Here is a 288,358-nt window from a genome sequence, read left to right on the forward strand (position 1 = left end):
CGCCCCCTCTTGTTTGTGGCGGTGCCTGAGGGCAACCTCTACCCCTCTCTCAGCCTCCATTGGCCAGCTTGTTTCTGACCTGCTGAAGCCTCCTGAGTAGACACAGGAGCCAGTGAGGATCCTGGAGGCATTCGATTTGTGAGCCCCCTGCTCTGAGCTTGCCCTGGGGCCCTGCTGTTAGCTGTGGGCATCACTGTGGTGACTCCTCCAACTGGGAGGCACATCCAAACTAGATGCATGGGGAGGAAGTCTGCATGTCCTGCTTCCTGGAAGGGGTCATGAGGTAATTATCTCCTGTTCCCTGGGGAAGAAGAAGCTGGGGTTTGGAGTCCCTTCAAAGGAAATTTTCTAATCCAGGCCTCGGGCTCGAAGTGAGTGGGTACAAACTCAGCGGCCCTTTTGGGAGTGGAGGGCCCTTCTCAGTGTCTTCCAATAAGAGGGAGTAAAGGAAAGAACCTAGGGAAAGTGGGCAGACTTGTTTTTAGCTTATATCTGTGGCCATGATGGGGTAGACCAGGAGAAGACAGACAGCCATAAAATTCCCCAGTAATGTGGATGTTGGAGAAATTTTTTTTTTCTTTTTTAAATTTATTTTTGGCTGTGTTGGGTCTTCGTTGCTGCGCGCGGGCTTTCTGTAATTGTGGTGAGCGGGGGCTACTCTTCGTTGCGGCGCGCGGGCTTCTCATTGCAGTGGTTTCTCTTGTGGCGGAGCACGGGCTGTAGGTGCGTGGGCTTCAGTAGTTGTGGCATGCGGGCTCAGTAGTTGTGGCGCACGGGCTTAGTTGCTCCGCAGCATGTGGGATCTTCCCGGACCAGGGCTCGAACCCGTGTCCCCTGCATTGGCAGGCAGATTCTTAACCACTGCGCCACCAGGGAAGTCCTGGGAGAAATAATAGTTCTTTTAGGTTAACTGTCCGAAGATCACACAGCTGGAAGAGGTGGAGCCAAACCTTGAAACTTGGGTGTGTCTGAACCCCAAGCCTGCCTTCTTCCTTCCATCTCAGGTCCTCAGTGCTGCGGACAAGGGGGGACTCAAAGGGCAGATTGCCTGAGTGGAGAGCCAAGGGTTTGAGGTGCAGGAGCCCAGGGAGAAGGCAGAAGGGTTGGGATCTGCCCAGACCAGCCCCAGGCTTGGCCAGACTTTTCCCCTGGCTTGGAAAGGTGCAGGGTGGGGAAAATTTTAGGTGCCCCTTGGGGTTCATGCCCCCTTAGCCTAGTTGCCTCAGGTAGGGACTGACCTTGTCTTTCTTTTCTTTTCTTTTCTCTTCTCTTCCCTTTCTTTTTCTTTCTTTCATCAGATTTTGCCACCTAATTAGCCAGAGCCTTTAGTTGATCAGACTCTTTTTAAAAAAATATTTATTTGGCTGCGTCGGGTCTTAGTTGCAGCACACAGGCTTCCCTCTAGTTGTGGCACGTGGGCTCCAGAGCGTGTGGGCTCAGTAGTTAGGGCGTGCAGGCTTAGTTGCCCGGTGGCATGTGGGATCTTAGTTCCCCGACCAGGTATTGAACCTGCGTCCCCTGCATTGGAAGGTGGATTCTTAACCACTGGACCACCAGGGAAGTCCCTCTTTCCTTTCTTTATGTTCTGCTATTCTACTTGGCCATCCAGTTGCATTCTTCCTGCCTTGTGTTCCTCTCTCCTAAGCTTTTGTTGTAGGCCCGGATGCCAGGAGTGTCCACGGGCTCTGCTCCCCTGGGCACCCTCTGGCCGGAGAGGCTGCTGGGGTCCAGAACCAGGGAAGAAGAGACTAATGCAAGAGGAACCCTAAGCACAGTGATTAATGATCGCAAAACGTGTACGTCAAAGGGCTCCTGAGACTCAGAAGGAAAGTGACTTGCCTGGAGGGCACCTGGATAGTGGGTGGCTGAGCTGGAATTCCAGCTCAACTCCGACCCCCAGGCCTGGACTCGTCCCATTACTTCTGGACATGCGTTTATTAGCCAGCAGAAGTGGGCAGAGAGCTGCTTCTATCCGGTTTAGTTTACACTTCAGAACACCATTTTTACGTACAGTTAAACATGGAGATGTTCAGAGCAGGTGGGGAGGTTGTCTTGTTCTCTCAGGCAAAGGAAAACATTGTGTTGCAATCCTGATCAAACTGACCTGTGCAGCTCTCGCGGCCGGTGGGGTGGGGTCGAAAGGTAGGCAGGGTGCAGGGTAGGGAGTAAGAGAGATAACCCTGATGTCCAAACAGCAGAGGAAGATGGGAAGCAGGAAGGGTACTGACGTTTCCTGAATGTCTTTATTTAGGGGCCATGCGTTCCCTTTGCACAAAATATTTCATTCTCAGGACAAGATAGGAATTGTTACCCCGTTTACAAATACGAATTATGACCTCAATGAGAGCTTCAGTAACTCACTGCATGTCACAAAGCAAGTAACTGGGAAAGTCAGGATTCTAACTCAGGTCTCTCTGACTCCAGAGTCTGTGTTCCTTCCTCTAAACTGGTTCTGATGAAATCAGCAGACCCACAGTGCCTTTGCTGCTGAGCGAGAGCCATTTCTCAGTATCGATTGCATTATAGTGAATATCATCTTGGCAAAAATCCCCTGGACTGGCTAAGTCCCCAGCATCTAGCCTGATGCCTGGGACGCAGTAGGCCCTCAATAAATGGCTGTTTGAGCTTTAACAGGAACGATGAGGAGGCAGTAGGCACAGAGGACACTGACCCTTTGGAAGTAGATGAGGTTCTGGGTGCTGATGAGGGGGGTCCCTCTGAAAGCCCCAACCTCCTCACAACACCCAACACTCTTGCAGACTGTGACCACCTTCCACGGACAACTGATCCTGCACAGGATCTTTAAGCGGTGGGGGACTGGGCTGGACTCTCCACAGGGAGAATTGCCCAGACGTCGCTGGCTCTCTGCCCTGCAAGCTCAAGATCTAAGACAGATGGTGGCCACGGATGTGGGCCCAGACAATCAGCAGAATACAGTGCGTAACCCTGGCACGCTGGAGCAGGAAGCCTCACCCTCGGCAGAGACTAGAACAGGGCCTCAGAGACTTGAACAAACATCTGCCCCTGCTAGTAGCGCAACATACTTCCGTGCTCCTCAGCCCTTTCGTGGCAGTCTTCTCCGCCTGGAATATGGCAAAAATTGTGTCATTTTCCCCACTAAACAAAACTCTTCTAGGACTGCGACTCTGCTCGTCATTGTTCCCCAGCAGCTAGCCCAGGGCTAGCCACCAGTGCTTGTTGAATGGGTGAACGAAGAAATGAGAGCATCTCTTGTGTACTGGGCGCTCAGGGCACCGTGCTGGCGGGTGGTGGACTTTCTGGACCCACGTGATTCACTGGTGATGTCAGGTAGTCAGCTTCTGCCCTGCTGGTGGGAGGAATGCCCAAACCTACTTGGGCTGGTGGGGAAGAGAGACCCAACCCTGTTCCAGAATCTGGGGGGCTTCTTGGGAGCCCTGCCTGAATTCCCTTCCAGCGGCAAGGGGACTCCTTGGTGAGAACTGTGGCCAGCGCATCCAGAGATAAGCAAGCAGATAGAAGCTTGTAAGATGACTTAGAGAAGAAGCTTCCTGTGTTTTGGCTGCTCAGACAGGAAGTAAGAGAGGGCAGCTTAGCTGAAGCTGGCAAATCCTGAACCCCCTTGTAAATAATGTGAGAAAGGGGGCACCAAGAGGATGATCTTGGAGGCAGCCCCAGCGTGGTCAATAACCCGCGGAGCGCTGGGATCCCAGGACATGCCACATCAAGATGTGTGCTAAAGGGCAGTGAAGGCAGTCTTAGGTCTGTCAGACCTGCCCAAGCTAGCTGTGGAGTGCCAAGGGCTTTGCTGGCCTGACTGCTAACCATTTTTTAGGGCCAAAGTGTGGATAGTAGGAATCTTCCCAGGGGACTCTAGGGGATTTTAGTGGGCGCTCACTTTGGGGTCCTGCAGCCTCTAGGTTGGTATTTGCGAAGAATCTCAGCCCAGCAGGGATGGAAAGAGCTAGTGAGCATATTTGGCCCCATACCCTCATTGCAGCGATGGGGAAAGATTTACCCAAGGCAAGGGTAGTAAAAAGAAAAAACATTGAATTTGTTATTTCCAAAAATAGCACTGAGGTGGACAGTACAGGAAACAATAAAATTTATATTACAGTTTCATAGTGTTTTTATTTGATTACTCGTGGTGGGAGAATGTGAATCTTCTTCGCATTAGGGTCTCTAAATGTCTCAGGCCGGCTCTGAGCCCAGACATCCCAAGTAACTTTTTCAAGGTCGCTCAAGGAATCAGAGGTGGGGCTAGACTCTTAACATCCTTTCAGTTCAGTGCTCTGCGCTGCAGTGACCTGCTGCATAACACGAAATAACTGTGGCTTGTCTTCTCTTTTATGAAATTTCCATTTGGTCCTTTGCGACCCGTCAGCAGTCCGGTTGCTGGTGAGAGTGATGATGTCTGTCTTCTGGGACGTCCAGTGGACGGATTTTCCCTGGGTTTCTGGATACAGCCCCATCTAGCAAAAGGACTAACACCGCTTTGCGCCAGAGACGCAGACACGGGGGTCACGCAAATGCTAAAACAACACTTGCAAGTGTTTGCCCTCCCGCACACGGCACAGGGACCCTGCCTCCCCCTCCCCCAATCTTTGCCCGGGTGGCCGAGCCCTGGGCTCCGCCCCTTCCCCATCAGACCGGGGGAGGGGTCCTCCTAGGCGCGGAGGTAGCGGACGCTTGGCGGCTGGGCTGGAGACGTGGGCAGAAAGAGGCGGGACAGAGGGGGTGCCAGGGGCCGGGGTCTGGCCGCCTGGGTCCGCCCAGTCGGGCGGTGCAGCCCACGTCCCGCCACGCGGTGAAGTTTGCGGAAAGTTTTGCAGTTGCTTCCCCGCCCGCGCCAGCCGGGGAGTTGTGACGCAGCGTCTGGGGCTCCAGGCCCGGACAGAGAAGAGAGGGAAGGCGAGGCGGGGAGACAGGGAAGCGGAGAACGAGAGAAAGAGTGCACGCCGGGGTCCTCCTCGACCCCGCGGATCCTTCTCTCCCGCCTCCCCTTCCTCTCCCTCTCGGCGCTGTCTCTCGGGCCCCGACCCCGGCCCCGCGCCTGCCCGCTCCTCCTCCCCTTCCCCTCCCACGCTGCCCGCTTCCCTTCCCCTCTGCCCCTCAAACCCTCCTCCCGGGTTCTGCGCTCCTCGCTCCGCCCTCCCTCCGCCCGGCCTGCCTCCTTCCCTCCTCCTCCCCTCCTCGCCCCGGGAGGCATCACTTCTTCCCGACCCGGAGGAAGACGCGAGCCCCTCGCGGGCGGTCACCACAGCCCAGCGCCGGGGCCGCCACCGCGTGCCGCGCCCGTGCGCCCTCGGTCCCTGCGTCCCCTAGCGCCACGCCGCGGGCATGGGGCCCGGCCGGCCGACCCCCGCGCCCTGGCCTCGTCACCTGCTGCGCTGCGCCCTGCTCCTCGGGGGTCTGCACCTCGGCCGCCCCGGGGCCGCCGCCGCTGCCCTCTCGGGTAAGGCGCTGCCAACTTGGCCAACTTCGGGGGCGGGCGGGGGGAGCGCCGGGGAGCGGGCCTCTCCCGACTTTTCCCTCCTTTTTTTTTTTTTTTTTCCCCCAGAAGTGTGTGTGTGCGTGTGCGTGTGCGTGTGTGACTGGGTTTTAAAAAATCGTCTCCGCTTTTCTGAAAGCGGGGGAGAAGGGAGGAGGAGCGCGCCTGGAGGTGGGGGGAGGATCTGAGTGGAACCAGATGTGGCGGGCGGCGGGGGAGGGGAGCCCGGGGGTCTCGAGCCGCCTCGGAGGAAGAGGGCGGGCTCCGGGAGGACCCCCGCGCCCGCCCTCTGGGACCACCCGGCGCCGGCCCTGCCCTGGGCCCGGGGACAGGCAGGGCGCGTCCGACGAAACCAGAGGAGGCTCCAGGCCGGGCTCCTTGCTTTGCTCCAGGACCGATGCATAACTTGTTTTTGAATTATTCGTAAGGGCTTGTTTGCCTTTACCGGCACCTCGGGGATGTTTGTATTTTCTTTTCCACACTTGGTCTTCAAGGACAGCCTGTGGCATGCGGCATCCGCACCAGTTGAACGGAGCTCTGTGGGGCAGTTTTGTGCCATCAGGAGGATGCAGCGACAGGCTGGGCACGGTGTGCGTGTGTGTGTGTGTGTGTGTGTGTGTGTGTGTGTGGTGTAGTGTTGTGTGGGCGGCTCTGGCCAAGCTGGCACCCCTCCAGAATGGACAGATCTTGGGCCGCAAAAAAGCTGCTAAAGATGCAAAAATCCAACCGACAGAAAACAAAAACCCGAAGCTGTGCATTCTTTCTGCTGGTCTTTCAAAGGATGACAGTGAAGTGTGGGGACAGACAGACCCCTCACCAGGAATCCCAGAGGGAAAGGGAAAGATCTACTTCCTGGGGGGGCTTGCAGGAGTCAGAGCTGGAACTGCCAGGGAGTGTGGTTATTACAGCCCCATTGCTGGGCCTATAAAGCTTGGTCTTGCTTTATGTTTCATTTGGGGAGGGGGCTGAGTGAAAGGGGACAGTCAGTGCAGCGTGTGCAGTTTTGTGCCAAGTCCAGACAGCCCCCTGGAGGATCTGGGGCCTCTAGCCACAGCCAGTGCTTGCTGGGTTGGCCTGCCCCACTGATGGTGTGATGTAGGCGACCAAGACACGTATCTGCTCAGATTGTGCCCGGATTGTGCCCGATTGTGCCGATGGGAGAGGTGGGGGCCGGGTGATGCATATTCACACCGGGCAGAGCCCCTCTGCTGAATTCCAGACCCACCCGGAACTGAATGTCAGGCAAACACAAACCAGGAAGTACCTCCCTATCCACTGCAGGTCCAGGCACCCAGGCTGTTCCCCTGCCTCCCTGCATCTTACTCCTCTGTGAAGGCAGGCTGGGCGGGAGGGGTGGAGGAGCATGACCATTCCAAGAGCCCCAGAGCACATTGTAAAGCCAGGCCCTGGGAGAGTTGTGGCCAGAGTGCTGACTCGGCCTTTTCCCCTGTGGAGCCTTTGACAGAGGGAGCTGGAAATGCCTGGTGAGAAGCCAGGTCAGGAAGGATGCCTGGAGTGGCCCTCTGCCTCTGGGTCTCCTCCAGGCCCCCCTTGCCCTTCCTCAGGCTGTGTCCCTGGGCTTGTGTCCCCCATAGCCTCGGAGAGGCCAGTCTCCAGGGCAATGCGTTGATCACCCCAGAGAAGCGTAGGTGTGGGCAGGGGTGGATGGAGGGGAGCTGGAGATGAGGGCGGGGGTGGGGTGGGGCTAGCCTGGTCTCCAGAGCAGCAGCTGAGCAAGAGGATGTTGAAATTGTTGCAGGTACTGTCCCTGCCCTGTTCCCTCTGCCCTGAATACTCCTCTTCTAGCCGAATTCTTTCCTCATCCCCCTGTACCTGACGAATTAGGTGGTCACTGGAAAGAGTTTATCAGCACCAGGCTCCAGATGGCCCCAGGAAATGCTCGTGGGAGATAGGATTCGGCTTGGCAGGCCAGTGCTGCTGGGGTGAAACTTACTGTGGGGGTGACGTGCACGTGGTGGCTTCTTGACCACCAGTAGGGAGGAGGATGGGGCACCGCAGAGCCCCTTGGGGGCGGCAGGGCAGCAGCGCCTTCTTGGTGTGGAATGGCAGAATCCATCTTTTCTCCACCCGCCGTGGAGTACCCAGAGGGGCACCCTGCAAAGCTTGTGGCTGGAAGGCCTCTTTGTTAATTGCAGTATTGATGCATTTTTGTATCCTTCACTGCTCCATGCTGAGCCAACTACTTGGGGAGGAGGGAAGGTACAGGGGAGGTGTAAGTTGCGTCCTTAGAGAAGGAGAAGAAACTGTGTGGGGCAAAGGGTCACCAAGGCCCTCGGGAGGGAGGCTGGGAGGGACCAAGCTTTGCAGACGTGGGGAGGGGAGCAGAGAGGGCGAGATGGGCAAGGCGGCCTGGGCTGTGCTGGGGATTCTGTGGAAGCTTGCTGGGCTGAGGTGGAGAGTTCCTGAGTGAGGTGGGGGAGAAGCTCGAGCGAAGAGGAAACTGGCCAGCTTTCCCAGAGGCCAAGGTGGGGGAGCAACTTGCTGGCTGGCGGTGGGGAGCCCTGGAGAACGCCTGGGAGCTTCTGACCAGAGGAATGAGGTGCAGATTGGAAAGAGGGTTGCTGGGAGCCCCAGGCATCAGATATCCAGGTCCAGGAGTGAGGAGACCTTGGGAGATCTTGCTGTGGGGACAGACCCTGCTGTCTAAAGGACAGGGAGGGAGGCACCCCTTTGGAAAGGCAGCAGGTACTTGCTGCTGCTGCCAGAGTCAGCCGGACAGATGGCCTGCACTTCTGGCCCAGGTCCTGGTGAGTCATGGAGTTCAGAGCTTTCTTACTGCCCCTCCACCCAGTCTTCCTTTCTCCAACCGCTTGCCTTCTGTGAGCTGCCAGGGCTGAGATAGTGCCCAGCTGAGCTGTGGTTAGCGCTGAGATTCAGCCCTCTGCTGGGTTGACCTGGACAAGGTGAGGGTGCAGGCAGGGGAGGAGGAGGCCAGGGTCTTGGTCCCCATTGTTCACAATAGGGAAATCTCATCAGTTTCCTGATGCCTGCAGGGTATGGTTGATTTGGGCCGGTGAGATGGTTTCAGAAGCACCATGAAATTCTCAGAAGAGCATTCATTTGGATTCACCACTAATTTAAGCGTTAAATAGGAACCCTGTTGCACCCTTCAGAGGGATGAAGTGGTAACCGCAGTGGCTACCATTCTTAATGCTCTGGGCGCTGTGTGGCATACTGTAGGACAAGGGCTCTTCCATCTTTCACAACCCTGGGATGTGTTATCACCCATCTCACACACTGCCGGTGAACAGACGAGCGATGTTAAGTCGTTTGCGCAAGAACACACGGCTAGAAAGAGGTGAAAGCGAGATTCGAACCCAGGTGTGGCTCCTGAGCCTGAGCACTTAGGTACCAGACCACGCTGCGTCTCCGTAAAATGAACTTTGCCGGAGTGTGTGTTAGGAAAGGCTGGAAAATTCTGCTTTAGGGGCTTTCCCCCAAAGCTCCAAGTCCTCTAGGACATCCTCTCAATGTGTCCTCCTGAGAGGAACCCCGGGAAGGGGGTAGAGTGGGCGGCCCTCTGTTACACCCCAACTGTCTGGGTGCTTGTCTCTTCCCCAGCCCCAGGGCCCCCAGACGCAGGGATGGAGCCCCAGATGCAGGGACGGAGCCCCCCTCAGTATCCTCGGGGGTCTGAGGTGCCTGCTTCTGAGGGACTGAAGGGGCCCGATGGAGGAGGAGCCCCGCTTGCCTCCAGTCAGGGATTTCATATTTGTTCATCCAGTCAGTAGGAGGATGTTTACCGAGCCTGCGCGGTGCTGCGGGAAGGAGTGACTGCGGCCTGTTCTTGTGAGCCCACCTCCCCTGCACCTCCTGTGGGGGTCCCTGGACTTGAAGGGCCTGGGCATTGCTGACAGGAAGTGTCCCTTCCGGTTTAGCCCTTCATGAGATGACGGGGTGCCACTTTCCCATGACTGGATCCTATAAATCTGGGGCGGGGGGGGCCTTTGAGCGGTGATGCAGCTCTTGGAACTCACCCCGGGCACTGCAGATCCCAGTCACGCCTCAGCTAGGGGCTGTGTCCTGAAAAGGCAGATGGAATGAAGGCTGTGTAGTGGCATCTGCGGCCTCAGCCAGCTCCAGCCTCTTAGAGGACAGATTGGATTGGTCCCCCACCTGTGGCTCCATGTGGAACTCCAGTGGTTAGTTTCTTTCCTGCCCTTCCCCCTCTTCTTTGGACCCTCTGTCCCCTCTCCCGAGCCCCTTGACCGTGTAGACTCCTTCCATCCTGCCTGGCTGAGCCCAGGCTCTCTGCCTCTCCTCAGCTCTCCCCGCCCCACTTGAGTACCTCTGACTGTGCATCCTGCCCCCGCAAAAGCCTTGGCTGTGTTGCAGGACGATGGCTCTGAAACCTCAGCTTCTTCCCAGTCACCCAGCCCCCCACGCCTTTTCCCTGCTCTCCCCGGTAGCGCGCTGCTCCTTCCTCCCTGAACCATCACTGCCCCCCCCCCTCCCTCCAGGCCTTCGCACACACCGCTCCCTCTGCCTGGAATGCCCTTCCTCTCTTCTTGCCTGGCTGCCACTGCCCCTTCCTTCAAGACTCAGGATCCTGAGAAGGACACCGAGGGGTCCTGGTCACTGCCGCTTGGGCTCACCTGGGCTAAAGGGACACAAGCTCCCAGAGGGCGAACATGGGGATAAACCCCAGAAGGGAGGGGCTGCCTTTTTTCTCTTTTTCTTGGGGGTCACTTCTAGAAGGACATGGTGAGAAGCTGCCGTGGTGGGCTTGAAGCTCCTACAGGGAAAAACAAGAAGCCAGTTTCCCAGACTCTCCCGACATCCTCAGAAAGTGTTTGGAAGGGGAGGTGGACACGGCGGCGCTCCCCACTGTAGACTGAGGCTGGAGGGGGCGTGGCTGGGAACGCCCCGCCTCCTCAGTCTCAGATGTAAATCAGGACAGGGTCGTTGGGGCTGTAATTAATGCCACTCGCCAGCTGCGTGACCTTGGGCAGAGGCTCAAGTTTCTTCATTTGTAAAATGGGAAAAATAAAATAATAGCCCCTCGTAGGGATAGCGTAAGAAATGACAATATATGTATGAGTTACGTGGTACAGTGCTGGACGCAGTCACTTCTTAACAAATAGTATTAAATTATTGCTATTTTTATTATTATTAGGAAGAGAAAACATGAATATCAAGGGACTTAAACATGAAAAAACCACAATCCTCAACATACAAAACCCTAACTACAACCACTTTTTTTTTTAAATCAAAGTAGGTCTTTGATTACCCTTTGCTGCTTGATGACATACCATAAGTGCCTAAAAGTAACCATACTTTTTCTGAAAGTAAATTTAAATCCTAAAGAAAAAAAAAAAATCCATCCTCAGCTGTCCTTACCCCTCAGGCCCCTCAATTTACTTCCCTCCTTTTTTGCTTCTCTTCATCATGAAGCTTCTTCAGCTAAACTTCCTTTCAGAGCTGAGTTCCCTGGACTCTGCCCTTGCAATGCATACCCAGCCGCCTGTCATCCTGCCTCACCATAACGTGCCTCCTAAGGAGTTGCCTCCCAGCGGTCCTGGTAATTAGGCTTCCTAATTACTAAATGCAGTGCCCCTTTGCAGGCCTCACCTTGCAGCATGGGTGCTGTTGATAGCCTCAGTTTTAATGGTGCATGCTCGGTGGAAAACGGTCAGACCATACAGGGGTAACATGTAAAAAATCTGAGGTCCTCCCTTCCCTCCACACGCACCCTAACGGTAACCACTGTCAGTAGTTTTTTTTTTTTTAATTATTATTTATTTTGTTTGTTTATTTTTGGCTGTTTTGGGTCTTCGTTTCTGTGCAAGGGCTTTCTCCAGTTGCGGCAAGCGGGGGCCACTCTTCATCGCGGTGCGCGGGCCTCTCACTATCGCGGCCTCTCCTGCTGCGGAGCACAGGCTCCAGACGCGCAGGCTCAGTAGCTGTGGCTCACGCGCCCAGCCGCTCCGCGGCATGTGGGATCCTCCCAGACCAGGGCTCGAACCCGTGTCCCCTGCATCGGCAGGCAGATTCTCAACCACTGCGCCACCAGGGAAGCCCTGTCAGTAGTTTTTTAAACGGCGTAATCTTCTGTTCTTTATGCATATACACCCATATAAATACTCCTTTTACACAAACAGAACCATGTTTTATACTGTATAATACAATAAATTTTATTTAATAATATTCATGGCATTTCCATTACAGGCTTCAGAGCTGTGCCATTCTTAATGGCGCTCAGTAGTTGGTAGGAAGGAGGTACTGTTTTTTTTTTTTTTTAGCTGCTTCCCTATTGATGGACACTGTTTGAAAATTTTCTCTCCCTCTGGCCTCTGTGATGTGGTTTGCATCTGCAGTCTCTGCCTCCTGGCTTCCATCCTCAGTCCAGAGCCCACATTGTTGCCAGATTTATGATCCAAAAGGGCGGATTTAATCGCCAACAGAACAGAGTTGAATTGAGAATTTGAGGCCTTCCATGGTCAGGTTCCAGCCTTTCTCTTCAAACTCTTGAGCAAGTCAAATTCAGGTGCCCTGAGTCCTGAACAGTGCAGCCCCCGCTCCCGCTTTTCTCTTGGCCAGGAGCGTCTGGCTCCACAGGTGTGGCTCTGGGTCCCCCCTCATACCTGCAGCCTCAGCTGGAAGGAGACTTTCTCCCCAGACTCCTTTGCCATTTCATCTCTGCCGCCCGCCTGGTGGAGCCCCTTCCTCCCCTCCCAGACTGTGAGCACCTCTGGGGCAGGGCTTTGTCAACCCTGCACAGCTTCCAGCCTTGGACACTGTCATTTAGTAAATATTTATTGAACCAAACAAAAAAAGACAGGTGTTCCAAAGAGCTCCCCCCCACACCAGTTTTACTGAAGGTAATTGACATATAACATTGTATTGAGTTTAAAGTGTACACATAATGATTTGATATCTGTATGTATTGCAAAATGCTCTCCACAATGTTTAGTTAACATCTATCACCTCACATCTTTACAAAGTTTTTTTCTTGTGATGAGAATTTTGTTGGTAGTAGTGGAAAGGCAAAGAGTTTGTAGTAGTAGAAAGGCAATGAGTTTCCAGAGTTTTAGATGATGTCACAATTGTGAAAAACATATGGCATTGAATTAAAATAAACAAAAAAAGTCCAGTGGGCCAGAATACATTTCAAAAGTAGACTTAGACTGTTGTAAGAACTTAACGTAAGACACACCAGAAGCAACACACTAATGGGAAAATGAATCTGTACTTGTAAATGGTATTGGACAACAGGATTATAATTTAACATTTTTAGTTTCAATTTACAGCTGATCACGAGAAAATTCAGCTGGCAAGTTGTCATGTAGAAAATTCAAAGATCACTAGAAATTAACTTTAAAAAATATGTAATTAAACTAGGAAAAATAGAAAACCTAATCTTGGCAGAGCTGTGAGGCAACTAATATGTATGACTGGAGCACGTAAATTAGTTCAGTTTTTTAGCATTCAGTCTTTCAGACAAGACGTAAGAAGCTAGATATGTAGGACTTCATCTCCTTTGACCTCATAATTCCACTTGGGGAATTTGTAAGGCATTAATCCCAAAGAGAAAAAAAAAGTTCATAGAAGTGCTATTTATAGTAGCAAAACAAATTGGAAACCATCTAGATGCCCAACAACAAGAGCATGGCTAATCAAGATATCTTAACACGATGGACAATTTACGTAGTTCTAAATGACAAATATAGAATATAAAGACACATGTAATGCCAGGGACTTCCCAGGTGGTCCAGTGGTTAAGACTCTGCCCTTCCAATGCAGGGGACGCAGGTTCGATCCTTGGTCGAGGAACTAAGATTCCACATGAGGTGCAGCAGTGTGGCCAAAAAAAAAAGAACTAATGCCAGTACCTGGAAATATATCTAAGAAGGAAAGTTATCATGACCACAAGGCAATCATACAAACTAATATACACACACGGGTAATAATTAAGTAAAGATGCATGTCTGATCACTGACATGCATTTTCTCATTCATTTGGTTAACTGTTTTGTTTTCCCGAGCACTGACAATGTGCCAGGCATGGTATTTGATGCTGATGACACCATGGTGAACAAGCCAGTCATGACTCCTACCTTCCTGAAGCTTATATTTGAAGAGCAACCTCTCCAAATGTAGAGGAACATTCTAGAGGCAAATGTGTGCTGATTTCATTTTAGGTGCAATTTTTAAGTTTGTTAGAAGGAAGATGGAAGCAATAGACTGCTTTGAAATCTCAGACACAGGGTTGGGAAACTGTCTGACTGCAGAGAGAACAGCGCTGAGTCAGACCAGGTTGGTCAAATAGGAATTCAATAGGAAACGGCCTTGCAGTCAGTCTTGGTCCCTGAGGAAAGGATTTTCTAACTTCATAGATGCTTAACCTCATTTCTAAGGAACTGAGGATCCTGGGTCACATTTGCTTTACCTCACTGTGTGTGTGTGTGTGTGTGTGTGTGTGTGGTGAATCTTTGAGTAGTTGTAGACGTGACATTTCACACCAATACTTCACCATGTATCAACTAAAAACAAAGACATTCTCCTATAAAACCATAATACCATAATCACATCCAAGAAATATAACAGATACTATAGTTTTTTCTAATATGTAGTTCGTGTTTGAATTTCTCCAGTTGTCCCAATAATGTCAGCTATTGTTTAAGTCTAGGACTCAATTTGGTGTCGTGTCTCTTCAGCCTCTTTTAATCTAGAATAGTTGGCCTTCTTGTCTTTTATGACACTGGATTTTTGATGACTTCAGGCATCAAATGTTTGGTAGAGTGTTCGCAGTCTGAATTTGTCTGATTGTTTAATCATTAAATTCATGTTAAACATTTTTGGAAAGAAAACCACAGGGGTGGGACACAAATGTGTCCTTCCCATCGTATCACATTGTCAGTTTGTTCCCTTATTGGTGATGCTGACTTTGATCAATTGGTTCATGTGATGTCTACCAGATCTCTCCACTAAAAAAGTGCCTTTTCTCCTTTGTATTTAGTAGATAATCTAAGGAACTATATTCTTTTTTTAAAGATTTTTTTTGATGTAGACCATTTTTAAAGTCTTTATTGAATTTGTTACAATATTGCTTCTGTTTTATGTTTTGGATTCTTGGCCGAGAGGCATGTGGGATCTTAGCTCCCCCACCAGGGATCAAACCCACACCCACTGCACTGGAAGGTGAAGTCTTAACCACTGGACCACCAGGGAAGTCCCTAAACTATATTCTTTTCTTTTTTTAATAATTTTTAAAATAAATTTATTTTATTTTTTATTTATTTATTTTTTGTTGCGTTGGGTCTTCGTTGCTGCGTGCGGGCTTTCTCTAGTTGCGGCGAGCAGGGGCTACTCTTCGTTGCGGTGAGCGGCCTTCTCATTGCTGTGGCTTCTCTTGTTGCGGAGCACTGGCTCTAGGCTCGTGGGCTCAGTAGTTGTGGCTTGCGGCTCTAGAGCGCAGGCTCAGTAGTTGTGGCTCACGGGCCCAGGTGCTCCACAGTATGTGGGATCTTTCCGGATCAGGGCTCGAACCCGTATCCCCTCCATTGGCAGGCGTATTCTTAACCACTGCGCCACCAGGGAAGTCCCTAAACTATATTCTTAAAAAAGCCAAGTTGCTCACAGCAGTACTATTCATAATAGCCCAAAACTGAAAACTAGCCCCAAACTGAAAACTACCCAAATGCCCATCAACAATAGAATGGATAAATTATGGTGGCTCCACACAATTAAGTAGTACACAGCAATGAGAATGAGCAGCCTACAACCACATGCGACAGTGTAAGGCTCACAAAAATACTGAGCCAGATGCATTCATACCATATGATCCCATCTGTATAAAATGCAAAAAAGAGGGTAACACTGACCTATGCTGTTTGAAGTCAGGAGAGCAGTTACCCTTAGTGGGAGAAGTTGTAACCAGAGGGAGTCACAAATAAAATTTAGAAGAACAGCAAACAGGGAGGAGATGTCTGGAATATTTATGGCAAGAAGCTCACATAAGCCAATGAGAAAAACACAGGAACCTCCACTAGTTTTAAGGCATCTAAGATTAGAATACATGAGCCAGTAAAGGCTGGGAACAGAATTCTCAAAGAAGGAACACCAATGTCTAATATGCCTTTGGAAAATGTTCTAAATCACTAGCAGTAAAAAAAAAAGGCAGGATGTGCTTCACAAAGCGCCAACAAAGATTGATGTAACAGTATGGTCAACATATTATTTATAATTAAGAAAAATCTGCTTACAAGTTGAAGAGCAGTAATAGCTAGGGAATGAGAAAATGGAATGTGGTATATCACATCATGGAATAGCATACAGCCATTAAAATGGTTTTTACAAAATTAAAAGATACAGAGAGGGCTTCCCTGGTGGCGCAGTGGTTGAGAATCTGCCTGCTGATTCAGGGGACACGGGTTCGAGACCTGGTCTGGGAAGATCCCACATGCCACGGAGCAACTAGGCCCGTGAGCCACAATTACTGAGCCTGCGCGTCTGGAGCCTGTGCTCCGCAACAAGAGAGGCCGCGATAGTGAGAGGCCCGCGCACCGCGATGAAGAGTGGCCCCCGCTTGCCGCAAATAGAGAAAGCCCTCGCACAGAAACGAAGACCCAACACAGCCAAAAATAAATAAATTAATTAATTAATTAAAAAAAAAATACAGAGAAATCCTTTTTCTAAAATATTAAGTACAAAAACAAGACTCAAAAAAATTTGTTTGGGTGTGCGTGTGTATGTGATACATAAATGAATGTAACTTTTATGTGAGGCATAGAGACAAGATAAAATTGGTAAAGATCACACCAAAATTTAACAGAAGTTATATGTGTCATATTCTGTTATATTATGTATTGATTATTTAACAGGCGTGATTTTTCTTTTTAGCATGTCTGTAATTTTCAGCAATGGGGTGGCAGAAGACAACTTTCTCTCTGTCCAACCAAGTGATTCCAGTCGCACCCTCCGCCCACTCGCATCACCTAACTGGTCCAAGCCTGTAGCACGTGACCCCACGGGGCCAATCAGAGTCTCGCGGGGGCGGAGCGGACTTTTCCCAGGCACGAAGGGAGCCCTGCAGGGTCTGGCGCAGCATGGAGGGGACAGCCTGGCTCCAGGAGGCGGGTGGAACCTGGGTTCGGGGTGCGTGGCACTGAGACCCAGGCTGGCCGAGACCCTGGTTACAGTTTTCCCTAGCCACTCCAGGCCTGCCCCTCTTGTTTTTTTAAAATGATGAGTTGGAGTTGGGCTTCCGCTACTTGCAGGCAAGGAGGCCTGTGTAGGAGGGTCAGCCTCAGAGCGGGGTTTCCTGAAGGCGCGGTCAGGGTGCTCTCCAGCAAGAGCGGGATCACCGGTGTAGGCACCCGCCTCAGGCTCTTTCCATTAACAGACCCTCCAACGCGAACCTCTTGATCTTGCACTTATCAGCGGAGTGTTTACAGAATGGACAGCTGGAGAGGGTGCAAACGCTGTAATACAAGTTTGCATTTCGAGACACTAGGACACGAAATTCTGTAAGTACTAAATGGTCGTCCATACGGACAAGATTGGAATGCAAATCAAAAAGGTAGCAGCCAGGGGACAAGCTTTTGAAAGGCTTCCTCCTTTTTGAAAACCTTATGACGTTTCTGTATAACACTGTAACAAGTGAGAGAAATGGAAACCGCGTTAATGCTTACTGAGCACGTATAGTCTTGAGCACGTATAGTCGGCCAGGGTCAGTATTAGGCAATTCCACATGCACTGTATTTTTTTTTTAATATAAATTTATTTATTTTGGCTGTGTTGGGTCTTTGTTGCTGTGCGCGGGCTTTCTCTAGTTGCTGCAAGTGGGGTCTACTCTTTGTTGCAGTGCGCGGGCTTCTCATTGTCGTGGCTTCTCGTTGCAGAGCACGGGTTCTAGGCACGCGGGCTTCAGTAGTTGTGGTGCGTGGGCTCAGTGGTTGTGGCTTACGGGCTCTAGAGCACAGGCTCAGTAGTTGTGGCTCACGGGCTTAGTTGCTCCGCGGCATGTGGGATCTTCCTGGACCAGGGCTCGAATCCGTGTCCTCTGCATTGGCAGGCGGATTCTTAACCACTGCGCCACCAGGGAAGTCCCTGTATTTTTTAATCCTCACATTCCTCTATTTCACGGATAAGGAAATTGAGCCAGATAGGCTGCGAGCCAGGATCACATACCTAGTGATTGGTGGAGCAGGGCACTCAGTCCAGTTTGCTTCCCTGCATGGTCTTCTTTTATTTTGTAAACAAAGTATGCATTATAATATAATGAACATTTGCGAATCCACCACCTAATCCAAGACAGAGAACATTACAGTACTTATATCTACCTATGTGCTTCTCTTTATCTCTCTCTCTCTCTCTGTGTTCCTCCCACCCAGTCTCTATTTTGTGTTTATCCATGCCTGGCTTTAAAATTTTTTCATTCTTGGGGTATAATATAAATACAGGAAAGTGAACACACCATGTTCAGATGTTCAGCTCAATGAATTTTCACAAACTGAACACACCCATGTAACCAAGGGTCGGATCCAGCAAATAGGAACATTACCAGTATTTCAAATGCTTTTAAACATTTTTTCCATAACCTCATTAGACATGGATATTTCTTCTTCACGAATTGTCTGTTCATACATATTCTTGATCATCACATCTGTTCAGGTCTTAGGGGCTTAAAATTACTGGGTCTCTATATTTTTCTCATTGGCCTATATGAGCTTCTTGCCATATTTGTTAGAAATCTCTCCCCCCACCCCAAAAAACAAAAACAAAAACAAGAAAAAAAAAAAAAAAAAACCAAGGGACTTCCCTGGCCGTCCAGTGGTTAAGACCGCACTTCCACTGCAGGGGGCAGGGGTTCCATCCCTGGTTGGGGAACTAAGATCCTGCATGCCGCACGGCGCGGCCAAAAAATAGAGGAAAAGAAAAAGAAATATCTTTCCCCTGTTTGTTGTTCATTTAAAATTTTTATTCCCTGGCGGTCCAGTGGTTAGGACTCCAGGCTTTCACTGCAGAGAGCCCTGGTTCAGTCCTTGGTCGGGGAACTAGGGTCCCTCAAGCCACGCATTGCGGCATCTATATCTATATCTATATCTATGTCTGAAGTATCTTTTTATCCCCCCTCCTCCTCTACACACTTGGCCTTGTTAGTAAGGTTTACAAAGCCCTTTGGGGTCAGACTGAGTTCTCTCCTTCCCTGGAAGACTACTCTTCCCCCTTTTACGCACCGGCACCTTTTCTGTCTCACTAACCCTCCCTCCCACAAGGCCCTCAGAAAGACAGTGTTACATATATATTTTTTCAGGATCAGAATACATTTTTATGATTGTAAAAAATGTTACCTATTTAGAGTACACAATTCAAAAGGTAGAAAAAGTTACAAAAAAGAAAGGTTACCTAAAATTTCACCACTAAGAAACAGGCATGTTAACATTTTAAAGAATATCCTGCCAAACTGTGTCTCCTCTCCTCTCCTTTCCTCTCTCTGTATAAAACTTTACATAGATGTTTTAGTGTTGATTTGTAACATTCTTTCATATGTCAATATGTCATCAGTGTATTTCCACCCAATGCTTCCATGGCTGCGTAAGATTCCGTTGTACCGATGTCCCATAACTATCCCTTGTTGGACATTTAGGTCATATCTCTTTTTAATTTCCAAACATGTAAATTGTAGAAAATACAAAGAGAAGACAATAAAAATCACCAGGTGTCCCATAAGTCAGTGATAACCACTGTTAACACTTAGGCATGTACAGTGGTTCTGAAACTCTGGTGAGCCTCAGAATCGCCCGGGAACCTTGTTTACAATCCAAGATATTCCTTCATCTTGAGATTCTAATTCAGTAGGTCTACTGTAGGGCCTGGGCACTTGCTCTGTAAACAAGCACCCCTGGCGATTTGGACACCCAAGTTTAATAACAAGAATGCACAAAGATCTTTTCAGACTTTACTTGATTTAAAAGAAAATAGAAATAAGGTCATATTATACATCCAGTTTTTTAAAATCAGGTACAGTATGAACCTCTATTCATGTCAAAATATTCTTATAAATTGATTACTGTTGTCTGCATAGTATCCCATTGTGTGAGTGTATTTCAGTTGACACAGTCAGTGCCATATTATTGGACATTAATTTTCCCCCAGTCATTGTTGTTATAAATAATGCTGTGTAGCAAAATCTTTGCATAGATTCTTAATTATTTCTTTAAGTTAAATTCATAAGAAGTGAACTCTGGGTCAAAGGTCTGTGTTTCTGAAGGCTTTTGACGCATGGTGCCATATTCTCCTCCAGAAGGCTTGCCCCCAGGGCTGCTGTCACCATGAGCTCACTTGTGTGGGGCAGTGTGGTGAGTCGTTCCATCCGTGGTCTCAACCAGTCCTGCCAACCACTCAGGGGTCAGCGCCAGCACAGCTCCTGGCACATGCGAGGTGCTCACTACTTGTTCTGTGCCGTAAGCACGAGTATTTCCTCCACTGAACAGATGAGGACACTGAAGGATGAAGAGGTCAAATGACTAGTTCAAGAGGAGGAATTCAAACCCAGCCTTGAACCCAGAGCCCAAGCTCTCTTAACCATGCTGTTGATTTTCAATTAATATCAGAGAGGGAGGAACTGTGCTGGTTGTGGGAGCAGTACTTTTAAAAATATGGTCCTAAAAATATACTGAAGAAATCAGGAAAAGGGTGTGAAAGGGTGGGGAGAGAGAAGGGTTTGCAGGACCCTCGCAGACATTCCTTTGTAGGTCAAGTCTACTGTGTCATTGGAGGTCTGAGTGATGTCGCAGTGGTGGTGATAATGGGTCTTGTGTATATATATGACCCTTTGTAGCTTCCAGGGCAAAGCAAGTCAAACTCACTGAACACTGAGCAAGGAGTCGGGTTCTGTGGGAAATGCAGAGAGGTTTGGTTCCTTCAAAGACCTTAAGATGCCCGGTGTCTCGCTTCCCTCAGTTTTTTTTTTTTAAACATATCCTTTTTTTTTTTTTTTAAGGGAACGCTATTTATTTATTTATTTATTTTGGCTGTGTTGGGTCTTCGTTTCTGTGCGAGGGCTTTCTCCAGTTGCGGCAAGCGGGGGCCACTCTTCATCGCGGCGCGCGGGCCTCTCACTGTCGCGGCCTCTCGTTGCGGAGCACAAGCTCCAGACGCGCAGGCTCAGTAGTTGTGGTGCACGTGCTTAGTTGCTCTGTGGCATGTGGGATCTTCCCAGACCAGGGCTCGAACCCGTGTCCCCTGCATTGGCAGGCAGATTCTCAACCACTGCGCCACCAGGGAAGCCCCCCCTCAGTTTTATTTACTCTAGAAACATTATAATAATATAAGAGAAAGTTACACATAATCCCAACCTCCTGGCACAATAAGTAATTGGATGTTTCCCTTATGCTCTTCTATTCATTGTCCGTACATGATCTGCTTTTAAAGGAGGATGCAATTCAGAGGATGTTAAACCCTTGCCTATAGGACACAGGACAGCTTGCCTTTCCACCTCCCCTGGTCCAGCTCAGTTCAACACACATGTTTTTTTTTTTTCTCAATTGCTATTTATTTGCCTTGTCACTTCAGAGTGATGTATGGGCTTGTGTTGTTCCCAACATCACACATGAGCCCAGCTATTCATAGGAAAGGGGACTCTGCCTCCTTTGCTAGGGTAGCTGGAGCCATTATCCTCCCACATAAGCTTTATTAGAGAGGTTTTTATTCATGGAATCTAGTAAATGTTTGCTTCCTCCACTGCTTATTCAAAGTCATTGAATATTGTAATTTTTTTGCATTAATCAGCATTATACCTACATGCATGCTGTATGAACAGTGGAAAGGAATGACGAGGCATGATGTTCACTCTGATGCTTTTGGTGGGAACGTTCATCTTATGAAGAAATGAACTGAAACCTGAAGCATTCTCCCAAGGAACACCTATTATGCATTCCACTGAATTTGCTTCTTAGTTTTCTTTTTTTTTTTTAACTTTTTCAGTTATTTTTAAAATTAATTAATTAATTTTTAAAAATTTATTAAAAAACAAACATAATGGTACAAAAAGGTTGAAAGTAAAAGAATTGGAAGAGATATACTGTGCAAATATGAACCAAAAGGAAATTATATAATAACAGATACAGTAGACTTGAAAGCAAAAGCGTTACTAGAAATAAACAAGGGCACTTCATATCAACAAGTCCAATTTACCAGGAAGTTTTAAATTTGTATGCACTTAACTTCAAATTATATAGAGCAACAGAGCTACAGGGAAAAAATAGACAAATTCACTATCATAATAGGAGATTTAACATACTGCTGTCATTCACTGATAGAGGATACCTCTTTCAGAACCAGTAGACACCCCCCAAAAAATTAGTAAGGATATAAAAAACTTAAATAACGTGAGCAGCAAATTTGATTCAACAAGCAGATATATAGTCACTATGCTCCAAAACTTTAAATTACAAATTATTTTCAAGCACACTTGGAACATTTTTAAAACTGACCATATTGTGCTATAAGGCAAATTTTAACAAATTTCAAAACACACATGTATTGAGTACCTGTTGTATGCCCTGAACTGGGGAGATAAATGGATAAGACATGCTCCTGCTCTGAAGGAACCATTTAATGGGAGAGAGAGACCCTAAAAGAATCATGTCAATATCCCCATAGATCTCTCCCTGTAGGTCTCCCCAGGAGACTGCAGAGAGGCAGGGAGGGTATTTTTTTTTTTAACATCTTTATTGGAGTATAATTGCTTTACAATGGTGTGTTAGTTTCTGCTTTATAACAAAGTGAATCAGTTATACATATACATATGTTCCCATATCTCCTCCCTCTTGCGTCTCCCTCCCTCCCACCCTCAGTTCACAGGTAAGAAAACCGAGTACCCTAAGGTCATTTACATTGTAATGGCAGAATCAGAACCTGAAGTCCTAGACTAGATTCTCAGCCTGCGCTGCTCCAACCCTTTCCTCCTCCCATTCTTGGAGCCCCACTGCCATGCGGCTGCCTGAGTCCCAGCGAGGGGCCCACGCAGACTCTGCCCACCTCCTCCTGTCCCAGCATCTGCCACCCCAAGCGGCGTGGGCCCTCGCCACCTCCTTCCACACTCCCAGCTGCGTGTTTTGTGACCTCATTTTCCCTTTACGACTGCCCTTGGAGTTGATTTCTGCAGAACCAGAATGTGGCGGGGAGAGCAGCATACCCCGTGCTGCCCTGACCTCCCCAGAAGTACCCCCCCCCCTTTCCCCTGTCACACTGTCCATGGCCTCTTCTTGCATCTCCCTTCCAGGTGCACCTGAGGAGGGTCCAAAAGCTCAGAGGTCAGAAACAAATGATAGTTGCCAGGGACCCACCCATGGGAATTGCGGGAGGACTCTGCATCTGGACTGTGGATTTATTTTTCTTTTAATTCTTCTGAAGAGCAGCTTAAACACTCAAGTCCTTGGCTTTATTTACTCTTATCATTTCCTCTTATCCGGACTGCAGCATCTGCTAAGCCTGGTTCCCAGGCTCTCTGCTGTGAAACAGACTCTTGAGCTCACAGCCCTGATCCGGGCAGAGGTCCTTCAATGTTAATAAACAATAATGGGGGCTCCCCCGGTGGTCCAGTGGTTAAGAATCTGCCTTCCATTGCAGGGGACGTGGTTCAATCCCTGGTCGGGGAACTGAGATCCCACATGCCGCGGGGCAACTAAGAGAGCCCAGGTGCCGCAACTAGAGAGCCCATGCACTCTGTAGCCCGTGCACCACAACTACAGAGAAGCCCACGTCGCAATGAAAGATCCCGCATGCCGCAACTAAGACCTGATGCAGCCAAAACTAAATAAATATTTAAAACAAACAAACAAAAAATAATGGCCTTTCATTACCAAATGCTAAAGGTAGAAAGCATCTTTAAGCATTTTCTTGCTTAATCTTCCCAGAAACTCATGAGATTGGTCATATTGGTGTCTTCCCCAAAGTGAGGCTTGCAGAAGTGAAGCAGCTGGCCCCAGGGCCCAAGAAGAGATTTGTACCTGGGTGGGTCCATATTCCAGAGCCACCCTCCTAAGCCCTCCACCGTGCTTCCAAAGAAGGTGTGGGTAAGGAAGGTTCCATTGGTTTGTCATTGCAGAAGTCAGCAAGTGTTTAATCTTTGACATATAGTTTTAGGGAGATCCTAAAGGTTCCCAAGCGAAAAAGATTCTAAGTTCATTTAACTTTTGTGTTGAGAAGCCAGAGCTGGTGTGTTCAATTAAGAATATGCAGGTTAGGACTTCCCTGGTGGTGCAGTGGTTAAGAATCCGCCTGCCAATGCAGGGGACACGGGTTCGAGCCCTGGTCTGGGAAGATCCCACATGCCGCGGAGCAACTAAGCCCATGAGCCACAACTACTGAGCCTGTGTGCCACAACTACTGAAGCCTGTGTGCCTAGAGTCCATGCTCGCAACAAGAGAAGCGCACCGCAGTGAAGAGTAGCCCCCGCTCGCCGCAACTAGAGAAAAGCCCACGCGCAGCAACGAAGACCCAACGCAGCCAAAAATAAATAAATTAATTAATAATAATAAAAAAAAGAAGAATATGCAGGTTAGAGGAGGCACAAGCCACCTACATGGATTGGGGTCAGCAGGTACTTCCTCAGCATCCGAGCTGCCACTTTGGGGAAGTGAAAACCCTGGGATTGTTTTGGTTGAAGGGACAATTTCAGTAAACCAACACAGAGGAAGTAAAAATAACAATTTGTTACTTATACATCCCAGAAACAGGGTGAGGGGCAGGGGGTTGGTGGCACAATGGGCCAGGGGAAGGGCAGCCCTCAGTCCCAGCTCATCAGTGGGCAGAACAGAGAGAGCAGGGTAGCAGGCACCTAGTGCTTACCAGGTGGTTGGGGCAGAGGTCACTAATTTTTTTTCTTTTTTTCTGAACACCACTTTTATTTAATATGCACCACATGCATATGATGCAGGCAGGGAGAGGTTATGAATCCATGCACTGAAGGTGAGACCAACTGGGACTATTGTCAAACGTGTGCTGAGTCAATTAGGATGTTGCTCAAAGTTCTTTATACTTAATGGTTTCCTCGAAAATAAGTGCAGAAGCAGAAATGTGTACACGCCCCAAAGCATCTTCTTCATTTGGTTTCCTGTGCTTTCTTTGCATTCTGTTTTTCTTTTGCCTTTTCTACTAGTGGTATTAACTGCTGGTGTTCTGCTGAAGTCTTTAAGAATTCCGTAATGAATGGCAGATAATTATGCTTCTGATATTTTCAGTCTTACATCTTTTTAATTTCTGTACTTCTTCAATAAGCATCTGATTTTTGGCAACCTCTGACTGAATAGCACTTAACATGTTATTACCCTGATCTGTATCCATGGGTTCCTCCTCAGCAAGTTGTCTTTGTAACTCTTCTATCTTCTGTTCATATATCATTTTTCTGTCAGACACAATGGCCATTAAGTTAAATTGAATTTCACCTTCACTGTACTTTTGTATCCTTTTTTCTATGACTGGCCTCACTGCGCTGATCCAGTCATCTTGATGACATGCACCTAAATCAGTGGGTCCTTCTCTTAATCCATCTAATTCATACAGTCTTCCATTACTAGGAACATAACTGACAAAGTGAAAAGCATCTTCTTTTGCTGATGTCTTTGCATCAAATTCAAACATCTGCTGTCTGGCGAAACTGTTGTGTACTTGTCGAATCACATCTAAATTACTCAGTGCCAAACCTTTCATAGCTGCATCAAAACTTCGTGAAAATTCTTTAAACCCTGATAATGTCTCTCCTAAATGGACATCTTGATGGGTACAGTTCAATAACACACTTACTATGGCTTGAGTAGCACAAGCATTATTAATTACCAGCTTGGCAAAAAATATCGTGTCAAGTCTGGAGTCCTGAACCACAGAGCCTGCTGGTTCTTCTCCTTGCTGCCACTTGAAAAGAAAAATCAGGGCTTCCCTGGTGGCACAGTGGTTAAGAATCCTCCTGCCAGTGCAGGGGACAGGGGTTCGAGTCCTGGTCCGGGAAGATCCCACATGCCGCGGAGCAACTAAGCCCGTGTGCCACAACTACTGAGCCTGCACTCTAGAGCCCGTGAGCCACAACTATTGAGCCCACGTGCCACAACTACTGAGCCTGTACGCCTGGAGCCCGTGCTCCACAACAAGAGAAGCCACCGCAATGAGAAGCCCGCGCACCGCAACGAAGAGTAGCCCCCGCTTGCCCCAACTAGAGAAAGCCTGTGCACAGCAACGAAGACGCAACGCAGCCAAAAATAAATAATAATAATAAAATTAAAAGAAAAAAAAAAAAGAAAAATCAACCCATGAACTGGCTTTAATTTTTCAAAATTCTCAGGCTCTGAACTCCCTATTTCTTCTACTTGGGCTCCTCGGCAACTGAATGCTTTAATGAGCTCGGTGAAGACCCAGGGTCACTTTCCACGCAGCACCACTCTCTGGCATTGCCCATCGTGCCCTCTCCCCCACTGCTCCATCCGCCGCCGGCCACTGGGATCGGCACACCCGCACTGGCTCGTCAACCCCACATCCCCCCACCTACTCCGTCACTAATTTTTCAAGGGCTCAACTCTTAAGTGGTTATTTTAAAAGGTGCCCCCCAAAAAGCAAAGCAGGAACTTCGCGTGGGAATCCCAAACTCAGACCCTTATCTAAATGTCCAGACTCTGGGTGTGAGCAGGTTTGTCATACGGTAAAGTGCCGAGGCAGCAACTCCAAGGAGTTGTTTTTCTCATCACAACTTTAAAAAGAGTGCCATGCCTTGCTTCGAGAACCAAACAAGTCCTCCTTGAATGTTGCCACGTCAGAAGGTCATGGATCTGCCAGCAAGTGGAGCAAAAGCTTGTGGTGAATCGTGTCAGGATTTCTCAGAATCATATTGTGCTGTGTTTCAGAAACGTCTCGAGAAAGGAATGCAGCGAGTCACAGGGACATTGTGGTTGCTGGGCAGTGGAGCCTAATTTAGAGGGGACCCCCCCCAACACTTTTTTTTTTTTTTTTTTTTGGTTTTGAAATAGGCACAACCCTCTGGTCATTCTTTTTTTTTAAGGAATTCCTTTATTTTTATTTATTTATTTATTTATTTTTGGCCGTGTTGGGTCTTCGTTTCTGTGCGAGGGCTTTCTCTAGTTGTGGCAAGCGGGGGCCACTCTTCATCGTGGTGCGCGGGCCTCTCACCATGGCGGCCTCTCTTGTTGCCGAGCACAAGCTCCAGATGCGCAGGCTCAGTAGTTGTGGCTCACGGGCCTAGTTGTTCCGCGGCATGTGGGATCTTCCTAGACCAGGGCTCGAATCCGTGTCCCCTGCATTGGCAGGCAGATTCTCAACCACTGCGCCACCATGGAAGCCCTGGTCATTCTTAACAGAGACCAGGATATTGAAGAATGTTTCTCCATTCTGATAAAAACAATAGTGCCAACATGATAACATATGGCCATTCTCCTTCCACTTCAGTGTTGGAGTGGGGGGGGGGTGCAAAAGGGGTGGGTGGGGGCTGTGGCAAACCAGTGAGCCCCCTCTCAGGTGGGCGGCTCCACCCAGAAACTGCGACTGGCGCCTTACAGGCACACTGGCTCAGCATTGTCAGGCCTCCCAATGTTTCCAAGAGAAGCTGGAAATGCAGATTTTTATGTGAACTCTCTCCAGTTTTCAATGCTCGCTCACTTTTCTTTCACATACCGTGACGGCCAAATGCAACTTGCCTGTGGGTTATCAGTTTCAAGTACCTGGAATAGTTGTTTGGAACTGACCAGTCTTCCTGGTCTCCCATCTCTGCTCTGACCCTTATTAACTGTGTTATCAAGAGGATTGATCTCTTAGTTATATAATACCTCAGTTTCCTTATCTGTCAAATGGAGATAGGAATTTTACCTATTTCTGAGCATTGCTGTGAGGATTAACGAGAAAGCCTGGGAAGCCGGTGCCGGGTACCTAGCAAGTGCGTGGTAAACATTAACTTGTATCATTATTTGTGGTCTCTCTCCATAAGTGCAGGGTGACCATATGTCCTAGGACATAGGTCATATGTCTGGGACAGCCCTGGCTCAAGCTTGCTGTAGTGCTGTAATTATTAGTAACTCCCCTTCTCATTCTCAACATGAGACAGTAAATGATATGGTCAACTTATATAAGCAGATACTGGGGTGATGCTGTTCGGGACTTGAATAAGGTTTAGTCCTAATGGAAAGGTCGTGGTTCCAGTTGTTTGAATGTCCTTGGACAAGTCACTTAACCTTTCTGTGTTTCAGTTTCCAAATTCTAAAGGACTGACAAGATGAATTCTAAGACCCTCCAGTTCATATTCATTCTGTCATTCGACATTTACCGTGAGTCCAGACTATGGCAGGCAAACGCTGGGGACATGGAGAGGCCGAGGATAGAACCTGAGCCCTCAAGGGGCACTTAGCCAATGAGGAACTCATTGTGTTGTGTGAAGTGGGGGGAGGGATCCTACCCTTTTTTCTTTATTACTTGAAAGACTGTTAGTTAGAAATTGTTGGGCTTCCCTGGGGGCGCAGTGGCTAATAATCCGCCTGCCAATGCAGGGGACACGGGTTCGAGCCCTGGTCCCACATGCCGCAGAGCAACTAAGCCCGTGCGCCACAACTACTGAGCCTGCGCTCTAGAGCCCGCGAGCCACAACTACTGAAGCCCGTGCACCTAGAGCCCATGCTCTGCAACAAGAGAAGCCACCGCAATGAGAAGCCCACATGCCGCAACTAGAGAAAGCCCCCGCGCAGCAACAAAGACCCAACGCAGCCAAAAAAAAAAGAAAAATTGTTCATAAAATAGTTCTTGCGAATCCAATGGTTTATATTTGAAACCTCAATTTCTCACAAACAAATCATTAGATTTTAGTTTAATTCTCCACACGTTTCTCTTTCTTTGTTTGAAAAAAACTTCACTGTGTAAAATACAGAAAGGCCTAAAGGAGATTTTTTTCTTCCTTTCTGTTGACTCTGCAGTAAGCAGTAGGGGGGCGGGGGGGGCTTCTAGTATTTTAGCTTTAAGTTACTGCCCCCCCCCCGCAGTGAAAGCAAGGAGGCCTAACCACTGGGCCGCCAGGGAGTTCCCCAAACTAAATTGTTTAAAAGTTGCTCTCTCTCAGTTTGTCCCGGTGTCTCCTTTATTATAAATCCTCTCACTCATTTACTCATCCTAAATCAGAGGTATGGAGCATCTAATCCAGCGCTGGGGCTGGGGCTCTCCTATCCGTGCTTTTATGAAATAATCTGCTGACGACTCCCACGGATAAGTGAAACAAGTGTGGCTCCGCGGAGGCCGGCGCGGCCTGCGTTAACGAGTCGGCGGGCACTGCTGTCCCGGCTGTGATCGCTGGGCGCGGGCGGCGGGCGCGTGATTTCTGCGCCGGGACGGCTACGCCCCCACCCACGCGCGCTCCCTTCCAGAGGCGAATGCGGAGCTGGGCCCGGCCCCAGCCGCGGGTGCTGGATCCTGCCGTTCGCTGGCTGGTCAGTGAGGTTGGATTGTCCCAGAAGGCCACTTCCTGCCACGACCGGAGCCGGCCGTTGTTGTGAAAGTTGCCCCCCGGGGAAGGAAGTGGCTTTGGGCTGTTTATTTTGGCTGCGGGCTAGCAGACGGCGCCGGAGGCCGCCGAGCCGGGGTTCGCAGAGCTGGGCTGGGGAGCCTGGCGGACCTCGTGGCCGCGGCGGGGCTGGGGGAGGGGTCTGCGCCCAAACGCCCCGGGCCGGGCCGCGCTGCGCCGGGGAGATGGGGTCGCATCGCGGAAGGAGGGCGCACGGCCTAGGTGGTGGGCGCACTGTGGCGGAGGGCGGGCGCAGCGGCCGCGAAGGCCCGGAACTCCGAGGACGGGCGGGGCCCAGCACCTCGGGTCCTGGAGGCGGGCGTGAGGGAGGATGGGGTCAAGGTGGGCCCGCCCCTGGGATGCTCCGGTAGAGGAAGAGACGTGGGGACCAGGCAGGGGAGCGAGGCTGCGGGAGCTGCCCGTGAGCAGAGGGGTGCCGGGTCCCCCCAGAGGTTAGAGGCGAAATGGGGCTCGGCACTCCCCGCCTTTCCTAGCCTTCGTACAAGATGGGGCCTGGGAAAGGACAGGCCGAAAATATCGTGATGCTTTAGTCTGAGAAGACAAAAGACAGCAGGGCATGAGATCAAACACTCTTAAATCGCCACGGGGGGAAGGTCAGGGCGGGTGAGGATTTGCGTCTCCGAGAGACCCAGCGGCCAGCTCCCCTCAGCCGGCACCACCTGGGGGACCCAGGCAGAGCCGTGGGAGGGTGAAAGCTGCCTTTCCGAATTTACCCGAATTCCCATCCCCCCTTCACACCATCCTCTTGCCTGTATTAGGTGACAAGCCCATCTCTTAACCCATTCTCTGCCAGAGTTTGCTTTAACATCTTAATAGAACACAGCATATCACATCGTGCAACACAGACATTTTAAGGGGGGGAGAAGAGCGTCTCTAGAAACAGAGAGGAGGTTTACCGCTGCTGGAGAGACTGAGAGAGACACTGCACACAAGCGTGCGTGTGACAGCCGCGGAGCCTCCGTGGGGCTGTGTGTTCGGTTTTGTCACATGCTCTGTAAGCGATGGGGGGCCAGCAGTTTGGCCTGGCTGGAGTGGAAGGGCTGCTGGGGACGAGGCCGGAGAGTGTGAAAAGCCTGGAGGGTGGACGGTAGAGGGGGAAGCCCACACTAGCCCAGGATTTTGGTGGGGATGCTGCACAGTTGGGCAGGGTATTGGGCCTCAAAGGCATGTGACTCCCCTGCCCTCCATGGAAGGAATGCCCTGCCTCCCCCCAGTTCCAGTGTGCGTGCAGGGACATGGACACAGCCTCTAGTAGAGGGTGGCGCAGGGTGGGATGCCCGGTCCCCAGGGTTGGCCCCTCCGCAGGGCGGAGCTGGCAGCTTCTGCTGACTCGGACATTTCCAGGCCTGGCCTCAGGGCCAAGTGGCTCATTGAAAACAGCTGCTCCTTTTGGCTGGCAGCCCTGCGGGCGGCCCGTGGCTCTCCCTGGGATGACCCCTGGCCTCTGCGTGGCCTGGGGAGGGGTGCTGAAGGGGGAGATGGCCGGGGAGGGGGGCGGGTGGGGCGGGGAGAGGCTCAGCGGCTGGAGGCCACCCTGCCCCGCCGTGGCTCTCCCTGGGATGACCCCTGGCCTCTGCGTGGCCTGGGGAGGGGTGCTGAAGGGGGAGATGGCCGGGGAGGGGGGCGGGTGGGGAGGGGAGAGGCTCAGCGGCTGGAGGCCACCCTGCCCCGCCCTCTGGGACCAAATATGGTCAGCTTCCCCAGGCTGGCCAGCTGGTCCCTGGTCCCCAGCTCTCTAGGAGCTGAGCCAGGCTGTTCGCTGGGTCCCCAGTCTTTGATTCTGCCATTACCCGAACTTGGAACACCCTTCACGTCCTTGTCTCTGCTTGCGCCTTTCAGGGTTTTGTTTGACATGCCCCTCGTTCAGTATATTTGTGGAGAGTCTGCTGTGTACCAGGCACTGTGCTGGAGTGAACTTCCCCTCCGCTTCCTTCAGTGTGATGTCTTCAGCTTGTGATGGGGAACAGCCGTCTCATCGGAGGTCAGACCTCTGGCTGCCTCTGCTGCTGGGCTGAGTCCGGGAAGCTGCAGGGACAGCTGAGAGGTTTGCTTCCGAGAAACAGACAGTTGTGAGCCTCTGCACGCAGCCTCAGGACCAGCACATTGTGTGTACCTTACAGCAGACGGGAAAGGAAAGGAGGCCACAGTGACCCTCAACCCGGAGGGAGGAGGTGCGGTTATTCAGTGTAGGGCAGATAGCTTTAAAACCCAGTTACCTCTGAGCACAGGAATAAATTTCCAGGGTGATGCCCTGGATGTCTGAGAAGCAAGGAAGTATGGACTCCACACCAGAAAGATTCCTTCAGTTACCTGGGAAATCCATTTCTATCCATTTACCCCCAACCATGTGGTATAAATTATATCTGACTGTTTTGCACACTTGTTGATGTGTTGCTTGTAATGTTTTCATGGATTGCTTTGTGAGTTCTGCATCTCCAGCTTCACTGTAAACATCTTGAGGGCAGAAGCCATATCCTTAATTTCCCCGTAGTATCTAGTTCAGTGTTTCATAAATGCTTGTCATTGTCATGAATGAGAAAGTCTCTGGGGGAGCAGCCGGAGATGTGATCAAGAGGATGCGGTGGGTCCAGCCTCCAAGCACCTCCTCTGACGTGGCCCAGATGCAGCCACCGGCCCAAGAAGCCCATCACTGGTCTGACGGTCAGAGGGGACCCTGGAACAATGCCTCCAGGGGAGTAAGGAGCATGGACCAGTGTTCCAGACTGGTCCATGGACCTAGGGTTGTGTGTTTATCAGGATTCTTTGGTTACAAGGACAAAAGCACGATGCAAACCAGCTCAGCAAAAAAAAAAAAAAAAAAGAATGTGGCTGCAAATGATCCTGAGTGATGCACAGTGCGGAGGAAGAGCCGCAGGAACCCAGGGGCTGGGGCTGGACGTTCTGCACCACAAGGACTCACTTCCTCTCCTTCCATCTCTCAGCTCTGCGTCTCTTTCCATATTATCTTCTTCCTTGCTTACAGCAGAAAGATCTTTTCCTCATGGTAGGAAACGTGGCCGTTGGCAGCCCCAGTTTAGCCACGTGAACAGAGAGAGGAGACGTCAGGGATCCAGGAGAGACTCTGATCAGCCCTGTTTAAGTGCCAATCACTGCAGCCAGGGGGATGGTTTGAGTTAAGTGCCAATCACTGTAGCCAGGGGGATGGTTTGAGTTAAGTGCCAATCACTGTAGCCAGGGGGATGGTTTGAGTTAAGTGCCAATCACTGTAGTCAGGGGGATAGGCATGATTATTGGCCAGTAGTGAGCCTCGTGCCCACTCACATAGCTAGAGATGCAGGAAAATACTTTATAAATAATAAGGGGAAGAGGGTGGGAAGTTTGCTAGGTAGACAAAAACAAAGACCAGAGACTATGGGCAGCTCCACGAGGTCAGGGATTCCGTTATCGTCTCCGTATGTTCCATGCAGAGCCCGGCTCCCACCAGCCCGTATGGTGACAGGGGCTGGGTTGTATCTGGGTGGCTCATCCTTACACCCTCTGTGCCTGGCACCCTGCCTGGCACCTGTGAGAATCTCAGAGAATATTTGTTGAACAAATGAATGAATGACGTGCAGTTGGTGTTCGATGCACAGTTCCCTGCCTGGCCTCATTCATTCATTCACTCCCTGAACAAGTGCATCGTGGCCCACAACCGAGTGCCTGGTGTTGTGGTGTTGGTGTGGTTGCCATCCAAATACAAGGGGTCATCTTTGTCCTTGTTGAGGACCCTACCAAGGTCCTAGTGAGGGCCACTCCCACTCCCTGCACTGCCACCTGAGGCTCCCCAAGTGAGTGGAGCGAGGCTAGGGAGCTGGGTGGGGCTGGAGGGGACCTTCTTGGGAGGTGCGGGGCATCAGGCCTCCGCGCTTTGAGCTCCCTCTGCCGCTTCCTGTGTGCCCGCCGAGACCGCGGATGCAAAGAACACAGAGGCAGTTCTCAAAATGCCTGGTTCCCTTCCCTCTCGCCTGAGCGTTTCCAGCTCGGCCAAGACTGGGCTTCATCTCTGCTTCCATTGGCCCCTGGAGAAACAGCTTCCTTCCTCCCGCCCCTTGACTCTGAGTAGAAAATGCTCTCCCTAGAGCCCCCCAGCCCCCTGCTTAGCAAAGCCCCTGGGTTCCACCGCTGAGAATTGCCCTCAGCCTCCCCGCTGCTCCCAGATTCCTTATCCTTTCCTCATTTGCTGCCGCTGCCGCCGAGGCAGTTCTGTGACCCGCATTGCTCACCTTTTGCCTCCTCTGGGTCCTCAGTGACTTCAGACTCTGAAGACTCAGCTCTCTCCGCCACCCCCAGACACCTGGACTTGAAGGGCTCGTTTGCCCTCATGTCCTGCTGTGTCCAAACCCACTGTTCTCTAACTAGGATGGTGCTGTGTGTTTCCTCGTGTTCCCTGCGTTGCCTGGGACATACTGTGCACATAGCAGGCGCCAGGTAGATATGTGGGTTTGAACCCAGAACCTAGGACAGCAGAGTGAGGAGGGGACTTGCAGCAGTGATCCATGTGACAGAGGAGGAAACGGAGGCCTTGAAAGGTACTGCGATTGGGCATACTGCTCTCTTCCCCTCTGGGCCTCAGTTTCCTCATCTGCCGCGTGGTGAGAAGGTGGCGTCTCCCGACCACATGGGCCTCTTTCAGACCCTTCATTTGCCATTTGTTACGACCGCACAGCTTGGCTAGAATTGATGTAGACCACGCGTGGGTTTTCTGGTCAGGGAGGAAGGGGAGATACTGTCCCCCTGGGCTGCTGTGGGCGCCTGTGACGTTTTGAGTTCCACGTCCAGCCCCATCTCCAAGAGCACCTATAAAAGCAAGCACTACTTTCTCCCTTTTCCGGTCCCATGCCCGTTCCCTACCCCCTGCCAAGGGCCACTTTCTGTTATTACTGACTGTCCTGGCTGGAGTGGAGTTTCTGAGAATCAGATGCCCAATCCAATCAAATGCTCAGACAGGCCTGGATCAAGTCCTGGGCCAGTTTATGGTTCCTGGAGGGGGGCCGGAAGGGAAGGTTGGGGTGAGGGCCCCGGGGGAGGATTAGCTGTGGCAGTCGCCCTCGTTGGTCCTTTAGGAAGTCACCCGTGTCTTGCCCAGAGAGGACCCCCATCCTGGTGTTGTCAAAAGAATAGAGTGACCAGTGTCCTTCCCCACTGGCCTTCCCACTGTGGAGTTTCAGACACACAGCGATAGGAGATGTGGGCGCTCTGTTTTAGGAAAATGAATTTGGCAGCCGGGAGAAGGAGTAGAAAGTTAGACGGGTTGGTTGTGATTGTTATTTAGGCATGAAATTCATTCATTCATTCGTTATTTTGTTAAGTATTACTGTGTGTCGGGCAGAGTCATAGGTACCGGGGAATATAGTGTGAAGATAAAGTCCTTGGAAGCTTCTGAACAAGAGGGGAGACAGAAAATAAAACCAGGTCAGATCATGAACTCTGGTTCTGGAAATGGCAGGTTAGCTTGTATTAGTCTAATTCTCTGGCCAAGAGTCCTTATCGACTAAGGACAAAATATAAAATACAGTGGTTTGGGGGCGATCAAAACCAGACAGATGCTGGGGAGGAAACAGTCCTTGAAAGAGAAGAAAGAGGCAGATGAGTGAGGGGTTCACTTCAGCAGCTTTTCCTCCTGAGAGCGCTGCCCAGTCTGAGGACCTCAAACATCTTTACTGGTCAGAGAGTGGGGCTACCAGAAAAGCTAAAAATCAAGAGGGAAAATCCTGGAAAGGCAGGAGATGTCCTCCTACAAATTCTCCTCAAATCCTTGGCAGCTCGTAAACTGTGCGTGGGCAGAGTGAAGCTTTAAGGAACCCAGCAAGAAACAGCAGCTGGGAGGAAGAGATTGCAGTTGCGGCCTGGTGCTGAGGAAACAAGAGTTTGGAATTCAAGTTCCACCAAGTTAGAGGAGCTTAGTAATTGCCTAAGGTTTTCTTTTAAAACTCTAGAAGGCCTCGTCTATGATTAAACCCAAGGCTAAGGGCCACACCTTAAGACTAAACAGAAAAACCCAAACAACCCCACCCTAGCAAAACTTAAAACCAAGCCTCTACGGGATCAAGATGATCTACCAGTAATTTAACTGCCTGCCACAACAAAACTCAACATTCTTTTTAGGAAGATAAAAAATCCAGACTCCCTGTAACATGTCATCTACAAGTCCAATATGCAAAAAAAAAAAAAAAAAATCCAGACTCCTTGTAACATTATCCACTATGTCCAGTATGTAATAAAAATTACTAGACATGCAGGCAGCAGGAAAAAGTGACCCATAATCAACAGAAAAAATAGTCAGTAGGCCCAGACTTACAGATAACCCAGATGTTGGAAAAAATACCAGATAACAATAAATGCTGTGAAGAGAATTATGCTAGAGAATAACTGTAGTTACCACTTTAGATTGGGAGATCAGGGAGGGCCTCTCTAAAGATGTGACTTTTTTTGAAATGTGAAATGCCAGGCAGAGGGAGCAGTGCAAAGGCCCTGAGGCAGGAAAGAGGCCTGTTCAAGAAGGGGCAAGGAGGTCCTTGACTTGAGTAAGGGAGAGTAGTATGATCTGAGATCAGACTGGTAGGCAGGACCAGAACATGTAGGGTCTTGTGGCTCATAGTAAGTAGTTTGAATTTTATTTGCAGAATGATGAATTGCCTTTGAAGGCAGGAGAGAGACTAATCTGACTTATATTGCTTTTTCTTTTACTATGAGAGAGGCTGTCATTTCAAATATTTAAGAGCCAATTGCATTTCTTTTTTTTTTTTTTAGCTGTGTATACATATCTTTTATTCATTTTCTACTATCTTGGTCCCATTTTACTCATAATTTATTGTATTTTTTATAAAAGCTCTTTTCATTTTAGGCAATGAACTATTTGCCTCTAGTAAGTTACACATATTTTTGTCACTTGAAATTTGATTTTTTATGGCATTTTTCATGCCATGAAAAAATTATGTTATTGAAGTTATCGCTGTTTTCCTTATGACCTTCAACACTCCAATATTATTTTAAAAAAATTTTTTTACAACTTATTTACATCTTTAAAAGATCATGCTGCCTGGCCATGAAGAATGACTTACAGAGGAATGCGAAGGCCAGCATGGTGGAACAGAAAGGTCTGGGGTTTGGACTCAGAAGACTGGGGCCAAATTTCAGCCTTGTGACTCTGGTCAAATTGTTCTACTACCCCTAGTCAAATACCTTACCTATAATATGGAATCATCATCATCATCATCATCAACATTTATGGTGCTCTTACTGTGTGCTAGACCCCGTTCCAAACACTTTACATGTCTTATCTCATTTAACCTTTACAGTAGTCTCACGATGAGGAAACCAAGCAGCGTGCCCAACTCACACATTAAGTGGCAGAGCAGGGATTTGAACCCTGGCAGTCAGACTCATGCTTTCAAGGCATGAAAATAATCCTGAAGAGCCAGTGGATGCAGACGTGCTTTGGAGACTGAGATGTGCTGCATGTGTGTGTCGTGTACTAAGTGGCAGCTAAGGAGGTGGTGAAATGTGGGTGTCACAGAGACCTGGGTTTGCTTACTGGCTGTTTGATACCGTGAGTGGGTCACATCACAGCTCAAACTCATGTCAATTTCATCCTTTCTCTCTCCCTTTCTCTCTCTCTCTCTCAAACACTTTTAAGATATAATAACAGCTTTGAGATACAATTCACATATTGTAAAACTCACCCATTTAAAATGTGCCTTTAATTGGGTTTTAGTATGTTCACAGAATTGTGCAACTATCATGACAATCTAATTTTAGCACATTTTCGTCACCCCCCAAAGAAACCCTGTACCTTTCCCCAGTCACTCCCCATTCCCATCACCCCAACCCAGCCCCAGGCAACCATTGATCTACCTCCTATAAACTTAAATCTTGATTTCTTCATCTGTAAAGTAGGTGTGCAGGGGGCAGGTTGAATTTCAATGTCTTTCATAGAGTGTGTGCTCAGTGAGGTGATGGTTGAGAAGATGCAGGATTGGGGAAGCCAGAGAGCTAAGCTCTGTCTAAAATCTAAGGAGTGAGATGGTTATGGGACATGAATGGTTGGGTTTTGCCGGGGAAGATTCTAAATGAGAGGAAAAGATGGAGCCACTGAATCTGAGGAGCAGGAGGGAAGAGTGAGACAAAACGACTCCAGGCTGGAGAACTTTGGCGGAAAAACAACGCCATGTAACAGAGGTTGGGATAAAGGTTGCAGCGTGGTGCGTGATGTGGACACCTTCACCGTCCTCATAAGATCTTCAGAAAAGTAAACAGTTCCCAACTTGCCATATGGAGTTGGGTTTGCTTTGAGGGGGGGGGGTGGGACGGAAGGCTGAGTCCTGCCTTCAGGTGGCATGGGGCTAGAACAGAGGCTGGTCGCACAGGCTCTGCCTTGACTGGGCACAGGGGGACAGCAGTGCCTCTTGCCAACACCCAAAGGGCCAGTAGTGAAGACTGAGTGATTTATCATATGAGAGAAGGCTCACAACCCAGCACCAGGATCACGGTCAGTGTCTGCAGGCGGCCTGGCCGTCAAGGGCGGCCAGGAGACCCCTGTGATGGCCTCGTGTCCTGCCTTCCCTTCCAGAACCCAACGTCTTCCTCATCTTCAGCCATGGACTACAGGGCTGCCTGGAGACCCAAGGTGGGCAAGTCCGAGTCTCCCCAGCCTGCAATGCCAGCCTTCCTGCCCAGCGCTGGAAGTGGGTCTCCCGAAACCGGCTCTTCAACCTGGGCACCATGCAGTGCCTGGGCACAGGCTGGCCGGGCACCAACACCACCGCCTCCCTGGGCATGTACGAGTGTGACCGGGAGGCACTGAACCTTCGCTGGCACTGTCGCACACTGGGTGACCAGCTGTCCCTGCTCCTGGGGGGCCGTTCCAGCAACACGTCCAAGGCTGGCACCCCTGAGCGCGGCGACCAGACCCGCAGTGGCCAGTGGCGCATCTATGGCAGCGATGAGGATCTGTGTGCTCGGCCCTACTATGGTGAGAGGCTGCTGGCAGGGCAGGGCTGGGGCTCCTCGTGTCCGGGGCCTAGAGCCACAAGGGCAGATGCTGGGGTGACAAAACCTTGGCCTCCGCAGACCTCTGGCAGTCACCTCTTTCATTGCAATGGGAAGCATTTTGGAATAATTGAGAAAATGAACTTCGAAGCATATAATTTGCTTTTTTAAAAATTACAAAGTTAATACACTCTTGTAAAGACCTCGGACAGTACAACAGTGTATAACGTAAAATCAAATGAGAAATCCCTTCCCCCAGGCCCACTCTTCAGGGGAGACCCCAGGGTAATCCTCCACAGGTGTCTTGACCCCCATTTTGCAGGGGTGAACAGGAACCAGAGTCACCCAGTGAGGGGGGCCTTTCCTGGTGGGCAGCTCCATCCTAAGGGTCCTTTTCTGGGAGTTCCAAGATAGAATTTGGCGTGAGGGGCAGCTGGATTTTGGACGGGCATTAAGGGGCACTGCGGGGCCCCCTTCCCAGCCCTATGGGATGAGCGGTAGGACCTCTCCCAGGCTCCTGGGCTGACCTGAAGGCAGAGGGAGCGTTAAAGCCACTGTCTGGTGCCACTGCCCCTCCCCCTCTCTGCTGACCCCTGCCCACCCCGGCTCCCAGGGTTATAGGGGGTTTCGTCTGAGGGATAGGCAGCCTCTGGGGTCCAGATGCCAAGGTCTCGGCTCCCCTCTCCTGCAGAGGTCTACACCATCCAGGGCAACTCCCACGGGAAGCCGTGCACCATCCCCTTCAAGTATGACAACCAGTGGTTCCACGGCTGCACCAGCACAGGCCGCGAGGACGGGCACCTGTGGTGCGCCACCACCCAGGACTACGGCAAGGACGAGCGCTGGGGCTTCTGCCCCATCAAGAGTGAGAGCGGAGCGGGCGGGGCTGGCGGGAGGCTGGCCCTGGGGGGGCGCGTGCGGGTGGCAGAACTTGAGGGTTAGAGTGGGAAGTGGCCTCTCCTCGTAGCACGGGGCAGCCTGAGTGGGGTCTCTGCGCTCCTTGAGGGACCCCCTGTGGGCCCTGCAGGAGAGGGCTGGGGAGCGACCCACGTTCGGCTGTCGTGGTGGCAGGTAACGACTGTGAGACCTTCTGGGACAAGGACCAGCTGACGGACAGCTGCTATCAGTTTAACTTCCAGTCTACGCTCTCCTGGAGGGAGGCCTGGGCCAGCTGTGAGCAGCAGGGGGCAGATCTGCTGAGCATCACGGAGATCCATGAGCAGACCTACATCAATGGTGAGGCTGGGGGCAGGGCAGCGTGGCAGGCACCTGAGACCTGTCCGCACCTTTGGAGGGCCCTGAGCCCTTTCTGCTGGTCGGGGTAAGGATGCTGTCGGTGGGGCAGAGGGTGGAGGGCCAGGGATGGGGCGACCTCCTCCTCACTGTCGCCATCTTGCTGTCAGGGCTCCTCACTGGCTATAGCTCCACACTGTGGATTGGCCTTAACGACCTGGACACCAGCGGAGGCTGGCAGTGGTCGGACAACTCGCCTCTCAAGTACCTCAACTGGGAGAGTGGTGAGGCGCGGGGTTTGGGGCGCAGGGCGGCCAGGGGACCACCCCACAGGCACTTGGTCTCCTGTTTACTCCTTCGCTGGTACCCTACTCCAGGCGGAACAGTGAGGGTGGGGGCAGATTTCCACTCCCTTCTGGACTGGGCGCCACTGGTCCATGGCGTGTGTCGTCTGAATTAGGAACCGATGCCCTTTCCTCGGGGCACAGGGCCTGGGAGGGGGACTGGATCTTAATCTCCACGCACCCCTTCAGCCGCGGGCACCGGGGCACTGAGCGCACCAGCAGCCTGGCCAGGGCGGGCGGCCGGGCGGGCGGGGCTGGAACGGGTTGCTGTGCAGAGGGGCCAGGACCACGTGGGCCCAGGTGAGGCAGCAGGAGGGCCGAAGCGGGGCGCTGGGCATCTGAGCTGGCTCAGGTCTCCCGAGGGAGCACGAGGTTCGGGGTAGGGCTCCCGGGTCAGGGGGTGAGTTTCTCTCTCCTGGGGCGCTGGCGCCCTGCCCTCCCCACAGATCAGCCGGACAACCCGAGCGAGGAGAATTGCGGAGTGATCCGCACGGAGTCGTCGGGCGGCTGGCAGAACCGCGACTGCAGCATCGCGCTGCCCTACGTCTGCAAGAAGAAGCCCAATGCCACGGCCGCCGAGCCCCCGCCTCCTGGTGAGCCGGGCAGCCGCGGGGCGTGTGGGTGGGGCTCGTCAGGGCCGCAGCCGCCGGCGGCCCAGCCTCCCAGCACAGGGGGCTCTGATCCTCCCTATTCTTTAATGGTTCAGCTGAAGTCTGAACAAACTGAAATGTGCCATTAATAAGTTCCGGGAACGTTCGTTGAAAACAGTGTTCAGTGCCTCCTGACTCACCGTGTCCTCGTGGTGGTCACAGTCTGCTGGAGGTGACAGACATCTCAACATTCAATTGGAATATCCTGAGTTATGTGCTATTATAAAACACATGTATAATACATATCAGAGGAGCCAGAGAAGAAATTGATTAAGCTCCAGAGACTTAAGGAGGGTTTCCTGGAAGTGACATTGGATTTGGGCCTTTCAAGTTGAGTGTAAGTTTAAAAAGGCATAAAGAGGTGTGAGGGAAGGGCATTCCTGGCAGAGGGGACTGCAGGTGCAAAGGCACGGAGGCCTGGAAGTTCACAGCAGCTTTAAGGACGGTGAGTATTGCTCCCTAACTAAGGGTTAGAGTATAGGCGCTAACTAAAAGTGTGGTCCGCCGTCCAGCAGCACAGCGTCACCTTCCCAGGTGATGTTATAAATGCGCGTTATAAATGTAGAATCTCAGGTGCCCCCCCCCCCAATTAATTGAATTAGAACCTGCATTTCCCAAGATCCTTAGGCGATTCATGTGCAGGTACAGTTTGAAAAGTACTGGATTAGAGGGCATGGGAACAAGAACAGTTCAGAAAGGCAGGTTGCAGCCAGTTCCTGAAGGATTCTGGGTGAAATTTGGGTGTGGCCGGGTAGGCTGTGGGAGCCTTTGCAGACTTTTAAGGCAGGGAGTGTCTTGCTCACATTTGTGATTCACCGAGATAGCTCTAGAGGCCGGCAGTGCTTTGGGGTGTGGCCTTGGGCCGGCAGCTTAGTCTCAGAGGTGCAAATTGAGGATAAACTCAAACCCATTGCAGGGTTGCTATAAGGCTGGAGACTTGGCCTGGCTTAAAGGAGCATCTCCTTAGGTTGGAGGGGCTGCTGCAGGAGTCCAGTAGCCATGGGGTGAAGACGGGATTTGTACAAGGAAAATACAGCAAAACCAGAAAAAAATCCACAAAACAGAAAGTAAGAGCTTACAGAGCAAAACTTTTGCTTCTGACCATTGAAGTGTTGCCAAAGGTTGGTTCAGGGCCACTGGCCACCACTGTCTCTCCTCACCCCCTTGGGGGTCAGGAGCAAAGGTTTAAAACATGGGCACCCACATCTAGGGCACCTCACCTCCAGCTTGGGGGGAGCCTGGGGCAGGCACCAGTTCCAGGGCTTCCCTTTCTGAAAGGAGGGCCACAGGGCCGGTGTGGGCAGGCCTCTCTGTGGCCCCCATCGGGACTGGCCCCTCACCAAGTCCTCTGTCCCCTGGATCTGCCCAGTGTGGCTGCTGTGGGGAGTTCTCCTCTGGGGCCTCACGGACCTGCAGGTATGTCTCTAGCCTTGGATTTCCTCTTTCATCCTGGCCCACATCTCTCTGCACGAGGTGTATTTTCTAAGCAGTTTCTTGGGTGGTTCTGCCTTCCGGGACTCATCACTCAAAGCGTGTCATTTTAGAGGCAGGCGCCATCATGCCCCCAAAGCGTCCTCATTTCCTAAGCTCCCTTCTTCCTACAGCCCTTGGGTCTGCACACCCACTAAACTCTTCTGTCCAAGTAGGCAGCCTTGGGTCTTAGCTCAGCGGCTGACAAGAGATGATTGATAGGTCTTGAGCCAAGGAGGGAGCCTGCTCAGGCTCTCAGCCCTTCCCCACTCTGCCAGGTCTCCAAGAGACAGTATGGTTGGACCCTGGAGCATCTCCCAGGATGGAGTGGATCCCAGTGGGGCGATGCTTCAAGTGGGTGCATGCTTTCTTGCCCAGCCAGCAGAATCCTGTCCAAGCCTGATGTTGTGGGTGGTTTGGTAAAGTCTTGTTTTCTCTTGCCAAGACCCAAGTGAGAGCTTGTTTGCATCAGGTGCCCACGGACCCTGATCCCTAGAGGGTGAACTTGAAATGCGTGGAAATGGGAGTGAGGAAGGGCCTAAGACCGGTTGGTTTCTCAGCCCTAGGTTTCAGGGAGAGGAGCTGGGGGTGGGGGAAGGAGCAAGAGTAAAAATCCCAGCCAGGGGATGCCTGCCAGGCAGCGGTGACTTCACGAGCTGCTGACCTGGGAGGCCCCATTTCCCCACCCCCTTCACCCCAGACTGATGGGGCCACACGCCATAGATGTTCTTTGAGACAATGACGGCTGTGTCGTTTATTAAGTGAGGTGGACACGAGCTAAGTTGTAATCTTACAGCAGGAAACCCCATTTACAGAGGAGGAAACTGAGGCTCCTGGGGCTGGTCTGTCCTGAATCCCCGTCCATCTCCCTGTGAGAGCCCCAGCTTGGGGGGGCCGTCCTGTCTTGGGTGGAATCTGCCACCACCTCCTGGGGCTCCAGCCGCCCTGAGGGTTTTGTCTTTTCAGCATCATTCAGTATTCAGACCTGTCCTCGTGGGAAGGGCAGATCTGTGACAGGTTTGGGGAGGAGGTGATTTCCAGGCCCCTGCCTGTGTTGACACCCAGTGGGTCGGTTCCCGGGCTGGGCAGCTCGGTCCCTGAGCAGCGGCCTCTCTGGTGTCCGCAGACGTGTGGGCCAACGTGAAGGTGGAGTGCGAGCCCAGCTGGCAGCCCTTCCAGGGCCACTGCTACCGCCTGCAGGCTGAGAAGCGCAGCTGGCAGGAGTCCAAGAAGATGTGTCTGCGGGGCGGGGGCGACCTGCTCAGCATCCACAGCATGGCCGAGCTGGAGTTCATCACCAAGCAGATCAAGCAGGGTGAGGGGATGCTTCCCCCACGCCCATCCCATCCGCCCGGAGGCTCAGGGACTGTCCCTCCCTCCCCTGCCGGTGACTGAGGCTGACCTCCCGATGTCCCCTCTCCCCTCTCCCCGGCCGCACCCCAGAGGTGGAGGAGCTGTGGATCGGTCTCAACGATCTGAAACTACAGATGAATTTTGAGTGGTCTGACGGGAGCCTCGTGAGCTTCACCCACTGGCACCCTTTTGAGCCCAACAACTTCCGGGACAGCCTGGAGGACTGTGTCACCATCTGGGGGCCGGTGAGAACCCCCTCTCCCTATCACGGGGCCCCCAAACCCTCAGTTTCCTCATCTGTCAGTGGAACTCTAATGGTGCCAACCTCAGAGGGCCACTGGGAGGATTAAAGGAGTTATTTCTTGTGAAGCCTTAGGAGGGTGCCTGGTGGGATCTTGGTCTCTTGCCAGCTGCACTTCCCCGCCTGCAGGTGGCGGCAGAACCCACATTATGTGAACATGCTCTGCAGGCAGGGCTGCTGAGTGCCAGCCCTACCCAGCCCAGGGTCCTGTCCCCTCAAGGAATGATGGAGCTGTGACTATTTGCCATGGCTTTGGCTCAGACAGTGTGGGTGGATGAAGGAAATTGATCCAGGGCTTCAAGCAGAGATAAGTCTGTCCCTTAAAGAATGGACAAAGCTGTAGGAACAGACTACTTACTCCAGAGACAGGACATTCTGCCGTGAGATACAGCCAACAGTGCCAGCAACTGTGGAGACATCTGGCTTAGAGGATGCTATTTAAAAATTTATGAACAATTATTTATTGAGCATCTGCCATGTGCCAGGCATTCTCCTGGGGGCTGGGACATACTAACACCTCTGCCCTCCAGATGCAGCTCAAGGCAGACAAAAACTGCTGGCTGGGTGCCCTGGACACAGGAGGGCTAAGGCAGTTAGGAGGGGCCGAGGACTAAGTTCCTCTTCAGCTCCATCAGCTGAGGTGAGGGTCTGGGCACACGGCCTCTGCTCGCCCTGGATCTGCAGGTACTGGCTGGACACCTTGCCGAACTGGGAATCTCATTTGTCTGTCCTGCTAACAGTCTTAGGCAGCTTGTCCTTGATGTTCATGAAATGAGCTGTAAGTAATTTAAAAGAGCACCTTTTTCCATTTAGACAGTGCTTGTCAAAGTTTCGAGGCATTTGCACATCAACTCTGTGTGCTCTCATCAGCCTTGTGAGGCTTGTAGCACTAATCCTGCTCCCCCCATTTTCCAGCCTAGAGCACAGAGAGGTCAAGCTTCTTGCTCAGAATTACACAGCAAGTCAGAGGCAGGGCCAGGTCTGGAAACCAGGTTCACTGAAGGGGTTTGGGAGATTTGGGGGAGATAGATTGAGACTCCCCCATAACCTGTGTCCCTAGGAAGGTCGCTGGAATGACAGTCCCTGTAACCAGTCCCTGCCATCCATCTGCAAGAAGGCAGGCCAGCTGAGCCAGGGGGCCGCTGAGGAGGACCATGGCTGCCGGAAGGTGAGGGTGCTTCTGGAGCTGCCCCGGGTGAGGCCAACCAGAGGGGCTCCCAGGGGCAGGAGGGCAGGTGGAAGCCCGCAGCCTCCCATGGCATTGTCCCTTCCTCGGCATGCCCCCTCCTCCGCTCTCCAAACTGCTCCGTTCCACGAGGAGTGATGTTGGATGAGGTGGGGTGGGGGCGAGAAGCAGTTGGGAAGAAGCAGAGCTCCCCCGCCACCCCTAGCCCTGAGCCCCCCCTCCACGGAAAGCCACGGAGAACCCGGAGGTGGCGGTGGGCGGGCCCCCAAGTCTGGTCCAGTCATCCCCTGAGTGGAGGCTGCTGGGGAGACCCCCGCCCTCTGTGCACCCCGGCCCCATTTTCCCACCTCACTTGCTGGCACGGCGTGTGCTTGTCTGTCTCCTCAGGAGGAATGGGGCCATCCTGTGTCTCTGTCCCTGGGCTCTAGCCCCGGGGAGGGAAGGGATTAGGACTGAATGCGGGGAATGAATCAGTGGTGGGGGGGGGCGCGGGGAGGGTATGAAAGAGGGTGAGGGTGGGTGATGGATCTGTTTCCCTCCTCCAGCCGCCCGCCCCACCCCTCGCCGCCCCCAGAGGAGCAGGGGTGTGAGCAGTGTGGACACACATGGGGAGGCTGCTCATTAAGGCCACTTGGTGGTGTTTTGGCCCCTGGCGGCTCCATCTGCAGAAGCCACGCTCACATACACACATACGCACATAGACACACACAATATACACATACACATAAACACACACACACACACACACACACACACCCCACTTTCTCCTCTGCGCTGGCTCCTGCCCTGGGGGCTGCCTCGCTGTGTCTCCCAAGCTCCAGCCCCCACCCACAGGGACCCCACTTGAAGGCTTCCTGGAGGCAAAGGCCCTGGCAGGCACCTGGTGTCATCTCGGGAGGAGCAGGGCTGTGGCAGGACAGACACAACCTCTGTGGTGTGGCTTCCGGTCTGGGCTCCGCCTGCGCTGTCTGTACAAAATCAAGCCACGTAATTCTGAGCCTCAGGTCCTCATCTGCAAGGCAAGAGCAGAGAGGCCCTCAGGGTGACCCAGGGGACAAGGGGTTGGTGGGGTGAAGCCTCCCCGGCCTCATGGGGGCGGGGGTAGCGAGCCAGCCATGTAGGAGGGGTGGTCTCTCTTCCGCAGCTTTGCTGCCCCTCGCCGAGGGTCTGTCCCCCCTGCTCCCGGGCCAGGCGCATCCTCCGTGTACTCCAGCTTTTCCAGGCCCCTGAGGATTACCCAGCCCCCTCCACATCCTGGCAGCTCTCCCAGCTTTTTGGCTCTGGTTTCCCAGCCAACTGGCAGTTTTCCCACTGTGTCTGTTGGTTCAAACACCCAAGAGAGGAATCCGGTGGGCCACTCATCTTTCTTGGCCGGGCCGCAGGCCGGTGACTGGCTGTCTCCCGATCAGCCACCCGTGGGCCATGCTTCCACCCCGGGCCTGGCAGTTGTGGGTAACGGTAGGGAGGGGAGTGTGGAGTGACAAGGTGCAGAACACAGCACAGGAAGAGCCGGCTCTGGTGTCAAACCAGTCCCCTCTGTTCTGTGCCCAAGCCTGCAGAAAATTCAGTGGTGCCACTGATGGCACCTGCACCCCAGGATTTATTGGTGAGAGAGGAGAGTCCTCCCCCCAGACACCCCTTTTCTGCCCACTCTCTTGAGCCAGGGTTGGACGTGGCACAGCCCATCCTGCTACTGGCTGGGAGAGGACCAGGTGACCTACAGTGAGGCCCGGCGCCTGTGCACCGACCACGGCTCTCAGCTGGTCACCATCACCAACAGGTACAGGAGAGGGACCAGCCCTCCCCTATGTCCTGGCCTAATGTGGTCCCTCCTCCAAACGGGGCAGCATCCTGCCATCAAGTGCAGAGGGACTCGAGTCCTTTGAGCTTCAACAGGCTCCAGGGCCTTTTTCTAATATTGTCACCAGAATGACTCCTGTTTATTAAGCGACCCCAGCATGGGACAGGTCCTGCGCAGGGGCAGGGGCAGGGACAGGTCCTGGGCAGGGGCAGGAACAGGCATAGGTGTGGGCTGGATGCCCCAAAGAGACCTTGGCTGTGTCTGATTTTCTCCTCAGCAAGGCATGGAGGTGAAGACAGTAGAAGGGGAGCTGGGTTGCTGTGTGTCAGCTGCAGGGTCCCCAGGGGTCCCCACTTCCCTGAGCAAGTTTCTTTTTTAAAGCATTTCTTAATTTTTTAAAATTAATTTATTTTATTTAATTTATTTTTGGCTGCATTGGGTCTTCATTGCTGTGCGCGGGTTTTCTCTAGTTGCAGCGAGCAGGGGCTACTCTTTGTTGCGGTGGGCGGGCTTCTCATTGCAGTGGCTTCTCTTGTTGCGGAGCACGGGCTCTAGGCACGCGGGCTTCAGTAGTTGTGGCACGCGGGCTTCAGTAGTTGTGGCACGCGGGCTTCCCTAGTTGTGGCTCGCGGGCTGTAGAGCGCAGGCTCAGTAGTTGTGGCGCACGGGCTTAGTTGCTCTGCGGCATGTGGGATCTTCCCTGACCAGGGCTCGAACCCTTGTCCCCTGCATTGGCAGGCAGATTATTAACCATTGCGCCACCAGGGGAGCCCCCTGAGCAAGTTTCTGATTGGGTGCAGCACCCAGGCTCCTGGAGCAGGGCGTCTGGCCTGTAGCCCAGGGAGTGGTGGGGGGCGAGCTCCCTGCCTTGACCAGCCTCTCTCCCGCAGGTTCGAGCAGGCCTTTGTCAGCAGCCTCATCTACAACTGGGATGGCGAGTACTTCTGGACGGCCCTGCAGGACCTCAACTTCACCGGCTCCTTCCGCTGGCTCAGCGGGGATGAGGTCATGTACACCCACTGGAACCGGGACCAGCCCGGTGAGCCCCTCCTCCACAGCACCCGCGTAGCCCCCTTCTTGGACTTTCCTTGGTGAAGCCAGGAGGCCGCGGTGGACCAGCCCTGCCACAACCGAGACCCAGGGCTTCACAGGAAACAGATCATTTGTACAGTGTGGTGATGTGGTTATAGGAGGACAGGCTCTGGAGCCAAACTGCCCAGCTCATATCCTGACTGTGCAGTTTATTAGCTGTGCATCTTTGAGCCTCAGTTTCCTCATCTGTCCAATGGGGATAATGGTACTTTCCTCACAGGGTTGACATGAGGCTTGAATGGGTTAATATATGTAAAGCCCTTAGAGTAGTGAGCATACAAGTGCTCGCTATTACTATTACCATTTTAAATTCATCGTCTTTTTTAACCTTTTCAAGAACCTGATGAGGCAGATGATGAAACAGGCTCAGAGAGGTTAAGCAAGTTGCCTAAGGTCTCACAGGAGCAAACATAGAGCTAGGCCTCTGCCTCCATTTCCTTCCTCCCCATTGGGCCCCGACTCCACAGGGCATGTCCCTGCAGAGATGGCTAAGCTGATTCCCGGTGCGAGGGCCGTGGTGGTGCCCCTCGGGGATGTGAGGGAGGACCAGTGAGTCCTCCTCAGCATGTGGGTCTCTCTTCTCCCTCCTCCAGGGTACAGCCGTGGGGGCTGCGTGGCCCTGGCCACGGGCAGCGCCATGGGGCTGTGGGAGGTGAAGAATTGCACGTCGTTCCGGGCTCGCTACATCTGCCGGCAGAGCCTGGGCACGCCAGTGACGCCTGAGCTGCCTGGGCCAGACCCCACACCCAGCCTCACCGGCGCCTGCCCCCAGGGCTGGGGCTCAGACCCCAAACTCCGGCACTGCTATAAGGTAGGCAGCCTGTTGCCCTGGGGTCGGGGGAGAGAAACAAGAGCAAAGAGGCAGCATCCCTGGTGGGGTGGGTCGCCCCAGTGGGACCCAGCCATGATCCAGGCAGGCGGGCCCCGGAGAAACTTACAGACAACAGACAGAGGTACTTTCTGTTGAAACTCTTTTGTCAGTGGCATCTGAGGCCTGGTGCATAGTAGGTGCTCAATAAATATTTGAGGAATTGAAAAAACCACAGAGACCATCGGTTGCGCAGGTTCCCAAATGTTGGGGCCAGGCTGGCTGCTCTTTAGAATTGCCTGGGGAGCCCGATTTAAACAAATCTTCCAGGCTGTCACTATGGAGATTGGGATTCAGTGGGTTGTAGTGGGGCTTGGTAATCTGTGTTTTTAAACCCTGCTGGGTTTGGGAGCCACTGAGGTAGTCCAGGGTCTTTTAATTACAGGAAGAAGCTGAAGTCCAAGGAGGGGAAGGGACTTGCCCACAGCAAATTGTGGCTCTGCTGGGATGAGAGCCCTGATTGCCCCGCTGGTTAGGGGGCCATCTCTGGGAGATGCCTGTGCCAGTTTCCCTCCCCTGGGGCTCCCTCTCTGATGAGCAGGATTGTCCAGTGAGGCCCCAGCCCCCTTCCCCACTCATGTCCCGGGGGGAGGTGGGCTGGGGAACAGCTTGGACTCTGCTCCTGCAGGTGTTCAGCGCAGAGCGGCTGCAGGACAAGAAGAGCTGGGTCCAGGCCCAGAGGGCCTGCCAGGAACTGGGGGCCCAGCTGCTGAGCCTGGCCAGCTATGAGGAGGAGCACTTTGTGGCCAACATGCTCAACAAGATCTTCGGGTACTGAGCCTGGGGCGGTGGCCCATGTGCACATGAGTCGGGCTCTTGCTTTTGCTGGGCAGGGTGAAGGCGACCCCAGGGCGGTCGGTTCCAGGGCTTGGAATGACCTGTGCATCTGCTACTGATGCCAGGCCCATCCTGACCCCCCCTCAAGTAACCCTGGTCTCCCTGGAGTCAGAGACCCTGGGTTGCTCACCAGAGCCAGCAACACCCCCTGAGACTCACAGACTTTTACACAAGTAACCGCCCTCACCATCCCTCCTTCTCCATGGCAAAATCTCCAAGCTGATCCAAGTGAGCGCCCCCCTCCTGCAACCCTACACCATCCCATAAGAGCCCACACTTTCTCAATAAACAGCTTTTTCTGAGAGACAGGAATAGAAAGGCTACAAAAGTGAGCATCTGCCCGCGGGGTCCCTCCAGAGCCTTGTCTGTGCCCTGTGGGTTCCTATGACATACTGCCCTATAGTCCCTTAGCCTTGGGAAAAATCCAAATGGATCCAGGCTTCCTGACATCTTAATTCCAGGGATATCTCCTCCCAGCAAACAGCACAATTACATTGTTTGACTAGTAATTATAATAGCTCGTGTCAGTTGCTTCTCACCATGTACCAGGTACTGCACTAAACATTTAATCCACATTCAAAACTCTTCTCAATCCTACTAAGTAGACATTATCCCTTGCGGGCTGTTAGAGAGGTTGGGTTATTTACCCAAGGTCACAGAGCTGGTCCCTGGGTGACCCAGGACTGGAATCCAGGTGTATCTGATTCTGCGGCCCCAGGTCTATGCACCGTCCCCATCGGCTGCCTAAAGTGAAAGCCTGCAGTCTTGCTGGCAGGGCAAACCCCACCCAAAGGGAAGCAAGGGAAGGGAGCCAGGCCACCTGCCCGCAGTGAGCGGGGCACCTGGTCCAGCTAGCCCAGTTCTCTTTGGGGAGACCTTTTTAAGGGTGGCCCCAACAGTGTTTTGCCTGGTGAGTGTGAAGCCCAGATCGAGAGGCCCCAGGTCCTTGGGACTGCCCAGGTCACAACCGCAAGGGGCCCCTATAACTCTCATCCCCATGTCTTCTGTCTTCACCCCCGGGTTGTGCTAAAGTGAGTCAGAGCCCGAGATCCACGAGCAGCACTGGTTCTGGATCGGCCTGAACCGTCGAGACCCCGGAGCGGGGCAGAGCTGGCGCTGGAGCGATGGACTAGGGGTGAGGGGGCCTGGAGGAGGCGGGGCAGGTGGGCGGAGCCTGGGAGGACGAGGTTTGGGTGTGGGCGTGGTCTTTTGGAGGTGCGCGAGGTTTAGTAGAGGCAGCGCCTCTGGCCAGAGCTGGCAGGTAAGGGAAAGGGGGTGGGGACCGTTTAGCCCAGGTTGGGGGTTCCTAGCTTATATCAGGCCTCTGGTTGGTCTGTTCTGGGGGTCGGTGCAGCCTGCGCCTGGTGCCTGAAACCCCTGTCCCCTTCCGACCTCATCAGTTCTCTTACCACAATTTCGACCGGAGCCGGCACGACGATGACGACATCCGGGGCTGTGCAGTGCTCGACCTGGCCTCCCTGCAGTGGGTAGCCATGCAGTGCGAGACGCAGTTGGACTGGATCTGCAAGATCCCTCGAGGTTGGGTGGGGCGGCGCTGGCGGACCGGGCATGGGACGAAGGGCGGAGGGGGTGGGGGTCCAGGGGAGGGTCTCCTTTCCCTGCAGCGTCTCTGTCCCTGTTGTCCCCATAGGCACAGACGTGCGGGAGCCTGACGGCAGCCCACAAGGTGAGGCACCCCGCTCCCCACGGCAGCCCGGAGTGGGGAAGGGGCGTCACCTCCTGGGCAGGGCCTGGCCCGGACAGAACGAAGGGCCTTAGGGGTTTGAGCCGAGGGAAAGGTGATGGGGGCACCCTACTGGCCCAGGTCGGATGGGCTCGCAGGCCCGCCTGCCTTGGCTGCCCTGGACCCGCCTTGTCTTCCTTGGGCTGGGCGGGCAGGCAGCCCCAGCCTGGCCTCCATCCCCACGCCCCCTCCGCCCCCGCAGGCCGGCGGGAATGGCTGCGTTTCCAGGAGGCCGAGTATAAGTTCTTCGAGCACCACTCCACGTGGGCGCAGGCGCAGCGCATCTGCACGTGGTTCCTGGCCGAGCTGGTCTCCGTGCACAGCCAGGCGGAGCTGGACTTCCTGGGGCACAACCTGCAGAAGGTGGGCAGGCTAGCGAGCAGGGAGGGCAGGCCCGGGAGCCAGGGAGAGGGCCTGCCAACCCTCACCTGCCTGCCCGGCTTCCCCTAGTTTTCTCGGGGCCAAGAGCAGCACTGGTGGATCGGCCTGCATACTTCAGAGAGCGACGGGCGCTTCAGGTGGGAGCCCTGGCGGGGCAGCGGGTGCGGATGGGCAGCGGGGCGCATGCGTGGATGGCTAGCCTCAACCCAGGCTGGAGGTAGGCAGGCGGCACAGCATACAGAGACAGACAGATTTGGATTTGAATCCAGCCCTGCCCTCCACTGGCTGTGTGACCTTGAGCAAGTGACTTAACCTTTCTGGGCCTTGGTTGTCTCACCTGAAAATGAAACGAGGCCTGCCTGGTAGGATCATTGTGAGGATTAGAAATGAGGTATGTGAATCCTTAGCATGGCATCCAGCACATTATCGGGCACTAAATAATGGCAGCTCATATTATGCTGGGGTCACTCATGAATAAGGTCCCCTCAGGACATGGGCAAGAACATAGGATGGTCCAGAGGGGCCTCTTTGTATTCAGGGCCCACCTACCATGCGTGAGGCATGGAAGGACCAGGAGGAGCACATGGGTGTCTGAGCATAGCGCTGCCCTTGGACCCCTGCTCTGGGATCCTTAGACTTCTTTTCTAGTTAGAGAAATGGATGCCCAGGAAGGCTGGCCCTTACCTGGAGGCGCCAGGTCCTTGGGTTCTAGCTGCACTGAGCTCAGTAGCCCCACTCCTCAGCCTACGGCCACTGAGCCCCTGGTGTTGGGCCCTGGTCCCTGCCCCCTCATTGCTGCATACAGGGGAGCACGGTGCCCAGTGCTGGAGTCATCCCTGCTCGGTGCCATTGCAGATGGACAGATGGTTCCGTTATAAACTTCATCTCCTGGGCACCCGGCAAGCCTCGGCCCATCGGCAAGGACAAGAAGTGCGTGTACATGATGGCCAGCCGAGGTGAGCACAAGGTGGGGCAGAGAGAGTGCAGAAGCTGCGGGGAGGGTGGGTGTTGGGGGCAGTGAGCTGAGCCTGCGCAGGGGCCCTAGGTCTCTTCTCATTCCCCCTGTTCCCACAACCCAAGAAGGGCGAGACCCAGAGAAGGGAGGGCCTGTCCCTGTGATCCAGCAGCCACAGAGGACTTGAGTTCAGAGCTGGACACAGGGACCTGAGCCCCAGCCCCACCTCCTCTCAGGGCATGAGGCCAGGGTGCTGGCAGCCATGCCCTGCCCTTGGGGTGACTGCTCTTCTCTTTCTGCAGAGGAGTGGGGGGACCAGAGGTGCATGACAGCCTTACCCTACATCTGCAAGCGCAGCAACATTACCAGAGAGCAGCAGCCCCCAGACCCACCACCCACAGGTGGCTGCCCCCCTGGCTGGAGCCAGTTCCTCAACAAGGTAGGAGGTGGAGAGGGGGCACCCAAGGCAAAGGCTGAGCCTCAGGAGTCCTCGCCCTTTGGCAGCATCAAAGTCATGGCCTCTTGCCTGTACCCACCACCCTCTCTTCTGCATGGCCCCAGTGCCAGGGCCAGACTCCTTGGAAACTAACTCAGCGTAGTAACACCTTCTCATTCACCAGGTAATGAGGTTGCCCATATAGTTTGGTGAGTTTCCTAGATCCCTGGTCGCCAAACATCTGCTTGTTGTTGTTGTTTTTTTTTGGAGGCACAGTGCAGCCTGCGAGATCTTAGTTCCCCGACCAGGGATCAAACCCGTGCCCCCGACATTGGGAACGCAGAGTCTTAACCATTGGACTGCCAGGGAAGTCCCCAAACATCTTGATAATGAACTCCTATTAAAATGTTGAACATACAAAGTACGTATGTGTGCATTACATGTGTGTGTGTAAGTAAATATATATTTACTTCCATACTAATGTGACTGACGTCATATATAGTTAAATATACACAAGAACAAAACAATATAAAGCATGAGCTAGAGATTTTTAAATAGTATTTTTAATTTTTCAAAATTTTCCTTTTAGTGGTATGAAAATATTTTTGCGCTCACTCAAAATTTATCAATTATAATAATCATCACTATTTAAATAATTTTGATAAGAGCAAAGTGATTGCATATACTTCATTATTTGAAAAAATCTTGGTTTGACGCTTTGTGATTCAGAATTCACAGGTCTTGTTTGAAGTTCAATTCTTTTTTTTTTTTTTTTTCTGGCCATGTAGCATGTAGGATCTTAGTTTCCCAACCAGGGATCGAACCCACGTCCCCTGCATTGGAAGCACAGAATCTTAACCACTGGACCGCCAGGGAAGTTCCCTGAAGTTCAAGTTATTTTAAAACATGGATTGAATGGTTGTTGTAGATGAAAAGATTACCTCACGAAGACAAATAGATCAATATGAAAAAAGGTCATCCATCATTGGCTGGGCTTTCTAAGTCCTTCTCCCTATTTTCCAGTCCTACCAATTAAACAAAGGTTTTTGTTTAAAAATTGGTCAGTTTCTGCATTTAAACTAATCTGCCTTATAAACTAATCAGAAGAGCTGATCAAGAGAGTTTTAAAAAAAAAAATCCTTGGAAGATTTTTTTTAAAACAACATTTAGAAAATTCTCTTCCCAAGTGTTTTGAGTGTGCAGCTAGGAAAGTTTGAGACAATAAAATGAATTAGAATGGATATGCATCTAAATATGTTTTCAAAATGTTCCCTCTAGAGTGTGAGTTTCTTTCCAAAAGTGGTTACTTCCTGACCCTGGGGCTCATTCATCAGACCTGATTAGACCTTCATTGTTTTTACCTAGTGGCTGAAAGCGCTTACCCGAGAAAGAGAAGGGTGCTATTTCCCTGTGGTTTGCGCTGGCATCGTTAGTATGAGCTTCGATCCATGCCTTCTTTGCAGGACATTGTAAGACCACTTAACCCCTATTGTGAGGATTAGATTAGTTAACACTAGATAACGTAATCCATAAATCTTTGTCATACATTGGCTTGCAGCCCACCCATAGTGTTGTGGAGCTCTCACTGTCTTCAGAATATCCAAGTGAATATTACACCTTTTCTGCGTTAAAAAAAAAAAAAAAAAAAAAGAGTAAGATGTGTATTATTAACATCTTGGGAAAAAAACCAGAAAAAATGAAACTAAAACTCATCCATACTCTCCAGAGATGACCACTATCAATATTTGTTACTCCACTTCCTGACTTTTTCCATGTAATTGAGATTATTACTAAATAACACAATTTTGTAGCCAGCTTTTCTTTCTCATTATTATATTTTCAGCATTTCCCCATGTCATTAAATTTTTCCAAAAGCTTGTTATGACTTCTTCCACCTAATTTAAGACAAAATATATTTTATATATGTAATTGGTCCCTTTCTTAATTTGTTAGCATCATTGTAATGATACAGTAACTCTGTCAAAAGCCTTTGGAGTGTGCGAAGCTGAGAGCCAGACAGACCTTGTCCCCAGGCATGGCCCAGGCGGTGCTGTCATAAGTAGTAGAGCATTTGGTGGTCCCGAGAAATCTTCCCACTTAAAAATTCCCCAGAGTGTGGGCAAGTGTATGTGAATCCGCTGTGCCCGGTTGAGAGGGTGCCGGAGCCTTGGTCAAGGAGACCCAGATGTCCTGGTTCTCATGTTTTTCTCTCACAGCCCCCAAGCCTCCCCAGCCAGGGCCTGCGGCCGAGGGGTCCGCAGCGGAGTTTCTGGGTGTGTGGGACAGGGAGGTGGAGCAGGATGCCATGCCTCCCCCTCCGCCCCACAGTGTTTCCGAATCCAGGGCCAGGACCCCCAGGACCGGGTGAAGTGGTCAGAGGCACAGTTCTCCTGTGAACAGCAAGAGGCCCAACTGGTCACCATTGCAAACCCCTTAGAGCAAGGTAGGGCCAGCCCATGGGGAGGCCCCGTGATCCTCTGACACCATCCCCCCAGAGGGCTAGAGCAGAGCGAGGAGGGGGCTGCCCTGTGGCTCATCACTCTCTCTTCTGGGGGGACTATAGCATTCATCACAGCCAGCCTGCCCAATGTGACCTTTGACCTTTGGATTGGCCTCCACGCCTCGCAGAGGGACTTCCAGTGGGTGGAGCAGGAGCCTCTTCGGTACACCAACTGGGCCCCTGGGGAGCCCTCTGGCCCTAGCCCTGCTCCCAGCGGCAACATACCGGTGAGGAGGCCCCTCCCCACTCCCTCCTTTGCCCTCCACCCCCACCCTGCCCTGCAGTGCTTGCCTGGGGACCCCCTTCCAGCCTCCTTGCTCATAGTACAGCCTTCTGGGGGCAGTGGCACAAGCGGGCAGCTGCCGGGGCTCCCCTGAGCAGCTCCTTCCCCCCAGACCAGCTGTGCGGTGGTCCTGCACAGCCCCTCAGCTCACTTCACTGGCCGCTGGGACGATCGGAGCTGCGTGGAGGAGACACACGGCTTCATCTGCCAGAAGCGCACGGGTACGTGTCACCGGGGAGCCTGGAAACCCCAGCCCAGGACTGGATTCCCTGGGCCGTGCCAGGAGGAACGAGACATGGTCCCTGACCTCAGAGGGCCCCTGGGGCCACCCCCAGAGTCTAGTCTGCTTGGGAAGCAGATGGGCAGAAAGGCCAGGTGCCGATGATCAGAGGGAAAGGCAGTGAGCACGTACCAAGGGGTCTCAGGAGGAAGGTTTGGGGTTTGCAGGGCTGACCAGGGAGAGCTAGACACTGGGCACGCCTGATGGCAGGGGCCCTGAGGTTCTGTGTCTGAGGCTCCTGCAGCTCCGTGCAGGGGTCCCTCTGCCCTGGATTCATGGTCGAGCTCTAGGTTGCTCACCCCTTTTATTAGTAAGAACGTATTGTCATTAGTAACGGCAGTGACTGACACTGAGCCAAGCACTGTGCCCAGAGGAGAGTTGGTTGGTCTCTGCCTGATGTCCGGCATTCCCCCCTCCCGGCCTCATGCCTGGGGATGGGGTGATGGGGGCAGAGCCCGGCCTGAGCCCTGCCCCCTTCCCTGTAGACCCCTCCCTGAGCCCATGCCCAGCAGCATCGCTCCCTGCCCCGGGCACTGAGCTCTCCTACCTCAACGGCACCTTCCGGCTGCTGCAGAAGCCGCTGCGCTGGCACGACGCCCTCCTGCTGTGTGAGAGCCGCAACGCCAGCCTGGCGCACGTGCCTGACCCCTACACCCAGGCCTTCCTCACGCAGGCTGCTCGAGGGCTGCGCACACCACTCTGGATCGGGCTGGCCAGTGAGGAGGTGGGCACCGGGCTGGGCCCACTCCCCTGATTTCCCTCCCTGCCTCCTCCTAACCCCGTGCCTTACCTGCTCCCCCCGCCCACCCCCGCCCCGGCTGGTCCCCTTCCTCCCACCCTGATGGCTGTCTGTGCCCAGGGCTCCCGGCGGTACTCCTGGGTCTCGGAGGAGCCGCTGAGCTATGTGAGCTGGCAGGACTGGGAGCCCCAGTACCCGGGGGGCTGCGCCTACGTGGACATGGATGGGGCCTGGCGCACCACCAGCTGTGACACCAAGTTGCAGGGGGCTGTGTGTGGAGTTAACGGAGGTGAGGGCCCACCCGCTGGGGCCGAGGGGTGGGCCGGGGGTAGGCCGACCCTGGGAGGACCCTGGGCCACTTTCTCAATCCTGCACCCCCGTAGGGCCCCCTCCTCCCCGAAGAATAAGCTACCACGGCAGCTGTCCCCAGGGGCTGGCGGACTCGGCGTGGATTCCCTTCCGGGAGCACTGCTACTCCTTCCACATGGAGCTGCTGCTGGGCCACAAGGAGGCGCTGCAGCGCTGCCAGAGAGGTGGGCCGGGTGGGCGAGAGCCCATATGTGGGCATTCCAGGTGGCGACCCCTCTCGTGGCCGCTCAGAGACCCTGTGAATGCAGTCCCCGTGCTGCGGTCTACCTGTCGGCAGCACTCACACATAAGTGCCCCTCACGTTGCAATACGCACAGACCACCCGTGACATAATGTGTGTGACTATAACCCCCTTCCCTCCACGCATGACTCCACGCCATCCTCTCCTCTGGCTGCCAGGGAAGAGGGCGGGGGCCTCTCTGGGGGGCTCTGCTACCCCGGGGAGACCCGTCTGCCCTGACGTGAGCCTCCTTTGTGTCCAGAGGGTGGGGTGGTCCTGTCCATCCTGGATGAGATGGAGAACGTGTTTGTCTGGGAGCATCTGCAGAGCTCTGAGGGCCAGAGTCGGGGCGCCTGGCTGGGCATGAACTTCAACCCCAAAGGTGGGTCCCTGTGTGTAGGATCAGGAGGGGGAGGCCTCAGGCGGCAGGGGCGATGCCCTCCACCGGGGCTTGGTGGAGGTGAGGACCTGAGGAAGGTGGGAGTTGGTTCTAGAACAGGCCTGCTCTCTCCCACCTGCTCCAGTTTGTTACCCGCCCCCGCAATGCCCCCTCAGTGCCTTCTTCCCACAGGAGGTACCCTGGTCTGGCAGGACAACACAGCTGTGAACTACTCCAACTGGGGGCCCCCGGGCCTGGGCCCCAGCATGCTGAGCCACAACAGCTGCTACTGGATCCAGAGCAGCAGCGGGCTGTGGCGCCCAGGTGCCTGCACCAACATCACCATGGGTGTGGTCTGCAAGCTCCCTCGAGGTGAGCGCCCGGCAGGCACACCCGCGGCTTCCTGCCACCCCCAGGCATCTGGTGCTGGGTGGGGCCCCGACTGCTTCTGTTCTGCAGGCAATGCAGTGGATGGGAGAGAATAAACAGACAGGCCTGGGGCCGCTGGGACCTTCCCCTGGGATTAATTAGTCTGTAGGACTGGGCCTTCCTGCACATTTCCAAACTAGACAGCAAACCCGTCATTTTGTAGTGGTTAAAGGCAGGGATGGGGTTCAAGCCCAGGCCAAACCATTTGCCAACTCTGTGACCTTGGGTAAGTCATTCAAACTCTGTGGCCTCAGTTTACACATATGTAAAATGGGGTAGTAAGAGTACCTATAAGAGGATTAAATGAGCAAATGAAGTGTCTGGGCCTGCAGAAAATGTTCTTACATGTTTGCTTATAATTATCATATTATTACTGCTACTGTTATTAACTGGTCCCTCCTCTGCCGCAGCTGAGGAGAGCAGCTTCTCCCCATCAGGTGAGTCACAGGCAGGGCTGAGACTAGCCCTCTCCTCCTTTCACCACCCCCCCCCCCTTCTGGGCAGTGGGTGGCCATAGCGGGGCTTCTGAGCGAGGCTTCTTCTTGCTGCAGCAGCCCTCCCGGGGAACCCTGCGGCCCTGGTGGTGGTGCTGATGGCGGTGCTCCTGCTGCTGGCCCTGCTGACTGCGGCCCTGATCCTCTACCGGCGGCGACAGAGCGTTGAGCGTGGGGCTTTCGAGGGCGCCCGCTACAGCCGCGGCTCCTCCGGCCCCGGCGAGGCCACGGAGAAGAACATCCTGGTGTCCGACATGGAGATGAACGAGCAGCAGGAGTAGAGCCAAGGGCGTGGGCGGGGGCCCCCACCAGCTGCAGCCCCGGCGGCCCCCGGAGCGGTGCCCTTGGGAGCTGCTGGGGGAGCTGGGGCTGGCAGGGCCTGGGCTGGTGGGGTCCCTCCCTCCCACGAGGGCTGGGCTGAGACCTGGCTGAGTGCAGCGTGGCGTTTCCCTTTGGGAGGGGTCTTAAGGTCTTGTCACCCAGGCCTGTGCCCCCACGGTAACCAGAGGCAGGACGGGAGCCTCTTTCTGCCTCTTCCTCCCCAGGCCCGCCTGCCCGGGCCTGTGCCCCAGGACCTGCTTCTCACTGCAGAGTCTGAGGAGCCTCCCCTGAGCCCTCAGCTGGCCTCTGTTGCTTCTCTCCTTCCCCGGCAGCCTCAGCTCTGAGCCCCTCACGCCAGCTCCTTTCCCTCCCTGCCCCCCTTGTCACCCAGCCCTCCCTTCTGAGCCAGGGCCCTGGGGTTTGGGCAGCCCTCTTGCTCTTGGTGAGGGTCGGCTGAGGGGGCCAAGCATTTGTCACTCCTGTGCCTGCTGGGGTGGCCATGGGACATGGCAGGAGGGCCTGGGCCGGGACGGAGAACAAGGGCATCACTGTGGCGTCAGCTGGGCTGGAGACAGGACAGGGGAGAGACACCCTGACCTCCTGGGGGTGACCAGGCTGGGCTGGGGTGTCATCTCCTGCCGGTCGGGGGAGGGCTGTGTCCCTAAAGAGTCCCCTGTGGGGACCAAAATAAGTTCCCTAACGTTTCCAGCTCCTGGCTCTAGTTTGGAGAGAGAGGAGGTGTTTGGCCAGGGTCCTGGGGGTCTCAGAAGCGAGAGCCCAGGGACGCCCTCTAGTGGGGCCCAAAAGAAGAGCGCCTGAGTCCCCCGAGTGGCCCCATGCGGGTGGAGCCGACCCACCCAGCACCTTTCCAAGAGGCCGGAATCCCAGCAGGAATCACCAGTCCTGGTGCTGCAACCCAGGACAATGTGAACATGGACTCGAAGACATGGTCCTTTTTTGTAGTTCTTAATTTTTTTAATGTGCCATTATTGTTTTAAAAAAGAAAAAAGAAAAGCAAACAAATAAAACACCTTTAAGAGGCTTGAGAGAGAAGGGTTCCTGCTCTGTCCTGCTGTGAGCCTTGTCCTTCATATCTTTTCAAGATAAATGTCATTTTGGGGGGCTTGCATCCATTTTGCCTCTATCTCGGGGCCCCGGGACCACACCCTTCTGTCTGTTCCTGGGGATATGTGTGAGGGTTGAGGGCTCTGGAGCTGCCAGACAGTAGTGTGAGCTTGGGCAACTTGGCTCACCTTTCAATGTGTAAGACGGGAGAACAGGACGCATCTCCTAGGGTTCCTTTAAAGATGTTTGAGGATTAAATGAGATCACCTGTGCAAAGCAGTCGGCGCCTTCGAGCTCGTGCAGTAATTGCCCCATAAACGTCAGCTGTTACTGCTGTTTCTGGGCTGCAGCTCCCAGGGGAGCGTGTGAGGCGCCCAGGTCAGCCAGGGGTGGGGGCCGCGCACCAACATCCTTCCAAGGCAGCCGTCAGACCTGCATTTGAGCTTCGAGAAAGCGAGTGCACCTTCGTCCCTGGGGAGCATGGGCTCTGGAACCGCCAGGAGGCGGGGGAGTGGATCACAGGACCTCCCTCCCGCCCACCTTCACTCATCTACGCGATGATTCAGGGTGTTTGAGCTGGAGACAGAGCCACGAACAGAGAGAAGGCCCTGCCAGCCCAGGTTGGTCAACCTTGCCAGGTCACGCCAGGTGCCGTGAGGAGGCCTAACACAGGCCGCGGTGGGTGGGTGAGGGCCAGTTTGGACGGGGTGGCTGGGGAGGATCTCACCGGAGGCAGTGAGGCTGGGACCTGAAGGAGGTGTGGGGTGGTGCAGACAGGCCAGTTCCTTGGCAGGGGAAGAGCAGGGCGGCTGCTGTACGGTCCCTGCTGCTTCCGAGGGCCAGCAGGGAAGCCGGGCTGCCTGGAGTGGGGGTGGGGGGCAGGGGAGCGTGGCGGGGCCTCATTGCCCGAGGCCTTGAGGGCAGTGGTAGGGAGTGTGGATGTTAAGCAGAGCAGGAAGTCAGTGGGAACAGCTAGTCTGACCTTTTCAGATGGTGCTTTGAATCAGGACTGCGGCAAATGGTGAGATTCTGTGCGCATGCGTGCACGTGCGTTTTGCCTTGTTCGTGATTTTTAAAAACAAGTTTCTCGTTTTCTGAATAGGTAATACTATCACATTGTTCAAAGCCTAAACCCAAATGATATAAAAAGATACACATTGAGAAGTCCAAAGCTTTTGGCCTGGACAGCAGGGTAAACGGGGTGCCATTTACTGAGTCGGGGAGCCCTGAGGGGAGGGTTTGTGAGCTCCTGAGTTTTCTGAGGCCAAGGCCGAGGCCCTCCTCCATCCAGCTCTTCGGTCTCTGCAGCAGCAGCTGGAAACATGGAGGGGCCTGGTCAGCTTCAGGGAGGGAGCCCCAATCCTGTGGCGGGTCCTTAATGTTTTTTTTTTAAATAAATATATTTATTTTGGGGGGCTGCATTGGGTCTTCGCTGCTGCACGCGGGCTTTCTCTAGTTGCGGCGAGCGGGGGCTATCCTTCGTTGCAGTGGGCGGGCTTCTCATGGCGGAGCACGGGCTCGAGGTGCGCGGGCTTCAATAGTTGCGGCATGCAGGCTCAGTAGTTGTGGCGCACGGGCTTAGTTGCTCCGCGGCATGTGGGATCTTCCCGGACCAGGGCTCGAACCTGTGTCCCCTGTATTGGCAGGCGGATTCTCAACCACCACGCCACCAGGGAAGCCCCAATGATTTTTTTTTTTTTAAATGTGGACCCCTTTTAAAGTCTTTATTGAATTTGTTACAATATTGCTTCTGTTTTATGTTTCGGTTTTTTGCCCACGAGGCATGTGGGACCCTAGTTCCCCCACCAGGGATTGAACCTGCACCCCCTGCATTGGAAAGTGAAGTCTTAACCACTGGACCACCAGGGAAGTCCCTGGGTCCTGGATGATTAATCCACTTCACCCTGAAGTGATTAGCTTCCCAAACTGGGGAACAGCTCCCTTTGTGAGTTAAGTGCCCTGCCATTAGCCACAGCTCAAAGGTCGCCTCTCCAGGCTGCAGGGAGCCACCCTGGGCAGAAGCCCCCTGGGAAGCTGGCAGCTGACCCTTGCCCTGAGAGAGAAGAAAAGCCCACGGGTGAAGGCAGGGGCACGGGCTCTGGGTGGGAGGAGCAGCTGAGAGAGTGAGAACCCAAATAGTGAGGCCAGTAGCTGGTGCGTGTCCAGAGGTTTAAATCACTCCAGAAATACCTGTCCCCACTCCTCTCTCCTTCCCTCGGGTGGCTTTAGTCCTCACCAGAGCCCTGAATCCCACCCAAAAGCATTTCAGACAGTTTCGCATGCACCTGGGGGCTCCCCGTAGACCTTGTTCTGCTTGGGGGCTCCTGCCTGCTCAGAGGAGGGCATGGGGACTCCGGGCAGCTCTCTGTCTGTAGGACAGGAGGAAGGCTCTGGGCCCGGGGCCATCTGCCTCTGGCCCCAGGCCAGTGCTGGTTCTGGTAAAGTACGTGGCAGAAACTCCTTTCTGCTCATTTCGATGTAATAAGCATTAAGCACCTCCTCTGCATTCCATCTTTGATGCCTTGAGACCCAGCCCCAGAGGCCTGGGCGAAGGGCACCGTATCCCAGGCACTGAGCCCAACCTGCACTTGCGGGGCTAAACCGGCTCAGCTCTGGCCACCTGGATGCCGTGACAACTCACTGAATCCATGAATGAATGGGCGAACGGGCTGCTCTCCAGAGAACGGTGTCAGGCGTTCTCACAACCTCTCCTTGTCAAGCCAGAGATGGCTTCCTCCCAGGTGTCCTGGCAGAGCTGGCCTGGCCCAGCGGGCAGTGCTGCAAGGCCGCGGGCTGAGGAGTCGGCCAGCCACATCACATGGCTCTCCTGGAACGGGGCTGGCCGGGCCCTGCCAAGCTGCCTCGAGCACGAGGGCTGGAGTCTGTTGCAGGGACAAGGTAAAGAATTGCCTCTGGAGGGAGAACCCCAAGAAAGGCAGGCAGGAAGGGGGAGGAAAGGGAAAGGAGATGGAGGGAACATGGAGGGGCCTCAAGCAAGACCAGCATGAGATGAAAGTGCCCAGATGTTCAGGCCTTTATCTCAGGGGTCAGGGCTGCGAAGAGGCCCAGGGAAGGCTGACTTCAGACTTGACTCCCCCCAGAATCGACCTGCTGCAGCTGCAGATCTGAATCCTTGTCCAGAAAAGCAGGCGGGATGCCAGCCCTGGAGAAAGGAAAGGGGCGAAGCAGCAAGCAGGCATGTCCCCCTTGAAGTGGATTCGTTGCTGGCAGTCAATGCAAAAAATTAACTGGCTTCTGATATTGGCTGATGGCAGGACTGTAGTTTTAGCCATTTCAAGGAAATCCTGGTCAGCTCAGGTTTTCTAGTCCAGTTGGCTTTTTTTTCTTTCCTGCCCAGCACCTCTAAGTTCTGAGGTCCTGTGGGGTGTCTGGGGATCTGGCCCTCAGTCATTGCATGGCCCTGCTAGCTTATGCAGGGAGGCCCGTCTGTGTCTCTCTCTGGGACTTGTTCTAACTAATTCTTACCATGAATTAACTCATTTTATCCTCTCAACACATCATCAGCTGGGTGCTACTGTCCCCCTTTACAGAAGAGAAAACAGAGGCACAGAGAGGGGAAGGACCTGCCATGCCACTTCTCCTCCACCCTCCCTGCTCTATAAAAAGGTTGGGGGACGGGCAACTGGAGAGAACCCCTCTGTGATCTTACAGTCAGCCTCTGAGGCTCAAGAACTTTGTCTCAATCTGAGACATCTCTGCCAAGTTTCAGAAGCCTATTTTGAGTATAAGGGCTGAGTGGCCTCCTTCCTTTCCTTCTTCTAGGGCCTCCCTTCCCGAGGCAGTGGGGGAGGGACACCTGGGTACCCTGGGCTGGGGGCGGACTGCGGGATACTATGCATAGCCTTGCATAGAACGGGGACTTCCCTGGCGGTCCAGTGGTTGAGACTCTGTGCTTCCACCGCAGGGGGCACGGGTTCGAGCCCTGGTTGGGGACTGACATGCAGCGTGGTGCAGCCAAAAAAATGGAGAATTGTGCAGTATGCATAGAAATGAAGTGGGGGCTTGGTGCATATACTAGACATTTACACTATTATGGATATTTTAAACCTCACACTCACCTCCCCAGTGGGAATCAACTCACCCCCAGGCACGGCAGCAACAGCGTGCTCTCCTCGCTCTCCTCCTGCCGGCTCTTCTTCATCTCACCTGCCTGGGTTGGTGGCTTTTGGTGGCTCCCTGCTGCCTACGTGTGGACCCTCAGCTCCCTGACCTGGCCTGGGGGCTCCCCAGCTCCCCTGCCCAGCAACCCCATTCTAGCTGGTTGCTCCCGCCGTGCCCTTCATCTGTGTGGGCTCCCTGTTTCCCTTCTCTCCACCACCCCTCTGCTTGCCTGGGCTCCACCATCCTTCAAGGCCCTTTTCTGCACCCCTTGGCTCTGGGGACCGCCTATTCCCCCGACTTCCTGGGCTGGTCAGGGATGTTGCCCTCTCTTTCGGGCAGGCCAGGAGCATGGCCTTGGCCAGTAGACTGACTTCACCCTATAAACTTGGGGGCATCACTTAACTTCCCTGAGGTTAGGTTTCATGATGGTTTAATTTCTGTGTCAACTTGACTGGGCTAAATGATGCCCAGATAGCTGGTAAATCATTATTTCTGGATGGGTCTGTGAGGGTGTTTCTGGAGGAGACTAGCATTTGAATCAATCAACTGAGTAAAGACGATCGCCCTCCCCAGGGAGGGTGGGCATCGAGGGCCTGAGTAGAACAAAAAGGGAGAGTAAGGCCACACTTTCTCTCTGCTGAGCTAGGACATCCATCTTCTCCTGCCCTCAGCACTTCTGGTTCTCGGGCCTTGGGACTCGGACCAGGATTCATACTCTTGGCTCCCGTGGTTCTCAGGCCCAGGTTTGAACTGGAACCACATCACCGGCTTCCCTGGGTCCTCAGCTTGCAGATGGCAGATTGTGGGACTTCTCAAACTCCATAATCATGTGAGCCAATCCCTCATAATAAATCTCTTTATATATCTCTCTCTATATCCTATTAGCTCTGTTTCTCTGGAGAACCCTAATATACATTTCCTGCCATGTAACGTGGGGTTACTAATATCTGCCTCATAGGCTTATTGTGCGGATTAAAGATAAATATAAAATGCTTATCCCCAGGCCCAGCTCCTAGGAAGTGCTCTTTAAGTGGCACACGTGGGCTCCTGTCACCTCAATTTGACTTTTTCTGTATATGTCCTGCTGCCCCAGTAAGACTGAGCTCCAAGAAGATGGGCATTGTGCATTTTTTCCCGTGTCCTCACAACATAGCACATAGTTAATGGTTGGTAAAACTGCCTAAAGAGCCAAAGGCTTAGAAAGACCCTGTGTTGTATCCAGTGTGACTCAACCTCTAATAGGTTCTGGCAATATTTAGCCAGTTATAGAGGGGGGAGATAGCCCTTTTCATCACTGTCTTTTAATAAATGAGACTTGGTCCTTAGGGCACCTCGGGCCATGAGAAGCCCCACCGGCAGATCCCTGGGCTGCAGTGATGTTGAATTGATGGTGCAGGTAGATGTCTGTTCTGTTGCATCTCTCCCCACCCAGACCTCACAGGAGGCACTCCTGCTTGTGTGCGTAAATCCTTCATATAGTTTCCCAAAACCCAACATTGACTGATGTAAACCTGTAACAGTCTCAGGGTAGCTGCCTCAAACCCTGCTACATCTTACTGGGGGTTTGGCCTGTCAGAATATTTACCCGACTCCCTCAAATTCCATCAAGCTCTCTATAAACCTTATTTTTAAAATATGCATTGTCCCTTCTTAGATGTTTCTCAGTATTGGCTCCTGGACAAATCTTTTATCTTCAGTCAACCTTAAAGTTCGGTTAAAAATAAAGACCCATTTTCTCATAGAATGATCAGGGCTTGGGGCTCCATTTGTGAACGGAGGAACCTGAGGCTTTAGGAATTTTGTGTACAGCATGGAGATATTTTCAACTTGAGTGGCTCTTCTAGGCTCTATTCACATTCAAAGATGCCCCTTTGTTTGGCTCTTGGATCTTGGATCTTGGTGGAATCTACTTGTTTGCAGTCCCTGAGTCTGTCTAACTGTGGAACAGATCAGAGAAGTGGGACAAGATTTTGATGTAATTCAAGGCTAGCTTTCCTAAACCCTATTGGCATCATAATTTATTTGGGGGACCCCCTTGGCAGCAACATCTTCAATGGTCACTCCTGGTCTGAGACGGGCGGGTCTTGAAGGTGGGACAGGAAGCCCGTCTTCCTCTTCCTTTCACCTTTTTCCCTCTCTCTCTCTTACCCTTTCTCAAATCTATTGAGGCATATTTTACAATTATACCACAGAGTTTGCCCATGTTAAGCGCACAGTTCAATGAGCGTTAGTAAATGCATCCAGTTGTGTGAACATAACCACGGACCAGCTTTTAGAACCCCTTCATCACCCCATAAAGTCCCCTCGAGCCCTTGTGCAGTCAATCTCCGCTCCTCTCCCCAACCCCCAGCAACCACTGCTCTGTCTCTATAGTTGTACCTTTTCTAGAAATTGCATTTCAGTAGAATCATACAGTATGCAGTCTTTCGTGTCTGGCTTCTTTCACTTAGTGTAATGTTTTTGCAGGTATCAGCAGTTCATTCCCTCCATCTTTTATTTTTCTTTGACCTATCTTTGTTTCTCTCTTTCTCTCTCTCTCTCTCTGTGACACACACACACACACACACACTTTTCTTACTAAATTCTCTGCCCTTTTTGCATCCTAACTCTTGATCTGGTCTTTGGGCCCTAAGACATAATTAGGAGAGAAGTGTGGAGTCCATGTACCAAAACTTCTTAAGTGGGCACCTACAGAGGGCAGCTGGCCAGCTAGCCTGTCCCTGCCCGTGGGGCCCCAGGATGTGTCATCCCTAGTGGCAGTGATGGTGGGGAGCAAGGAGAAGTGGAAGTTGAGGCCCTGAGCCTTTGTCCAAGGAGACTGGAATGAGCACAAAATGAAGCTGGGTGAATAAAGTCGGTTTACTGGTTCTACTCGGGGTGGAGTGAGGCCTGAATGGGCGCCCTCAGCAGGGGGACCTGAGGCCACGGGGCCCGCCAGGGCTGCTGGGTCCCCTTGGGCTTCTGGGCTGAGGGGCAGCAGCAGGGCAGCCTGCGGGGACTCAGCAAGCCCAGGTCGCTTGGCCTGTGCTGTCTGGGACTAGGCTGGTCGCTGTTGCCGTCTGCAGATGCTCAAGCCGGACCCCACGAAGAGAGTGGCAGAAGGTTGAAAAAGATAATTGCCAACACATTGGTTTCAGTTTCAGTAGAGGAGGAGGAAGGGAGGCATGTGGGGACGTAGGGAGGGCTGCTGGGGGGAGAGATTTCTGCCCAGCTCCATGGCCAGCTCCCTTGCTAGACCACTTGGCTGTTGCTTTCACAAATGCTACTTTCATTCCCGTCTCTCCACTCGGAACCTGGAAAGCAAGAGAATCTCTCAGGCTGTGGAGCCACGGCAGGCCGTGGGATCTGGCATGGAGGCGTGTGGCATCTCTGCCCTTCCTGCCCCTTCTCCCCCAGCCCCAGTGACCCCCCCACCTACCCACACACACGTGCACATGTGCACTACAGTGCCTGGAACAGTGCGGAGAACAGGAACCCCAGTCTTTCAGAGATCAAATTGGCTGGAAGCAGAGGGTCATGTGATGGGAGGGAGGGCAGGAGGGCAAAGAGGCAGTGAGATGGCAGTGGGGTCAGAGTGGAGGATGTGGGGTGGGGTGCGGGCTTTTCTTTATTCTTGGGGAAAACTCTTGTTCTCAGTACATTTCTTTTCCCATTGGCCTGAGTGAGCGCTCCCTGACTATTTGGAAGCGGTTTCTGACTGGTGGAGAAGGGCAGGAGAGCAGGAATAATTACTATCCCTCCATCCCTACCTGGACCCTCTCAGCATCTACCTCCACCACAAGGAGGCCCCAGCCCCATGAGCTGCCCCCATTCTTTCCCTCCTCCTGTTCTTTCCCCCAAATCTAGTTGCCTTGACTTTTATGTATGGGGGGGAGGAGCTCTGGCCCAGCCTTTGGCTTGAAGGCTCTCAAGCCTACTCCTGTCACACCTGTACTGGTGGCTGCCAGAGGCATTGTTCCCCTCCCTGGACTTGGCCGTGGCTGTGGTGACAGTTATTCGTGCCAACTGGGGAGCAGTTGTCGGGGGGGCTGGGGTACAGAGCTGTGTGACAGGTTGTTAGACCCAGGCGCACCCACCCAGGGACTCTCCCCAGCTGCCCTGACCTCTGTGCCACCTGTGGCATTTTGTGTGTGGCCTCGGTTCCCAGGTGCAGGGAGAGGGTGAGAAGGTTGGCATGGGCACCACAGAGCCACAAAGAGGTTGGCATCTCTTTGTGTCACCTGGTGTGCCCTGATGTTTTGCCTTTTTCCCTCCCTGTTTACCTGCATCGAGCTAGGGCAGCAGGTCACAGCTGTGACTCAGCTCTGACAACCCAACTTAACAAAGCGCTGCCAACCAGGTGAGTCATGCCAGGCTGCCGGAGACCAAAGAAGGGTGGCCCCAGGGGGAGGGCGGGAGGCATGTGGATTTGCCTCTGGCTGCCCTGGCTCCTGGCTTGATCATGGCTCTGGCGGGAAGCCAGGCAACGGCGGCGTCTGACCAGCGTGCCAGGACAGTGTTCTGTGCAGGGCTGCCCCTGCCAGCATCGGGGGTGTGTGCAGGGCTCAGGGCAGGTAGAGGGGGCCTAGACCTGTTTCTAGGGGAGAACTGGCGGCCCCCATATTGGGACCGGGACGGGGGAGCGGTGGATCCTAGAGCTAGTCCCAGCTCCCTGAAGAGGGATGTAAGTGACATCAGGGGACCATCTGCCTCAGAGCAACACGGGAAGGCACGGTCCCCTCGGCGGAGACTCCTTTCTAAGCACCACCCCAGGGGTGCTCTTCTCCTGCCCTCTAGAGACGTCCGCCTTCCCTGGGGCTCAGGCTTGGAGCCGGGGTGCCCCTTCCCCATCCCCAAGCTGGGGTGTGGGTGGGAGGCTCTCCATCCTGCTCAGGGCCTCCCCGGGCAGCAGGGCGGCAGCGGCCCCCGCTGGGCACTAGGGGTCGCCCCTGCCCAGCCAGACCCTCCCGGGCGCGCCCGGCCGCAGCAGGTTTCCTCCAACCGGGAAGACCGCGGGCGCCTCCGGGGCGTGCGCTGGGGAGGGCTGCAGCTGGGCGCGGGGCCGAGACCCCGTCCGGTGCCTCGCGCCACCGAGTTGTCCTGGCCGAGGCGCGGGGGCCCTTTCCGGAGCTGGGGCTCTCGCCGAAGGCCGGGCGCAGAGGGGGTGCGTGCGCCCGCACACAAAGCTCCGTCCTAGACTTCACAGCTCCCTGCCCGCTCTCCCTTCCCGGCTGCCCGAGGAGGAGCAGCCGCTCGGGGTCGGCCCAGGCGACGGCGCCGCGGGTCGGGCGGGCCGCCCCGAGTGGCCCCAGGGCCTTGCGAGGGCGCAGGGGGGCGCTGGGCCCTCACCCGGCTCGGCTGGACCCCCGCGGTGGCGCCCGGGACTGGGACTCTCCGGGTTCCTTTTGTGAACGGAGGGAAGGGCCCTCCCCCCGTCTGAAAATGGTCAGCCCGGGTTCTCGGGACTGCGCGCCCTGAATAACAGATTGGGTGCTGTAGGGTCGTCATCTGGGCCCCACCCTGCGGAGCTCTGAGCTGGTTTAGCTTCTCCTGCAGACGGGTCTGTTGGGGGTTCCCAAAAGCATCACCGTGACCGGCTGCATCAGGATCACCAGGGGCCCACCCCATCACCTGAAACGGAATCTCTGGGAGGGGCCCAGGAATCTGTATTTTTGGTAAGTTCCCCAGGTGATTCCCATGGCGAAGCCAGCGTGGAAATCGCTGTTCTAAACCTTTTAAGGCAGGCAGTTGTGAAATTTCTCGCCAGAACAACCTCTGGGGATGGAATTGTCACCCTCCCAGTTCACTGTAATGTTTGTTCTCCCAGCTGATGGAGAAGTTCTTCCCAAGTCTGACTGCCAGCCCACCTGCTTTAATGGAGCACGTTTTCTTCAGTTGGGTTTTCTATGGGATAATGAGCCTGCTTGAAGACAGCTGTCCTGCCTCCTTTGACTTTCCCCGACACCTGTTTTCCTTGTTCAACTTCTGAATTCAACAGGCCCACTTGAATGGGCCAAATAGTGAGAAAATCCAGTAAATCCAGTACTAGCTTGTGAATGACTGTTGTCCCCTCAGGTAATGGCTAAACAGTGCCTTTCCAAGGTTTAGAAGAAAACCCAAGGGGCTCCCCAAGGGCTGGATGCTGGTGAATCCCAGCAAAGGGAAAGGAAAAAACCTGTAGCAAGTTGTCCTACGCCCAAGGAGACCGTCCTCCCTTTGTTGGCCTTTCCCCTCGCTTTCAGGATGAATTAGAATTCTTATCTCCTCTGCATCCAGCATACTTGGACATGCCTTCCCGATTGCTGCAGCTAGAGTTTCCCAAGCTTTGTGGGGTTATTTTTTGCCTCTGGGTGGTGGTCATTACTTCCTTCCACACCATTAGGTTCAACACAGTCACCGAAAGAGAGCAAATTAGCAAACACCCTCAACATGGCAGGACTGATCCCCAAACCTACTTTCATTTTCTTCCGGTCTGGGTTGTGGGTAATTTCTTGACAACTATGAGAAAGAAGACAATGAAAAATGAATCATTTTTCCAAAGCAATTGTGAACACATGTCTAATTCCCTAGTCTCGGGGATGTTCTAGGAATCCCTTACGTCACCTTAAAGGGGCAGAGTAAATGCGTGGAGGTGCCGAGGGTAGTGTTGATATTCAGCACCTGTGGGGCTTAGGCTCATCCTAATGAGAGCCTCAGCCATAGCCCAGGTCACCGTCGCTGGTTCGGGGCTTCTAAATTTGGCAGTGTGAACAGACTTGCTTCCTTTCAGCAATTGATCTGAATAGCAGAATCCCATCCTGATGGTCCAAATCTCATTTACAGGCCGTGGGGTGAAGGCCGTGCTAACTGGCCACTTGCCTCACCACTGGCTTTTAGACAATCGGTTGTATTCTCTGCCCGGCAGGAAGCAGCGGGCCCATCAGGGCTCTGGGCTCCCTCTTTGTTCTGACTTTATGGCCTTTTATGCCACAATAAGAAACACTGTGTACTCCATGGGAGCCCATTGTGCCAGGCTGCAGAGGGGCTTTGTGACAGGCTGGGGGACAAAACAAGGGGTGCTGGACACTGTTACTAGGGCAACTGCCTGGCCAGCGTGGAGGCAGCTGTGGCCCCTGGGTCCCTCTCACCAGAAGGCCAGGGGGAGGGCAGGAGAAGGATGGAATTTCTTCTAGAGCAGCAGTCCTGGTTACCTGGTAAATGATACATCAGGACTGTGCTAGCAACGGCCTCCATTTTCTCCAGGCTGCTAGGATGACCTCATCCTGCCTCTAGATTCCATGCCAGGGGATGGCATCTTTCTAAACCAACTCTCACACGCCACCAGGCAGCGCCATCTTGGTGAGTAGGGAAGCTTTCCCAACTGTGGGCCAAGCCTGGGCCTTGCATCCTTTGGGTAGATTCGGTCCTCTGAAGCAAGGGTTTTCAGTTTTGTAGAAAAGGTGTGAATGGGGAGGGCCTAGGGTAAGTCTATCTAGCCTCACTCGTGAATGGGCCAGTGGGGTTTCAGAGCTACTTCAAGACCCTCCCTGCCCCCCAGGCCAGCCACTGCAATCCCTTCCCCTCCCCTCCAGGTGAACATTTTCCTACAGGTCAGGTGTTAGTGCAGCGCACCTGGGGCAGAAGACAGAGGCGGGTGCTCACGCCAGGAGGGCATCATGGAAGGCCTGCGGTCCCTTCTGCGCTCTGCCTTTTGGCACACCGACAGGGATTCTTTCTATTTTACCTAGCTTAGCAAATTAGGCACTTGAGGGGTTTAGGGGAGCTGCTGTGGGCAGGCAGGGAGAGGAATTCGGGGTCCCGGGTCATTTCATTGGGAATGGAGAGTGTGGTACTGACGAAGCCCAGGGCTAGGAGGAAGCCCAGGACAGGGGCCCCAGGGTGTAGGCCCTGAATACTGGAGTGTCCCACGTAGGCGCGGAAAGGGAGAACGGGGAGGGAAGGCAAGCCCATTTAGCTTCACCCCGCAGGACAGCCCTGTGTCCCCATGAGACTAAAGGGTGAGCCCAAGTGGGATCAGGTGAGGCTGGTGGGGCGCTGTGTTCTCTGGAGATGCTCCCATCGTGAACAGCTGAAGTGAGAAAAGGCCACTTTCCTGCTGGGCATTTGCAGAGAATAACAGGCGGTGCTCCCTTCAGCCTGTACCTCACTCTGTGCCCACCTAAACCTGCCCCCCATCTCCAGTGCTCCCCACGTGGGCCCCCTCACCCTGTCCCAGGGCAGCAGCCGCCCGGCCGGGCTCTTCCCCCTCCCTCCAGCCCACCCTCCACATGGCCGCTCCCGTTCTCTCTCAGAAATGCAGATCTCCCGGCCTGCCAGCCCCAGGCTAGAAAGCCTTCAGTGGCCTCTCAGAGCTGCACACAAACCCTCCACATCCTGCTCACTTCCTGCCAGCTCCGGCCACGCTCAGCTCCTTGACTTTCCCAGGCGCGCAAGTCTTTTCCTTTCGGAGCCTTTGCGTTCCCTTCTGCATGGAATGCCCTTCCCTCCCCAGAAACCCTGGTCCGAGATTCAGCTCAAGCATCACCTCCTCAGCTGATCAGTTGACAAGAGCAATAATGGAAGCAGCTTTGCCACCAGGCTCCCAAAGCAGTGGGAAGACTGAGGGCAAAGTGTACAACCTAACTGGGTTAAAAGCAAGCCCTCTGAAACGTTGGCTTGTGTCCCTGAAGGCCCTGCCTGGAGCGTCTGTCCCGGAGAAGGAGTGGAAGGAGGGGGTGAGAACGGTGGCCCCTCACGTCCTCTAACTCTGTTCTGTGTTCCTCCACATATGGCTCCATCTCCTGTCATAACACAAGGTACATTTTTTGATAATCTTGGTTACATGTCTGTCTCTTTAGACTCTTGAGTCCCTTTTAGGCAAAGCGTGTCTTTTTTTTTTTTTTTTTTGGCTGCGTTGTGTCTTTGTTGCTGTGTGCGGGCTTTTCTCTAGTTGCGGTGAGCGGGGACTACTCTTCGTTGCGGTGCGCGGGCTTCTCATGGTGGTGGCTTCTCTTTGTTGCGGAGCACGGGCTCTAGGCACGTGGGCTCTAGGTGCACGGGCTTCAGTAGTTGTGGCACGTGGGCTTTAGAGCACAGGCTCAGTAGTTGTGGCGCACGGGCTTAGTTGCTCCGCGGCATGTGGGGTCTTCCCGGACCAGGGCTCGAACCCGTGTCCCCTGCACTGGCAGGCGGATTCTTAACCACTGCGCCACCAGGGAAGCCCCTCGGGTACGTCTTAACTGATTCTTTGTGCTGGTTATTGCTTGGTGGTTTAAACGGGTGAGATCTATTTCAGGGAATCTCAAATTACAGGTAAGCTTGTGGGAAGAGAAGAGTGTTGCCCTGTCCCTTCTGCTTCCTTCCTCTCTGGCTCCCGGCCTGCTCCTGGCATCACTTACTGCTTCTCTAGGATAGTTTTTACCAGAACGTTCTCTAGAGTCAATGCTTTAGGGTCTAGGTTTTCATCCAATGGGTTGTACTGCTTGTTGCCTTCTTGTGTGTGCTTTGCAGTCCTGGAGGCTAATGTCACTTGCATTTGTTTGCTGATGCTGTGGCCATCTGTAACCTCTATCAAACCCTAGGTGCTTTGAAGTTCAGTGTGCAATAAAAAGTTCATTAAAAAGATGTGGAATCATGAAAATGAGGTTACAGACATGTTAAACAAAGGATCATTTCCTGCTTCCTGTACTTCTTTCTCAAAAAATGTATTTCTCTGAGGAATTTATGTCACCACTAAAACTACGGAAGAGTGAAAGGAAGGACAGGCCTGGGTCAGAAAGAGGGTGAGATTCCTGAGGAGACAATTTTGGCAAAGACCCAGCCTGTTGTCTTAATTGAGAGCTTAGGGTCTAAGGGGAGAATTGAAGCCAGAAAGATGTAGGGCCAGATCTCGAATTCTTTTTTTTTTTTTTTAATTTATTTATTTTATTTATTTATGGCTGTGTTGGGTCTTCGTTTCTGTGCGAGGGCTTTCTGTAGTTGCGGCAAGCGGGGGCCACTCCTCATCGCGGTGCGCGGGCCTCTCACTATCGTGGCCTCTCTTGTTGCGGAGCACAGGCTCCAGACGCGCAGGCTCAGTAATTGTGGCTCACGGGCTTAGTTGCTCCACGGCATGTGGGATCCTCCCAGACCAGGGCTCGAACCCGCGTCCCCTGCATTGGCAGGCGGACTCTCAACCACTGCGCCACCAGGGAAACCCCTCGAATTCTTATGGCTAATGGTTTGAACCCAGCGTTTCTAGTGGGGATGGCTCCAAACGGATCGCCTCGGCCTCCAGCGGTGCAAGGTCTGGGGCTGTGTAGGGAGCGCTTGGAGCCAGTGGGGTCCAACCTCCAGGCAGTGACTGGTGCCGACAGGTGCTTCTTGCCCGCTTGAGGTAGAAGAGGAGAGACACAGAGAAGAAGGCGAAGAGAAGGAGAGGTACGTGGGATAAGGGGGGCAGAGCATCGCTAAAACTGCCTCGCGGCCCCATCAGTGGCTTGCCCACTGCCATACTGGCTTTCTTTCCAGTGGTGACCTTCTGATGTGAGCAGAGGTTGAGTTCCAAGCCTCAAGGGGTATATGGGGAACCCCAAACACTAAAAAAATATCAGCGCCTGGCATGGCTTTAAGGTAAGGGAGGTGGCCCTGTGCTCTTTCCTGGCCTGGCCACAGGGAGGCGTTTAACCAGGAGGGCGGTCCCTTGGGGGTCAGGGTTCTGACTTGACAACAGCCAAGCGTACTTGTACATTTCAGAGGTCGGCCTGTCCGTCTCCCGCATTTTGGTAGAGTAGCGGATCTAGGCTTCTCGCTCCACACCACAGGGCCTCCTAGAGGGCCTCGGTTCTCTTATGAAAGGAAGGGCAGCCACAGATGATCATTTCTGGTAAATACATTGTCACTTCTCTAATGACAGGTGGGACCCCATCAGCACCTTTGTTTCTTGGCATACACACACACAGACGCTAGAATAACACACCCTAGGATCCAAAGCAAAATAAACAGCTTCCCTGGCTGGGGGCAGGGAGGGTTCCTGTTTCTCATGGACCCTCCTTGCTTTTAGGCAGTGGGCAGCCACACGTAATGCACACCCAGACCCCGCAACCTTGCGGGCCTCTATTCTGGGGGGCAAATATCCCTAGAGACTCACTTGCTTATATGACCATTAATGACCATTTAATTATGACCCACGTTTAACAATTACGTGACTGTCACTTACTTTTCAGCCAGAGGGCCACTGTGCCTACACCTAGCAACCACTAAGTCTTAGTCTAATGATGACAGTGCCATATCCCACCAGCTGACCTTGAGGACCTCAATGGATGCACATCTAATAAACGGCAAGGCAAGGTTAGTGGGACTGCTGCCAGACGGTCCAGGCAGGGCCGGACTCACCCTCTCTCTTGCATCCTGATTGTGGTTGAGTCTCATGAGTTCTGCAAACCTCTGTTCATAGAGACGAAGCAGCAGCACCAGGCACAAGCCTGAATTTATCAGCTCGTGTTGTGCCTACATGTGGACAAGGAAGCTCTTTAAGTTCATCTGTAAAATATACATGGTCTAAATCATGGGGTGGAGGGTACAAGGCCGAGAGGGGACAAGAAATAGGACAAGAGCCCAAGCCCCAAGGCAAGCCGTGTCCTGGAGGACCAGAGAACAGAGCAGAAGGGGAATCCAGGGTGGAGGCCGGGCAGCCATCCTGGAATCCTTTACTGCCTAGTGGAGGATGCTTGAAAAAGCTCCAGGCTTAGTCCCAGGCCGTGGACATTTACTGAGCAGTTTCCTGCCACGGCCTTGAGCTGGGTGTTTGGAGAACACAGGGCAAAAGGTCTCATCTCCCTACTGGGACCCCTTTCTGTGATGTGGGAGAGAACGCCTCATTCATAGATGGCTCCAGTAGCAGCTGGATGTGTCAATGGCCACGAGGGAGATGCGAAGGGGAAGAAAGAGACTGGTTGCGTGTGACGTGGGGGATGGCATCTTTGGTCCTTAAAGGATAGGAGGGACTTTGGTAGGTGGCTATGGGGGGCCGTTCGGGGCCTTTCAGACAGAGGCACTGCATGCTAGCAAACACATAGAGGGCAGAGCGTATGTTGGGCAAAATTCTCTACTCACTGGTGTGGCTGGAGTATATGAGGAGGGTGTTTGTTTTGAATTTTAAAAAAATCTTGGCATGGGCTGGGGAGATGGAAAGGTGGGACCATGTTAGGCAGAACTGAGGTGTTTGGGCGTCATGCTGTGTATATGTATGTGTGTAGCTGCTGGCCTCTGAGTAGAGAGGTAAACACAATGAGATGTGTGTCTTAGGAAGGCAGACTTGTCTGTAGGAGAATCTGGGGCACAGGTGCCACGGGGGTGGGAGGGGACACTTGATTTGCCTAGATCCCTCGTTTGCCCAGAGAAAGGGCCTCAGGCCTTAGTTCTGTACGTTTCTGCCTTTACAGATGGGCTTAACGATGGTCTCACCTAGGGGCTCCCCGACTCCCCACCCGCCCTGGCTGTTCTGTTATCATTTAACCCCCCGAGAGTGCTTGCCCTGTGGACCTCAGGGCCTTTGCTCTCACTCTTTCTTGTGTGGTCTGTTGGCTTGTTTTGGTGCTTCTGTTGTGCAGATGCTCCTTTGCCACTCTCCACCTTTCTAAGGCTGTGTGCACGACTTCCTTTACAGCTGTCACAGTGTCACCTCCTTGCAGAAGGCTTCCTAATGATCCTCATTTGATCTAGTCATTCCTCCCTGAGTCCTAAGCATTTGTCTTTACTCTGTACACAGCATTTCGCACTTGTTAATGTTTTTGCTTTTTCTCGGTGGGTGGGGTGGGTTGTATTTTTCTCACTGGTGCTGAGAACACAGGGAGGTTCCCAGGGAGGACCTGGCTGTCTGGCTGACCACGGTGCCTCTGTCCTCGGCTCCTTTGGCTGTCTGTCCTCCAGAGCCTCACCCTGTGGACCTGCATCGACCCTCAATAAATTCGTGGATTAGTGATGACTCCTCCTTGCCTGCCACCTTATTCCCCCATCTGTCCTCATGTCCAATCTCCAGGGTGGGAGGGTCGGGGATGGGCCAGACGGTGCTCAGGAAGCCCTGGGGGAGTAAAATCCCCAGCAGAGGGCATGGCCCTTGACATCACCCTTGGGAAAGGTCGGCACCATGACCATTTTCCCAGGAGAACCGAAGCTCGGACTTGACCCAGTGAGCATCTCAGTGCCTCCTCCTTCCTTCTTCAGTGGCCCGAGGTGCTTCACGGGCCCATCATCCTGTTCCCATCCCGTTGAGGGCAGCTCAGGAAGCTGGCGCAGAACACACCTCTTCCAGGACGAAACAGCTGCCAGAAAAGGTGCCCAAGCTGAGCAAAGATCGATGCGCTCTTCCTTCTGCATCGGGGCCAGCTCCAGATCTTGGTGACCACTGGCCCCAAGGTCACTGCTCGAGACCCCTCCACCACCCCACAGACCCGTCTTTAAAGGCTCTAGTCAACCATCCTTAGCGGTTTGCCTCCTATTTTAGCCTTTCTCTCCTGACCTTGGCCTAGAGCAGGCAGAGAGCTTGTTGCTTGTTTCTACTTTTTTTCTGTGTTAATGGCCTCCTCCCATCTTCCCCAAGAGCTGGTGCCTCCTTTGCGGTCCTTCTCAGGAGCCACTGCCTCTGGGAAGCCTTCCCAACCTACCTACTGTTTAGCTCCTCCACACAAACCAAGCCTTGTCCCTCATTCGCTTTTCCTGGTGCGGCGGCCTCCCGTGAGCTCCCGATGGCTCCCTCTCCCCAGCACTCACTTCACCAGGAAGCCTTTCTGCTCACAGACACTCCGATGCATAATGACAAATCAATCAGCCAGAAAATGGCTTGGAACTATCAGGTTTGTCACAGCGTTCAGGGAAATCATTTACTTTTTATGACTCCGTAAGACCCGGAGGCATGCAGATGGGAAAATATCCACTAATGTTTTCTGCAGATCATTTGAAAAGTCACTTCCAGCAGATTGTGTCTCTTCTCTGGTCTGTGGGAGGGAACCTGTTACTCGGTGCCATAAATCTCACTGGCCGGCTCCTTTATGTGTGCCCTTTGCAGAGCCTGTGATGCTGGACAAAAGGGCCGGGCCAGCCAATTGGTGCAGGCGTTTCATAGTCAGCTCAGAGTCATCCTTTATACTCTGAGCCACAAGTGGGAGGGATTTGTTATCAGAAAGAGTTCCGTCCGTGGTATTTGTTCGGTAAGGGCAGAAAGAGCTAGTTTTTGGAGCGTTATTTATTGGAGCTGCTCCCTCCCCTCCCCTCCCCAACCCAGTTGCATCACCCTTTGCTGCCCACGTGCAGCAGCAGAGGTGGGGATGGGCGTTGGGAGACTTTCAGGGGAGGGAGAGGCATGTGAAGCAGTGGATGGGGGCTTGGGAGCGCTCAGCCCACCTGCCACATGTTTTTCTTCCTATTCTCCTGCCCCTTCATTTTGTTAAAATTCATTTCAGTCAAGAGATTTGCTACGGATGGACATTCTCAACACAATCCGCTCGAAGAAACAGACAGCCTGGCTGAACGTTCTATGAAGTCTTCAGATATGTTCATGGGATGCTCCCAGGTGTGAGGGTGATCGGGTGACTGCGGGTGTCCGAGGACGTCTGTCTGAGGCCAAGATGGAGCGAGTCAGGCCTGTGTTTCTGAGCAATGACAGCCAGAGGCCCTCTGAGCCCCTCCTGTGTGGCAGGGCCGAGATGGCAGGAGCACGTCTCCGTCACACAGGGGGCCTGGGCCCCCAGGATAGGCAGCCTGGGGCCACCGTGCCCTGCGATGTTGGGCAGACTTTTAACTGTGCATGGACAAAGGGACTCCATTTATAAACGGGGAGAAGTAGCCTCTGTTCTGCCTGTTTCTCAAGGCATTATGGCAAAATGAGCTAATACGAGTGGACATGGTATTTCACAAAACCAAGAAAACATCCAACAAGAGGCAAGAGCTAAAGCTAGGATTCAGGGCAAGGACCACATGTGCCTTGCCTGCCCCGTGCTCCTAGTGCCTGGCCCATGTCTGGTATATGATATGTGCTGCTATATGATATGTGCTCAATAAATACATGCATGGATGAAAGAATGAGGAAAAGAATGTATAATTTTGGACCAGTGATGACTATTGACTCTAGTGGCCCCAACTTTAACATGTATCAGAATTACTGAAAAGGCCTTTTAAAATGCAGTTGCTGGGCACCCCTTTCCCCAGATTCTTATTCAGTGGGTCTGAGTGGGGCCCAAGAATGTGCATTTCTAATGAATTCCTAGGTGATGCTATTGCTAGTGGTCTGGGGACCACCCATCTTTGAGAACCCCTGCTTTAAACTAAGGATCAACAGTTGGTAGCCAGTAAGCTGAATCTGGCCTGTGGATGTGCTCTGGTTGGAAGGAAGGAAGGAAGGAAAGAAGGACAGACATGAACTTCTTCCGTTGAAGAGAGTATTCGCAATTTTGTCACAATGGCCACCACTCCCAATTGATGCCACTTGGGAGATTCTGATCATTCGTTATCTGCCTGGCCTCTATGGCATTTGAGTGTACAATCTGTGACCTCAACTTTTCTTAAACCTGTTTTCTCCTGGTCCATTTTGCAACCTGGAATGTTCCTTGGAGCTCTACCTATTGCCATCCAGGAGTTCTTCCTTCCACTCAGAAACCAAATCAAGCAACCAGTCAATCAAGCATGAGTCCCACGTCCAGGTTAAAGTGCACACACATGGGAAGATGTGGAGTTGCTTCACGGCAGCACACTGGGAGGTGGGCAGTGGGTGTGGAATGCCTGCTGGGCTTAATTTTCAGGCATCTTTGAGTTAGGGCGGGGGTGAACTGCTGCCAGCCAGTGCCTGGACCACTAGATGCCCGTAGCCCAAGGTGCTTAGTCCAGGTCCTGGGGCCCCCCCACCCAGCTACTTTAGCCTCAGGGGGCCACTCTCCAGGCCTATAGGAGCTCCTAATCTAGCTGCTGAAAGTCTGGTAACAAGCCTTGACCCTACGGGGTCCAAGGGAACCGCTCAGTGTCTGAGAGATGGAGGGATAATCGGATTTCAGTGTTAGAGGCCACGGGCAGCAATGAACCAAACCAGGGAAACATACGCTAATCCAAGCCCATGCACACCTCAGAGACCATTGATAGTGCTGACCGGGCGCCTCCTGGGTGTGTCCACAGTCTATGGTCAGATGCTGAGTGAGGTATCTGTCTCCCACGTGAGCAGAGGGTTTTGCCCTCAAGAGCCTCTGCCTGGAGGGCTCACTCCTCTTTTTCCTCTCCGGTCTTAAATGGCTCTTCCGTGGGGAGGGTCTCTCTGGTCCTGAGAGCAGGTCAGGCCTCTCTGCGCTGTGTCCACAGCTGCTCGTCTTCCCCCTGCTCTGACCCTCCCACACCAGGGTCACTGCCTGCCGATCCGCTTCCCCACGAGATGGCAGTGACTGTGTTGACCTTGGGCACTGCTGTGTCTCCCAGCACAGTATCTGGCATACAGCAGGCGCTCAACATGTGTCTTAAAAGTTAATGAGTTAAACTTCTATGTTATGTGTATTTTTCCACACTTAAAAAAAAAAAAAATTGACCCCTGGTCCCATCCCAGACTAATTAAATCAGAATCTCCGGGGCTGAGCCCAGGCATCAGTATTTTAATAGAAAAAAAAAAAAAAAAAAAAAGACATGCAGCTAAATGTTAATTTCAATTATGGGAGACTTTTGTGTGTTTGTGTTTGTGATTTTTATAACTAAGGAAAAGCAAAAAAAATGTAAATGTGAAAAATGCGCAAGAAAATAAGTTAGTGAGTTAGTTTGCTAGTTAGTTAGTTGAGGTTAAGTGCAGGCCAGCCTGAGCGGAAACCAGTTCTAAGCCTTTTCTGGTTTTGACCCTCTCTTGGTACATGTCTGCGTTTGGCATCAGCTACCCCACTTCTCAAGAAGGGAACCCATTTGCCAAGGAGTGAACGGCGTTGAGGGTTGGCTAAGAGGGCCCAGAGGAGCCAAGGTTTGGGAGTCGGAAGAAGGGCCTGGACCTCGGAAGCACAGGTGTGCACATCAACCTCCTGGCCAGGCCAAGGGTCTCCCACCTGGGGACGAGCGGAGATTGTATTCCATCCTTGTTATCTTTGTGCTAAATGACAGTTACTCTGGTCTTCATCCATGGAGAGTTTCTGAACTTGTCGAAGTCACACTTCCCTAGTGTCTCAAGTTTAACTCAGACTGTTAGCAAACAGACACCACTGAATTCACCACGGGCCATCGCAACAGTCAGAACTGCTGTAAAAGTGTGAGCCGAACTGCTTTCCATCAGCAGATAAATATTGCACATTGGTTCTTGGGACCTTTGTTCTCCCACCAGGGTGGGTCTGTCAATCTAGTTTCTTTCTGTGATTATAATGAAGGGCATTTTCAAAAGGCTTTGACAGCCTGTCAAGTTCTCACTGAAACTAATTTGAACTCTCTTCTGCTTCTATGTCGTGTAATTACTGTGCTGGATATTTTCCATTTTCCCATCCAGATACACTTTCCACCCTGCTCTGTGGCCCATCGTTGGCTGATCTCAATGGATTGCATTAACTAGGCCCCCTTGTCCTCTGGCTCCCCACTGGGTTCAGCCAATGGAGATGGCTAATGATCTGACATTTCAGCTGGAGACCAGCGGGCAGGAGAAGAGAGGGGCTGGGGTAGTTATTCCCCTCGTTCCCTCTCTGCTGGGCAGGGGTGTGGCCAGGGCAGCTTTCCCCTACTGAAGGTCGCAGGCTGGTGGTGACTCTCTCCTGTAGCCACAGCCCTCCTGATCCTGATAACTGCCCCCTCCCCTTGTCACTCCAGGCCTAGGAGTGGTCAATTGCCAGTCCCAGAGTGCCTAATCATTCCTTGTTGCTCTTTTACTATCCACGTTTTGGCCCTTCATTCAGCTCTCATCACTCGCCGCTTGTGCATGTGCCACCATCTCTTTCCTGCCCAGACCCTGGCGGACACGATTACTTTCACGGTTCTTTTTAGAATGTGCTCATAGCCCATTCTCTCAGCTGGTAGGATGCAGTGAGGCCGAGGTTACAGGTATGACCCCTGTGGGGGCCAGTTGGCTTTGTTCCGTGATGGATTCTGGCTTGGTCCTGGTACACTTAGCTTTCTCCCTTGAGTCCAAAGAGGTCAGGCATCTCTGGGGCTGTAATATGACGGTTCTCATTCACCAAGAGTCTTCTCTGCTCAGGCACTGTCTTAGGTGATGTACTGGGGTCTTTTCCTACAGCCAATCCTTCGGGGTAGGAATTATCATCTCCCACTTCCTACAGATGAGAGAACTGAGATATCCAGAGTTGGTGTAGTTTCCCCAAGGTCACAGGGCCACTCTGGGGAAGGGAATAGGATTTAGGTTCACATCTTAGTCAAAGTTGGTATGCTTTTTGGCAGGGTGGGCTGCCTCGGGCTACATGCATGCACACATTTTTGTGTAACTGGAAAAAGCTGCTGTTAGAGAGCCAGTTCTACAAGTGCCACTGGTGAGCCAGCAGTATGTGGTGGCGGCAGCAGCTTCGCAGAGGGAGAACGAGGTGAAAATGCTTGGGACCAACAGGGGTCTTTACTAGACGAGGCTTTCCCCTGGGCTGCACGGAGGTGGTGATGCCTGCAGAATATTCTGGTGGGGTTCGGGTAACCCGGCCTTGCCTGGTCTTGTCCTTCCCGGGAAGTCCTGCAGGCTCCACTCCCAGAAATAATCTATTCTTCGAAGTGACCTCAGAGAAGCTGTCTGCATCTAGCTGGCACCCTGACCTCAGGCACTCAGAGGGCCTGGTTCCTTTCAATTGTTTGACTGCGGCATCCTCAGGGTCCAAGAATGTGAGCCGCTTCTGTTTCTCATCTCAGATCTCAGTGCCTGGGGGTTACGACTGAGTGATTTGAGACCCTCAGGCCTCAAAATGTAGGGACTCAAAATACTGAATTGTTTTCTCAGGAAACTACTTTTTTCTTCCTTTCTCTCCACGTCCCTCCCCTCAACTTCCTGACGCCCAATCTTCAAGGCTGTCCATTATATCACACTTCTTGGCCGTGCTGCTCAAATCTCCGTTCTTTTCTTCCTTCCCTCCTTCCCTTCTTTCTCTCTCTCTCTCTCCTTCCCTCCCTTTCCTTCCTTCCTTTCCTTCCTTCCTCCCTTCCTGCCTTTCATCCTTTCTTCCTTTCTTGTCTAGCAACCTTAGGATTTTAAAAAGGTAACTACAGGATTGCCCACACTCACGGGCACCATTTTGACTCAGCTGTGCTTTTTGCAAAAAAAGGTCTGGATACAGACAGGCTAATGATCTGAAAGCCAAAGTGACTCCTCTGAAGTGACATTTTAGTTGCTAACAATGATTTTATAGTTTTTAAATTATGTGCTTTACAGTCGTGATTATTAATCATGTTTTTCCTAATTGTGTGATGAGGGAGGTCAGTTTTGAATTTTAATGGTAATGATGGGCTCTTTTCATTTGATAAATATCTATTGACTGCTTATGTGCAAGGCATCTTCCAGATCAGCACCACCCAGTAGAAATACAATCTGAGCCACCAATGCAAGCCATATATGCAACCTGAAAATTTCTAGGAGCCACATTAAAGTAGTAAAAAGGAACTGGTGAAATTAATTTCAATAATATATTTTATTTAACCCAATATATTTTAAATGTTATCATTTCAACACATAATTAATATAAAATTATTGATGTGATATTTTACTCTCTTTTTTTTTTTTTATACTGAGCCTTTGAAATTTGGTGTATAACACAGCACATCTCAACTGGAAGTAACCACTTGTTGGTGAGCTACCTGTGGCTTGTGGCTTCTATATTGGGCAGTACAGTTCTAAATAGAAGATTGTTTGCCTGAGAATTGGGCAGTGAACTATTATCCTGGGCATAAATCACCTTCCCACCTAAGGTTAACTCTTTCACAGTATTAGAACTTCAATCCAAATGCCCCAGGAGAATTAATTCACGAGGTGTTAAAAAGCACACAGTGGGGGAATTCCCTGCTGGTCCAATCGTGAGGACTCGGTGCTTTCACTGCTAAGGACCCGAGTTCAATCCCTGGTCGGGGAACTAAGATCTCACAAGCCGAGCAGCACAGCCAAAAAAAAAAAAAAAAGCACGCAGTAGGTGCTTACTACATGTTTTTAAACCTTGAGCAAAGCAGTTCCTTATTACCCCAGAGTTACTTGATATATAAATTGGAGACTATTTCCTCCAAGACCCTAAGACTCCTAACAAGACTCTTGTTATTAAATTATTTCAGCAAATTTGGGCATGAAGCTTGCCAGACTATTCCTATTTCTGTGTGTCCAGTCAGCTACTGTAGCTTCCTACTTTGTCCCTGACAGCAGTGGGACCTCAGCCCAGGGCAACCAAGTCTTCCAACCCTCCAGTGGTCCAATTTAGTAACAGACCTTCTCAGAGAAGCGAGTTAAATTAGGAGACTCCCAGACTCACCCCCTGCACAGGGCTTCTACGTTCCTTGTATCAGGGAAAGAGTTTCTTCCTGCCTTGTACCTCTACCCGACTCTAGCCTATGGACCCAGAGCGGGTGTGAGCAGCTCTTACCCGGGACTGCTGGTGCTTCTGGTAGAACTCAGTCACATTAAAATCATCCAGGTCGACCAGCAGGCTTTGTTTACACATCTCACAGGTCTTCACGGTGCCAAGATCTGCTCCTTAAATTAAAGAATTTTGTTACACGTAACCCTTTTGGTGTTGACATTTTGTGAGAGAATTTGTGTGTGTGTTAGGAATTCTGAGTTTCAGTGGCCTTCTTTTTTAAAGTCAGTCAGTTTTCTTCAGGTTCAAGGTAGAAAATGACCTTGAACCTGAGATCCAAAAAATTTCCTTTGTCATCATTTTCATTATTATGCAAGCTTCCTGTGAGTGAAATTCCCAGGAATTTCACCTGTTTTAAATAACAGGTCTTGCTTTCTGTTTAAATATAAACATATTGGTTCATAAATTTAGAACTACTACATGGAGGCTGAGAGTCGGTAACACAAGTGTTTGCCAGAAGAGTGAATATTGGGTCTATGTTACTGTTGTTTTTCCTGGCAGATCTAACACTGGTCCAAGCAAATAAATTAGTAAGGACCAAATTGGTGGCAGAAGCTATCCTCGATCTGTGGCTTAAAAATCTGTCTTTACTCCTGCCCAGGTGACTTGCCGCCTGAGAAGAGTGAAGGGACCCCGGGGCCATGTGTGGGCACTGGTATGGCAGTATCTGGGGCCAGCGCTTGAGCCTGAGTTCAGCCTCATTTGGAAAAAGAAACAGGAGAAGGCTTTCTTTGTTGCTGGTTTGTTGCGTTTTTTTAATGTGAATTCTAGATCAGCACTTTTTCCTCCGCTTATCCTATTCCCCAATGCAAAAGTGGAAGATGCAGATCTATGGCTGTTATGTCTAAGCAAGCGTGTTGCCATATGCCCTTTCCCCCTGGTGTAGGTGCTGCATTTTGGCTAATGATGTACTAGTGTTTATTTTATGCATTAGAAAACAGAGGACTGGGAATTCCTTGGCGGCCCAGTGGTTAGGACTCTGCACTTCCACTGCAGGGGGCCCCAGGTTCGATCCCTGGTTGGGAACTAAGATTAAGATTCCACAAGCCAACAGGTGCGGCCAAAAAAAAAAAAAAAGAAAAAAAGAAAAGAAAACAGAGGACTAATCTGTTACCTGAATTTATTTGGTAAAGATAGGGTTTGTGCAGTTTTATACCCCAGTTCTATTTTTCCCCACTGGAGATACAAAGAGGTAGTAAATAACAGAGAATTTCAAAAGACAAGGATGAACAGTGATCCCTTATCTGCATTTTGTTGACTTGAATTTTTTTTTTTAAAGCATCATTCTATAATACTTAAGGCTACGGAGGGTCCCATGTGTCCTCCAATCTAATCCTGCCGATTACACCCAGACCAGCATTAGCATTTACCAGCATTTAGCAGTACTTTCATCACACATCTCATGAGTAATTTTTTCTGTGCTAGATGTTTAATTAGCCCAAATTTCTCGTAAGATAAAGCATTGCACAGCATAGTCATTAGTGGCTGAGATCCACTTGTTCTTCGCTCTCTGAAGGGCTGGGTACCCTGCTCACTGTGTGGAGATGCATTTAAGTAACTCGGGCAGTGGTCGCTCCTACATTTCTCCTGCAGACGTGGAGAAAGGGCCTCAGGGAGGAGACAGTTAACCGGATCATCCTGCGGGTTCATTGCCTGATTAAATGGTGTGCTGTGCTTGGTGAGGGGGCGTGGCGACACGCCACGGGGACAGGGTCAAGTTCTAGGTCTCCTGGGCTGTCTGGCACAATGATAACCAAGGAGGAGAGCATGGAGGAGGAGAGAAACAGCATCTGGCTCTGGGGTAAAAAGTTTTCAGAGAGGGGAGTCTAAAAGCCTTAGGTCTTTCTGAAGCGAAGTGTTCTTTGCATTGGCGTCCTATTTTTGTTGTTGTTGTTATTCAAGTTGCTCTTGTTCCTAAATGTTTTGAAGAAACCTCCTGTTCTCTGCCAAGAAAACTATAGCCGACCTACTGACATGGCTATATTTAGGTTATAACCTCCCTCGGGAGTTGAGAACGGGGTTTCACACCCAGTTACAAGATCTGTTAAAGACAGAGCTGACAAAATGAGCACAATGGGAATCTCTTTATCTAATATGGCGGTAGAAAAATCAGATCAGTGCTCTTTTCCTTGCTGCAAAAGGGCAGCTTGGCTCAGCTTCTAGGCTCTACCCCACCCCCTCCCCCCAAGTAAAAGGAAGCAGAACTGGTCTGTCTACCAGCTGCCGTGGTGGCCGCTGTGTGCTTGCTGAGACCCAGCCATAGACCCAGTTCTAGTTTCCTTCCTCCTGGGAGGCAATCTTAGCATCTCTGCTCAGGCCTCGAGCAGGGGTAAAATTCGACAGCACGTTCCAGGATTCTTCCCTGAGCCTTGAAAACAAAACAAAACAAAACTCATTTCCCTCCCATAATTTGAAGGCAGCTTAGTCCTGCCCCTGTCCGTCGGGGGCCGTGAGCAAGAGCCCCGTTCCCCCCGAGCGACTGCTGACGTGAGCTGTTGTCAAGGCTGCGCGTCCCACAGGGCGGCGCCTCGTGGTAAGTACGCGGCACGTGTGTCGTTCCGCCTTTCCCGCCTACCTGATGTTATTTTCACTTTCAGCCATTTTTTCAGGCACTCCGGATGGACAAACCGCAGGCTTCCCACGCAGCCGCACGGCTCCACGAGGGGACTGGCGGGGGAACCCCCAGCTATCTGACAGATGCGACACAAGTCTCCCTCCTCCTCGGAGTCCTCCTCCAGGAGACTAAGTGGAAAACAAGCCCTCGTCACCAGGAGTCTATACGTTTGCAGTTTCCACAAATACCAGTTCCCAGAGCGTGGGGTGGGGCGGGGAGGAAAAGGGAGCCATCACACCCCCGCCCCGCCCCCCGCCCCGCCCCCGCCCCCGCCCCCGCCCCGCCCCCATGCCTTCCTGGGGGCTAGCTCACTGCTCCCTCTGACCCTGCTGAAGATTCTTCCCGGTATGATGGTTACTGATAACAGGGTCAGGGATTCTTTTTTTTTTCTTTCTGTTTTTTTTAGGCCGCAGCAGGCAGGTGGTAGAGGTATTTTTCATTTTTTTTTAAATTTCCTTTTTTTTTTAGGCCACACCCCGCAACATGTGGGAGCTTAATTCCCTCCCCAGGGATCGAAGCCCGCCCCCGCTGTAGTGGAAGCGCGGAGTCTAAACCACTGGACCATCAGGGAATTCCCTAGGTTCACGGATTCTTAAGTCAGGCTCCTTTGCAGTTATTGATCCGTGTGAGCTAACCAGGAGCACCAGCGCTCCTATCACACATCCGAAGGTTGGGAAAGAGCTCCAGAGGGAAACTGAGCCAGAGGCTAGGAGCTCTTCTCCCCGCACCCGCCAGGGCCTGGCTTTGAGGTTTGCTTCTAAAACTTGTGAGTTTGATGACTTTGGACAAGGTGCTTGAGCTTCCCAGGTCTCTGTTTCCTCACGTGTAAAGCCATGATAATCCGACTGCGGCTACCCACTTACAGGGTCATGGGGCAGCCTGGAGGGGGTGATGAGGGTGAACCTGCTGTGCAGACAAAGTGCATCTGGAGTCTGGTAAAGGATTGGCATGTGGAGACCACTCAGTAGATGTTGGTTGGGATGAGTGATAAACCAGTGAACTTGGATGTGAACTCACCAGTAACTCAACCCTTGCCAATAAATTATGCCAACATTCCAGAATATAAGCTGCTGGAATGTGGTGAAGATGGAATTAATGAAAATGTAAGCAAACATATTTGTGTCTCATAAATGGTGAGTCAAGAATAGCTGGTTGATGCTTCTGTAGGGAGGCTTTTGAGGAATCTAAGGCTAATTTTTTTTTTTTAAATTATTTATTTATTTATTTATTTTTGGCTGTGTTGGGTCGTTGCTGAGTGCTGGCTTTCTCTAGTTGGAGCGAGTGGGGGCTACTCTTCGTTGCGGTGCACGGGCTTCTCATTGCGGTGGCTTCTCTTTGTTGCAGAGCACGGGCTTTAGGCGCGCGGGCGTCAGTAGTTGTGGCACGAGGGCTCAGTAGTTGTGGCTCACAGGCTTAGTTGCTCCGCAGCATGTGGGATCTTCCCGGACTAGGGCTCGAACCCGTGTCCCCTGCATTGGCAGGCGGATTCTTAACCACTGCGCCACCAGAGAAGTCCCTAAGGCTAATTTTTTGTTGTTCAGACTCCTCATGGGCCTACGGACTCTCTGGTCAAGGAAAGCAAAACTGGCTAGAGACTAAAATCAAAGGAGAAGAAGAAATGGACATTACTCTGGATATAGGAGTGTATGCTCAGTGTCTTAGAAGAGTTTTCTCCCCAAGAAAGGGAAGTTCAATGAAAAGGAACAGAATTATACTATCTCATGGTGGGCACAAACAAAAGAAGAGATATGCCATGTTTATCAAAGAAAGACTCATTGTCTCCAAGATGTCACTTCTCCCCCAAATAATCTATAGATTCAATGCAATTCCAATGAACATCCCAAAAAGCTGATTTTTTAAATGTATATAGTCAAGGACTCTTAAGGAACAAAGTGGGGAGGGAGGCTTTTGCACTTATAAACTTATAAAGCTTCAGTCATTGAGATGGTGTGCCTTAGGGAAAGACAAAAAAAAACAAAAAAACAACGGACAGAACAGAGAGCCCTGAGACAGACTTATACATTTATAGTTACATTATATGACAGATGTGGCTCTGCAGGGGAAAGATCCTGGGACAACTTGGTATTCACAATGCATACCTCACACCACATATTAAACATCACACTTAAGTCCAAAATTCATTTCACATGAAGTCCTAAGCATGCACAGGAAAACTGTAGAGATTTTGGAAGAAAATAGGAAGAATGTCATAATGACCCCAGGTTAGCGAAGGATTTCTTAATCAAGACAACAAGATACAAATCACAATCCGTAAAGAAGATGGATACAGTTGGCTACATTAAAATTAAGAATATATTTTCGTTAAAAAACATCAAGAAAGAGGAGAGACAAACTACAAATTGAGAAAAGATATTTCCAACACATAACTGTCAAAGAATCAGATTAATAGCCAGACTATATAAAGGATTTTTAAAATAAAAGAAAAATATTCTAAAAGAAAAATGGGCAGAAGACATAGATAAGCATTTTGTAGAAGAAGAAATAGAAATGGTTGTTTAACATTTAAAAGAGCCAACAGGGACTTCCCTTGTGGTCCAGTGGTTAAGACTCCCTGCTCCCAATGCAGGGGACACAGTTTCGATCCCTGATCAGGGAACTAAGATCCCGCATGCCACACAACGTGGCCAAAAAAAATTTTTAAAAAGCCAACAGAACACAACCTTATTAACAGTCATGAAAATGTAAATTAAAGCCACGGTATCACTTTACTCCCATGCAACTGGTGACAATTTGTAAAGCCAATCAGTACAAGTGCTGACAAGGATGGACAACAGTATACATCACTGTTGAGACAATACATTGGCATTACTTGTATGGTGGAAGCTGTGGTACCCGCCAGGCCAGCAAGTTGACTTCTGCATAAATATCCCAGAGAACTCTTCCCATGTGCACCAGGAGACATTTACAAGAATGTTCATGCAGCACTGTGTACAGAAAAGAGTAAAGAACCCAAATGTCCATCGACAGGAGGATGGCGAAATTGTCTGTAGTGGTGAAAGCAAATGCATTAAAGCCCAAAAATATCAACCAGGATGCATCTGGCTAACGATGTAAGGGGAAAAAGCAAGTCACAGAAGAACAGATATTCCATTTCTAGGGAGTTCAAAAATAATAGTAACATTTCTACAGAATTCAAAAATATATACAATGTGTTGTTTAGGAATACATATGCTCATATGGTGAAGCCATAAAGCAAAAAAACTTCCAACAACAAGAAACTAAAAAGCAAAGGAATGATAATTGCAATGCAAAAATGATTTCCAGAGGGTTTAGGGGGTTGGGAGGGAGGAGATGAAGGAGGGAGATGAGGAGATAGGGTGAGTGAGGGGTTCCCAAGCTCCAGTGATGTTCTGTTCGCTGGAAGGTAGGCACAGGGATGCCCGGGTTTTGTTCTGCTTCTAATTCTCTAGAGTGTGCGTATGTTATATGCTTATTTGTATGTATCAAGCTAACTAATCAAGCGAAAATTTTAAAGAGTATAAGTGGCATTGAGAAATGGGCTTGAAATCTTAAAGTAAGGCATATTATAAAATATGAACCAATGTTTACTAAAAATTGCATTTGTATGCAAAGATAAAAGACTGGAAAGAGTTTTTCACAGTGCTTTTCTCTGGATTATAAGGTTATTGGTGATTTTTCTTTTAAGTTTATATTTTTAATATTTCCTAAAATGAATATTTTTGAAATAATAAGAAAAGCATAAGGTTTATTGTATACAGAAAAAAGAGAGTATCTGAAAAACAAAGTACACAAATAGTAGCTGTTTAATGCATTACTACGCCTAGAAGTGGGTGCATTTTTAAAAGAAGTCATTTTTAGCCCAAAGACATTGCTTTGGGATAGTGGAAGTCCAGACCCCTGCCAAGTGGGTTTGAAGAGTATTTTTGAGTAGGTGAGGATGGATGGGTGCTGAGACCTTTTGGCCCTTAACCCTGGGTCAGTCTTTTGGTAGTTTGTTTGATACGGAAAAAAAAAAGATGCTGCTAACAAGGAAATTACTTCATTCCTGCAGTCGGATGATAGACAGGAGTGTGTGAGCATTCTAAGTCGTATCTTTTCCTCCTTTTTGCATTCAAATTCATTGCCATGGAATTTTCCCACTTACAGATGAATATCAATGGGATAATTAATGACCCAGTGAGCCATACTAACACAAAAAAAGGGCTCGCATTCAAAGAATCACTTTCCAGATCAGTAAGCCAATATCAGGGCATGGTAACACCTATCATAAATTAAATGGTCAAATCCTGACATGGTGTTTAATGACAGCTTTAAAAAGTATTGCATTTCATAGTTGTGAAATATCCCAAAATCATCTCACAAGAAAGGAGAGATCAAAGAAAAGAGCAATTCAGAAAAGATCTTATTTCTCTCTTTCTTGTGCATGAGAAGCAGCACATAAAATGGAAGCAGTGGTCACCCCAGCGTGGCCCTTCAGAGAACTGAGGTAGCTATGGCAACTGTTTGAGACCGGCCTTTTAGTTTGGAAGGTTCAAATTCTAGAACTGTTGGTTGGATTTGCGCAGAGCTCATGGGGGAGAGCCGGTGAACTTCCAAGTGCTGAATGGTTCCTTCTCTGGGGAGGTAACAACCATTTCTAAAAAAATCTTGGTTCCTAATTGCTAGGGGGAAAGGGAAGCCCTATGTAGAAGTCAGAAACCCTTGGGACTTCCCTGGCGGTTCAGTGGTTAAGACTCCGTGCTTCCACTGCAGGGGGCACGGGTTCGATCCCTCGTCGGGGAACTAAGAAACCATAAGCTGCAAGGTGCGGCCAAAAACAAAAAAGCAAACCCCAAAACCCTTATATTTGGCAAACTTGCCTTTTATTTTCTTTGTTTTTAAAAATTTTATTTATTTTTTATTGGAGTATAGTTGCTTGCCTTTCTTAAAGTTATGGTATTCAAGGAAAAAAACACTTTGGGAATACTGAAGAAGTTGGGCTGAAAAACCGAACGTTTCTTTGTAGAGACATATATTTTAAAAGCAACAAACTAGACAATTTTCTTGAAAGAAGAAATCATTAAAATGTCAAGGAAGGGCCTCCCTTGACTTAGAATCCCCGTGACCCTTTAAGGAAAGCACTGCTTATTTTGGCATTAGAGAAATAGAATTTAGAAATATATACGTATATTCATATAATTATGAAAACTCCTCACCTTTCTTGTAATTTCTTGAGTTTCTCAGGGTCTGCCTTTGTTTTAGTGGCTTCCTTTTCATCGGTGACGCCAGGGACCTCCATTCTGCTCCCACTGTCATTTTGATTTGGGAACTCAGACACTGCAAAGAAAGTAAGAGGTATATTTTCTTGCAGAGACCTGGGCACATGCAAGTGGCCTTGTAAATTCGTTCCTGATGGAGAGGAGCTGGAAGACTCCACCAAGGACAAGCTGCTTTGAGGATTTAGTAAGAGATCTTCTGTATGTAATGGAGCCTCCTGAGATTGGCTTGTTAAAGTAATATCTTCTGCTCCCCTGACATCAAATTCATGCACACTGTTTACAGGAAAATAACTGTGGTTTTCAGCACTGGCAAATAGATTCCTATTTCTAATGGGGGACAGTGGTTGACGAACGTTAAACCTGGAGCTTCCCCCCGAGTCTGAACTGGGAGCTAAGGTAGATGATGTGGACAGGTCTATTGGAGTATCGTCTCTCAGAGCAGAATGCACGAATGATCCTGGAGTGTTATAGGATGAATTCATTGATGATCTTGGAGCTCTTGGTCTACCAGCAAGAAAACAGCCAAGAGGATTATTAGAGTCACTTAAATGGGCTTGCCAATCTCTTTCATAATCATGGGTTCCAGGCCTGTCTTCCATAGAAGTACCATCACGAAATACATTTTCAGCATTAAGGTCATCCTCCAGACTGCTTTTGGATTTGGTGTCCCATGAATGAAAGGTCTTCTCATTTTCACTGTCACTGCTGTCTTTCTCTTTAGACCCCTCATCAGGCCTCCCAGGGTCTTGGAATATCCCTTGCCAGATGGAAGGCTGCTCTGTCACTAGCTGCATTGCACTGCTAATTCGTAGTGAGCCATGACTGGACTCACTTCTTCTTACAGAATTCGCTCTGCAATTTGCAGGATTTTCTTCAAAACTTTTATTTTTGGCCCGAGTGGCCAATGTCCCAAGAAATCTACTTCTCTTATGATTGGAAGGAGAGTGGGACGGGTGCATACCAGCCAACAAAAGTTCTTCCTCTACATGGGTTTCCTCTTCAGTGTCATCATTTTCTCCTCCAGAGTTTGAGGATAAAACGGAATAAAAATCTTCATCTCTGAACCGAAACATCATTCTTCTTGGCCCTCCCAAGGTGGTAGTTACGAGTGGTGGCCCCAAGGACTCGGTCAACTCTTGAGGACTGTTTGTTCCTTGGAAGGCCTGGGATAGGGCTGGGTGTGGTTCCTTCTGGGAGAGAGCGCTCAGGTCTCTTTTTTTGGCTCTCTCGGGGGTATTCTCCATCACCGTTATTAGCTGTGAGGATGGGACCAAGTTTCTTCTCTCTCGAGTTGGCCTCTTGAGCTTGGTGTCACTTGCCCACATTGGACCTTCTTGTTGAACGATTGGATCTGTATTGAGAAAAGATAAGCTTATCATTTTACTGTAGGTGCTCACAGATGAGAGACCTCTAACACCAAGGGTGAGGGTCCCATAAGGCAACAAACAAGCCCTGGAGAGGAAAATGGGCATGGTTAAAATGACTGGAGGTACTGAAGGAGTACAGGAGAGTTAGTTTCAGTTTACCGCATATGAACTCTCTTTTGTTTTTGTTTCTTTTTTTTTTTTTTGGCTGTGCCATGTGGCATGTGGGATCTTGGTTCCCTGACCAGGGATCGAACCCTTGCCCTTTGCAATGGAAGCACCGAGTCTTAACCACTGGACCGCCAGGGAAGTCCCTATGAACTCTCTTTTGTACACTTGTGGAGCTCAGGTTGGTCCTGGGGCAGCACAGTGACCCTGAGGATACAGATCCTTTCTGCAGAAGCTCTGGGAAGACTGTCCAGCCCCACGTCAGTCAGGGCTGATGATGGGTAAAATCTCTCAAATGATGGTTTTCATACCAGTATTTACTGAGAAGGAAAACCAACACTCCAGGAATGACTACTACAAAACCCACTAGTGCTTTCTCATCCCAATTTGTGCAACATACATTCAGGACACTCCTGCTTCACACACAGCTTTACAAAACATTAAGAAATGTACAGTCTACTCTGGCAGATTGGGAGGAAGGCTTTAGAAGCTGCTGCCCTGTTAAATTGATGATCGTGGTTTCATTTACTACTCAGTGCAAATAAAAATCATAACCCTCTGATGAAATCATGATCTCCTCTTTGTCACTAGCCCCTAGTCAGTTTGTAACCTCTGACTGTGAAAGAATTCCTCTCCGTTGCCCCCTGAATCTAAAGTATGAGGAGATGTAGAAAGAGGAGAGAGGTCAAGTGCCCAAAGGGGTAGGAATGTCTATTGGTGAAATGGTTTGGTCAAAACTTGCCTTATAAAAATAATGCATAAGCGCTATTGAGGGCACCATGCTAATTGTGTTACATGCACACAGTTAGGCTCTCAACCCTGTGGAACAGGTGCCACAATCACACCACATCATAAGTGAGAGCACCAAGGCTTAGGAAGTCACATAAGTTGCCCAAGATCCTATTTCCAGTAAGTGACGGAGTGAACATTTGAACTCAGATCTGCCTGATGCTACAGTTTGTAACCACTACCCTGCATTACTCCTGAAGACACCGACTGGACTAACAATTTCCTTGTAAAAACAAGAATCCACTTCATTTATAGTGTGTGTACTGTTGAGGGTTTTTACCCTCTCAACGAGGATAGGACACTGGACCTACTTCTCTGATTCCACTCTCCTGAGTTCCCTCCTGCCATTGGCCACCCCCCTCTGCTCCCCCCTCTGCTATCCTGTAGGATCTGGTGAGGTGCTGCCATCCTTATCGTTCGGTTCCCAAAGCAGTTCACCCTGTGGAGTGGACAGGACTCCACAGCTTCGGCAAGGCCTGTGTGGTAACAGCTCAGGCAGGTGAAACGCAAATCCTCCAAGCGTCTGGCCTAGCCGAAGACCAAGTCAATACAGACTCGCTTTAGTGGAGGCGCCTCTCAGGGGGGCAGCAGTCTGCGTCCCCAACATCCTGATACTCCATAAGCCTCCTTTTATTGTTAACTGCATGGGACACTCAGGGACGCAGTGAGAATCTTTACTCATCGGCTCTTCTAGAAATCAGTTAAGTTTTCTTATCAGGCCCCTCCCAGGTTTTTATAAACCCCAGTAAGAGACGTAGCAGTGATTCTAGGACGCTCTGGGCATCTGGCTGTGGATGTAAAGGATTGGAGCTGTGTGCGCACCCAGGCTGGGCTGATGGCATTTTAAGGAACAAATGCTTCTATGTGACAATCTGAATTCTCTCTCTCTCTCTCTCTCTCTCTCTCTCTCTATATATATATATATATATTTTTTTTTTTTTTTTTAAGAAAAAAATGATATGGAGGATTTGAAAGTGTAGGCTTTGGTTAATTACTTTTTGTTTTTTGTTTTTTTTTAATTTTATTTTATTTTTTTATACAGCAGGTTCTTATTAGTCATCCATTTTATACACATCAGTGTGTACATGTCAATCCCAATCTCCCAATTCATCACACCACCCCCCCCACCCCCCGCTGCTTTCCCCCCTTGGTGTCCATACGTTTGCTCTCTACATCTGTGTCCCTATTTCTGCCCTGCAAACCGGTTCATCTGTACCATTTTTCTAGGTTCCACATATATGCGTTAATATATGATATTTGTTTTTCTCTTTCTGACTTACTTCACTCTTTATGACAGTCTCTAGATTCATCCATGTCTCTACAAATGACCCAATTTCGTTCCTTTTTATGGCTGAGTAATATTCCATTGTATATATGTACCACATCTTCTTTATCCATTCGTCTGTAGATGGGCATTTAGGTTGCTTCCATGACCTGGCTACTGTAAATAGTGCAGCAGTGAACATTGGGGTGCATGTGTCTTTTTGAATTATGGTTTTCTCTGGGTATATGCCCAGTAGTGGGATTGCTGAGTCATATGGTAATTCTATTTTTAGTTTTTTAAGGAACCTCCATACTGTTCTCCATAGTGGCTGTATCAATTTACATTCCCACCAACAGTGCAAGAGGGTTCCCTTTTCCCCACACCCTCTCCAGCATTTGTTGTTTGTAGATTTTTTGATGATGGCCAATCTGACCGGTGTGAGATGATATCTCATTGTAGTTTTGAATTGCATTTCTCTAATAATTAGTGATGTTGAGCAGCTTTTCATGTGCATCTTGGCCATCTGTATGTCCTCTTTGGAGAAATGTCTATTTAGGTCTTCTGCCCATTTTTTGATTGGGTTGTTTGTTTTTTTAATATTGAGCTTCAGGAGCTGTTTATATATTTTAAAGATTAATCCTTTGTCCATTGATTCATTTGCAAATATTTTCTCCCATTCTGAGGGTTGTCTTTTCGTCTTGTTTTTAGTTTCCTTTGCTTTGCAAAAGCTTTTAAGTTTCATTAGGTCCCATTTGTTTATTTTTGTTTTTATTTCCATTTCTCTAGGAGGTGGATCAAAAAGATCTTGCTGTGATTTTTATCAAAGAGTGTTCTTCCTATGTTTTCCTCTAAGAGTTTTATAGTGTCTGGTCTTACATTTAGGTCTCTAATCCATTTTGAGTTTATTTTTGTGTATGGTGTTAGGGAGTATTCTAATTTCATTCTTTTACATGTAGCTGTCCAGTTTTCCCAGCACCACTTATTGAAAAGACTGTCTTTTCTCCATTGTATATCCTTGCCTCCTTTGTCATAGATTAGTTGACCATAGGTGCGTGGGTTTATCTCTGGGCTTTCTATCCTGTTCCATTGATCTGTATTTCTGTTTTTGTGCCAGTACCATATCGTCTTGATTACTGTAGCTTTGTAGTATAGTCTGAAGTCAGGGAGTCTGATTCCTCCAGCTCTGTTTTTTTCCCTCAAGACTGCTTTGCATATTCGGGGTCTTTTGTGTTTCCATACAAATTTTAAGATTTTTTTGTTTTAGTTCTGTAAAAAATGCCACTGGTAATATGATAGGGATTGCATTGAATCTGTAGATTGCTTTGGGTAGTATAGTCATTTTCATAATATTGATTCTTCCAATCCAAAACATGATATATCTCTCCATGTGTTGGTATCATCTTTAATTTCTTTCAACAGTGTCTTATAGTTTTCTGCATACAGGTCTTTTGTCTCCCTAGGTAGGTTTATTCCTAGGTATTTAATTCTTTTTGTTGCATTGGTAAATGGGAGTGTTTCCTTAATTTCTGTTTCAGATTTTTCATCATAGTGTATAGGAATGCAAGAGATTTCTGTGCATTAATTTTGTATCCTGCAACTTTACCAAATTCATTGATTAGCTCTAGTAGTTTTCTGATGGCATCTTTAGGATTCTCTATGTATAGTATCATGTCATGTGCAAACAGTGACAGTTTTACTTCTTCTTTTCCAATTTGTATTTCTTTTTCTTCTCTGATTGCCGTGGCTAGGACTTCCAAAACTATGTTGAATAATAGTGGTGAGAGTGGACATCCTTGTCTTGTTCCTGATCTTAGAGGAAATGCTTTCAGTTTTTCACCATTGAGAATGATGTTTGCTGTGGGTTTGTCGTATATGGCCTTTATTATGTTGAGGTAGGTTCCCTCTATGCCCACTCTCTGGAGAGTTTTTATCATAAATGGGTGTTGAATTTTGTCAAAAGCTTTTTCTGCATCTATTGAGATGATCATATGGTTTTTATTCTTCAATTTGTTAATATGGTGTATCACACTGATTGATTTGTGTATATTGAAGAATCCTTGCATCCCTGGGATAAATCCCACTTGATCACGGTGTATGATCCTTTTAATGTGTTGTTGGATTCTGTTTGCTAGTATTTTGTTGAGGATTTTTGCATCTATATTCATCAGTGATAGTGGTCTGTAATTTTTTTTTTTTGTAGTATCTTTGTCTGGTTTTGGTATCAGGGTGATGGTGGCCTCATAGAATGAGTTTGGGAGTGTTCCTTCCTCTGCAATTTTTTGGAAGAGTTTGAGAAGGATGGGTGTTAGCTCTTCTCTAAATGTTTGATAGAATTCACCTGTGAAGCCATCTGGTCCTGGACTTTTGTTTGTTGGAAGATTTTTAATCACAGTTTCAATTTCATTACTTGTGATTGGTCTGTTCATATTTTCTATTTCTTCCTAGTTCAGTCTTGGAAGATTATACCTTTCTAAGAATTTGTCCATTTCTTCCAGGTTGTCCATTTTATTGGCATAGAGTTGCTTGTAGTGGTCTCTTAGGATGCTTTGTATTTCTGCAGTGTCTGTTGTAACTTCTCCTTTTTCATTTCTAATTTTATTGATTTGAGTCCTCTCCCTCTTTTTCTTGGTGAGTCTGGCTAATGGTTTATCAATTTTGTTTATCTTCTCAAAGAACCAGCTTTTAGCTTTATTGATCTTTGCTATTGTTTTCTTTGTTTCTATTTCATTTATTTCTGCTCTGATCTTTATGATTTCTTTCCTTCTGCTAACTTTGGGTTTTGTTTGTTCTTCTTTCTCTAGTTCCTTTAGGTGTAAGGTTAGATTGTTTATTTGAGATTTTTCTTGTTTCTTGAGGTAGGCTTGTATAGCTATAAACTTCCCTCTTAGAACTGCTTTTGCTGCATCCCATAGGTTTTGGATCGTTGTGTTTTCATTGTCATTTATCTCTAGGTATTTTTTGATTTCCTCTTTGATTTCTTCAGTGATCTCTTGGTTATTTAGTAACGTATTGTTTAGCCTCCATGTGTTTGTGTTTTATACGTTTTTTTTCCTGTAATTGATTTCTAATCTCATAGCGTTGTGGTCAGAAAAGATGCTTGATATGATTTCAATTTTCTTAAATTTACTGAGGCTTGATTTGTGACCCGAGATGTGATCTATCCTGGAGAATGTTCCATGCGCACTTGAGAAGAAAGTATAATCTGCTGTTTTGGGATGGAATGTCCTATAAATATCAGTTAAATCTATCTGGTCTATTGTGTCATTTAAAGCTTGTGTTTCCTTGTTAATTTTCTGTTTGGATGATCTGTCCATTGGTGTAAGTGAGGTGTTAAGGTCCCCCACTATTATTGTGTTACTGTCGATTTCCCCTTTTACAGCTGTTAGCATTTGCCTTATGTATTGAGATGCTCCTATGTTGGGTGCATATATATTTATAATTGTTATATCTTTTTCTTGGATTGTTCCCTTGATCATTATGTAGTGTCCTTCCTTGTCTCTTATAATAGTCTTTATTTTAAAGTCTATTTTATCTGATATGAGTATTGCTACTCCAGCTTTCTCTTGATTTCCATTTGCATGGAATGTCTTTTTCCATCCCCTCACTTTCAGTCTGAATGTGTCCCTAGGTCTGAGGTGGGTCTCTTGTAGACAGCATATAGATGGGTCTTGTTTTTGTATCCATTCAGCAAGCCTGTTGTGTCTTTTGGTTGGAGCATTTAATCCATTCATGTTTAAGGTAATTATCGATATGTATGTTCCAATGACCATTTTCTTAATTGTTTTGGGTTTGTTTTTGTAGGTCCTTTTCTTCTCTTGTGTTTCCCACTTAGAGAAGTTCCTTTAGCATTTGTTGTAGAGCTGGTTTGGTGGTGCTGAATTCTCTTAGCTTTTGCTTGTCTGTAAAGCTTTTGATTTCTCCATCGAATCTGAATGAGATCCTTGCCGGGTAGAGTAATCTTGGTTGTAGGTTCTTCCCTTTCATCACTTTAAGTATATCATACCAGTCCCTTCTGGCTTGTAGAGTTTCTGCTGAGAAATCAGCTGTTAACCTTATGGGAGTTCCCTTGTATGTTATTTGTCATTTTTCCCTTGCTGCTTTCAATAATTTTTCTTTGTCTTTAATTTTTGCCAATTTGATTACTGTGTGTCTTGGCATGTTTCTCCTTGGGTTTATCCTGTATGGGACTCGCTGCGCTTCCTGGACTTGGGTGGCTATTTCCTTTCCCATGTTAGGGAAGTTTTCGACTATAATCTCTTCAAATATTTTCTCTGGTCCTTTCTCTCTCTCTTCTCCTTCTGGGACCCCTATAATGCGAATTTTGTTCCATTTAATGTTGTCCCAGAGGTCTCTTAGGCTGTCTTCATTTCTTTCCCTTCTTTTTTCTTTATTCTGTTCCGCAGCAGTGAATTCCACTATTCTGTCTTCCAGGTCACTTATCCATTCTCCTGCCTCAGTTATTCTGCTATTGTTTCCTTCTAGTGTATTTTTCATTTCAGTTATTGTGTTGTTCATCTCTGTTTGTTTGTTCTTTAGTTCTTCTAGATCTTTGTTAAACATTTCTTGCATCTTCTCAATCTTTGCCTCCATTCTTCTTCTGAGGTCCTGGATCATCTTCAGTATCATTATTCTGAATTCTTTTTGTGGAAGGTTGACTATCTCCACTTCATTTAGTTGTTTTTCTGGGGTTTTATGTTGTTCCTTCATCTGGTACATAGCCCTCTGCCTTTTCATCTTGTCTGTCTTTCTGTGAATGTGGTTTTTGCTCCACAGGCTACAGGATTGTAGTTCCTCTTGCTTCTAGAGATGAAATTTTCTATACAATGGTAGAGTCAACGATATTTAGTGCCAAGATCTTAAGGTCCGTCTCACTTTTTTGCAAAAATTTCCTCCCAATTTGTTGTAGTCTTATCACTGTCCCTTCATGGTCACCAGCTGAAACCGTGCAAGTCAGATTGGGACTTGAACCCACGAGCCGGGACTTGAACCCAGCCAAAATCCAGATTGGGACTTGAACCCACAGTCCTTTAACTGAGATCACACACCTGGTCTCATGACTTAAAGAAGCTCAGGTTCTTGATGTCTCATCACAGAAAGAATTCAGTGAGAGACGAATTACTTTTTGTTTTGAATGTGATGAAGAGCCTCAGAGATTAGCTAACAAGGGCTGGGACCTGAATCTTCTGGCTGTTCCCTGAACACACCTGAGCCCCCTCTGCCCTGAGCCTGTTTAGGTCAGGCTTTGGGAGACCCCTAACGGGCAAAAGAATCAGCTAGAGCAGCTTCTGAAACTCAGAAACTAGAAACAGCAGGAACCATAGCTTATTTCACAGAAGCCACCGAGCTGTCACTTGGTGACACTGGCTTCTGGGGCAGGAGAAGTCGCAGGCTAAGTGCTGTCCTGCAGCTCCTGCGGATTCTTGGAACACCCTGGGAATGCATCTCCACCCTTTCTTGTCATCACAACGGACTTCCTCTTTAAAAATTCAATCCCTTGTGTTTGTGTGTGTGTGTGTGTGTGTGTGTACACACGTGTGTGTTTCCTCTAAAGGTGGTAGACTGTGCTATTCTATATTTGTGCTATTTTAATCCTTTTTCTTGTGTCTATCAAATAGGGAGAAGATTTCGTAGCTCTAGGCCTGGGAATAAACACTCGATTGGGTAGACCAGGGATATGCTCTTCATAGACCAGGCCCTGCAGACACTGCTGAATGCCTCTCTGAGGCCCTGCATGGGCTCCAGCCATGACTGGAGTGCCTGCCGTTTCCAGGAGTCCGACTAGGTGCAACCGAATGTCGTGGGTGCAGTGAGATGAAACCAGAAAAAGCATCTCTCTGCCCTAAGACTATGTCTTTGGTCTAGACTTCCGCATGTGCTTGACCAACAGTTTCATCCATTCCGACAGCCATAGACTTTTGTTTTCCTCTGGTTAAAAAAGTAGTTGATGTCCATTGTAGGAAATTTGGAAGACACAGAAGAGGATGAAGAAGAAATAAAAATTACCCAATATCCAAAACTCAGAAGACCATTGCTACTGTTCTGGAATTCAGAGGTGGGTTGCAAACTCAAGACCCCTGGGCTATTTTCATCCTGCACTTGTCTGCTGGCTCAGTGTTTGAACACTGAGTTACCTGCCTTTAGGGGGAGCATGTCTGGTTCACCACAGGCCCCACAGCCCTTGTCATGTATTTCTCCTGCCATACCTGCCTGTTCCCTGAAGACATTTGAATTTACAACCCAGGGCTCTCTTATCTAGAAATATTGTCTTAAAAAACAAAATTGGGATATCTGGGTCTATACAACTTTACGTCCTGCTTCCTTTCCCTAAATATTTTATTGTGAGCATTATCTACTGCCGTTAATTGCGAAGAACACGATAATAATTATACTGCAAGGGTACATTATATAAAATATCATGATTTGTATAACCCTTCTCCTATTGTTGGGTATATAGATTATTTTAAGTTTTTTTGCTGCCACAAATTACACCAGGATAGATATCCTTGCTCGTAACTCCTTGACTATATATCTTATTTTCTTAGAATAGATTCACAGGAGTGGAATTGCAAGCTTTCTAAAGACTTTGACACATGTTGCCAAATTCCACTTTGTACCAAGTTACCCTACAGGTAGACTATGAAAGCATCTCCCATAACTGTGTCATCAGGAATTCACGCCAAGGGCTTGGCAAGCACCTGACACGTCAGTGCCCAGGAAATGTTAGTTATTAGTTTCACTACCAGTATTGAACATTATTTGAAAAAACCTTAGCCTAGCTAAGGTAGGCCAAATTTATCTCATGTAAGTTTACATTCACTACTGAGTGAGCTTGAACTTTTTTTCCCCCCAAATTTTATTAGCCATCTGTATTTCTTCTGTGAAATTGTCTGCTGTGCCTCTTCCCCAACTTTTCTATTAGGTATCTGTGTTTTTCTTATTGATTTGTAAGAGCTTTCTATGTATTACCTCTCTGTCCCATTTGCTTCGAATCTCTCACTGGTACAATTCAAACATCTGGCTCCTACTCCCACTTTTGCAAACCACTTAGAATGTGAAAAAAAAGGACTAAAGAGAGACGACTGAGGGAATAATTGGGGGAAGGTAAGGAGTCCTGGTATAATAGAAAATTGGGACAAAATCTCAGGATCATGGAAGATGTCTTCTGGGTGCAGGTGGCGGATTAGATGAGCCTCCTGGGTCCAGGAACGTCTGATGCATAGGGAACCTCACCTTTCAAATAACAGTCTACAGTTCACTGAGGACAGTTGGGGAGATGGCAGGAGAGAAACTAACAGGAGTTGAGTGCCCACTATGGTCAAGTCCTGGTCAGAATATTATTTCCTTTAGTTATTATAGCAATGCAGTGAGGTAGATATCATTATCCTTATTTTAAGACAAGGTAACTGTAACCCAGGATGGCTACTTGACCACCCAAGACTCCACCGCTGGGAGGAAGAAGAGCTGAATTAGAAGTGAGGTCTGCCCTTCCCGACCGAAGGCATTGGATCACTGGGGGCCCGTGGACATCTAGTCGCTAGAGATTCACATATGCTCTAATCGCCCCTAACTTCAAGCCATCCAAATACATGTTCTATATTTGCGTGTGTCCACCACAGTATATATCTTATTTTTAAATAAAGCCTCTTCTGTTCATCGGGTGGCGAGGAAGTGTGATGCTCGGTGGCTTCCCCAAGGGGAAGAACAGGTCCTTGGCAAGGTGAGCTTCCAAGTATCCCTTCCCTTGAATCCCAAGGGGGGTCCTTAGGACCTGTTCCTCCTTTCCTTCTGCCACCGCAGGAGAGGACAATGTGGTTAGCGGAGCAGCGTGGCTTAGGCCTTGGGATGAACGCTCAAGATTGAAAGAGGAGGTATCCACCAACCAGGGTTTTGAAATAAAGCATATATTCGCTTCGATGTTATTTCTTACACGGTAAGATCTTGACGCCTTGGATCAGAGGGGAGAAGATTTCCATGGGAGGTGAGTCGTCTGCCATCCACAGACCCCCCTATCCTTCCCTCCTGGGAAGTGGGCAGGAACTGTGGCCAGGTGAGACACCCCCGGGCTGCAGACTGCCTCTCCACCCCCCCCGACCCCGTCCCCCAACACCTCCCACCGACCACCCACATACCCTCTCCAGAATCCTAACGGCGGGCACCCACTCAAAACCATGCACAGTCTCACTTATGGAGTAATGGCAGAGAAAATTAAAACTCCTCCCTGCCCTGCCTTTTCCCACCAGCCTCCCTTGGAGAAGGAAATCGGATCCAATAGTTTGCTTTTAAAGCCTTTTAAGTGTTTCACTGTAAGGTACATGCTCTTCACATAAAAACGCAAGTGTCTAAAAACCACACGGAATGCACCAGGTTACAGCACAAGTCAGTCTCTCTGAGGACGGAGATGCATGAGCTGCAGGTCCTTACCTACTCCCCTGAGGGCTGGCGCCTTCCCCGGCAGCTGCAGTTTCTGTCTGCTTCTGTCCCCGGACGCTCTCGGGCTCTGCATTTCTGGGCTGACTGTCAGGTTTGGCCTCCTCTTCCTTGATAAAATCTGCGATGCCTGGGCTGCTGAAAGATGCAAAATCTTTTCAATAATTTTTACAGGAAAACATCTTCTGTAGAAAGAATGCTCAAAGGGTGGGGAAGGCTTTTAAGAGAATAGACCCAGGAGGTCAGGGAAGAGCTGGATTTGAAATCTGGTTCTATGACCTTGTAGCCATGTGGGCTTGGACAAATCACTTCTGGAAGCCTCAGTTTCCCCACCTGTGACATGGGAATAATAGTACCTACTTCACAAGGCTTTTATCACCATTAATGAGCACCCCTGACACCTGCAATGTGGAGTCTGTAGGGGGTGTTTCCTTTGGCTAAGAAGTTTCTAGCTTCCAATTCTTAGATGTTGGGATGGGCCTGTTGGTAAAACTGTCAAGAGCCTTTTACATTAGGGACACATAAGCCCTGCTCCCCACGTGTTCATCCAAGTTTGAATCACAGCCTACTTTACACCTGCATATTCATATCTTCAGGTTGTTGTTTAGTAGCTAATCTGGCCTTCCAGAAAGGTTCCAAGCATCTGGGGACCATATACCCTTTCTCTTGCCTATATGCTACCCACCACTGGGCTGGGATGATACACTCACAGGAAGATGGTAACTGGAGCGCCAACTTGGATTGAGTTCCCAATATTTTTTTTTAAGATTCACGTTTTGAATTAGGTTGCTAATTAGTATGAATAATCTCAAGTTTCTTCCTCACATGTATTAAGTGTCAGTGCACGTGAGTTTAGGGAAAGAGTTTTGTTATTTTCCATGCATCTCTACAAGTTCTCGAGTTCACAGGCAGTTAAATTGTGAATATCTAGATTAAATGCTTCCAGGAGAATTTGCTGGCTCATCCCCTTTTGGACAGTTCAGAAATTTCACAAATGGCCGTAGCCAGCAGGCAACGGGGGTAAAGCTGGGAAGGGTCCCTGAGTCGTGTGCGAGAGAACAGCCTTTCTTGGCACGTGAAGACAACTGAATTTATGTTCCATGGTGTAAGCTGTGGCTGGGTGAATAGTTTTCATCCAGATTCAGGAAAGGAATGAAAGCTCTCCTTGGCAGCCCGTGAAACCTCGTTTAAAACAGTGATTAGGTACTACCTACTTTCCCTGACAGGCCCTGGTAGGGGAAGGCAGTGGGTCCTGTGCTCTAAGACAGAGAAGATCGTGTTCCACAGGGAACTTACTAAAAGGGGGAGCTGCCGGTGGTGTGGGTTCCAGCTTAGGGCACGTCGGTGGAGCCCAGAGAGGTCGTGGGCATGACCAGAAAGGAGAGAAGAGAATCCTCCAGGAAATGAGATGGTGTAGGGTCGTGATTAGACAGGATCTCACTGACCGAGTGTGGGGAGAGAGGAGGAGGGCGAGAGAGAGGGATCAAGGGCTTTACACTAAGGGACCGGGCACGGGGGAAAGTGGGGAGGCACTTAGCCCCAGGAGCTGTGTTCCTCTGGTCCACAGGCTTCTCCCCATCACCTGAGGCCTCACTCCCGTCCAGCGCTCCGAAGTCAACAACTGCCTCCTGCCTAGCACCTGGCTGACCGGGGAGAAAGCAACAGGGTTATTACTGAGGAGGAAACAGGGAGGATCAGGGAAGGGCCAGGCTTGGGGCACAGGCCAAGTCCAGTGCGTGTTCAGGACCTGGCTCAAAGGTCCTCGTCCCAAGGATTTTACTCTGATTCCCAGCAGGATATTCAAATTTCCTTCACAGCCCAGGCAGCAGAACTTCACATTGCCTGCAGCCCCCTACTACCCCCGCTCCACACCTGCACTCCCTCGGGGGAGTGATCCTCCCTCGCAGAGGGGCTTTCTTCTTCAGCCTGCGCTAGCTTGTGCCAGCCGGCAAGTCCCTGGAGGTCTGTTTCCAGTTTTAGGAGTCTGCTTTGGCCAGAACGTTCAGGGTCCTTAGGGCCTTTAGCATTTAAATATTCCACAATTGCCTCAGGTGTGTGTCTTTTCTCTCCAGCTAGACTGTAAGCTCCTTAAGGGTGAGGACCCTGTCTTAGCCAGCCTGTGTGTTGCCTCAAATTCTACTGCAGGGCAAATAATAATCGCCTGGTATGATTTGCAGGCCTCGAGAAGATGTATTCAGCTGAAACTATGGGGAAATTCCAAAAGTAGAACCATTTTTTTTTTCTTGTGCTGAACACCCAGGATGACTTAAGATAACAGGTTAGTCTGTTTTCTTGTTCAAAAAAAGTACTTTCTTCAAAGCGTCAGATCTCTTAAATGATTTCCAAAATGATTTCCATAACCCTGTCTCCTCTAATTGAGTTCTCAGCAAACTAAAGTAATAAAGCTGAAACACTAGAGGCTGTTTGACCAGGTCCGGCAGTGAAGAAAACACGGCTGGTCCTGTAAGCAGAATCCTCTGACTTTGGGCAATTTGAATCTCAGTATCTGCAACTGTAAAATAGGAATATTCCTATCTTGTAGAGTTATTGTGAAGATTAGCAATAATGTATGTAAATGCTCTCAGTGTCTGGTGCTTATTAGCTGCTAAAAATGGTAACTGCTGCTTCCACCATAAATAGTGATAATACTACTACTAATAATAATTGGGAATCTGAAGTCAATCCCCTGAGAGAACTGAATTTGACCAGAAATTTATTATTATGCAGGCTTTATAGGTTGAGAATAACTTATTCAGCAGCCTTTATTTCTGTGTTATTCTTGCTGACTCTCTTCCTTAATCCTGTTATAAAATCCAAAAGGCAAACAGCAACTTGTTTTTTATTATAATTTGTTCAACAAATACCCGTGTGCCTTTGCATGTAATAATCCAAGGCTTCACAGAGATGAGTAAGACATTTTGGCCTAAAGATTATCATCTAACTTGGCTGCACCACTGACTTCTTTCCTGTGATACGCTTTAGGTTCAGTGGAAAGCAAACTCCTGGGAATTATTCCTTCTTCTCCATCTGCAACTGAAGTTACGAATGAGGTGACCTAAGCTGCCTAGTTTGTATGTCCATGAATTCCAGTTCCTAATCACCTTACCCGCATCCAAAGTGAACCAAACCTCAGACCTTTGGGGCCTTTCTAAGATGGTCCTCACTGTGGCATGTTACATATATTAATCTGCAGGAAGACCAAGTTATATTTACACTGAAAGGTGAAATGTAACTTCCTCTCCAGGTAGGAGGACAGATGCTTTGCCTTACAGAGAATGGAGGGGGTTGTGTTCAGGAGTTTCATTGCCAGCCAACCTAACATCCTGAAGTTTGTAGGTGAATTTGGGGAAGACTGTGGCTGGCTTTGGGCACCATGAAGCCCACACCTTCTAGTATCTGGGCAAAGGGATACCTCCAGTAGCAAAGAAACCAAACAGCTGTTTACATAGAAGGTGTCTGCCTCAGTTCTCTCTCTTTTTTTTAATAAGTTTATTTATTATTTATTTATTTATTTATTCATTTATTTATGGCTGCGTTGGGTCTTTGTTGCTGCACACGGGCTTTCTCTAGTTGCGGCGAGCGGGGGCTACTCTTCGTTGCGGTGCGTGGGCTTCTCATTGCAGTGGCTTCTCTTGTGGAGCACGGAATCTAGGCACACGGGCTTCAGTAGTTGTAGCACGCGGGCTCAGTAGTTGTGGCTCGTGGGCTCTAGAGTGCAGGCTCAGTAGTTGTGGCACACGGGCTTAGTTGCTCCGCGGCATGTGGGATCTTCCCGGACCAGGGCTCGAACCCGTGTCCCCTGCATTGGCAGGCGGATTCTTTTTTTTTTTTTAACATCTTTATTGCAGTATAATTGCTTTACAATGGTGTGTTAGTTTCTGCTTTATAACAAAGTGAATCAGCTATACGTATGCATATATCCCCATATCTCCTCCCTCTTGCGTCTCCCTCCCACCCTCCCTATCTCACCCCGCTAGGTGGTCACAAAGCACCGAGCTGATCTCCCTGTGCTATGCGGCTGCTTCCCACTAGCTATCTATTTTACATTTGGTAGTATATATAAGTCCATACCACTCTCTCACTTCGTCCCAGCTTACCCTTCCCCCTCCCCGTGTGGCAGACAGATTCTTAACCACTGCACCACCAGGGTAGTCCTGCCTCAGTTCTCTTGACAGTGCTTGGACACTAACTGTTGACTGAATAGTTCTTAATTTGACCAGGAAAGGGAGAAAAAGGTAGAAACCTTATATTTATACAAGACTCTGATGACTGAGAACTGAGTCCCTTTAATGGCCCACGTTAATTCCATGCACCTGATAATTGTTCCGTCCCTCCCATCACCTGCCGTACCCAGACACAGTTCTGGATAGACGAAGTTTGAAAATAAAGGTGAAGAGAAAAAGACAATTCCTGAACTTTTACCCTCCCGCACACTATCTTCACTTCGATGCCCGGTGCCCAGGAGGTGCCAAGACTCTGCCTGAGATGCCTTTTGAAAAGATTTATTGCTTCTTTTAGATCGTGGGAAGAATTACAGCTTAATCGCAAGAGCTGCTGTTGCCTTGGTGTAATAGGCAGCTTTCGGTACAGTCACAAATAATAGACCCTGTTTGTTTGCCAGTCTGAGCGTGCTGGAAATGAGTGTTGTCTCACATCCCCAGAGGAGATCTTAATTAAAGCTTAATTATGCACCATAAATATGTTTTACTTTGGGCCCCAGGAGGTGGGATTTTTGATTTGGGGAGGCGTAGGGCCTAATAAGGAGTCAGGAAAGAAGCCGTAAGCAGCGACTGAGCCCTTTAATTTGTCCCTCCTCGGTGTGGTCCTGAACCAGCAATCAGATCCAGCGTGGGCTTCCCCCAGAGGCCTGTCCCTGGTGCCACCCTCTCGGGGCCGGCTCGGCGGGCATAGTCACACCGCCAAGGCTACGATCGGACCCGGAGCAGCCTGATTGGTTTCTGGTGGTTAACAATCCAAACTGCGCCAGACGCGAGAGTGAAGAAATCAGATGAATCTCGAGAGAGGATGCGATTTTATTGGTCGTTCACTCCTTTAAGTGCTAGAAGAAGGCCGAGTGAAGTGGCAGCAGCTGTCTTGGTCTTCCTGCTCCCCCGCACGTCACACCTCCTGTCCTGGGTCACGGCGCTGCCCTCCGGAAGCTTAATGTCCCCCCGTCCCCACTCCCTGACCCCACTGTGCTGCGTCCTTCGCCGAGGGCGACTTACCACACGAGGTAAATTCTCCCGGGCCTTCGGGGGCCCGGCAGGCACAGCACAGGGGTCTCGGCCGGGCTGGGGCAGGAGATGGGGAAGTAGCACAGGGCCGCCGGCGACTCGGGCGCGGGGCCCGGGGAGGAGGGAAAGGAGGCCGGAGGGAGAGGCAGGGAGGAGTCCTGGGCCGCTGGGGAGGCGGGCGGCAGTAGGGGCAGCAGCAGGCTGCAGAAGTTGGTATTGGGCTGCAGGACGGGGGAGAAAGCAAAGACGGAGCAGTAAGGGGAATATTCAACACAGAACAGGGGGTGCTCGCTGCTGTCACCTGCACAAAAGAAAAAGAGCCGTCAGGAGGCAGCCCTCACGGGGGGAAAGGACACTTGAAAAAGGCTGTGAATGAATCTAAACACAAACATCGTTCTTCGGGGGCTGGGGGGTGGTGTCTCAAGGTGGTCTGGGGGCAGCCGGCCTGGCTCCTGCCCAGGAGGTACCTGGCTTGGAGCTCAGAGTCACTGAAGAGTTAACCAGGGCAATGGCATCACCATCACACCCTTCTCCAGCCGATGGTCTCCGGCGTCCCTGACAGATGCAGGAAAGTTCTTTCCCACTAAGTTCCCATGTGGAAGCTCGTGGGCCCTTCTCCTCTCCCACAGCCAGTCTAATTAGCTATTCTGGCAGCAACATATGGTGGCCCGCGGGGTCTCACTTAGGTAAGGCTCTCTCCCCCGACCTTCCAGCTGCCCCAGGTTGGGAGGTTGTGGTCATGCCCTAATCTGGCCTTTCTGCTGCAGAGGGGAAGCTTGGGGAAAGAGAAAGAAGCAGAGAGATCCTGGTGGGCTCACGGGAAGGGAGAGAGCGCAAGCGGGGAGAAGCAGGTGGACGGGGGAGGTGTCCAAGTGAAGTTAATGATTTGTTCGCTAACCTCACACTCCATCTGCCATCCTTGCTGGACGCAGAATATGGGCACGCGATGGAGTCACGATCCAGAGAGACCCCTCAAGCATGACAGATCTCTCAGCTCTGCCACTAGCCAAGCCGGGTCACCTTGGATCAACGGCTTACCTCCTCAAAACCTGTGTTCTCTAGCCCTGCTCCTCCCAGGGTGGTCCTGAGACCAGCAGCATGGCTATCAGCTGGCAGCTTCTTAGAAATGCAGCCTTGCTACCCACTCAAACCTACCGCGTCAGAACCCACGGTTGATTGAGGTCCCCAGGTATTTCTCAAGAACTTCTGAAGTTTGAGAAGCAAGGCTATGAGGCCCAAACCTCTGTGATGAGAATCTCCTGTAGAGCTTGTGAAACCCCAGCTTTGCAGGCCCCTTCCTTGGAGAGTCTGATGCTCTGGGTCACGACGGGACCCAGGTGTGTGTGTTTTATTAAGGACCTCCCTGGCGATTCTTATCAGAGAAGCTGGGGAAATGCTGCGGCTCAACTCAGTTCCTATGCTAAGATGCCATCGTTGTAACCATCCGGTTGAAAACCATTACCTATAATGGAGGGCTCTCGGTCTTTATTTACTTGAATCCGCTGTAGGAGCTGACACTCTAACCCACTCATTTCCAAAGGCCTCCCTTGGCTCCTGGAGTGGCTCCTACTTTTCGGATCATTTCTCTGTAGTTGTCTTCTCCCTTCCTTCCTCAGATGTTTGTATTTCCCGAGGTTCCTTCATCATCTCTCGTTACCCTGTCCACTCTCGCAGGGGAGACGTTCCTGCAGTTTCAGCCACCTCTTACTCACTCTAGGCCCTTGGCTTCCTTCTGGTGGCCAAGAGTTCTCTGCTGAGCAGCAGACCTGGGTACCCAGGTGCTTCCTGGCATCTCCTCCTGGCCCATCCTGGCTGTTCCTTCACAGACAACGGCGACAGGATGGGCCCCACCTTCTTCTTGCTTTCTCAGCCTTGCAAAGGCAACCGCCATTGGCCTAGTTTTCTGGGCCAGACCTCCAAGATCTCTCTGATTCCTCCTTTTTCCTTCTCCCCGTCCCCGACGCTCACCAAGTTGTGCCAGGCTTACGTCCTTAAACATCCCTCCAGCCCAGGCCCTCTCCCTCTGCTTTTGCTTCAGGTCAAGCCCTTCTCATTTCTCTCCGGGTCCACAGCAGCTTGCAGCGCGGCCTCTGTCTGCCCTCACCCTCCCAGCCAGCCCCCTTTCATGAACACAGTCAGCTTTTAACAATGCCGATCTGATGCTCCATTGCCTCCAGCATGACGTTCAAGGCCCTCGGTGGCCTGGTCCTTGCCTACACGTAGGGCGTCAACTTTACACTTCCTGACTTGTAGCCTGACCCTAAACCAGTGCTTCTCAAACTCAAATGTGCACACAAATCTCCCAGGGACCCTGTTAAATGCAGGTTCTGAGTCAGTAAGGCTGGGCTGGGATTCATGCATTTTTAACAAGCTCTCCCGTGATGCCTCTGCTCCTAGGCTGGGGATACTCTGAGGCCCCAGACTCTTTGTAGTTCCTCCATGTCTGTCTGTCTGTCATCTCTCTCTTCCCCCTCTTCCTTGCTCTCTCTCTCCTCCATGCCTTCGCACCCTCAGTACCTCCTGCTGGGCGCACCTTTCTCGCCTTCCTCCCCGGGCCCTGGCTCAATCCCCTCCTTCAGGATTTTCACCCCGCGGGCCCCTCCCCACACATCCTTAGAACTTACCTTGGCCGGGGCGTGTTGGTGTCCTGCCCTCCCACTAGGCTGTGAGCCCCTGGAGGGCAGGTCCTGTGTGTTTGATTTTTGTATCTCCAGTACCCATGCGGTGCCTGGCAGGTAAGCAGGCAGTAAATGAGTATCGAACTGCTGAATGAATGCGTGATGGATGGGAAAACCCCCTGTGCCATACACTCTGAGATGGTGGGGGCAGTTGAATGTACCTATGCTAACATCCCATAGGTACTGGGGGTACAAATGGATGACTTCATTGGTAATCAAAGAGGTAAATTTTTTAATAATCAAGTTATGACCTCTCACATCTCAAACTAAAATTTCTTTGGTTGAGCTATTCTCTTATAAAGGTGCTAACCCGGGAGCAGTCTATGGTGTTGGGAGCAGGCTTCATAAATAGGGGGAGGTTTCGGGATTAACCTTTACCTAAAGCCCAATCATGCCCAGGATTTCAGTCCTCCTGTCTACCTGGTGGGGTTGGTAACAACTCCATTTTACTGATGAGGAAACAGAGTTTGGAGAATTCGCCAGTTTACATTTATAGGGCTAGTATGTGGTAGACCAGGAATCTGATCCAGAACTTCAAATTCCGGGCTCTGTGATGCCCCAGGCCCCTCTGTCTTAGGAGCGTTACCATAAATGGACTGAGAATTATGGTTCTCTCTATAAATATGGGAGCATTTGCTTATGTTGGTTGTTTTCTAACTTGGGCAGACAGCTTGGAAAGTTGTTGGATGCCAGTGGACTTGCCTGGAAACCCATCAATCTTGGCCTTTCGGAGGACATCTTCAACAGAATTTATTTGCCAGGTAAGTTATGAAGATTTGGGATTTGCCTCAAATTTCCCTTCCAGGCTGCTCTTCAAATGAATAGTTCCCAATCCAAAAGAGACCACAGTTGTCTTAGATGTGTACATTTTAAAATCTGAGTTTACTGCTTTTTCTTAGTTTTACAGTCTCCACCATAAGCCACTATTAGTCTGACTAGGTTTTGCTACTCCTGCAAATCCGAATCTGGTAATGACTAACACTGAACTGAGTAAGGAGTGAGGAGAATTTCAGAACATTTGGCTTTGTTTTAAAGGGCAAGATTTTGGAAGCAGGCTCACCAGACACCATCCAGATCCATTTTCCTGGCACATAACTAGTAGGACTCTGCCCGGGCTCCAGGTGAGAGGAAAGGGCAGGAGAGGGCACTTACTTCCTATGAGCCTGGCACGGGGGTCAGGAGTGACTTAGGACTCCAGGTGCCAGACCGCCACAGCACAGTGGCCTTTGGATGCCTCTGCGTGTCCTGGAAAGGAGAGGTGGCTCCTTTCCAAGCCAGGATGGGGCTGGGAGGGGTTTGGGGAACAGGCAGGAGTCCAGGAGCCGGTGGCCACCATAGCTCCCTGCATTCACTGGGCCTGCTGTCGGCTCTGCTTCCGCCTGATTCATACAAGTCGATGGGAGGCAGCAGATCCTGCATACGGACTGGGCCTTCGGTGAAGGTTAATCCCCACGCCTCCCTCTGCTTGAAAGAAGAATATGTAACTCGGCCAGGCTTATTTCTCACCCTGTGTCAGTGTTCACCTTGATCATGAAATAGGATTTCTGAATCAATTGCACATCAGACCCAGCTGGGTCTTGACTCACTGCCTGAGTTTTCCATGTCTTTTTGGAGGGGAAGCAAATCTCTCGCTTGGTGAATGCTTTCTGATTGTTCATCTTTTTCCATTTGGTGTTTTGCTTTGGAAATTCAGGGCATAGTAAAAGTGTCTGTACCTGCGTTTGTGTTAGGAGTTTAAAAATATAACCCTGATTTTCGGTAAAGGAAAAAAGATTGGGGTGGGAGGTGGGGAGGAGGTAACGTGACGACGAAGAAAACAAAGTTTTCAGGTCCATTCTCCTTACTGAATACAGCTGCCTTGTACCCGATACCTTAAGGCTATCATGTATGAGCTATGGTGTCGGGGGCCGTTCTAATGGCTGAACGTATGTTTTATCATCGAATCCTCACAGCCATCCCAGCAGGTAGGATCTGTGCTGACTCCCAGGCTCTGCCATTTTACAGATGAGGACACTGAGACACAGAGTAGTTACTTGCTCAAAGGGACACAGCAAATGAGAAACGGGGCTCAGATGCTAATCCAAGCATTTTGACACTAAAGCACTTGCCCAAAACTGCACAGAGAGGGATAACAAGGAGAATCACAAGCCAACTCATTTAGAAATAGTTCCATGGAATGTATGAATTAATTTAAAATGTGTGAATTCCTTCTAACAGAGTGCGAAGTACAATGAAAATCTGATGCCTTCTCAGTTATAAATCTATTAGTAGAGGGCACTGATGGTTCCTCCGCTGTATTGATAAATAGCTGTTTTAGGCGTTCCAGATAATAATTCACATATAAGGATTATCATTACATAGATTTGCATGTAAGTCAAGCCACATTCCCCAGCTGTATTATTTTATTCAGGAAAAGTCTGGCATAACACAGTATGGAAGGTTAGCCTATTAGGCAGATGTTGCAAAGGGATTTCACTGTCTTAATGCTTCAGTTTTGCACAGAACTCAGGTCTGACATGGGAAGAAGTTTTGGTGACTTACTGCCAACTTTGGGTGACCCCCCCCAAAATGCTTTAGAAAAATATTTCCCTACAGAGGTGAAGGAAAGCGGGAACCTATGAATTTACCCAGTGAATTGGATCAACGTGTCCAGATAATTCAGGTCCCCAAGCCTCTTTTTCTATAATAGCAGCGTATTTATCTGAATTTTCTGAGTTGTCACCACCACTGGACTCAACTTTGCCTGAATAGACTCAGCTTAAATTCTTGCCATGTCCCTGGTCTGTCATTTCGCTGTGCTGATGAAGGAACTCTGAGGGTGAGACTACACATGTAAAACGAATGGATCTTAACACACCAAGGCTTTGCTTTTAGCTCACATGATCAAACCAATTTGCTATAGAACTGAGTCGGCTTCTGTAGTAACTGACATCAATCAGCAGGGCTGTTACGCTTGCTGGATGGCCAGGCCACAGTCCACCTCATGGCTGCATGGGGCTTGGACATGGTCTAGAGCTATAATATGGTGATAAAGCTGGTGTTTTTAAATTTATTTATTTTATTATTATCATTCTTAAGCTGGTGGTTTTTTTTTTTTTTAATTAATTAATTAATTAATTTATTTATTTTTGGCTGTGTTGGGTCTTCGTTTCCGTGCAAGGGCTTTCTCTAGTTGCGGCGAGCGGGGGCCACTCTTCATCGCGGTGCGCGGGCCTCTCACTGTCGTGGCCTCTCTTGTTGCGGAGCACAGGCTCCAGACGCGCAGGCTCAGTAGTTGTGGCTCACGGGCCTAGTTGCTCCGCGGCATGTGGGATCTTCCCAGACCAGGGCTCGAACCTGTGTCCCCTGCATTGGCAGGCAGATTCTCAACCACTGCGCCACCAGGGAAGCCCAAGCTGGTGGTTTTTAAAGGCTGTTTACTACAAGTAACATCTCTTATGTGGTGAAATAGATATCTTTCTGCCAACTTGGCTCTCTTGCCTAACCTTGGTGCTTTCTAGTCTAGTAATTCTTCGAATTTGAGGTTTTATAGGAAGTAAAGTGAATTAATTCTCCCTTTCTGTCAGTGTTGTAAGTTCCATGTGGAGTCCGCTCAGTCGGAAGAACATCTCTATTAATCAGACAAACTAAAATCATGGAGTGGGCCTAAGCTGTCCATTAGAATGATTTATCTCTACAGAGGACAAAGCACATCATGCAAACAGCTACCTAGTTTTAGCAAGAAGGCTAAAAATTATATCCAATGACTGGAGTTGCCTTACTTAAATTTAATTTTTTCTATTAAAGACATCCTCAATTTGATACATGACAACATGGATTTTGAAATATTTGGGGAATGATCTTATCTGCCCTATTTCATTCTTAAACAGCTGAATTAAAGACCTAATTCCTACTAAAAGGCTTCAAAATGAGAAGTTGTTAATGACGATGATACTTTCCCCTGATTAAATAAGGAAAAAGAGTTGGGGCTTTGCCTGAACGGACATCATTTCAGAAGTCAATTTTTCTTTAAACTTCATTAAAGCTATAAAATGTGGGTGGTTAATCTAAGTGAGAGCTGCCATTGTCTAAAAATGCATTAAGACTTAACCGGACGGACGGGTGGTTGCACGACAGGAGCTATTGAGGATTAGAAAGTCATTGTGATTTGGGTTTAAACGAATTGCATGCTATTTACGAATTCTTCGGCAGTTAATCTGGATCGTTTCCAGTCCACCGCAAGCAGAAGGCAGACCTTTCTGCCTAGTTATCCCAACTTCCACGTCAGTTCCCAGAGGAATCAAGTTAGTCCTACAGATGTTGGCTTTGATGGGGATGAGCCTGAGGGACTCTAAACTTGCAGTTGCATTTATCCCCTTTCTGGATACTATTAAGTTTCTCCTGCCTTAAGCAGAGGACCAGTCTTTGCTTCAAAGGCAGCTAAAGAGTGAATTATTTACCAAATTGCACAAAGGGGAAGATTTATCAAGCCCCCTTTTTTTCCCAGAGAGGACAACCCCAGAACTGGAGGACTTTATTACCCTCTTTCTCAGCAGTAAATTATGCCATTCAGATGCTTTTGAAAGCTTCCCTTCATGCTCTGGATTGAGTCATAAAATTTGATACCTGGGGCCAAATGCCTTTATCCCTCCCAGAAGGGTGAAGAAGATGAAAAGGCAGCCATTCTGGGCCAGTGCCACACAAAGCCAATGACTGGGCAGAAAATGTGGACAGTGGAGACAGTTACTCTTCATAATTCACACCTCCTTGACCTGATGTTCTACTCCAAAATGGATTTTATCATTTGCATAAGATCAGCAGACCCTGCAAAACCTGAACTGGCCACTTGGAAAACACTAGGTGTAATCGGGACCACAAATTTGATTGCTGTCCTTACCTCTGATGCCGGGATTTTAGATCTTGTGAATTTCAATAAACCCGCCACTCACCTGGAGAGGGTTTGCTGGGGCCCGCTTTCTCTGATTTCTTTGGAGTCATGGTACTTTTATGTTTCTGCTTGACTGATGTTTGGTCAATTGCTGGAAGTCTGGAATCACTCTTACACGCAGAACTCTTGGCAGATAATCTTGGTTCGGCTAGAGCTTCCTCCTCACCAGAACTCTACCGAAAATGAAAGGTGTCTGAGTATCTGTGGTCAATAGGCCATCTTTGCTGGGCACAGGAAAAAGAGACAAGCCAAATGCAGCAACCCCTCAACAAAGACACTGGAGCACCCTGCCAGCTCAATGTACCCTTTCACCAGTCAGATTTTCATGGACTGGGCGTATCAATTTAGAAATAATAGCAAAGTTAATGAGTCTATTTTGTAGAACATTATGAAAAGAATGAATTCCTGACCCTTAAGTAATTGGATGACCAATAAACAGCTCATGTTAAGAACTACATATGAAAACAGGAGAAACCATCCGTGCATTTAAACTTCTTGCTATTTGTTATTTGAACTACTTTGGGGGTGGGTGAGGAAAAATGTTCCTTATGTTAATCATATACTTGACAATGAAAAGGAAATTTAGATAAGTGTGTTGGGACTGAATCAATGAGACCTCAGTTTAATACTCTGAGTTATTGGGTGCAACGTAAGACAGATTAATCTTTTTAAAAGGCCCCTACTTGTCAGTCTTCTATAAAGAAGTCAGTATAAATCTATGCACGGACAAATCCTGACTCATGCGGTGTCAGAATATCTCAACACAGCCTTGCAGACGCAATAAAAATTATCCAGGCCTTCAATAGCTTTACACTTTGCCACACTTACACCCGCCAAAGGAATGAGTGAAAACAACATAAACAGTTAGGAGAAACTTGATCTTGAAGGGCGATTTAAGTCCTGCCTTAAGGTCTTAGGTCCTTGTGTTAATATGATTTGCTAGGCGATGCACCCAACAAACAAAACCACAGGGTTTCCGCCCCTCCCCCCAGGGGCAGCGTCACTAAATACTGCTGCACTGTGCAGTGGTCTATATTGGCAAGTCCTCTGAAAGTGTAGTCCTCTGCGGACACAGAGTGCTAAATTAACGTCCTCCACACCTCCCCAGCGGTGGCAATTTGTATTGATTTTACTCCCCGTTCTCTCTGACAGTTGTGGCATTTTCATTTTAAGCCTCCTGACTCAGGAAAATACTCTGAATAGCTTTGAGTTATTGGGTGCAACGTAAGACAAGCTACACTCTCCAAAAAGTCCCCTACCTGTCAGTCTTCTACAAGGATGTCGGTACAAATCTACAGGTGGACAGATCATTGTTCTCCAGGATTATAAATCATGTTTGGTCACTTAGAGCCTGGTGACAGCCTTCAAACAAATAATTATTGTTTCTCCCTGCATTTTCAGAAAACAGACCACCCTCAGATAAAGGGACGGGAAAAAGGAAAGGACATAATGAGTTGGTTGTTCTCCCTTTTCCCTTTTGATTCTGGAATTTAACAGAAATCCTTGAAAATGATTCTGAAATGTCAAAGATGAAACATGAGGTCATTTCTGAACATGAGATAGGCTTTCCATTCTCAGAGAAGGAAATGTGGGCAAATTTTAATTCTGGTGCTTAAGATGGTCATAGGGAAGAAGAACATTGGTGAATGGGTGACTGAATTTCTTCCACAAACTGCTCAACACGAACAACTTAAATTAGCGAATGGAGAAGCCTGCTCACACATCTGTTTTTCAGCCAGTGGAAAGGCAGGAAAGATGCTCTGGGCTAAGACTACCAATATCCATGGTTACAGCATCAGGAGCAGTAATAGTGTCCACTACTGGTGGGTCCGTCCCCTTCACCCTCAGCCAGGACTAGAATTCTTTGCTTACCCCAGGCAGTGGTGAATCGGGAGGAGTTGATGAAGAGACTCTTTATTGGGTGGGGTGTTAAGCCATGTTTATCCTTCCTTCACCCATTCATTGTACCTCAAGCTTTAATAGCACCAACGGTGGAAGAAAACTTGGCCAATTAAACCATGCCTATTACATATGGTATCATGCACCTGCCTTCCAAGTATATCCTTCTCTGGTTCCTGGTTCCATCAACCTTACTTCCAGTTGGGAATCTTACCTATCTATCTATCTATCTATCTATGTTTTTGGCTGCGTTGGGTCTTCGTTGCTGCGCGTGGGCTTTTCTCTAGTTGGAGAGAGCGGGGGCTACTCTTCGTTGCGGTGCACAGGCTTCTCATTGCAGTGGCTTCTCGTGTTGCAGAGCACGGGCTCTAGGTGCGTGGTCTCAGTAGTTGTGGCTCGCGGGCTCTAGAGTGCAGGCTCAGTAGTTGTGGCTCACAGGCTTCGTTGCTCCGCGGCATGTACGATCTTCCCGGACCAGGGCTCGAACCCATGTCCCCTGCATTGGCAGGCAGATTCTTAACCACTGTGCCACCAGGGAAGTCCCTGGGAATCACTCTTGAGTCCAGAAATTACAGCCGGAAGTGGGTGTTTTGTCGGTTGGAAACTAAAGCCACAATGGTGAGAACTATAATACTTATGAATGTGCTACTGGGTCTTTTCCTGCTTGCTTTGAGTAATCTTAAGCCAATCACTTCAACTTTTTGTGTCTTCATTCGTGTCCTGTCATGTTTTCAGCCATTCTCATGTATCCTCTCTCATGAAAGCCCATTATATTATCCAAGGAAGATGCTCCTTGGGTGAAAGAAGTTGAAGTAACTCATTCTAGCACTAAAATGTAGTATTTAAGACTCTGGAGCCCAGCTTCCTGGGAGTGAATCCTGGCTCTTTCATGTAGTGACTGTGTGACATAGGATTCGTTTTAGTTCATCTCTTTGCCTCTCAGATTTTCTCATCTGTGAACAATAGTGCCTTCTTTTTGGTGGTTCTGTGAGGATGAAATGAGTTAAGATATGTTTATAGCACTAAGAGCAGTGGTGCCAGGCACTGAGAAAGTGCCATGTAAGTGTTGGCTTTTGCAATTAGCCATTCATGTTCAACCATTTAAAAAAGTAACCAGCTAACTGCTGAAAATTAACTACCTGCTGTTGAAACCAAAACCATAAACCCCACTGAAAAATTCAAATGGGTTTTCACCTACTTCAAAGAGCAATGGACAGCAAGGTGGGGCAGTCCTATGGGGCAGTTCTCTTTCAGACAGTAAAGTTCTAATGGCAAATATTTAACAACATTTAAAGATTAGCAGACAATAAAAATTAAATTATGTTGATTTTAAGCTGATTTTAAAACTGTCTCCTCCTCTTGCAATATTGAAGAGTAGTTACAATTTTCTTCCCCCATATGTTCTAAGTTGAAATGTCACATGGAGGTGGAGGCAAGAGCATACTGCTATTCCTTTAGGGGAAGAAAACTAGCTCTGTGTTTCAAAATCAAAGCCTGAAACATAAAAAAACAAAAACAAAAACAAAAACAAACTAAAAAACCCAGACTACATAATACATGTGTAGACTTTTTATTTTTTTAAAAAATTATTTATTTTATTTATTTACTTTTGGCTGCATTGGGTCTTCATTGCTGCACGGAGGCTTTTCTCTAGTTGCAGCGAGCAGGGGCTACTCTTCGTTGCGGTGCACGGGCTTCTCATTGCGGTGGCTTCTCTTGCTGCAGAGCACGGGCTCTAGGCGCACGGGCTTCAGTAGTTGTGGCACGTGGGCTCAGTAGTTGTGGCTCACGGGGTCTAGAGCGCAGGCTCAGTAGTTGTGGCACACGGGCTTAGTTGCTCCACAGCATGTGGGATCTTCCCGGACCAGGGCTCGAACCCGTGTCCCCTGCCTTGGCAGGCGGATTCTTAACCACTGCACCACCAGGGAAGCCCCATGTGTAGACTTTTAAGTTCTCTCTTGGTAATTTGATGAGAGTCCTAATAAAGCCACATTAACTAAAAGAAGTTATTGTCAAAATTAATATTTTTCTGGAGTATTATGATTTTTGTAGTCAACATTTTCCAAAGATCCCCAACTTGCTCTTTTGGCATCATCCACAATAAAGTAGAGATATGACCTTGCTAGAAACTCTCAAAAGTTCAGAGCAAGACTCACGCTAGGAAAAGAAGGGACTTACATTAGGGAATTGGGCACTGAAGTAGCGACTTCGAAACATGATAATGGTTCTAGTTAGACCTCCTGGATGATGGAGACCCAAGGATTGGCAAGTGGGATGCATTTCTTCAGGGATGTGAGAGTGACTAGATTTTTTTTTTTTTTTTGAAACACAGCTTTCATTAGTATTTAATGCAGTTCCTTCTAATATTTCTGTCTTTGAGTATATATATAATTAAAACAACACCACCATGGTTATGATATTGGAACTTCTTGGAACTATTTTAGATGTAGGACACCTCATGGTTTTGGATATGTGGGAGAAAAACTTTTATTGTTCTCATCCTGGGTTGGTTTCCGTCTTGTTTTTCCAATTGATTTCTGCTCTCCATGTCACTCAGAACCTGGAGGGCTGGTCAAGTCCTGTGCTGGATCATGAGTGACAGGGCACGTTGTGGGGAGTTTGGACTGGGATTCTTGACCACAATCCTCAATCTTGACTCCTCCTACCCAGTCTCTAGCACTGGTCACCCATTCCAACATTAAAAATGAAAGTAAAATCTCTTCTTTCCTGGATGTTGTACATTGCTCTGGTTTCAGGACTTAATGAAGCTCAGGTTCTTGATGTCTCATGGCAGAAAGAATTCAGTGAGAGGCAAAGTGATAGGTAAGAAGTGGATTTATTTAGAGAGAAACACACTCCACAGACAGAGTGTGGGCCATCTCAGAAGGTGAGAAAAGGCCTAGATTTTTAAACTGGGACCTAACAATGTTGAGTCTGAAATGGCAAGGTGACAATGAGCACAGATGATCCGAAAGGCAAGGAGACAGAAGTAGTCAGGGACAGAAAAGACCAAGTCATTTTCCAGCTCTTGCCTGATGGCTCATGTCCAAGATCTACAGAGCTGGTTCTCAACTGGTATGCCACCTCCCTCCCTCCCACAAGGTGTGCTGATGAGTTCTGATTGACGTGTACAAAACGCATTGTAGCCACGTGTCATGTGATGGAAGGCTGAGCTGAGGGAATCTTATGACATAGTGTAAAGATCAGGACACGACTTGCTCTGAATAGGAAAACAGGCAAAGAGTAGTGTCAGGCTGGTGCCAGAGAAAGACGGTGTGTTTATTACATTTGAGAGAAAACGTTCTCACGAGATCATGAAAGAGAATGATCAAGGCTGTGAACCTCGACAGGCAAACAGTAACAACATGGGAAGGGTGACCAAGGAAGTGTGGGTGCAAATGAGTATCTTCAGAGTGCTGTCCCCAAAGTGCACATTCATATTGTGCCTCAAACACAAAAAAATTGCCTTTGGGAATTAAGGGCAGCTTGTATAAATAGCATTCTGGACAGGATGGGAACCTTTATGGATTCAAGAAATATAAAGTTAGCATGTCCTCCACGGAGTGCTGTTGTATCACAAAGCTGGCTAAACATTCTCTCTTCTAGAAAAAGCTAAGGGCAGCAAAGTCCTTCCCACGTTCAGGACAATTTTGAGCTTACCAGGATTGTAAACTTGCACAACAATACAGACTGGATTAGTAATTTGGAGGCGGGGTTTGGACTCAGGTACCACTCACCTGAATCCAACTGCTGCTTAACCCCATTTGTGTCTCCCCACCTGGAGACGTGGCTCCCAGGTGGGGCTGGGCAAGACCAGGCTCAGCAGTAGAAGCCCTTGCTTTCCACTTTGCCACAAGAAGCTTTTGGGAGTTGGCTGGGCTGCCATGTGCATAAATTTCATGGGCAGTTGTCTCTACCGATGAATTCTGTAGAGAACTCCCTCCTACCTGCCACCTTCTCTCTGATTCTCATGCCAGCAAGTTGGAATGACCCAGCCTGAGATGCTGGTCTGAGAGCACCAGTGGCCTCAGTGGTTAAAGTCTTCATAATGTTTGATCACCACTGGGGCTGCTCTCTGAAGGAGAGGCACGTGGGACTTTAGTAGAACTTGCTTCCTGATTACAAGCCATCCCACTAGAGAAGGTCCTCTGGGTGAAACAGAGCTGCAAGGTACTGAAATGGCAAACATGACATGTTTTATGACACTTGCTAGTATTTCTTAAAATGCAAATGAATCCTTCGTGTGCTGCAGAAATCTTGGTTGGTTTACATGGGTGGTGATGATACGTTTTCATGCTTTGGGGGACAAGTATGTGTAGTAGTCTCTGAAATGGAGTTCTGTGTGGTGGGCCGTGGGTAAGGAAGTGGCATGTGGCCAGGAAATTGTTGGATGTAAAATATTTGAGCACTAAGGTGTAGTGTTTAGTAGCACATTGAGACTGCCCTCCGTTGGGTATTTTTCAGGAGTGGTTTTGCTACAATGTATTTCTCCTTCATTCTTTATTTGAATTCATATTCTCCTTCTAGTTGAGAGGAACATTTGAAGAACATGAAAGACTTGGCCATTAAATGGAGGTCATCCATGAAAATACCTCCTACTCAAAATAATAGGTCATAAAACATGGGAATTAATTGAAAAGCATCATATGCATCTACTGTGTCTTCAACCCCATATAAAGACAAGATACTTGCAATGGGAGAGACACAATTTATACCATACTAGCAAAATGCGAAATGAAGTTTAATTAAGTGATAAATTGGGTGGCACCAATTCTAAATTTCAAAGGAACTCACAGCAAAGAAGTGAGAAGTCAAGGGAGGCTTCATGAAGTGGATGGTGTTTTCTAGGATCTCAAGGAGCAGTAGGGACCAGCTTAGGCTGGAGGCAGCACGGGAGCCAAGGTACGGACGGAGTGACACCCACGGCGTGATTCTCAGGCAGCAAGGCACATGGCCAGAGCAGAGGGTATGAGAAGGAGAGTTGAGAGACAAAGTTGGCTGGCAAGCTGGGGTCAGATTGTGGGGGGCTCTGAGAGTCAAGCAAAGGATTGAGAGTTGATGTGATGGAGAATAGGGTCCAACTGAAGGTTTCTGAGAAGAAAAATGCTTAGTGTGGTACTTAAGATTAGCTTGTATGTTTCTTTCAGAGGAAGAAAACAAAGCATCTTTTTGTAGCTTCAATGGCTTATTTTTGTAAAGTGTAAGTCTTTTCTTTATTGCAAAAAAAAAATGCATGTTCATAATGGAAAACTAAAGACAGAGAGAAATTTTAAAGCATTCAAAACTCCATTAACCTTGAAATAAAAACTGCAAATAGCTTGGTCTGTGTTCTTTCAGAACCCCCCCCCCTCTTTTTTTTAAACATCTTTATTGGAGTATAATTGCTTTACAATGTTGTGTTAGTTTCTGCTGTATAACAAATGAGTGTGATGGAGACTACTAGCTTTCCACTGAAATCCCTTCTCAAGTGAAAAGAGCTACAGCTGGATGTGGCCGCCCACCTTGAACTGAATGACTCAGTTTCTGCTGCAACTAGGGGTGGCCTCAGGAGGAAAGTCTCACCAGTGGAGTGGGAGCACAGTTGATGTGTACAGCCTGCTTCAGAGATAATCTCTGGCCCTGCTTCTCAGCTGGAAAGTCAACAACTTTGAAAGTCATTTGTTGAAGACAATAGAACCATCATTGGCCTGAATCCCTGTAAGTCCTAGTGGAGGAGAGCTGCCTGCTGATCACCTGGGCCATCACAGGTGCAAGAAATAAATTCTTTCTTGATTGAATCATCATATTTTTGGTCCCTTTGTTATAGCAGCTGACATTATTCTTGCACATATATTTATGCATCTGTATAAATATTGTTTTTTTAACAAAAATAGAATTGAGCCATACATACGTTGTCACTTAACAATACCTTGCATCAATAGATACCTTTCTATAATTTTGTCAACCTTATTTTGAAAAATTTAAAATCAATGGAGAAGTTGAAAGAATAGTACAAATAACATCCATTACCCTTCACCTTGCCAATTTGCTTTCTCTCCCTCTCCCCCCTCCCTCCCTCTCTCTAGACTTCATAATACTTTACCCCTAAATACTTAAATATGCATCTCCTATCAAAACGGACATTCTCCTACAAAGCCACAATACCATTATCTTACCCAAGAGAATTTAATAGTTCCATAACATTATCTATTATGTAGAGCATATTCAAACCAAACTGTCCCAAAAATGTCTTTTTAGCTGTGTGTTTTGATCTATGATCCAATCAAGATACACCCATTGCACGCAGTTATTATGTCTCTTTCGTTCTCGGCCCTTTTTGTCTTTTCATGATTTTTACTCTTTGGAAGAGTTCCAGCCTCATAGAAGGTCGTACGTTCTGAATTTGATGGCTTTCTCATAATAAAATTCAGGTTAATCATTTTGGGTTAGAATATTCCATAGGTGGTGTGGTATCCCTCTTTATAATATCACCTCAGTGCCTAACAATGCTGTTTGGTGGTGACTGCCAGATTTTTCCACTATAAAAGTACATTTTTCCCTTTTTTAATTAGTCAGAAATCTGTGAGACGATTCTTTGACACTAAATACCCTATTCATGATACATTTTACCCAATGATTTAGCATCTTTTGATGTGCTTTGCCTGAATTGATAATTACATCAAGGTAGCAAAATGATGATTTTTCTATTTCTATCCTTTCTTCTACAATTATTAGCTGGCATTCTTCTCTAAAGAAGAACTTTCCTTTCCTCCCTTCTTATTTGTTTGTTTGCCTCTTTGTTTGTTATCATCATTGTGGTTTCAAGAACACATTTTATTCAATTATCTCATCACATTTTTTGAGGTTCAAATCGTCCCAAAATTGGTGAATGGGAGTTCATTCAAGTTTGCTTTATGGCACAATAAAATTTCATAGCCTCACCTTGTACTTTACCTGGCTCAGACCTAGAATCAGCTATTTTCCCAATAAGCTCTGGTTCCTTTTAGTTTAGAAAGCTATTTAGAAATCAGTATCTTCATGCTATGTGTGTTCATTGCTCCTAGAGGGACATTGTTCCTAAGTCCTTTCAATGGAATTAATTAGAAATATGTATTTAACACTAATACATATTTAGTGGAAGGGGTTTTCCCTTCCTTTCTTTTGTTTTATATTTGTATCTTTTTTCTCTTATATTTAAAATCTTTATTCCTTAATTATATTAATATATGTATTCATTTGTTTTACTCTGTAATGAACATGAAATAATTTCAGAATCACAGTACAAATATACTCTAAGAATAAACCCATTAAGTAAACTTTATTCTTTCTTGGCAGTTCTCTTTGTCTTTACAATATATTCCTATTGTATGGCTCTGTCATAATTACTTTTGTTGGTCATTTAGGTTGCTTCCAACTTTTTCTATGATAAATAATGCTACGATGAATATTCTTATATATTTATGCACATCATCAATTATTTCTTTAAGTTCCCAAAGTGGGAATTTATATTAGTAGATTAACAGCATCACAGAGATTTACAATATTTTGTTCCCAAATTGTCCTCCAGAAACACTGTACCAATTTACATTTCCAGAGGTACATGAGAATGCCAATTTCTACATAACTTTTCCAACTACATATTATCTTTTTTAAAGCGACTTTGTCATTTTGGGGAAAGACTATAATTTTAATCTGTAACTTGTATGTAATTTTAATTTAATTATTATTATTTTTTGGTCATGCCATGTGGCATGCAGGATAGTTCCCCAACCAGTGATCGAACTCATGCCCGCTGCAGTGTAAGCATAGAGTCTTAACCACTGGACTGCCAGGGAAGTCCCCTAATTTAATTATTAAGAAGGTTCATTTATTTAGCTCATCTATTTAGAATCTATATTCCACCAATTTCTAAAAAGTGACTTAAAAGTTGAACTGAAAACAGTGTAAAGAAATAGAAAAAGAAAAGGCAAAACTAATTTATGGTGAAAATACGCAGAACAGTGGTTGCCTCTGAGAGGGACAGAGGCAGGAATTGACTGGAAAGGGTCATGGGGTGATGGAAACGCGAAACATGGTTACATGCATTTATCAAAACTCGTTTAAAAAACTGAATTTTGATACATTTAAATAAAGGAACTGCATGGACAGCCATCAGAAGATAGGGCAGAGGTTTTTTTGCCGGGGACATGGGCGCAACTGGGGAAAACCTCCCTGAGGAAGTGACCTGAGCTGAGATCTGAGGCCTGGTGGGAAGGCAGGCCGAGTGCTTCAAGAAAAGGGAACAGCATGTGCAAAGCCTCCTAGCAGGAGGTGGCCTGGTACGAACGAGGACCCAAAGCCAGTGTGGTTGAAGCATAGAGCAGTAAGGAAGGCCAGATCCCCCAGGGCCTTGTTGGCTACATGATGGGTGTTGGTCCCCATTCTGAAAGCCACAGAACACCATGGAAGGGGTTTAAGCGGCCAGTAGAGTGATCTGGGTTCCACTTGTCAAATCACCTGTGGTAGGGAAAGCGGGATTTGGGGGCAGGAGCAGGAGTTGTGAAGACCTGTTAGGGGGCCTTTGCAGTAACTTAACTGGGTGATAGCAGAGACGAACACACCGATGGATTAAAATGATAAGTAAAATGGATGGGACTTGGTGATGAATAAGACGGTAAGGAGGAAAGTGTCAGATTCTGATGATACTGTGCAAAAGGAAGAACAGGGACTTCCCTGGTGGTCCAGTGGTTAAGACTCCACGCTTCCACTGCAGGGGGCGCGGGTTTGATCCCTGGTCAGGGAACTAAGATCCTGCATACCGTGTGGCTCTGCCAGAAAAAAAAAAAAAGGAAGAACGAAGGGCCAGGCTGGGAACTTTAGCACTGGGCCTATTGAGTTTGAGACATCCGAGTAGAAATTATTTAGAAAACAATTGGATATTTAGATCTGGAGATCAAAAGCGAGGTTTGGGTTAGAAACGCGGATTTGGGAGTCATAGGCAGGTAACATCTTGGGCAGGTAACCTGAGGAGAATAGAGCAGGGTTTCTTGGGGGTGGGACATGAATATGGATGGGAAAAAAAAATTGCATCTTTATTTCCATTAACCTCTTATTGAAATCTAAGCATATCTTTCATTTACTAATACAGACAACAAACCACAGTAGTATTAGCAGTACCTGTGATTTGTCACCAATCGAAATCACAGGTATTTTCACATTTCATTAAATTCGTTGCAGATGTCTCAAAATACCCTTTACGCCCATCACTTGTAATTTCATGTGTTAAAAAAGAAGCACATATATTACTGAGTCACAGATTTCTAAAAATATCTTGATGATTATTTCAAGGATTGTGGTTGAAATCCTGTGCATCTTATTTTATGCATTTGAAAATATTATTGTGAGAAGAGGATCCAGGGAGGTCATCTGTATTGCCTAAGAGGCCTGTGATACAAAACCAGGATAAACCCCCAGGTGTAGAGTGAGAAGAGAAGCAAGCCTGGAGGAATCCCAGGACTCAGCGCCGAGGTGGAGGAGGAGGAGGAGGAGGAGGAGAAGCCAGGAGAACGTGGCTTCGTAGAAGCGCGGGGACGCAGCGTTTTGCGGAGAATGGAGTGGCCAGGCGAGCTGAAGCTGCTGAGAGGTGGAGCACGGTGAGGACTGCAAGAGACGCCCTGCATCATAGACGTGGAAGGCATCCGACAAAGAGCCGTTTCTGTGGAATGACGTGTGCGGCAGCCAGATTGCAGTGGGTTGCGTTGTGAGTAGGAGGTGGGGAAACTGAGTCAGTCAGCGTAAATGATTCTTTTGAGAACTTTGTGAGGGAGAAACAGTAAGTGGAGGGGATGGGGGCTCAAGGAAGGTCTCTTCTGTTGTTTTCTTAAGATTTTTGATAGGAGACCTTGGGTCATGATTAAATGCTGATGGGAAGGGAAGGCTCTGGTACAGAGTTGGAGACACGGGAATGGAAGGGACGATGGATGGAGTGAGGGTCCTGAGCAGAGATGGAAGGGTTGGTAACTGGGTGGGAATGAGGGGAGGGTGGTGCAGAAGGAAGGGGGTGGACGAGTTGGGCAGCAGAGAGCTGAGGGAGCTTCCACGTGAGGACCACTGTGGAGTGGGATGGAAGAGAGGAGGGATTGGGGAAAGGGAAGAAGGCTTGAAGTGGAAGGGACAGTTGACCAGGGAAACTGGGCAGCATCGAAGAGTTGCAGGAGGTTAGTGGCTGTGACCTTCCAGGGGCACCATTTTTCAAGGTTGGGTGATTTTTTTTCCGGCAGTCGCCAGTGGTATGGGTGCAGACCCAGAGACCGTGGATGGGCAGGATTTTGCCAGAGAGGTGTGGCAACAAAACAAAGGGCAAGGGAAGTGTTAAAGAGGATCAAGCACAGAACATAGGCTGCTTGGGAAGGGAAAGTTGGCACAGAGGGGGCAGTGAGAGCACAAAGGGAGAGGAACCAAGGGACCAGAGGTTATTCATTACTATATCCCCATACCACCCAACACAGTGTCTTGGACACCAGTGATTTATAATTCCTTAACAAATAAAGCAATTGTTGTTGTTAACAAAAGAAGGTTTTAGGGTGAAATGCTGTATTTATAGGTTATGTTTAATGCGAGTATGCCCCTGAATAATCATGTCTCGCAACTGACTGAAAAAATTTAAAAGTTTGATATCTGAATTTTAATAGGTTTTTAACAAGTTTCTTAGTTTTAAAAAGCAATTAGAACCTTTTTTTTTTAAGTAGGGGATTTTAATAAGATGTTGTAAACTGAAATATACAGCACTACATAAAATGCGAAAAAAGCCACTTTATCATAATCTTCGCTCATGCAATTTCTGAGCTGCTGAGTCTAATTAACACGGGGAACTCTTGGGGTCAGAGGTCAACATTGCTCGGCACCGGCGATTTCACTGAGCTGGGATAACAATTGGTGTTTGTCTCACTGGGCCCAGTGGCAGAATCACCCCGTGGAAGGATTGACTCTAGGCTGTCCTGCTTATCTGTTCAAAAGGCAGGACGACATTCTGGAAGCAGCTGCAATTTAAACTGACAGTTGCCCCATTTTCCTGCCATGCCCTATTTTTAAATTACCTAGTGGAACTCAGGCAAAGCACAGAAACGGAGGAGAAATGAAGCACTGCTGGCTTTGCCCAGGCCAATTATCATTCGTTTGTGCCATTTACTGCTGTGAAAGGCTTCTAGGACCCTGGTTTGCCCAGGGGCCTGCACCCCAGGTCTTCCAATTACTCTATAATATGATCACAAAGGAAACCTTCAGTTCAGTCTGGTGAGTTACCTGACGGAACATTCAAGCACACCAAGATGACCTCTTATAAAGTACGAGTGAGTCCTGGGTCGACTTTGGGCTGTTCTGAGTTTCCTCTGTCCACGGAGAGCTGCTTATGTCTTTGTGTTCTTGCCCACCTGTGACAAAAGGAACTTACTCAGAGCTTTAAAGAAGCCACCTGTCGCTTTGCGGAGTGGCAGGCCAGGAAAGGAACGTTCTCTTTAGCCGGTTACTCTGGCCGCCACCAATGAGGAGGTTTCCAAATGGTTGATTGCGGTTTCAATCTTCAGACCCAAACTGGCCATTGCACGTTGGCGGTCTCAGCAAACCACTCTCTTCTTGATGATTTCAAGCCAGGCCAGGGTCTGTCCACCACTCCTGGTAACGGTACCCACTTTCTTCTCTCGCTCGGGGCGGAGTCCTGCTCTGGCAGTTGTGGCTACACTGCTATGATTTCAACGTGTGCACGTTCCTAAAACATTCCTGTCACTGACAGTCATCAAACATTCATGGAGCTCCTAGTGTGTGGTGGAAAAAAGAGCAACTAAGCCCGTGTGCCACAACTACTGAGCCTGCGCTCTAGAGCCCACAAACCACAACTACTGAGCCCGCATGCCACAACTACTGAAGCCTGTGCGCCTAGAGCCCGCGCTCCGCAACAAGAGAAGCCACCGCAATGAGAAGCCTGCGCAACACAACTAGAGAAAGCCCGTGCGCAGCAACGAAGACCTAACACAGCCAAAAATAAATAAATAAAAATTAAAAAAAAAAAAAAAGAACTCTCTAACAACTAGTGTGTCTAAAACTGCAATGGGTGACTAGACTAAATGTCCTTCAAGGTCCCTTTCCTGTGCTGTGAACCTATGATTTTAAAAAACCCAAAAAAATGTGTTCTTCATCTACACCATCTACACGCTCCTGCCCGTGCACATGCGGGCCGCGGTACTCAGCGGGGTTCTCCTGTCTGCCCCTCACCTGGCCATCGCCCTGCGCACCAACGCCCGGGACCGGTTCCTGCTCAAGCAGTTCTAGAGGCTGGAAGTCCAAGATCAAGGTGCCAGCAGATTTGGTTTCTGAAAGAGTCTGGAAGTGAGTCCTGAAGAATGAAGTCTCAGAGAGTTGTTGGTGGGGAGGTGACCTGCCCAACAAGACAGCGGGTCCTGGAGAATGCCACCCTCTGAGGGACAACATCATCTCTGCTTCCGGGCCGCCTGCACCATCTCTTCCTTCCTTCTGTCCCTCCATCTCCCTTGCCCTGTGCCCTCCCTGGGTACCTCACCTGGGTCCTGCCTTATAACTTCCTGCCCCTGGGTGGGGCCTTTGTCTCAGATTTTTTTAATATGAAACATGGCAAAGTAGAGAGAATAATAATGAGCTCCTATATACCCATCGTTCAGATTCGAAAATTAGCATGATTTTTCCCACATTTACTTCATTTATTCTTTTTTCCTCTTGCTGAAATCTATTAAAGCAAATTCCAACCATCAAAAAAGAGCAATAACTAGTGCCTGCTCCTGAGTGGCTCCCAGCCTAAGGACGAGACAGACAGGAAGACGTATCCTAAGATGGGCTAGAGCCCAGATGGTGTTATGGGGAATACCAAGGAGGGACAAGAACAAAGCCACCTGACCCCCAGGAGCAGCTCTGGAAGCTCTTCCCAGAGGAAGTGTCCTCAGAGTTGAGGGTCAGGCCATCCAGGGCCTTGAGGGCCATCAAGGCCATCAAACACTTTGCTAAGGTGTTTGAACTTGATCCCAAAGACGTGGGGAACCACTAGAGAGCTTTTAATAGAGGAGCGACATGATCCAGTTTGCTTCTAGACGGATCCACTCATAATGCTGCCTGGGAGACTGGCCAGAAGGCGTGAGGTGAAGGCAAAACGATCAGGAAAATGGCTCCTACAATAATCCAGGCAAAAAAAAAAAAAAAAAGACAGGGCCCTGCAAAGGGAGGTGCTGGTGGATAGAGTCAAGAGAGAGGAGGGAAGACAGTCTAACTCTGGTGTCTGACGGCTGTAAAGTGTGAGAGCAGGAGGAGGAGTCTGAGATAATTTCCAGAATTCTGGCCTGGGCAGAAGTGAATTCAGGAAGCGGAACCAATCTGAGGGGAGAAGACAATGCATTCAGCCTCTTGAGTCTGAGGCGGTGGTGGGACCCGCCAAGGAGGACAGACCAACAGCTAAAATGGAAAACAAACTCCAACAAAAATTCCCGACAAACCATGGGCTGCACTTTCTGTCTCCCTGACGTCCGTGTTGGGCTCGAGATGCTGGGTGTGGAGCTGCACCGTGACTCAGGTGCACCTCGAGGGCGCGGAATCTGCGCTAGAGTCGAGGGGGCGGTGGTGACCACACCTGGCCAGGTGTTAGGGATGACTCACAGCCTCCCAGGTGGGGCCCCCGGCAGTCAGAGCCAGCATGTACGTGTGTGACCTGCCTCATTTTCACACGGGCCCGGGGCCAGAACGACGGGAGGCCCGGCCCACGGGGAGTCTGACAATGGACAGGTAGAAGTTAGAGAAAATTAAAAGCGTGAGTCACAGAACGCATATGCCATGTGCTAAGCTGGCTGCTTCTGTGACACCATCAAGGGTGTTGGTAGGTTGACACTGACAGATTAATGGGAGAACAAACAGCTCCCCAAGAGCGGTTTGAAAGAGGAGAAGCTGCAGGTTTCACAGGCAGGAGAGGCTGAAGAGACAGGTAATGAAAGGAGACATGCAAATATACCCAAGTTGGAGGAAAACACCAAATGCACAGCGAGCCAGCCTTCGCGGACACCTGACTCAGCAACGGAGAGCAAACGTTTGCAAGGAGCCGCGGTGGGCAAAAGCATTGTAGTGTGGAGTATGCGAGGACGGTTTCTGGGAAACAAAACCCCTTGCTGGCCCATGGGATCTTGTCTTGTTTCATCTTTTGGACTTGACCATAGTCAGGAGCAGTGCTGTCCTATAGAATTTTCTTCAATGTTGGAAATGTCCTATGTGGCAGCCATGGGCCACATGTGGCTCCTGAGCCTGGAACTGCATTTAAAATTTTATTTTAATTAAATAGTCCCACATGGCTAGTGGCCGCTGTATTGGACAGCACAGTTTTAGGCTTTTGCTGCCCTCATGTATGAATGCACATTCTGACTTTTTAAGCCACTGCAGATTACTTGAAGAAGCTTTATTTTTCATTTCAACCTCCAACGTTTGTGTGGATGATCATGAACAAAACAATTAAAATGTTTACGTTGGGTAACCGCCTTCACACTTAAGCTTACCTTGCCTTCTGGGAGATTCAGGTGATCTCATGGATGTAAACATCCTGCTGAGCCAGGCCTGGGGCAGAGCCGGCTGCTGCTGGTATCAGGTTATCCACCTTCCTCCAGTGTAACGCTGGGTCCTGGTGACCTGGAGTCTAAACATTTAGCCGCTCGGTTGCTGATGGTGAAAGGACGACAATCCTATTCCTATTATCAGAGCAAACGGTGCTCTTGAAAAACTGAGGGCTGGTCCCCACCTCCTTTGCCAAATATAGTGACAACATGTCCTCAGTCCTTGAGATTTGTGCTTTTGGAAGTGGCCCATCCAGCAAGGATGCGGGATCTTGGAAGATGAGAAGGGGCCATGATGACTTTCTTCATTGAAGGTTGTTGTCCCCCAAGTCCTGGGCTAATCAGTTTCATCTGGGGGTCCTGACCCTTCTCTGTGAAGTCTTTTTTTTTTTTTAATTTTTTTTAATTTTTGAACTTATTTTTATTATGTAATTTTGGCTGCGTTGGGTCTTTGTGGCTGCGTGCGGGCTTTCTTCAGTTGCGGCGAGCGAGGGCTACTCTGTTGCAGTGCACGGGCTTCTCATTGCGGTGGCTTCTCTTGTTGCGGAGCATGGGCTCTAGGCTCAGGGGCTTCAGTAGTTGTGGCACGCGGGCCCTAGAGTGCAGGGCTCAGTAGTTGTGGTGCCCGGGCTTAGTTGCTCTGCAGCATGTGGGTTATTCCCAGTCCAGGGATTGAACCTGTGTCCCCTGTATTGGCAGGTGGATTCTTAACCACTGCACCACCAGGGAAGTCCCCTCTGTGAAGTTTTGAGAGCTCAAAATATCCTGGTACCCCTGGCACCACAGCAGGCTCCTCTGGGCCAGCAGTGTCCCGGGGACACTGTTTCCTGTTCATACTGAGAGACTGCTTTGCTTTTTAATGTACTAAATCATCCAAGGTGTAGTTGATTCTGCAGAGCTGCTGTTTATTTCCCTGTTAAATTCTAATTTGATTAAACAGCTCACAAGGTTGTAGGTAACTTTGAAAAGGGTGTGAAATTAAGTTGCTACATTAGGTTAGCTCTTAGAAATGTGGCCTGAGATGGGGCTGAGAGGAAAGAAGGTATTCTAGAAGCCTCAGGAGCTGCTCCTCTATCGATAAGTGTTGGAGCATCATTTGCAAGCATAGCTGGACACCAGGGCAACTTATAATGAATCTAATGTTAGTATGACACTTGAGCATCTCACGCGTTCTCACAATGATCCTATGAGATAATAGCATAATAATAAGGATCTCCTTGATGGGAAATTGAAGTACTTAGAAGTAAAGTGCTTTGTCTGAATTCACACTGTAATGAGGGACAGAGCTGGCTCTTGATGACAACTGTTCTTTGTACTGTGTCACACAACTAACTTAAATGTATTTAAGAGGTGCTACTTTACTATAATTTTTTTTGTAATTTTTAAAACTTGAAGTACAGTTGATTTACAATGTTGTATTAATTTCTGCAGTACAGCAAAGTGATTCAGTTATACATATATATATTCTTTTTTTATATTCTTTTCCATTATGGTTTATCATATGATATTGAATATAGTTCCCTGTGCTATACAGTAGGACCTTGTTGTTGATCCATTCTATTTGTGTGTGTGTGTGTGTGTGTGTGTGTGTGCATGCTTTTGTGGGGGTTTTTTTGTGTGTATGTTTTTACTAATGATTTTATTTTTTTTAACTTTTTATTTTATATTGGAGTATGTTGATTAACAATGTTGTGATAGTTTTGGGTGTACAGCAAAGTGATTTAGTTATACATATACATGTACCTATTCTTTTTCAAATCCTTTTCCCATTTAGGTTGTTACATAATATTGAGCAGTAGGTTATACAGTAGGTCCCTGTGTTATACAGTAGGTCCTTGTTGGTTATCCATTTAAAATATAGCAGTGTGTATATCCATTCTGTTTATAAGAGCTTACATCAGCTAACCCCAACCTCCCACTCCATCCCTCCCCCAAGCCCCTCCCCCTTGGTAACCACAAGTCTGTTCTTTATGTCCCTGAGTCTGTTTCTATTTCAGTTCATTTGTGTCATATTTTAGATTCCATGTATAAGTGATATCATATGGTATTTGTCTTTCTCTTTCTGACTTACTTCACTTACTATGATAATCTCTAGTTGCATCCATGTTGCTGCAAATGGCATTATTTCATTCTTTTTTATAGCTGAGTAATAGTCCATTGTATATATGTGCCACATCTTCGTTATCCATTCATCTGTCGATGGACATTTAGGTTGTTTCCCTGTCTTGGCTATTGTGAATAGTGCTGCTATGGACATAGGGGTGTGTGTATCTTTTTGAATTATAGTTTTGTCTGGATATATGCCCAGGAGTGGGATTGCTGGGTCATATGGTTATTCTATTTTTAGTTTTATGAGGAACATCCATAGTGTTCTGCGTAGTGGCTGCACCAACTTACATTCCCACCAACAACGTATATAGGAGGGTTCCCTTTTCTAGGAGGTGCTGCTTTAAAGAACCCCTCAGCACAGGCTTGGTAGTGATTGCTTTATCTTGGCGTTAGATTGAACACAATCTCTGCATAACCAACGGTTAAAGCCACGGGTCGGAGTGAGGAGGTTGTGCCGTAAGGGAGGGGCTACCATGTTAACTGTGCATTTATCTGAGGATCTGCCCGCCCCCAGGCAGGTGTTTAGAAATGGTATCTTGATACTGGATCTACTACTTGATGGTAAATGCCTCACTTTTTCCAGGCCCATCAGCATTGTGATGGTCTAAGACTGGGTTAAGGAATGAACAAGTGATGGAAGTTGCAATACAAGTGTCAAAATTTGGTGGTGGCATGCTTCACATCGTGATTGTACAGTGGAAAAATTTCCATGGATTAAGCAATCTACTCTCACACAACCCACTCAATCAGGGAATGAACTTGCCTTCTCAAATCAGGGATAAAATGTTCTTTTGAGTTTTCAGCCACAGCAATTTCTAGAAGGAAATTACTCAGGGAAATGTTCCCTAGGTAAGAGGGCTTGGGTTGGGTTTACACTGTCTCATTGGACTGTATCTTTCTCCTGCCACTTTCTGATTGACCGAGGATCTTTTGCAGCTCTAGTGCCTGATATGACATTCCATACACTAAGCTCTGGAAATTGCATCAGTCTGGCCTGGGTTCTCCTTTGGGAGGTGCTAGCATTCTTTTTTTTTTTTTTTAATATTTATTTATTTATTTGGCTGCACCGGGTCTTAGTTGCGGCATGCGGGCTCTTTTTTTTTTTTTTTTTTTAATTTTTATTTATTTATTTATTTTTTGGCTGTGTTGGGTCTTCATTTCTGTGCGAGGGCTTTCTCTAGTTGCGGCAAGCAGGGGCCACTCTTCATCGTGGTGCGCGGGCCTCTCACTGTCGCGGCCTCTCTTGTTGCAGAGCACAGGCTCCAGACGCGCAGGCTCAGTAGTTGTGGCTCACGGGCCTAATTGCTCCGCGGCATGTGGGATCTTCCCAGACCAGGGCTCAAACCCGTGTCCCCTGCATTGGCAGGCAGATTCTCAACCACTGCGCCACCAGGGAAGCCTGGCATGCGGCCTCTTATTTGCGGCATGCAGGATCTGGTTCCCTGGCCAGAGATCGAACCCGGGCCCCCTGCATTGGGAGCACAGAGTCTTAACCACTGGACCACCAGGGAAGTCCTGGTGCCAGCATTCTTATCCTGGGAAACTAGCTCTAGGATCTCCCTGGCCTTGGGGACCCCGTAGAAAGAGGTTTCATAAACTCTGCATTCCCTCAGGATTTGATATAGAGCAGGGCAGCCCCAGATTATGAAGGTTTAAGAACAACCAGATTTTCACAGAATTTGGGTGGGGGTCCAAACCTGGAAGGAGAAATCTTCAAACTAGCCCATGATTGTGGGAGTTGAAGATTTTTCGGCTCTGGTTTGAATGTCATGAGGGCTCTCTGGCTTCACTTGTACCAGGCAAAAGTCGAAGGATTGAGTGAGGAGGGATTGGGATGATAAGCACACAGTCCTGATGGCTGTCGACAAGGATGCATTCCATGACACTTCCCCTCACCCTGACCTTCCTGCACTTTTGTATCCAGAGGCAAATCCTCCAGTATTCCCCAAAGAATATCTGTAATACAGGGAGCAAAGCAGAGGTGAAATTCACTGTGGAAAATTCGGATCTTGTCACTCTTCTTGATAGAGAAGGTGCACCTTGAAGTTACTTGTACAGTCAATACCCAAACCCTTGGGATAGCATCATCTGGAAAAAATCGAGAGTATCAAGTAATGTTGTTCCAAGTTCTCCGACAAACTGAGGTGCAGTGACATAAAGCAAACACGAAAAATCCTGTTCGCGTGCTTTAGAAATTGCCAGTTTTATGCACTTTACCACATATTTTTGTCTTTATTTCATAATTACTTTTATATGTACAGCTGCGTCCTTTTTTAGATGTGGTCTGAGTGTTTTGCAATGATGCCTTAAAGAATGAGTAATTTGTATAGCATGAAGAAGGGAACTACAGGAATCTGTCACCAGTTTGTCCCCTAAACACAGTTTGTGGAGAGGAACATGAACCTTCAAGTTCTAGAATATCCCAAATGCATGAGTGTTGCCATGTGAAATGGCCAAGACTCTGCATGTGAGTCTTTGCATGAAAATAGAAGAACCCAGCTGCCCATTTGTTTAGTAATTCCAAACGAGGAAGATTGCTGCATGCTACTGTTTGACTGAAATTACATTTTTTTCATCTGTCCTTGATTTTTGTTTCTGAGTGCAAAACTGTGAGAATTTATCTTAATGCTAAAAATGTGTTGTTCGAGCCAAACTAGATTTAAGTTTTGGATAAATCTCACTCCCTAAGTTTAATCAGCAGCAGGCATTATATTTAGTCCTTGGCTAACATGAAAAGATGCAGGCAATGTGTTCTTCTCAGCACTGCCGATATTGTGAGATAGTCTCTTTCACCTTCAGGCTTTAGGTGGAATATTTTACTGTGTGATTTTATGTTCCTTAATAGGGAGTATAGATCTCTCCCAGGGATACATCCATAAACATCAATCACTGATGTTTTTAAGGTGTCCTTCGAACATTAAATAACCACCATGTGAACATCCTAGATTAAAGAAGAAACCCCAACAAGAACTTGATTGATATCAGGTATCCAGGATCTATCTTGGGGATCCACACCACTGATAGAAAAGAGAGTCCATCCTCTAGAGTATATTTCAGGCATAAAACATTAAATAAGAATTCATAAAAGGCATATTACTCATCTTAATTTGCTATACTAACAACCGGTGTTGAATGCAGCTTGCGGTATTCAGTGCTTACATAGGATAAGTAAAACCCTTACACAGATAAGATCTTAAACATGAAATATGATCATATAGCTCAGTGGTTCAGAGCACCCTCTCAGGGGTCAGACTGCCTAGAAAGGAAACTCTACTCCACCACATACTGGATGTGAAATCTTAGGTAAAGTTTCTTAACTTTTCTAGGGCTCAGTTTTCTCATCTGTAAAATAAGGCAAATATATAGAGATTTATGAGAATTAAATAAGTTAATAGGTATAAAGCGCCTAGCACGGTACTGGAACATTGTAATCACTCAAGTCATGGTAACTACTACTACTGTAATCATCATTTTCATATTGCTATCATATTATACTGATCTTATTATTTATTATTATAATCCAGACAAAAATATTTGAACAATTTCTAGTTATTACATGACGCAATTATTACTGCATTTTACTCTATTTGAAATAAAAACTACACTAAGCAATGCAATGGGTAAGACTATAAGCCTATACATATATATATATATATATGTCTATATTAATATAGACAGATCAAGTAGGCATAGATATAGGTATATAGATATATTATGATGCAGTGCTTTAGAAGGCCCGGTGCTTCCAACTCTTAAAATCAAAGAATTGCAGCATTTCTGATTTGGGTGGTACCTCAGAGACCATCTCCATTGGTCTACAGGAGAGAAGAGTGAGGCCCAACCAGGATGAAGAGGGAAGGTCACACAGCAGAGGAGGAGCAGGGGCGGCAGGGGTGGTACCCAGAACAAGAGCTCCCGCCCCTGCCTCTCCCTACCCTGCCCTTTAAGATTCTTCAACATCTCCTTTTTGGGCTGGCTTTTTCCTAAGTCAGTTACACGCACACACACACACACACACACACACACACACACACAGACACACACACACCCTGCAGCAAAAGAATGTCTCCTAGCATTCTAAATACCTGTTTGGAAGATGACCCACTTGAAAACCGGGATCTCTCAAAATTTGTCTCTTGCCCCCAAAATTGATCTCGTTTCTTCTCATTTGGGTCTCTTCTGTATTCCCGTCGTCTCAGACAAGCCTGCAGAACAAAAAAAAAGATGTTTCTTTGGTTTAGGTCCACAACTAGCTTTGATAACTTTATGCTTAATTCCTGTTGTGACGAACATGCAATGCAGGCGTCCATCTCTAAGTGTTCATCAATACCTGTTACCAGGTGTGAAGACACTCACCCAGGCATCACTCCCTCCTCCCTTTGCCCAAAATGCCAGGTCAAAAATATTAGCCACTGCCTTAATAAATTCAAACAACAGACATACTAAGGGCATTTTGTCAAGTACTTACCCAACAATTGCCTTCTTAAGGAAGTACCCAAGACACTGCATTTACTTCTCTTTCTGTTCTCTTTCTCTCTTTTTTAAATTGAAGTATAGTTGATTTACAATGTTGTGTCAGTTTCAGGTGTACAGCAAAGTAATTCAGTTATACAAACATATATATGTTTGTATGTATATACATATTCTTTTTCAGATTCTTTGCCCATATAGGTTATTACAAAATATTGAATATAGTCTCCTGTGCTATATAGTAGGTCCTTGTTGGTTATCTATTTTATATATAGTTGAGTGTATATGTTAATCCCAAACTCCTAATTTATCCCTCCCCCCTTTCCCCTTTGATAACCATAAGTTTGTTTTCTATGTCTGTGGGTCTGTTTCTGTATTGTATATAAGTTTATTGGTATCTTTTTTTAGATTCCACATATCAGTGATATCATGCTATTTGTCTTTCTCTATCTGGCTTAATTCACTTTCTTTCCTTTTTTTTTTTTAATATTTATGTATTTATTTGGTTGCACTGGGTCTTAGTTATGGCTCCTTAGTTGCAGCTCGCTGGCTTCTTAGTTGTGGCATGTGAACTCTTAGTTGTGGCATGCATGTGGGATCTAGTTCCCTGACCAGGGATCGAACCCAGGCCCCCTGCACTGGGAGTGTGGAGTCCTATCCACTGTGCCACCAGGGAAGTCCCTGGCTTAATTCACTTTCAACTGATATTTCAAATACTCCAAAATAGCAAAACTTCTTGCAGCATTTCTATAGATCCAATGACTGAACTCACCTTTGTCCTGCCAGGGCCAAATTATCCACTGTAAAGAAATACAGTGTAAAGACAGACACTATTGTTCTAAACCAGGCCTGACATCTCCCTCTTCCTGCGTGTGTTGAGAAAGGAAAGATTCCTTCTCCATCTTTTTCCCTCTGTTAGAAAATGCATCTCCTTCCTTGATGTAGAAGGACTTGCCAGAATTTCACGGCCAAGGAGAAAGCCAATATTCTGCTACAAGGTTAAGAGTAGAAATGACCTGATATTAATAAAACATTTACCACTTGGACTTGGGAACAGTGAATCAGTTACCTGCAGCGAATGGAATCCTGAATTCCCAAGAGAAAGGTGCTGTTTCACCCCACCTTGCTTGGAAAGGGAGAGCACTCCAAAATGGTGGGGTTTTTTCCCCCCTTGGGTTTATTTTCAAAAACAATGCCGTATAGACAGCAACCCATTTAAATAATCCTGGATAGCATTTGTTTTAATAAATAAGAAGTCCCCCCCCCACGCCCAATACTGAATAGTAGTAACTATAATAAATAAGTTACACAAACAGACACCAAATAGTAGAACAAACCAAGGTAAAACTAAAGAGAGTCAGCTGGAGAGTTTAATGGAGTTCAACTAAATATGGGCCTCTTTTTTATTATTCCTTTACGATGACTTCAGATTGGAGCTCCCTGTTGAGGGGGGAGCTCTGGCCTGGAGTAGAGTATTGTTTCCTGGAGCCACACATGTCTCTGTTATCCTAACCCACTTGTATTAAATGCACGAGAAGAAAACGCTGATGGGCTGAAAGTGGAGGAGACTGTGTTAGCTATTGCACGCAGGACCGAGGCAGATTTGGTGGGATGAACAGAATTCCTGTGGGCGGAGTGTTTTTTGAAACTTCTCTCCAAGAATGCATGCAACTTAAGTATTTCTTTACCAAAAGGGGAGGAGGAATAGAATGGTTTGCAACTGTTGAAAACAAAAATGTTTTTCCCCTCTGATTCCTTATCCTTCCTCTCACAGAGGACCAGGAGAAGAAACCAGTGGCAAGGTAGGTACTTCCTAATTTTTATCTTGAAACAGCCAAGCAATCTTTCCGTGTAAATCAAACGTTAGCCCTCTCCAAGTTATTGCTTCGCTGAGAAGGAACACGGGCACGAGCCAAGTTCGGACTTCCAGTCCTAGAAACAGCAAGAACTTAGCCATACCTCCCCCCGCACCCCCGTCAGGGGCTAGTTTTCTTGTTATTTGTAAATGTGGATGATTTTTTTGTTGTTTTTGATGCTGATGTGGTTTCTGCTTGGAGGGTCCTGAAGGGACAGGGGCAGAGGCGCGTGAAATCCATAGGATGGGGAGAAGGAACAGAGCTTTGTAATTCATCATCACCAGGGGCTCCCCTTACTCTGGAACTTTACTTCCCTTTCAATTTCACGTGTCTGGAGCTAGATTGCTATAAATAAGTTTCTGTTCATGTGACAAAACTGGCCAAGTCTTGAAACGGGAGGCTTCAAGTAACTTCTTCTTTCTTCTTTCTGCGGAGAATCGGGGCTTCCTCCTTTCGCGTCGCGCCCCCTCGCCCCCCCGCCCCCCAGGCCCATCCCTCTGACTGCAGTGCTCGCGGTCAGGCTGCCTTCTGTGCAGAAGCTACCACTGTGGGGCAGAACACAGAACGTGCATCTATGCCTGTGGGGGATGACATGGGTTTTGTGACTCACCGTAACTCAATACGGGTAAACACGACAAACCACAGCTCTGCCACTTTCTAGCACTGTGACCTTGGGCAGGCTGACTAACTCCACGGATTCTTGCTTCCCTCATCTGTGAGAGGGAGACGTCTCTGTGCTGCAAGATTGCTGGGAGAGCATGAGGCACTGTCGGTAAGATGCTTAGCAGAGTGACTGGCTCGCGGTGAGCGTTCAATAAAACTGTTCAATAAAACTCATCATCATGACCATCATCATCATCACCACCACCATCATCACCATCACCACCACCACCACCACCACCACCACCACCACCACCATCGTCATCATCATCATCAGTCAACATCATCATCAGGCTTTAATTGTTGTTTCCAATCCCATTTCTTGGTTTACTCCTTTTTCTAAAGTCAGCCTTTGCTAAATAAGGTGATTCTGATCTTGGTTGTGGAAGAAAAAAGACTTGAAGTTCATCCTTATTTTTCTGAAGGCCTTCAGGCCTGCAGGCCTGAAGTTCATCCTTGTTTTTCTCCCCTGGAAGTAGAGGTCTGTTTCCTAAGACTGCCCGTTCCCCCGGGCAGCCAACTGAGGGAGCTCCTACTCCCAGTCACGCAGGGTCCCTCTGCAAACTGCTTTTCCTTCAGAATTACAGCTTTCTGAACCCACAGGGATGCTCAAAGTTTCTTTTGTTCCCTCTATTACCAGCCCCATTCTTTTAGTCATCATCCGGGCTCCTGGTACCTTAAGAAGCCATGCACCACAGGGACACTTCCCAGCCTCATGGTTCTGGCCTAAAAAGCATTGTAGCATCGACATATATACACTACCGAATGTAAAATAGATGGCTAGTGGGAAGCATGCGCATAGCACAGGGAGATCAGCTCGGTGCTTTGCGATGACCTAGAGGGGTGGGATAAGGGAGGGTGGGAGGGAGGCTCAAGAGGGAGGGGATATGGGGACATATGTATGCATATGGCTGATTCACTTTGGTGTATGAGGGAAACTAACACAGTATTGTGAAGCAATTATACTCCAATAAAGATTAAAAAAAAAAAAAAAAGCATTGTAACTATGACCCAACTTTACCTCTTCATCAGCAGTGGCCTCTGTCAAGGTTATTGTTACTTGAACTCTGTGAGTGTTTTGGGAAGTGGGACTTGCCTTCAGTTGCTTCTTTTTTTGTTGTTGTTTTTGTGATCCAACATGCCTAACTCAGAGTTTGGGGTTTTAATTATCACTGGGGACATTATCGAAGTTCATTAGTTTTAAGAGGTTAAGAAATCAAAGGTATAAAAGCAGTTTGACATGATATTCCCCTCGACTGAGTTTATTTTTCTGTCTGTGAAGAGCAGAGAAACACACATGTCACAGGTCCCTCCCCATGGCTCCTACGGGAGGGAAAGTTGAATTATCTCCGTTCCCTCAACCCCCTGAGTGGACAGTCCCCAAACCCTCGCCACCTGGTATAGTCACCCATCACATCCTTGAACAAGTTTACATCATCATGTTAGTTGTTTGATCTGCACTTGAAAGAATCAGAATGAATAAGTGACATAAAATAAATCCCATTTGAACACATTTGATAGTCTAGAAAATCATCCTGAAACTCCAAGTGTGATCTTTCTCTCTAGCTTTCAGTGGACATTAATGGCTAAATTTCGCCACAAGTTACATAAACACATTTGACTGAAAGAAGGGGAAAAAAAGCTATGCAGCATGAACACCCTTGAAGACATATAGCCAAATTCTGAGATGTCGTATAATTATGTACTAGTTACCAGATTCTGAAATAGCATGTAATATGCCAAATAAATATCTCCTCCTGTTTTTTTCAAACGGGTCCCACCCAACCACCAAAAGGAGTAGTATCAAAATAATTCAGGGTGGGTTTAACCTTCGTCTCCTGCCACTAGCAGACAGACCTATAAAGTCACTGCTAATTTGGTACATACCAACCCATAGCATATTTTAGGCTATAGCAGGAATAGTGTATACAGGAGGTTTCTAAGGGCCTCAATTTGAGCCAGTTCATTAAAGTCAAGTCCAACACAGGAAGGCATATGTGGCAAATGTCTATGATTTGGGAGTCATATCTGGTTAGTAGGTCTTACACTATTTGTACACCCTGAAACAGGGCATCCCTTGCACATTGCTGGGCTGCTCGTGAAAGCTGGGATTTCCACGAGTAACCAGCCAAGCTCATCAATGGCCCAAGGTTTCAATATCCCTTCAGTGCAAACTCTACCTTAGTAAATTATCTAGACACACAAAGGTCGTATATGGACCAAGTTACTGAGGGGTCATTAAAGCCATGCAATTGATTCTTAAACCCCAACTTTAAATCTTTTCTGGAACAAGGCAAGGGACAGAGTCAATAATATAACTCATCGCTGTTCCCGTCAAAGTAATAGTTTCTGTGGGTTTCTATATACTTAATTCGACAATCCTCAGAACATATTAAAGACAACCATATTTATTTTTGCAGACCTTGTGGTGAGTGGTTTTGAAAATGCTCGATGAAGGTGGATTTGACTTTGAGGATTAGTTACAAGTCAGCTGGATCTCTCTGATAAACAGAGTTGGTGGTCAAGTTCGGTAACGCTGGCTTTCATCAATGACAAGGCATTCAGTTTGAAAGAGGAGAGTGAGACTCTGTCCCTGCCCTTAGGAAGCTGCGGTCCAGTTTGATAGGAAGACACACAAAAGACAATTTCAATACAATTTCATCAGCAATGAAAAAGAGGTATGTAAAGGGTGCTTTGGTATTGGACTGATGGAAATGTTCTAAAATCAGATGATGGCGATGATGGCAAATTTGGTCAGTTTAAACTTAAAACAGGTGAATTCTATGCTATGTAAATTATACCTCAATAAGGTGTTTTTTTGTTTTTGTTTTTGTTTTTTGTATTTTAAAGAGGGTGCTATGGGAATACAGAGGTTCCTTTTAGTTCTAAGTTAAAACTATGGTCTTAGGACTTCCCTGGTGGTGCAGTGGTTAGGACTCCATGCTCCCAATGCAGGGGGGCCTGGGTTCGATCCCTGGTCAGGGAACTAGATCCTGCATGCCACAACTAAGAGTTCACATGCCACAACTAAGGAGCTGGTGAGCCACAACTAAAGGAGCCTGTGAGCTGCAACTAAAGGAGCCTGGCTGCCGCAACTAAGGCCCGGTGCAACCAAATAAATAAATAAATATTAAAAAAAACCAAACAAACAACTATGGTCTTCACCACCCTTGTCAAGAGAGTGAGGAAGAGGGAAGAGGAAGTTAGAGAAGTGGTCAAGGATTGGACTGGTCTTGCTGTGGTTCTTGGGTCTGGGACAAACCTCTACGTGAGAGGAAACAACCGAATTACATAGTTTGCATTTTACATAAATTTCAGTCTGAAAGGTGGCAAGGCTGGAGGCCGGGAGACCAGTTATGAGGACATTGTAATAGTCTTGGAGGTAAACTATGGACGTTGGAACCAGGGCGATGGCCATAGGATGAGAAGGGAGGCACAAGCTCATGAGCTTTTAGGTAAACTTGGCAGGACTTGGTAGCTGGGGGATATGGGTGGTGAAGGAGAGGAAGGAGTCAGGGAAGGCTTGGGTCACTGTCTTCAGAGAGGGGCTACAGAAGAGGATGGCAGGGGATGGACATATGGAGTCCAACTGTGGACACGCTGAATTCAATATGCCTGTGTGACACCCAGATGGAACCATCCGGCAAGCAGGTGTGCATAGGATTCTGACACTTTGAGAAGACACAGGATTACAAGTCATCAGTGTATGAGTGGTGGTTACAAACATAGGAGGGGATGAGATGGGCCACAGACATTGTGAATTAGGAGAAAATTGGGCTGATGGAAACCTGGGGGAATTAACCTGTGAGGGGCAGGGAGAGGAATGTGAGTGAAACAGGAGGAAAGCCAGATGAGTGCGATGTCAGAAAGCCAGAGAAGTAATGTTGCGAGAGGGAAAGAGTAATAGCGCCAAATGCGGGTAAATCTTCAGAAAACAAAGACTAAAAAGGTGTCTGCTGAATTTCGCTACTGACCTTAGCGAGCACCGTTTCAGGGGAGGTGAGGAGACCGCCAGGTTGCAGCAGGTGAGGGCATGAATGGGATGGCGGGGCGGAGTGGAGACAGGAATGTAGCTGACTGTTTGGGGACATCTGGAGACTGGAAAGTGCCAGGGCTGTGGCTAGAAAAGGACACATTGTCCACAGACAGCTTTGTTCTTTTGTTCTCAGTATGAGAGAGAGTTGAGCATGTTTGTGGGCTGAGCCAGTAAGAAGAAGAGAAATTCCAAGGATGCAGATGAGAGGTCCATGGACGGAGAGGGGCTGGAGACAGAGGGGCATGGACCAAGATCTCAGGTCCGGCACCAGCAGGGAGAGTGTCCTTCACCCATCGAGACTTGAGGGCTGGACGGGCGTGCAGCCTGGGATAGAAGGGGATGAGCTGAGTGGCTCCCCACCTGACGGCCTTAGGTTCTTTGTTTGGTTTCACGGGTATGTAAAACAGGAAGAGACGGTCCTTGTTGAAAGTATGGGGATGGGAGGTTTGAAAAAAGTAAAGTTTAAACTGTGATAACGGAGGGAGCTAATGGACAAGAAAACATGTTGAAGTGAGTCATCCTCTCTTCCTCTCTTTCCCTCACTCCGCCTCCCCGTCTATCAGCAAGATGTCTGCGCTGCTTCTATTTCCTGGTTCGGGCTACTTCTCGCCACCCCTGCTCCCACCACGCTGGTCTCTCCTAGATTTCTATCAGGTTCCTTACAAGTTTTTCTGCTGCTTCTCTTGCCCCTTTCAGTTGAACACAGCAGCCAGAGTGATCTTTAAAAAAGGTAAAGCAGATCATACGACTGCCCTGCTTAAAATCATTCAGTAATTCTCACCGGGATAAGAATAAACTCCAAATACCAAGCTTTGTCCTGAGAGACTCGACACGATCTGGTCCTAGCTACCTCGTCCACACTCTGCCTTAGTGTTCCAGCCACTCTGGCCTTCGTTTGTTTCCTCCAGTGCTCCAAGTTAGTTCCCCCCTCAGGGCCTCTGCGCTTGCTTCCTTTCTGCTCAGAATGCTCTGGCTGGCTCTTTCCCATCATTTACCTCCACGACCAAATGTTACTTCCTCAGAGAGGCTTCCCTGCCTGTGGAAAGGAGCATCACCCCACCCCTACTACCTCTGTTTTTATATGCTTCATTATATTTATCATATACATTATATTGTCTTACATATTACTTTACTTGTGTGTGTAGTTTGTTTCTCAATCCTAGAATAAGAACTCCGGGAGAGCAGGGACTTTGTTCAGGACATAGTAGGCACTTAATAAATATTTTTATTTATAAGGACGGTGTTGAAAGTGTCCTTATTAACAAGGACAGTGTTGAAAGACCAAATGAAGTTAGAAAATAAAGCTGCAGTGGCTCCAAGCCACGCAGTTGTGCGGTTTTCTTTAGCAGAGACCATCAAATAATAAGATTGATTTTCTTACGTGCCTGTTCTAGAGACAGTTTCAAACAGGTATTTCCAAACCTGGGCTGTGTGGCAGAGGCATCTTTGTGGAGAGGAGAGGGTCCCCCAGTGTGACCAGTTTGGATGTTTACGTTCTTATTTATTTTGTAGAGACTCCCTCAACTTTACAGCCTTGGAGGTGGGCTGGCAAGTGTAGGAGGAAGTTGCTGGCTCCATTTCCAGGCCCAGAGCTAAGCTGTGCTACACAGGTGAAATCAGGTTACTGAGATCGCTCTGGTTTCCTTGGTGCCCCGGGAGGTTGTTATATTTGAGATTGCTAAGAAGGAGGAAAACCTGATGACGGCAGGCCTGTATTTTCCTTAGGGAAGGAGCGCTTTTGGATCCTCAGTGGAGGCTGAGGACCTGCCTCCTTGATTGGCGAGGGCTGACCTCCGGCCAGCGGGCTGAGTGACACTTTCTAACTGCTCCCAGAATCCCACAACCCAGCCTGGCAAGTTTGTCCTATGCCAGCTCTGGGTAATTACATCATGACTCCTCAGGCTCCCTGTCTGTTTTGTTTTTGCCTGTAAACACTGTAGCTAGGGTGACGAAGAGTTAGCTTATTGTAGAATGTGCTAACCACCTTTCTTCTGGCCGGAGGACAACAGGAAGGGCGTGTTATTTTATAAATGGTAGGGCGACCCGGTTAACTCCTTAATGTCTTTTTCCTTGGTTGCTGGTTTATCCAATTTAAGCCCTGATGTCATTGGTTGGTAAGGTTTGTGTGCCAAGCTCTGTGCTAAATACTTGAAAAATGTTATTTCCATGACGATATTATAAGGTGGAGACTATTATCCCCATTGTACAGATGAGGAAACTGAGACTCAGAGAGGTAAAGTAGCTTTTCAAGGTCACACAGCTAGTAAGCGTGGATTTTGGATTTGAGAAACCTCTTACTGCTTATCATATACTGATACTGTAGCCTGAATTCTCTCCTAGCACCGTAAGTGAAAGTAGAAGATAATTCTCATTTTCTGCCATTACCTGATATTCTGAGTCCGCCTTATGCTGTATGTCCTGCAGATATTGAACATCGCTGACGAACTTCTGCCTGTCCTTTGCTTCATGCGACATGATTCTTAATCCGTGACCTGCATATAAAAGATAAATAAATGTGCTGTGACATCATCCTTTGTTGCTTTGCCATATTTGGATTTCTCTTAGTATAATTGCTTTTATTCTCTTATTAATCTAATAGCCATTGTTGGAAAGGCACAGATGCTCCTTTCAGACTGAAAGGACTCTTTGTATGGGTGTCGATGCCTTTACAGGCCTCTTGTTCCAGACATAAATAATGCAGCCACTTTCATGGGCTGGCTTCAGTGAACCTGTTCTGGTTACTCATAGGGAGTTAGATTGGCAGACACCTGATTCAGAAGCAGTTCTACCGCACAACAAAGAAGAAAACCCAAGAACCTAGCTAACTTAGCAATGACCAAAGCTCTGAGCCCCTGGTAACTTAAATTCATTGACTCAACAAATGATCACACCCCTATTCCAACTCAGACACTCCGCTGGGCACTGGGGTACGGCGGTCGGCAAGACGACATGGCCCCGGCCTTCGTGCTGCTACCATCTAGCTTGGAAGACCGGCAATGAATATTGCTGTTCCCCAGCCCCTTCAGACTCCACATGACTTTCTCACAAACTTGCTCCTCCTTCCGAGTTTTCTGAAGGAAATGTTGGCATCGACCAGCCGGCTGCCCGGCCAGTAACCTGGGCAGTTTTCTTCACACTTCCTTCTCCTGCCCCATCCGTATAAAAACCAAGTCCTGATGATTTTCTCCCCTGAGTATCCCTGGAATCCATCATGATTAGAGCATGGGCACTGGCGTGAGACTCTCTGGGTTCAAATCCCAAGTCTTTGAACATTGACAAGTGGACCCCGATGGTGATAAGTGCGATGGAGCAGAAATACGGGGTTCTCTGACAAAGTGTCATTGGGGGAGGGGGAGGCAAGGTTCTCCTTAGGAAATGACACTGGGTTTGCTAAGGAGTGAGCTGGGCCAGAAGTGGAACAGAGAGGATCTGGGACAGAAAGGACAGCAGGTACAGAGGCTTCAGGGCTTCAGGGGCTGGTGCAGCTGGAGCAGAGAGAGGAGAGAACAGTAATGGAAGGGCTGTAGGACAGGCAGGGGCTGGCTCACGAGAGGCCTTGGAGGTCGTGATTCAAAGAGTCATGTAAAGCCACTGGAAGGTTCCAATCGGGGGAGGACATGATTAGATTTACATGTTTAAAGGTCCCTCCAGGGAATTCCCTGGCAGTCCAGTGATTAGGACTCCACGCTCTCACTGCCAAGGGCCCGGGTTCGGTCCCTGGTCAGGGAACTAAGATCCCACAAGCTGAAGGGCACGGCCAAAAAAAAAAAAAAAAGGTCCCTCCAGCTGTAGTATAGAGACTGGATGGAGGGTGGGGGTGGTGGAGGAAGAATGGAAGTGGATGGGCTACTGGGGATATGTTAGACTAATCCAGATAAGGTGGTGCCCAGACGTGGGTCTCAACACTGGAGGGAGGGAGGAGGAGGTATTGAGCCTCTGGAAGTGCTAAGTACTGGTCTAAATATTTACACGTATTAGCTCATGCAATCTTCACAGCCACACTGAGGCAAGAATTATATCTCTAGGGACTTCCCTGGTGGCACAGTGGTTAAGAATCCGCCTGCCAATGCAGGGGACACGGGTTCGAGCCCTGGTCCAGGAAGATCCCACGTGCCGCGGAGCAGCTAAGCCCGTGCGCCACAACTACTGAGCCTGCTGTCTAGAGCCTGCGAGCCACATCTACTGAGCCCGTGTGCCATAACTACTGAAGCCCGTGCGCCTAGAGCCCGTGCTCCGCAACAAAAGAAGCCACCGCAATGAGAAGCCCGCGCACCGCAACGAAGAGTAGCCCTGCTCGCCACAACTAGAGAAAGCCTGCGCGCAGCAAGGAAGACCCAACGCAGCCAAAAATTTAAAAAATAAAATAATAAAAAAAAAATTATATCTCTATTTTGCATATGAGGAACCTGAGGCACAAAGGGATTAAGTAACTTGCCTAAGGTTACAGAACTGGTGGGTGCAAGTGTTGGGGTTTGAACCCAGAGAGTCTCACTCCAGTGCCCATGCTCTAATCATGATGGAATCAAGGTATACTCAGGAGAGGGAATCATCAGGAGTTGTTGATAATACGAATGGGATGGGAGATGGAAGCCCAGGTTACCGGCTTGGGCAGCTGGCTGATCGATGCCAACATTCCCTTCAGAAAACTCGCAGGGAAGAGCAAGTTTGTGAGAAGATAATGTGAACCTTGAAGGGGCTGGGGGACAGCAAATGGAGATGTTAAGTAAGTAGTTAGACGTAGGGCTCTGGAGCTGATTAGAGAAGAAAGGAATTGGGCATTGCTGGCATTCTGATGACAACTGAAGTCGAAGGCAGGATGGGTATTGAAAAAAGGAGGACGACCCAGGACAAAATTCTGAGGACCACTGGATTTTAAGAACAGGTAGGTTGCGGAAGAGGAGCTCTGGAAAGAAGCCAGAGAGGCAGGAGGAAAACTGAGAATCAGGTGGGTGCAGTTTCATAGATGCTGCCAAGTGCAAGCTTCAAGGAGGAGAATATTAATAACCTTGGTGAGAGCATTTAGTGGCGTGACAGGGCTGAAGATAGATTGCACTGAGTTGTGTAAATGAGAGGTAAGGATGTGGAAACGATGCTTTCAAGAAGTTTGTCTCTGACTGGTGTGGTCTCAATTTATGACCAAAACATTGAGTTAGTAAATGGCACTGTTCGTAGTGAGTCTGCTAGGCCTCATCTATAAGGTCATCAAAGGGCCCACGCTATTCCTGCTTCTTGTCCAGTGAAGCGCTTTCATTTATTTCTACATATTTTTTTTACTGAGATATAACTGACATATAACAATATATTAGTTTCAAGTGTACAACGATATTTGCACGTATTGCCAAAGGATCACCACAGTAGGTCTAGTTAACATCCGTCAGCCCACATAATTACCATTTTTTTTCTTCTTGTGATGAGAACTTTTAAGATCTATTCTCTTAACAACTTTGTATACATTTATTTATTTATTTATTTATTTTTAGCTGTGTTGGGTCTTCATTTCTGTGCGAGGGCTTTCTCTAGTTGCGGCGAGCGGGGGCCACTCTTCCTTGCGGTGCGCGGGCCTCTCACTATCGCGGCCTCTCTTGTTGCGGAGCACAGGCTCCAGACGCGCAGGCTCAGTAGCTGTGGCTCACGGGCCCAGTTGCTCCGCAGCATGTGGGATCTTCCCAGACCAGGGCTCGAACCCGTGTCCCCTGCATTGGCAGGCAGATTCTCAACCACTGCGCCACCAGGGAAGCCCAACAACTTTGACATATACAGTATTATTAACTATAGTTACCATGCTGTACATTACATCCTCGGTACTTATTTATTTTATAACTAGAAGTTTGTAATTTTTAGCTTCCTTCAGTCATTTCACCCACTTCCTACTCCACGCCTCTGGCAGCCACCAATCTGTTCTCTGTATCTATGAGTTCGGTGTTTTGTTAGATTCCACATATGAGTGAGATCATATGGTATTTTGTCTTTCTCTGACTTATTTCACATAGCCCTCAAGGTCTATCATGTTGTCACAAATGCCAAGATTTCCTTCCTTTTTTTTATAGATGAATAATATTCCATTATATATATACACCACATTTTCTTTATACATTCATCCATTGATAGACACTTCAGTTGCTTCCATGTCTTGGCTATTGTAAATAATGCTGCAGTGAATATAGGGGTGCATATATCTTTTTGAGTTAGTGAATGTTTTCATTTCCTTTGGGTAAATACCCAGGAGTGAAACTGCTGTATCACATGTAGTTCTATTTTTAATTTTTTGGAGGAAAATCCGTACTGTTTTCCGTAATGGCTGCACCAATTTACATTCCCACCAACAGTGCACAAGGGTTTCCTTTTCTCCACAACCTCGCCATCACTTGTTATTTCTTATCCTTTTGATAAAAGCCATTTGAATAAGTGTGAGGTGATGTCTCATCGTGGTTTTGATTTGCATTTCCCTGATAATTAGTGATGTTGAACACCTTTTCATGTACCTGTTGGCCACCTGTATATCTTATTTGGGAAAAAGTCTGTCCAGATCTTCTGCCCATTTTTTAAATTGAGTTGTTTGTTTACTATTGAGTTCTTTATATATTTTGTATATTAACCCCTTATTAGATATATGATTTGCAAATATTTTCTCCCATTCTGTGGGTTGCTTTTTCATTTTATTGATGGTTTCCTTTGCTGTGCAGAAGCTTTTTAGTTTGATGTAGTTCTACTTGTTGATTTTTGCTTTTGTTGCCTTTGCTTTTGATGTCACATTTAAAAAATCATTGCCAGGACCAGTATCAAAGAACTTACTGCCTATGTGTTCTTCCAGGAGTTTTATGGTTTTATCTCTTATATTTAAGTCTTTAATACATTTTGAGTTGATTTTTGTGTACAGTGTAAGATAGTGGTCCAGTTTCATTCTTTTGCATGTGGCTGTCCAGTTTTCCCAACACCATTTATTGAAGAGGCTGTCTTTTCCCCATTGTATATTCTTGATTCCTTTGTCATAAATTAATTGACCATATATGCATAGGTTTATTTCAGATTCTCTATTCTGTTGCAGTCATCTGTGTGTCTGTTTTTCTTCCAATATACTATTTTGATTACTGTAGGTTTGTAATGTAAGTTTGAAATCAGGAAGCGTGATCTCTCCAGCTTGGTTCTTCTTTCCTACACATACTTTTTAATGACAACCATGTGACAGGTGCTGCTCTAGGTTCTGGGGAAACAGCAAGGTAAGAGAGACAACATCCCTGACCTCAAGTGTCTACATTCTATAGCTTTCTTTCCCTTTTCCGGTTTGTTTTTGTTTTTGTTTTTGTTTTCTGTTTGTGCAGGTATCGGCAGAATCAGGTTGCACCTGGCTCATGGTGACCCAATGTCTGGTCTGGTCACTATGAACTCTTGAAAGGTTTATCATGAGCCCCAAACAATATCATCTAAGAACTTGTTCTGGTCCCTTGGGGAATATTTTCTCTCAATTATAGAAGGTTGGTCTTTGTGAGTCAGAATCTAAAACTGCAATCTGATAGGTAGTTCCACAGATGACACACAAAATCTAAATTTTGTCTCTGAGCATTTTAATAGTCATTTATGGAACTCTACTTTAAAAGACCCCTTTTAACTTTTCATGTGAATTTGTACCTGCATAGAATAAAGTTAGGTTCCCACGCTTTTCAGAAAACGATGGTGTTATAACCGGCAGAAAGATGGACCCCTGCTGCTACTGTTGGAAAGAAAAACCTGTCTGAATGTTAATCAGGCAGAGAACATAAGGATTCATAATGAAAATATGTTAATGGTCACTAAAGGAGCACATCCCAGAGTCCACTTGGATGATACATTTTGGTTACAAAATTAACATAGAAAAGCCAGCTAATCTATCCTGGCTTTAATGTAGTATAATTTTAAGGAGGCTTCTAAATCAAGAGGCATGAAATCACTTTGTCTAAATAGGTGGGAAATAACACTATTTGAATTACTCCTTGCTAGGTTACCTCTGACTTCACAATCACCGACCAAATAAAGGACTTTAAAATTGCCTGCAAGAGTCTCTTTGCCCTCCCATAAACTCTCTATTATTGTACTCTACTATAAAATGAATATTTAGAAGCATCATGGTGCCACATTTAATCTCTTAAATATATCAGTGCTTTGTGGGATTAAACAAATACTCCAGGCCCTAAGGAAACAGATTATTAGAGACAGATCAAGGAGATGGTAGGTAGATCACCACAGTTTAGGCAAACATTCTCAAGTGTCACTTGAACTTCATACTATACTTCAGGTTTAAAAACGGACCAGGAGGAATAAGAAACGGAAATAACTATATGGAAATAAATCCACATGAGATCATGCTTAATTCGTGGATCTCAGCTTTGTGGGCTTCCTCAACCAGATGGCCATTTGAAGCCAAAAATTTTTTCTTAGCAAATACAGACAGGTGGAGGGGAGGAGAGTGATAATAAAATGTAGGCAGGGCACATGTTTCTAAAATAGCATTCTGTATTCTCTTCTGTTTCTCACCTTTGAACTGCTTTTCAATTTACTATCCACTCATGGTTATGCACGCTTCTGTTTTAAGTCTCTGGTGATAATGTGCCAATTTTGTGTTTTAGAAATCTACATAAGAAGCCATATTAAATGAGGGAGAGGGAGCAGGAGAGGAGAAGGCAGGAGGAGGCATGTGGGAAAGGAAGTCCTGCTTTGCTGAAAGTGAGAGTGAATGATTCGTCTTGGCCTCAAAATTCTACATATCTGTGAAATTTCAGGGCGGAATATTCTAAGAACTTTGTGACATATGTCTTCCTCTCTAGTGTACATTTCCCATGAATTCAAGCTGAATTTCCCTGACTAAGGAGAACAAAATCTGATTGCAGAACATATTTCTTTCAGTTCTCTAAAAAACAATCATATGCTCTGTCTTTCTGTTCTATGGCCACGTTTGTCAAAAGAATTGATTGGAAGGGAGTTCTTTTTATTAACAGTCAAGCGATTTCACTGTTTTCTTACGGTGTTCTCATATTAGAAATGTCGTTAAAGTGAATATTTTATTGGTTCAGTTATAAAGAGAAATGTAAATGTAAGCCCCTCTTTCGGCTGAGTGTTCCTTTCAACCAAAATCTAAATGGCTATATTTATACTTGACCATCAGGTTTATAAATTACCCCCCTTTCCATAACTGGGTGCTGGGAAGAAGCATTGCAGGAGACCTTATTCATCCTTTTACACAATTAATTAATCTGTAATGACAAAGATTACAGAATTTGTTTAGCTTTAGCTTTCAAAAATCTTAGAACTTTGAAAATCTGAACAAAAAATAAAGTCTTAAGAGTTTTAAAATCTTAACTTATAAAAATATTTTGAGTATAAGCAACAAAGATGAGTGATCTGGGCTCAATCTTCCTAACACTGCACTCCTGAGAGAATACTGTGACCAAAGAAAAAGACGGAGAATCGAGAGGGTTGAGGGTAGATGGTAGATTGGTTCCATCCAATTTGCTTAGGAAATCAGGGGGCGGGGTGGGAGGTGCTGTGCTATAAAGGGCTTATGAGAAAAGCTCTTTGGCGGTGACTCTTCATTTTATTGTGAAACCATGAAAGAGCTGGGCGGGCATACACTGACCATCAAGCCCAAAAGAGAGACTCAACGTGTAATTCGGAAACTTTGGGGCTGGGCTGCGATGTCACAGGCTGGACAAGCAATTCGATGCTCTCAACAATATCAATAATTTCGCACTCAGGAGCCGGAAAGGCCGTGATCCGTATACCTCTCCTGGACCTGCAGAAAAGGGTAGTCTGCGGGGAAGTTATGTACGTGAGGGGCCGCTGCCAGGGTGCAAATAAATGATCACAGAGGCCCCCAAACCTGTCTCTCTGAGGCAGAAAAATACGGGGGCTCTGGTCAGCCGGAAGGAGGGAGCGGCCAGGCTCCCAGGCTTCAGGCCCGATTTCCCTCCAGAATCGGAGAAGTCGCAAGGAGAGGTGGTCCCCCCCCGCTCCTCCCCCGACTTTCTCGGAGGATCAGGAGCCGCACGGTCGGGGGCAGGGTTGGGGAGGGCCGGGCCGAGCCGGGCCGTTACCTTGCGGGTCAGTCTTTTCCCCCTGCGAAGGGCTAAAGGGGCCGAGGGGCGGGGCAGGCGGACTGGTCCAGGGCGGAGGAGCCGCCCATCAATCGTGCGGGGGCCGTCCCTGTGGTCCTCTTCCTCCTCCTCGCTCTTCTCCCTTCCCTCTACCGGCCCCTCTTCCTCCTCCTCCCCGGAGGCAGCTTTTAGCGGCGGCAGCCGGGCTTTCTAGGGGCGGAGGCGGTGGGGGCGGCTGCCTGGCGTCCTTCCGTTTCCTTGGCAACCCGGCCTCCTCCCTCCTCGCGCAGGAGCTGGGTTCGGTGAGCGCGGCCGTGGGGGCGGGGTTGGGCTGAGGCCAGGCGGTCCCGAACCCGGACGTGGGCGCTGCGCCGGTTGCCTTGGGAACTAGTCGGGATGCGGTCGGGAAGGCAAAGCGGTGATGGCGGCGAGCAGGAGGGGGCGGATTGGCTTTGTCTTGAAGTCCAAAGCCCAGTCCAAAGCCCAGATATCGAGACCTTCACTCCTGCCCCGACTCAGTGCTGTGCTTTACAAAGAATGAGATTAGAAAACGAGAGGGGAAAGTATTTTTAACTGAATAAAATAATAGTAAAGGCAATACACTGATAGAGGGAAAGAGTGCAGCCCTGCAGTTTGAACTGTGCAGGGGATCTCTGAAATATCTGATCCAACATTAAAAGGAAGAAATATATAATTAAGGGAGGCACCCCGTCAGTGGCAGAAACGAGACAGGAACCCAGTTATATCTTGGTTATCAGGAATCTTGGCTGCCTTTCCCAAGGTAGGAGGTTCTTAGAGGCTTAGACTAGTGCCCACAGGTTTAGAAAGAAGGCACTGGAACCTGTGCTAGACACACCCTCTGCCAGGTTTATTTCTGTCTGTGGTTTTCACAGGCAAAGATGACTCTTTCATTTATTGTGCATATTTAGGCACTTGATAACTTGCCAACTGGTGTCAAGTTAGGGCATTTTTGACTGGGTAGAGAATAGGGAAAAAGGAGAATAGAAATTCTTGGACCTTTCATCAGTGCCCAGAATCCCCAGGTGTCTGTGGTTTGGGTGTCTTCTCAGCAACCCCCAAACCCAGTTGACGTCCATGTCTCCTGCAGCATCACACCCTTCTTTCTATTCTTATCACCACCACCCTAGTTTTGGGCTGCACAACCTTTTAACTGGATTATTAGAAGGGCCTCCTAAGCACACCCTGGGCCCCTGTCTTCCACACCCTATCCCCACCATTTTCCCTGTTCCATAATCAGCATAGATCCAATGTCATTGGCCCCATGTTATGAAGCTCTCAAAATTCCTTACTCCCTGGGGAATGAAATCCCTTCCCCAGGGCTCACATTCTTGGTTTTCCTCATTCAGCACTTCTTCAATCATACTTCAGCCAGATGAGACTCTGTATTACACACTGAATATTACTCCCTGACTTTATATCAACTTCTAAGGCATATCCTGAGCCAGGCAGAGCCCAGATCAAATGTACTTAGGTGAAGTCTTTGTTCTGGGCACTTTGTCGTCCAACCTTTATTAGTCCTTCAGTAATCCCTAGTACCTTTCCATCTCCAGTAGCCCAACCCACATTCTGTTCTTGTTCTCAGCTAGCTATTGAGTAATCCTTATTAAAGCATCAACTGATAATTGAAGCATTAACTGGTAAGTACTAACCTAAGACCTCTCCCCATGGTTTGTGCTTTTCAAAAGGAAATGCTTAAAAACGCAAAATCTTTAAGACACACTGCATTGAAACTATAATAGTGAAATGGTAGGTAGAGAGTTTGTTCTGTTGGAGCTAGACCCCACTCAAATAAAAATAATTATAATGATTAATGATTAACAGAGAAGGAAGTTGAAACCCAGGTGAAATAGTCGAAGAGAAGTGACCTGCCCTAGGACACATGGTAAATGGCAGACCAAGGCTCAAAAGCAGGGCTTCTGGACTTCCCTAGTGGTGCAGTGGTTAAGAATCCACCTGCCAATGCAGGGGACATGGGTTCGAGCCCTGGTCTGGGAAGATCCCACATGCTACAGAGCAACTAAGCCCGTGCACCACAACTGCTGAGCCTGCGCTCTAGAGCCCGCGAGCCACAACTACTGAGGCCGCGTGCCACAACTACTGAAGCCCGCGCACCTAGAGCCCATGCTCCGCAACAAGAGAAGCCACCGCAATGAGAAGCCCGCGCACCGCAACAAAGAGTAGCCCCCGCTCGCCGCAACTAGAGAACGCCCGCACGCAGCAATGAAGACCCAACGCAGCCGAAAATAAATAAATTTATATATATAAAAAAAAGCAGGGCTTCCCATTCCCAAATCCCTGATGTTACCTACTAGTAAGAAAAACACCTTGATACATATTGGACCCAGATTTTTCTCCTTCCACTTCAACATCTATATAAAATAATAGTTTCTACCTCAAAAGATTGCTGTGGGGATTCAATGAGACTGGACAAGTGAAGCACTTACCATCATACTTGGTATACAGGAAGCACTCAGTAATCAGTAGCTTTACTTTCTGAGGCATATTTTAAGATTTTATTTAATGCATATGTGTGTCAATCATATATTTTTGAAGATTTTTAAATAACAAGGTTTGGAGACGTCACTTCATGTCTCAGTTTTAAACTCTTCTACATTTCAAGTGTTTCTGAAAATTAAGTTCTATGAAAAACACCATGGTGCCCTTGAAAGAGGGTGAGAGTGCCAGAGGTCAGCCTGTAAAAAGTTACTGAGCAACTCCTGGTTCAGTGTTTAGTGAGTAAACTTGAGCTTGGCATGTAAATTACCAATAAGATTAGTTCTAGCCTTAAAGAGCAAAATGCCAAGAAAGTGAAATATTAAAGTGAGGAAGAAACATAATTCCTGGTTGGGGAAAGGATCCTACTCTTCATTGCTCTTTGCATGGTGTCCCTAATAGATGATAAATAAATTAAGGAAAAAACCCAACTTAAGTAGATAATAGATTCTAATGACTGAGATATTTGGTGTTTGCAAATAAGTGTCAAGAAATTCTTCAGTTTCATCTAAGAGTTCTGCAAAGGGCAACTTCAAGTATAAAATTTCAGAAGTAGACTCTGTATTAGGTTTTGGAAATCACATTTTTTTAAAATTTATTTTTATTTTTGGCTGCGTTGGGTCTTTGTTGCTGCATGCGCGCTCTCTCTAGTTGCAGTGAGCTGGGGTTACTCTTTGTTGCGGTGCGCGGGCTTCTCATTGCGGTGGCTCCTCGTTGCAGAGCATGGGCTCTAGGCACGCAGACTTCAGTAGTTGTGGCATGTGATGTGGGCTCAGTAGTTGTGGCATGTGGGCTCAGTAGTTGTGGTGCACGGGTTTAGTTGCTCCATGGCATGTGGGATCTTCCTGGACCAGGGCTCGAACCCGTGTCCCCTGCATTGGCAGGAGGATTCTTAACCACTGTGCCACCAGGGAAGCCCTGGAAATCACAGTTTTGAGGGCAATGTTGAACTCATTACAAAGAGTAAGCTGTGCAGAGGGGTAGCTATGCTTTCTAAGCCTCCCAAGTGTTAGGTGCCTCATGAGACCTGGCCCAGCTACTCACTTGATCTGGAACAACCCATGCTCTCTTTGTCCACTGAGTATTTTCTCTTCCTAAGAGAGAGTCTAACGAGGTCGCTTTGTCATTATCCGATCAGGAGCTCCCCTGATGGGCATAGAGCTTCAGGCCAAGTGGCCTCAGAAGGAGATGGGCTCCCTCATAAACAACATGGTCGTTTTTTTACCTGGGCCTCACTGTGACTAACAGCCTTCTGTTCTCATCAGCTGAGGCCAACGAGGTGATGTTGCCTTCATTCAATGCACAAGCTATGTGCCATGTCAGATTGTTTACAGATAGAATCTCTAGGAGTGGCTTTCCTGAGAAGGGGACTGTGGGTACTGTAGTTCTTTAAAGCTTCATGGATTCTCCTCCAGAACCCCTCTGGGTAGGGGATTCATCTGATTAATTTAAAAAAATTTTTTTATCAAAGTTTAGTAAATTTACAATATGTTAGTTTCAAGGGTACAACAAAGTGATTCCATTTTTTATATATATATATAATATATTCATATATAATATATATATTCTTTTTCAGGTTCTTTTCCATTATAGGTTATTACAAGATACTGAGTATAGTTCCCTGTGCTGTATAGTAGGTCCTTGTTGTTTACCTATTTTATATTCAGTAGTGTGTATATGTTAATCCCAAACTCCTAATATCTCTCTCCCCCACCGCCCTGCTATCCCCTTTGGTAACCATAAGTCTGTTTCATCTCATTAATTTTTAAAACTGGCTAATGGCTTATTGAATACGGCATGGGCTGTTGTGACATTCTGCATTCATCCCATAGAGATAATTTGGCTAGACTGTGGGTATGCAATGTGATCATCTCTTAATGTCACTCATTAAAAGTGGTCCTTTATTGATGTAATTAAGGTGGCTAGAGAGCCTGGTAGGCTGTTTCATGGTGAACCCTCTAGGCTATGTATACATTTTGATGGAAGTCACTGAAGACCCAGGATTGGGTCCTTGGTTTTTTAAGATCAGAAATGCCATTTTAGTTAATTCAGAGCTGATCTTTATAGGAACTGATTCCCAATAATTCCACTCAGCAGAGACTAAATGTCCTCCACCTGACCAAGCTGATGTTTTAGCCCAGAGACTAAAGCTGGCAGCTGACCAGCCCTGGTCATATGCACAAGGTACTTCCTCCTGGTGGAAAGGCATCCCCGGGAGATCAAATTAAAGATCTGAAGGTTTGGTGAATATTGAATTAAATCAAAGGGAATTGAGTGTTCTTGAGTGATATATCTAGCAGGCTGAGGAGGCCTTAAGGAATAACCTTCCTTCCCTCCAGAGCTATTTCAGTCTGGATAACTGATTTGGACTATTCACCTCAAAGCTTTAGATTTTTTTTTTACCCCATCTTTGTTTCAGTTAACTGCCTTTTTACTCAACTTTACGGGACCGCTTCTCTTCCACTTACGCCATCGACAGCATAGTTTGGAGTTGAGAAGACCTGGGTTTGAATCTCGTCGATGGCCCTTGCTGTATTGCTAGTGAACAACTTTTATCCCTCTTCACACCTTGAGATCCTCAGAGTTCTAATGGGAACAGTCAGAGCCTTCTCACCAGCTTGGTGTGAGGATTAATGAAATAGCAAGTGCAAAGTTTCTGGCCTTGAACCTGCCACATGATAGCTTCTTCAGCAAATGGTAGCTATCATGATTATTTGTATTATGTAGATTTAATTCTCCTTGTTGAAGTCTGAGGATACATCAAGGTACATCACCCCATGAATTTATAAAACATCTCCAAAAGCTTGTTATTTTTTTAAAATGTTAATCTTACGTTGCTAATATCATGGTGGTTAATTTTAGATTGATATTTTTTTTTTATCCTGAACTTCAGAGAGTGACATTTTGTGACCTCATACCTAATCGTGAGGGTGTGTCCAATTTGGGGCTTGCAGCCATCCGTGAACCATTTGAAATTTAGTAATGCCTGGTGGGCTTTCATAGGTCAAATATTTGAGATATGATTCTCTTGTAGAATAAAGTAGACTCTACTAGAGATTGGCAAACTCTCTACAATTAATTTTAAAAAAGCATGTCCTTTGGGGGATCCCTTAGAATTTTCCTCATTTGGAATTGTAGCTAGTCTGTTCTGCTGTTTCACAAAGAGAGAGCAAACTCATTAAAGTTTGTTGGGATATTTCTCAAAAGTTCAAACAGGCTTTGATTTCTTTATCCATTTTGGAAGCTTCAGACTTTTTGAAACCCTTCATTATGGCAATTGATGCAGCTGATACAAGATTGGATATGATTATAAGAACTTTGAGAACATAAAACATACTGCTTTTCTGAATTTCTGAGAAATTATTACCAAAGGAAAGAACTTGACTTCTGTCCAGAAGGGGTATCTGATTTGTTTGGACTTTGGATAAACTCAAGTCATACATGTTTGGCCAAGAGTTTAATTTGTGGACCGATCACCAAGCTCTGAGCAAGACTCGGGCTTCAGAAAGCTACATCAGGGATCTCATGTGATTATTAAACATGCATCTGGACAGATGAATATTCAGGCCAAATACAACAACAACAAAAATCCTTCTCATCAACAGGGCACTGAGCAACTTGTGGACCTTCATGAAATGGATGTTACTTGGTGATGTTTTGTTTGGATAAAAATGCCGAGCAAGTGAGAGAGAGAGCAGAGCAACATCCAGAAGGCAGCTTGCTAGAGGAGCAGGGGCAGCGGGGGGCGGGGGGACCTCCTTTCTAATCATCTGTGTCCTGATCCTGGCAGCCATGGAGGTTTTTCTCTGTGAAGTGGCCTCTGTAATCACAGGGATGGAGTAGTGATCCCTCAGATGACCGTGCCACACAGAGGAGCATTCATCCCTGACATAGAATATTTCTTTTTTTTTTTTTTTTAAATATTTATTTATTTATTTATTTAGGCTGTGCCGGGTCTTAGTTGTGGCATGCGGCATGCAGGCTCTTTAGTTGCGGCATTTGGGCTCTTAGTTGTGTCATGGGGGATCTAGTTCCCTGACCAGGGATCGAACCCCGGGCCCCCTGCATTGGGAGTGCAGAGTCTTAATTACTGGACCACCAGGGAAGTCCCTGACATAGAATATTTCTAATACCTGAACACTCTTCTCTTCAGGACTCTTTTTTAAAATTTATTTATTTATTTATTTATTTATGGCCATGCTGTGGGGCTTGCAGGATCTTAGTTCCCCAACCAGGGATTGAACCTGGGGCCACAGCAATGAAAGCGCCGAGTCCTAACCACTGGACCACCAGGGAGTCCCAGGACTCTTTCTTTTATGATTCACTTTCTGTTTTTCTAATTATATGGAAGTAGCATCAGATTAGTGGCTAACTAATTTCTTTCTTTAACCCTTTGTGGCCTCTCATTGCCTCTCCCACCAAGGACAGATGCTTCCCTTCCCTCTAGCGAGGGCGGGGTTGGGGGAGGCCCTCTCAGGGTTTCCACAGGCAGTGGGAACAGCTTCAAGACTTAGGTGGGTACTAGGTGTGGAGCAGCAGGGAGGAGGAGGAGACACTTAAGGTGGATTACTCGGGACTGCTGCCGGTGTTCCAAGCTGTGCATCCCAAACAAATGAATCTAGAACATTCCGTCTGTTCACTTAACAAATCTTTGACTGGTAGGTGTCAAGCACAGTTTACATGTAGACAAATCAATAAATACATGCTGACAATGGTAATTAGCACCAGGACACGAATAGGGTGCAGTGACAGAGAATATTGGGGGTGGCGATGGGGAGGGTGGGAACCTATTTAGACAAAGTGGTCAAAGATGGCCTCTCTGGGTGAGACCCAAAGGATGGAGAGGAGCCAGCTCTCGGAGGGTGGAGAAGGGGCACAGGTGGGGCAGACAACGTTGGGAAAGTCTTGAGGGGAGAGAGAGCTCAGGGGATTCGAGGAGCTGAAAAGAAGCCAGTATGGCTGGAAAACTGTTGTGAGGGAAGGCTGGTGAGGTGGCAAGATCTAGGGTTGGATTTTATTCTAAGTACAGTGGAAAGCCATGGGGTGGCTTTTAAAGCATGTGTGCCTGTGTACACGTGTGTGTGCAAGTGTGTGCGTGTGTGTGTGTGTGTGCACATGTGCGTGTCTGCCATATCATGTGGACACCTGTGAGGAGGTCCCTCACCAGAACTGGTAGATGTGGCCACTTGATGCCTATTCCAGCCGTTGAGGAAACTTCAAAATGTCATTCAAGCATGTGCTTGGCCAGTGGCACAAGATGATTAAAGATGAATTATTAAAGCTATTTCTCCTACTTCCAGGACACTGACAAGACCAGAGTTCCCATATTGGGCAGTATATCCTGATTTTCAGCTTCCAGTCTCATTTCAGTGCATTTCTTCCTGATGTCCCTTAGAGATGCATTTCTGTCCCACACTGAGTCATGCTCCTTTTCCTCCCCGCCTCTTTCTTCCTGCCTTGCTGTCCTCCTCCTCTGCTTCCTCATCTTCCTCCTGCCCACCTCATCCCATTTCCCCTCTCTTCTCCCTCTGCCTTTCTCATTAAGAGTCAGAGTACCTTGCCAAACTGCAGCTCTTAGATTTCATTTTCCCAAACAAATTTCTTGGCTGGTCATTTTGGTCCCTGGTTCTCGCCTCTCCTTCCAGGCTAGAGCCTTCTCTGGTTCCCCTCACCTCTCCCCTCCCTCAGCGAGCCCAACCCGAGGTCACTCAGTTTTAGACACGTCAACAGGAAAAAGCGCTCTTGCTTGCGCCCTGTGAAAAGAACATGTGAAGGAATGAACCTCGGTGACATCAGTCCATGGGCATCAGGACCACGGAAGGCAGTTCTTGAAAACCAGATGGAACAGAAGGTATCACTGGGCGGCCTCCCTTCTTGGCTCGCTGCACCCTCTGAGTCAGGATAATGAGAGAACATTCTTAAAACATGACTTAACCACGCTCAGTCCTCAAACAAATTCCTGGATGTGTGTGGAATACGCTCCACCAGCAAGCCCGAGCACAAACGTGCAGGGCGGGCTTGTCAGCACTCTTCTCAAAGTTGCTACCTTTACAAAGCCACCTTCCGAGCCAGTTAGTGTGTGTTCGGTTTTTAAAACGTAAAAAAAAAAAAAAAAAAAAAAGCCAGAGACACAGTGGGGTCTCTTATGGCTGCATTTTCATAGTTTTGTATTGTGGTGACTGGGTCTCTATCTTGGGGGATTGGGGGCCCTTGACATCACACATTAGCAGGAAGAAGTTATGGAAAATTCTTTCAGATAGAGAAAAAAGGAACAGGATATTGTCCATTACCAAAATCAAGCAGAGGGAGAGAGTCACAACTAGGGTGCAGTTTGTCCTTTACTTCCCCTACACCTGGAGGGGTGTGTGTGTGTGTGTGTTTAACACAGGCAGCTTATCTGAGTGGATTTTAAGAAATTAATTTAACTGAAAATGATTAAATTACAAAGAGAGGAAAAAGCGTTTGGTTGGCCTCGTATGGGGTCAGAGGCTGCTGCTAATGCAGTATTTCATCAATTGGCTCATTGCTATTCTTGAATTGATGTGATTTAGTTTCTCAAATAGCTCTTATCGTGGCAGGCTTGCATTTTGGATACACTGTACAGATGCCTTATAATCATTTCAGTGTGTTTACTTTAAAACTTTAAAAGCAATTAAGCAATTTTAAATATATTCGTGTGTGTGTGTGTGTGTACACATCCACAGAGAGATTTTATAAATGTTCGGACAAGGGTTCTAAGTGAACACTATAGGGCAAGTGTTATATTTATACACTGTAGGGCCCTTCATGCATTTCAAAGAGTTTCATGCAGACGAATGTTAAGCTTTTTTCATACCCATTGAATATACCATTATCTCCTTTAATACACTGAAGAAACCAGAGGACAAAGAGTCTCCCTGTGTCCCTTATCCAAGGCCACACAACTGTTACTGGAACCGTGGGCTTTCTGAGTGCCAGGCACTCACATGCTGCACATCACAAGTGCTGGAAAACGGTGATGAGTCAGCTGGTTAAAAAGTATAATCTACTATGGTGGGGTAGGGTTTTGAGATACTCTGCTTTTTATTTACTTTGATACAGAATAGAGCAAAACAAGTCATAATAATGCTTTTTTCTCATTAAAAAAAACCTACTGAGGTCAGGGATAAAACAGTAACGCAAGTGTCCACGGGAAAGGGCCAAGCAACATTCTGGCAGCATCTCAATAGGTACGTGTGCACATAGTTGGCGGTATCTTCATGCCCCGACCTGTCTCAGGCCTCTTCCCCTTTGTCTTTGTTTCAGAATGTTGTGTCCAGAGTTGAGAAACACAGGCAGAGTTTGATGCAGGGGTTTGGAACCGAGTGCTACCAGCAGGATGATAGATTCTCCTGGTGCCCTGGCCCCCGCCCCCGCCCCCGCCCCCGCCCCCGCCCCATGAGGCAGGGAGGTGCGGTTATGGATTCATTCATCAAACATTTATTAAGCACTTAAGTGCCAAGTGCTGTGCTAGGTTCCGCGGACTTAGAGGAGGAATAAGACGCAGTCTTTGTGCTTGTGCGGGAGGAAGGAAAGTAAACAAGACGATGGAGCGAGCGTGTGGGCCTGGGAGACTGGGAGGGGGAGATGGAGAGACGGAAGGCTCTCACGGCGAGGAATGAAGTGCCTCCAAGTGTTGCTAGAGGTCCCACTCAGTGCTGCCTGCTCGTGTGTCAGTTCCCTTCTGGCGGAAGCATTTCTCACAGCGCCAGACGCGGGCTCCATCCGAGCTAGAGGACGTCCGTCAGCTCTCGCCACCTTCCGTCTCTGCCCTTTTCCTCCCTCGCCCACGTTCCTTTCCCTCCCTGTCTTATCAAATTCTGCTTAGGGCAGCCGCACGTGGTGGTCCATCAATACTTATCAAATCGAACTCACCTGAAAGGTATTCACGTTAAGGTATGAATGAATAATATGGGGGACACCTGGGAGCACGTGCATTTACCAGGCTTCAAAGCCTTAAGGGTAAAGAGCTTCGGCCAGCTATAGAACAAAATTTTCCTTAGTGTGCTGGAGCGCTCCTGGCACCTCTGAATTCCCAGATCCTGGACAGTTGCCTACTCTTTCTGCAGTTAAAGCTGGCCTTGTTTCCTTTCAGTCTTACGTATTTTCCCCTCCCGGCCCTCTATTGTGGCTGCATGATAAGGCAAGGGTGGGGGCCAGATTACTGCTAATCTGAGACCTTTTGGCTGGAAATCCCACAAGGCTACAGAAACAACTGCTTTGAAGCGTTTGAGACACCAGTGATGAAAAACAAAGTTGCCTTGAGTGGGACCTGCAGATGCTGTCCCCTCCAAATGCACTCACTCGTTTAATTCATTCTTTATGGTTTGCATTTTTCTGGCTTCAGGACAGAACTCACGTTCAGTGAGTGCATGAACGGGGAAAACATCGTGGACCGGTACATATAGTGAAATTATATTCCTAATGTTGGGTGGAAGGAAGGAGGAAGTGACCACTAACCTCCACATCATTCTCCCTTGAAGTTTTCCACTAGGATTCTCCCAAAGGCCCTATTTGACTGTACAAAAGTGTCCTGTTGCCAGAGCACTGCTTTTGATTTTATTTGTGTATCCCCATCCAGATGAAGTTGTGTAGGTTCTATTAAGAATCGTCCCCTTGTAGGAGCCTGGGCAGTAAAGACTGGTAATAAAATGTTTTTCAAACCCCAACTTAGTTCATTCTGAGGAGTTCATTTTTCTTTTTAACACTATAAACTTCAATGGAAGTTTCAGAAAGTGGACACCTCTTAATTGGCACTGTCCAGTAGAAATATAATGGGAGCAGCCTAAGTAATTTAAAATTTTCTAGTAATCATATTTAGAAAGGTAAAAGCAAACTGGGGAATTTAATTTTAATAATATATTTTATTAAACTCACTATATTAAAACATTGTCATTTCAACATGTGATTGACATAAAAATTATTAATGAGATATTTTACTTTTTTGGTACTAAATACATAAAGTTCAGCGTATATTTTTCAATTCCAGTGCATCTCAATCGGGACTTGTCACATTCCAGGTGTTCATGCAAAGGGTGTGGCTGGCAGTTACCTTATTATACTGTGAAGCTCTTGGTATCTATTTTTAATTGAAGTATAGTTGATTTACAATGTTGTGTTAGTTTCAGGTGTACAGAAAAGTGATTCATAGATATATACAGATTCTTTTCCATTATAGGTATTACAAGGTATTGAATAAAGTTCCCTGTCCTATACAGTAGGTCCTTGTTGGTTATCTATTTTATACATAGTAGTGTATATCTGTTAATCCCAAACTCCTAATTTATCCCCCCCCCCTTTCCCCTTTGGTAACCATAAATTTGTTTTCTATGTCTGTGAGTCTGTTTCTGTTTTGGAAATAAGATCATTTGTATCATTTTTTTAGATTGCACATATAAGTGACATCATATATTTGTCTTTCTCTGGCTTACTTCACTTAGTATGAGAATCTCTAGGTCCATCCATGTTGCTGCAAATGGCATTATTTCATTCTTTTTTATGGCTGAGTAATATTTCACTGTATATATGTACCACATCTTCTTATCCATTCATCTGTTGATGGACATTTAGGTTGCTTCTATGTCTTGGCTATTGTAAATAGTACTGTTATGAACATCGGGGTGCATGTATCTTTTTGAATTAGAGTTTTCATCTTTTCTGGATATATGCCCAGGAGGGGGACTGCTGGATCTTATAGTAGTTCTATTTTTAGTTTTTTAAGGAACCTCCATACTGTTCTCCATAGTGGCTGCATCTTTGTATCTTTAAATGGCAACAATTTAGATACCTTCTCTGGGATAAAAATATTTACAATATGAGAATCAGTGCACCTTGAACAAGTGATGCCTGAATAGGTTGTGGAGAGTGAATTTAAGGGAGTGGGTGTTAGAACTGGGGCTTCTAGTCTGGGCTTCTTTTAGTGATTTAATGAAAAAAAATATTTTTTAAGGGTGAAATGTATAGCCTTTGCCAGCAATCCGACATAAAGGAGAAATTAACAGAGCAAATGGCTATTCTCCTAGCACCTGCTCCCAATCCCTGAGACCACAAAATTGGAGAATGGGAAGGAAAATTGGAGATCCCATGGAATCATGTCTCTCCTTGGAGACAATGTTGCACCGTTTCCCTGTCTGTACCTCAGAATCACAGAGGGGAATGTCCGGAAAATGCTGATTCCTGGACCCCCATCTCAGAGAATCAGATTCAGGTGGTCTGGACCATCAGTATTTTTAAAAAAATCCTCCAGCTGATTCTAATGTATGGCCTTGGCTCTGAATGCAGAAACATCCCCTTCATTTTTTAGGTGAAGAAACAGAAGCTAAGGATGAGGTGACTCACCTCAGATCCCACAGGTTGTTAGAGGCAGAGTGGGGTCCAGAATCCAGGAATTCTTCTCTTCCCCACCTCGTATACAGAGAAACATTTCAATGATACCTCCATCACCAGTCTTTTTCCTGTTTGGTCCCAGAATTACTCTTGCTCTGAATTGAGATACATTACCCAGCTCAACCTAGATTAGACAAACACTTCTAGTAAAGGCTCTGAGTCCTTATTTCCCAGAAAATCTCCAGATCAGTGATAACTTTGAAGTGATTCTGATCTGGGGCAATGGCCCTAAATGCCTCTCATTTTAGATTCAATCAGAATCTGAAACTCTACAGTGAATATTGGATTTTATTGGAAAGGATAGGGAGGAACCCAGAATAAGGTAACACCAGAGTCTGATCAGGCTTCTTCATTGACTTACAGGTGGAGCAAGTGTTTCATCCAAAGGGGCCTCACATGCAAATATAGCCAAATGCCAAACAGGAAATGCACATGCGCAAAGTGGGCTGGGGGAACTCTTGAGCCCCTGGGAGGAGAACCGCCAAGGCCCAGCTCCTGTCCCTCTGCCAGGGTGCAACGACGTAGGTGCTGTGTTGCCAGAACTGCTGATGGCTCAGTTGCTCGGGAAGACAGAAATGTAGGTCTTTGTTTATTTCTGTTTTTGTGAAATATCCTGATTTGTGAATGTCGGCAACCAATTCAATTTTTAGAAAAACACTGTAAGGGTCAGATAAAGTCCATTCATGAGGTCTCTTGTACCTGTAAGTGCTCCGAGTGCAAACTTTTAATTAAATCTAGGATTTCTTCATACTCAATATTGAGTTTTATTGGTTTACAAAGTGCTGGTCTCATGCCATCATGCTTACTTTTGCCCTGACCCTGTGAAGCTGATGGAAGCAAGCATCAGTACCAGAAGGAAAACTAGTAGAAAAGTAGTACTGTTACCAAAAGTGGGGTCTGGCTGCTCACAACTCTGAAGCCAATAAAGAGTCAAGCTTGGTGGAAACGAAAGTTTGCTTTATTTCAGAGGCCAGCAAGGGGGTGGGGTGCTCGGACTCCTGTCCAAAGGCCGACTCCCTGCCCCCCCACCCCCCCCACCCACCCCCGACAGCCAGTGGGCAAGAGCCTTTGGAGGGAGGGGGCTACATGCAGAGACAGCACAGCCAGCTCTGACAGTCATTTTGAAATTGGTCATGTGTTGGTCTGCTCAACATCATCTTGATTGTTTTAAGAACAGTTAGTCTTCAGTTCCACAGTCGGTTTGTTCCCATTTCCCTGAGGCCAATTCTCGGAATGGTGGCAGCTTCTGTCATGGCTACAGTCTGGTCATCATGTACTTAACTTCTTCCACCTGGTGGGAGTTTCAGTAGCTACAAAACAGCTCAAAGGATATGGCTCAGAATATTATCTGTAGCCCTTGAGGAGGAACTAAAGGTCCTTGACCTTGCTTAATGACTAAACTATTATTTTGTCCAGTTTGACTGCTTTCCTTTGCTTCTGTATTTTCTCATTTCTCTGATTAAACTTATTCTTTGGCTAAAGTTCTTCTACAGACAAAAGGCAGGAGGAAGACGGGGGTTGGGGGGTGGGTGTGGGGAAGGACAATAGGGTCTGGCTCCGTTTCAGTACCTCAGTTTCTTCTTCAATTTTATTCATTTTCTCACTGTCACATTACTTCTTTTGGGTTTGGCACCTGTGACATGTCATACATTTTCATAATGAAATTGAAAGTAGAGATCGTTACAGTTCCTAAGCTTTAGCATTATTTATTTTTAAATTCTTTTTGAACATATAACATGTCAGGCTATTATTAGCATTGCCATGGGATAAGCTAGTTTTGCTATACAGGGCTGTATAAGGAAAAATGTTTTCATTCACTGTGAAATGAAATGGAAGTTTCCATTGAAGTCCTGGGGCAACCTCTTAGCCAATGAAATGATAATTCAAATAAAAATTAGAATTACTCTTACCCTTATTCTTTATTTCAAGAAGAAAACATCCTGGCTAAAAACACAGTGTGACTTCGAGAGCCCTTGATTTCAAATAATCTAAGATATTAATAACACCTGAAGCCTTTCTCATTAACAACTTAAGAATTGATGCTAAATTACCCTTTAATCCAAAGTATACAGCAAAGATAAATGTAAGTTATTTGTGAAGCTTATTGGAGATTAACGTAAAATATGCATGGCATTTGTATCTTGGCTATTCTCCTTACACATAACCTTGAATTTTGCCATGGTTCTTTTTTTAAATGTAAAAGGCTTAAAATTAGAATCTCTACTTGTGAGAATCTGTTTCAGGTATATTTCTGTGAACAGTTCCCCTGTCCTCAAATAACCAGAGGTGGGTAACAGTTTCTGACAAAATCTGAAGGCAACAGGATTAAACAAGAATTAGAGCAATTGTATTTTCTTTATCTAAAACCTTTGAGTCTTTGGAAAGCTGCTTCGTTTCTATTTTGAGCCAGGCTGCCCACATATCTTAACGACAGAATTTTTGCATAATTTTGCTCTTCCTCTTTTTATCTCTGTTTGGGTGTATTTATTATTTCATATGTGATGATGCAAAGCTCGTTAAAAGGTCCATTTATATTCTTGTTATCTGTATGGGGATCTAGCTATTTTTCTTTTACTGTTTATAGAACCCTCACTGTAATATTCAGATTTGCTGGCAACAAGCCCTTTCTAACACCATATACATTCCATTCCCCTCTGTGACTCTATTTATGGGAGTCTCTGTGATTTACTCAAGACTAATAAAGACAGTGTAAAAGGATGGGCCATGGATTTATCCATCCATGGAATTTTAGCACTTTCAGAGGGAGGTTTATCTTATGTTCTTTTTTTCCAATTTAATTAAAACAACCACCAAAAAAAACATTAGTCCAAGTGAGTGACAGTTGGCAGATCTGCATTATTCAGCTGGAGGGACTCCAGAGCTTCTGATGCTTGGAGATGGACAAGTAATTACCTCCTGTCTGTGACTATTTTCTACCAGGCTAAGCCCAATGTTTATTGTAAACTATCTGCCATTAAAAGCTGTAATAGCAAGCCTTATGTTCCCACACCATAAATTTGACTTGCACTGTTTTTTTATTTATCTTCATGTTTTATTATATTCTTTGCAATGTTTCATTATAAAGGAAGATAACAGAAGAATGAAAATTGAACAAATTCCAAATTCACGCTTGAAAAAAGATATGCTTAGCATACATATCTTTTTTGCATATGCCCGGACAGCCCTGATGGCCACTTTCTGGATATTGGCAGCTTCCACTTAACTAACTATTAGATGCAGTTGCTATTAGTACATCACTTGTTAAATGGTCCAGAAAATAGCCTAAAAATTAAAGTTTAATCAGACCACATAGGCCCGAAGCCTCAGTTCCCAAACTTTTTGTTCTCAGGACCACCCCTCCCTTTTTTTTTTCACATCTTTATTGGAGTATAATTGCTTTACAATGGTGTGTTAGTTTCTGCTGTACAACAAAGTGAAGCAGCTATATGTATACATATATCCCCATATCCCCTCCCTCTTGCATCTCCCTCTCACCCTGCCTATCCCACCCCTCTAGGTGGTCACAAAGCACCTAGCTGATCTCCCTGTGCGATGCAGCAGCTTCCCACTAGCCATCCATTTTACATTTGGTAGTGTATATAGGTCAATGCTACTCTCTCACTTTGTCAGGACCCCTTTATACTCTCAAAATGTTTTTGAAGACCCCAAAGAGCTTTCGTTTGTGTGGACTATGTCAGCATTTACTGTATAAGAAATGCAAACTGAGATCATTTAAAAATATATATAAAAATATTTATTTGTTTTAAATAAGTTAAACATTGCATGTAACATTCATAACATTTCAAAAGAAAAATTACTATTTTCTTAAAAAAATTTAGTGAGAAGAGGGATTGTTTTTAGATTTTGTGTGATTTAATAGAAAGAAGATTCTCATATCTGCTTCTTCATTCAATCTGTTGTGATATGTTGCTTTGGTTAAAGTAGATGAAGAAAATCTGGCCCTACACAGATATGTAATTGGAAAAGAGTATTTTAACAGCCTTTTCAAATAATTATGAATATTCTTCTTTGAACACCAAAACCAGACTCAACAAGTGGTAGCTTCTTAAAGGTTAGTTTAATGAGGAATCTGAAATCCTATCAGTGGACGTTTATTATTTTTTAAACGAACAGACTTTTTTAGAGAAGTTCTAGGTTTACAAAAAATTGAGCAGGTGGTAGAGAGTTCCCATAAACCCTTTTCCCTCTCAGTTTCTTCTATTACAACGTCTTGCATTAGTGTGGTACATTTGTTACAATTGATGAGCCAGTAATGGTATGTTATAATTAGCTAAAGTCCATGGTTTACAATAGAGTTCACTCTTTGTGGCATATAGGTTTTGACAAATTCATGTCATGTATCCACCATGACAGTATCATACAGAATAGTTTCACTGACCTAAAAATCGTGTGCTCTACCTACTCATCCCTTCTCTTCTCCCCCCGAACCTCTGGTAACCATTGATCTTTTTATGATCTCTATGGTATTGCCTTTTCCGGAACATCTTACAGTTGGAATCATACAGTATACACCCCTTTCAGATTGGCTTCTTTCACTAAGCAATATGCATTTGATATTCCTTTATGTCTTTTCATGCCTTGATAGTTCAATTCTTTTTATAGCTGGGTAATATTCCATTGATGAATGTATTACAGTTTGTTATCTATTCACCTTTTGAGGACATCTTGGTTGCTTTCAGTTTGGGGAAATTATGAACAGAGCTGCTCTAAACATTTGTGTGCAGGTTTTTGTGTGGACATGAGTTTTCAGCTCATTTGGGTAGATACCAAGGAGAGTGATTGCTAGGTGCTCTGGTAAGACTATGTTTATTTTAGGCTTGTAAGAAACTGCCAGGCTCTCTTCCAAAGTGGCTGTACCATTTCACATTCCTACCAGCAATGAATGAGATTTCCTGTTGTTCCACATCCCTGCCACCATTAGGTCTTATCAGTTTTGGTTTGTTTTTTTATATTTCAGCCATCTAATAGGTACATCGTAGTATCTCATTGTTTTGATTTGCAATTACCTAATGACATATCATGTTGAGCATCTTTCCATGTACTTATTTGCTATCTGTGTATTTTCTTTGGTGAGGTGTCTGAGATCTTTTACTCATTTTTTAATTGGGTTGTTTATTATTGTTGAGTTTTAAGAATTCTTTGTATATTTTGGATACTAGTCTCTAATCAGATATGCATTTTGTAAATATCTTCTCCCAGTCTGTGGCTTGTCTTTCCAATCTCTAAAATCAACGAACCTTTCATACTGGTACAGTTTGGTGCCACTGCCTTGATTTATGCTAAGACACCAGAAGTTTCACCCACCGTTGTTTAATATCAGTGCAAATTTCAACACAGAGGAAAGGCAAATAGCATCTTGGTATTATTATAAAGATAGTTTTAATTTTGTGGGCATCCCTGGAAGGGTCTCAGAGATCCCCAGGGCCCATGGACGACACTTTGAGAGCCACTGGCCTAGAGCAAACAAATACAACCCATACTATTTAGTTCAAGCCTTGGAAAGACCAAATAGAATTAGAAATCTCTGCTTCCCAAATGTGAAATGTTAACTTCGTTTTCTGCAAAAATGATTTAGAAGGCACAGAAGAAATATTATGCACTGAAGCCAGTGTTCTAATTCACTGGGCAGAGTCAATTTTGTTTAGATTTTTTTCCCCCAGTGGTTCTTGGCAGGATATCATTCTTATTTTTCAAGATATATATATATATAGTGTGTGTGTGTGTATGTGTATAAATATATCACCTAAAGTTAGTGAGCCACTGAATGTCTCTTAATGGCCAAAAAACTGGTAGATGATGCCCAGTAATGGGCTTATAGTATATTTGTATATATAGAGAGTATATGGAGTCCTCAACTTTTTACTTTCTTTTCCCAATCCTCCACCCGTGTACAAGCACAGAAATGGGGGAAGAACCCTAGTTTTGCAAACCAGACAGACCTGGATTTGAGTCTTGGCTATGTAATCTTATTTAACTTCTCTGAGCCTTTTGTTCTCCATCTGTAAAAGGGAAATGATATCATTGACAAGGCTGTGAAGATTATATAAGACAATATATGTGAAGGGTCTAGAACCTCATAGGTATCACTGAAGTAACCAACATCATCATCAAAATCATCCCTTCCATTTTTAACAGATTCATAGTCTATTATTTTCTGGCCCAGGTAATTATGCCTTAGCATGAGTTTACTGGAGAAAATACTAACGAGACTTAGTGCATCTCTCTAGGAATACTATGTTTTCACAGGGACCAAAACCAGAGAAATAAATCCAATATTGTCAACCCCTAGCAGAGGGACTAAATATGTGAATGAATATGAGAAGCAGCTAGAACAGAACCTAAGGATGGGACCCGAGGAGGTGTGATGTGCAGCTGATGAGGTGGCTGGGACCCATTCCAAAGACAAAGGTCTAGTAATGGTCAAAAGTTAAGGGTGAAGGCAAATCATGGGGTGTGTTCCAGAAACAGTGGGAGTGGCAAATCGGTAGTGAGCCATCAGGGAAATGCCATGGGGATGTACGTGCCCACACAGAACTCCCATGGACAAGATTCGTTGCATCTACCCTTCGTCCAGAAGCACTTTAATGCTGCTTTTGGCAAGCATGACAAATCAAGAAACAGCTGGAGGAGGAGGTATTTTTAGAGCAGAGGAGATCTTGACACCCTTGAAATTCAGAGTTTGGGTTCTGAAGCCATGCTTCCTGTGCTTTGAATCCTAGCTCCTCTGCTTGCATTGTGTGACTTAGGGCAATCACATAAGGCAGTTCTGCTTCCATCTTCTCATCTGTAAAATAGAATAGGTGTTGTTTTGAGGCCATTGCTTCATGTACAGCACCCAGAACAGCACCTGGCATGAGGTAAGGGCTCAACAAATCTCAGCTTTTATCATTCATCTGCCACCCAAGTTGCTCACTCATCTGACCAACACTGGGTACAGCTGTGTGAATCTTCTGTGCGTTTACCTGTAGGCCTGTCTCCCTTAGATACCATGATGCTTTTGGTGAAGTGATACATTTCACTTATGCTCCCATATCTATTTCCAAGTTAATGCAGGGCCAGGATTACCAGTAAATATACCCACAGCATGATGTTATTTATGGAGACTCCAGACCCTCCACCAATGACCACAGCTTCAGGCCATTGAGTTTTAAAAGCTTTTCACTCTAAGAATAACTTATTGTTTTACTCTTTTCAGATATAAAGTGTGATCATTGTAGAAAACTTAGAAGGTAAGGAAATGTAAATCACCCGTGATCTCAGAGTTAACATTGGGATTTTGTTTTGATGAATTTCCTTCTAATCATATTTCCTCCCATACCTAGAAAGCTAAGTTCTTTCAGTCATAAAGTGCAACAGCTGATGGAGAAGGCATAGATCAAGTCTTTATCAATTAATAAGCTAATTTTTAGTCAAATCAGTTCTAATTGTTGAGGTTTTTAAGTGGTAAGAATCTTTGATGCATTTAAGGGCACAGGAGGTAAAGAATGAAGCCGTTCAGTCACAATGCAGTTATTCATTCAATAAACATTTATTACTTACCTGCTATGTGGCTTGGCACTACTGAGCCCTGGTGATAGAGAAATGAAAAACAAGCAAAACCCCAACAGTCGACTCCCTTGTTTATTGCAGCACTGTTTTCAGTAGGAAAAAATGACATTTATTACCAAGCCTAAATGGTCATCAGTAAATTATGGCACAGCCCTCCAATAGAGCTCTTTTTTAAAAAAATTATTTATTTATTTATTTATTTTTGGCTGCATCCGGTCTTCATTGCTGCACACGGGCTTCCTCTAGTTGTGGCGAGCGGGGGGCTACTCTTTGTTGTGGTGCGCAGGCTTCTCATTGTGGTGGCTTCTCTTGTTGAGGAGCACGGGCTCTGGGCGCACGGGCTCTGGGTGCGCGGGCTTCAGTAGTTGCGACACATGGGCTCAGTAGTTGTGGCTCGCGGGCTCTAGAGCGCAGGCTCAGTAGTTGTGGCGCACGGGCTTAGTTGCTCTGCGGTATGTGGGATCTTCCCGGACCAGGGCTTGAACCCGTGTCCCCTGCATTGGCTGGCGGATTCTTAACTACTGTGCCACCAGGGAAGTCCCCAGTAGAGTTCTTTAAAAGAATAAAGTAACAGGGAAGGTAGAGTAGATATACTTCTCCATATTCTTTCCACTAAGTATAACTGAAAACACTGGACACTATATAGAAAACAAAAGAAGACTCTGAAAGGTGGACAAAAGGCAGAATGGCTAGGGACTTCGGAACCTGAAAAACAATATGGCGGTGAGTTTCTTGGATTTTCTTTTTCTCCTCATACACGCCAGACTTGGAGCTGAAGAAAGCCTGCAACCCGGAAATGCCAATAGGAGCAGACAAGGAAACCTCAACAAAAGCCTGCTGTCTCTACCCAAAGGATTGGAAAAGGAGCAGCCCAGCAAGACAGAAAAATTTTAGACAATGCTGTGAGCTGTATTCATATGTTGAAACCCTAACCCCCAATGTGTTAATATTTGGAGATGAGGCCTTAGGGAGGGAATTAAGGTTAGATGAGGTCATGAAGGTAGGGTCCTCATGATGGGATTACTAGTTTTATAAGAAGAAGAGCGAATGAGAGATTGCTTGCTCTCTGCCATGTGAGGACATAGCAAGAGATGGCCTTCTGCAACACAAGGAGAGAGCCCTCACCAGACACTGACCCTGTTGTACTTAGACCTTGGACTTCCAGTCTCCAGAACTGTGGGAAAATAAATTTTGGTTAAGTCACCCAGTCTATGGTATATCTTTTGTTATAGCAGCCCAAGCAGACTAACGCAGATTTTGGTATGGAGAAGTTGGGTGCTGCTGTAACAAACACCTGTGTGTGTAGAAGCAGCTTTGGAACTGGGTAATGGGTAAAGGCTGGAAGAGTTTTGAGGTGCATGCTAGAAATATAGATGTTAAAAGTGATTTTGGTGAGATCTGGGACAGAAATGAGAACAGGTGTTTGGAAACTTGAGGAAAGGTGATCCTTGTTATAATTTGGCAGAGAACTTAGCTGAACTGTGTTCTAGTGTTTTGTGGAAGGTAGGACTTGTGAATGATAAAATTGGATACTTAGCTGAGATTTCTAAGGAAACTATTGAAGGAAAAGCTTGGTTCCTCCTGACTACTTACAGTGAAATGTGGAAGGGGAGAGATGAATTGAAGAAGGAATTATTAAGCAAAAAGGAACCAGATGGGACTTCCCTGGTGTCGCAGTGGTTAAGAATCCACCTGCCAGTGCAGGGAACACGGGTTCGAGCCCTGGTCTGGGAAGATCTCACATGTCGTGGAGCAACTAAGCCCATGTGCCACAACTACTGAGCCTGAGCTCTAGAGCCCGTGAGCCACAACTACTGAGCCCACAGGCAACAACTACGGAAGCCCGCGTGCCTACAGCCCGTGCTCCGCAACAAGAGAAGCCACTGCAATGAGAAGCCCGCGCACCGCAACAAAGAGTAGCCCCTGCTCGCCGCAACTAGAGAAAGACTGCGTGCAGCAACGAAGACCCAATGCAGCCAAAAATAAAAAATAAATTAAAATATATTAAAAAAAAAAAAAAAAAGACTGAGGGTCCCCAGAATTACAGTTTGTGATCTCACAGAGCTCAAGAGTGGAGGGTGGGAGAGGAGAATGGAGAGGTTGGCAGGGGCCAACTACACACTCTAATCACCTGGAGGGAAGGGGTGTTAAAAGTACCAGCTAGCATCATTCTTAGAGATCCAGAATTCAGCTCATCTATAGCAAGGGCGCCCCTGTGCTTCCAGATGGTGGGGGCTGGTACACAGGCTCTGCTTGGGTCTCCGATAGCTCCCACATCCAGCCCTGGCTGAAATTATGGCTACATTAACAACAACAAGAAAGTCATTGCTTAGAGATACATGCAGAAGTATTTACAGATGGGACAGGTTACGAAGAGTATTGAATTCCATGCTAACAGGTTTGCTTTATGTTTTGAAGGCAAAGGACATCTATCGAAGGATTTCAAGTGGAAGTGGTTACAAGATCAGATTTGTAATTTTGGAATGCCATTGAGATTTGTCCCAGTAATGTCCTTTATAGCAAAAGAAAGTCCTGAATCACAGGTTGCATTCTGTTGTTACATCTCTTTAGCTACCCTAAATCTGAAATGCTTCCTCAGTGCTTTCATTGTCTCTCATGAACTTGACATTTTTGAAGGATCTGGCCTGTTATTTTGCAGAATGTCTCTTGAGTTGGGTTTGTGTGATGTTTATTCATGATGATATTCAGGTTATATGTTTTGACAGAACTACCCCAGAAGCAATGCTGTGTCCTTCTTAGTGCTTGATATCAGATGATGTGCACATTAATTGTGCTGCTAATCTAGATCACTTGGTTAGGGTGGTGCCTGTCAATATCTTCATTGGAAAGTTCTTATTTTTCCTTTTGTAATTTGTAAATTCATTCTTTCTTGTGGAGAGAGATTTTGAGACAATTGTAAATAAGCTGTTATTCCTCAAATGTTTACCCTTTAGTAAAAATTAATGATTCTTGCTTGAATCAGTTATTACTATGATGGTTGCCAAATGGCAGTTTTCTACTTCCAACATTCCTCCCATACTTACTGGTTAGTTTTTTTCTGTAAGGCAGAAATTTCCCTTCTCCTCCATTTATTTATTTAAACACACACACACACACAGATTCATGTATTCTTATTTTATTCAATGAATCCCTCGAATTTTTTTTTAAATAGCTCTCTAGAACATTTTTTTGTTTTGTCTTTTATTGGTCTTTTCCCCCCTTTTTTTGTGCTTTTTTCTATTGAAGTACAGTTTATTTACAATGTTGTGTTTCAGTTTTACAGCAAAGCGATTCAGTTATACACACACACATATATATTCTTTTTCAGATTCTTTTTCCTTATAGGTTATTATGAAATACTGAGTATAGTTCTCTGTGCTATACAATAGGTCCTTGGTGATTATCTATTTCATATATAGTAGTGTGTATATGTTAATTTCAAACTCCTAATTTATCCTTCCCCTCCTTTCCCCTTTGGCAACCATAAGTTTATTTTCTATGTCTCTGTGTCTATTTCTGTTTTGTATACAAGTTAATTTGTATCTTTTTTTTTTTTTAGATTCCACATATAAGCAATATCATATGATATTTGTCTTTCTCTGACTTACTCCTCTTAGTATGATAATCTGTAGGTCCATCCATGTTGCTGCAAATGGCATTATTTCATTCTTTTTTATGGCTGAATACTACTCAGCCATAAAAAACTATTTCTTCTCTGATAACTGGCTCATTTTTATCATTTATCAAAAACTAAAGGGTGAGGGAGGAAAGTGTGATGGATTAAAAAATTTATTTTTTAAGGAAAGATAAAATTCATTTTCACAAATTTACAAGTGTTGCTGGTGCAGGATTTATTCTACTATGCAGTTAGACTGGGAATCAAATGCAAGTTCCCCTTCTTACTCAGGAATCGGCATTCCATTGTGTATATTCCATTGTGTATATATATACCACATCTTCTTTTTTTTTTTTTACTTTATTTATTTAACTTTTTTTTTAACATCTTTATTGGAGTATAATTGCTTTACAATGGTGTGTTAGTTTCTGCTTTATAACAAAGTGAATCAGTTATACATATGTCCCCATATCTCTTCCCTCTTGCATCTCCCTCCCTCCCACCCTCCCTATCCCATCCCTCTAGGTGGTCACAAAGCACCAAGCTGATCTCCCTGTGCTATGCGGCTGCTTCCCACTAGCTATCTATTTTACGTTTGGTAGTGTATATATGTCCATGCCACTGTCTCACTTTGTCCCAGATTACCCTTCCCCCCCCATACCCTCAAGTCCATTCTCTAGTAGGTCTGCATCTTTATTCCCGTCTTGCCCCTACGTTCTTCTGATAATTTTTTTTCTTTTTTCTTTTTTTTTAGATTCCATATATATGTGTTAGCATACGGTATTTGTTTTTCTCTTTCTGACTTACTTCACTCTGTATGACAGTCTCTAGGTCCATCCACCTCACTACAAATAACTCACTTTTGTTCCTTTTTATGGCTAATATTCCATTGTATGTATGTGCCACATCTTCTTTATCCATTCATCTGCTGATGGACACTTAGGTTGCTTCCATGTCCTGGCTATTGTAAAAAGAGCTGCAATGAACATTTTGGTACATGACTCTTTTTGAATTATGGTTTTCTCAGGGTATATGCCCAGTAGTGGGATTGCTGGGTCGTTCTGTTTTTAGTTTTTTAAGGAACCTCCATACTGTTCTCCATAGTGGCTGTATCAATTTACATTCCCACCAACAGTGCAAGAGGGTTCCCTTTTCTCCACACCCTCTCCAACATGTATTGTTTCTAGATTTTTTGATGATGGCCATTCTGACCGGTGTGAGATGATATCTCATTGTAGTTTTGATTTGCATTTCTCTAATGATTAATGATGTTGAGCATTCTTTCATGTGTTTGTTGGCAATCTGTATATCTTCTTTGGAGAAATGTCTATTTAGGTCTTCTGACCATTTTTGGATTGGGTTGTTTGTTTTTTTGATATTGAGCTGCATGAGTTGCTTGTATGTTTTGGAGATTAATCCTTTGTCAGTTGCTTCATTTGCAAATATTTTCTCCCATTCTGAGGGTTGTCTTTTGGTCTTGTTTATGGTTTCCTTTGCTGTGCAAAAGCTTTTAAGTTTCATTAGGTCCCATTTGTTTATTTTTGTTTTTATTTCCATTTCTCTAGGAGATGGATCAAAAAAGATCTTGCTGTGATTTATGTCAAAGAGTGTTCTTCCTATGTTTTCCTTTAAGAGTTTTATAGTGTTCAGTCTTACATTTAGGTCTCTAATCCATTTTGAGTTTATTTTTGTGTATGGTGTTAGGGAGTGTTCTAATTTCATTCTTTTATATGTAGCTGTCCAGTTTTCCCAGCACCACTTATTGAAGAGGTTGTCTTTTCTCCACTGTATATTCTTGCCTCCTTTATCAAAGATAAGGTGACCATATGTGCATGGGTTTATCTCTGGGCTTTCCTGTTCCATTGATCTATATTTCTGTTTTTGTTTGTTTTTGTGCCAGTACCATACTGTCTTTCTGACTGTGGCTTTGTAGTATAGTCTGAAGTCAGGGAGCCTGATTCCTCCAGCTCCGTTTTTCTTTCTCAAGATTGCTTTGGCTATTCGGGGTCTTTTGTGTTTCCATACAAATTGTGAAATTTTTTGTTCTAGTTCTGTACCACGTCTTCTTTATCCATTCATCTATCAGTGGACATTTAGGTTGCTTCCATGTCTTGGCTATTGTAAATAGTGCTGTAATGAACATTGGGGTGCATGTATCTTTTTGAACTATGGTTTTCTTTGGATATGTGCCCAGGAGTGGGATTGCAGGATCATATGGTAGCTCTATTTTTAGTTTTTTACGGAACCTCCTTATTGCTCTCCATAGTGGCTGCACGAATTTACATTCCCACCAAGAGTGTAGGGGTGAATCCCTTGACTTTTCATGCCTCATGTTTTAGGTGTTTCTCTTGTAAACAGCACATTGCTAGACTTTTTTTTCTTTTCCACACTAACTTTATAACCTTTAAACAGTGAGTTTTACTCCTTTATATGAATTGTGAAAGTAGTATACATGGATTTATTTCTATAAAAAAAGATGTAGATCTACACATACTGATGTAGAAAAATGTCTAAGATATAGTTTTAAGGAAAGAAAACAAATTGCAGAGAAGTATATACAGTATGAGCCCATCTGTTGGTGGAAAGAGTATTTGTATGCATATTTCCATAGTCATGAACATTTCTGGAAGGTTATTCAATAAGGAGGTTAACATTGGTTACTTGTAAGAAGCTGGACTGGGGGTGGGGGTGGGTCTACTCATAGTCTGATATATTAGTTAAATTTTAGCTTCTGTGAACAGGTATTCTTTTCTAATTGAAAGGCCCAACTTCTGCCAACTAGAAGCTCACAACATAGGACAGAGACACAGGAACACTTGCACTGCATATTACTGAGGCAGTTAGAGGAAAGCCCAGCTGGGGCGCTATAAGAACAGGCCAGATGTGGGGCCGGGTGGGGTGGGGGGGTGTTGTGGCTGTAGAAGAAGACATCTGAGTGCAGCTCTGAAGTGGGGCGTCTTGGCTTCATGGAAAGATTGTATGCACTGGAATCAAGCAGCCCTGGATCTGAATCTTTGTTTTAGCTACTCATTAGCTGTGTGACTTTCAGCAAATTCTGCAAGTCCCAAGGGATTGTTGGGAGGATTAGAAATGATAAAATGTGCATTCAACAGCAACATAGTGCCAGTGTCAACATTCCATGCATTTTTGAAGAATGCATAGGTGTTAAGCAAGAGGAAAGATGGCCTTTCCCTCTTGATCACCCTTTCCTATTCACAGGAATAGCACGTGGTTTACTGGGTCCAAGCTTTGGGTGCTGGCCTGGGGAGTGAAGGGCAGCATGGGTACAGCCTTGAATTCCATGGTAAAGAGTCTGGTTTGTATTTTGAAGGCAAGGGGAATCTACTGAAGGATTTTAAGTAGAAATGGTTCCAAGATCAGATTTGTAATTTTGAAAGGTCATTGGCAACATATTGAGGGGAGAGGGGCTAAAAGTCCAATGGGATTGCTGCAGAAGGAATGAAGGAATAATCCAGAAGGAAGATGGAGACCTGAACTAAAGCGCTTGGCTATGGAGGTGGACTCCTTAAGACCTTATCACCTATTGGATGTGAGAGCGGAGAAGAAGGAAGATGTCCAAATAACTTTGTCTTAAGCATGGTTTATATGGTGGTAGGTGCAAGTTGACAGGTGGAGAAGTCGATCTGGAGGAAAAAAGAGTCCAGCTTTAGGCATGTTGAGTTTAAGGTGTCTGGGACGTAGAAGCCAATGGATATGTGAGTCTGGAACTCAGAAGGAAAAGTCTGTGCTGGAATTAAACCCTACTCTGTTAGTGCAAGAGAGGATGGATGGCCAGAAACGCAGTGATTATTTTGGGTAATGATCAAGCACGATAGGGTAACGACTTGGTGGATTACTTGGTCTTAGGGTTCTAAATAGAAGGTTGATTAAAAGTTTCATTAACAACCATCGAGGCCTAAGGATGACACCAGGAGGCTAGTGCTGTTAAAATAACCAAGTAATATTAGATGTCTCCAGCAAAAACCTCAATTGTTTATGCTTCTAAGGGGAGCTATTTATATGACAAGTGTTGAAACACATTTGGCAAGTGGTAGACTTCACCTGAAGCTGACAGGTTATGTTATTTCTTTTGATTAGAGATCTATAGATATGGATTGGAGAGTAGCTGATAAAGCCTATTAAATCAGACGAATCCTGAGCAAAATATTTGAAAGCTCATGTCCAAAACTTTGGGTGTGGTTCATTGTGGTTCATAGCGGCATCCGTATGAGGATAATTAGGAAAAATGATCAGAGTGGCATTAAAGAAAAATGAAGAATCCAGAATTTTGCCTTCACAGCAGGTACACTATGTAACTGATAGGGTAACTTAAGGTTGTTGCTGTGGGTGAGGCCTCCCATGGAGATTTTCAACCTGGGCCCTAGGTGAGGGACTCCACAGTCCACAGAACCTTATGGATGGTTTGCAAAGGATTATGTGAATATATGTAAGTGTGCATTTTCTGGGGAGAAAGGCCCCAAACCACTACTACAGCAATTAATCCTTTTCTTTCTCTGACTTCCCTCTTCTTCTATTGATTTCCCATGTTGTTTTCTTTCTTGTCCGTGCCTTGGGTTTAACAGACTACAGAAGGAATTTGCTTACCCCATTGTCTAGCCCTGTTCATCCCATATATGGTTGAAATGACTGCTGACTCTTGGTCTAGAATAGCTATTTCAAGCACCCCACCTTTTTTTCTTTAAATATGTATAATAGAACCTCCTCCGAATTTTTTGTTTTATCTAACAAAATCTTGCAGGGAGACCAGTTTAGGAAACTGATTTAAAAAAAAAAAAAAAAAAGCAGCTCTAGGGACTTCCCTGGTGGCGCAGTCATTAAGAATCCACCTGCCAATGTGGGCAACACGGGTTCAAGCCCTGGTCCGGGAAGATCCCACATGCTGCGGAGCAACTAAGCCCATGCGCCACAACTACTGAGCCTGAGCTCTAGAGCCCGTGCTCTGCAACAAGAGAAGCCACCGCAATGAGAAAGCCGCGCACTGCAATGAAGAGTAGCCCCCGCTCGCCACAACTAGAGAAAGCCCGTGCGCAGCAACGAAGACCCAATGCAGCCAAAAATAAATAAATTAATTAATTAATTTAAAAAAATATATGTACTCAAGTGGGAAAGCCTGATCCTACCCACCAGGCCATCCCATAGATGTATATTTGAGGTATATTTTATTTTATTTTATTTTTTATTTTTTTTTTAACATCTTTATTGGAGTATAATTGCTTTACTTGAGGTATATTTTAAAACCATCGGTGTAAAGCAGGGCATTGGGGTGGAGCTCAAGAGATCAACTCCATTAGAGTCCCTACGGGGGAGTAGCATCACCCAAGGTGCCAGGAAGCACACAATAAGTATATTTCTGGCTTAAAAGATTATCCCAGTGGGGTGGCTCTGGAGGAGGGAAAGGAAGCCAACTCTGGCCTGTCCTGGTTAGTTGAGCTGTAGAGGGTAATGTGAGTGAAACTGATGTTGCAGGCCTGATATCTTCAACGGCTTGATTTCATGCCTACGAGGCACACCCCAGGTTGCAGCTATTCTCTGCAGAGTGGGCTACTTGCGAGAGACTTCGAGTAGGAGAGTTTAGAGGGCTACATGCAAATCCATCTCTAATACTGGAAAATAAAAACCACTTAAACTGCAAAATGGCGCATATGATTTGTCAGTTATAAAAAGAGGATTTTTTCGTATGTATGCATCTTCACATAGCTACTGGATATTTAAGAAATCATTAGAAAGTCATGTCAAATAAAGTCATTAGTCCCTGTTCCATCTTAACCTTTTATTGACTGTCCATAATGAGGACATAGTTATCCTTAGGTGGCTTCATCCTCTTCTTGGGACAATGGTGGGGCCAATCAGACAGTCCTGAAGATTTTAAGGTAGTTGTGGCCATTCCTACCAAGAGTGGAAGTGCCTTACACGCCCATGGCCCCATGAAGCCACTTCCTTCCCCAGCCCTAGGTGAGGCCAGTTCCTGCGATTCCCCATCTAGTTTTTTTGATGGATTCCATTACACACTTGGCCAAGGATTTCTAACCAGCTGGGCTCAGCTCTGAAGCTCCCCTCATTTATTGCTTTTATCCCCCAATAAGAGCTGTACTCCCTCCTCTGTCCAGGGATTCTTTACCTGCCTTACTTGCTCCACCTTCCTCCTTGCTGCTGCTTCCCCCCTGCCACCTTGCTGCTGTCCCCAGGCAGACGTCCTCACTCCCTTGTAGGAGCAGAAACAGCAGAGAGAATCACTTGGAGAGGCCATGCCTTTATTCCAGTGACGATGCCACTGCCCAGCGATTTGTTTGTAACTCTTCTTTTAAAGCCAATATCATGTTATTTTAAACATCTTCAGTGACTATATTTCAGGGATTGACTTTTCAAATGGCCAGACGTGATTCAGGGTCATGCACAATAGCAAAGACCATGATCAAACATGGCACCACTGTTTGTGTCACCAAAGTAATAAGATTTGATTTTCTCTTGTAACTTGTAATCTGGGCCAAAAGGAAATTCCACTAGACTATAACCATGAGGGCAGGGGCTGTGTTTGCTCTGCTCATCACTTGATGCTCAGCTTGAAGACTGTAGGCACGTCAATAATATTTGTTGGGGGAATTCCCTGGCGGTCCAGTGCCTGGGACTCTGAGCTTCCATGGCAGTGGGCATGGGTTCGATCCCTGGTCAGGGAATTAAGATCCTGAAAGCCGCACAGTGAGGCCAAAAAAAAAAAAAAAAAAGAGGTCATTTAAATAATATTTGTTGAGTGAATGAGTAGGACGTCCAAAAATGTCTGGAGCAGAAGCAGCATCCTTTGAACAAGCAGAGGATCTCTCATGACACCAGCCATCTGAGCACCCCACTGGCTGAGCACAGAAATCCTGATTCGTGTGTTCTTCTCCCCTTATTCCTCTCTGCTCATGTGGAGATACACTGCCAATGAGTTGCAAGCCCAGAGAGTTAGTAACCATTAAATCAGGAATGTAAACCTTGGGATTATCTACATGTTGAAGCCATGTGTGCAGATGTTGTTCCCAAGGGAACTGCTGCAGGGGCTGCTGGTCAGTACCACGTGTCTAAGCCTTTCCATGATAAATCGTTATTACCAGAAATCTTTACAAAATGTTTTCAAGTACAGCTCAGTGCTTTAGATAGATTCATTTTTCTCTTCATGTGGTAGAATCACATCTGGACATTAGTTAGATATATTTCAGCTAAAAATAGCATTTATCCAATTTACTGTCACTTGAGAGAAACCTTCTTTTTTCCCTTTTTTAAGGCAGACTCCACTTATAATTCTCTGCAGTCTAACATGGCTCGCTGCCATTTAATATATTTAAAAAAAATAAAGGTATCAGGTTGTGTGTGTGTGAGTGTATAAATGGAAGTACATTGAATCATGGTTTTTATAGACTGAAAAAATATAACTGCCTTCTCATTGCTCTTTTCTTCATTTTTTCTTTAAAGTCATCAGTGATCTTCCTGGTTATGTTGTTAAGCCCTAAACTCAGCATTGGTATGAACTCCATCAGACTCTCCTGAGTACTTATGTCAGGGCCACAGGACGTGACTTGGGGGCTTTTTGTTTGTTTCCTCTTAGACTGTCTTCTTATCAGTGATCGTGTCCTCTCGTCAGTCAACCATTCGGGTTTTAGAAAGAAAGGTGGAGAGAAACGAGAGAGGAGTGCAGAATAAGAGATGAAGGAAAAAAGAGTAGCGGGGTTCAAGCACCAGGCTCGTGGCACCCTTTGGAGCAGTTTGCGCACATTTGAAGGCAGAAACTGGAATTAAATCTGACTAAAGAAAAATCGGCACACCGCTGCTTCTACCTGAGGCACTGATGTTAAGTAAATCAGAGTTGGCTCTGGAAGGGACTTGTTGTAAATAAGCACTTACCAGTCAGTCCCAATTTCACATTAGTCAAGGCCCTTGGTGGTTCTGTAAGTATTTATCTTCAGGGACAGTGCTTAGACCTTTCTTGCCTTGTGACACTTGTCTTGTCCCCCTAAAGAGAACTCTGGCTTTTGCCCTTTTTCTCTAAAGGCACATCCCCCACACCCACACCCCTTACCGATGGGATCATTATTGTTGTCAGTGTGATGGGATGATTTCTGTTTTCCTTTTCAGTGCACCTTCCAACCAGAGTTAATGGGTCTGACCCGTCACTGTTATGCTGTGTTGTCCCTCGAATGTTAGGGTGGCTTCCTTGGCCCTCGTTAGTAGGACCTGAGCTTGGAAGGGAAGGGTTTGACTGACTCCTTCCACATCCCCTACCCTTCTCATTTGTGACCTCCCATAGGGGTGTGTGAAATGGCAGGGAGGTGTCAGGGCCACAGTCTGAGCTGTGGAATTGAGTGACATTGGCTGAGCTGAGTGGCGATTTAACCCAGGACCTTGATATTGTTGGTACCATGCAAGCATGGAAATGACTTGCCCACTGGGATGAGCTTAAACACATCTGCTCAGATTTTCTTCCAGTGCATTAACACAGGGCCCTTCTAATTCCTAAGCATATCCAGGCTGGAAAACTTCTGCAGCATCCACCCTGAGATTGGAACTGTTGAGCCATTTTCATTTTGTGAAGTATTTTTATAGATTTTTTCCTTCAGATACATCTTGGCATAAATGAAACAACAGACTTAACATTTTAAGAGGAGACTCTCATTTGCCTTCAGTTAGTTGCAACCTTCATTTCTCAGCTATAAAAATTGAACAGATATGTGAGTATCATGGGTGGAATGAAATTAATTTTTACCACCCACAATAGTTCATTAGTGAAATAAGGAATGTATTTAATGGATCTGTGCTTGGTGTGCCTAAAATTATTTCACCATAATGAAAGGTCTTGAAAGACTAAGAAAAAGTATGATGACAATTAAATTGCCTATCTGAACAGTATTACTGTAGAGAAGGAAAACAGAGTCTTAAAATAGCTCACTGTAGAGTTGAAAAAGATGGAGCAATCCATAAAGGAAGCACAAAGATGTTGCAAATAAAATGAGAATCTTTTAAAAAAATACCAACACGGTTCTTGTTCTTTCCTTGCATGGCGTCCCAGATTTTCAGGACCTTTCATGCTTCCATTTCATTTTCATGTGGGGTGTGACTTCAGTTTGATTTCCTAAGCGAGCTCTATTTCTCTGCTTTAAAAGGTAAACCTCCATTCTTCCCAAATGTACAAAAACAAACAAGCAAAAAACCAAAACCAGATGTACAGTAAAGCTTTGTATTCTTCATGGTTGGAAACCTACTAATTAAGAATTTGACACTCCCGATGAAAAAAGGCCAACAGGGCAGAAAGACAACAGGAGGGAATATTTAACAAACTTTCTCTCAGCCCTTGAATAGCACCCCTCCTATATAATATCAGAGGTAGAAGGGGATCTTAGCAGCTGGACCAAATAGTCCAACACCTTCTTTTACAGATAAAGAAAATGAAGCATAGAGAGGGCAAGCGATTTGCCTAAGGGCACACAGCCAATTAGTGGTCAAATAAGTAGAGAATACAGTTCAGTGCCTTCCCTCACAATAGCACCCAAACGCCAATCATCACTTATTTACTTTGATAAAGGTATGCCAGCACTTCAGCACGTATCCATTTTTATAGCTATTAGTCTGTATTAATGCATCTAATTAAAAGAAATAAAATTCCTTTGAAATGTCCTCTAATGCAGACTTTTCACAGATCCTATTGCAATACGAAGTCCTTTGCGCTCCATCCCAAGCCCCGGTGAGTGCGGTTAGAAGGTTTTCCTGCAGATCCTACCACAAGCCAGTGGTTAATAGGCATCCTTTGGTTTGTTAGGTCAAAGAATGGTGACCCTCCTCAGAGTGAGGACGTTCTGGAATCATCTTAGTCCCATGAGGCTGGTTTGTCTAGGTCTTACCTCCCTCTGCTCCTCTTGACTCTGCAAGAAAACATCGAGGAATAAAACCCAAATTTCTTTATCTGATAACATTGCGCCTACGCCACTGTTTTACGTTTCTGGTTTTCCAGCTGCTTGTGTTTTTATTGTTTGAACTTAAAAATAATTTTAATGACAGATAGTCGTATTCTGGAAGATCAAGGGAAGGGTGGGTGTGAAGTCTAGAATTCAGTGTGTGTCTTGTCATTTTGTTCTAATAATTCAGTGCTTAACTCTGTGCTGGGCATTTGGTATGCAGGGGGCAGGAATAAAAAAAAAAAGATATGAGGGTCCCCATACTCAAAGAATTGTTAGTCTGGGGGAAACAAAATAAACAACTGGAAATTATAGGTGGGTTACCGATAATAAAATAACCCTTACCGCTGGCCCTGGTAACTTCGTAGAGCGAGCTGCATTAGTCTCTTCTTTCTGCCTGTCTGTGGCAGTCCCTCTTCCTTCATCACCCAGGGGGAGAGAGGGGCTAACACGGCTGGAACTAGGGTGAGGCAAGTGAGGCCTTGCCTTGGGCACACAATTTAAGGGGGTAACAAAAATCCAGCAGCCAAGATTTTATTTTATTTCATTTATTTTTAAATGATGTCATGACCATTAGTTTCTCTATGGTCATGACTTAAAAAAATCTTTTTTTATTATTTTTATTTTTGGCTGCATTGGGTCTTCATTGCTGTGCGTGCGCTTTCTCTAGTTGCGGTGAGCAGGGGCTACTCTTCATTGTGGTGCGTGGGCTTCTCATTGCGGTGGCTTCTCTTGTTGCGGAGCACGCGCTCTAGGCGTGTGGGCTTCAGTAGTTGCAGTACGGGGGCTCAGTAGATGCAGCACGCGGGCCCTAGAGCATGCAGGCTTCAGTAGTTACGGCGCATGGGCTCAGTAGTTGCGGCGTGTGGGCTCTAGGGAGCACAGGCTCAGTAGTTGTGGTGCACGGGCTTAGTTGTTCCGCAGCATGTGGTATCTTCCCGGGCTTAGTTGTTCCGCGGCATGTGGATTGAACCCATGTCCCCTGTGTTGGCAGGCAGATTCTTAACCACTGCCTGAAGTCCCAAGCAGTCAAGATTTTAAATAGTGCATTAAAATCCAAATTAATGCAAAAACACCCATGAACAAAATATCAGTATTTAAATAGAGGATAAGTACTACTGATTTTTCCTTTTTACCTCAGGCTCTAATATAGTTTGGCATGGCTTTTGGAGTTAACATCCAGAAATAATGCAGAGTAAGTGTGTGTGTGTGTGTGAGAGTGAGAGAGAGAGAGAGACAGAGAGAGAGAGAGAGAGACAGAGAGAGACAGAGAGATGAATCATAAAGCCGGAAGAAACCTTAGTACCCAAAATTTACTCCAGTCAATTTTATAGGCAAGGAAATTGAGAAGTTCAGTGTTTCACCTTAAGCCAATCACAGATATCTTTAAAAATACTAAAGCTCGGGGCTCTTAGCCACCAGTCCTGTGAATACTTACACAATAATGATTTCCAAAGCAGAGGAAAACTCATCTCCCCGCAAAGGAGGCAAGCTCAATAAATTGGTCAAATCAGGGCATTTTAATGGGCCATAGACATAGAGATAGAGCTTTAAAAATAGCTAAAGATCCCAGAGCACATGCATAGTCTCTCTTTGGATACTGTGCCTATAAGGATTCCAGAAAAATAAGGCATGGCCTGGAGACCCAGTCACTATCTGATTTTGGATGGCAGTGCTTGCAGGGGGTTGATGGGTAGAAGAGGTCCTGGTGTCAGGCTCAGTTGGTATTCCCAGGGCCCTGGCTATGAGACCCACCCGGTTTTGGCCATTGGGGCAAATACTCTTTTTCTCACGTACCCCTGCCTTCTTCTTTGGCTCTGTTCACAGGTGACTTTGCTGGCATGGCTTTTCCTCACATTGTCGTGGTTTGACCTGAGGTTTGGATTTGTGCTTTCATTTTGATTCAGCCAGAGGAAGCCCTATCAGTGACTCAAGCCAGTTCACTGGAGTTTGACAATAGGGTTTGGGGCCAAAGTGCCAGCTAGAGTAATGTCCCTTTGCCTCACTTCATCCTCAGTGAGTATAGCTTCCCTCATGACCTTGCAGGAAGGAGTGGATGGTGGAGGGAAATTTGGTAGTTCCAGGTCCATGGCCCAATTCTGGACCAGTCATACAGTCCTCAACCTACAAATAACTGTCAAAATCCCACTTTGACAAGACTTAGAATACAGTCCAGGTACATGGTGATCATGAAAATTCCTAGTCCTCCTTGCTCCTTCCCCATCCAAGTCTCAGGGGACAAACTATCCTGTACATACAAGGGTTCTGAATACAGCAAGAGTTCTGAAAAACTGATCATCTAGTCCCTGGCTGCTTGGGACTTTTCCTGGTTTTAGCACTGAACATCCCAAGTCCCAGGCAAACCGGCATAGTTGGTCAGCCTCAGTGACCAGCAGCCAGTGGCCACTAGGCCACACGGTGATCTCAAGAGTCATTAAAGAGGTAGAGCATTTGACCTTTTCTCAAGAATAGGATGGAACCCCACGTGAGTGGAGTAAAGGGGCAGCTGAACTTGCTTTTCAAGTTTGGGCATGGGAACTCTGGTAAAACCTGTCCTTCAGCCTCTGATAAGAATCACCTGCTTTTGGTCAGGGTCTGAGCTGAGGGCTGCACTTCCAAAGCAGTAAGAGTTTATTACTACCCCCATGGAACTTGGGCTGCGGGTCAGAGGTGTCCTGTGAGGATCCTTGAGTAATCGGCAAGCACTGATGCCAGCAATACATTTGATCCCTGTCACCATCAGAATCAGGGCAGAGGGAACGAAGGCAGGAGCTACAGGACCCAAATCTCCAAGGACAGGGTTTGTGTTCAGGGTCTCCCTGGGGCATGTTCACAGAGTCCGTTGACTCAGGGTATCTTAAAGGCACCACTTAACCTCCAGTGATAACTTCCATCACACTGGACTACACAAAGGCTGCAGAGGTTCCAAAGAGATCACATGCTACGGGAGGATCTCACAAGAGGGTATGGTTATGGAATGAGTAGCAGGAAAGGATGGGTAAGATGTAGATAGAAAGACTGGGAGGTATAACAGATGAGGGGCGGACAAAGGCTCTGATCAGAGAGCTGGAAGAGGTTTAAAGAATGTGGGTTGAAGCAGGTAATAGTCTTGTCTACTCTTTTTTTTTTTTTAATTTTTATTATAGTTGACTCACAATGTTCTGTTAGTTTCTGCTGTACAGCAAAGTGAATCAGTTACACATATACATATATCCATTCTTTTTTAGATTCTTTTCCCATATAGGTCATTACAGAGTATTGAGTAGAGTTCCCTGTGCTATACAGTAGGTCCTTATTAGTTATCTATTTTATATATAATAGTGTGTATATGTCAATCCCAATCTCCCAATTTATCCCTCCCGCCTCCCCTTTCCACCCTGGTAATCATAAGATTGTTTTCTACATCTGTGACTCTATTTCTGTTTTGTATATAAGTTCATTTGTACCATTTTTGTAGATTCCACATATAAGTGATATCATATGATATCTTTCTCTGTCTGACTTACTTCAGTCAGTATGACAATCTCTAGGTCCATCCATGTTGCTGTAAACAGCATTATTTTGTTCTATGTTATGGCTGAGTAATATTCCATTGTATATATGTACCACATCTTTTTTATTTAATTTAAAAAAAATTTATTTTATTATTTCTTTTTGGCTGCGTTGGGTCTTCATTGCTACGCGCGGGCTTTTTCTCTAGTTGCGGAGAGCGGGGGCTACTCTTTGTTGCCGTGCGCAGGCTTCTTATTGCAGCGGCTTCTCTTGCTGTGGAGCATGGGCTCTAGGTGCGTGGGCTTCAGTAGTTGTGGCACTTGGGCTCAGTAGTTGTGGCTCGTGGGCTCTAGAGCACAGGCTCAGTAGTTGTGGCACATGGGCTCAGTAGTTGTGGCACTTGGGCTCAGTAGTTGTGGCACATGGGCTTAGTTGCTCTGCAGCATGTGTGGGATCTTCCTGGACCAGGGCTTGAACCCCATGTCCCCTGCATTGGCAGGTGGATTCTTAACCACTGCACCACCACGGAAGTCCTGTACCGCATCTGCTTTATCCATTCCTCTCTCGATGGACATTTAGGTTGCTTCCATGTCCTGGCTATTGTAAATAGCGCTGCAATGAACACTGGGGAGCCTGTATCTTTTTGAATTATGGTTTTCACCAGATATATGCCCAGGAGTGGGATTGCTAGATCATATGGTAGCTCTATTTTTAGTTTTTTAAGGAACCTCCATACTGTTCTCCATAGTGGCTGTACCAATTTACATTCCCACCAACAGTGTAGAAGGGTTCCCTTTTCTCCACACCCTCTCCAGCATTTATTGTTTGTAGATTTTTTTGATGATGGCCATTCTGACTGGTGTGAGGTGATACCTCGTTGTAGTTTGATTTGCATTTCTCTAATAATTAGTAATGTTGAACATCTTTTCATGTGCTTTTTGGCCATCTGTATGTCTTTTTTGGAGAAATGTCTATTTAGATCTTCTGCCCATTTTTTTTTACTGGGTTGTTTGTTTTTTTGATATTGAGCTGCATGAGCTGTTTGTATATCTTGGAGATTAATTCCTTGTTGGTTGCTTCATTTGCAAATATTTTCTCCCATTCTGTGGGTTGTCTTTTCGTTTTGTTTATGGTTTCCTTTGCTGTGCAAAAGCTTTTGAGTTTAATTAGGTCCCATTTGTTTATTTTTGTTTTTATTTTCATTACTCTAGGAGGTGGATCAAAAAAGATCTTGCTGCGATTTATGCCAGAGAGTGTTCTGCCTATGTTTTCCTCTAAGAGTTTTATAGTACCCGGCCTTACATATAAGTCTTTAATCCATTTTGAGTTTATTTTTGTGTATGGTGTTAGGGAGTGTTCTAATTTCATTCTTTTACATGTAGCTGTCCAGTTTTCCCAGCACCACTTATTGAAGAGACTGTCTTTTCTCCATTGTATATTCTTGCCTCCTTTGTCATAGATTAGGTGACCACAGGTGCATGGGTTTATCTCTGGACATTCTATCCCGTTCCATTGATCTATATTTCTGTTTTTGTGCCAGTACCATACTGTTTTGACGACTGTAGCTTTGTAGTATGGTCTGAAGTCAGGGCACCTGATTCCTTCACCTCCGTTTTTCTTTCTCAAGATTGCTTTGGCTACTTGGGTCTTTTGTGTTTCCGTACAAATTGTAAAAATTTTTGTTCTAATTCTGAGAATAATGCTGTTGGTAATTTGATAGGGATTGCATTGAATCTGTAGATTGCTTTGGGTAGTATAGTCATTTTGATAATATTGGTTCTTCCAATCCAAGAACTGGTATATCTCTCCATCTGTTTGTGTCATCTTTGATTTCTTTCATCAGTATCTTATAGTTTTCTGAGTACAGGTCTTTTGCCTCCTTAGGTAGGTTTATTCCTAGGTATGTTATTCTTTTTGATGCAGTGGTAAATGGGTTTATTTCCTTAATTTCTCGTTTTGATCTTTCATTGTTAGTGTATAGGAATGCAAGAGATTTCTGTGTATTAATTTTGTATCCTGCAACTTTACCAAATTCATTGATAAGCTCTAGTAGTTTTCTGATGGCATCTTTAGGATTATCTATGTATAGGAACATGTCATTTGCAAACAGTGACAGTTTTACTTCTTCTTTTCCAATTTGGATTCCTTTTATTTCTTTTTCTTCTCTGATAGCTGTGGCTAGGACTTCCAAAATTATGTTGAATAAAAGTGGCGAGAGTGGACATCCTTGTCCTGTCTCTGATCTTAGAGGAAATGCTTTCAGTTTTTCACCATTGAGAATGATGTTTGCTGTGGGTTTGTCATATATGCCTTTATTATGTTGAGGTATGTTCCCTCTATGCCCATTTTCCGGATAGTTTTTATCATAAATGGGTGTTGAACTTTGTCAAAAGGTTTTTTCTGCATTTATTGAGATGATCATATGGTTTTTATTCTTCAGTTTGTTAATGTGTTGTATCACATTGATTGATTTGCAAATAATGAAGAATCCTTGCATCCCTGGGATAAATCCCACTTGATCACAGTGTATGATCCTTTTAATGTGTTGTTGGATTCAGTTTGCTAGTATTTTGTTGAGGATTTTTGTGTCTGTGTTCATCAGTGATATTGGCCTGTAATTTTATTTTTTTGTGGTATCTTTGTCTGGTTTTGGTATCAGGGTGATAGTGGCCTCATAAAATGAGCTTGGGAGTGTTCCTTCCTCTGCAATTTTTTTGGAAGAGTTTCAGAAGGACAGGTGCTAACTCTTCTCTAAGTGTTTGATAGAATTCACCTGTGAAGTCGTCTGGTACTGGACTGTTGTTTGTTGGAAGTTTTTTAATCGCAGTTTCAATTTCAGTGCTTGTGATTCATCTGTTTCTATCTTCTATTCCTGGCTCAGTCTCGGAATGTTGTACCTTTCTAAGAATTTGTCCATTTCTTCTAGGTTATCCATTTTATTGGCATATAGTGCTTATACTAGTCTCTTATGATCCTTTGTATTTCTGTGGTGTCCATTGTAACTTCTTTTTCATTTGTAAATGTGTTATTCTTTTTTTGGCTGCATTGGGTCTTCATTGTTGCATGCGGGCTTTTACTAGTTGCAGCAAGTGGGGGCTACTGTTCGTTGTAGTGCGTGGGCTTCTCCTTGTGGTGGATTCTCTTGTTGTAGAGCACAGGCTCTAGGCACGCAGGCTTCCGTAGTTGCAGCACACAGGCTCAGTAGTTGTGGCTTGCAGGCTCTAGAGCACAGGCTCAGTAGTTGTGGCTCATGGGCTTAGCTGCTCCGTGGCATGCGGGATCTTCCCGGACCAGGGATTGAACCCCTGTTCCCTGCATGGGCAGGTGGATTTTTAACCACTACACCACCAGGGAAGCCCCTTCATTTCTAATTTTATTGATTTGAGCCATCACCCTTGCCCTCTTTTTCTTGATGAGTCTGGCTAAAGGTTTATCAATTTTGTTTATCTTTTCAAAGAACCAGCTTTTAGTTTCATTGATTTTTGCTATTGTTTTCTTCATCTCTATTTCATTTATTTCTGCTCTGATCTTTATGATTTCTTTCCTTCTACTAACTTTGGGTTTTGTTTGTTCTTCTTTCTCTAGTTGCTTTAGGTGTAAAGTTAGGTTGTTTGAGATTTTTCTTGTTTCCTGAGGTAGGACTGTATTGCTATATACTTCCCTCTTAGAACTGTTTTTGCTGCATCTCATAGGTTTTGGATCATTGTGTTTTTGTTGTCATTTGTCTCTAGGTATTTTTTTTTTCTCTTTGATTTCTTCAGTGATCCATAGGTTGTTTAGTAACATATTGTTTAGCCTCCATGTTTTGTGTTTTTTACATTTTTTTCCTATAATTTATTTCTAATCTCATAGCATTGTGGTCAGAACAGAAAGATGCTTGATATGATTTCAATTTTTAAAATTTACCGAGGCTTGATTTTTGGCCCAAGATGTGATCTGTCCTGTAGAATGTTCCATGTGCACTTGAGAAGAAAGTGTATTCTGCTGCTTTCAGATGGAATGCCCTATAAATATCAGTTAAGTCTATCTGGTCTCATGTGTCATTTAAGGCTTGTGTTTCCTTAATAATTTTCTGTCTGGATGATCTGTTCATTGGTGTAAGTGGGGTGTTAAAGTCCCTCACTATTATTGTGTTACTATTTCCCCTTTTATGGCTGTTAGCATTTGGCTTATATATTGAGGTGCTCCTATGTTGGGTGCATATATATTTACAATTGTTATATCTTCTTGGATTGATCCCTCGATCATTATGCGGTGTCCTTCCATGTCTCTTGTAACAGTCTTTATTTTAAAGTCTATTTTTTCTGATATAAGTATTGCTACTCCAGCTTCCTTTTGATTTCCATTTGCATGGAATATCTTTTTCCACTTTCAGTCTGTATGTGTCCCTAGGTCTGAAGTGAGTCTCTAGTAGATACCATATATACGGGTCTTGTTTTTGTATCTATTCAGCCAGTCTATGTCTTTTGGTTGGTGCATTTAATCTATTTACATTTAGGTAATTATCAATATATATGTTCCTATTGACATTTTCTTAATTGTTTTAGGTTTTTTAGCTCTTTTTTCTTCCCTTCCTCTTTTGTTCTCTTGTGGATTGATGACCATCTTTAGTGTTGTGTTTGGGTTGCTTTCTCTTTTTTGTTTGTGTACCTATTGTAGTTTTTTGGTTTGCATTTCCCATGAGGTTTTTGATACAGTAGTCTGTATATATACAAGGTTGTTTTAAGTTGCTGGTTTCTTAATTTCAAATGCAATTCCCATTTCCTGCATTTGTACTCTCCTCACAGTTGCTGGTTTTGATATCATATTTGTGTGTGGGTGATTTCCTACTATTACTTTGTTTGCCTTTACTGGTGAGCTTTCCCATTTGTGATTTTCTTGTTTCTAGTTGTGGCCTCCCCTCCACTGCCCCCCAACCCCGAGAAGTTCCTTTAGCATTTGTTGTAAGGCTGGTTTGGCGGTGCTGAATTCTTTTAGCTTTTGCTTGTCTGTAAAGCTTTTGATTTCTCTGCTGAATCTGAACGAGAGCCTTGCTGGGTAGAGTAGTATAGACATAGTCTTTTCTTATAGTCACTGGTGTATATGTCTGATTGTGCCTAATTCCCCTTCCACTCACTTCCTCCACTTTCAAATGACAAGATCCATAAAGACAGGACTATGTTTTATTCGACTTTGTAACAACATAAGTGCTTAGCACAGTGCTTTTAACATCATAGGTGTTCAGGAAACATTTCTGATAGAGTTGAGGTGGAATTGAAGCAACGATTTATTAAAGTTTAGGGCATACACCTTGGGACAAAGAATTGATGCCATATATGTAAAGATAAACCTAGTGAAGCAAACTGATGTTCACATCAGTTGTAGCAAGAAACATCAGTGTGCCCCAAATACAATTATGGATTGTGTCTATTGTATGTATAAGCCAAGTTATTAAAGCTTTAAAACTGAAGTGTGAAAAGTACATGGACTTCATCAAGATCATACACATCCTTTCAATGAATACAACTCTCTCTCTTTACAATTAGTCCGTAAAATCAGAATATAAATCATGTAAATCAGAATGACCAACGTGGGTAAATTAGAAGGGCTTTGTATTTGCCGTACTACACAGGCTGGTTCTACATTAGGGACAGCTGATCCCCCCACCCCTGCCCTGGGAGAATGAAGGGTTTATTATTACTTGCAGCAAATAAGGAGAACACTGGGGATGTTTCCCAAAGAAGTGACTCTCCAAACAACAAAATTAGGGGAGTCTTAAGCTGTGGGTACATGCATATCCATGAAAGGCCTCGGACAGTAGGCAGAGTCTAAGCTTTAGTTGATTGATTGAAGGGGATGTGTTGACCTTTAGCACCAGGGAGCTGCTGACTGCTGGCTGAAACATTTGTTGATGACATTTCTTCACTCCTCAGTTAACGCTTATCTTCCTTTTCACTTTGGTTCCTATTATTTTACTTCATTCCCCACCTTCTGTTCTTCTTTCTTTTCCTTTCTGTCTTCCTGTATTAAAGGGACTAATTACCCACATGCCCCGTCCCTTCTAGGGGCCTCTGTCCCTGCACACAGCCCTGCCTGTCCTTTCCCTGCCACTTCACTCCCCCAACCAAAATTGCTGCTGGTTCCCGCTCTCCCCGAGGCCCGATTGCTCAGCTTTTCCTCGGGGTCCATGAGATGATATAACCATCGCCCTCTTACTTGTCTAAGTAGGTTTCTGTTCTTACAACCAAAGGTGTGTCTCGAGCCCCTACCCCTTCCTTCCTCTGTTGTAGGTACACCTGCCAGTGGTGCCCGGAGGAGTTGCTCAGCCTCCCTCGTGTCAGCCAGGACGTGAAAGGGAGACCACCTGGCCTGCGTGCTCAGAAGCCTCAGAGTATTTAGAAATGGGCAGACGGTTGGTTGAATTTTCTACCTCTTGGGGAACGTTTCAGTACCTTGTGGACAAGGCTCTTGGACTCCATTTAAGCACCTTGTTAAGACCACTGAATGAATTGTGTTGTGCAAAACAAGAAGTAGTCACATGAATACTGCCACCGAGCAGGAGGCTTAGCTGGATAGAGGTGGTTAGGGATTTCTTTAACTTTTTAAGAATGAAAAACATTTAAAATTGGGAAAGAAAGTGGACTTTATCTCCTTAAATGGAATGACTGTAGAACAGCAAAACCTTTTTCTATCTCCAGAAGGGAATTGTGGCAGGAGAATATGAGCTTTATGGGGAATTACTGGTATTATCAAAGGCTTTTCAAAATAGACTTGAAATGAATAGTTGTGTGCCTGTTTTATTACTGCCTTGCGAGTTTACATTTTGTTTTTGTACAGTATTTTTCTCCCCCTTATGAGATGGTTGCTAGGGCTTGTGAGCAAATAACGTTTATTGTGTTGAATGTGGGACTGAACATAATTATCTTATAATTTGGGTTCATAGTGCCATTTTTGACAGTTATATTATGAGCTTTTTGAGGAAAATTGAGCCCACATGCTGTCAGCTGCTTCCTATTCAGCTGCCCTTCAAGTTTTGGTGTCTCGGCTCTCCCTGCCCCCACTCCTCTGCAGCAGGGCAGCCTTGGGACCAAATGCTGCTGGAGGAAAACCAGACAATCCAGTGTGGGTACCACCAAGCTCCAGCACCGTCTCCTCTGAAAAGCCCCTTGTCCCCAGTGTGTTTTTCCGGATGACTCCGTGGACATGCGTCTCTAGGGATGCTGCAGTTGGCTATCACTACAGGCGTCCTGCCTTCCTCCTACCAGGAAAGTCGTGAGTAAACAGAAGTTTTGTAAATCGAGTCAATGTTCCTAGCAACCTCCATGACCATTTCAGAGATGCTTCATCTTCATTTCTGGCCGGCTTTTCGCTGGCAGCACTTCTTACCTAACCTATCCCGTAGCGTTTGTGTAAAGGAAGGTAATGAGCGGTAAACAAACTCTTAAATGCACCAGGGGAGCACACCCCTTCAGAAATCCTTCTTTTAAATAACAGTCTTTTTTTTTTTTTTTTCCTGTTCCTTCCTATTGCCCTAGCAGAAATTTGGGTTCACCTAGAAGCAGACCTTGAGATAAGGGTTTAAGTGCAAATGGTTTATTAGGGAGTTCATGCCAGGAAACACCAGTAGGAGAGGGAATTGATAGTGGGAAGGGAAGGAAAGTCAACATAAGGTATGTCATGGAGCAGGTTACTATTTAGGCAAGGGATGCTCAGTTCTGCGGGGGAATCTCTAGGAAACAGTGGAAAGACACACCTCAGATTTGTGCCACCTGAGGGCCAAGAACCTGGGGTGTTCATATACTGGCTCCTTCAGTCACTGTTGGAGGGCTGCTTCTGGGGAGCGGGTGGGTGATAATATCCTAGCACTCTACCTTCTACTTGGGCAGGGGCTATCGAAATCCAAGAAAGCTCTTGGATGGTAAATGCTGGCAGTTGGAAGCCAAGCCAAATGTAAGTGGCTGAAATGTAAATGGCTGTGGGCAGGACACCAGCACATCTGCTACACTTAGCTTCTCAGAATACGTGTGAGGAGGTGGCTTCTCCATTGCTCCTGAGTCACTACAACAACTCTTTTTTATTGGTAAGTGTCTTCTAGATGCATTTTCTGCAAATCAAAAAAGGTTTTGAGAGACTTATTATTAGGAAAGTGAAGTATTTCCTTCAAAATATTTTCTTTATACAGAAATACTAGGAAATGGAACCAGTGGCCACAACCAATAGATTAATATCAAGCCTTTTCAAAATGCTCCCATCCATCATTTTCAGTGGATGGAGGATATGGAAGCAAATATATACAGCCTTTATTCTCAAGATTGTTTTTATTCCACCATCAGTGGATTTCCATGATTAGTAAAGGCTAATCTTAGATGCTTTTTGAAGCTTAGATGCTGTATATCCTTGGGTACCTCCTGGACCATGGTGTGACAGGCAGACCACCTGTAACTTGCCCAAGAGGGCAGGGGTCAAACAGAGGTATGGGATGCTGTCCTTTATTCGTAGGTACCAGCTCCAAACACTGACAACTGAAAAGAGTGATTAAATCCAGGCATCCTAACTAACTCCCATATCTTGGAGGCCCTGGACCCTCGTGTTCCTGGTGACTCCTGCTACTGTCTTTATCCCTAATGGCACTCTGGCAGCTGAACCAATCATGCCCTGGTGGGTTTCCTACTGTTTTGAGGGTGGATGAGTCTAAGTTCCTAACATAGCATCAGATGGGGATCTTGGTGCTAAGGAGAATTAAGCTCATGGAGTCTCTGTTGCACACAGATGCCACAAAAGAGTGGAGCTGAACTTCCCTTGAGAGGCATATTGATGGACTACCATCTTGGTAAGATGGAATCCAGCTCAGTTTTGTATCAGATCTAAGTGGCAGCCTGTATCTGTATCTGTATCAGATCCATGGACTTTTTCTACTCTGACTCCTAATTCTAGGCCCTGATATGTAATTTGTGAGGTTTCAGAGCTAGAAAAAACTTTAAAGATCATCCAGCCAACCTGTCTATTTTGCTGATAAGGATCCTACATTCCAGAATGGTTAAGTCACTGACCCAGAGTCAAACAGGGAGTCAAGAGCTGGGCTGAGGGGGGAGAGAGCCAGTCTTTTCTCACTTCCCATGAAGTTAGTTAATACAGCAGCAGAATTTCTCACTGGATTCAGGAGAAGTAAATGTTTGGTGCCACAGAGTTTTTTGAATACCTGCTCAAGATAGTGCAAGGCTCTGTGGGGATCTGAAGAACGAGACCCTGTGCCCTCGTGGCTCTTACACTGTCTGCTTGAGCTCTTTGCTCCTTGCTTCCCAGCTCTCCTCCGTTGCCACTCCCAATTCATCCTCCATCCTATTTTCACTTCTTTTGTTTGTTTGTTTTTGGCGGCCAAAACCTAGGAACTATTTTCTCTCTTTTCTTACAGCTTATGTCCTTCATTCCAACTCCCTGATTCCCTTCCTCCACCATTTCTCTGTTCCCACTCCACCAGGTTCTCTTTCTCTTCTCTGCTACTATATTTCTTTTCCTCATATTTATCTATCACCTCCCTTAAGCTGCCCCTTCCTAGGCCCCCTTGCTCTCCCCTCTGCCACCTTGGATCCTGGAAGCATACTTGGTTATTGTGGTCAGCAGCCTCTGCAATGGCCAATGGTCCCCACCTACTGGTCTCCATGCCCTCATGGAATCCCTTCCCTTTTGGTACAGGATGGATCTTGTAAGTCAATTCTAATGAATAAAATATGACCAAAATGATGGGACATCACTTCTAAGCTTAGGTTAAAAAAGGCTGTGGCTTCCACCTTAGGTGCTCTTTGACTATAAGGAAGCTGGCTGCCATGTTGTAAACTGACCTACCGAGAGGCCCATGTAACAAGAAACTGAAATCTCCAGCCAACAGCCAGCAAGTACCTGAGGTCTGCTAACCACCACGTGAGTAATCCTCCCCCCGTGGAGCCTGGAAACAACTGCAGCTCCTCCGATATCTTGACTGTAGCCAGCGAGAGATCCCAAGTCTGAGGCACCCAGCTAAGATGCTCCTGGATTCCTGAACCACAGAAACTGTAAGATAACTTTTTTTTTTTCAATTGAAGTACAGTTGATTTACAATATTGTGTCAGTTTCAGGTGTACAGCAAAGTGATTCAGTTATACATATTTTTTTCAGATTCTTTTCCCTTACAGGTTATTACAAAATATTGAGTGTAGTTCCCTGTGCTATAGAGTAGGTCCTTATTGGTTATTTTGTATATAGTAGTGAAATGTGTGTGTTGTTTTCAGCTGCTAAGTTTGGGGGGTAATTTGTTATGCAGCAATATTAAAAATACAGAGTTGTCCTTTACAGACCCCCACTCAGAAATGTTTGTCTTCTATGACCTTGAGCAAATTGCTGCTGCTGTTTGGGCTTCAGTCTCCTCATCTGGGAGGCTTTGGGCTTAGAGTCTAGTGTCTCAAGTCTCCTGTCCGTGAAGATGTAGCCTGTGAGGTTACAACAAGGCCCATCTCTTCTACTGTTTAGTGTATGAAGCCCGGTTAAACCCGCACATCTTTGTATGTTAAGCTCCACGTCTTTAAATTTGCCTCACGTTTTTCACTCCTATTATCTGAAGTCTGTTTCTAATTTCTGACAGAATTGCAGTGGCCCATTGTGTGCCTCGCTCTGCATGACATGCCAATTTCATTTTGGAGTCACAGCTATTGTCTTTTTCTCCACTAATCTCATTTTGCAAAATTCCAATAGAACCTGTGAACAGACAGAGTTGCCCTTGTGCTTGATCTGGGCGCTGTGTGGCCCCCAAACAGGGGTGGATGATAGACAGACAGACAGCCTGTCTGCCACCCGAGGCATCTTTTCTTGCTTAAAAATTTGTTCTCCAGATTGCAGACTCCCTTCCAACGCTAGCAAAGACTGGAACATATTAAATAAGAGCAGAGCTGAAATTGGGTGGAATGTCTCAGCCACTTAGATTCAGACCTCTCTTTCGGGGGAGCACGTGGGGAAGAGGCCGGGACGTGCCCACGTGGATAATGTGGAGGAAGACAGCTTCCATCCCTTTCTTATACCATTCAAGCCTTAAACAGGGGTAGTAACATATTTTTTCTTAAGCAGGGCCTATAACCCAGGATCCATCACTTATATATGGTGTCCATGGCAACCAGGCAATGGTATGGGATCCCTTCTCACTGGGGAATTCCTTTTATGGCTCATTTCCGAAACCAGCATGGCCAGTACAGGAGTCTGCAGTTTCCCAGTTGCTTAGCAACCAGCTCCTATGCTCTAGTCCCTAGGAAAAGCAGACAGTTAAAAAAAAAAAAAAGTGTCGTCAGAATCATATGTTACATTCTTTCTACTTTGTCTCTTTAGAATAAAATAATTAGTGTGCGCTAAGATGCGGGAAAGGGCAACCGCTCCCTGTTGTTAATGCCTTCACTGCTCCTGGCGGGCTGTTGCAGGCAGAGAGAGGGAGGAAAATGTTAGCATGCTTTCGGCTGGAAATTAAGCAGCGCGAGCCATCTGCACGTTGAAAGCTCTACATCTTTCACGTCTTGTGGGGACATCAAGTAAGTGCAGGGCCAGCAATCTGTGTGCTGCATTCCCTCCCCCAAACCAGAAAAGCCAAGCTCCACCCACAGGTGTCACTGGACCACTTCTCCTTGGCTGACATTCCTGGGAGGAGTGAATTGGTTTGTTGGGTTTTTGGTAGAAAGGCAAGGAGACCATGTAGCCCCCTTGAGTTACAGCTGTGGTTTTAAACCAGGGATGATTTTGCCTCCCAGGTGACATTTGGCAAGGTCTGCAGACATTTTGGGTTGTCATAGTGGTGGGGGAGGGGGATGTTATTGATAACCAGGGGGCAGAGACCAGGGATGTTGCTAACCATCCTACGATGTTTAGGCAAAGGACAGCCCCCAACACCAAAGAAGTATCCTGCCCACAGTGCCAGTATGCCGAGGTTGACAACCCCTGCGTTAGAGAATCAGAAGAACCATCTGTCTTGTTAAAAACAAGCACTATAGCCGACTAGGAAAAATGTTGACAAGGTAAAGGGTGGGGCTGATGAAAATCCATTCAATAGACAACCGGAATTTCTGTATGCATGGAACCAGCAATGACATAGCAAGTGTAGAGCAGAGAGCCCCCCTGGGGTCTGTGGCAATGGAGGGAACCTCTGAGGTTGCCTCCTTATAGGAAGGAAAGCAGAGATGGAGGGCTGCGGCTTTGGCATTAGACACATTTGGTTTCACATAATGAACCCATTGACTATGCACCATGGCTCTTAGGTCTTTTACATACTCTGACTAAGACTCAGTCTTCTCATCACCAAAATGGAAATTAAAATGGGTTTTGTGAGAACTACATGTCAGAGCACATGAAACGCCTGAGCCCTATCCAGCTCTTATTCCCCTTCATGTCTCAGCCCCAGGACCCCACTTGTTCCCTCTTTCCTGCTGGGTACTTTGAACTTTTGAAGAATATGAACAAATGTGCTGATCCTATAATGACTGAGGTCATTTTATTTAGTAATGAGCGAAGGACAAAAGCATCATTTTGGGGGATTGTTGGCTGGTAGTCTTAGACTAACTTTAGGCATGAAGGACAGGAAAACATAAGAAATGGATGAGATGAGAGGCAGTATTAAGAGTGTTCCAGCTCCTCCATTTTATTGGCTGTGTGACCTTGAATAGTTATTGAACCTATCTGAGCAATTTCTTATCTATGAAATAGGGATAATTATTACCTCTTGCATTATTGTAAGGATTAAAGATCATGTATGTAAAGTGCCTAGCTGGTGCCCAATATAAGGTAGGCACCTGATAATATGACAATATCCACCTTCATGTAGGCAACTTACCCTTTTTTTTTTTTTTAAAGAAAGATTGGCATGTGTACGTCTAACCCAGGATCTTCTCCACTGACGCTGCGAGGCTAAGGCTGTGTGTTAGGAAGATACAGTTGGCCTATTTCATCTACAACAATCAGATTTCACTCAGTCATCTATGATAGTTCCAGCGGCCACAACGTTATGTAAGCAGTTTGGAAGATATTTCTATTTTCAGCCTATGCTACCTCTTTGGGGGAGGGGGTAATGAATGCCATACATTCAGTAACCATTTTGTACTTGCTTGAAATCTTGAGACTGTCTCAGGATACTTCCTAGTTCTAATAAGTGGGTTTTGGTCTATGTTCATAATTTTCTAGACTGTAGCACATCCCCTGTCACCCTGGCCTCAAACAGAAGCCTGTCCAGTCTGGACCACTTCAAATGCCTTGTCACCTCCATTATTTCTTTCTTTATAATGCATCAACCGGAGCTATACCTTCCCTATAAAGGTAATATTTTCTGTGTGTTTTTGTTCCTCATTCTTCCTAATAATTTTGCAAAACCGGTAGGACTTTGGGGGCCAGAGTCTTTGCTGCACACTCTTGCAATGAACCCCAAGTCCTTTTTCTGGGTCACAACAGCTGGTTTGTAGTGGGCAGCGTCTCACCTTCTTTAGTTTGTACTTTTCCTCCCTGTCATGCCCTTATTCTCAGCAAAGTTTATCTGGGTGAGGTTTTGCCCACTCACCCAGCCTCATTTGATCTCACCCCCGTTGGCTTCTTGTTCAACACCCAGAAGAGCCAGATGAGCTCTAAACACTTAGAGATTTCACTGCCCCTTCTAGATTGTCGGGTGATCCCACCTAATTTTGCCCAATTGACTCAAGCCTCTCAGGACTGCAGCTCTAATGTGTCACTGCTAGAATTTTTCTCTTCCACAGGGGATAATTAAATGATCAATTTAGAGGTTGCTTGCTCATCCCTCCCAAGCAGAATGATGGCATCTCACCTGGAAGCTGTGACAACCAGGAAAGGCAGAAGAAGGATGTTTATCAGACACACATGAACTCAGCTCCCCAGAATGTAGCACACAGGTACCTCATTTCTGAACAAGTAGCAGAAGCCAGATCCACAGTCACCCCAGGGCTGTGACCGGCTGGAGGTGGGATATCTCGAGGTTTACCAGGAGGACCAGAAGCACTCAGAGTATGTGGACGTCAGAGCAGTGGCGAAGAAAGAGTCCAGGCGGGCTGGGACATCAGGCAGCCAAGGGCAAGGCAGGCAGCACGTCTGGGATCCAGGATGACAGATAGGAGATTTTAAACAGGGCACCATCAGAGCCCTGAAACAAGGCAAGGTTTTATCAGGAAGGGGATCTAAGCCTCAGGAGTGAGAGTAGTACAACTGAGCCTGGCTGAAGACAGATCCTTATAACAATAAAGCAGAAGGGATAACAGAGAGGGAGGGGGAGGGGGTTGATGCCTCCTTTGGGGCAAATAATTTTCTCTGTATCCCTGTAACCCTAGTACAGGTTCCTAGAAGATCAGTCAGTTGGTCAATTAGCAGGTAATGTTGAATATGTACTCTGCGGGTATCATTCCTTGCATAAAGCTCCCATAGAATACTACTAACCTCATGAGGTGCTCCAAGAAAAACATTCTAGGATCACTGTGAGTTTTGCAAACTGCAAGTCCCTCTTGGAAATTCATAGTGTACATTAGCATTTTAGAAGCTCAAACTCCTGTGATATAGAAACCTGTTTTTAATCCAGTGTTTCTCCAACAGTTGACAACAGGATCCTTTTGTTACGTGAAAACTATGAACATCCTGTGGACACACCTTGAGAGATATTGTTCTAAAGCATTCCTAATCTGGTGTTCCCAGGCCCTTCGCAACCTGGGCCTGCCCTGGTTTCCCGACTTTACCTTCCTTTATTTTCCTACATTCCAGGCACACTGAATTCTTCCCTTGTACATGCCCCTATTTCACATTTCCTTCTTTTCTCTACAGCAGGTGATTCATCATCTGCCCAAAAAAGGGAAAAAACGCTGAGCCTTTCTCACTTCAGCCCCCACCCATTTCTAGCTATCCTGTAAGGCTCACCTCAAAGGGGACACTTGATCCATCTCTGCCCCAGCCTCCATGTTACTATAAACCATCCATTTTCTCCTCTGATCCCTTGTGTCACACTATCTATTGCTTTTAGAGCATTTAGTACCTTTTAATTTGTGTATGGCCATTTATGCCTTTCTTATTAGGAGACAATCCATGTCTGGTTCATTTTTATATTCCTAGCCCAGAACACAGCTTACTCGTAGGATTGTTCGAGGGAGCAGGAAGTAAGAAGCTAGGACCTCCAAGGCGGAAGTAAGTTTCCCAACACTCAGGCCAGAGACGGCAGATCTGTGGCTCACAGGCTGTCAACTCACACTCACCTATCACCAGGCGATGCCCCTGGGGCCCAGATGCCACGCCCCCTCCAAAGCCTCTCAACACAGTGCTCCCAGTACTCATAACCAACGGGTTAGAGTTGGCACGACAGAGGAAATCTAATTGTCATCCCTGATTTGGACTTTTCCACAAAGTGAAAGTTAGGAGAATTTAGCAAGCTGAATATTGGAGCTGTTAATACTTCAGCTCAAGGACTGTCCGTAACAGAAAAGAGCAATTAGCAAAACTATTCATTATACTTTCATGTTCAAGTCTAGTCTCAAGGCTAATTATTTGTATAATTAACATGTTACCAAATGCAAATAATTGATGAGCCTGATCTCTTGGAATGGAACACAAGTCTTGTGAAATGTAAATAGCTGTGAATTACTAACAGCTTTCCTATACATGGCCTGTCTAAATAGGGCAGCGCCTGTAAAATTAAACAATTTAAGTATAATCCCATGTATGCTAAAAGACTGACAAAACAATATGATGTGTGGATAAATGCACAGAAAATGCACAGGTTTTTAAATTCTCACTCTACTACTTTCTAGCTGTGTGACCTTGGGCAAGTTAATCTCAGTTTACTCATTATTTATAAATCTATAAATTATAAATTTATAATTTATATTAAATTATAATTAAATTATAATTTACAAATTATAAATTGTTATTTATAAATCTCAGTTTCCGCATTTATAAAATGGGTGTAACAGCAGCCCCTATTTCACAGGATTGTTGAGAATTAAATGAGGGTTGACTCATTTGGAAAGAGTACACAATAAATGTGAGCCATTGTTTTCATTATTACATTTTGTATTGCTTAGATTTTATTCAGAAAGAAACATTAGAGGGAAAGGGAACGTATACAGATGTCCCTGCTATAACACCACCTATGTGTTCCTGAAAAGCTCCATGGTCTACAAAATAGCCCACTGAAAAAAACTGGGCTGCTGGGAAAAAAATAGGGTTGGGCAGACCACTCAAAAAACCTATGCAATTTTGTAACCCAAGCACAAACAAAAACAATGTCAACATTAGCAAAATATTAGGCCCGACTAAACCTTAGCTTGAATATTTGCAGGCTGCATTCTGCCCTTGAGCCCTGGGGCTTCTTTTGAGATATAAGTCCTGGAGGACATTCATTTCTAATAGGGATCAGTTTCATCATAATTAAACGTGATTTAAGGAGTAGTGTTCTTCACTAATCTCTCCTAGTTTAAAGGGAAATGTCTTCACAGACTCATCATCAGTACCCTCAGCTTCTCTAGAAAGCACAACGTGAGGATAATAGTGATTCTTAAAGTCACTGAATCAGTTGCTTTCTGCAGCTAAAAAAGGCAGCTTTTCCTTAAGGCCTTCATAGAGTGCTAAGGTTTTCTCTTATTAAAGAGGTAGTTACTGGGACTTCCCTGGTGACGCAGTGGTTAAGAATCTGCCTGCCAATGCAGGGGACATGGGTTCGAGCCCTGGTCTGGGAAGATCCCACATGCCGCAGAGCAACTAGGCCTGTGAGCCACAACTACTGAGCCTGCGCTCTACAGCCCGCGAGCCACAAGTACTGAGCCCACGTGCCACAACTGAGGCCTGCACACTAGAGCCCATGCTCTGCAACAAGAGAAGCCACCTCAATGAGAAACCTGCGCACTGCAACGAAGAGTAGCCCCCGCTCGCCACAACTAGAGAAAGCCCGCGTGCAGCAACGAAGACCCAACATAGCCAAAAATTAAAAAAAAAAAAAAAAAAAAAGAGGTAGTTACTATGAGAAAGCTTGCCTCTGGTTGCTTCAAAATATTAACATGCTAGAAAAAAAATTGCATAGGAACCAAAATGACTTCCACGTTATACCAATTCCCCATTTACCTATGGCATGTAAGGTCATTCACATTTAAGAAGCACGTGCTGTAGCAATACAGTTTGCATTGACTATATCCTACCAGTTGCTGTGGTAGGAGCCAAATATAACCATATGATTGAATCTGCACATTAATCTAATGTGGTGGGTATCCTTATCTCTGATAAGGCTCAGGGACATTAACTTGCCTGAGATCACAAGTTTTTAAGAAGCAAAGCCAGGACTCCTAGCTGGAATTGAACTGATTCCAAAACTCATGCTATTTGAGACCACATTACCCCCTTAAGAGTGGATGGAGGCAAGAAAGCAGACAGACATCCCTGGCTGTGGTGATGAGTGAAAGCCTGATTCCTAACCATAAGTCCCTAACATTTAGTCTCATTTAATCCTCACAACACCTCTGCTACTTAGGTATTCTTACCACCACTTTATGGATAAGAAAACTGAAGCTCAGAGGAGTTATAATTGGCTGGTGGTGGAACTGGGATTCAAAATTAGGCCTACCCAGTTCCTAAAACTGAGGTGTTTCTCTCTACGTCCTATATATGTCTTTATGTTTAAGGACACGGTTCCTAAATATCTTAGTGTGTCTGTTTGCTAGTTTTTAAAAAAGCTGTGTTATACATCCCCATTCTCTCAGGCAGTGAATTTCACTGTGCACCCATGTGCACACATATACAACTGGAAATCCTCACAGGTGCAGTTTATCAAGCATATTTCATAGCACAGCCATAAAATACTAGCCCCTTCTTTCAGTGTTTTAGAATTTTTTCTTTGTGCTATTTAAATTTGCCTTTTAAACAGCCCAGAAGAGAATTTATAACTAGAAAACTATTACCTACTGAGGATCCAAGAAAAGGAATTTGTTAGGTAGAACATCATTTATTGATTCTGTTAATGTATTTTTCACTTTGTAATTATTAAAAACTAACCAAAAAGGAAATAGTAGTTTATTTTTAAAGAAGTGTATTTGGTCATTAACAAATTATGATTTCTTTGCCATAATAATGCTGTGCCATAATAATGCTGTTCTTCATACAGAAATGTGATACCAATCTACTGATTAGAAAACTACATGAAAAAGAATGAAGTAATGCCATTTGGAGTGACGTGGATTGTCATACTGAGTGAAGTAAGTCAGACAGAGAAAGACAAATATCATATGATATCGCTTATATGTGAAACCTAAAAAAATGGTACAAATGAATCTGTTAACAAAACAGAAATTGAGTCACAGATGTAGAAAACAAACTTACAGTTACCAAGGGGGAAAAGGGGGGGATAAATTGGGAGACTGGGATTGACATATACATACTACTATATATAAAATAGATAACTAATAAGAATCTACTGTATAGCACAGGGAACTCTATTCAATACTCTGTAATGACCTATATGGGAATAGAATCTAAAAAAGAGTGGATATATGTATAACTGACTCACTTTTTGCTCTACAGCAGAAACTAACACATTATAAATCAACTATGCTCCAATTTAAAAAAATTAATAAAAAAATCACCCAGACAGCAAAAAAAACCAAACTTTTGTTTTAAGTGATTAGAAAACTAAATGAAATTAGGAAAACAATGCATGAACAAAATCAGAAGTTCAGAGAAATAGAAACCATCAAAAACCAAACAAATCCTAAAGCTGAAAAATAAAATGACTGAACTGAAGAATTCAATAGAGTTTCAGAAGCAGACCCAACCACACAGAAAAAAGAAACAGTGACGTAGAAGACAGGACATTTGAAAGGTGCAAAAGGAAAACAAGAATGAAGAACAGTGAAGAAAGCCTACAGGACCTATGGGACACAATCAACAGAAGCAATATTCACATTATGAGAATTCCAGAAAGAGGAAAGAAAAGGGAACAAAGTATATTTAAGGCAATAATGGCTGAAAACTTTCCAAACCTGGGGAAAGAAATGGACATCCAGATCCATGAGGCCCAAAGGACCTCAAATAGGTTGAGCCTGAATAGGGTTACACCAAGACACATTATCATTAAATTGTCAAAAGTGAAAGAAAGAATTTTGAAAGCTGCAAGAGAAAAGAGAGAAGTTACATACAAGGGTACCTCATAAGTTTATCAGTAGATTTCTCAACAGAAACTTTTTAGGCCAGAAGGGAATGGAATGATATTTTCAAAATATTTTGAATGTGTTTTGATATCAGTATGCTTTTGACTTTTTTATCTTATTCTTTTGTGTAATTACTACAGGTTTCTCCCTTGCAGGCACCATGAGGCTTACATAAAATACCTTAAAATTATAACACCCTATTATAAAGTGATAACTTCAATAGAATTCTCAAACTTTACACTTTTTATTCTCCTCCCCCTCACATTTTATGTTATTACAGTTTACATACAATTTACAGTGACAGAAAAAAAAAACCCTGTCAACCAAGAATTCTATACTAGGCAAAGCTGTCCTTGAGAAATGAAGGAGAAATAAAGACTTTCCCAAACAAAAAAAAGTTGAGGGAGTTCATCATCATTAGACCAGCCTTACTAGAAATGCTAAAGGGAGTTCTCTGAGTGGAAGTAAAAGGATACCACTTAACATCATAAAAACATAAGAAGGTAATGTATAACTCACTGGTAATGGTAAATAGATAGTCAAAGTTAGATTCTGTAATATGGTAATGGCAGTGTGTAATTCACTTACAACTCTAGTTTAAAAGTTAAAAAACTGCCACTGCCTCCTCTGCCTCTGCTGGCCCCAGCGGGCTTGTGTGCCCTGCCCATCACTGCCTCAGCCTCCACCGACCTGGGCAGGCATGTCTGCTCTGGGGCAGCCTCGGGGAGCAGATGCTGGTGGGAGGCCCACACACAAAGGTGTGGCTGAAACCATAGCTGAGCCTCGGGGCCATGCTACTAAGGAAGAAGAGCTGAGATCTCTCCATGCAGCTGCAGGAACCACAGATTCATACCACCACCACCACCACCGCCCCCCGCCCCCGGCAGCTTTGTCAACTCAGCACCTGTGGAACATCCAAATGGATGAGTGCTCCCATAGCTGAGATGGGTCTAGCTTTAGCAGTTGTGGGCTTTGTGGGCATGTAAATGCAGGGATTGGAGCAGGCCAGAATCTGAGCTGCCTCCATAGCCCCCATAGCGGGTCCAGGTGCACGACTACTGCAGTCCTGGGGCCTGACATTGGTGGATCTGCACAGGTGGCCTGGTGAAAATAATGCCTGAGAGACACCAGAGCCAATTGCCCACATACCCGTGGTTAAGGTGGGACTGAGAGCAGTTCCAACAGCAGTGTAATTTGTGAGCCAGCAAAACAGGTGAGAAGTGACACAACAGAGTGCACTCACAGGTAAACAGCTCCAGTGGAGGAATACTCAGTGGCTTCTCTCCCAGTGGGAGTGCTCCAATCCTGCCTACCTCACACCGCAGATCAGAAACACAGCTCAGAAACAGATCTGGGGGCCTCTACTCCAACAACTAGGGAGCAGACCCTGCCCCTGACAGGGCAGTAACAACCACAGAGCAGAGGAGAGGCCCCACTCAATATCCAGTGCAGGCTCAGGTCACCACAACATCAGTCACACCTCCTATCAAGGGGATAACGGCCAGCTTACACTGAGGAAAGAGGTGGCAGACATCCATACTAAAAACAGCCCTCACACCAAAAATTATTAACCCACACAGGCTATGCAGGGATGTTCCCACATAAAAATAGCCCTCCAAGACAGTCTGAGGGTCAGGCATCAGGAGGAAGAACCCCCAGAGCATTTGGCTTTGAAGGGCAGCAGAGCCTGAGTGCATGAGCTCCACAGGGCTGGGATAAGCAGAGACTCCACTCCTGGAGGGTGCACACAAGACCTCTCATGCACTGGGACCCAGCACAAAGCAATACCTCCATAGGAACCAGGGCTAGGCCTAATTAGGGATCTTGGAGGGTCTCCTGGGGAGGCAGGGGTTGGCTATAGCTCACTGTGGGAGCAAGGACACTGGTGGTGGAGGCCCCAGGGAATACTGATCATCATGAGCTCTTCCAGAGGTCCCCATTTTGGCACCAAGACCCGGCCCCACCCAACTGCCTACAGGCTCTAGAGCTGGAACACCTCAGGCCAAATAACCAGCAAGACAGGAACAGAGCCCCACACATTAACAGACAGGCTGCCCAAAGTTGTACTGAGCTCACAGTTACCTCAAAACACACCCCTTGGCATGGCCCTGCCCACAAGAGGGACAAGCCCCAGCTCCACCCACCAGAGGGCAGGCACCAGTCCCTCCCACCAGGGAGCATGCACAAGCCCCTGGACCAACCTTACCCACCAGGGGGCAGACACCAGAAGAGGAACTATGATCCTGCAGCCTGCAGAAAGGAGACCACAAACACAGAAAGTTAGACAAAATGAGATGGCAGAGAAATATGTTGGAAACGAAGGAACAAGATAAAAACCCACAAGAACAACTAAATGAAGAAGAGATAAGCAATCTACCTGAAAAAGAATTCAGAGTAAAGGTAAGTAAAGATGATCCAAAATCTCAGAAAAAGAATGGAGGCACAGGTTGAGAAGACACAAGAGATGTTTAGCAAGGAGCTAGAAGATTTAAAGAACAGAGATGAACAATACAATAACTGAATGAAAAATACACTAGAAGGCATCAATAGCAGAAGAACTGAGGCAGAAGAACAAATAAGTGAGCTGGAAGACAGAGTGGTGGAAATCACTGCCACAGAACAGAATAAAGAAAAAATAATGCAAAGAAATGAGGACAGTCTCAGAGATCTCTGGGACAACATTAAATGCACCTACATTAACATTATAGAGGTCACAGGAGAATAGAAAGAGAAAGAGCCTGAGAAAATATTTAAAGATATTATAGCTGAAAACTTCCCTAGCATGAGAAAGGAAACAATCAAGTCCAGGAAGTGCAGAGAGTCCCATACAGGATGAACTCAAGGAGTAACACTCCAAGACACATTAATCAAACTGACAAAAATTAAAGACAAAGAAAAAATATTAAAAGCAACAAGGGAAAAGCAACAAATAACATACAAGGGAATCCCCATAAGGTTATCAGCTGATTTTTCAGCAGAAACTGCAGGCCAGAAAGGAGTGGCAGGATATATTTAAAGTGATGAAAAGGAAAAACCTACAACCAAGAATACTCTACCCAGCAAGGCTCTCATTTAGATTTGATGCAGAAATCAAAAGCTTTACATACAAGCAAAAGCTAAGAGAATTCAGCACCACCAAACCAGCTTTACAACAAATGCTAAAGGAAACTCTCTAGGTGTGAAAGAGACCATCAACTTAAAACAACCTTTTGTGTGTGTGTGTGTGTGTGTGTGTGTGTGTGTGTGTGTGTGTGTGTGTATTGCTATATCAAAAACCTCATGGGAACAGCAACCCAAAAACTACAATAAATACACACAAAAAAGAGGAAAAGCAAACCAAACACAACACTACAGATAGTCGTCAGATCACAAGAGAACAAAAGAGGAAGGGAAGAAAAAAGAACTACAAAAGCAAACCCAAAACAATGAAAAATGTCAATAGGAATACACATATCGATAATTACCTTAAATGTAAATGGATTAAATGCTCCGACCAAAAGACACAGACTGGCTGAATGGATACAAAAACGAGACCCATATATATGCTGTCTACAAGAGACCCATTTCACATCTAGGGACACATACAGACTGAAAGTGAGGGGATGGAAAAAGGTATCCCATATAAATGGAAACCTAAAGAAAGCTGGAGTAGCAATACTCATATCAGACAAAATAGACTTTAAAACAGACTTTTACAAGAGACAAGGAAGGACACTATATAATGATCAAGGGATCAATCCAAGAAGAAGATATACCAATTGTAAATATATATTCACCCAACATAGGAGGACCTCAATATGTAAGCCAAATGCTAACAGCCATAAAAGAGGAAATCAACAGTAACACAATAATGGTGGGGGACTTTAACACCCAACTTACACCAATGGACAGATCATCTAGACAGAAAATTAATAAGGAAACACAAACCTTAAATGACACATTGGATCAGATGGACTTAATTGATATTTATAGAATATTCCATTTGAAAGCAGAATACACTTTCTTCTCAAATGCACATGGAACATTCTCTACGATAGATCACATCTTGGGCCACAAATCAAACCTCAGTAAGTTTAAGAAAACTGAAATCATATCAAGCATCTTTTCTGACCACAAGCTATGAGATTAGAAATAAATTACAGGAAAAAAACTGTAAAAAACACAAACACATGGAGACTAAACAATATATTACTAAACAACCAATGGATCACCGAAGAAATCAAAGAGGAAATCAAAAAATACCTAGAGACAAATGACAACAAAAACACGATGATCCAAAACCTATGGGATGCAGCAAAAGCAGTTCTAAGAGGGAAGTTTATAGCAATACAATCTTACCTCAGGAAACAAGAAAACTCTCCAATAAACAGCTTAACCAGGCTTCCCTGGTGGTGCAGTGGTTAAGAATCTGCCTGCCAATGCAGGGAACACGGGTTCAAGCCCTGGTCTGGGAAGATCCCACATGCCGCAGAGCAACTAAGCCCGTGTGCCACAACTACTGAGCCTGCGCTCCGCAACAAGAGAAGCCACCACAATGAGAAGCCCATGCACTGCAACAAAAAGTAGCCCCTGCTCACCGCAACTAGAGAAAGCCTGTGCATGGCAATGAAGACCCAACGCAGCCATAAATTAATTAATTAATTAATTTAAAAAAACCAAAAACAAAAAACAGCTTAACCTTACACCTAAAGCAACTAGAGAAAGAAGAACAAACAAAACCCAAAGTTAGTAGAAGGAAAGAAATCACAAAGATCAGAGCAGAAATAAATGAAATATAGATGAAGAAAACAATAGAAAAGATCAATGAAACTAAAAGCTGGTTCTTTGAAAAGATAAACAAAATTGATAAACCTTTAGCCAGACTCATCAAGAAAAAAAGGAGAGGACTCAAATCAATAATATTAGAGGGGCTTCCCTGGTGGCGCAGTGGTTGAGAATCTGCCTGCCAATGCAGGGGACACGGGTTCAAGCCCTGGTCTGGGAAGATCCCACATGCCGCGGAGCAACTGGGCCTGTGAGCCACAACTACTGAGCCTGCGCGTCTGGAGCTTGTGCTCCGCAACAAGAGAGGCCGCGACAGTGAGAGGCCCGCGCAACGCGATGAAGAGTGGCCCTCACTCCCCGCAAATAAAGAAAGCCCTCACACAGAAACGAAGACCCAACACAGCCAAATAAATAAATAAATTAATTAATTAATTAAAAAAATATTAGAAATGAAAAAGGAGGGAACTCCCTGGCAGTTAGGACTCTGGCACTTCCACTGCAGAGGGCACAGGTTCAATCCTGGTCAGGGAACTAAGACTCCCACATGCCGTGCAGTGCAGCCAAATAAATAAATCATAAAAGACTACTACAAGCAACTATATACCAATAAAATGGACAACTTAGAAGAAGTGGACAAATTCTTGGAAAGGTACAACATTCCAAGACTGAACCAAGAAGAAATAGAAAACATGAACAGAATAGTCACAAGTACTGACATTGAAACTGTGATTTAAAAACTTCCAACAAACAAAAGTCCAGGACCAGATGGTTTCACAGAGGAATTCTATCAAATATTTAGAGAGGAGTTAATACCTATGCTTCTGAAAATCTTCCAAAAATTTGCAGAGGAAAGAACACTCCCAGGCTCATTCTACAAGGCCACCATCACCCTGATACCAAAACCAAAGATACCACACAGAAAAAATTACAGGCCATTATCACTGATGAACATACATGCAAAAATCCTCAACAAAATACTAGCAAACCAAATCCAACAACACATACACCGTGATCAAGTGGGATTTATCCCAGGGATGCAAGGATTCTTCAGTATTCACAAATCAATCAATATGATACACCACATTAACAAACTGAAGAAAAAAACCATATGATCATCTCAATAGATGCAGAAAAAGCTTTTGACAAAATTTACCACTCATTTATGATAAAAACTCTCCAGAAAGTAGGCAGAGAGGGAATATACCTCAACATAATAAGGGCATATATGACAAACCCACAGCAAACATCATTCTCAATGGTGAAAAACTGAAAGCATTTCCTCTAAGATCAGGAACAAGACAAGGATGTCCAGTCTTGCCAATTTTATTCAACATAGTTTTGGAAGTCCTAGGCATGGCAGTCAGAGAAGAAAAAGAAATAAAAGGAATCCAAACTGGAAAAGAAGTAAAACTGTCACTGTTTGCAGATGACATGATACTATACATAGAAAATTCTGAAGATGTTACCGGAAAACTACTAGAGCCCATCAATGAATTTGGTAAAGTTTCAGGATACAAAATTAATACATAGAAATATTTTGCATTCCTACACATTAACAACGAAAGATCAGAAAGGGAAAGGAAACAATCCCATTTACCATCGCATCAAAAAGAATAAAATACCTAGGAATAAACCTACCTAAGGAGGCAAAAGACCTGTACTCAGAAAACTATAAGATACTGATGAAAGAAATCAAAGATGATATAAACAAATGGAGAGATATACCAGTTCTTGGATTGGAAGAATCAATATTATCAAAATGACTATACTACCCACAGCAAGCTACAGATTCCATGTAATCCCTATTAAATTACCAATGGCATTTTTCATAGAATTAAAAGATTTTACAATGTGTATGGAAACACAAAAGACCCTGAATAGCCAAAGCAATCTTGAGAAAGAAAAACGGAGCTGGAGGAATCAGGCGCCCTGACTTCAGACTATACTACAAAGCTACAGTTATCAAAACAGTATGGTACTGGCACAAAGAAATATAGATCAATGTAACAGGACAAAATGTCCAGAGATAAACCCACACACCTGTGGTCACCTAATCTATGACAAAGGTGGCAAGAATATACAGTGGAGAAAAGACAGTCTCTTCAATAAGTGGTGCTGCAAAAAGTGGACAGCTACATGTAAAAGAATGAATTAGGACACTCCCTAACACCATACACAAAAATAAAGTCAAAATGGGTTAAAGACCTAAATTTAAGGCTGGATACTGTAAAACTCTTAGAAGAAAACATAAGCAGAACACTCTGACACAAATTGCAGCAAGATCTTTCTTGATCCACCTCCTAGAGTAATGAAAATAAAAATAAATGGGACATAATTAAACTCAAAAGCTTTTGCACAGCAAAGGAACCATAGACAAAACGAAAAGACAATCCACAGAATGGGAGAAAATATTTGCAGATGAAGAGACCAAAAAGGGATTAATCTCCAAAATATACAAACAGCTCATGCAGCTCAATATAAAAAAAAAAAAGATCAAAAAATGAGTGGAAGACCTAAATAGACATTTCTCCAAAGAAGACATACAGATTGCCAAAAAGTACATGAAAAGATGCTCAGCATCACTAGTTATTAGAGAAATGCAAATCAAAACTACAATGAGGTATCACCTCACATCAGTCAGAATGGGCATCACCAAAAAATCTACCAACAATAAATGCTGGAGAGGGGGCTTCCCTGGTGGCGCAGTGGTTGAGAATCTGCCTGCCAATGCAGGGGACACGGGTTCGAGCCCTGGTCTGGGAAGATCCCACGTGCCGCGGAGCGACTAAGCCCGTGAGCCACAACTGCTGAGCCTGCGCGTCTGGAGCCCGTGCTCCGCAACGGGAGAGGCCGCGACGGTGAGAGGCCCGCGCACGGCGATGAAGAGTGGCCCCCGCTCGCCACAACTGGAGAAAGCCCTCGCACAGAAACGAAGACCCAACACAGCCAAAAATAAATATAAATAAATAAATTAAAAAAAAAAAATGCTTGAGAGGGTGTGGAGAAAAGGGAACCCTCCTACACTGTTGTTGGGAATGTAAACTGGTACAGCGACTATGGAGAACAGTATGGAGGTTCCTTAATAAACTAAAAATAGAGCTATCATATGATCCAGCAATCCCACTCTTGGGCATATATGTGGAGAAAACCATAATTCAAAGAAATACATGCACCCTGATGTTCATTGCAGCACTATTTACAATAGCTAGGACATGGAAACAACATAAATGTCCATCAAAAGAAGAATGGATAAAGAAGATGTGGTACATATATACAATGGAATATTACTAAGCCATAAAAAGAATGAAATCATGCCATTTGTAGCAACATGGATGGACCTAGAGATTGTCATGCTGAGTGAAGTAAGTCAGAAAGAGAAGGACAAATATCATATCACTTATATGTGGAATTTTAAAAAATGGTACAAATGAACTTATTTACAAAACAGAAACAGACTCACAGATTAGAAAACAATCTTACGGTTACCAGGGGGAATGGGGGATAAATTGGGAGACTGGGATTGACACATACACAGTATTATATATAAAATAGATAATTAATAAGGATCTATTGTATAGGACAAGGAACTCTACTCAATACTCTATAATGACCTATGTGAGAAAAGAATCTAAAAAAGAGAGGATATATGTGTATCTATAACTGATTCACTTTGCTGTACAGCAGAAACTAACACAATATTATAAATCAACTACACTCCAATAAAAATTTTAAAAGTAAAAGTAAAGTAAAAAAACATAGTAAAAAAGCATAACTACAATAATCTTATTGGTTACATGATATAAAAAATATGTAAACTATAACATCATAACCTAAAACGTGAGGGGGAAGAGAAGGAAAAGTGTAAAGTTTAGGACTGCTATTGAAGTTGTTATCACTTTAAAATAGGGTGTTATAATTTTAAGATATTTTATGTAAGTGTCAGGGTACCCACAAGGGAGATTTACCTGTAGTAATTACACAAAAGAACATGATAAGTCGAAGCATACTGAAACCAAAAAACATCAAAACACACACACACACACAAAGACAGCAGTATAAGAATAATGATCTACAAAAGCCAGAAAACAATTAACAAAATGGCAGTTTTAAGTCCTGACCTATCAATAATTACTTTAATAATTAGATTCTCCAATCAAAAGACACAGAATAGCTGAATAATTATAAAAACAAGATCCAATGATATGCTGCCTACATGAGACTCACTTTAGCCTTAAAGCACACAGACTGAGAGTGAAAGGATACTTCAAGCAAATGGTAACAACAACAACAACAACAAAAGAGGTAGCTATCAGACTTATCAGACAATGGTATAGCAGTAGCTATCACTTACTTAGACAAAACAGACTTGAAATGAAAAATGGTAAAAAGACAAAAAGGTCATTAATGATAAAGCGATCAGTACATCAGGAGGATATAACAGTTGTAAATATTTGCGCACCCAACATTGAAGCACCTAAATATGTAAAGCAAAAACTAACAGAGCTAACAGGAGACATAAACAGCAATACAATAGTAGTTGGGGACTTTAATACCCCACTCTCAACAATGGAGAGATCATCCACACAGAGACTCAATAAGGAAACAGTGGATTTGAACAACACAATGGAGCAAATGGACCTGACAGACATACAGAACACCATAGATAACAGCAGAATTCACATTCTTCTCAAGCATACATGGAATACTTTCTAGGACAGACCATATATTAGGCCACAAAAGAAGTCCTGGAAAATTTAAGAAGATTGAAATCATACCAAGTATCTTCTCTGACTACAATGGTATGAAAGTAGAAATCAATAACAGAAGGAAAACTGGAAAACTCACAAATACATGGAAATTAAGCACTCTCCTGAACAACCAATGGATCAAAGCATAAATTAAAAGGGAAGTAAAAAAATGTGTTGAGACAAATGAAATTGGAAACACAACATACTAAAACTTACGGGATGCAACAAAAGCCATTGTAAGAGGGAAGTTCAGAGCAATAAATGCCTACATTAAGAAACAAGAAAGACTGCAAACAACCTAACTCTATGCCTTAAGCAACTAGAAAAAGCAAATTGAGCCTAAAGTTAGCAGAAGGAAGGAAATAATAAAGATTAGAGCATAAATAAATGAAATAGAGAACAGGAAAATAACAGAAATAATAAACAAAACTAGGAGTTATTTCTTTGAAAAGATAAAATTGATAAACTTTTAGCTAAATTAACCAACGATAGAAGAGGACACAAATCAACAAAATTATAACTGAAAAAGGAGATGTTACAACAGATACCACAGAAATACAAAGGATCATGAGGCTTCTATGTAAAACTGTATGCCAACAAACTGGATAACCTAAGAGAAATGGACAAAAATCTTAGAAACATACAACTCACCAAGACTGAATCAGAAAGAAACAGAAAATCTGAACAGGCCAGTTATTAGTAAAGAGATTGAATGAATAATGAAGAAAAAATCTCCCAATGAAGAAAAGGTCGGGATCAGATGACTTTACGGGTGAATTTTACCAAACATTTAAAGAAGAATTGACACCAATCCTTCTCAGACTCTTCCAAAAAATTGAAGAGGAGGGAACATTCCCAAACTCATTTTACGAGGCCAGCATTACCTGCTACCAAAGTCAGAAAAGGACACTACGAGAAAAGAAAACTACTGGCCATTATCTTGATGGAAATAGATGCAAAAATTCTCAATAAGGTATTAGCAAATGAAATTCAGTAGCATTTTAAAAAAAATAAATTTATTTATTTATTTATTTTATTTTTGGCCACATTGGGTCTTTGTTGCTGCACGTGGGCTTTCTCTAGTTGCGGCGAGCGGGGGCTACTCTTCGTTGCAGTGCATGGGCTTCTCATTGTGGTGGCTTCTCTTGTTGCAGAGCACAGGCTCTAGGCGCGCGGGCTTCAGTAGTTGTGGTACGTGGGCTCAGTAGTTGTGGCTCGCGGGCTCTAGAGCACAAGCTCAGTAGTTGTGGCACACGGGCTTAGTTGCTCCACGGCATGTGGGATCTTCCCGGACCAGGGTTCAAACCCGTGTCCCCTGCATTGGCAGGCAGATTCTTAACCACTGCACCACGAGGGAAGTCCCTCAGTAGCATTTTTAAAGAGATCATTCACCATGATCAAGTGGGAATCATCCCTGGGATACAGGGATGGCAAATCAATATGATACATCATATTAATAGAATGAAAGAAAAATACGATGCAGGAAATGCAGGAAAAACATTGAAAAAATTCAACATCCATCCATGATTAAAAAGAAACTTTTAACAAATTAGGTTTAAAAGGAATGTAATTTGACATAATAAAGGCCATATATCACAAGCCTATAGCTAACATCATACTCAACAGTGAAAGGTTGAAAGCTTTCCCTCTAAGATCAGGAACAAGACAAGGGTGCCCATTCTCACTCCTATTCAACATAATACTGGAAATCCTAGCTAGGGCAGTTAGCCAGGAGGGGAAAAAAAGTGGAAAACGCATCTGAATTGGAAAGGATGAAGTAAAGTTGTCTCTATCTGAAAATGACATGATTTTTTTTTTTTAATAAACATTTTGAATGTCATTTGGTTTTCTTTTTTTTTTAATATATTTATTTTTGGCTGTGTTGGGTCTTCGTTTCTGTGCAAGGGCTTTCTCTAGTTGCGGCAAGTGGGGGCCACTCTTCATCGCGGTGCGCGGGCCTCTCACTATCGGGCCTCTCTTGTTGCAGAGCATAGGCTCCAGATGCGCAGGCTCAGTAGTTGTGGCTCACGGGCCTAGTTGCTCCGCGGCATGTGGGATCATCCCAGACCAGGGCTCGAGCCTGTGTCCCCTGCATTGGCAGGCAGATTCTCAACCACTGCGCCACCAGGGAAGCCCCGACATGATTTTATATATAGAAAATCCTAAGGACTCGACCAAAAAACAGATCTAATCAACAAATTCAGTGAAGTTGCAAGATACAAAATTAACATACAAAAATCAGTAGTGTTTCTATATACTAACAATAAATTATCTGAAAAACAAATTATCCCATTTACAATAGCATCAAGAGCAATAAAATACATAGGAATAAATTTAACCAAGGAGGTGAAAGATCTCTACATTGAAAACCACAAGACATTAATGAGAGAAATTGAAGAAGCCAGAAATAAATGGAAAGGTATCCCAAGTTCATGGATTGGAAGAATATTGTTAAAATGCCCATACTGCCCAAAGCCATCTATAGGTTAAATGTAATCCCTATCAAGAGTCCAACAGCATTTTTTTTTTTTACAAAAGTAGAAAAAAGCATTCCTAAAATTTATGTGGAACCACAAAAGACCCTGAATAGCCAAAGCAATCCTGAGAAAAGAAGAACAAATTGGGAAGCATCACACTTCCTGATTTCAAGCTATATTATAAAGCTATAGTAGTGAAAACAGTATGGTATTGGTGTAAAAACAGACACATAGACCAATGGCACAGAATCAAGAGCCTAGAAATAAACCCATGCATATATTGGCAAATAATATTTGATGAGAGCTGAGAATACTCAATGGAGAAAATACAGTTTCTTCAATAAATGGTGCTGGGGAAATAGGATATACCCATGTAAAAGAATGAAACTAGACCCCTATCTTCCCCCACAAAATTAACTTGAAATGGGCTAAAGACTTAAATGTAAGACCAAAGACCATAAAACTCCTAGAAGAAAATATACTGAAAAAGCTCCTTGACATGGGTCTTAGTAGTGATTTTTTTGGATATGACATCTAAAGTACAAGCAACAAAATTAAAAATAAACAAGTGGGACTACATCAAACTGAAAAGCTTCTGCACAGCAAACCATCAATAAAATGAAAAGACAGTTTATGCGTTGGGAAAAAATACTTGCGAACCATATATCTGATAAAGGGTTAATATCCAAAATATAAAAAGAATTCATACAACTCAGTAGCGAAATAACCCAAATAATCCAATTAAAAATGGGCAGGAATAGACAATCCAAAGAAGGCCAACAGTTACATGAAAGAGTCTCAACATCACTAATCATTAGGGGAATGAGTTATCACCTCATGCCTGTTAGAATGGCTATCATCAAAAAGACAAGCAATAAATGCCGGCAAGGATGGGGAGAAAAATAAATCCCTGTGCATTATTGATGGGATTGTAAACTGGTACAGCCACTATAGAAAAGAGTATGAAGTCTCCTCTAAAAAAGTTAAAAAGAGAGTTACCATATGATCCAGCAATTCCACTTCTGGGAATATACCCAAAGGGAAAAAACCACTGTCAAAAAGATATCTGCACCCCCATGTTCATAGCAGCATTATTTACAATAACCAAGACATGGAAACAACCTAAGTGTCCACTGATAGATCAATGGACAAAGAAGATGTGATCTCTCTCTCTCTCTCTCTCTCACACTCACACTCACACACACACACACACACACACACACAAAGGAATATTATTCAGCCATAAAAAAGAAGAAAATCCTGCCATTTGCAACAACATGGATGGATCTTGAGGGCATAATGCTAAGTAAAATAAATCAGACAGAGAAAGACAAATACTGTATGATGATGACATCACTTATATTTAGAACCTTTTTTAAAAAGGGGAGGAGAAAAAAACTTATAGAAAAAAAGAGATCAGATTTGTGGTTACCATAGGTGGGGGTTAGGGGGACGGGGAACTGGATAAAGGTGGTCAAAAGGTGCATACTTCCAGTTATAAGAGAAGTCAGTCCTGGGGATGTAATGTACAGTATTGTAACTATAGTTAACAAAACTATATTGTATATTTGAAAGTTGCTAAGAGTGGATTTTAAAAGTTTTCATCTTTTCTTTTTTCAAGAAAAAACTTATAACTGTGGTGATGAATGTTAACTAAACTCGTGGTAATCATTTCTCAATATATACATATATCAGGTTATTATGTTGTACCCCTAAAATTAATACAATGTTACATGTTAATTATATCTCAATAAAGAAAAAGAGTTGGTTTGGAATTGGAGATATGAGTATTAACTTATGATTTTGTCTGTGTGTGTGTGTGTGTGTGTGTGTGTGTGTGTGAGAGAGAGAGAGAGAGAGAGAGAGAGAGAGAGACTGCTTGCTGTGAGAGCCCAGAAACAACATCTCACCAGTAGCAATGAGCACATTAAGAGCTAAGATCTTGATTTCAAAATACTGAAAGCAACCACTGGAAAAAAGACTAATTCCACGTCTGAAATGGGAAAAGTATCAGATGAGCCTAGAAGATCTTGTTGTACCAGAGAGGGCTTGAAGACACTCCTAGTTGCCAAATATGAGACAATTTGAGCATCATAATAAATAATGATAGTGATAGATTATAACCTGTTTAGCAAAATAGGAATCTATGAGGCCAAACAGACGTAAATAAATTAAAAAATTAATGCGGGAGAGGAGAAAGCTCTTCTTTATAGTAGCAAGGCAATAAGAATATAGAAGAAATGAAGTTTGGTAGTCATCAATGGATGCTAAAACCAGTGGGTAAATTTTTTATGGGGAACAGCATATTTACCTAGTCTCAAAGTATTTCCCAATAAACTACTAATTACAAAGGGAAAAAGAATAACTTTACAGTGGAAGAATTGGGCAGACATTATCTAACCTAAGGATCAAATTTAACATCACCAACATTGGGACAAACCTCCACCCTGTGGCAAGATGTTTTCAACTTATTGTCAAGTTGCTCAGAAAATGCATGTGTGCACTCATGCACACACACAGATTGATAAAGCAAATGAGACAAAATGTAATTAGCAAACAGTGGTATAAGGGCTTTCCTTGAACTATTCTTGCTTGCAACTTAAGTTTGAAATTGTATCAAAATAAAAAGTTGCCAAAAAATGTTGGAAAAGATGCTGGGAGAAAATTTTCCATGGGCCTTCCATGTTTCTCTCTATCTTGTGAGCAGAGGCACTGATAGCTTTTGTCCCAGTCTAACTTTTCAAGGATATTTGTAAAGTTAAAGAGCCTTAGAAGATAGAGATTGTATCCCCTTCTGGTGCAAAGGACAAGTTTGTTTACTGTCAAGTATAATAACATAATGTCTCCCTCCAGGGCAAAGTTTGGGCAGGATTGCTTGTCGTCCATTTAAAGATTCAGATCCCCTAAACTTAAGGTTCCTCAGCTTTGAGGCACCTCTACTGCGTGCACAGCACCCACCTAGACCCCTTTGTGTCACTCTTTGAGACTTTGGGGGCGAGAGGAACCAATGGAATCATGAAGCTCCATGCTGCCAGATGTCCCATGAATAATAAAATCCTTTGTCTCTGACCTTGGAGCCTTACATCTTCTGCCAGCAACCAGGAAACTGTGACAGGCTAACTTCTTGATTTGCAAGTGGGGGGAAATCTCAGAACCATCACAGTTCTTAGCAAAAAGAAATGTAAAAACAAGAACTGTCAACCAATTTGACAAATGTTGATATGTGTTGTTCTATATTAGCAGACACTTAATGGAAGGCATGGGGGAAAAATATCAATATATGTGGGGGAAGTGTGGCTAGAGAGGAGTCTGGAAGAAGTAGAGAACTGGTGTCAATCTACAGGGAAAGGAGGAGGGAACAAAGGGGGCAGAACAGTCAGCAGGGAGCAATGATTAAGATCAGAATTCTGAGATTTACAGTGATAGAAGCAAGTGTCCTGTATCAGTAACAGGAGTGAAAATTCGTGTCTGGAATCAGTAACATCAGTGAAAATTCATTTTGGGGGTTATTTTTGGGTGCTGTTTGCTTGTTTATTTCTCATCACATATGTACACATAAAATACAGACTGGAGAAAATGTCTCCATTTGGGATTTTAAGATAACTGAGGCCAGAGAAAGTGACTATTTCTTTATTTTGCCCCTAGTAGCATATAACTCAGTGGTTGGTCCAATAAATATCTTTTAATTGATTGATTCTATAAGAAATAGCCCTCTTTTTGCACTGGTAGTAATGGTAGAAAATGAGTTTTCATGAATCCCCTTCTTACTATTTTACTAAAAAGTACTTTTTAAAATCCACATTATAAAAGTAATAAATGTTTATTGTTAAAGAGAAAATAATAAAGAAAAAATTTAGATCACCCTCATTATACTATTCAGAGAAAAATCACCGTTAATATTTTAGCTTATTTTCACTTTGTACAAAATTTAAATTCTATGGTATATAACTTTCTATCTTGCCTTTTTAACCCAACATTATATTAAACTATTTTTACATCATTAAATTTTCTTTGAAAGCATGACTTTGATGGCTGCATAATATTATAGCTAATGAATCTACTATCATGTATCTATAATTATTTTTCTGGGTTTTGTCATTTAAACTGTTTTTAATTTTTTGCTTTTATGGGATAAACTCTGATTATTTGGTTAGGATTAATTTCCATGGGTGGGATTACTGGATGAAGTCATTATCAACTAGCTTTCTAGAAAAGTTCTGCTACTTTGCCATTCCATATAGAAACTTTCTGTATGTATGTGTTACCTGGCAAAATCTTAACCAAATTTAAATAACCAAATTTAAGTAAACACATGTGTTTTAATTTGTGTTCATTATTAGTGGTTTATATTTTAGAATATAATTATTAATCAAAACAGTATGGTATTGTCACAAAAACAGACATAGATCAATGGAGCACAATAAAGAGCCCAGAAATAAACCCATGCATATATTATCAATTAATTTATGACAAAGGAGCCAAGAATATACAATGGAAAAAGGACAGTCTCTTCAATAAATGGTGTTGCAAAAACTGGACAGCCACATACAAAAGAATGAAACTGGACCCCTATCTTACACCATACAAAAGAATTAACTTCAAAATGGATCAAAGACTTGAATGAAAGACCTGAAACCATAAAACTTTTAGAAGAAAACATAGGCGATGAGCTCCTTGACATTGGTCTTGGTGATGAAAAATTTTTGGATTTGACACCAAAAGCAAAGGCAACAAAGGCAAAAATCAAGTGGGACTACATCAAACTAAAAAGTTCCTGGTACAACAAGGGAAACCATCAGCAAAATGAAAAGGCAACCTACCAAATGGGAGAAAATATTTGCAAGTCATATATCTGGTAAGAGATTAATATCCAAACTGTATAAAGGACTCATACAACTCAAAAGCAAACAAGTAACCTGATTAAAAAATGGGCAGAAGATCTGCACAGACATTTTTCCAAAGAAGACATACAGGTGGACAACAGATACATGAAAAGGTGTTCAGCATCACTAATCATCAAGGAAATGCAAATCAAAACCACAATGAGATACCACCTCATCATTGTTAGAATGGCTGTTACCAAAAAAAAAAAAAAGATAAATGACAAGCGTTGGCGAGGATGTGGAGAAAAGGGAACCCTTGGTGCACTGTTGGTAGAAATGTAAATTGGTGTAGTCCCTGTGGAAAACAGTACAGAGATTCCTCTCAAAATTAAACATAGAACTACTGTACGATCCAGCAATTTCACTTCCGGGCATTTATCCAAAGAAAAGGAAAACACTGACTTGAAAAGATACATGCACCGCCCCCCCCCCCATATTCACTGCAGCATTATTTACAATAGCCAAGATATGGAAGCAACCTAAGTGTCCATCGATGGATGAATGGATAAAGAAAATGTGATATGTATATATGGTAGAATATACTCAGCTATAAAAAAAGAAGGAAATTTTGCCATTTGCAACAACATGGATGGACCTTGAGGACATTATGCTAAGTGAAATAAACTGGACAGAGAAAGACAAATACTGTATGATCTCACTTACACATGGAATCTAAAACAAAACAAAATAAAACAAAAAGTGAACTCATAGATACAGAGAAGAGACTGGTGGTTGCCAGATGTGGAGGGTGGGAATGGGTGAAATGAGTGAAGGAGGTCAAACGGTATAAACTTCCCATTATAAAATAAATTAGTACTGAGGATGTAATGTATAGCATGATGATTATATTTAATGATACTCTATTGCATATTTGCAAGTTGCTAAGAAAATAGATCTTAACGGTTCTCATCACAAGAAAAAAATTGTAACTATGTATAGTGTTAACAAGACTTATTGTGGTGATTGTTTTACAATATATAAAACTATCAAATCATTGTGTTGCACACCTGAAGTTAATATATATTATATAATGTTATGTCAATTATATGGCAATGAAAATAAACATTTAAATATGACATAGTAAGGAATACAATTCACATTAAGTGAGCATTTTTCTGTGAAAAGAAATTTTTAAGTGAAACATGACATCCTTCTTTCTAATCTTTGTTATCAAAACAGCTTACTCTAACCATTCTTATTTTTAAAAATTACAATTATTTGATTGTACAATTATTTGACATTTGTATTCTTTCACAACTTATCTGTTCGTGTCCTTTGCCTAACTTTTTTTTTTACTGAGACATTAATGATTATGTCATTGATTTGTAAGAATGCTTTAAATATTAAGATTGTTAACCTTTTCTCCATAATTGTCACAAACTGTTATTACTGCCTTTTAAATTTTTTGTGGCTTTTTTTTTGATATGCAGAAGTTTGAATTTTTATGTAACCAAATCTATCTTCTATGTTGTGTGTTTTTAAACTATTTTAAAACCTGGAATATATGTGGTACAAATTCTGATGGGAAGCTCTAACTTATTTTTTTCCCCCAATAATTAACCATTTCCCTCAGTATGAATTATTGAATAGACTTTCCCCTGTTAATTTGAGATACACTTTTAATCATATATAAAATTCTTATTATGGAGAAGTGGCTCTTAGTATTTTTTCTGTCTCCACAAAATTCAAACTCACAACATGCAGTGATTTACAAGGAGGGTTGTAAATGGAGGCATACGAGAATTTCCAATGAATGGCATGCATTGTTTGAAAAAGCCCCTCTTTTTGAAAATCACTATATTGGGAATCACATAAACTATTTCATTGATCTAGTTTTGAATTCTTGTGTTTTATTTATTGTAGTCTTATAGCATGCTTTCATTTCTGCTAGAATTAGCCTTTTTCTTCCAAAAATTTATTGGTTATTTTTGCTTGTTTATTCCTTTATATGAAGTTTAAAATTCCTTTGTTAAGCACCTTCTTACTAGGATAGTAATTCTAATTATATTAAATGGGAATGTTAATCTGTAAAGCATTGGCATTTCCTCCATATTTAGACTTAATAACTTTTTATGTCTTCAGTAATATTGTATGCTTTTCTTCATATAGGTTATTACTTGAAACTTTATCCTATACTAGGTCTTAGTTTATTTTTGGATTCTACTCACCATCCAAGTTTCACTCACTTTTGCCTTTTACTCACTCTCCTATCTAGACAGGTTCCATGATTTTCAGTAATTTAATATGAGGCAGCGTGGTATAAACCAGTGGCTCTCAAACTTTAGTGTGCATCAAATCACCTGAAGAGCTTGTTAAAACACAGATGCTCTGATTTAATAGTTCTAGAATTGGATCCAAGAATTTGCATCTCTAACAAGTCCTCAGGTGATACGGATGCTGCTGGTCCAGAGATTACACTTTGAGAACCACTGGTATAGACCAATGCTTCTCAAAGCATTTGTATGCTTTAATGTGCATACAAACTTCCCAAGCACCTTGTTAAATGCAGATTCTGATTTAGTAGGTCTTCACCAGGACCTGCGATTCTTCACTTCTAACAAGCTCCCAGATAATTCTCCTGCTGCTGGTTCACACACCATATTTTGAGTATCAAGGGAATAGAATGAAGAGTCTGGACTCTGAATTCTGGCAGAACTGAGTTTGAATCCTGGTCTACGCTTATTAATTGATGACCTTGAACAAAGAAGTTCTTTTTCTTAGCTCAACTTTCTTATTAGTAAAATACTTTATATTAAACCAAGAACAATAAAACTTATTTTATGAAATGATACTGCCTGGCACATAGCAAGCACTTAGTACAAAGTTGTTCTCTGCCCCATATCTCAGAATTATATCTGCCCTACAGAATACTGATTCAGTACCAGAGACAAACCAAAGCCCTAGAGCTTTTGTTTACAGTCTAATCACAGACCCCTTAACTTGAATGTCTAAGGTAGTATTATTCAAACTGTGTTCTATTGTGTTCTTTACAGTTCTGTGATGAAATTTGGGAAACAGTTCCATAGTTCATTTCCCTCATGATGCACATGAACACATTTTAAAAATCTGCATTAAAGAAATCTGTGTAATTTTAAGATATTATATTTTTCAGTTCTAGAATTTCTATTTTTCTGCTGAGATTTCATATCTTTTCATTCATTGTGAGCTTTTTTATAATCCTTGGACATTGAGAATAATACACTGTAGACACTCTGAATTCTATCATGTTCCTTTAAAGAATTTTCAGTTTTTGTTTTAGCAGAAAGATAATGTGGCTGAACTCAAATTGCAAACTATCTTCCCTGAGAAGGGCATCAACTAAAATCTCAGTTTATTTATTTTAGTCTTAGCTGGGCTGCTTGGAGTCTGCCCCATGCATGCATGGTACAAATATCAGACAGAGATTTGGGCAGAGTTTATATAACGAATGTGGGCCTCCCCGTTTCTGGTTCTCTCCTTTCTGAAATGCCTTCCGTTTTCTAGCTGCTGTGGTCACCCAGAACTGTGTCTTCTAGTTCTTCAACTCAGTAATACTGAGTTTCTATTTGAGTTTTAGCCACTCTGCTTGGCACAGCTGTCTGTAGGGGCCTGCTTTACACAAAGGCCAACAGCTATAAAAATGGGAAGTTCATCCCATGCCATCCCCTTCTTCATAGTGTTGGCCACGTTCAGTATCTGCTTGCATTCAGTTTTTCCAGTTTTTCTTTATAGTTTTCAAGAATTTTATTTTCTCAAGAATTTAGCTTTTCTCTGCAGAAGTGTTGGTCTAAAATGAGCTCCTGGGCCATCACTGGAAGTGGAACCTGTATAATTTTCTTTAATCTAGGATTCCCGAAAGAGATTCCTCATTTGGTAGAACCTTATGACTATATCACAGGCCTTAGTATTTCACAGAACTCATTTTGGGAGATGCTATTCTAAGATTTTTATCCTGGGAGACTTAAAAAGTGATGATAAAATTAACAGATTAGATAGTTAAGAAGCAAAATGGGTTTTGAGGGAAAGGTGATGGAAATTAACTTGAGAAATGCATTAAAAATGCAATCTTTCTCTTAATATTCTCTGAGGGAAGAGTGGTGGTTTTCCATGATAATGCTCTCAGAAATTAGGGATGTACCCCCAAATTACTTAATTCCTCTTAATCTATTAGGCAGCTGAGATCCACAAGTTTTTTTCAACTCTTCTTGAACCTGTTTATATTTTCAACTATTATTTAAGGTCATAGTTAACTCGAAAACAAAACGTTTGTTTGGGAGAATTAAGGCCCGTAATTTTGTTTTGCTTGAAGTTTTTATGGCCAAATGTTGAGAGCAGGTCATAATGGTTCTACACAAAGAGGTAAATAATAGCAAATACTATATGGAATCCACACAACCAAAATTCTCAAATAACTACCTTTTTTTTTTTCTGGCCTCTCATTTTATTAGAAAAAGCAATTAATTAAATAATTTGATATTAGAATATGACATAGGATCAGTATAGTTGCAGCCTTACCTACTCCTGTTTTATTTTTAACTGTGATGTATGTGAAAGTAATAAGATAAAGCTAAGCCACGATAGTTGCTGTTTAGAGAAATCAAACTTGAGATAAAGTGCCTTTTTGATCACAACAGAAGATTAAGTTTTTTTATTATGATTTTACTGTCAAGTAAATTTTGTTATATTCTCTTTCTCTGAAAATTGGCAAACTGTGTGCCATAATGGAACACAGAGGGAGCATCTCAAGCGTAGGAACCAGACACTCTGGGGTTTAATAATTCTTCAGTGTTGTAAAAATTAAATTAGATAACATTTATGAAATATATACTGTATGTAAAGTACCTAACATAATGCCTGACATTCAGTAAATGTTGGTTTTCTTCTCCTATCTGGTTTTCTGGGACTGCAAAAAGGAAATTCTTTGATACCAAACATGGATAGGAACATTTTACTATTATTTATTTTAACTTTGGACATGGAAAGGAATGAAAGAAATGTGCCTTTCTATTGATAGATCGACAGCCCAGATCCTAAACTGAACTAAAAGTTCCAAAAGGTGAACCTGATCTTGTAATATTTTTAATCCAAATTTTAATGTACTTCATGAGAATTGTTTCCCATCACTTAGACCTTTATTCCCAAACTGTCAAAATAGCAACTTCCTACTTAAGTTATATTTATACAAACACATAAAGGGCTTCTTATTAAATTTGCTTTTGGTTGAATTAGATGGAATCTTTTAGAGGAAATAAATCATTCTTATAATAGTGAGGAAGTTGACCTTATGGGCACCTTCCTGAGAATGATGTTTCATTAGTCTTGGATCAGCTTTTGGTGACTGCAACACAAATCTGAGGTCTGGAAACTCTGAGCAGTTTCTCTCACATCCATACTCCACAGGCTCTCTACCTGGGTCCTAATTTACCTTGACAGTAGCTTACTTTTGTCGTCATTCTTTGTCCCTGTTACATAGACTGGTGTATTTGAGACAAAACAATTAAGAAGGCAGGAGCCGGGAGCTGTCTCCAATCTGAGCATCCTACACAGGTTGAACCTTTAAAGATGAAAATGAAAAAGAAGCTGTCCACTATGGTCCATTGTGAAAGAGGTCTTTTGGCTCTCATCTCACAAATGGAGCAGAATAAAAAATGGGAGGAATGGAGTGAGATGGGGGAGGGTAGGCAGAAATTATGAGACAGGAGGTTAGGCCCTTGGTTTCTCAGCCCACAAATCCTGGCTATGATTAGATATGGGTGCATGAACTTTCCAAAGATGGCTGGAGAAGAAATCACCTGCGAACTGCATTCTGCTGGTTGGATTTGGAAGGAGTAGGTTTTACCCAAGACTTCAATTTTTTACTGCAGATACATGTGCCAGCACCAGAGGAGACTGATGGTAACCAATTGTCTATGTGCTGTTGTTAGTGCCTCTTTCCTGCTGTGCTGGGCTATGTAATTACTGGAGCCCTTGAGAATGCTGATTGTCAATGTGAGTAATTTCACATCCCATCCATTTAGTGAAAAGATGTGAAAGTTGATCTTGCTTCTGCGGTAAGACTGGAACCAGAACGCAGGCTACAAATGCCTTGGAAATAAATATGTGCCCATCATTGTTTTCATTAGGTGTTGCTGTAGCCCAGCCTCCAGGGAAATGAACTCTAGTCCGGCTGTCTTTCTGGAGAAGTCCAGATGTATTCTCAATCTTGTGAAGTAGGCTGTCAGTTTCATTTATTGTTAAATTTTTGTAGTGGTTGTCAAGTTAGATGTTGGCAGCCTCGAAGAGCACAGTTCTCTGTTTTATCCTCAGACAGGGGACATTGTAATTTGACACTTACTGCCAAAGAGGAACTCACCCTTCCAATTCAGCTTATTGTTTTGTTTTCCCTTACAGGCTTTTTATGGTTTCAAAATTCTTCTTAAAAGGGCAGCAAAATTAACCTTACATAGTATTTCTTGGATTGCTTTTTAACAATGGCAAGAAGGCCAAAGCTTCTAGTCTTGACAGAAGTGGTTTCTTTACAACTTGTTTTTATCTTGCCAGAATAAGAAACTTAAAAATGTGTTTTCATTATAGCTAAAGACCATGTTTTAGCTGATATCTCCTGCAAGGAGAGAACAACCTGCAACCTCGATGATTATGTCTCTCTTTAGCTTTCTGCTCCTAAGGCAAAAAGTAGGTTTGTTTGTGTTTTATAGAGGACTTCTGCTTCAATTAGCACATTTAACATATCAAAAAGAATTTGTATGGCCATAAGTTCTGCATTTCACTGCAAAGAATCAGACTTTTAAAATGCCATCTATTTACCAAGAGCTGTAATCAAGATGAAAATCTTTATCTTAAAATTTAACTTTGGAGGGACTTCCCTGGTGCGCTCTAGAGCCCTTGAGCCACAACTACTGAGCCTGTGCACCTAGAGCCTGTGCTCCACAACAAGAGAAGCCACTGCAATGAGAAGCCCACTCACCACAACGAAGAGCAGCCCCCGCTCGCCGCAACTAGAGAAAGCCCGCGCGCAGCAATGAAGACCCAACGCGGCCAAAAAAAATAAGTAAAATAAAATAAAATAATTTAACTTTGGAAACAGAAGGCAAAACAAAACAAAACAAAACAAAAAACCCCACCCATACCAGAAACTATTTTTCAACTCTTTTTTCCTTGCAGGTGACACTAGCCCGACTTTGATCTACAGACATGATATCATCTACAGGCTGCTGCCCAGTGCCAAACTATTAAATTCTTTTGACCAAAACAGTGGTTTTGTGCAGCCTTACAGATGCAGGCTAAATAGCTTCAGAGTTGGCCTGCGTCTTCACAAACAGGTCAGAGCAGATTTGAGTTACACAACCCCTGCAGAAAGAGCCTCTTCCCCTGTGGCCAGCTGGAGAGTTTACATTTGTCAATTACTTCCTTCAGGGCCTGGCTCAAGATTCATTTCCTCCAAGACTCCCTCTTTCAGGAACTTCCCGCCCTCAGCCATTCCCTTATACCACATATGCTGATTACTCGTCTGATGTTCTCTGTTCTGCTCTGCCATGGCACTGTGATGTTTTACCTCGTGACCATTCTCTAAATTTTTACTTTATCCTTCAGCTAAATTAAAACTGCCTTGAAATTAGGACCTGTCTACTACCTCTTTTGTGTACTTCTATAGCATTTAAGTATAGTGCTATAGGTACATAGTTTCTTAATAAAGGAGGAAGGTTTTGTGGTGGTTGTGTTGGAGTTGGGATCCTGCCTTTGCCTTCTGTTCCTGAAAACCAGACTCACCGCTTCCACTTAATGGGATTTTCCCAGACTTCTCTGGTGACGGCATGCCACCCTGGCCTATTTCTCTCTGCTCTGACCCCAGAAATCTGTCACAAGTTTCTCTCCTAACATCTCATGAATTTGATTTTTCCAAAGGTTAGACTGTCCATAATCAAGATGGTAAGGGTAGGGAGGCAGGGAAGAGTGAGATCTGCAAAGAGTGATATTAAGTGGATAGCAGAGGACCCAAGAAGGCATGGGAGCAAACCTGTAAGTGTTGGGAGAATCGTGGGGGGAACAGGTAGTTGGGATATGACACGGCAAAGAGCTTAAACTCTTCACAGGCAGCTCAGGTTGTGGAGGGGCTGGGGAAATTTAGAGCAAAAGTGTTCCGAATCAATGCTGATTTGAAGAATAGTTAGAGATGCAGTTAAAGCATCTCTGAAATAAAGATTATAAGGCCTCACACATTCCTAAGGGATACATGACAATGTGCCGGGGGAAATATGAAGCCACAGGATAAACAAGGCACTTTTTCTGGAATGTCTATTTTACTAAACAATTTTGGAATCTTTCAGTCGCACATGAACTAGCTTAAGCAAACCTACCGCCCTTTTCTTGGAGGGGCTCACTTGTCTGGGAAGCCCATGAAGCTTCAGATGTGGCTGGATATACAGGGGCTCCAATGATGTCAGAATTCTAGCTCTCTTTCCATCTTTCTGCTCTGCTTGGCCTCGTTCTATATGCAGGCTCTCTCCAACTTGCACTTAAGCTGATTGCTGGCAACTCGGGATCCTTATTTACCTTACTTAGCCAACCACAAGAAGGAAAAGAACTTTTTTCTCCTTATATCCATACACCTATGAAAATACACTGCAGTTGTGCCTTGCTTGAGATATGTGCCAGTGGGGTACCATGACTGGTAGGAAATTGGTGCCTTCCCTAGTCCATGTCAGCATCTCAGCCCCGTGACACGGGATCAAAGCCATTATGAATAACAGCCCCCTGGCAATGATGCAATAGGTGAACAGTGATTTCCCCCAAGGAAAGGATGCTGGCACACAAAACCATCAGGTCCACTACACTCAATGTCCAATAATTTAAAACATTTTATATTCAAATAAACCCACTTTGGGCTACCAGCAGGGTTAGGGGTACGCAGTTTAACTTTTTCTGCTGGTATTGGAACTTTCATGAAAACGTTTGGGGAGCACTGATCCATACACATTGCTTTTTCAAGCCACAGCTACTGTGTTAGTTGTGACTGTCCTTATCACACAGATGTTATACTTTTCAGATGGAAGTCTGACACTGTAGATGTTGTAAAACTGCAGGGCCTGTGTTTCCAATTTCATAGACAGCATCCATCTCTTTGCCCCACAGACCAAACAGACCTGAACTGTCAGACTTGTGGGCAGCTACAATAAAAGCCAGTCATGGGCATTGCCACCCATCTTCACCCCAGTGGAATGGACACCCTAGAAAGTGATAGAAGGGACGAGAAAGGACTGGAAAAGCCACAGGAAAATGTACATAAGTATTAAAAAAAAATACTGGCATGGAGGAGAACATGGGGTCCCAGCGCTCCAATCTGACCAGCACATGCTTGACCTGCCTAGCACTCAACCTACCATGGTTTCATGCTCCCCAAATTGAGGCAGAACCCGAACGGAGGAGCCGCAGACACATCAGTGCCCCCCACCCTTATCCCTTTGCCTATCACTTCCAGTACAAGACGACCAGACTTCTGATTGCCAGCATCTGCATTTCCCTGTCTGAGGGTGTTCTCTGGCTGCTAGTGTGGCTGGCTGGAAGTAACCGGATATTATCCCCCCAGTGACTGACTGGCCAGAGCTGAAGCAGCACCCCAGCTCCCCATCCCTTGGATGGGATTGCTCTGAGGCATGGTCTGCACTGGCTCTCAGCTCTCCCGATGGGATTAAGCTCCAGTTACTCATAGTAGCTGGCTTAGTAACACATCCTTTATTGTCAAGTTTTCCTCCCTTGTATTACCCACTCCCACACTTACACCACTTAAACTACTTGCACTTGAGTCCTTATCTCAATGTCAACTTGTGGAGGTACCCAAGGCAAGATGAAGATTTCAGGTAAAGATTCAGGAGTTTTCTTTAGGCTAAGGAAGGCTTTCTGTGGTTCTGGATAGGAATGGTGGGCCCATTATGCAAATATCCACTACTGTCTCTGTTGATTCATTTGGTTATTAACCCTTATGATATTAGGGCTATTCTGAGGTTATAGAACTACCTGGGGGGCCAATATGACCCTGTAACACCTCTATTGGTTAGTTGCTGTTGCACAACAACAGTAACTGACCATAGTAATAATAATTCTTTATTATTACAGTTCATGCATCTAGGGATTGGTTGGGGTTGGCTGATCTAGACTGGGCTTGCTCATTCATGGGCAGTCAGCTGGGGCTCTCTTGCAGGCTGAGCTTAGCAGGGCAACTCTGCTCCATGTGTCTTTCCATCCCCCCTCCTGGGACCAGCCAGCCAGCCTGGGCACATTCTTCTCTTGGCAATGGCAGAGGTAGAAGAGTAACATGTCCAATGGAGCAAGTGCTTTTTTAAGCCTCTATTTGTACCATCTATGTGAATATTCCTTTGGCCCAAGTAAATTAGATGACCAAACTCAGAGTCAAAGGGTAGGAAAATGTACTCTTCCCCTCTTGGGGAGGATCTGCAAAATCCCATGGCAAGGGGCATGGAGAGAGCAAGGGATGAGGAACTGAGGCCACATCTACTCAACACCTATTCATTTGTCCTCATAAGTCTTCAACCTTTCTACTCGTCTGTCTCCTGGGAGAGTCCTGCAGGAAACACTTGGCTGTCATCAATTTTTGTAACTTTTGTAAATTACATTCTGACTTGCTTAGGAAGGACTTTTATCTATTTCTCTTATACAGCGAACAACCTGTTTTTACACTTTAAAATGGATCCAATAAAGGTGCCCATCTGAACTTGTCTTAGTACTGAACTAATGAATTTGAAGTGAAGTGTGTGTTTCAATAGCTGAAGCATGACGGAAAAACCAATTAGCAACCAGGAGCACTGCTTCAAGACAACACACAAATTTCCAGAAGTGTTTAATTGGAGGATTCCTTTTCATGATGATTCAGATGGCATTATTTCTTAACCTTGACATAGATGATTCTCATGCCTTCCCCAGACATGCTGAAATAGCAGTGAAATGGAAACACCTAGCCTCAGTATTCATGCTGCCCTTTTTTGTATTCTCTGCCCATCAGAGGAGTTAAAAAAAAAAAAGAAAAAAAGATTTATGACTCATTGTTTTCAAGGATGCTGCTCCCTCTGCAGTTTTCCAAGCTGTTTTTGGATAAGATTTTCTCCTTGTTTATACACTGCCCACTGAAGTTCTTTTTATATCCTAGGTTTGTATGTTTATGGGCCCATTAGCAAACTTCATAATACTATTTTCTGCCCCTCAGTTGTCTTTGGTGCTTTGAAAGAGATGATAACACAAAAGAGAAAGAAAATGTACCTAGATTCAGCCAGTGCCATTAAAAACAATCATATTGTTTGACTCCTTACTCTGATGATAACCTTTTATAATAGTTCTGTTTCCTCAGATCTGCCTTTTGGGATTGCCTTTGGGCCATTTCTGAAGTGGTAGGTTCCCGGGGTTCTCTAGGGAATTGTCCCATTATCTGTGGGAGCACAGGAAGGAATTTTACAGTAATTCTGCTACAGTGAAACATTTGCCTTGAGGCCAGAATCGAAAATAGCAGCTGGAAGGACATTTGGAAAAGTGGGGGAGAGGGAGGTGTGGGAGTGCAAGAGAGGTGGAGAGGGAGAGTTTTTCACATTTGGATAAAAACACTAGGTCCAAGGCAAAACTGAGACAGGGCTGGCATCTCCCACCCTTGAAACTATCCCAAACTCAATTTCTCCTCGGGCTTGGCTCTCAAAGCCAGTGATTTCAGTGTCGAGTCGAGCGTGCTGGCCGGGGTCAGCACACTGCTCTTGGCGATGAACAGCAAGCACCAAGATTCCTGGATGTCAGCCAGCAGCACTGGCCTCTCTTCCACCACACCAAGAGGTGCAGAAAGACTGTTGCTCCTCCCACAGCAAGTTAGCCTCCAAAACGTACAGCAGCTTCCTGGAGTAACTTGAAATTGAAGGACTAGCGTCAGTCCTCTGAAAACTTGCAGAAGAGATGCTCAACATTTACCAATAAGTGTCCTTGCAATAAAGGACACAAACTATAGAAGGCGAGGGCAAGAGCCTAAGAGAAATAAACAAAGGAATGTAAACTAGGAACAGAGGCACCTACATCATCATGGTATAAGAGATCGTAGCAGCTAGTCTGCCAAGATGGCCCCCCAGTGAACCATACTTCTCAGCACCAGCCCTTTATGCCCTTGTAAAATTTCCTCCCTTGAATCTGGGTTGCCTTGTGACTTACTTGTCACTACTAGAATATGGCTTAAATGACCCTGTGGGTCTTCTGAAGCTAGGTCATAAGAAGCCTTGCAGCTTCTGCTTTGGTCTCCTAGACAAAAGGAGATACTCCTTTGGGACACTCCTTCTCGAACCCAGCCACCAAGCTGTGAGCAGCCCAAGCCACATGGAGAATCCAGGTGCAGACATTCTAGTTGACAACCCAGCTCTGTTCCTTGCTGACAGCCTGCATTAACTGTCACTTCAGATGACTCCAGCTCCAGCTGCCACTGGTCTGCAACCACATGAGATACCTCAAGAAAAACCGCCCAGTTGAGACCACTGAATACACAGAACATGAGATAATAAGTTGTTGTGTTAAGCCATTAAATTCAGTGGTTTGTAATCCAGCAATAGGTAACCAGAACAGAAGTTATACATTTACACGCATGGACAGATACACTTATGGATGGATCCATCCATTGATGGATCAATTGAATGGCTTTTTTTTTTTTTTTTTAAGTTCTTTGCTGTTTATCGGAAATTCAAATTTTACTAGGTATCCTCTATTTTTCTTTTTAAGTAACTTTTTTTTTTTTTTTAATTTATTTATGGCTGTGTTGGGTCTTCGTTTCTGTGTGAGGGCTTTCTCTAGTTGTGGCAAGCGGGGGCCACTCTTCATCGCGGTGCGCGGGCCTCTCACTATCGCGGCCTCTCTTGTTGCAGAGCACAGGCTCCAGACGCGCAGGCTCAGTAATTGTGGCTCACGGGCCCAGTTGCTCCGCAGCATGTGGGATCTTCCCAGACCAGGGCTCGAACCTGTGTTCCCTGCATTGGCAGGCAGATTCTCAACCACTGCACCACCAGGGAAGCCCTGAATGGCTTTTTATTTACTGACTTATTAATTTCTCAACAAGTATCTATGGAGCATGCATGTGCCAGGCACTGTGCTAGTCTCTGGGAATACAGTGGTGAGTAAATTAATTATGGTGCCTGCCTCCAAGGAGCTTACAGTCTACTGGGAGGGAGTGGGGGGCAGAGATGACAATAAATAAGCAAACATATAAATCATTGTAAAATTATAAATTATGTCAAGTTTTATGATTTAAAAAAAAAAAAAAAAGACCATAGTGCAATGCTATGAACAAGAATAAGAGAGGGAGGCCTGGGTGGTCAGGAAAAGTCCCTCTGAGGTGTGATTTTCCTTTTTTTTTTTTTGGCCTTGCCACGCGGCATGCGGGGATGGGGATCTCAGTTCCCCAACCAGGGATCAAACCCGCACCCCCTGCAATAGAAGCGTGGAGTCTTAACCACTGGACCACCAGGGAAGGCCTGAGGTGTGATTTTTAAGTGGATATCTGAAATATGAGAAGGAGCCAGCCACGTTAGGGGTGGGGGTGGGTGCAAAGAACTTTCTAGAATAAGGGAATAATAAGGACCCTAAAGTGGGAAGGAGCTTGGGGTATTGGAAGAACCAAGAGAAAGCCAGTGTAGTTGAGCTGGAGGAATTCTAGGGGAGAAACCCTGGAGAGGGAGACCTGGGCCGCACTGGGCAGACTTGCAGGCCATGATGAAGGGTCTGGATCTTCTCCTAAATGCAATGGGAAAGCGTTAAAGGTTTTTAAACAGAGGAGTGACAAGATCCAATTTACATTTTAAAAAGGTCACTCAGGCAGCCTGATTGGAAGAGGGCAAGAGGGGAACCAGGGAGGCCGTCAACCAGGTGAGATGATGGAGGCCTACAACACTCCAGCCGGAGCCCTAAGAGACATCCCACAGCACCTGCTTCCCACTGTGTCATTTGGGTCACCGCTCCTCAAAGAGCCCCAGCAGCATTTGTCCTAAGGCAGGTGTTCTATGGCATGTGCTTCCGATTGATGACAAATGCCACAGGTCCATCAATTCACGTTCAGAGAATCCCTAAATTGTTTCATTGATGAAAATGCTACCCTTGTTCTGGCCTGATAGATGAGCAAGGCTTACAGCTAACCCATCCTGGTGAGAGTATGTGTCAGGAGTGCTCAACAAGCCTGTTTCCCTCACCCACCTCTCCCCATGCACCCTCATTTCACACAGGACACCACCCCAGGCTGGCTGTGCGCCAGGGACTGTAGCAATGCCACCACCCCCCCACCCCCAAGCCGGCAGCAAATCCTGCATCTTGAGGCACTTGATGTTCCAAGTGCCAATCCATCTGGTTGACCAGATTTACTGCCTGGGTGAAGCTGTCTTTCCTGACCAAGTTGGCTATTGTTACTAGCAGATACTGGGTCCTTGCGCTGTTGTTAAATTAGCTGTGAATAAAGGGAACCAAAGTAACTAAAGCCTACAATCCTCATAGGCTAGAGAAAAACCTGTCAATAGTAATTATTGCCCAGGATTGTCATTACAAAGGTATTTAGCTCTGCAGGCTCAGCTTCCCTCCGACTTTCTCAGGATTTATAGATTGTATTTTCCTAGAAACTGCCAGCCACATTTCTGACAAAAAAGAAATTATGCATATGTGTGTGTGTGTGTGTATGGCAAGCACTAAACTGAGCTCTCAGGGGAATAGATCCCATCACCTATCCCCAACCCACCCCTCAAATCTGCTTCCCCCAGTTCTCCCACTTCCCCCCAGCATCATCTACCCACTGCCTGTCTGGGAGTCGGCCTTGACCCTCCCTCTCCCTATGATCACTCACTGAATCTCTCCCTAAACCATTCACTTTTCTCCCTCTGCCCACTACTACCCTAGCCCAGGATGCCTAGGCAGCAAACTCTCTGGTCTCTGCATCCAGATGCCTCCCATCCACTTTCTGCAGCTTTGTTTTTAACTCCCCAGACTCCTCCCTCCCTGCTTCCCCATCATCCCCTCTGCAGCAGCCATACTGATCAACTGTCAGTGCCTCAAATAAGCTTTTTCTGAACGCTGGGCCTTCCCATATACTAAGGAGATGGCAAACTAGGATCTGCGGGCCTGCTGCCTGTTTTGTAAATAAAGTTCTATTGGAACATATCCACACCCATTCATTTATGTTTTGTCTACAATACACATAACAACGTATTGTTACATACAACAGTGGAGGTGAGTAGTTGCAACAGAGGCTGTATGGCTTGCAAAGCCTCAAATATTTACTATCTGGTCCTTTATAGAAAAACTTTGCTGCCCCTGCCACACACGATTCCTTCTGCTTGGAACTCTCCACATCTTATGTCCTTTTTCCACTTCTAATCCTTCCCTCCCTTCACTTGGTTACATCTAATTATCCTTCAGCTCTTAGCCTAGAAATAACTTCCTTCAGGAAGTCCTCCCTGACCACATCCCATCCTCTGTATATGTTTCCCTAGCACTCTATTGTTGTATCACAACAATAATTACAAGGACCTACTAGTCTCTCCCTTTAAACTGTAAGCTCCTTAAGGACAAAGACTGGGTCTGCCTTGCAGACCTGCTTCTCCATTAGAGGGCCCTGGGTCAAGAGTACAAAGTCCTGTGTATCATTTGTCTAAATATTTAAGCATTATAAACTACATTATAAACTACAAGCTAGCAAACCGTTAAATAAAATAACTTTATACTCTTACCCTGACAAGTATTCCTTCATATATGGTGAAAAATACATATCAAGCTATTATTTTGATATGATTAAAAGCTGGCAAAATATTAGACAATTTAATTATTATTGTGAATGTCTGAGTATTCCACTGATAGACCAGTGTTTAGATGAGTAACGAAAATGACACACAATTTAAGAACTATTGTATTATTTATTTTGTAAAATTTATTTTTGCCTTCATTTTGGCAAAACCACCAATCATGTTATTATAATCTAGATTTTCACATAATGTGTGTTCAATTGCTTGTAATAATCTAAAGGATTAAAAATAAAATTGTATTAAAAGTAACAAAAAATTTGGATTACTTACATCAAAAAAGTAAATTAAAGTAAAAATAAGGAAAACATGATTTTATATGTTATTTTTCTTCTAAGTTATTCAAAACCATGCATTAAAAAGGCAAAATCAGGGGCTTCCCTAGTGGCGCAGTGGTTGAGCGTCTGCCTGCCAATGCAGGGGACACGGGTTCGAGCCCTGGTCTGGGAAGATCCCACATGCTGCGGAGCGACTAGGCCCGTGAGCCACAATTGCTGAGCCTGCGCGTCTGGAGCCTGTGCTCCGCAACGGGAGAGGCCGCGACGGGGGGAGGCCCGCGCACCGCGATGAAGAGTGGCCCCCGCTTGCCGCAACCAGAGAAAGCCCTCGCACAGAAATGAAGACCCAGCACAGCCATAAATTTAAAAAAAAAAAAAAAAAAAAAAAAAAGGCAAAATCAGGGAATTCCCTGGTGGTCCAGTGTTTAAGACACCGCACTTCCAATGCAGGGGGTGTGGGTTTGATTCCTGGTCGGGGAACTAAGATCCCACGTGCCTTGCAGTGCAGCCAAAACATTAAAAAAAAAAAAAAAAAAAAGCTAAATTTAAAATTTAATTTTGTGAAAAATTAACGAAATCTTATTAAATATATACGTAAAGGATTTCAATTCTAGTGTGCAATGCCTATTAGTTGACAATGTAAAGAATTGGTATCACTCTTCATATAGTATATCTAGACCTGCAAATGCACAAATATAATGTAAATTATTTAACATAGTTAATATCATGCTATTTCATAAGTACTCTGAGAACTGTAAATTGGAAGAATACTAAAAAGAAAATGGACTCTCAGCCCCCCTGGGAAATCATACTTCATTTTGCACCAATCTATTGCATTCATGCTGAAAGGAGGATTTGAGAACATGTTTGTCTTGTCTCTTACCTAAGCCCTTCCACTGCTCAAATCCTCCTTGCATGCCAAAGAAGTGTGTTGCTCCAACATTAGCAGTGCCACAACACACAAACCTCTGTGGCCCTGACACAGTCATCTATAGCTTTGAGGACATATTGCCAGGGATGTAATGAAGCATCTTCCTGGGGCCTGAATGAGCTGCAAAGGGTAGTTGCTTAGAGTTACAGGTCATGCTCTGCCAATGCTGAGCACCAGGGCTCAAGTGACAGAAGCACCATGTATTCTTTATAAATTTGTGTCTGTGTGTATCTGTAATATGCATAGCCTTCTAAAGTGAGGACTCCCTGGTAGGGCTCCCTCTTGCTGGAGTATAAGGGCAATATGGGTCTCTTGTCCACGGTTGTATCCCTACTTCTTACCATAGAGTCTGGCACATCGTAGGTGCTCAGTAAATGCCGAACTGGGTACATTGTGAAGGATTTTTATTCTTTTGGACCAGTGAGACACTAATATATAAATGACTGGTCTCTGGCCTAACCACCATTAGGGTGTAGTCATCTACTAAAGCAGGGGTCGGTAAACCTTTTCTGTAAAGGGCCAGATAGTAAATAGTTTAGGCTTTGTAGGCTACTATGGTCTTTGTTGCAAATACTCTGTTGTAGTGCAAAAGCAGCCATAGACAATACATGAACAAGTGTGACTGTCCTCCAATAAGACTTTATAAAAACAGGTGGCTGACCATCACCCTGATACCAAAACCAGACAAAGACACCACCAAAAAAGAAAATTACAGGCCAATATCTTTCATGAATATAGATGCAAAAATTCTCAAAATATTAGCAAACCAAATCCAACAACACATAAAAAAGATCATACACCACAACCAAGTTGGATTCATCCCAGGGTTATAAGGATGGTTCAACATGTGCAAAATCAATATGATACACCACAACAACAAAAGAAAAGACAAAAACCACATGATCATCTCAATAGATGCAGAAAAAGCATTTGATAAAATTCAACATCCATTCATGATGTAAACTCTTATGAAAGTGGGTATAGAGGGAACATATATGTCAACATAATAAAAACTATCAATGACAAACCCACAGCCAATATAATATTCAATGGTGAAAAGCTGAAAGACTTCCCACTAAAATCTGGAACAAGACAAGGATGCCCACTCTCACCACTTCTCTTCAACATAGTATCGGAACTCCTAGCCACAGCAATTGGACAAGAAAAAGAATTAAAAGGTATTCAAATTGCTGGGAAGAGGTAAAATTGCCATTATATGTAGATGACATATTATACATAGAAAACCCTGAAGACTTCACACAAAAACTGCTAGAAATGATAAACAAATTCAGCAAGGTGGCAGGATACAAGATTAACATACAGAAATGGTTTCATTTGTTTACACTAACAATGAAATATCAGAAAGGCAATGTAAACAAACAATCCCTTTGAAAATCACATCAAGAAAAATAAAATACTTAGGAATAAACCTCACTGAGGAGGTGAAAGACATATGATGAAAACTACAAAACATTAATAAAGGAAATTAAAGATGATTCAAAGACATGGAAAGATATCCATGCTCTTGGATTGGAAGAATTAATATTATTAAAATGGCCATACTACCCAAAGCCATCTACAGATTTAATGTGATCCCTATCAAAATACCCATGACATTTTTTTTTTAAACAGAACTAGAACAAATAATCCTAAAGTTTATATGTGAACCATAAAGGACCCAAAATTGCCAAAGCAGTCCTGAGGAAAAAGTACAAAGCAGGAGGCATAACCTTCCCAGACTTCAGACAATACTACAAAGCTACAGTAATCAAAATATCAATAGCATGGTATTGGCACAAAACAGACATATGGATCAATGGAACAGAATAGAGAGCCCAGAGATAAACCCACACACCTATGGACAATTAATCTCCTCATGGAGGCAAGAATATACACAATGGAGAAAAGACAGTCTCTTCAGCAAGTGGTGTTGGGAAAGTTGGACAGCCACACGTAAATCAATGAAGTTAGAACACACCCTCACACCATGCACAAAAATAAACTAAAAATGGCTTAAAGACTTAAATATAAGACACCATAAAACTCCTAGAACATAGGCAAAACATTCTCTGACATAAATCATACCAATGTTTTCTTAGGTCAGTCTCCCAAGGCAATAGACATAAAAGCAAAAATAAACAAATGGGACTTCAGCTTATAAGCTTTTGCACAACAAAGGAAACTGTAAACAAAATGAGAAGACAAACTGTGAACTGGGAGAAAATTTGCAAATGATGTGACCGATAAGGGCTTGATTTTCAAAATATACAAACAGCTCATACAATTCAAAAAAACACAAACACACACACACCCCAGTCGAAAAACAGGCAGAAGACCGAAATAGACATTTCTCCAGACATACAGATGGCAAATAGGCACATGAAAAGATGCTCATCATTGCTAATTATTAGAGAAATGCAAATCAAAACTACAGTGAGGTACCACCTCACACCAGTCAGAATGGCCACCATTAAAAAGTCTACAAATAATAAATGCTGGAACAGGTGTGGGGAAAAAGGAACCCTTTTACACTGTTGTTGGGAATGTAAATTGGTACAGCCACTATGGAAGACAGTATGGAGGTTCCTCAAAAACTAAAAATAGAGTTGCCATATGATCCAGCAATTCCACTCCTGGGCATATACCCAGACAAAAGCTATAATTTGAAAAAATACATGCACTCCTATGTTCATAGCAGCACTATTTACAATAGCCAAGACATGGAAACAACCTAAATGTCCATCGACAGATGGATGGATAAAGAAGATGTGGTGTGTGGTGTGTGTGTGTATATACACACACCACACACACAATGGAATATTACTCAGCCATTAAAAAGAATGAAATAATGCCATTTGCAGCAACATGGATGGACCTAGACATTATCATACTAAGTGAAGTAAGTCAGAAAGAGAAAGACAAATACCATATGATATCCCTTATATGTGGAATCTAAAATATGACACAAATGAACATATCTATGAAACAGACTCACAGACATAGCGAACAGACTTGTGGTTGCCGAGGGGGAATGGGGGAGGGAAGTACTGGGAGTTTGGGATTAGCAAATGCAAACTATTATATATAGAATGGATAAACAACAAGGTCCTACTGTATAGCACAGGGCTATATTCAATATCTTGTGATAAACCATAAGGTAAAGAATATGAAAAAGAATATATACATGTATAACTGAGTCACTGCTGTACAGCAGAAACTAACACAACATTGTTAATCAACTATACTTCAATAAAATTAAAAAAATTTAAAACAAAAACCAAAAAACAGTTGGCTGGCCAGATTTGGCCCATGGGTCATAGTTTGCCAACCCCCATACTAGAGGATAGGAGGAAAGGGACAGTGCTGATGGAGAGGGGGAGGCAGAATTGGGAAATAGGAGGTGGAATTATCAGGAGCTGATGACTCCTAAGGGCATGGCCACCCTACTCGGATCCCCTTAATTACTCTGAGGTGCCAGTGGAAGCCCGAGCTGAAACTGCTGAGATGTTAAAGGCATCCTGGAGGCTGGCTTTCCTTTATCTGGGCTGCTCCTCCTCCTTGGCGTCCCTGGTTAGTCACTGTGTTCGTCTTTTTATAGATATCTCCAGTTTTCTGTCTGGCTCAATGCTTCTCCAACCTGGCTGTACATTAGAATCACCCAGGGAGTTTATGAGAAAGATCCCTGTCTGGACTTTCTACCAGGTGTATTAGTTTGCTTGGGCTGCCAAACAAAATACCACAGACTGGTTGGCTTAAACAAAAATTTCATTGACTCAGTTCTGGAGGCTCGAAGTCCAAAATCAAGGTGCTGTCAGGGTTAGTTTCTGGTGCAGCCTCTCCTAGGTTTTATAATGGCCCCCTTCTTGCTGTGTCCTCACTTGGCCTCTCCTCTGCGCATGCACCGGGAGAGAGCTCGAGGGAGCTCTGGCATCTCTTTTTCTCATAAGGACACCAGTCCTATCAGACTAGGGCTCTACTCTTGTGACCTCATTTAACCTTAATACCTCCTTAAAGGCTTTATCTCCAAATATAGTCACATTGCAGGTTAGGGCTTCAACATATGAATTTGGCAAGGGGGTGGGGGGAGACACAGTTCAGTCCTGTGATACTGTGATTTATAATAAGAAATATATATTAGGTCTTCGTCCACTGTTCCTAGCACATAGTTCCTAAAAGCCTTGTGAAGAACCATAGGGGTATCTTTTGTTACAATATTTCATTCTGTCCTCAGTTCTTGAGATAGCTTCAGAGCATAAAGGTGAAATGGGTGTCTTTTGTTATTCATAACAAGCTCCTTTCAACCACACTAAGTTTATGCTAACAAGGTAATTTTTGGAAAGCTCCGAAGGACGGGGCAGACTGCCAGGGGAACCAACCACATTTAGAGGGTTGGAACCTATAGTCCCACATCCCAGGCCCCCACCCCCATCTCTGGGGAGGGGAGAGCCGCTGGAGATTGAGTCCAGTTGTTAGGGGAAACACTGACCAACACCGCCTGCCCTGGCCAGGCCCGATAGTAATCACTTGCATGAATTATCTTACAACAGGAGGTCTTGGTAAGGAATGCGGAACTAACAAGCTACTACCAACCAGAAGAATTCCGGAAAGGTCAAAAGGAGAGAGAAGACACCAGTCCATATGTCTTACCAACCTCCCAGAATCCTTCTCGCTGGAATCCATCTTGGCTTAGAGATGTATGCGACACCAGGAAGGACCCTGAGTCAGAATGATTGGCCAGAGACAACCTGGAAAATTAACCCAATTACCATAAAACCTGAGACTGGGAGCCGCGTGGCAGAACAGTTCTTCTGAGTTCCCTTACCCTGCTGCTCTCCGCCCGGGCACCCCTTCCCAATAAAGTCTCTTGCTTTGTCAGCACATGTGTCTCCTCAGACAATTCATTTCTGAGTGTTTGACAAGAGCCCACTCTCAGGCCCTGGAAGGGGTCCCCCTTCCTGCAACATGAGCACCAATGACCTATAATCTAATTATAGCTATGTTATGAGCCTCCTATAAAACCCCAAAAGGACAGGATTTGGAGAGCTTCCAGGTTGATGAACAAGTATGCACCCATGTGCTGGGAGGGTGGCACATCCCAAGCGCCACTGGGACAGAAGCCCCTGCACTCAGGACCCTCCCAGACCTTGCCCCATATATCTGTTCATCTGGCTGTTCATATCCTTTAATGTCCTGTATAATAAACTGGTAATCTGGTAAGTAAACTTGTCTCCCTACTTCTGTGAGCCCTGCCAGCAAATGAATCAAACCAGAGGAGGGGAGCCTGGGAAGCTCAGAGTTAGCTGGTCTGTCAGAAGCACAGGTGACAACCTGAACTTGCGACCAGTGCCTGAAGTGGGGGAGGCAGTCTTGTAGGACTGAACCTTTACCTTGTGGTGTCTGACACTAACCTCAGTGTCAGAGCTGGGTTAAATTGTAGGACACTCAACTGGTGTCACAGAATTGCTTGCAGTGTGGAAAACCTACACATCTGGTTTCAGAAGTGATGTAGTGGAGTATCAAAAATAGAGGAGACACACAGGAGGTGTGCTTTTCCTTTCTAAGTCCATAACACCAGATTCTTGGATTCATTGGTTTTAGGTGGGGTCCAGGTACCCAGAAAAATCTAATGCTCAGCACAGTTGAGAAGCCACTTAGATTGGATATCCTGGTTCTGGTCTTATTTTCCCAGCTCTGTCACCTCTCCAGGACAAATCCAGTTAAAAACTCACCATTTCTGCACTTGAGCTCTCCTTTGACCAGTCCCCATTTCAAGGGAAAGAGAAGTGGACAGTATGCGGAAGGCAAGGAATTAGATGAAGATTTCAGGGTAGTGGCAGGGCCATTCACTTGGTGGGAACCATAAGGAAAGGAGCAGGTTTATAGGGGAAGTTGATGTGTTTGGCTTTGCTGTGCTGACTTTGAGAAGCCAGTGAGACAGTCCCATGTTGCTATCAATAAGTAAGTCTGGAATTGAGATGAGAGGTCTTGGCTAGAAATAAAGAATTTGGTCTTTATCAGCAAAGAGTTGGGAGTTACATGCATGGGAGTGACTGAATGAGGAAAGAGGATCAGAAATGGAAACCTGGAGAATTCTAACACTTAAGAGAGGGGTAGTCTTGTTTCCAGTGAACAAGACTAGCAAGGAGCCATTTGAGTTAGCTGGAAAACTAGAGGAGGGAGTATAAAGGAGGAGAAAAGTCAAATGTAAATTATAACCAAGAAGCTAAGTTTAAAAACATCCGAAGCATCTCCTGGATTTGACAATTAGCAGGAATTGGCAAACATTGTGAGACATGGTGGAGCCTATGGATACTCTCAGTTTGTCCCTGCTCTGAGTCCTGGGAAGCTGACCTGTATGGGCAGCATCAGTGGATTTCTTGGCCCAATGGTTTCGGGCTGGGCTTGGCCAAAGGAGGATATTGACAGGAAATCAGAGGGAGGGAGGACAGGAAGGTGGAGGTACCCATTCTCTCCAGTTCCCTTGAGGAGGGTCACCATAGGCTGGCTGCATTCCTTGATAAAGGCCACTACTCCTGTTGGGTGGTTCTTCCCACATAGCACTCTCAGGCTTTGCTCCTTCCCCTTTTCCTGCAGGCCCCCAGACAGTGACAGCTTCCTGCTGTTACCAGCCCCTGGGGTGCCACACTTTTCTTTTGGCTTCCCTGTATCCTGTCAGTATCTTTGTAAATAGTGCTTATATTAAACTCCCCTAAAGTTAGCCAGTTTGAGTGTGCCCTTTGTTTCCTGCTGGGATCCTGAGTGATGCAGGACGCAATCCAGACTGTAGTGGGTGGGGGAATGAGTGGGAGATTAGGGAATAGAAAGTATTATTTTGAGAAGTACCATAGAAAAGTACAGATAATATAAAACTGTATATCTACTACCAGAATGAAAAAAAGAGGATATTGGATCATTTTGTTTCATATTTTTAAAAAAGAAATAAAATAAAAATGAAGTTTCTTTTGTTTTCCATCCCAACCCCTATCTCTTCTATCTCTTAATGGAGACGACTGCTCTCATGAATTAGGTATGAACCCTTATAGCCTCCCCCCTTTTTATTCTTTTAGTATGTATTTTAGAATTTACCTAAATGCTGCCATACTGTATATGTCACTCAGCAGTTCCTTTATTTTCTCAAGAATACACTTTTGAGAACTATCCATGTTGACATTTATAGAGCTAGGCCATTTAATTGTTCCATAGCATTTTTTTTTTAATTGGGCATAGTTGATTTACAATGTTGTGTTAGTTTCAGGTATACAGCAAAGTGAATCTGTTATACATATACATATATCCACTCTTTTTTAGATTCTTTTCCCATATAGGCCATTACAGAGTATTGAGTAGCGTTCCCAGTACTATACAGTAGGTCCCCATTAGTTATCTATTTTATATATGGTAGTGTGTATGTGTCAATCCCAATCTTCCAGTTTATTCCTCCTCCTCCGCCTTAGCTCCCACAAAGTTTTTTTTTTTTTTTAACAACAATTTAATTAGCTTATGATACTGTGTGTAGCCTGGGTGGTCCCTTTGGGGATTTTTGGTTTGTTTTTTGTTTTTTTAAGTTGATTTACAATGTTGTGTTAGTTTCTGGTGTACAGCAAAGTGATTCAGTTATACATATATATTCTTTTTCATATTCTTTTCCATTATGGTTTATCACAGGATATTGAATATAGTTCCCTGTGCTATATAACAGGACCTTGTTATTCATCTATCCTATATGATAGTTTGCATCTGCTAATCCCAAACTCCCAATCCTTCCCTTCCCCACCCGCCCTCCGCCTTGGCAACCAAAAGTCTGTTCTCTATGTCTGTGAGCCTGTTTCTGTTTCGTAAATAAGTTCATTTGTGTCATATTTTAGATTCCACAAAATGGTATTTTATTTTTTGTATCAATTTATTTATTTCCTAATAATGGACATTTTTATGATTCCAGTTCTTCTACTATTATAAACAATACCGTAATGAACATCTTTGTACCTCTCTCCTGATGTATGAGCCTTTCTCCAGGGTATGTACATAAAAGAGGAATTGATGATGATCGGGTTTGTGCATTTTTGATCTTACTAGACATTACCAAATTGACACCCTTAGGAAGTAGTTCTATAAACTTCCATAAACAGTGGATACAAGTTCTCATTTTTTCATTTCATGGTCAACATTTTATGTTGTTAGAGTTTATGATTTTTAAAAAATCTGATGATTGTAAAATCAGTATATAAAAACAATATACAACTATTGCTATTAAAGATAAATGTATGTTTTTGGAATAGATAATACATGCACATGGCATAAAATTCAGAAGGTACAAGAGCATATGCAGTAGAAAATAAGTCTTCCCCCAACCCCTGTGTCTTAGCCACCTAGCTCTCTGCCCTGTAATCTGTTTCTCGTGTGTTCTTCAGATACATGTAACGGCATAGAATGTATGTAGTAAAACACTAAGACAATTCATTCTATTGCACTTCTTTTGTCTCAGTAGGTTCTACACAGTTTTATAGACTCAATGTTAATTATTTCATTTTACCATAAACCCTGTTTCTGTAGATCCCACAAGCACAGGTTTGGGTGACAACTTGAAGAACTCCCAATTCCAAAGTCAAGGACCCATCAATTCTAAAGGTCCCGTCACTACTGCTCTAAGGGGCTTAGGGAACATCTATATCAAGTTCTACTCTCCTAGACTTTCCAATGGAAGATTGTGGACTAGGTCCTATTATCTGTCATGGTACCATCAGGAAAACAGTCAGCCCTGTAGGTATTTCAAATAGGAAGGGATTTAACACAGGGAATTAGAGGCTTTCACAACTCTGGGAAAGCGGCAGGAAGGATGGCGGTTAAGATCTGTTTCAGGAAATCTGGAAGTGCAGGGATCACAAGGAAGCTACTGCCATTGATCTCAGCTGCCTGTAAAAGCAATGGGAGGATTCTCAGACCACCCACCCAAAAGCTGTAGGCAAAAATCCCACGTCAGCCATCCCATCTGCTGCTGCCTATACTTCTGCCCATAACTGCCTCTAGAAGACAATGGCTTCTCCTTCTCTTCCCTACCAGATCTCATGCAAGTGCCTCTCATTAGTGGAGTCTAAGAGAACATGTTCTCCTGTGGAAAAAGACAGATATGATACCGAATATCCACATATGGCAACCAGAAGGATTCTCAATAAACCCTCCCTCCCTTATACATAGGTGATTTTATTACTCAAATTTGTAGTATTACATTCTGCTCCTATTAGAGACAGACAGCATGAGAATTGGTAGAATATGTATGATTTATTTCATAAATTTTATATAAGGCAACAGTAATTAAGCACCTATTTTATCCTCCAAAATCACCCAGTATGTGAGAAAGACTTTGGGAAGAGTAACAGAAAAGGAAGGAAAAGATCCATTTCCTATTCAAGCAAGCAAGCATTATTCATTTAACAAACTTTGAGATCCTACTATGTGTTCACATCAGAAACCCGAGGAAAGCAGAACTTGATATGGACTCATACATATTCAATCAAGGGAACAAAATCTGCATAGGAAACAAGCTTATGGTTACCAAAGGGGAAAGGTGGGGAGCAGGGATAAATTGGGAGTTTGGGATTGACATATACACACTACTATATTTAAAATAGATAACCAACAAGGATCTAATGTATAGCACAGGAAACTCTGCTCAATATTCTGTAATAACCTAAATGGGAAAAGAATTTGGAAAAAAAATAGATATATGTATAACTGAATCACTTTGCTGTATACCTGAAACTAACACAACACTGTAAATCAACTACAGTCCAGGCTTCCCTGGTGGCGCAGTGATTAAGAATCCGTCTGCCAATGCAAGGGACACAGGTTTGAGCCCTAGTCCAGGAAAATCCCACATGCTGCAGAGCAACTAAGCCCATGCGCCACAACCACTGAGCCGACGCTCTAGAGCCCGTGCACCACAACTACTGAAGCCCGTGCACCTTACAGCCCGTGCTCTGCAACAAGAGAAGCCACCACAATGAGAAGCCCGCATACTGCAATGAACAGTAGCCCCCACTCTCCGTAACTAGAGAAAGCCCGCATGCAGCAACGAAGACCCAACGCAGCCAAAACGAAAATAATAATAATAATAATAAAATTCTTAAAAATAAATCAACTACAGTCCAATATAAAATTAAAATTTTTGAAAAAAGAAAAAACATACTATCTCAAAAAAAAACAAACAAACAACGATAAGTACAAACCAATCTTTGTGGAGCTAATCAACTAGGTCAAGAAGATAAATTATATATGAACTCTGCAACAAAAGATAAATTTAGTGTTGGTATAAACTTTCATTTTTTTTTTTAAACTTTCATTTTTAAATCAAGGTGTTCAACTTAAAATCTTTCTTGTTTTGGGAGGGAAGACAGAATAAAGCTAAAGTCCCACCTCACGTTTTCTGTGATTCTACATCCAACAGAACACTCTATAGATCAAAAATGCAAGTATAAAGAGATACGAGGTAAGGTGGTAAGCAGCACGAGATGGGGTTTCGCACAGCAGAAGGAAAGGGAAAGAAAAGGAGGGGAACAAAAGGCAAGCATTCAAAATTCACTTATACTTAGGGCTATATGTTAGATGCCATGGAAAATTAAAAGATAAGACATATTCCCTGGCCTCAAGGAACTTAAGGCAGGATTTGCCCAAAGGCTCTGAGGTGCCTAGAAAAAGGCTGTTTGCCGTGTGCCTTACAAGAATGGTCTCATTTAATTCACACACTAACCCCACGAGGCAAGCACTTCTGAGCCTATGTTTCAGGAAAGGAAACTGAGGCACAAATAAGTTCCATAACTTGCTCCCCTCCAGCAAGAAGTGGAGCCACGAGTTTATGTCAGCACCATTCCTAACCGCTACCCTCTCCAGGGCAGAAAGACTCTAGTGGACGATGGAACTGATGTCTCCTAGAAAAATTTGTCTCTAGAAGGTAGAAGCATAACTCATTCATTCCTCAGCCCCCCTCCCCAGGTCCCACAGATACATTTTCTAACTCTGTACTATTTTAAAAATCATATTTCTTTCTTCTCTTGCCTTCCCTAATTCCCATTTCTTCCCTAATTCCCATTTCTCCCATTGCTTATCTTCTCTTTCTGTCCCACTTCTCTCCCAAAGCCTGCAATACATACATAACGAATGTAAGCTGTGCTTTTAGTTTTTCCAAATTGTCATCTTTCTTTGGGTCTACGCTTGGAGGAGATAGAATAGATAACCCCTCAGACTAATTTTTCCTTCTGTCCTGCATCATTCCCATCAGCTTACATAGTTTAGTACTCTCATCTCAAAAAAATATATAGTAACTATTTTAAAGAAAATAGTCCTTGACCCCTCATGCTCCTGCAACTGTATTTCTCTATTCCCCGTTTGCAGCGTCAGCTTATAAAAAGTTGTTTGTAGCTACTGTCTTCATTTCTTACCTTTTCATTCTCTCTTCAGCCCATTTCATGAGCTTTTGTCCTACTCTCTACGCTGACATCTCCCAAATTTGTACTTCCAGCCCCAACCTTCTTAACCAGCTGTCTACTTCACTCTGATATGGATGTTTAATTCTGAAATTAACATGCTGCCAAGGCAAACCCTTGTTTCCCCAGCCTGATCTATGCCTCTCCCAGCTTTCCTTATCTGGCAAATAGCTACAACAGGAGCCCAAAGAGTCTGAGGATCATCCATTCCCTCGTTCCCCCACCTTGAACCCACCAACAAGAGCTATCTACTCTACCTCAGACACATCCAAAATCTGTCTGCTTCTCTCCATCTTGATCCTCATCCAAGCCACCATTATCTCTTACTGAGATTGTTATAGACACTTTATATAACCCATGCTACATGTGGTAGCCAGAGTAATATTTTAAAATGCAGATCAGGTAATATCACTCCTCTGCTCAAAACCCTTCAATGTCATTCCATCACGTTTAGCATAAATTCTGGCTTTCAAGGCTCTGCATTGTTAGGTTTCTGGTCCTCTCTCTGACTAGATCACCCCCTCCCCTGCTCTCCAAGCCCCAGCCGTACTTGCTATCTTTCTGCTCCTCGTGCAGGTTAAGGTTTGGAGCTTCTGCATTATTTGCCCTCCTCCCTAGATTATCAGCTCCTTTGATCTTCATTGCTGGTTTCTTCCCAATATTTGGGTCTCAATTCAAATGTCACCTTCTCAGAATGGCCTTCCTGCATCACCAAATTTAAAACATCCACTCGGGCTTCCCTGGTGGCGCAGTGGTTGAGAATCTGCCTGCCAATGCAGGGGACACGGGTTCGAGCCCTGGTCTGGGAAGATCCCACATGCCACGAAGCAACTAGGCCCGTGAGCCACAATTACTGAGCCTGCGCGTCTGGAGCCTGTGCTCCGCAACAAGAGAGGCCGCGATAATGGGAGGCCCGCGCACTGCGATGAAGGGTGGCCCCCACTTGCCACAACTAGAGAAAGCCCTCGCACAGAAATGAAGACCCAACACAGCCATAAGTAAATAAATAAATAAATAAAAATTAAAAAAAAAAATGTTGGCTATTATTATATAAAAAAAAAAATCCACTCATCTACTCTCTATCACCCTGTCCTGTTTTATTTGATATCAGCACTTATTACTACCTAGTGTTCTATTGCTTTGTGTGAGTCTATCCACATTAGAATGCAAGCTCTGTGAGGACTAGAACCTTGTGTTTCTTGTGTTTTGTCATGTGCCCAGCACCTAGAATGGTGCCTAGCACATAGCAGGGACTCAAATATTTAATAAATTAGCGAAAGATAAGATCCTTGAAATCTAGGACCATTATGACTCATAAATTGCTACATAATTTTCCCAATTGCCTAATGACATTGCTACATAACTTATGAGCTCTCAAAATGTGATTCATGATGATGAAAGCACAAAAAATAACTTTCCATTAAAAATTCTGGAGAGACAAAGGAAAAGAGAAGATCTTAATGTATGCTTTCATAATGAAAATTTGGGGGTTTTTTTAGATTTTAGTTTTTTTTTTTTTTAAGGGGGGGATGAAGCACTTCCAAATTAAGTTTCAGATTGCATTAATTATTTCTATCACTCAATGAAAATCTGTTATGATATATTAACTGCAATCCCCCAAATATGGGAATCTTTTCTAGGTTTGGGGTTCAAACCTTTGAACCAATAAGTGGTTGACAAGTCCCAAGGACAAAGCATTCCTCATGCCCTTAGTCTGTCACACTTACCCTCCTTTCCCCTTCTACCCTGTGAACTATAGGAGTATTTAATTGAGAATTCTTCTCTTCCATCAAGAAACAGTGTCAAGAATTCCATGCCCTGAAGAATTTTCTAAGGTTTTCGAGTCTATATTATGAAACACTTTTAAATAAGTGGGTTATAGGCACTTTTCTATCCACTCTGTATAACTCAAATAGATTGTGTAATGCCTCATGAAGGGCCTGGATACTCACCACCCACATCTCCAGTCTAAAACTAGGTTATGAGTAAAATGAAAACTCTGAAAAAAAAAAAAATCCTTCTGCTTCTCATAAAGTCCTCGGCTCAATTCATATCTCACAGGCATGAAAATCCAGATCGTGTAAAGAGGTCAAGAACCTAAATAATGATTCAGCTCATAATGAACAGAAACAGACACTCCCTTTAAAATTGTGGAAATTCTCATTTCCACACTATAGCCAAGGGAACACAGGCATGCCGTCAGCAGGCAAGAAACTGAAAGGGTACTTTCCTTATTTACCTGATAGTTCTTGCCCTACTTCATCCTGAACAAAAGCAAGCCTGCCACACCTAGGGTTCAGGGAATTTTAGGGTGGAGGAGGGGTAGGATGGAATGGAGAGGCTTTATCTAGTCTGGGAAAGTGCCCAAGTGAAAACAATTGAATACCAAATCATTTTCCCACGAGGCTGACAGAGTTCTCCATAGACTGTTAAGCTTCAACCACTCTGCAAACTCTATGAAGACATCTTTAAGGCCCTACTTTTTTCCCCTCTGGGGAACTGTCTTCACTCCAAGAGGTTAGCCTGGGAAGATAACATTATCTTCAAACCACAACAACAAAGCCCTTAGTCCCCCCATAGTGAAATTCCTGTGCTCCACCCTAATTGAGTTTAGGAAACTGATAAGACAGCTGTGAAAATAAAGCGGAAAAACATTCCCTCTCATTCAAATCAGCTGGCACAGTTAGCACTTTTTAAGAAGAAACTAGGAGGTTGTTTTTTTCCATTTTTTAAAATGGTTATGGACCAACACACAACTAAGGAACCACACTTATATTGCAAAGTGAATCTGTCCACCCATTAGCTCATGTGTATATTCATTTAAAACTCTGTATCATCAATATTTTAAAACATCCACAAAGGTAGAGAGAATAATACAATGAACCCCACGTACTCGATACCCAACTTCAATGATTATCCACATAAATCCATTCCATTTTAATGTCTTGCAATAAAACACACAATTCTGCTGTGAGAAATATGCCCAAGTGTCTTACAGGCTATAACGTGTTTTGATACATAATAACTTTAGAGTTTTGGGGCAAAAGAATAAAACTTCACAAATTCTGACTAGTTGGCTACAACTCTGTCCAAACTATTGAAAAAGCTGCCCTATACTATTTTTTAAAGGGCACTTTTATCACTTCCAAGTTAAAGAGTATCATAAAAGCGTTGCCATGGAGAGGTCCTATCTCTCCTCTAAAGAACGCACACACAAATGATAACTGTAAAATTATTATCTTTGCATGCAAATAGGTGCTTCTAAAGTAATGAATGATGTATTTATCAGCTCAGGCTACCAAAACAAAACACCATAAACTGGGTGGCTTAACCAACAGAAATTAATTTTCTCACGGTTCTGGAGGCTGGATGTCTGAAATCAGGGAGCCAACATGGTCAGGTTCTCTTCCTGGTTTGCAGACGACCCCGTCTAGCTGAGTGCTCAAGGCAGAGTGAGAGCACGCAAGTTCTCTGGTATCCACTAATCCCTTCACGGATCCCACCCTCATGACCTCACCTAAACCTAATTATCTCTCAAAGGTCCTACTTCCAAATACCATCACACTGGGGATTAGAGCTTCAACATACAAATTTTGGGGAAACACAATTCAGTTCATAGCAAAAGACATGTTTTTTTCCCTTCAGTTTAAGATCTTTTCTTTACAAGTTACAATTATGTAGACATTATTTATTTGCCTAGCAAATCCTTCCAATTCACGGTGCAAATACAAACTTTGGACAAGTTCATAACAAACATCACAAATTCCACAATAGATAAATTTTATGGAAGAGGTTTTATAGCATATGAGATAACTATCTAGTCAGTACCTGCCAGACTGTTACTCTTCTCTTTGGGATACATTTTCCCCTAAATAAACTGGTAAGGGGCAAGAAATAATAAGGAGTAGGTAGGCTTTCTGAGTCTGCCCCTGAGCCTGAAGTTGGGGGCAGGGTAGGGGGAGGGTATAGCTGATTTTACAACAAACAGGCTAGTTTAGGGTTTATAGAGTTAATTATTAAAGCTTACCTAATAATACTCAAAATAAATACTAAGATCTTCGAAAAGAAACCTGAATTTAAACCTTGTTTGTGTTTTTCTAAAGATCAGTAATTTTTTATTAACTGAAATTAGGTTGCTTACCAAGAACCTGGAAAAAAATCCAGGCCCTCAAAATTCCCCTTGAATCTTCAAGTGGGCAATTCATTATTCTGCTCCTGTCCCGTGGATGCCCAGCTGTTGGTAGCTGAACTCTCCCGCAAAGGTGACCCCCACTTGGAGAAGTGAAGTCCTGATTGCAGAGCACTGTAGAGAGCTCACCTTAGGATGAAAAGGGGAATCAATTCTCTTCATAAAAGGGCTCTCTGACTACAGATGAAAGTGCTTTGGGGATTTGGGGCCAAACCTCGTGAACTGAGCAGGAAAAAAAAAAAGGTACTTTGTGAAGGGTATTTGAGTTGCCAATACCCTGAGATACCCTTAAGAATGATCTGCAACTGACCGTAGTTGAAACTTACTTTGACATTTTCCCGAAAATGGGAATATTGGAAATCAGAATGCTTCGGTTGAGGAGTAACAACAAATTAACTCGAATATGGCTCATTATTACATAAAGCCTTATTATATTGTATTATTGTTTGTGAGGCTAAGAGTGTGGGCTTGGCAACATCTCTGAAGCTTTAGAGAGGACCCCAAGTTCCAGATGAGAATGCAACTGCCAACACTTTGATTGTAACCTTGCGAGACTCTGACCAGAAAACCCAGCCACTCCATGCCAGACTTCTAACCTACAGTTCTGTAAAGCTAATAAATGTGTATTGTTTTAAGCCAAAAAAAAAAAAGGAGTGTGGGCTTGGGATTTCAGGAAGTTCTGAATTCAAATCTTGATGCCAACATTTAGTACCTATGTGACCTCAGACTAATTTCTAACTTCCCCGTTTCTTGTTTGGTTTTTTAAATCTGTAAAATAGAGATAATACTACCTACCTTCACTAAGTAAGGAATAAATAAGATAATATATGTAAATAGCTTGGCAGAGTATCTGGCATAGAGTAAGAGCCAAATAAATGGTGACTACTATCGTTAGCTTAGCATAATTGAACGTCAACAATTATAATTAACTACACTTGCAAAAATCTGAGTAAAAGATGGCTTTACTTACTTAACAACCAGAAACGCCTTCCCAAGGGGAGGGAAGTGGATTTTTAAAACTCTTCTCAGTGTTAGTTTGCATATCTTTGGGGTATATTCAAAGGTGGTAAGCAGCACTTTGAAGTATCCTTCTGGTTCATAGGTTTGGGGAGCTTATTTGCCACTTACATAAGAAGCTGTGTCTTCTTTAAGTCTCACTTTGCAGAAAACAGTGGGAATATTTACCAAGCATTTTTCAGAAATGAGAGGTAAGAAATTCAGCCAAGGTTCTGGGGATACATACACAGTGCAACAACATAAATAAGGGGTCTCAATGTAATATACAATACTACTAAAAATAATAGCTTACATCCCCAGTGATGTAGAAGTTGCCTGAATGGGCTTCTCTGACTATTGCAATCACAGTGAAAAGATCAGCTTGAGCTGACTGTAGCCCTGGGGTGCACCCAGTGAGATAGCTCGGCCTAGATAACGCCTGTTTCTCATTTATGGCCAGAAAAGCAGTGTTTGCATCAGAGAGTGTGAAATTCATCTGCAGATTTCAAGGGGAAAGCTGGAGGCCAAGGATTAAGTGAGAAGACACGAAATCTTTCAGTAAAACATTGGGAAGTGGTAATATGAAAATGACGCTCTTGAGTCCTACTTCCCATCAGTGAGATGCTTGAGAATAGTTGGTCTGATTAAGACAGGGAAAAAAATATTCATGAGCCAGAAAATGAGAAGCGGAAGTCTTGCTTTGTGGTCTTCCTCACTACAAACATCTTCCGCGTATTAAGAGCTAGGAAGAGGGGGTGGTGGTGGAAATTTTGGTATTTATGAAGAGTGTAAATCAAGTTTTACTAACGGGATTCTAAAACGGGGGAGTGATTAGAAAATTGTGGAGTAAAATGCTTCATCAGTGTGAAGTTTTGCCAGCTGCTGCAGTTATATCCTAATATATCCCTGGGTAGAATTATGGCATACTGGTGCCAAGAGGGCTCTAGTTCATCTGGATTTGATAGGATACTGACAATCACACAGCTCCGTGGGCCTGGGACTGTGTGTTACAGGTAAAGTGTTCAGGCTCCTTCACCCTAAAGGCTTTCATAGTGTTTCTCAATCTTGGGTAATATAATGAACTCTTCTAAGAGGAATGAAAATTCTCCAGGGATCCTTACATTTACTTAAATTATCCTTAGTATAATGTTATCTTAAAATGTACACAAATAAAACTAGGTGCAAACTCCTAATAGTTGTAGTTCTTATAAACCAAATTATAATTTTCCAGATTAAATTTAAATAAAACTATGGAGCCAATGATATTGAAATTGACAATACTAATTTAATGAGATGAATAATGTTATTTTGCTGCAACTATGTAACTGATTACAAAGTAAACATGGTACTGATTGCCACAGGGCAGGCTCTTTTGATGTTGGTGCATTTATAAAATGATCTCTCTCAATTTTTCTTTATTTGAACTATTAGGTTACCCTCATTAATACAGTGGTAGTGCACCATTCACATACTAAGGCCAGCTCTATTCTTTTTTTTTTAAATTTTATTTATTTATTTATGGCTGTGTTGGGTCTTCGTTTCTGTGTGGGGGCTTTCTCTAGTTGCGGCGAGCGGGGGCCACTCTTCATCGCGGTGCGCGGGCCTCTCACTGTCGCGGCCTCTCTTGTTGCGGAGCACAGGCTCCAGACGCGCAGGCTCAGTAGTTGTGGCTCACGGGCCTAGCTGCTCCGCGGCATGTGGGATCTTCCCAGACCAGGGCTCGAACCCATGTCCCCTGCATTGGCAGGCAGATTCTCAACCACTGCGCCACCAGGGAAGCCCTCTATTCTTTTCTTATTTGCCCGGGACAATTGGAGAATGCTACATCGTGTCAATATGATCACAAACACAAAGCAAACATGAGCAAAATCATGAGGCTGTACTCAGTGATAAAGTATTTATCTTATTCTTAGTGAAAATGTCCTATATCTGCACTGTCCAATATGGTAGCCCCTGGCCACATGTGGCTATTGAGCACTTAAAGGGGACTAGTGTAACCCATGAACAGAATTTTTAATTAATTTCCATTTAAAAAGCCATATGTGGCTAGTGGCTACTGTGTTGGACAGTGCAGAATTCTAGTTCATGCATTTATTATAGTTTTTTAGATTATCATTAAAATGAAATCACTAGCTGTTTGAGTAGGGCAATGTATTTAACCTCTCTAAATCTCACTGCCTTCATCTATAAATTGGAGATAATGAGATATAATGCATGTAGTCACTTAGCACAGTGTCTGGAACAGAAACAACACTCAATCCCTAGGGATGTGAATGGGTGATAGGCCAGGAGGAGGGTTTGCCCCTTTTCATAGTCTCCATCACTGCCCCTTCAAGCCACCCTGGGTGTGCTTATTCTTTGAAATATGCAATTGACATTTTCTCCATTTTATGTGAAGTGCCAGTGAAGGCATCTTTAGACAACATTGCTATCTTTATTAGTCTATAATAGGCAAACTAAGTAAAACTAAATAAAAACAATGTGTTTATCATGCAAATGTAGCTTTGATAAGTCACCCACCTTCCAATTAGATTATCTCCCTGTGCCCCTCCTACACTGAAATTTTTTTTTTTATATATCTTTATTGGAGTATAATTGCTTTACAATGTTGTGTTAGTTTCTGTTGTACAACAAAGTGTATATTGAAATTTTGAAGCTGCCAGTGATCTTGAATAACTGTCACAGAGGCATCACTAGCCAAGGTGTTTAGAGACCTCGTTTTTATTTCTCTGGAAAACAGGAAGCCTAAGCCCCTTTCGAGTTGTAGTGGAACACTGTGAAACTGGTTATGTCACACTCCTTACTGCCTCTGTTGCTGCTCCGACAGGGGATGCTCTTCCATTCCCCAGGCCCAACTCACACCCCATTTGCACCTGGCAAACGTTCAACATCATTTTCCAAAATCTGCTCAAGCTTCACCTCATCCATACAACCTTTTCTGACTCTCCCAGGTAAAACTCATCCCTTCTCTCCCTGGCCTCACCATGTACTTGACATAGACTTCCATCATAGCAACTGCTAAGTTTTCACATTTATTTCACATTTATTCTTACCTTGTGTTATGGACTGAATTGTGTTCCCCTTAAAAAGATATGTTGAAGTCCTAACTCCCGGTACCTCAGAATATGACCTTATTTGGAAATAGGGTTGTTGCAGATATAATTAGTTCAAAGAAGACGAGGTCATACTGGAGTAGGGTGGGCTCTGAATCTATTATGACAGGGGTCCTTAATGGAAGAGGAAGGAGACAGAGACACAGACACACAAGGGGAGAATGCCATGTGATGACAGAGGCAGAAATTGAAGAGCTGTAGTTATAAGGATTGCAGGCAAACCACCAGAAGCTAAGAAGAGGCTAGGAAGGACTGTCCCCTACAGGTTTCAGAGGGAGCGTGGCTCAGCTAACACCTCGATTTCAGACTTCTAGCCTCCAGAACTCTGAGACATTAAACTGTTCTTTTAAAGCCACTTAGTTTGTGGTACTTTGTTACGGCAGTCCTAGCAAACACCTTACTAAACCACAAGCTCCTTGAGGACAAGGACCTTGTTTGATATATTTATTGGCAGTTGTCACAGTGTCTGAACTAATACGTGGGATGGATAAATGAATGAACACACTACCTATTCCTTTGCCTTAATCTCGTCTCAGATTGGAACAGCAGAAAAATCACTTTAAATACATTCAGTGCTGCTGCATTTGGCCACACAGGCTAGGCACTGCATGACTCCAGAGTTGTGTGATGTGGTGACCTTCAATTATTTATTATTGAATAACAATCAACGTAAGGAAAGTCAATAGAACAGTGAACCTCCAGGCCATGTGTTAGAAAAACCACTACTATTGGGAGGTGCAGCTCTTACCCAGCCAAAGAGCAGAAACCATAAATAATTATCCTCTAGATTGGGAATTGGTAAACTACAGCCTTGGGCCAAGTCCAGCCTGCTGTCTGCTTTTGTAAATAAAGTTTTACTGGAACACAGCCATACTCATTGATTTACATATTGTCTACAGCTGCTTTAGTCCTACAATGAGAGAGTTGAGTGGTTGTGATGGATAGTGTTTGTGATATAAAACCTAAAATAGTTACTATCTGGTCCCTTACAGAAAGAGTTTGCAGAACCCTGCCCTAGATAGTATAAATTGAGAGACATTTGCCAAAATGTTTTATATTAAGTGGTAAAAAAAAATCTCACCTTGAAACTGAAACCATTCGTTTTATCACACTTCGGAAGATTCTACGTTACTACTGTTAACGTCAGCATGCCAGGAAGAAAACTATGTGTAGAAAATAATTTATTTCCATCTCAAAAATGGGAGCCAGGGGTGTTTTATATATATATATATATATATATATATATATATATATATATATATATATATATATATATGTATATTAGCTAATTTATGTGTGTATGTGAATAGGGGCTGTGGGTGGAGTAAATTCCAAGCAGATACAACATACGCAACTTACAAAATGATGTGCTCTATATAGGGAATTTTTTGAACTGTGTCCATCTCCCCAAATTGGAGAGAAGAAATGGATGGAGATCTGTCATGAAGTCCAGGAGGAGAAACGCTATTCCAATGTTTATGAGAACAGTTCTGCCTGCAGTTTTATTCCTTCTGGAAAGTATTGTGGAAAGTCTTTGACCTTTCTGAGAGGTCCCTTATGCATCAAGTACAGGCCTGCCATGTGACCGCATCACCCTGGCCTCAGCTGATTGGGTCAAGGCTGGATACCTGATCCATAGGTCAAAGGCCTATATAATGGCCTGGTACAAGGGCTCTGCCCAATAGGAGTGAATGAGGGCCACACCAACCTCATGCTCACTCTTGGGAAGCTTAAAGACTTCTGGAGACAATGAATCTATGTATCAAGATTAGCAAAAGCAAAAACAGAGCGTACTTGTCACCACAATGACAGGGCAATTGTTACCTAAGGGATAGGAAGAAAACCTGTTCACAGCAGCAACACTGCATCCTGAGTGATGCTTCCATTTCTAGAGGTCTGACTGTGCCACTGGGGCACTGTCACTAACCATGGTCCAGTATGTTCCATTTTTGTGTTATCATTTAAGGATGGGTTTAGTTCATGGTCAGCTCAACTTCTGTATTTCATCACTTCATCCACTTGCTTCCCATCCTCTGTACCCTTCCCTGATTGTTCTTTATTTGTAACTGCCTTGCAAACTCTAACCCTCTACCAACCCAACCGTGTACTTCTCTACTCCTATACACGGGCAGTTTAGGGTTTAACCAGCCCTAAATACATTACCTAGCCACTGTATTGGTGGCATTATAAATGCATGGTTTCCAACCTCAGTTTGTCTATTTAGAATTCCATTGTATATACATATTTGACTCACTCTCCTATTCCTCACAGCTGATACTGCAAAACTTCAATGCTCCCCAGGCTTCCATCTCCATTGCTCACCTTACATCCAACCTCAGAGAAAGGAGAGGTATCTGGCCCCAATTTCCAGACTCTCTCCAAGAACGTAAATAAACCTGCACCCTTTCTTTCCTGCTTTCCTGTTCCTAAGGAAGAGGTGAAGCTACTCTTGTTCAAAGCTAATCCCTCTGTCTGTGCTCCAAATCCTAAGATCTTCCATTCTTGATTCTAGTCTTGTTCCTACACAGTTATTCCCTCTCATTCCCGTATCTTCCACTTCTCCCTTGTCCATGGTCTCTTTCCTTGTGCATATGTATATATGCTCATGTCTCTCCTCTTTAAAAAAATCTTTCTTGACTCTTCATAACCTACTAGCTATCATCTGATTGAACTCATTCATTTAAAGGCTGTTCATCTTAAAAGGTATAGGAAATTCTGCTCAATATGGAGAATGGAGGTAATTTAAAAGAGCCCCAGGGACTTCCCTGGCAGTCCAGTGGTTAGGGCTCTGCACTTTCACTGCAGGGGGCACGGGTTCAATCCCTGGTCAGGGAACTAAGATCGTGCCAACCGCGAGGTGTGGCCACAAAAATAAAATAAAATAAAATAAAATAGCCCCATTCCCAAGTCCCTGCACATAGAAATGCTGCTTAAAATATAATAAACTATTTTTTTCTTAAAAGAATAACTAAGCTCAGATTGTGTAAGAGGTCAGGGGTGAGGTCATACTGAAGTAGAGTGGGCCTCTAATCCAGTTTGCTGTGTGTCCTTCTAAAAAACACCACCATGTGAAGAGACACAGGGACACCTCCATGCGATAATGCTGGATTGGAGTGATGTATCTGCAAGCCAAGGAATACCAAGGATTGCAGGCAAACCAGCAGAAGCTAAGACCAGGCAAGGAAGGATTCACCAACAGGTTTCAGAGGAAGTAGGATTTTGGACTTCCAGCCTCCAGAACTGTGAGAGAATAAATTTCTGTTGTTCTAAGTTACCCAGTTTGTGTTTTTTTGTTATGACAACTAACTAGGAAACTAATGCAAACAGCAAAGCCATCTTTCCTCTCTGCCACACCATTTTAATATATTTAGGACAGGATTGGCTTATATGGGATAAGCAGAGAAAGAATGTGTGCGTAAAGGGTCTGGAGACTTCATGTGAAATCCTTAGGTTCAGAAAGTACCACAACCATTTGATTCGCATTATGATATTCATGAATGTGAAGAAGTAAGTCCCCCAGTTGACCAAGTACAAGTTATTTCACCAGGAAGAGTACACCAGGGAAAATTAAATGCCCCCTGGGTACCCTCCCCAACATGTGTTTCTCATTGCCCACCTCTCCACCCCCAAATTCAGGGTGATACGTAGGGACCTCCCTAATTATACCCAAGATGTTTCTCTTTTCTGTTCTTTGTTTTTTCTCCCCAATCTCTACCCCCAACAACCATTTTTTTTTTTCTTTAGCTTATCCTCGTTTTGCTTTAAAGCTGTCAGTGGCATCCAAAATAATTTCTTGAATCCCTGTGGAAGAAAACAGACTACCAAAATATCTAATCCCTACTCTAGCACTTTAACCCACATATATTCCTTCGAATAATATTATAACTCTCCCTGGTGCTGCTGTCAAGACAGGGAGTTGGAGGTGGGGAAGGCAGAGAGAGACAGGATCTGTGTTGCCAGGAGAAGAATAGAGAGGGTAAAAAGGAACACGAAAGTAGACATGGAGGTGGGTGACTAAAGGTCACCAGCCTTTCCTCCTGGAATGGATGTTCTGAGACCTCCTGACCCTTGGGAAAGAAGCGTTTTCCAATGCTTCCTTGCCTTCTGCTCTGAATCTCTGGTATTCTGATTTTTAGAAGTGAAAAAAATATTTTGATTTAAGCCATATGGCCTTTTTCTCCTTACGCTGGAGCTGTAGAAAACTCAGAGGGGCAGGTGTGGAAAGCAGTGGCAGCAGAGTGGGTGGGTACACAGGGTCTGTGTGTCTATAGCTTGTGCAGCTCTGTAGCTATGGCAACCATGTGCAATGCCACTCGCATAGCATCATAACATGGCCCTAGAGTTACCCCTGGCTATTCAACTATTCCTTTTCACTGCACTATCTGTGCTGCTGTTTCCTAGCTACTATAGCTCTATCATAATTTTTTGAAGTCATGCTTAAGTATTGTTTCTGTTGGTTATGCTTGTTGTCAGAACACCTTAGTTCATCTGGTAGAAAAACTAGGTAGCAAAACCAAAAACCTATTTCTTACAGATATTGTTAATAGTTAAAAATTGTCTGTACTAGATATAGAAAACAAACTTATGGTTACCAAAGGGACAAGGTGGAGGGAGAAAGGGATAAATTAGGTGTTTGGGATGAACAGATATATACTACTATATATAAAATAGATAAACAACAAGGGCCTACTGTATAGCACAGGGAACTATATTCAATATCTTGTAATAACCTATAATGGAAAAGAATCTGAAAAAGAATACATATATATATAAATATATAAAACTGAATCACTTTGCTGTACACCTGAAAATAACACAACATTGTAAATCAACTATACTTCAATAAAAAAAATTGTTTGTACTTAAACATGTTGAGTTAGAAAGATTCTTGAGGCTGTGGTCTGGACAAGACGACCACTTGGGACTTTTTTTAGTTCTAAAGGTCCATGCTAGATTCTGTTTAGAGCTAATGATAGTATCGACTGACTGCCTGCCTACTGAAAATCAATTTTTTTTGTCAGTTGTTACAATTTCCTAACTACAAGAGTAATAAAATTTAAATAAAATTCACAACAATATATGCAAATATATTATTTCCTATGGAGCTTTTATGCAAGTTATTTATGCGTATGTACCCCATAAAAGAAAGCTGCATTGTGTTAATTCTGAGAATATATACACAAATGGTTTCTTTTATTTGTTGTTAAAAGCAATCTCCAAATCCTCAGAAATATTTCTGCTGTAATTAAATTTAAATGTTGTGTTTTTTTGTTTTTTTTTTAATTCATGTGAGTTGACAATTTACTATGTTCATATTTTTAGCTTCCTTATGTTTGGTCATTAATTGTGGTATCATAAATAGCTAAGATTTAAAGCCCTTAACCTTCCCAGACCCAAGTAGAAGCAAAATGTCAACACCCATAAGTTATGAGCAGTCTCCCAAAGGAACTGTAATACAAAATACACTTATAATTGAATTAACTCAGGAGAGGATTCTGGGAAGATGACAGCATCAGTAGCATAGATTTTCATTCTCTCTGAATCCTTACACAGAAACAGAGAGAACAAATGGATAGCAAAACCTAAAACCCATGAACAACATTTACAACAAAACCAAGAACAAAGTATCCTCACGAACTCCAAAATACAAGTAGGAGGGTACAAACCATCAATAGCCCCAAGATCTGCATGGTATCAGTGTCTGTGTGAGAGAAAGGATAAGGAAGTTGCACCTGGATCTGAGAACAGGAGGACTCCAAAATAGCCAATAGGTATCGACTGAGAAGACGGCAAGGCAATTTGAGAACATCAGCTGAAACTGGGAGAGGTTTGACCAAAACCAGTATAAAGCCCATGGGAAAAAAGGTCTGATGAAGCTGGAGCAGCCTAGCTCCTATGAACTCTCAAAACCAACTGCTTTGCAGGACAGAACCCCAAACCAAAGAGAAACTACTTGGAGTAGAATAAAAGTTGAACAGGACATGGACAAGAGAGGAGGGAAAGAAAAGCTCCAGACCAAAGCGGTGTAATATTATAAAGCAAGTTGCCTTATTTTTTGACAGTCCCCAAAATCAAGAGAGGAAGTTCTGTGAAGTAAGGAAAGGTTTCTTGTAAATTAAAAAAAATTTTAAATTTATTTTTGGCTGCATTGGGTCTTTGTTACTGCGTGGGGCTTTCTCCAGTTGTGGGGAGCAGGGGCTACTCTTTGTTGCTGTGAACAGGCTTCTCATTGCGGTGGCTTCTCTTGTTGCAGAACACGGACTCTAGGCCCACAGGCTTCAGTAGTTGTGGCACGCAGTCTCAGTAGTTGTGGCGCATGGGCTTAGTTGTCCCACGGCATGTGGGATCTTAATTCCCTGACCAGGGGTTGAACCCAAGTCCCCTGCATTGGCAGGCGGATTCTTAACCACTGTGCCACCAGGGAAGTCCCCAAGGAAAGCTTTCTTGAACACCACCTTATAACAAAAGTTCAGGAAAACTAATTTCACATTAAAAGAAGCAACAGAAAAATATCAAGGCTGCATAGTTTTTATAAAGAAAAAGAAGGGGAGACAAAGCTGAGTAACATCCCTACAGACAATGAAAGCACTCCAGAAAGACATACCCACAAAACAGATAACGAGAGTAACCTAGTAGTTCCAAATGAGCTAAAAGACATTAAGAAAATAATAAAAGATATGAAATAACAGAAATAAGAATTTGAAACTCAGAGAAGAAGTGACTGGATTCAGGAAATAATAAGAAATAAAGAAACAATAATTTAAGAAATAAAGAGTATTCTAGAAAGGAAATAAGAGCAAATAAATCAAACAGTAGTGCCTGAAGAGAAATCAGTGAAATAGAAGAAAATATTTTTAAAAAATTTTAGATGAAGGGACAAAAAAGGATTTGAAAGAAAGTGACAGGTATTGAAGAGTAACCAAGAAGATCCAAAATATAGATGACAAGAAGATCCAAAATACAGATGACAGAAGTCCCTAAAGAAGAAGAAAACAAAAGTAAGGGAACAGAACTAATACTAAAACTATATTTAAGAAAACCTTTCTGGAAAAAAAAAAAATTGAAATGACACACTGATAGAATATACCACAAACACAGAATGACAAATTCTAGTAAAATTACCGGATATTTATGAACTCAACATCTATGAACTCAAGAAATAGTATTCCCATGAGCCTTTCCTGAGAAATATACTGGCAAATGAGCTTCAGACAAACAAAATGACTGGGGAGACATCAACGTAAGAATTGGCAGTGAGCATTAAATACAGTTTCTGGTATAACTAAGACTAAGTGAGGGTTAAAGGAGAGACAATATGATATATAATGGCTATATGCTCTGACAATGTAGATGTAGTCCAACTATAAAACAGGGAAGCAGAACATGAGTAAAAAATGTTTAAATGTTTTTATTATCCATAATGGTGGTAGTATTAGTACTAGTAGTATTATTTTGAGATTGTCCTGGGAGACAAAAGTTGGAGTTCATAGTCTGTATTAGTCAGGGTTCTCCAGAGAAACAGAACCAATAGGATGGATGAATAGATAGATAGATAGATAGATAGATAAAAGAACAGATTTACTATAGCAATTCTTTTTTTTTTTTGGCTGCGCGGCTTGTGGGATCTTAGTTCCCCAACCAGGGATCAAACCTGTGCCCCCTGCAGTGGAAGTGCAGAGTCCTAACCACTGGACCGCCAGGGAATTCCCAAGATTTATTATAGAAATTGGCTCAAGGAGTTATGGAGGCCAAGAAGTCCCATGATCTTCCATCTGCAAGCTGGAGACCCAGGAAAACTGGTGGTATAATTTAGTTCAAGTCTGAAGGCCTGACAACCAGAGGAACCAATGATTAACTCCCAGTCCGAGGCTGAAGGCCTGAGAGTGGGGATCCACTGGTATAAGCCTTGGAATCTGAAGGCCCAAGAACCTGAAGCACCAATGTCGGAGGGCAGGAGAAGATGAACCTTCTGGCTCAAGAAGAGAGAGAGAGAGAATTCACCCTTCCTCCACTTTTTTGTTCTATTCAGACCCTCAACAGATTGGATGATGCCTGCCCATTTTGGTGAGGGAAATCTTCATTACCCAGTCTACTGATTCAAATGCTAATGTCTCCAGGAAACACCCTTACAGACACCCCCAGAAATAATGTTTTATCAGCTATTTGGGCACCCCTTAGCCCAGTCAAATTGCCATATAAAATTAACCATTACAGGGTCTGTCAAGGAGAAAGGACTCTGATAAACAAAGAAGGTTTTTAAGTAAAAGTCCTGAAAAGGCTATGCCCTTGAATTAGGGCAAGCCAGTCTTACTTGGATAAAGGTGATATGCCTGAAGTATATCTCACTGCCAGAAGGTGATACTTGTATAAGTGAATCACTTTCTCCTTCTTTGGAGGAGAGTACCATCATCCAGAGTCTTAAAATTTTATAAAGTCTAGCATTCAAAAAAAAAAAATCAATAATGCCAGGAAACAGGACCAAATGACTGAAAATCAAGAGACAAAACAGACCATGGAAGTAAACCTATAGGGGACAAACATACTTGTATTATTTATTTAGTCACAGTTGTAAAAAAAAAAAAATGTAGTTAGTATGTTTAAGGAATTAGATGAAAATATGGAGAATTTCAGTAGAGAACTGGTATTAATAAAAAAGAATTAATTGTGAATCCTAGAATTAAAAAGTATAATAACTAAATTAAGAATCCAATGGATGGGTTTAACAGTATTAGACCTAGCAGCAGAGATTACTGAACGGGAAGATAGAGCAGTACAAAATATCCAGATTGAGGCACGGAGAAAAAAAGTATGGAATATAGAGAAAAGAATGTAAGGGACATATGGGACACAATGAAAGATATTATTATGATTGTCACTGGAGTCTCAGAAGGAATAGAGACAAGGAATGCAGCAAGAGCCACATTTGAAGAGATATTAGCCAAGAATTTCCCCAAGCTAACAGAAGACATTAAGGTACAGAATCAATAAACTCTATGAATCTGAAGCAGGATTAATACAAGGAAAACCACACTTAGTCAAACCACTGAAAACTAAATGCTAATATAAAAATGTTAAAATTAGCCAGAGTGAAAAAAGGTACATTATCTTCAAATGAGCTACAGTAAAATTGACAGCTAACTTTTCCAAAATAAATTATGGAAACCAGAAGACAATGATATTACACCTTCAGAGTGGAAAGAATTACAGCAAACTTAGAATCCTAACAAAAAATATTCGTCAAAAATTAAGGTAAAACAGTGACATCCTCATAAAAATAAGAAACTACAGAGTTCACAGTCAGCAGATATACACTAAAAGAAATAATATAAAGAATTCTTCAAGTAGAAGTCCAAAGAATCTGAGCTAGAAGGTCAGAAATGCAGGGAGGAACAAACAGCACCAGAAAGAAGATATCTAAATTAGTATTTATTGTTCAAAACAATAATAATAAAGATGTCTTGTGATGTTTATTTTTTATTTTTATTTTTTTAACATCTTTATTGGAGTATAATTGCTTTACAATGGTGTGTTAGTTTCTGCTTTATAACAAAGTGAATCAGCTATACATATACATATATCCCCATATCCCCTCCCTCTTGCATCTCCCTCCCACCCTCCCTATCCCACCCCTCTAGGTGGTCACAAAGCACCGAGCTGATCTCCCTGTGCTATGCGGCTGCTTCCCACTAGCTATCTATTTTACATTTGGTAGTGTATATATGTCCATGCCACTCTCTCACTTCATCCCAGCTTACCTTTCCCCCTCCCCGTGTCCTCAAGTCCATTCTCTACGTCTGCGTCTTTATTCCTGTCCTGCCCCTAGGTTCTTCAGAACCAATTTTTTTTTTTTTTTTTTTTTAGATTCCATATATATGTGTTAGCATACGGTATTTGTTTTTCTCTTTCTGACTTACTTCACTCTGTATGACAGACTCTAGGTCCATCCACCTCACTATAAATAACTCAATTTCATTCCTTTTTATGGCTGAGTAATATTCCATTGTATATATATGCCACATCTTCTTTATCCATTCATCTGTTGATGGACACTTAGGTTGCTTCCATGTCCTGGCTATTGTAAATAGAGCTGCAATGAACATTGTGGTACATGACTCTTTTTGAATTACGGTTTTCTCAGGGTATATGCCCAGTAGTGGGATTGCTGGGTCACATGGTAGCTCTGTTTTTAGTTTTTTAAGGACCCTCCATACTGTTCTCCATAGTGGCTGTATCAATTTACATTCCCATCAACAGTGCAAGAGTGTTCCCTTTTCTCCACACCCTCTCCAGCAGTTATTGTTTGTAGATTTTTTGATGATGGCCATACTGACTGGTGTGAGGTGATACCTCATTGTAGTTTTGATTTGCATTTCTCTAATGATTAGTGATGTTGAGCATCCTTTCGTGTGTTTGTTGGCAATCTGTACATCTTCTTTGGAGAAATGTCTACTTAGGTCTTCTGCCCACTTTTGGATTGGGTTGTTTGTTTTTTGGATATTGAGCTGCATGAGCTGCTTGTAAATTTTGGAGATTAATCCTGTCAGTTGCTTCATTTGCAAATATTTTCTCCCTTTCTGAGGGTTGTCTTTTCATCTTGTTTATGGTTTCCTTTGCTGTGAAAAGCTTTTAAGTGTCATTAGGTCCCATTTGTTTATTTTTATTTTTATTTTTTTTATTTTTGTTTTTATTTCCATTTCTCTAGGAGGTAGATCAAAAAGGATCGTGCTCTGTTTTATGTCATAGAGTGTTCTGCCTATGTTTTCCTCTAAGAGTTTTATAGTGTCTGGCCTTACATTTAGGTCTTTAATCCATTTTGAGTTTACTTCTGTGTATGGTGTTAGGGAGTGTTCTAATTTCATTCTTTCACATGTAGCTGTCCAGTTTTCCCAGTACCACTTATTGAAGAGGCTGTCTTTTCTCCATTGTATATGCTTGCCTCCTTTATCAAAGATAAGGTGACCATATGTGTGTGGGTTTATCTCTGGGTTTTCTATCGTGTTCCATTGATCTATATTTCTGTTTTTGTGCCAGTACCATACTGTCTTGATGACTGTAGCTTTGTAGTATAGTCTGAAGTCTGGGAGCCTGATTCCCCCAGCTCCATTTTTCTTTCTCAAGATTGCTTTGGCTATTCGGGGTCTTTTGTGTTTCCATACAAATTGTGAAATTTTTTGTTGTAGTTCTGTGAAAAATGCCATTGGTAGTTTGATAGGGATTGCATTGAATCTGTAGATCGCTTTGGGTAGTAGAGTCATTTTCACAATTTTGATTCTTCCAATCCAAGAACATGGTATATCTCGCCATCTGTATCATCTTTAATTTCTTTCATCAGTGTCTTATAGTTTCCTGCATACAGGTCTTTTGTCTCCTTAGGTAGGTTTATTCCTAGGTATTTTATTCTTTTTGTTGCAATGGTAAATGGGAGTGTTTCCTTAATTTCTCTTTCAGATTTCTCATCATAGTGTATAGGAATGCAAGAGATTTCTGTGCACTAATTTTGTATCCTGCTACTTTACCAAATGCATTGATTAGCTCTAGTAGTTTTCTGGTAGCATCTTTAGGATTCTCTATGTATAGTATCATGTCATCTGCAAAGAGTGACAGCTTTACTTCTTTTCCGATTTGGATTCCTTTTATTTCTTTTTCTTCTCTGATTGCTGTGGCTAAAACTTCCAAAACTATGTTGAATAATGGTGTCTTGTGATGTTTAAAAAGGTTTTCTATACCCTTTCATAGAGATGGACCAAATACCGTCAATCAAACATGGCATTTACTTTCTTGTCTCTGGGCCTATTGTCTCTCCCTTGCCCATCCTTTGAGGCTAAATTTACATCATAACATCTTCAGAAGAGTTCACTGACCATTCCGTCATTTATATCTCTTCTCCCACGCCTCTAACTCATCACCACGTTGTATGGCTCACTTATTCAGAACTTAAACTGACAACTTTTTGTGTTATTTTTTGTTTTTATTTTGCTTTGTGGTTCTTGGTTTCTCAAACAGAGTGCAAATTTAATGTCCTTTCAAAGTGTCTCCTATATGTTATCTATATAGTATGTGCTCAATAAATGTTTGTTGAATAAATTTGTTGAAGAATAAATTGGTAATGAGTGAGATGACCTTGCTGTTTTCTAGGACAGAACCTTCCATCCATTAGTTAATAAATTGTTTTACTGAGATTTAGTAATCTAAGTCCTCTTAGATTACTAAATCTAAGGGGCCCAGTCAGACCCCTTAGCTGATACAGTGACGATCCCAGTTCCTAGGCTATTATTTGCAATAATTTCTGCCATATGAGTGTAATGGGGAAAACACACTGCAAAGTGAATTACTTTTATTTATTTATTTATTTATGTCTGCGCTGGGTCTTCATTGCTGCGCGCGAGCTTTCTCTAGTTGTGGCGAGTGGGGGCTACTCTTCATTGTGGTGTGCAGGCTTCTCATTGCGGTGGCTTCTCTTGTGGAGCACGGGCTCTAGGCGCACAGGTTTCAGTAGTTGTGGCACATGGGCTCAGTAGTTGTGGCTCATGGGCTCTAGAGCACAGGCTCAGTAGTTGTGGTGCACAGGCTTAGTTGCTTCGTGGCATGTGGGATCTTCCCGGACCAGGGCTCGAACCCGTGTCCCCCGCATTGGCAGGCAGATTCTTAACCACTGTGCCAACAGGGAAGTCCCAAGTGAATTACTTTTGAAATGTATAGCATGCTGACATTTGGGAAATTAGATCCTGAACACAATGCATCCTGATTATTTGAAGTGCCGTGCCATTATGAAAAGATAATTTCAGTCCAATAATTAAAAAAATATCTGCATGTTAAATTAATTTAAGTTCTATCATTTGGCGAGGTTCTTCTCAAAACTTTCGGTCACTATTCAGATGAATAACTGTGGACAGGGATTGTTCCTTGCCTAAACAATCTATGTGGGTCTGAGGAGTCCAGAAATGCCCTCATTCAAACATACTTTAGGCTAGCCCCTGGCAGTGACTGCCAGCCTAGCTCCATTTGTGAAGAATTCTCTTGTGCCCATTCTCTATGTCCCCAAATGTGTCACTGCTAGAGATGACCCTGCTCAGCTGGCTTCCTTTCCATTTTCTAGAAAAAGCACAGCCACGCTCTCTTATGAAGAACAAACAGCTCTTCACTTCTCCATCCCCACTCAGCAAATTCCTCTGGCACCACTGGTCCATCTTGTCATGAATATACATTTGCTTTGGCCCTTCCTCCTCCTCCAATAAGTTTCTGTGTTAATGGGCTTCCGGGCTGAGCCACAGTAAGTCCTGAATCCAGGAGCACAGCTAGGGAATGAGTTTGACAAAGGGCCTTCTGAGAACTGCCATAAATGTTGCTATTTCAAGGCAGAAGCCTTCCTTGTTTACTGAACATTTCCAATTTGTGTGCTGAATAGAACAATGTGATTAGAGTATGGGAAGATGGACAGAGAGAAAATGAGACCTCACGTGAAGATTAGAGAGTAAATCTGGAAATTAACTAGGAATGCTAAAGAGGAATAAGGATATGAATGCCATAGTGGAGGGTCAATCATTTCCACATAAGTGAGATTAGATTGTTATTTTGATCATTAAATTGATCTAAGCATGCATATAACCATGGCTTTACATATAAAATAATAGCTCTTGGTCATGAACCTGTGCTTTGGAGTCAGAGAGACCTGAGTTTGAATCCTGGCTTCATTGCTTACTAGATTAATGACCTTGGTTCTATTATTTAATCTCTCTAAACCTTTGTTTATTTCTTTATAAAATGAGAATGCTAATAGTATCTACCTCAGTAGGGTTATTGTGAGGATAAAAAAGCTAATACTTATAAAGAGCTTAGCACTTTGCCTAGCATGCAGCAAGCACTAAATAAATGTTAGCTTTTATTATTTTTGAAATTTATGTAAGTCTAATTTCTCTAAGGCAAATTGGTTTATATTCACTAGGAGGAATGCCTAATTAAAAGAATCTTATATTGAGTCTTTGGAGGCAGCAAATTATCACTCTCTGACTGATCTTTTTGTATTTTCATTGAGTTGGCTTAAAAGAAGTTGCACCTGTAAATATAAACATGCCTCTGATACCACTGAGCAAGGTTTTTTGTTTTTTTTTTGAAAGCTAGGCAAATATTTAATAGTTAATAGAGTTTGCAGTTTCCCCAAAGCAGATTTGGTGAATATCCCTAATACCAAATTCTGATATATATATCATATATGGATATATGATATATATATCATATATATGGTTAGTTCATTTTTATTACAATACTGTCATTTTATAGATCAGGAAACTGCATCAGAGAGAGATTAAATTTATTGCCTGCTGGACACATTCGCTTGACCATTTTCCAGGTGTCTTCTACCTAAGTATTGTCCCAAACTAAACTTAAAATTTAAGCCTACAAATTTCCTCTTTTTATATTTCTTTTCTCAGTTAATGGTACCATCATCCACCCAGTGACCCAAGCCAGAAATCTGTGAGTCATCCCAGACTTCTCCCTCCCCCTCATTTATCATCACACCAAGCTTTATAGAGTTTTACCTATTAAACATTATTTTGAATCTCACCTCCTCTTCTCCATTCTTACCACCACTGTTTTCATTCAAGCTTCCACCACTTCTCACTCAAACTACTGCAACTGTCTCCTAACTGATCTCTCTGATGCTAGCCATGCTACCTTCATATCAGTCTTCTACACAGCTGCCAGGATGATGAATCTAAAACACAAAACTGATCATGTCAATACCCAGCCTAAAAACTTTCAATGGTTCCCTACTGCCTCTGGAACAAAGCCCAGGTTTCTTGGTTTGGCCCTCATGATCCCAAAGCACACCTCTATCTTAGTCCTAACCAAGTTCAGTTAAAGTGAAGTATGTATATGATGTTCTCCCTTTTTAGACTCTGGGCTCTTTAAAGGTAGAGACAAAGTCTTTTCATCTTTGTATCTGAGCATCTAGCAGCACCAGTAAAAAACTGTTAAACTCAAATGAAACAGTGATGTTAGGTTTGAAGTCAGGTGGATCAGCTGATACTTTTAAAAGTGATTTTTATACTTAAAAAATTGAGATATAATTCAGGTACCAGGAAAGCCACCATTTTAATGTATTATATATATACTATAACATTACTAATATATATAATACATATTACTATATTCACAGTTGTACAGCCATCATAACTAATTCCATAATACTTTTGTCACCTGAAAAAGAAACTCTTTACCCATTAATGGCCTCTTTCTACTATTCCCTCTTCTTCATCATCAAGAAAGTGAAAAGAATGGGAGAAAATATTTGCAAACCATATATCTGGTAAAGGGCTATTACCCAGAATATATAAAGAACACTTACAATTTAATAATAAAAAGATAAATAACCCAATTAAAGAATAGGGAAAGGATTTGAACAGCTATTTCTCCAAAGGAAAGATACAAATGGCCAATAAGCACATGAAAATATGTTCAACATCATTAGTCATTGGGGAAATGCAAATCAAAACCACAATGAAATACCACTTTATACCCACCAAAATAGCTATAATCAAAAGAATGGACAACATCAAGTGTTGGAAAGGATATGGATAAATTGGAACCTACATATATTGCTGGTGGGAATGTAAAATGGTGCAACTGCTTTGGAAAACAGTTTGGCAGTTTCTCAAAAAGTTAAAAATGTTACATATATACAATGGGATATTACTCAGCCATTAAAAAGAATGAAATAATGCCACTTGCAGCAACATGGATGGACCTGGAGATTAGCATACTAAGTGAAGTAAGTCAGACAAAGACAAATATATGATATCGCTTATATGCGGAATCTAAAAAAATGATACAAATGAACTTATTTACAAAACAGAAACAGACTCAGAGAATGAACTGATGGTTACTGGGGCGAGGGATAGATTGGGAGTTTGGGATTGACATGTACACACTGCTATATTTAAAATAGATAACCAACAAGGACCTACTGTACAGCATAGGGAACTCTGCTCAATATTCTGTAATAACCTAAATGGGAAAAGAATTTGAAAAAGAATTGATACTTGTATAACTGAATCACTTTGCTGTATACCTGAAAGTAACACAACATTGTTAATCAACTATACTCCAATATAAAATAAAAATTCAAAAAAAAAAGAAATGAAAACCAGAGAACCTCTTCTTCCCCCCAAAAAAAGTTAAAAATGGAGTTACCATATGACCCAGCAATTCTACTCCTAGGTACATACCCAAGAAAACTGAAAATATATATCCACACAAAAACATGTACATGAATATTCATAGCAGCATTATTCATAATAGCCCCAAAGTGGAAACAACTCAAATATGCATAAAATGATGAATTGATAAATAAAATGTGATAGAGCCCAACAACGGAATATTATTCAGCCTCAAAAAGGAATGGAGGGCTTCCCTGGTGGTGCAATGGTTAAAAATCCACCTGCCAATGCAGGGGACACGGGTTCGATCCCTGGTCCGGGAAGATCCCACATGCCGCAGAGCAACTAAGCCCGTGTGCCACAACTGCTGAGCCTGTGCTCTAGAGCCTGTGAGCCACAACTTCTGAGCCCACGAGCCAGAACTACTGAAGCCCGCACACCTACAGCCCATGCTCTGCAACAAGAGAAGCCACTGCAATGAGAAGCCCACGCACCACAACGAAGAGCAGCCCCCGCTCGCCGCAACTAGAGAAAGCCCGTGCGCAGCAACGAAGACCCAATGCAGCCAAAAATAAAAATAAAAAAAAATAAAAAAAAAAGGAATGGAATATTGACACATGCTACAACATAGATGAACCTCAAAAACATTATGCTATGTAAAAGAAGCCACACACAAAAGACCACATATTGAATGATTTCATTTATATGAAATGTCCAGAATAAGCAAATCTATAGAGAAAGAAATGGATTAGTGGTTGCCTAGAGATGGAAAGATTGAGAGGAAATGGGGAGTGACTGCTAATGGGTAAAAGGTTTCTTTTTGGGGTGATGAAATATTCTAAAATCTATGGTGGTGATGGTTGCTCAACTCTGTGAATATACTAAAAACCACTGAATTATTCACTTTAAATGATGAATCTGGTGGTATGTGAATTACAACTCAATAAAACACTGTATAAGAAAAAAAGCCCCCCCCCCAAAAAAAGCAACTTAAATACAAAACTGGCCATTTACACCTAAAAAAGAAAAAGAAAAATGAAAAAGATGGCTAGTCCGTCTTTCCTGTCTTAAGAATGGCAGAATCTGATCAGGTTGGCAGGAATTATCACTATGATAAATTGCTTGGAGCAAGAGAAAGGAAAGGGAATTTAAATATCCTTTAAATAAAGAGATAATAGGGGTTAAGGAGGCAGAGGAGGAATTTTACATTTTCAAGTTCACCCCCAAACTCTGGTTTGAACAGTTGTTTCCAATTTGAGCTGCTAAGCCACTCTTGAAAATAGCTATCTAGTCCTGCATATTCTGATTGAGGTCTTGAAAGCGTAACTGAAAAGCACTGGCACAGTTTATCCCAGTCCAGGGCTTGGCTTGCATGCCAAATTTAGCCTTTGGCAACTTCTTTCTGTTGAGAGTCCCTGGGGACTTGTTTGACCTCCTTTTGGAGAGCTGCAAGGGAATTCACTTCTGGACGGTGGCCTAGCAAGCAGGGAGTGGCTCAGCCGGCTGCCTAATACTCTATTAAATTAATGATAAAGTGTTCCTGGGCACAGTCCACTGGAAGGTCAATTCCCTATATGCGGCGTTTGGACTAGTTTTCCAGATAACCCAAGGTAATTCCCAGCAGTAAATATTATAACCACCTTGAGAGGAAATCTTTCAGAATGTATCGTATACATTCCTGCCTTTTTGTACTTAGGCTTTATTTCAACTGATAATAAAGTATTACATGCCACTATGGAAAACTTGGAAAGTATACTATTCTCCTTCCCTAGAGTTAACCATTGCTAATAGCTTGGTGTGTATCCTTTCAGACCATTTTTAAAATTTGTTTATAAACATAGATACGCACAGATACACACAATTCACACAACTCACACCCATAGCAGATTTTTTAAAAACTTTTTTTTTTATTTAAATTTTATGTATTTATTTATTTATGGCTGTGTTGGGTCTTCATTTCTGTGCGAGGGCTTTCTCTAGTTGTGGCAAGCGGGGGCCACTCCTCATCGCGGTGCGCGGGCCTCTCACTATCGCGGTCTCTCCTGCTGCGGAGCACAGGCTCCAGACGCGCAGGCTCAGTAGTTGTGGCTCACGGGCCCAGTTGCTCCGCGGCATGTGGGATCTTCCCATACCAGGGCTCGAACCCGTGTCTCCTGCATTAGCAGGCAGACTCTCAACCACTGCGCCACCAGGGAAGCCCCTAAAAACTTTTTAAAAAAAACACAAATGGGATCATACTCTACCTCTTGATCTGTCACTTGCTTTTCCATTTAATACAACCTGGAGATCTCTCCATGTCAGTGCATTGTCAGTAGATACAGATCTACCTTATTCTTTTCTATGCCTGCACACCATTCCATGGATGGATATACTATAATTTATTTAACCATTCCCTATTGATGCATATTTCCTACGTTTTTAATTATTATTTCTAAATATGAACTCGTACATATACAACATCTTTGTGTATATGTGAGAAATTTGGGGGATAGATTCCAGGAAGTAGAATTATTTAGATTTTTGATACATCTGGAAATTATTTTTATGACTTTTTATTCTGAAATAATTTCAAACTCACTGAAAAGTTGCAAGAGTAGCATAATGAACTCCCATAACCTATGTGCCTTGATTCCCCAATTATTATCATTTCATTACATTTGCTTCATCTCTTCTCTCTGTCCCCCACCTTACGTATATGTTATATACATGCAGTATTTTTTTTCTGAACCATTTGAGACATCTGATCCATTGTGGACATGAAGCCCTTACCTCTAAATACTTCACTGTATATTTCCTAAAAACAAGGGCTGCTCCTACATAACCTTAGCACAAGCATCCAAATTAGAACACAGATATATAAAACGTTGAGTTCACACCAATTCCTCCAATCCAAAATTATACAGTTCATTTTAGGCTTCTCACTTTCCATATTTGCAACTCCCTTCTCCAAAAGAGAAACCTGCTCTCATCATTTTCCTTTATTTCCCTGTTTGCCCAATAGCCCTGGACATAACAGATCTCCCTGCCATGTCGTTTCCTCTGCCCCACCCCTGTGGCCTGCTGTCTGCTTGGCTTCAGCTCTGCCCATCCCAGCCATGCTGGCCTTCAACCTTGCTCTTCAGGCCTTGACCCTGACAGACCAGTTTCTGGGAAGGGGAAGTTAATTAATTTATTTTTGAATGGTGTGATGTAAGAGATATATCTTTTTTTTTTTTAATGGATAACCAATTGTCCTGACATCTATTTTCAATTATTTGAAATGCTCCCACATATATTTGTGTCAGTAGTTGATGATCTATTCTATTTCATTATTCTATTTTTTAATTTGTGACCCAATATCACACTTTAATCACTGTGATTATATATTTTGATATCTGGTAGGAAGAGGCCCCTCATTATGCTTAAAAAAATATCTAGCTATTCTTAAGTATGTACTCTTCCAGATGAATTTTAGAATTAGCATGTCAATTTTGTTAAAAATCCTATTATAATTTTGATTGGAATTACATTGAATTTGCAAATTATTTGGGCAAAATGGCTTCTTTACAATATCGTGAGTCTTCCCATCAGGGAACATGGTATGCATTTTCGTTTATGCAGTTTTTATTTTCCTTCAGTGAATATTTGTAGTTTTCTTTGTGTGGGTATTGCATACATAGTTTTTTCCTAGGTTTAAAATTTTTTTTGGTGGCCATCATTAATGAGAGCTTTTCATCTTCTTTCTATGTATTTTGTACATTGTAGACATTATGCTGCATATACAATTCTGTATCTTGTATTTTTTTAAAATAAATTTTATTTATTTATTTATTTTTGGCTGCGTTGGGTCTTTGTTGCTGCGCGGGCTTTCTCTAGTTGCGGTGAGCGGGGGCTACTCTTCGTTGTGGTGCGCGGGCTTCTCATTGTGGTGGCTTCTCTTGTTGCAGAGCACGGGCTCTAGAGCACACGCTCAGTAGTTGTGGCACATAGGCTTAGTTGCTCTGTGGCATGTGGGATCTTCCCGGACCAGGGCTCGAACCCATGTCCCCTGCATTGGCAGGCGGATTCTTAACCACTGCGCCACCAGGGAAGCCCTGTATCCTGTTTTTTAACTTAAAATTATGTCATACAAATTTCCTGACTACCAAAATATAATTTTTATGGTTGCATAATTGTCCATCAAATTTTTATGTACCGTAATTTATTTAACCATTCTTTAAGGTTGGTAAATTGGATTGCTTCCAATTTTTAAAATGCTAAATACTGCCATGATGAACATCTTTGTGCATAAATCTTTGTTCTATTTTGGATTGTTCCTTAAAATATATTCCTATTAGTGATATTCTCTATCTTATGCATAATACAGATATCCCCTGAAAGGTCCTGGATAACACAAAATCAGGGTAGGGTGAAAATATCTTCAAACTTGTTTAAAGTTTTAATTTTTTGCTCTCATTCGTTTTACCTACCCTTATAAACCGGTCCTGCCTTCTTCCCATCACTTAGCCACTTTTTGGACATGATTAGAAAGTAACAAAATGGGGAACAAACAAACAGTAGTGTCATAACATGAGCTGATGCAGTGAGAATCTGCATGGGGACAAAAGCCATGCAAGACTGACCATGGAAGGCCATTATCTCCTTGAACCGGCAACTTCTGGCCTTGCACACTTATTTTGCGGTGTTCATTTACACACTTGACTTCTTTGCATTTCTTAATGTGATATGAAATCTCTCATATCTTGGGGACTTGGCGGTTCACAGAGTCTTGTGGTTAAGACTCCGTGCTTTCACTGCAGAGGGCACGGGTTCGATCCCTGGTTGGGGAACTAAGATCCCACATGCCATGTGGCCCAAAAAAAAAAAAAAATCTCTCATATCTTCAAAATTTCATTATGTGCCTTATGGAACTACTTACATAACGTTGAGTGCTGCAAAACTCTGAGAATGTCTGTATATTGAATATAATTTAATTTTCTTGATTACTCAGGGTTAATATAGACTCAGATTTAAAAATTTCTTCCCCAAGCTCTATGGAGGTACGTAGAACTGTTTTTCCCTTGCCAAAGGCACTAAATTGCTGTGCTTTTTTGACCATTAAGTCAATTTTTATGCCTCTTTTCCTCTCTACCCTGCTTACAGACTTGCAGTGTTCTCTTCTCAGTGCTACCTGCATGCCTACATGGGATAGTTTCTC

At 44.9% G+C, this 288,358-nt stretch overlaps 3 protein-coding genes and 1 long non-coding RNA gene across 5 annotated transcripts; 2 read left to right on the top strand and 2 right to left on the bottom strand.

Moving 5' to 3' along the window:
- Positions 1 to 4,838: 4,838 nt before the first annotated feature.
- Positions 4,839 to 59,697, top strand: MRC2 (mannose receptor C type 2). Of its 2 annotated transcripts, none has more exons than XM_061177031.1 (30): positions 4,839 to 5,434; positions 37,572 to 37,973; positions 38,682 to 38,855; positions 39,062 to 39,226; positions 39,394 to 39,507; positions 40,014 to 40,160; positions 42,814 to 43,002; positions 43,131 to 43,285; positions 44,402 to 44,509; positions 46,192 to 46,307; positions 47,219 to 47,367; positions 48,014 to 48,231; positions 48,917 to 49,059; positions 50,158 to 50,260; positions 50,526 to 50,664; positions 50,777 to 50,812; positions 51,072 to 51,232; positions 51,320 to 51,387; positions 52,106 to 52,206; positions 52,508 to 52,644; positions 54,970 to 55,084; positions 55,205 to 55,368; positions 55,537 to 55,645; positions 56,190 to 56,428; positions 56,564 to 56,732; positions 56,827 to 56,976; positions 57,295 to 57,414; positions 57,604 to 57,783; positions 58,251 to 58,277; positions 58,392 to 59,697. In XM_061177031.1, the coding sequence occupies exons 1-30, from the start codon at positions 5,320 to 5,322 to the stop codon at positions 58,613 to 58,615; spliced, it is 4,437 nt and encodes a 1,478-aa protein (XP_061033014.1). In that variant the 5' UTR covers positions 4,839 to 5,319; the 3' UTR covers positions 58,616 to 59,697. The 2 variants fall into 2 exon arrangements, with proteins under 2 accessions (XP_061033014.1, XP_061033015.1); XM_061177032.1 differs by having other exon boundaries at positions 58,395 to 59,697.
- Positions 24,631 to 25,229, bottom strand: LOC133079896 (ubiquitin carboxyl-terminal hydrolase isozyme L5-like). The gene has a single exon (XM_061175615.1). The coding sequence runs from the start codon at positions 25,147 to 25,149 to the stop codon at positions 24,631 to 24,633; it is 519 nt and encodes a 172-aa protein (XP_061031598.1). The 5' UTR covers positions 25,150 to 25,229.
- Positions 59,698 to 67,073: 7,376 nt separating the features above from the next.
- MARCHF10 (membrane associated ring-CH-type finger 10) lies at positions 67,074 to 156,824 on the bottom strand. Its single transcript, XM_061176096.1, has 11 exons — positions 156,692 to 156,824; positions 149,013 to 149,119; positions 139,691 to 139,810; positions 117,032 to 117,203; positions 104,186 to 104,329; positions 92,117 to 93,530; positions 86,901 to 87,067; positions 84,332 to 84,441; positions 75,174 to 75,287; positions 70,277 to 70,319; positions 67,074 to 67,135 (listed from the first exon to the last, which is right to left on the bottom strand). The coding sequence occupies exons 2-11, from the start codon at positions 149,100 to 149,102 to the stop codon at positions 67,074 to 67,076; spliced, it is 2,436 nt and encodes an 811-aa protein (XP_061032079.1). The 5' UTR covers positions 149,103 to 149,119; positions 156,692 to 156,824.
- Positions 72,529 to 101,709, top strand: LOC133080216 (uncharacterized). Its single transcript, XR_009698435.1, has 3 exons — positions 72,529 to 72,616; positions 92,272 to 92,363; positions 101,380 to 101,709. It is a non-coding gene; the product is annotated as an uncharacterized LOC133080216 (long non-coding RNA).
- Positions 156,825 to 288,358: the final 131,534 nt, after the last annotated feature.

Source organism: Eubalaena glacialis, chromosome 19 (assembly GCF_028564815.1).
Source record: "Eubalaena glacialis isolate mEubGla1 chromosome 19, mEubGla1.1.hap2.+ XY, whole genome shotgun sequence".
In the NCBI taxonomy this organism is placed as follows: Eukaryota; Metazoa; Chordata; class Mammalia; order Artiodactyla; family Balaenidae; genus Eubalaena; species Eubalaena glacialis.

Coding starts and splice junctions, on each gene's coding strand:
- MRC2 (XM_061177031.1), top strand. CDS start 5,320: ATGGGGCCCGGCCGGCCGACCCCCGCGCCCTGGCCTCGTCACCTGCTG. Junction 37,974..38,681: donor GTGTGCTCGGCCCTACTATG/GTGAGAGGCTGC, acceptor CCTCTCCTGCAG/AGGTCTACACCATCCAGGGC. Junction 51,233..51,319: donor TGGGGCACAACCTGCAGAAG/GTGGGCAGGCTA, acceptor GGCTTCCCCTAG/TTTTCTCGGGGCCAAGAGCA.
- LOC133079896 (XM_061175615.1), bottom strand. CDS start 25,149: ATGAAAGGTTTGGCACTGAGTAATTTAGATGTGATTCGACAAGTACAC.
- MARCHF10 (XM_061176096.1), bottom strand. CDS start 149,102: ATGTCGCATGAAGCAAAGGACAGGCAGAAGTTCGTCAGCGATGTTCAA. Junction 117,204..139,690: donor GTGGGTCATCTTCCAAACAG/GTATTTAGAATG, acceptor CATTTTCGGTAG/AGTTCTGGTGAGGAGGAAGC. Junction 84,442..86,900: donor GAAAGTGAAAATAACATCAG/GTAGGCGGGAAA, acceptor CTTTAATTTAAG/GAGCAGATCTTGGCACCGTG.